The sequence below is a fragment of the Hylobates moloch genome, unplaced genomic scaffold (genome assembly GCF_009828535.3).
Source record: "Hylobates moloch isolate HMO894 unplaced genomic scaffold, HMol_V3 SCAFFOLD_15, whole genome shotgun sequence".
In the NCBI taxonomy this organism is placed as follows: Eukaryota; Metazoa; Chordata; class Mammalia; order Primates; family Hylobatidae; genus Hylobates; species Hylobates moloch.
Window position 1 is genome coordinate 8,778,889 of NW_026652290.1, and position 286,452 is coordinate 9,065,340.

Sequence of the window (286,452 nt, forward strand, 5' to 3'; positions counted from 1 at the left end):
TTGTCTCTACTAAAAATACAAAAAATTACCCAGGCATGGTGGCACATGCCTCTAATCCCAGCTACTCAGGAGGCTGAGGCAGGAGAATCGCTTGAACCCAGGAGGTGGAGGTTGCAGTGAGCAGAGATCACGCCACTGTACTCCAACCTGGGCGACAGTGTGAGACTCCGTCAAAAAAAAAGAATGTCCACTCTCATTACTCTTATTCAACTTAGTACTAGAAGTCCTACCCAGAGCAATTAGGCAAGAACTTGAAATAAAAGGCATCCAAATGTAAAAGGAGGAAGTCACATTGTCCCTGTTTGTAGATGACAGGATCACATATATACAAAAACCTAAAGACTCTTCCAAAGAACTCTTACAACTGATAAATTCAGTAAAGTTTGAGGATAACAAAAAATTACATATAAAAATCAGTAGTATTTCCATACATGTACAACAAACTTAACTGAAAATGAAATCAAGAAAGCAATCCCATTTACAGTAGCTACCAAAAAATAAAATAAAATACCTAGGAATAAATTTAACCAAGGGGGTGAAAGATGTCTACAAGGAAAACTGCAAAACACTGATGAAAGATATTGAAGAGGACACAAACAAATGGAAAGACATCCCATGCTCACAGATTTGGAAAAATTCATATTATTAACATAATAATACTACCCAAAGCAAGCTACATATTTAATGCAATCCCTATCAAAATACCAATGACATTCTTCACAGAAATAGAAAAAAAAGTCCTAAAATTTGTATGAAACTACAGGAGGCCCCAAATAGCCAAAGCAATCCTAAGCAAAAAGAACAAATCTGGAGGTATCACACTATCAGGCCTCAAAATATACTAAAAAGCTGTAATAACCAAAACAGCATGGTACTGGCATAAAAACAGACACAAAGACTAATGGAACAGAATAGAGAACCCAGAAACTAATCCACATACTTACAGACAACTGATTGTTGGCAAAGGTGCCAAGAATACTCATTGGGGAAAGGACAATCTTTTGAACAAATGGTGCTGGCTTATAAGTGGGAGCTAAGCTATGAGGACAGAAAGGCATAAAAGTGATATAATGGACCTTGGGGACTCGGGGGGAGGGCTGGAAGGAGGGTAAGGGATAAAATACTACATATTGGGTACAGTGTACACAGCTTGGGTGATAGGTGCACTAAAATCTCAGAAATCACCACTAAAGAACTTATCCACGTAACCAAAAACCACCTGTACCCCAAAAATTATTGAAATAAACAATGTGAATACACTTAGTGCCATTGAATTGTACACTTAAAATAGTAAATTTTATGTTCTATGTATTTTACCACAATAAAATTAAATCTCTTAAAAGTTAAAAAAGCAGGCTGGGCATGGTGGCTCATGCCTGTAATCCCAGCACTTTGGGAGGCCGAGGCAGGTAGATCACTTGAGGTCAGGAGTTCAAGACCAGCCTGGCCAACATGGTGAAACCCTGTCTCTACTGAAAATACAAAAAATTGGCTGGGTGTGGTGGCAGGCGCCTGTAATCCCAGCTACTCAGGAGGCTGAGGCAGGAAAATCGTTTGAACCCAGGAGGTGGAGATTGCAGTGAGCCAAAATCACACCACTGCACTCCAGCCTGGGTGACAGAGCAACACTGTCTCAAAAAAAAAAAGAAAGAAAAAAAAGAAAAGAAAAGATGCTGGGAAAACTGGATATCTATACACGAAGAAGAAAACTAGAACCCCATTTCTCACCCTATACAAAAAATCAACTCAAAATGGACCAAAGACCTAAATGTAAAGCCCCAAACAATAAAACTACTAGAAGAAAACACAGGGCAAATGCTTCAGGACATTGGTCTAGGAAAATATTTTATGAATAAGACCTCAAAAGCACAGGCGATAAAAAGCAAAAATAAGCAATTGAGATATCATACTAAAAGCTTCTGCACAGTAAAGCTGAAACAATCAGCAGAGTAAAAAGGCACTCTACAGAATGGGAGAAAGGATATGCAAACAACTCATTCGATAGGGAACGAATATCCAGAATATACAAGGAACTCAAACATCTTAACAGCAAAAAAACGAAACAATGCTATTTAAAAATGGGCAAATGATTATCCTAAGTTACTCAGGAACAGAAAACCAAATACTACATGTTCTCACTTATAAGCAGGAGCTAAGCCATGGGATAAAAAGGAATATAGAGGGGTATAACGGACGTTAGAGACCAAGAAGCGGGGAGGATGGGAGAGGATGTGGAATGAAAAATTACCTATTGGGGACAATGTAGACTATTCGGGTGAACAGGTACACCAGAAGCCCAGACTTCACCACTGTACGATTCATCCATGTAACCAAAAACCACTGTACCCCTAAAACTGTTGAAATATTTAAAATTTTGTTAATTTGGATAGAGCTAAAAAAAAGAGAGAGGCCTAGTTGAGAGAAAAATGTAATGTTGAAGATGATTCCGTGGAATATGCTAAAGGTGCAATTGCTTCTATAAATTAAATAGATAAGCAAACAAAAATAAAAATAAAAAAAATGTGCAAATGAGCCAGGTGCAGTGGCTGACGCCTATAATCTCAGCATTTTGGGAGGTGGAGGTGGGTGGACTGCTTCAGCCCAGGAGCTCAAGACCAGCCTGGGCAACATGGCAAAACCCTTTCTCTACAAAAAATACAAAAAATTAGCCTGGCATGGTGGCACATGCCTGTGGTATCAGCTACTTAGGAGGCAGAGGTGGGAGGATTGGTTAAGCCCTGGAGGACAAGGCTACAGTGAGATGTGATTGCACCACTGCACTCCAGCCTGGCGACAGTGAGATCCTGTCTCAAAAAAAAAAAAAAAAAAAAAAAAAAGGCCAGAGAGGGTGGCAGGGGAATAATCTGAACAGACATTTCTCAAAAGAAGACATACAAATGGCCAACAAATATATGAAAAAATGCCCAACATCACTAATCATCAGGGAAATGTATATCAAAACCACACTGAGATATTATGTCATCTCAGGATAGCTATTAACAAAAAGACAAAAAATAAATGCTGGTGAGGATGCAGAGAAAAGGGAACTCTTATACAATGTTGGTGGGAATGTAAACCTAGTTCACCCACTATGGAAAACAGTATGGAGGTTCCTCAAAAACTACAAATCGAACTCCCATATGATCCAGCAATCCCACTACTGGGCATTTATCCACAGGAAAGGAAATCATTATATCAAAGAGATATCTAGGAGGGCACAGTGGCTCATGCCTGTAATCCCAGCACTTTGGGAGGCCAAGGCAGGCAGATCACCTGAGGTCACGAGTTCGAGACCAGCCTGGCCAACATGGTGAAATCCCGGCTCTACTAAAAATGCAAAAAATTAGCTGGGTGTGGTGGTGTGTGCCTGTAGTCTCAGCTACTCGGCAGGCTGAGGCACGAGAATTGCTTGAACCCAGGAGGTGGAGGTTGCAGTGAGCCCAGATAGTGCCACTTCACTCCAGCCTGAGCAGCAGAGTGAGACTCCATCTCAAGCTAAAAAAAAAATCACTATGTACCCCATGAATATGTACAATTGTTATTTGTCAATTTAAAAAAGTTAAAAGAACAAACAAAAAGATTAAAAAGAGCATCTTGCCAGGTGTGGTGGCTCATGCCTGTAATCCCAGCACTTTGGGTGCGACTAGGGGAGCTGTCGGTAGTCCATGGTGAGCAAAGCCCCAGCTGTGCATGAAACACTCCAGGGAGGGAGAAGGGGGCTCAGACACTAAGGGGCTGGCAGGGAAGAGAAGCCAGGAGGGAGGTGAGCGGCAGCCAGGGAACTCAGGGAAGCACCTCAAATGGGCAAGGGAGAGGGGAGCGGGGAGATGGGTAAGGGGTATGTGGAAGAACCCAGTGGGAACTCTGATTGGGAGCAGAAGAGGTGGTTAGAAGGGGTCAGATTGTGCTTGTGTTTTGAAGGTAAAGAGATAAATCAAGATTTGTTTTTGAATTGCAACCTCCACCTCCTGGGTTCAAGCAGTTCTGCTGCCTCGGGCTCCCAAGTAGCTGGGATTACAGGTATGTGCCACCATGCCTGGCTAATTTTTGTATTTTTAGTAGAGATGGGGTTTCACCATTTTGGCCAGGCTGGCCTTGAACTCCTGACCTCAGGTGATCCACCTGCTTCAGCCTCCCAAAGTGCTGGAATTACAGGCATGAGCCACCACGCCCGGCCTATTTTATTATTTTTTTAAGACAAGGTCTTACTCTTTCTCCCAGGCTGGAGTGCAGTGGTGCGATCCTGACTCACTGCAGCCTCTGCCTCCTGGGCTCAAGAGATCCTCCTGCCTCAACCTCCTGAGTACCTGGGACCACAGGCATGCATGGGATTACAGACCTTTTGATCCTAAAAAATGTCAAATTTATAGAAAAGTTGCACAGATGGTACAATGGGCACCCACATACTCTTCACCTAGATTCACCATTTTTTAGCATTTTGTTATACGGTTGTCCCTTGAGCAACACTGGTTTGTCAAGAATGCATAAAATACATGTAGATATTAGTCTATTTTATCATGTTGTACCATAAAATACACACAAATCTATTATATATTTTTTTGAGACGGAGTCTCGCCCTGTCACCCAGGCTGGAATGCAATGACACAATCTTGGCTCACTGCAACCTCTGCCTCCCAGATTCAAATGATTCTCCTGCCTCAGCCTCCTGAGTAGCTGGGATTACAGGCGCCCGCCACCACACCCAGCTAATTTTTGTATTTTTAGTAGAGACGAGGTTTCACCATGTTGGCCAGGCTGGTCTCGAACTCCTGACCTCATGATCCACCCACCTCGGCCTCCCAAAGTGCTGGGATTACAGGCATGAGCCACTGCACCCGACCCACAAATTATAAAAATTAAAATTGATAAAAACCAAGTATCTGCTTTAAACGCCTGTGACGCTAATCGTCTCCACGAGAGCAGTTACTATCGCCAGTAAATTGCATACTATAGTAAAAAGTGATCTCTTGTGGTTTTCACGTGTCTTTCATTGTGTTTAGTGCAATGCTGTAAATCTTGAATAACACCATGGGACCCACACAGAGTGCCTCTAGTAATGGTGGAAGTGCTCCCAAGAAGCAAAGAAAAGTCATGACATTACAAGAACAAGTTGAATTGCTTGATATGTACCATGGATTGAGGTCTGCAGCTGCAGTTGCCCACCATTTCAGACAGACGATTCATCTTATAAAGACAATTGAAACTTACAGTATCAGTAAGCACAGTACAGTACTGTAAATGTATTTTCATTATTATTTTCTCAATATTTTCTTTTCTCTGGCTTTATTGTAAGAATGCAGTATATAATACATACAACATACAAAATAACTATATTATCAGTAAGGTTTCTGGTCAACAGTAGCCTATTAGTAGTTAAGTTTTTGGGGAGTCAAAATTTATATGTGGGTTAGTCAGAATGTTTAACTGACATTGTTCAAAAGTCACATTGTATTTGCTCCTCTCTCTGAACACACACACACACACACACACACACACACACACACACACACATCTTTACATTTACATATATATAAACATTTATGTATTACATATATATGGACCATTTGGGAATTTGTTGCAGACATCAAGACACTTCTCCTGTAAATACTTTTGTCTGTATGTCCTAAGAACCGTCATTCTCCTTCATGACTACGATAAAATTATTGCACCCAGGAAACTGATATATTATCTAATATTGAGTTCATATTCAAATTTATCCAACTTTTGCAATAATGTCTCTTATAATTGTGTTTTCCTCCTAAACCAAGACCCAAACCAAGATCCAGTCCAGAATCACACCATGCATTTAAGTTGTAGTTTCCTGACTCTTCTTTGATCTGCAGACTGCTGCCCTACCACTTTGTTCTTTCACAATATTGCCAACTTTTGGCCGGGCACAGTGGCTCATGCCTGTAATCCCAGCACTTTGGGAGGCTGAGGCGGGATCACTTGAGGTCAGGAGTTTGAGACCACCGTGGCCAACATAGTGAAACCCTGGCTCTACTAAAAATCCAAAAATTAGCTGGGTATGGTGGCACGTGCCTGTAATCCCAGATACTTGGGGGCTGAGGCAGGAGAATCACTTGAACCGGGGAGGGGGAGGTTGCAGTGAGCCGAGATCGCACCACTGCACTTCAGCCTGGGAGACAGAGTAAGACCCTATCTCAAAAAAAAAAAAAAGATATTGCCATCTTTTAAGAACTCAAGTCAATTGCTTTGCAGAATGTTCCTCAATTTTGATTTGTCTGATTACTTCTTCATTAATCAGGTTAAGTCTATTAGAAATACTACCCAGATGATATGTGTTCTTCCTGTTCCTCACACCAGGAGGCACAGTCTCAGTTTGTCCTATTACTGGAAATGCTAAGTTTGACTTTTGGCTAAGGCAATGTCCAGCAAATGTCTCCATTGCCTGAAAAATTTCCCCTTTATAATTAATAAGTAATCTAGGAGGTGCTACTTTAAGACTGTGTGAATAACCTATTCCCAGTCTTTTCACCTAATAGTTTTAGCTTCCACTGGTGATTCTTGGCTGAATCAATTATTACCATGATTGCTGCAAAATGGCGGATTTCCAATTTTATAATTCGTATATTTATTGGTTATCATTCTACTGTTTTGAAAAAGCATCTTTACTTCTCTCTCCTTTTATATTAATATTAGTGTAGTAGTTGTGGTAATTTGAACCCATGGATTCTTTTTAATTGAATGTTTTAAAATAAATATTTGTCAAATTGTACAAAATTTAACCAACGGCAGCCCCTTCAAACTTATTCCTGTGGCCTTTTGACATTCCTTGGGTGCTTCTTTGTTTTCTGTTACAGGCCTGAGGTGTCAGCAGGAAAGACGTACTAGTGGCCCCTGAAGACCTGTTACCTCAGGCCTCTAGGACTTTCGATAGGCCGCCTCCCTTCTCTTAAGAGCCCACGGCTTGGACCTCCAGGTTCTTCCCTGAGTGCTCCCAGGAGGACACTGCTTCGGGCTCCTCCCGGGGGAACTCCATTCCAGGTGCCCGGCTCCCAGCTCCCCCACCCGCCCAGCCGCGGAGCGCTCCATTCTCCGTGCCGGGCTGCAGGCTCCGCCTCCGGTCGCTCTGGCCGACTGCCTCCACGGCGGCAGGGGGCGACCTCTCGGCAAGGCTTTCCGCCGGGGTCCCAGCCCGGCAGAAGCTTCCGGAAAGAGGAGAGGCGACGTCCGGACCTCTCCGTCTTTCCCTCTTGGGCTGGTGCCGTGGCTACGCCCGGGCCACTCCACACACCTACCCTGGGGGAACGTGTGCCTGCGCCGCTGGAGTCGCGAATGGCAGGTTACTCACACGTTCAAGTACCCAAGGCAGGCGGCCCTGCAGGCCTCGGCGCGGGTTCCTCCGGCCATCTTGTTGAGGAGGAACCGGAAGGAGGAGCCGATGAGGAGCCCAAGGAGCGGGGCGGCGGCCGCTATGAGCTCAGGAGGCAAGGGCGTGGCCGGGTAGGGACCCTCTTCCCTGCCTGGACCTAGAACTCTGGGATCAGTTTGACAACTTAGAAAATCGGTAGTCTTGAGAAATTCATCACATCTGCCAAGGAAAGGACTGAGATTGAACTCAGCCATACAAAACAACTCAGAAATCTTTTAAAGAAATGACAACCTAAAAGGAACTGGAAGGAGAAAGAATACATTACGTAAAACTCTCCTTCCCTCCCTGGGAATGAGTGATCATGCTGGGCAGCATTAAGTTATCTTCTTTGAGGTCTTGAACTTTCTGATCACCGTGGAGTTACAAGGGCATGTTCAAAACCAAAAGCAGGAGAGGAAATCTCACTTTCATGATGCCCAGAAGGCACAACCACTGACAGAGACTTGATGGAAGCAACTTGAGTCAAGTAAAAGACAATTGAGATTATAAAAAGGCTGCTGAGCACATCAGTATTTTGAGAAAATGCCATATGTTTTAAAAACACGTTTTTAAAAGTGGATGTTGAAAAAGGCACACCACCAAGCTGAGAAAGCATCACCAATGGCAGAAGACAGCAGACTACTCAATGAGAATTGATTCATCAATTCTTCGAGAAATATGACACTGAGCCTTAGGAATTTTACCATCCTAATATTTACAACAACTTCCAGAAAATACAAGAGATAGAGGGAAACAGGATAGTGAGAATGGGAGAATCAGTGAAGACGTATGTAGCGATTGGTCAACAGGTGATAGCAATCAATAGGAGATGCTTGGAGAGAATAGTAAAGGCAACTGAATCAATGATCAGAAAAATGTCACAGCTGGTAATAAAAACTTTCAAGTCAGAGTATGAGCCTCCTGGAGACATTTGAGGACTACACTCTGCCAATAAGGTGCTTGATAATAGTCTTTCAGATTTCTGAGAAGGCAAACCAGGGTCAGTTGTGGTGGCAAATTGAAAGGAAACTTTGGCTGTTCCTAAAAATGTATAAATAAAGCTCCAAAGCAGCAAAAGGAACTGATTGGTTTAATGAGCTCATTATCAAATCCAATATTGGCTGCTTCAAAAGTCTGTAATGGGCTGGGCGCGGTGGCTCACGCTTGTAATCCCAGCACTTTGGGAGGCCGAGGCGGGCGGATCACGAGGTCAGGAGATCAAGACCACGGTGAAACCCCGTCTCTACTAAAAATACAAAAAAATTAGCCAGGCGTGGTGGCAGGCGCCTGTAGTCCCAGCTACTCGGAGGTGAACCGGAGGCGGACTTGCAGTGACCGGATTGCACCATGATCCACCTGGGGACAGAGTGAGATCCCCCTAAAAAAAAAAAAAAAAAAAAATATATATATATATATATATAATAAAAGTCTGTAATGTAAGCTGGGCACAGTGTCTCACACCAGTAATCATCCCAGCATATTGGGAGGCTGAGGCAGGTGGATCAGTCGAGGTCAGGAGTTTGAGACCAGCCTGGACAACATGGTGAAACCCCATCTCTACCAAAAATACAAAAATTAGCCAGATGTGGTGGTGTGCACCTGTAATCCCAGCTACTTGGGAGGCTGAGATGGGAGAATCGCTTGGACCTGGGAGGTGGAGTTTGCAGTAAGCTGAGATCATGCCACTACACTCCAACCTGGGTGACAGAGTGAGACTCCATCTCAAAAAAAGAAAAGACTGTAGTGTAAGGGGTGTAACCCCAGAGGATGTTGGCAGTCTTCCACCTCAACTGAAAAGGAAAAAACTACAAGAGAAAGTCAATGAAATAAATACAGATGGAGATGGATCAAAGAAATGGCATAACAAAAATGAAAAACATTTACAAAAGGAATCCTCAAATGGGAGACACAGCCAGTTTGAGTCACAAATTAACAAAATTCAGTGAAAAATACAGAAAAACAAGAGGCCCAGAAATTTGAAGTCTAGCTGCCTGAGGTTGAAGGCAGGCTCACAATCAAGTGAACAGGCCTGACAACAGAGTGAAATGTACAAAAACCCAATCCAAAATCCCAGAGAGGTTTGCACAAGACTGGAAGGGCTCAGAAGGCAGTTACATAGAGGAGCCAGTCAAGAGAGTAGGGTGAGGAGTTCTGGTTATGGATTTTGATAGTTATATATATATGTGTGTGTGTGTGTGTGTGTGTGTGTGTGTGTATTTTTTTAGACAGTCTTGCTCTGTTACCCAGGCTGGAGTGCAGTGGCTCGATCATGGCTTACTGTGGCCTCAACCTCCTAGGCTCAAGCTGTTCTCCCACCTCATCCTCCCAAGTAACTGGGACTAAAGGCATGTGCCACTACACCTACCTGTTTTTATTTTTGGCACATGCTGCCACACCCAGCTAATTTTTTATTTTTTTGTAGAGACGGGGTTTCACCTTGTTGGCCAGGATGGTCTTGATCTCCTGACCCTGTGATCCGCCCACCTCAGCCTCCCAAAATGCTGGGATTACAGGCATGAGCCACCACGCCCAGCCTAATTTTTGTATTTTTTATAGAGATGGGGTTTCACAATTTTGCCCAGGCTGGCCTTGAACTCCTGGGCTCAAACAATCCACCCACCTTGGCCTCCCAGAGTGCTGAGATTACAGACATGAGAAACCACACCCAGCCTTGATAATGAATTTGATAAGGAACTGCTTCCTGCCTTAGGGACTTGGAAAACCCTCTACATGTTTGAAGTTCAGAATGAAGGAATCATTTCAATAGTTGAAGCAAAAATATTGTATATTATAGAGGAAAATGAAGGTGCTGCGTGAATCTGCTTTTGGAAAAATGAAGATGAAAAGAGTTAAGTCCCTACTTTGTCAACATTGATTTGGACTAAAATGCCAAAGGTGCTAACATGTATATTTAATATCACTCGGATTTTTTTTTTTTTTTTTTTTTTTTTGAGATGGAGTCTCGCTCTGTCACCCAGGCTGGAGTGCAGTGGGCAATCTCAGCTCACTGCATCCTCTGCCTCCCGGGTTCAAGTGATTCTCCTGCCTCAGCCTCCTGAGTAGCTGGGATTATAAGTGCCTGCCACCTGTAGAGACAGGGTTTCACTGTGTTGGCCAGGCTGGTCTCAAACTCCTGACCTCAGGTGATCTGCCTGCCTCGACCTCCCAAAGTGCTGGGATTACAGGCGTGAGCCACTGCACCTGGCCTCACTTAGATTATTTTTTAATTATGGAGCTGTTTCTCCCTATAACATGACTCTTACAGATAGCTTCAAAAGCCTGGCTGGATGGACAACACCACGGTACAACACACGTTTTCAGACAGCCACACAGTAGACTTTTAGGCATCATACACTTGAGTTTTCCTTGGCTAGTTTTGACTGTAATCAAGTTTTTCATGCTGAGATGAAGCTTTACATGGAAAGCTGGTTAACTGCCAATTTACAACTGTGTCATTTGAAATTCCATAAACATTTCTGCTTTTGGCAGCATTTATAAATAGCAAAAAAGTTGTATTCTAGCTTCTAACCGTCCTTTTTGAATAAGAAAATGTGGCGTTGTGGAGGTACCGAAGATTTCAGCTCTCATATATAGTACCTGCCATAAATTAAAGTACACTAAAAAAAATTTTTTTTAACTTTATAGAGATGAGGTCTCACTGTGTTGCCCAGGCTGGGTTCAAACCCCTGGCCTCAAGCAATCCTCTTGCCTCAGCCCCCTAAAGTGTTGGGATTACAGGCATGAGCCACCATGCCCAGCTGAATGTTATACTTTGTAGCTCGGTAAATTGAACTATGCTAGTTTGTTAAATTTTACCATTATTCACTTAGAGGAAATCACAAACAAAATTTAAAATCTCAATTTTCTTTGAGGCAGGGGTCTTCCTATATTGTCCAGGCTGGTCTTGAACTTGTGGCTCAGGTGATCCAACCACCTCAGCCTCTGAGTAGCTGGAATTTTCACCCTTTTTGAGTACAGAAGTAAATAAGTACTTGTACTAAAATTTTGTATTTTTTTTTCTTAAACATGGTTAATATTATTATTTTCAGCATAATTAACCTATCATGTCTATTTGATCCCATAGAGCCAATTGAAATCTGGAGAAGTTTGGTCAGTTAACCTGTTGGTTTTTACATATGGCACCAACTGATCTCTACCAGATTGACACAGTAGATCAGCTGTTTTAATGCTGAAAAGAGAAGCTTATATAAATACAGTGCACATTTATTAATGCTTCTCACTTCCGTAGTTGTTTCAGGCAGAGGTTTTTTGGCATAGGACCTGTATTCAGCTCATACTTCCCTAGGCTGGCTATGAGTAGAATGCCTCGTGGCAGTAGCTACACTCATACATAGGCATTGATCTTAGATCTGTGTAGATTTTTAAATCATTGGCATCTTTTAGGCCTAAATTTTATGTTTGCTAGAATTTTTTTTTTTTTTTTTTTTGAGACGGAGTCTTGCTCTGTCGCCCAGGCTGGAATGCAGTGGCGCATCTCTGCTCACCGCAAGCTCCGCCTCCTGGGTTCACACCATTCTCCTGCCTCACCATCCCGCGTAGCTGGGACTACAGGCGCCCGCCACCACGCCCGGCTAATTTTTTGTATTTTTTCAGTAGAGACGGGGTTTCATCGTGTTAGCCAGCGTGGTCTCAATCTCCTGACCTCGTGATCCACCTGCCTCGGCCTCCCAAAGTGCTGGGATTACACACGTGAGCCACCACACTCAGCCTGGAATGTTTTTAAAGCAGTAAATCTAAAGGCTAACTTTAGAAAATATTAATAATATGATTAATTTTAGCCAGAATAAAATAATTTGCCATCTTTATAGAAATCTGGCCACGTAGGAATTAGCATCCTTAAAATTGGCACTGAAGCCAGAGGATGGATAGTGAAATTGGTCACATGCATAGACAGCTACCAAGTCCAGTGTTTAATGGTGTCCAGTGAAGAGGATTGAAGCACACACCAGAGAAGCAGCTGTAACTGGGTCAGAAGGAAAGTGTCAGGCTGAACCTTAGTTTTAGGCAGAAAAATGAGCTTCTTGCCTCCACATTATTGGCTCATCACATAAACTCAAATCAGGGGATCAGAAGCTGGCAGAAGGGACTGACTCATGCTTGTTGATCTGGATGACCTCTGTTTCAAGGTTCCAGCAATGAGTTAGCTTACATTTTACAAGGTCTCCCAAAGTGAAATGTAGTAGTCTTTACTTAGTGACAGACTAATTTACAACTATGTAATTCTTTTAAGTTTGTAATTAAAATTTCTCCTGAATTATTAATGGCTTTATTGATATGATGTTGATAAAGCCTCTCATCTTGCTGTTAAGTATTGTAGTGAGAAAATCAGCTGACCTGGAAACCATGGGGATTGGTTCTAATGAGCCATAAATGCTTCCCCTCTTCCTTCAGCACTAGTAGACTATCAGCTTTAGGCATTTAACCAAGCGAATTGGAGACAGAAAATATTAAAATCCAGCCATCCTATGTCAGAAGATGAACTCATTTCCAGACTAACTACCCAAGAGAGCAAGTTAAACACTGCAAAAGCCTAAAGCAGAACAAGTTGGGATTAGCTTTTAAAATGTCTGCCTTGAAAAACACATTATTCTGTGAGGTTTTTTTTTTCTTTAAAGTTGTGCAAATTTGATTCAGAAAAATAGCTTAATAGGTTCGTACAGAGCACGGGAGAAGGGGTTGTGTGCATAAATGTATGATGATTATTTTAAGTGTGTGCTTCAGCAGCGAGAACAGATGAAGATATGTGATACTGACTAAACAGGTAAAAATATTTTCTAGTCTCAGTTCTTCTAGTCAATGCCTGAAGTATTAGAAAAAGTACTGAAACAATTCCCAAAGCATCAGGAATTTCCATTTTTACTCAAAATATTGTTTTCTTCCAACAGTTCTGTTAAATAAAAGAAGGAAAAGTTATAAAGTTTTAGAGATATATTTAATGTCACAGGTTAATAATGTGTATAGAAGCCTTCTCTAACCTTGTTTGTAAATCTACCAAACCTCATCTCAAACAATGTTCTCCTTAAACCCATCCTTTTTGTGCAAAGCTACTGCTTCCAGATGTCCATAACTCAAGGCAATTTTTTTTGTTTTTGTTTTTTTTGCTTGGTGTGGTTTCTGAAATGTGATTATTTAATGTTTGCCAAGATGTTTGGAATAGGGTAACTTTCAACTGATCAATTGATTGTGACTTTCTTCTTTTGTAGTTTTTGTTTTTAAAATTGCTTTCTGTCAAACCCATCTATAATTCCCTCAGAATATATTTATATGGACTAAGGCTTACCAAAAATAAGGAAAATCGGAGAAACTGCCACTGCCAGGAGGAGCCAAGGGGACATGACGACTAAATGTAATCTGGTTTCATGGAGGGCTACCTAGAAAAAAGACATTAAGGGAAGACTAAGGAAACTTGAATAAAGTATGGGCTCTCATCAATAACAGTGTAACAAATTCATTGTAACAAAGTAAGATGTGAATAATCAGGGAAACTGGATGTGGGACATATGGGAACTCCACTATCTTCAAAATTTTTCTGTAAATGTAGAACTGTTCTAAAACAATAAAGACTATTAAAAATAATAATAAAGACTATTAGAAAAAAAAAAAGACTGGGCTTATGCTTGTAATCCCAAGACTCTGGGAGGCCAAGGCAGGAAGATCACTTGAGGGCAGGAATTTGACCAGCCTGGGCAACATAGTAAGACCTCAACTCTACAGAAAAAAAAAAAAAAAAAAAAAAAAGGCTGGGCACAGTGGCTCACGCGTATAATCCCAGCACTTTGGGAGGCCGAGGGGGGTGGATCACCTGAGGTCGTGAGTTCGAGAACAGCCTGACCAACATGGAGAAACCCTGTCTCTACTAAAATACAAACTTAGCCCGGCATGGTAGCTCATGGCTTATACCTGCAATCCCAGCTACTCAGGAGGCTGAGGCAGGAGAATCTCTTGAACCTGGGAGGTGGAGGTTGCAGTGAGCTGAGATTGCACCATTGCACTCCAGCCTGGGCAACAAGAGTGAAACTCCATCTCAAAAAGAAAAAAAAAAACAACCTGCTGGGCACAGTGGCTCATGCCTGTAATCCAGCACTTTGGGAGGCTGAAGCAGGCAGATCTTCTAAGGTCAGGCGTTCGAGACCAGCCCAGCCAACATGGTGAAACCTTGTCTCTACTGAAACTGCAAAAATTAGCCGGGAGTGGTGGCAGGCACCTGTAATCCCAGCTACTCGGGAGGCTGAGGTGGGAGAATTGCTTGAACCCAGCAGGCAGAGGCTATAGTGAGCCAAGATCACACCACTGCGCTCCAGCCTGGGAGACAGAGAAAGACCCTGTCTCAAAAAAGTAAATAAAAATAAATTGAAAAAACCTTAAAGGCATTACTTGAACATCAGTTGTTTTACTGTTTTATGTGATCATCTTTTGTGCCCCCAATGACTTTTTTGTTTTTATATTTTCCGGAGAGAGGCAGGAGTCTGTTGTTACACTCACACTGAATTCCCTGGTGGCTGCTTTAACAGCTGGCTTTAGGCCAGGCGCAGTGGCTCACGCCTGTAATCCCAGCACTTTGGGAGGCCGAGGTGGACGGATTACCTGAGGTCAGGAGTTCGAGACCAGCCTGGCCAACATGGTGAAACGCCATCTCTACTAAAAAACACAAAAATCAGCTGGCTCGGTGGCAGGCACCTGTAATCCCAGCTACTTGGGAGGCTGAGGCAGAAGAATCGCTTGAACCCGGGAGGCAGAGGTTGCAGTGAGCGGAGATTGCGCCACTGTATTCCAGCCTGGGAGACAAAGACTCCGTCTCAAAAAAAAAAAAAAAAAGTTAGCTGTAGTATAGACACTTGGGTTCACAGTTTTGTTTGACCATAGTCACTATGGTTGCTTCTTTGTAGTCTTATTGCAAAAGAAAAGAACCCATCGGGCATCTTTTAGGTGTACTCTCATCTGCCACTCTAAACACATTTTCCTTACAGAAAAAATAAATTACACAAATGCTCTTTTAAATTCACAGCCACAGGGTATCTTACCAGGAGCTAAGAAATGAGGTCAGCTTCCTAGAATGAGGTGCCTAAGGGTAGAGCATAGCCCGACCAGCAATATTAGCGCCAGTGCAGGTACAAATGTTGGCTGATTGGGCAGGGAGTGGAGAGGCGGTGAGCGTGCAAGAGTGCGCGCTCTGCGGGTTGCGCTCCTTTAGGTAGCCCGAAGAAGGGAGCTGGAGCTTACAAGCCAACGCTGGCGGACTTGAGCCGAGAGTGAGTGTCTTATGTAAGACATTTCTTGCAGAGTCGTGGCGAGGAAGCGCGGACTAGGGCGCGCTTGCTGCTCTCCAACAACGACTGGACCCGGGGATTGAGGGCGGCGGAACCCCCTCCCGTCCCTTCATCTCCACCTTCTCTGTGCTTGGGTGCACCCTGTGGATACAGCCGGCCTGTGGGACCGCAGACCCGTCGGGCTGCTTTCTGATGAGACGATTAACAAACCACTGCCGGCTGCGACCATTTTCCAGGATAGGCATCTTCTGCGCGCAGGCCACGTCGGGCCTGCCCGGGCTCTGGCTGCCTGGGAGTGCTCCCGCTGTTCACCCCGCGGAATTAGATATTGGGGGGCAGTTCCCCGCAAATGGGTGAGGGGGTGGAGGCGAGGTGAATTAACGGATACGCAGTAGCCCCATCGAGGGAAAAGGGGTTGGACGGAGGGGAACTGCGGTGGGCAGGGCAGGCCTGGGGAGCTGGTAGGGGATAGAGAGGAGAGTTCCCCCAGTACAGTGACTTACCTGGTCTCCGTGCCTCCGCTCTCCGGTTCTCTCACTAATGAGACTCTTAAATCTGGCAGGGACCCAGGAAGGGATATTTGTAATTATCCCAGGTGGTTCGAATTTGCAGCCAGAATGGGAATCACTGTATCTTCTTTATTTCAGTGCCTGCTTTCTCTTAGCACGTTCTTGCCACAACCCTTCATTCATGACCTTCTCAGTCCATTTGTTCAACTTTGGCTTCTCCAGTCCATTATCTCCACACTTCCCGATTTGGATTCGCAGGTCCGTTTGCCCTGAGCACTCCAGCAGTCATTGTCTGGTCGGTGGACTGGCTCTCCGCGGGTCATTCACCTTTCCCACTCTGGATTCCCAAGAAAGGGAATTGAAACCATTGGCTCCTAACCAGTCTGTGTCTGGGTGGGGCTTTGCAGCCTCAGGTCCTCTCTCAGGTTACTGGCCACCCTGTTCCCTACACTGCTAGTTAGGTGGTCTAACCAGGGCTGAGGGGCACTACAGGAACCCAGGAACAAAATATGCCCAGGGGAGGGCTGTGGAGCAGGTGGTTTCCCCTACACTGACTTGCCCAGTCAGCGGGCACCTCAGGGCACTTTGGGTTTTCCACTGGAAAACTGCACACTGTTTTTAAAAGGACACTGAGCTCGGAAGACCTCTCATGTGAACCTAGCACTTTCCACAAGCAACACTTAATCAAAAAGCTAGGAGGTGGCTGCATCTGATGCAATGCTATACTCTAGCCACTGGGATTAAACACGTTCTTCTCCTTTTCTAATCCGTCAATTATAAAAACCTGTGATTCCTCTCCCAACTTTCCTTTTAATTTGGGGGGAAGAACAACTGGGTGGGGGGGCCCTACTTGTTTCGAGATTTAGAAGCATTTAGGGGATTACACATTTCACAAGCCCGAAGAGGGTGGGGTGAAGCAGAAGGAAGAGTCCCCTGTCTTCTGGGGTCCGGAGGTTCCTAGGCGGCTTGGCCCACAAAGCCACACTTATCTTTTCCTCCAGTCAAGAACATCTGCTGCTTTGTCCCAGCCCTTCTTTGAAGAATAGAACCCCCTCTTCTTTTGGTAACGCCTTCTCTCTCCACTAAAAGCCAGAATCCAGCTAGAGACTGCAATTTTATATGCCCCCTGGACTCCACCTGGTTAGTCCACGTGGCTCCTAATTCAAGATGAGCCAATCAGAGGCCTTTCAGGAACTTGAAAAAAGTCTGCTCTTCCAACGCGTTAGGCCAGGTGGCTCCTAATTCAAGATGAGCCAAACAGAGGCCCTCCTGGGAACTTGAAAAGAAAGTCTGCTCTTCCCACAGCCTGAACAGGACCTCACTGTGTGCCATCCAGGCTGAGTGCAATGACACGATCACAGCTTACTGCAGCGTCAAACTCCTGGGCTCAAGTGATCCTGCTGCCTCAGCCTCCAGAGTTGCTAGGGCTACGGGTGCATGTCACCACAACTGGCTAATTTTTTTTTTTATTTTTTGTAGAGACAGTGTCTTACTTGTTGCCCAGGCTGGTCGCAAACTCCTTGGCTGAAGCAATTCTCCCATCTCTGCCTCCCAAAGTGTTGGGATTACAGATGTGAGCCACCACATCTGCCTGGCCTGGACATTAAAATATATAAAGAGGTACTGGCATTCAAGTCACCACTGTATGGCAGATGCCAATCTAGAGTGAGAGATAATAAAGCTGATCTGCAGAGAGGAAGGGACAGCAGATGAAGGGGAGACCCAGTGGCACTGGTGTTCCTGACTCTTAGCTGGACCTGTATCCTTTCTGCAATTTGGCTTTTTCTTTTCTTTCTTTCTTTCTTTTTTTTTTTTTCTTTTTTTCTTTTTGATATGGAGTCTGGCTCTGTCATCCAGGCTGGAGTGCAGTAGCACGATCTTGGCTTACTGAAGCCTCTGCTTCCCAGGTTCGAGAGATTCTCCTGCCTCAGCCTCCTGAGTAGCTGGGACTACAGGCATGTGCCACTACGCCTGGCTAATTTTGGTTTTTTTTTTTTTTTTTTTAGTTGAGACAAGGTTTCACCATGTTGGCCAGGCTGGTCTTGAACTCCTGACCTCAAGTGATCCACCCACCTCAGCTTCCCAAAGTGCTGGGATTACACACGTGAGCCACCGTGCCCAGCCTGAAGTTTGGCTCTTCAACCCGTCTGTCAATAAGTGAGAGGCCCCCGTGTTCCTTCAGTAATGAACAAACATATTAATTATCAATTGCTGCATAAAAATGTAACCCCAAACACTGGCTTAAAACAACAAACACATATATGTATTTCACAGTTTCTCTTGGTCAGAAATTGGGGAGTGTCTCAGCTGAGTGGCTCTGGCTCAACCTGCAGTCAGGATGCCAGCTGGGGCTGCAGTCTTCTGATGGCTTGACAGTGACTGAAGGATCCACTTCCAAGGTGGCTCACCCACATGGCTATTGTCCTGGCAGAAGGCCTCATTCTGTGCTGGCTGTTGGCAGGTCTGTTTGACTGGCTGTTGGTAAAAGGCCTCAGTTTCTCACCACATGGACCTCTCCGCAGGCTGCTTGAGTGTCCTCACAACATGGCTGCCTTCCCTCAGAGCAAACAATCCAAGGGAGAGAGCAAGGAGAAAGCCACTGTGCCTTACATGATGTATTCTCTGAAACTGCAGGTCACTTTCACTTTATTCTGTTTTTTGTTTGTTTGTTTTTTTGAGACGGAGTCTCGCTCTGTCACCCAGGCTGGAGTGCGGTGGCACAATCTTGGCTCACTGCAACTTATCCCTCCCAGGTTCAAGCGATTCTCCTGCCTCAGCCTCTTGAGTAGCTGGGATTACAGGCACATGCCACCATGCCTGGCTAATTTTTGTATTTTTAGTAGAGACGGGGTTTCACCATGTTGGTCAGGCTGGTCTCAAACTCCTGACCTTGTGATCCGCCCCCCTCAGCCTCTCAAAGTGCCAGGATTACAGGTGTGAGCCACCACAGCTGGCCTATTCTATTCTTTAGAAGATCACTGTTGAGCCCACTCTTAAGAGAAAGACAGATAGGTTCCACGCAGGGAATCAGTGTGTCTAATTTTGAGGTCTCTCCATTCTCATTGACCACTGCTGTCCTGCTGGCCTCTGGGATTCCAAGCTTGGGTGTTTCCTCACCATATCACCTGGAAGCCGTCCCTGGGGTGTCTAGCTGTTTCAGAGGTGGCTCGGGCCTTCAGGCACAGTTGTCTGTTTTGTCCCATCCTTCTCAGCTCTGATACTACTGAGTGATTCTACTGCTTGTAAGATTCAGTTCTGCCCTGGCAGGTACCAATCCTTCCCAACCCCACTGTGCAGATAGAGAATATTTTAAAATTACAAAACGGGGGCACAGTGTATGAACAGAATATTTGAAATTTTTTTCTGCCCCCAAAAACCTGGGGCCCAAGGTTGTTATATCTTCATGTCCTCATTTCTTAGGGAGGTACCTTCAGAACCAATAGTGACCCCTGGCCGGGCGCGGTGGCTCAAGCCTGTAATCCCAGCACTTTGGGAGGCCGAGGCGGGTGGATCACGAGGTCAGGAGATCGAGACCATCCTGGCTAACATGGTGAAACCCCGTCTCTACTAAAAAATACAAAAAAATTAGCCGGGCGTGTTGGTGGGCGCCTGTGGTCCCAGCTACTCAGGAGGCTGAGGCAGGAGAATGGCGTGAATCCAGGAGGTGGAGGTTGCGGTGAGCCGAGATCGCGCCACCGCACTCCAGCCTGGGGGACAGAGAAAGACTCCGTCTCAAAAAAAAAAAAAAAAAAGAACCAATAGTGACCCCTAACTTCTCTGGTGGTCGGTTCCATGAAAGGCAAAGGAGTATGAGAGAGGAGTGGATGGTCAACCTTCCACTACCATGGTAACACAGGTGCTGGCTGATGGGAGCAGAAAATAATTTAGTGAAAGTCTGTGGGGACAGTCACAAGATGTCTGGGAACACTGGCGAGCCAGCTGCTGAAAACAGGGACAAGGAAGGCTCCGTGGCTGGAGCCCAAATCACGCAGCAGACCCAGACACTGACCACCGCCATGGACTCCAGAGAGAGCAGCTTATAGCACTCAATCAGCTGCCACCAACACCATCCAGAACACCAGATGTTGTGGCCATGGCTGCAACAGGAATGGATGTCCCACTGTCCCTGCTCCTCAGTGTCACTTGCTCCCAAGTTCAGGGCAGGTCCATCTGATTGGCTGAGTCTGGAACGTCTACCTGTGCCTCAGCTGTGAGGGAGGCAGGGAAAGTAAGCCTTTTCAGCTTCTGTCGTGGGAGGTGGGCTCTGCTTCCTACCAAGAATCAAAGGGTGGAGGATCTTCAAACACAGGAAAAGAACCCGGATCCTGGCACCCCCAAATCTTCAGAGTCCATTTCAGAGCATAAGAAATTGAGGGTCCAAGGTCATTCACGTAAGAAGTTTAGAGGGGGAAGAAAAGAATGATAAGGGAAAAGAACAGCAATAGTAAAGGATCTTTTCTTTGTTTCAGTAAGATGAAGAGGCCTGAGCAGTTTCGTGGAGGGGAAGAAACAGGAAAACCTCTTCACAAGACAAAAAGCTGGCACTGCATTCTCTCTCTGTAGCAGCAGGACAGAACTGTCTAAAGACAAGACCCCTTTGGCCAAAATAAAGGAACCTGAAACATTACTAATGACCCTTCAAAAGCTTCAGTTGTTTGTTTCCTTTAATTAACATCTAAATAGATTATACATCTTCTATAATTATAATATGGAAATGTATATGACCAAAATATATAAATTTTTTGGTGACTGCTTAGGGAAGAATGATGTCAGTGAAGTTCATCCAAGGTCTTAAGCAGCAGCATCTATGCAGCCAGGGCGTGGTCAGCGTTTGGGGACAGAGGTAAATATCCGCAATCCATGCATTCCTTTGATTTCTTCTTTTAGTGCCTAAGTAAGAAAACAGCATCATCAGTTTTTGTGTATTTGACGTTGATTACAGTAATTCTCTGAGAGTATTTTTATACAGCTCTGCATCTGAAGGAGACTTTGTATGTGCTTTGTTTAAGCAATTTTTCCTTTTTTTGAGAAACAATTTTTTTCATCAATAATATCTAACATGATTTATAGATTCAAAGGTACAAAAAGGCATACAGGGAAGTCTCCCTGCTACACCTGTCCATCTCCCCAGTTTCCACCCTCGTTCCCAAAAGAACTGTTGTTAGTTTCTTGTGTATCTTTTTTTTTTTGTCAGGGTCTTGCTCTAGCGCCCAAGTTGGAGTGCACTGGCGCGATATCGGTTTACTGCAAACTCCGCCTCCTGGGCTCAAACAATCTTCCTGCTTCAGCCTCCCTGGTAGCTGGGACTACAGGCACATGCCACCATGCCTAATATTTTTATTTTTTGTAGACAGGGTCTCACTATATTGACCAGGCTGGTTGTGAACTCCTGGACTGGAGCAATCTGCCTGTCTTGGCTTCCCAAAGTGCTGGAATTACAAGCGTGAGCCACTGCACCTGGCCAGTTTCTTGTGTACTTTACAGGGCCTTGAAAATGCATATTCACCAGGCATATTCAAGCTAATATAGTTCACCCCATGACCTTTTAAAACGCAAATGGTTAACATTTCAAACACATTACACCAAGCTTGTCCAACCCACGGCCCATGACAGCTTTGAATGTGGCCTAATACAAATTCGTAAACTTTCATAAAACATTTTGAGATTTTTAAAAAATTTTTTTTAAACTCATCAGCTATCATTAGTGTTAGTATATTTTATGTGTGGCCCAAGAGAATTCTTCTTCCATTGTGGCCCAAGGAAGCCAAAGGATTGGACACTCCTGCTCCACACTTTGCTCTTCCCCCAAACACCTATCTTGGAGATCTTTCTATGTTAGGCATATATGGGTGTCCTGAGTCTTTTCTGCATCAGCATAGTGTTCCATTATATGAATGTATTATAACTTTTCAACCTGTCCGCTAGCGAACTTTTAGGCTGTTTCCTGTATTTTGTTATTTCGAGCATCAAGCATTCTTTAAAATGAGCTGTTCTTTAAAATCATACCAATTAGCACAAATTCCCCAATGGTTCAGAGCAGGAAATAAAGTTTCAAAGGAATTATGGGACTTGTTTTAAGGCTACAAATGGTGTCAGAGCCCAAATCTGAAGGAACCACCAGAGTCAAATAGATATTTGGCCCCTGTAGTGCTGGGAGAAAGAGAGGTTACAGAATCAGAGTGGGGCTTGGACCTCTCAAGTTTATAATCAGTATAGAGGAAGAAATAAGGTCCTTTTATACTAGGCCAAAATCTGATAATCATAGTAGAGTGGACATTTTTCTTTTCTAGTCTGTTTCGTGATCTCCTTCTCTTGGGGAATAATTCCTTTTCCACTTTATTGTATACTTCTGGTGGAACTACCAATTGGTCTGATATTGAGGTCATTATGTGCCACTGGCCCAGCCTATGATTGGACTGAGGTGGAACATGACCCAAATTGGGCCACTTAGAATCTCCCTTGGGATTTCTGAGAGTGGAGCCTTGTTTCTTGGGCCAATATGCTATGGTATCAATTGGAGGTGGCCATGGACCGTGTTTCCTACCAAGGAGAGAAAGCTCATCTTTAGCAGGAGAAAAGGAGACCAACACAGGGAAAGAAGCTGAAAGCTCAGAGAGAGAGAGAGAGGAATTTAGATATGCCAGAAACCAGATAATTTTGTTACATGGGCCAATTAATTCCCTTTGTTTGCTTATGCTAATTTTAATTCGGTCTCTGTCACTTACAATATAAAGAACCCTAATATATGTGTCAGGTTTATAGATCCTTAGACACAATCTAGTCTCATCCCCTTATTTTATTAAAAAAAAAAAAAAATAGAGTCTACTCCTTGTCCAAAGTCAGAAAACAAGTGAGTAATGGAATCAGGATATGAACCCAGGTATCCCGAGGTCCTGGCCACACCTAGTTTCCATCATGTTCCTGACTTGCCCTGATCCAGGAGTTCCTGTTGTGTTGGGGGACAATGAGCTGCCCCACTTGGCCTACACTGCATACCCTCCAGCTCCACAATCAAGTGCAGGGCCCTCAACTCTGCAGACAGGCAGAAATGTCCCTGGAAAAAACCTCATACAATCACTGGGCAAAGGTCCCTGGGCCACTTGCTCTCTGCAGGCATGGAATGCTCACTAGAGACTGTGTCTGTGCCTGGACCACAACCAGCCTCTCCTTCTTACGTCCACCTTGGCTGGGTGAGGGCCCAGTCACACCTTCATGTGATTGACCCTGGACAGAGGAACCCTCTGGGCTTCACCCCCTCAGGCCCTGCGCACTCCCCATCCCTGATGCCTTCTTCCTGCTCTCTGTGCAACCCCTGAGGGCTTCCCAATACACATTACGGCCCCTTACAGCCACACAGGGTCTTAGAGATCACCTGGGTCACTCTACAGTTAAGGAAACTGGGGCCCTGCTGGGGGAAGTGACTTGGCCGAAGTCCCATGGGTAATAAGATGCAGCTTGGATAAACATTCTTAAGCACCTGCTATGCCCACAGCACTATAGTAGGTGCTGGGGACACAGAGGAAAAGGCATGGGAAAGTAATGAAAAAGGTAAGAGAAAGTAGCACAAGTCCAACACAAATGGACTGAATGCGGGCAGCAGTGGACTGCCAGACTCAAGCCAGCACAGCCCTGCTTCCGGTGTTCGAGGTGAGCTACTGCACTGGTGACTGCGGTGGACGCACAAGGACCGCACACAGGAGGCAGCCCTGGAGCTAGACAGCCAGAAGTGGAGCAGGCAAGAGTGACAGGGCATCTGCCCCAGGACAGCAAAGTGAGGAGAGGCTGGGAAGCTCCCGTGATTCACTGAGGTAGGCACATGTCAGGGAGACTTAGGAAGATCACATGGAGGATGGTCAATCCCAGGCTAGGAAGACTGGACTGGATTCTGGGCAACCAGGGGAGCCACATAAAGGCTCTGAGCAGGGGAAAGACATTGGTGGAGGCGCCTTAGGGGAGGGCAATCCCCTAAGCTGGAAAGAGGCCGGAGGTGGGGAGATGGCAACAGCTGTTTAGCAACTGCCTTCCACATGGCAGGCACGACGCTGGGCACCTGTGGTCAATGCCTCATACAATATTTCCCAATATGAGGCTCAGATCTCACCTCTGTCCACCTCAAAAGGCAACTCAGTGCTCACCGTGACTACCTACTCTACCCTTGCTGCCGCCTCCCCAGGATGGCAGGAGGACAGGTACGGAGGTGCTCCTGGTACAAAACCCTCAACACCTAGGCCTCCTAAGGCGTGGCCCACAGCAAATGCCCAGTAAGTATTTCCCAAGAGAAGGCTGACGCACTGGGCCCTGGGAGAGGCCGAGCCTGGCACAGCAGCGTCCCAGAGGAGCGAGTCCATTCCTGAGGGTGCTGACAGGGGGGCACCCCCTCCAGGGAATCCCGCAGGGACAGTCTGATGGGAAGCTCAGGAGGGATGCCAGTATCAGATGGGTTGGGTGACCTTTTCAGGCCTTTTGGGCAGAAAATTCTGACTCTACAGCACCAGGATGAACATTACTACGCACAGGGTGAGTAGGCAAAATAGATGAGGCAAGCTTCACCCCAGCAGGACACCAGGCCCCCACCCAAACAGCCTGGGCATGAGAGCATCTGGATGGGGCACCTACCCCACCCCCACCTCACTCCTGAAGAGACCAGCTGGCCCTGGGAGTGGAGTCCAGTTACCACCTTGCCTTCCCCTTGATTCCAGGTCTCTGCCTCCTCCTAGGGCAGTGCCTGTCAGAACCCCATTCCCAACAGCTGTCCCGAGCAGGGCAGCTCCGGGTCCTGGCTCAGACCCTGCCGGCCAACAGACTTGTTCCTGAAGATTTTCATTTTCATTCTTCTCATGCGACTGTCAAAGCCAACATCCCCAGACTTAAATCATCTAAAATTGCCTATGACCAAGTCCATATATTTTAACACAAGTGTCAGCCCCCTAAGAATGTACTGTGGCCAGGCTCAGGGGACCCCCTCATGTTAGCTGCCTGCAGACACCCAGTGTGAAGCTGCATGACCCCCCACGTCCTGAGCCAGAAGGACTGTTCTGGCTGGGGGCAGAGGAGAGGCCTCTAGAATAACTCAGGATGCAGCTGCTCCGGGTGCAGTGGCTCACGTCTGTAATCCCAACACTTAGGGAGGCCAAGGCAGGAGGATCGCCAAGGAGTTCAAGACCAGCCTGGGCAGCATAGTGGAACCCCATCTCTATATAAATATAAAAATTTATATTTTTAAGGTCGGGCACGGTGGCTCATGCCTGTAATCCCAGCACTTTGGGAGGCCGAGGCAGGTGGATCACCTGAAGTCAGGAGTTCGAGACCAGCCTGGCCAACATGGTGAAACCCCATCTCTACTAAAAATACTAAAATTAGCCAGGTGTGGTGGCGGGCGCCTGTAGTCCCAGCTACTTGGGAGGCTGAGGCAGGAAAATTGCTTGAACCCAGGAGGCGGAGGTTGCAGTGAGCCAAGATAGTGCCACTGCACTCCAGCCTGGGCGACAGAGTGAGACTCTGTGGGGAAAAAAAAGAAGTATATTTTTTAAAAAGTATCCCAATGTCAGGATGTGAGTTCTCTGAAACAGAATGCCTTTCAGATACTAAAACTTAATTTCTATGGGTAAGCCAATAAGAAAACACAAGCCAACTCTCCTCACTGTCTGCAAACTCTCAAGAAATACTGACTGGGCTCCTTCCATGTGCCAGGTCCTTTGTTAGGTGGTGGGGGACACAGCCCTGCCCTGCAGTGAGCCTGCTTTCGAGGGGGAATGAAAGACAAGTGACTGGACTGTCTACTCAGGAAGTGTGAGGAGAGGCACATGTTGCTATAGGGGGCCAGAGGACACCTTAATCCTAAGACCGTGAGGTGACACTCCCCCAAACTGTGGGAATCACAGCCCTTCCCCACCCCAGACTGGTGCAGGTTCCTTCCAGTGTTGGAGATGACAATGATGGTGATGGCAGTCACATTTATGGAAGGCTTACTATGTGTCGCGCAGTGTTGTCAGTGGTCAACGTGTACTTTATCACGAATCCTCACAGCAACACTTTGAAGCAAGTACTGTTACTCTCAATTAGGAAACTGAGGCAAAGGGTGAGGTTGAAAAACTTGCTCAAGGTCACATGGCTAGAAAGTAGCAAAGCCCAGATTTGAAAGTGGAAAGTCCAATTCCAGAAACTGCTTCCTTAACCACTTGTAACTGTGGTTTCAGGCCAAGGGACACACTCAAATTACCAGCACCTATGGGTCCAGTCACACCAGGTGGCTTGTACAGATCTGAGAATAATACCCAAAGTGCCACGGGTTGGGGATCATCTAGCCAGCCAGGTCTTCCCTGTCTTGTCTTCTACCTTGATTCTGACCCCAGAGATCACATGGGACTGGAAGAGTTTCCGGGAGGGCTCAGTGATTGGAGCACCCAGCAGACCACCAGCATGCCTTAGGGCTGTAGGGGTCACATCTGCTGCAAAGGGCTAGCTTCCATGAGAAACACAAAGATGGATCCCAAAGCGCACTGGTCCACAAAGGGCTGACAGGTTGCAGGGTCAGACAGCAGAGATGTCAGTTTTCAGGACACAAGATGGAAAACACCGACAGCCAAAAAAGGGGGCCGGGGAGTGCGGGGGAAGGGCATTCATTCCCTGCTGGGGAGGGAGGGGAGGCAGCATTTGAGCTGAGTGGAGGACGGGAGGAAGGGCAACCCAGGCAGAAGGTCCAATCTGGGCAAAGGCCCAGATAGAGAAAGAGAGAGACCAGTGGGCAGAGGCCGGCTGGGAGGGTGCACGCAGAGAAGTGGGGGGAAATGCGTCAACAGCAGTCTAGGACACCTGAGCTCAATGCATGAGAGGCCACCAAAGAGACACTCATTACCAGTGCTGTGGTTTACAAAAATAACACTAGTTCACAATGGCAAGACCTTCCAGAACGATGCCAAACACACCCAGTGAGGGGGCAAATTCATAGGTACAGGTACAAGGGGCAAATTCATAGGTACAGGTACAAGGGTCAAAGTTGGTATAAATTCCAATTAAAATAAATATGGATAATATTTAAACTGAGCCTTAGGCTGGTTGAACGTGATGTTTCAGAACCCAAATGTTCTGTCATTGGGTCTGGGGCAGCTGTAGCCATTCTCACTCATGCCACGCATCAACTGACCCATCTGTAAAGCAGTCCCAAAGAGAGGCCAAAAAACCCTTCTTCAGATCTACAAAAACATGTATCTTTTAGCACTGTCTGTGTTTAGATAATACTCATCAATATGTGACAATAACAGTAAACATTGGTAGCATTATACGAGGACATACAAAATCACTATTGGGAGGCCTGTCTTCAATTATGAATAAAATTCTTATTTGCCACAATGCAGATACTCCCAGATTCGATTTTTCTCAGGTCTTGAGTCCTGTTTCGTGATTGCAGTACTGCATTATTCTTTCCTGCAACTGACAGCAAAAACCACCATCCCTGCTTGGCAGGCCCTTTTGGAGGCTGAAGGCCAGTGGCAAGGGGCACTGTTGCCTCTACTGACCTGATTAACCATCTGGTGCTGCTGGACAGTTCTCTTCTCCTTAAATTCTTCTGATTCAATTTTAATTTCATACATCGCCCCACAACCTCCTAAAATAAACATGATTCAAAAGCATTTCAATTATTAAGTCATGGCAGCCATGGTCCCATATGTCCTTGAAGTACTGTACAATCCAAAGGTCTGAATATTATCATTCAGCACAAAGGAAAGTTGCTAAGACCATTAGGAAAAGATCATGGCTTCCAATCTGACCACATGCTCCTCCTGACAGGCTGCCACATCCAAAATGTGCTCTTCCTTTTGCGAGGCAGCTGCACCACCCAGGGTTACCACTTGTGGGCAGGAAAGATAAGGCACAAAGCATGGACAACCTAGGGAGTGCAGAGTGTTTCCTTTCACTAGGCCAATAAATGCCACGGAAGAGTATGAGAAGAACGAAATTTCAGTGTTCCACCTTCCAAAGGACCAACAATCAGTGTTTTTGAAGTGCAAAAATACACTACAATTTGGTTTGAAAACTGTGTAATACTATCTAAAGAAAGGAAAGAACCAGGGGAGCATGAGAGCCAGGGACACAGCAAACATGCTATGCATGGAGCTGCTCGGGGCTGTCTCTGGCACTGCTGGGTCCACAGCACAGCATCCAGGATTTCATCCTGGGTTTTGGGGGGAGAACTTTTTGGTGAAGCCCTTGAGGCAGAGCTTGGTGGACCATCCACCCCCTGCCTGAGCTTTCCTCCACCTGGCTGGAGAGCTGGTGCTGATGACTGATGACAAACGCACAGCTCTAGCATGAAATAACACGGGCAAGAATATGTCCCCTGCATGATTAACACGGCCATGAGAGGTGCAACGTACTCAACAGGCTTTGCTCTGCTTCTTTTTTTTTTTGAGGCGGAGTCTTGCTCTGTCACCCAGGCTGGAGTGCAGTGGCACGATCTGGGCTCACTGCAAGCTCTGCCTCCCAGGTTCACACCATTCTCCTGCCTCAGCCTCCTGAGTAGCTGGGACTATAGGCGCCCACCATCATGCCCGGCTAAATTTTTTTTTGTATTTTTAGTAGAGACGGGGTTTCACTGTGTTAGCCAGGATGGTCTCGATCTCTCGACCTCGTGATCCACCCGCCTCGGCCTCCCAAAGTGCTGGGATTACAGGCGTGAGCCACCGCGCCTGGCCTGTTCTGTTTTTCTTATAATGTGCTCTAGGAGTCCAAGTTTTGGTTAAACCCAGGTTCTCAGCCTCAACTCCCCTTCTGCACTCTGTCCAGGACTGCGCAGAGCCAGAGCTGAGTCAAGCTCTAACTCTGCCCTGGGCCTGGGGCAAGTTCAGGACCTGATAACATCGAGGCCTCAGCATTGCCCCAAGACTCCTGCAGAGCTCTCACCTGACGTACCATTCCAGCAGATTTTCTACCTGACCTCAGGTGTCCACCTAACCTCTGCCTCCCAATTCGTGGTTACAGACACCCCCGGCTGGGCCTTTTTTGAGACACAGTCTCGCTCTGTCACCCAGGCTGGAGTGCAGTGGCATGATCTTGGCTCACTGCAGCCTCCGCCTCCTGGGTTCAAGCAAGTCTCCTGCCTCAGACTCTTGAGTGGCCAGGACTACAGGCGCGTGCCACCACGCCCGGTTAATTTTTGTATTTTTAGTAGAGATGGGGGGGTTTCACCATGTTGGCCAGGCTGGTCTTGAACTCCTGACCTCGTGATCCACCTGCCTCAGCCTCCCAAAGTGCTGGGATTACAGGCGTGAGCCACTGCTCCCAAACCTCAGCAGATCTTTAGATTGATTTATTTCCTGTGGTTTCCAGAATAAAATCTACTTTCTAAACTTTCTCCTCAATCCTTGGAAATGTTATGTTCTCAGTAAAGTCAGTGAGCCCTCATGGCAATGCTGAGTGGCAAAGGCTGCCTCTGGGTGTGGAGAGATTCAGGCTGATGCCTATCCAGCGGCCGTTCTGTGTGTATGTGTGTGTGTGTGTGGATAAAGGGCCTATCTTCCCCATCCTGTGGGTGCAGAAGTTGCTTCTCCAGCCTGCTCCTAACACACTGCCAGCCTGAACTTCTAGGTGCCAGTGGCCGCCTGAGAAGGACAGCGCTTGGCTGGGGCTGGTAACTGGGCTTAGGACAGAGTCTCCCCTGAGTCCCGGTTCTGGTTCCACTGTCTCTTCCCTATGAGGAGCTGGGCAATTCCTTTGGCTTCTCTGGGCTCGTTTCCTGTTGGCGAAAGTAAGGCAGCTGAAGAAAACCTTTCTGGGGTCCACTCCAGCTCTGATATCTTAGGGTGTCAGAAGAATGGTGGAAAATTAAAGCAAAGTCAAATGACAGACTGTGGACCTGAGCTCTAGGGTGACTGAGAGAGACCTTGTGTGAGCTGAGCCAGGCTGGCAACTTTGAGTCCTCCCAGCTGCGCCTTGTCCTCAGTTTCCCGCTGATATTTCTGAATCCTGACTGCCATCCCATGAGGTTGGGGCAGCCGAGCTCCACCTGTGCAGCAGCAACACATCTTGAGAAGCCACTCACCAGCAGCAAGCCCCCTCCTCCAAGCCCCTGACCCTCTGTCCTTCCAAAGGGCAAAATCTTATCAAAGTGCCATGGGAAGAATGAGAGAAACCTTACCTGAAATGTCAGTGACTTTTATAGCTGCAGCTCGTGGGAACTTTTCTTTGAGAATTTGGGTCACTCTGAGCTCCCCCTCAGTCTGGGTGGCAAACGTCCGATGGTGAAGTGGAAGCTGCCACAGAACAGAGAGGAAGGTCAGGGCAGAGGAAGATGCTGTTGCCCCCGAGCTGGGCCACTGTGCAGGCCCCCCTGCCATTCCCCTGCAAGGCAGGCCCCTGAGCCCTTGCCAGCACAGCCATGGGTTATGTCAGAGGGGCTCTGTGGTATCAGGAGTCCATTTAAGTGCCCCAGAACACAGAATAAACTTTTATTGGCGGGGAGAGGATGATTGTTAATAACTCAATTTGACTCCGAGACAAGAGGCCCCAAACCTAATTCAAGAGATGTTTGATTCCTCATAATGTTGTGTGATACTATTATGCCAATGGTTTTATAGGTAAGGAAACTGAGGCACACAGTAATGTGCCCAAGGTTGAATTCGTTAAGAAGATACAGAGCCAGAAAAGCTGGGCAGCCTGCCTCAGATCCATACCACTAGGCCATTCAGCATCCACTGCCCTGGATGGTGGGGCCAAATTCCACACTCCCCCACCTTTAGGCCTGATTAACATGTCTCGCCCTCCCCAGTGGGATGTGACCTCACAGCCCACTGCTCAATTAGCCAGCTATCCTTCATCATGCACTCCTTCTCACTGGGGAGCAAAGTCAGAATTCTATGAAAGAACCTGAAGAAGGAACATCTGTAGGTTGTTTACCATTGGCAACAACACCCCTTCCCCAATGGCTACCATGGGGGAACCTGTGTTTGTGTTTCTTTTTTTTTTTTTTTTTTTTTTGAGACAGAGTTTTGCTCTGTTACCCAGGCTGGAGTGCAGTGGCACAATCTCAGCTCACTGCAACTTCCACCTTCCGGGTTCAAGCGATTCTCCTGCCCCAGCCTCCTGAGTAGCTGGGATTCCAGGCACCCACCACCACGCTCGGCAAATTTTTGTATTTTTAGTAGAGACAAGGTTTCACCGTGTTGACCAGGCTGGTCTCAAACCCCTGACCTCAGGTGATCCACCAACCTCAACCTCCCCAAATTCTAGGATTACAGGCATGAGCCACCGCGCCCGGCCAGGGGAGCCCGTGTTTCTGATGGAACACGTCTCAACAGTTAGTAGTGAAGGAGCAGAAAAGCAGGTCGGCAGTCACTTGGCTGGGCTGAGCGCATGCTGAAAAGGCAGACTGGGAATGGAGTGTGGCAGGCCTTGAATGCCAGGCTAAAGATTGTGGACTGTATCGGACAGGAGATGGGACTCCAGGTGATGGAACCCAGGCTCATGGTACCAAAGTAACCTGCAGGAAACAGTGCCTTCTGGAGTGAGTCAGGAGAGATGCCCAAGTAAGAGGCATTACAATGACGGAAGCACCGGGCACTGGTCCCTGACTAGATGTGGATGACAGGTTGGAGGACACTAGGGCCGTTCATGGGTGCTGGTGCTGAAGGTCCCACCCGTCTACCCCTCAGTCCTTCCTGATAGCTCAGAGTGGGGTCCTGTGTCACACAATCTCAGAGCACCTCCTTTAAAATGAGCTGTGCACTGGCTCTCTCACCACTGGTCTTATAGGCCAGGAATGAGTCCGGCAGCATCCCAGTGCTGACCCCAGGGCAGGCCCTCAGAGGCACTTGGTGCTGGATGAATGAATGAGCAGGGGAAGAACTATTCAATTAGGGACAGAAATGCAGGACAGGAGAAAGGTCCAGAGTGTGATTGTCTGCCTGCTGTATGGAGGGACAGAAACTCGATGTTGAGAGGCTGGACAGGATTGCCGGGAGTGAGGGTGGGGTGGAGCTGCTTCTGGGGGCAGAATCTTGGGGGTAAAGGCAGAGAGTAACCAGATGGCAGACAGAATCGGCAGCTACTAAGGGATGAGAGTGGTGAGCGTTGCAGAATCCTTGGGAGAAGCCTTTCATCTTAGCGGATCTGTGGGCAGCGGCGTTTAGTGGAACAATCAACTGACATCCCCGGATGATCACTGTCCACGCTGAAAGTCACCGCAGTGGAAGAACTTCTCTTCATGCACGGGGCAGGCAGGTTCAGAACCAGGGGAGAAGGAAAATGAAAGTTAAGAGAAAGAATGGTATGAGCTGAAGCAAAGGATGGATCAGAAAGGGGGAGAGATTAGGAGAGTGCGTGGGAAGTGCCCCTGCTTGGGTTCTGCTCCTGTAGTGTGGGATTTAGAGGAGGATCAAGATCAGAGGCCCAGTCGACCTTCCCAAGGCCCCGGCCCCGCTGCAGTCCCCCGCACCCACGCCTTGACTCTTGGCTATGACTCCTGTCTTCTGCTCGGTAAATCAATCCTTTTTTTTCCTGTGCCCGCAGTATTATGACTGTTCATGTGTCTGTCCGCCTGACCTCCAACCTCCACCCAGCTCGGGAGCTCCCCCAGAGCGCGCCAGAGCTTGAAATTTCGAATGCCGTTGTCGCTGAGTGAATGAATGAATGAAAGAATGAATGAGACAAAGGAAGAGGAGCCCCCCATTGCCGGTGCCGCGCGCGCCCTCCGGGAGCCGGTCCTCAAGCCCCGACAGCCGCCGGCCCCGCGGTCCCTCCGCAGCTCCCGTCCCGGGGAGAGCAGCCCCGACCCTGCCCGCGCTCACCCCGCGGATCCCGCGGAGCAGAGGCGCTGCCGCGGCCGGGCTCCATGCAGCCATGCCCGGCCGACGCGACCCGCCGCCCGAGGTCACTGTATGCCGGAAAGACGCGGAGCGGGGGACCGAGAACTGCCGCCGTGGGAGAGGCCGCCCCCTGCCGCCCGGAGGCCGTCAGCCTCCTGGCCCCGCCCCAGTCTTCAAGGCCCCGCCCCGGAGGCCTCCGGTCGCCTGGCTCAGCCCCCGGAGGCTGCCGGCCTCCCGGCCCCACCCCGGCATCCCCTGGCCCTGGCTGACTCGCCACCCCCGACACTGCAGCGCCTGCCGGCCTCGGGGCCCCGCCCTCTGCCTTCGCTCGCGCCGCGCTTCTTCGGTCTCCCCAGGGCCTGTTTCATGGATAGGGTCCCCTTGTCCGCGTGAAAATCTCCTTCCTCCTCAGCTCAGAAACACTCCAAGGTCTCGGCGCCCGATACTGGCCTTCCCTCATCCGAATACCCCTCGTGCCCCTGATGTACTTTTCTATTCCCACTCCCGACTCTGGCAGCCTAGCTTCTAAGCTGAGGAGCTTGGCCTTCGCTCCAGGTGCGGGGACTCGTGGAACGCTTTGATTCGCGCTTAGAAAGATCGCTCTGCTCCTGTGAGGAGGACGGCGTGTAGGGGCTGCAACCAGAGACACAGTCAGAAGCTCCGAGGCTACTGCGATGGTCCAGGTGAGAATGGAGGGGCCTAACTAAACCAGCGGCGGGAGGGATGAGAGAATGAACTGAGACACTTAGGAGGTGAATGGCATCGAGCGACTGCACGTGGAGGTGAGGGTGGGAAAGATATCTGAGATGACTCCAGTTTATGGCTTGGACAATGACTTGGATGGAAGGTTAGGTGGGGGCTGAGCAGAGTCCACGAACAGGTTTTAATTTGCCTGAGTTTAAGGTGCCACAGGACACAGCCTAACAGAGGCCCAGGTTGGAGCCATGCACCATGGAGTCATGAGAATGGAAGGGAAGCTGACGCCATGTGGGATGGGGTAGAACTGTCCGCAAATTCGTCCCGCCTCTGGAGTCTTCAGACCAGTCAAGGCCGAAATTCAACCAAGCCTCTCCTCTAGCTGTTGTTTGCAGCACGTGGTCTGGTGGCATCCTGCAGGATTTACCAGCTTTTTGCCAACATTCTGGCCTATGCAATCAATACGTCCCTTCAGCGTTGCACTTGGATGGATTGGACCTATAGTTGTTATATATGGATATTGTCTAAATTATTTATGACAGTATTAACTGACTCCTATGTTCTGGCCTTCAGAATTTCTCCTTTGGATCAATTACTAGCCTGTCTTACATTTTCTGCTTCATTCTTTTAAAATGTTTAGAGATGATTTGCTAACTTCTAAGTTTTCTTCATTGCTGTCAATGATGCAATTTAAACTGTCAAAAAAATTTTTTCTCAAGCAGGGTAGTAATGGTGAACCATTCTCTTGCTATTCAGACAGCATGGTTTAGATGAGGCGCACCTATCCCCAGCTCTAGGAATGGAAACAGGACCCAAGTCTGGCTAACCAGAAATTGGTTTAGGGTCGGCCCCATGGTCTGAGCCAGACCAATGAGAATTGGTAGAGGGACTTTTCTGGAACTAAATAAATGGATCCTGGCTGGGCGTGGTGGTTCATGCCTGTAATCCCAGTACTCTGGGAGGCCGAGGCGGGTGGATCATCCGAGGTCAGGAGTTCGGGACCAGCCTGACCAACATGGTGAAACCCCGTCTCTACTAAAAATACAAAATTAGCCGGGCGTGGTGGCGCATGTCTCTAATCCCAGCTACTCAGGAGGCGGAGGCAGGAGAATCGCTTGAACCCGGAAGGCGGCGGTTGCAGAGAGCCAAGACCGCGCCATTGCACTCCAGCCTGGGCAACAGAGCGAAACTCCGTCTCAAAAAAAAAAAAAAGAAATGGATTTTTTTTTCTTTTGCAACTTCTATTTTAGAATCGGGGGTACATATGCAGGCTTGTTACAGAGGTATATTGCATGTTGCTGAGGTTTGGAGTATGAACGAATCTGTCCTTCAGGTAATGAGCATAATACCCAATAGGTAGTTTCAACCCTTGCCCCCTTCCTCCTTCCCCGCTCTTGTATTCCCCAGTGTCTGTTGTTCCCATTGATCTTTTTCCGCTGTGTTGCTAAGCTGGTAGAAAGGCTGGAGTTGCTGGCAACCATCTTTGCAACCATGCAGGGAGAGCTACCTTGGAAATGAAGCAAGACAAGAAAACAGACAAAAGGAGACAAATGTTTGACTTTGTTTGTACAGCTGGAAACCAGCAATGCTGGAAATGAGCACTGAAGGCAGTTTAATGGGTTTGTCACTTGTAACCAAGTGACCCATGGCAAGCTCACAGATTTGTATTGGCAGAATTCCTCCTCTTATTTAAAATGGTACTTTTGGCCAGGCAAGGTGCCTCACACCTGTAATCCAAAGACTTTGGGAGGCTGAGGCGTGCTGATCACCCAAAGTCAGAAGTTCAAGAACAGCCTGGCCAATGTGGCGAAACCCCGTCTCTACTAAAAATACAAACCATTAGCTGGTTGCGGCAGCCTTTCTACCAGCTTTTTGTCTCCAAAAAAAAAAAAAAAAAAAAGGTACTTTTGCTTATCTCTAACCTTCCTCTTCCCCATAATTTAACAATTGCCCATACTATCTGTTACGCTGAGCTACTCTCTGCCCCATTCTCCTCTTATCCTCAGTTCCCCCCAGGCTGTCAGAGCCATCTGAAATGAAAACATTTAGGCCAGGCATAGTGGTTCATGCCTGTAATCCCAGCACTTTGGGAGGCTGAGGCGGGCGGATCACCTGAGGTCAGGAGTTCGAGACCACCCTGGCCAACATGGTGAAACCCCATCTCTACTAAAAATACAAAAATTAGCCAGACATGGTGGCACATGCCTCTACTCCCAGCTACTTGGGAGGCTGAGGCAGGAGAATCGCTTGAACCTAAGAGGCAGGGGTTGCAGTGAGCGGAGACTGAACCACCGCACTCTAGCCTGGGCGACAGAGTGAGACTTTGTCTAAAAAACATAAATAAAATAAAATGAAATGAAAACATTTACTACTTGAAATCCTTCAGACTCCCCATCACCTACCTACAGGCAAAACTCTCAAGTTATTTTGTATGATTTAACCATTATCTACCTGTCCAACTTAAATCTACCCTTCAGTAATATTATACTTGCACCTCCCTGCATAAACTATGCTACAAGTTTGGTTATGCAGTTGCCCACCTTTTAAGGTTCAAGACTTGTCTTCTCCAAAGAGCCACTTCTGCCTCACAGTAAGCTTAGGGCCCGCAACTTACCTGTAACTTTTGTTGCACTTATGGCCTTTTACAACTATCAATTTATGTATGTGTCTGTTCTCACTGGTTTATAAGCTCCCTGAGGACAGAGCCTTGCTTGAGTCATCTGTCAGCAGCCCAATATGGGACAAAAAGTGCATGCATTGTGATTACTGAACAGAACTGATAAAGGCTCAGCAATTTGCGCTCCATAGATCTAAGTTTGAACTTTTCTAGAAAAGGATTTGCAGGACGATCTGACCAATCTTGGGCTTCCAAATTAGTTCCAACAGTTCTAGTATTTTTTTTTTTTTGACAGAAGCAAATAAGTAAGTTTTACTTTGTGATTCAATCAAAAGTGAAATGCATTGTCCCAGGAAATATCAATCCTTTCTGCATCTTACTTTTTTTTTGCTGTGACCTCGAGATTCTCTTGTTCTCTTCAGTTGTATTGGTCCATGATCACTCATAGCTTTCATACATATATATATACATCTGAAACTCAGAAAATTCATTAGGTAGGAACTCTTTGGATGCATCTCCTTTTTTAACCTCATCGGGATGATTTTTCATTGCACCATCATTTTATAGAGCTTCCTAGCACTGTTGAGCATGCAGAATTTTTGCAAATGCAATCCAGAGAAACTTGTCTGAGCTCATGTGGCATGGTCTAAAGAATACTGAAATATTTCTGGCATACCTCTTAATTGTAATCACTTTCTCCAGGTTGCTTTATGGATTAAATGAGATAATCTACTAAAGGACTCCAGTAAAAAGCTAAAAAGGTAGCTAGCTTTTGAGGTGCTGTGGCAGACTGGCATCTAGTGGCCAGCGATAAAGGTGCAGGCTAGTGTCCACACCTAAGTGGGGACAGTGCAGGCTGTAATGTCCATACCTAGTGGGGACATCAATGGGGTATTTGTCAGAGAAGCTCCATGACATAGTTTGCACATTGTTTCTGGCAGTGCAGGTTCAAACCCAGAGTCTGGCTCTCCCAAAGATTATCTGAGTTATTCTATTATTTTACAAAGTTTGAAATAGCCATTAGATACCCTTACAAACATCATTTTTGTGACTGATTTTAAGCCTATTGAAAATGTCAAAAGAAATCCAAAACTGATCGCTAGTTTACCCATAGCTTATACAAAATTAGTATTAACCAGGCCAGGTGTGGTGGGTCATACCTGTAATCCCAGCACTTTGGGGCCGGGGGCAGGCGGATTGCTTGAGCTCAGGAGTTCAAGACCAGCCTGGGCAACATGGCAAAACTCCATATTTACAAAAAATACAACAAATTAGCCGGGCATGATGGTGCGTGCTTGTTGTCCCAGCTACTCGGGAGGCTCAGACAGAAGATCACTTGAGCCTGGGAGGCGGAGGTTGCAGTGAGCCAAGACTGTGCCACTGCACTCCAACCTGGGCAACAGAGACCCCAGCTCAAAAAAATAAAATTAGTGTTAACTTGTACTGTTTAGCCACATGCATTAAGTTTTTAATTTTAACTCTACTATCGCACAACCAGGAATGTACAAGACATCTGGAGCCTGATTCACATGGCAGGAAGGAGACCATGTATTTTTGTTTGGGATGGGTTTTAGCCACTATCAGAGACATGGTTTGTTTCTTAGGGGTTCGGTCCTAGTAGTATGATACTTAGTTCATTTAGGAACTTCCTTTTTTAATGGCTAAGAAAACATTTTAGCTACTAAATGATATGCAAAGATAACTTTCCAAATTTAAGCTGTACTCAAAAATCCACAGAATCTGCAAAACTCTCAAGTTTCTATATTTAAATAGAAATGTGTGTTGACATACATACTTTAATCAGTCATTTCTTGCTTTCAATATATTTTATTCTGATGAAGTTACAAAAGTAGATACAAAACACTTTTTTTTAAAGTACAGTTAACTGACTTAGAAAAATAGATAAAGCCCCTAAGGATTTTAAAACACAACATAAATTTTTATGTAAAGAACATTTAAAAATATTTTAGATGGTAACCAAAACTAACTTACACAAACTATTTTTGATGTAGAATAGAATGCTGTTCTATAATAAGAAGTCTATAGCACACTGGTAATCCATTTGGATCTACAGAATACTTGTTTGGAATAGAATCTGATAATGAGAGAAAACCCAAATGAATGTCAGTGCAGTTGCTTCAAAAAAATTACTGCTACCACATGTAGTATCATCCCCCAAGGCCTTTTACAGTCTGAAATACCAAAATTGAAAGCAAAAATAGGATGACCAAAGGACTACTATTTTACCTCTTTTCAGAACTCTACAATAGTAGAAACTAAATCCCCTTATGGATCTCAGGGGGAAATAATGTGACTGTTGAAGGTGCTCAGTGTTTGGTGTCCAGGCTGGCATTTTTCATGTGAGGGTTTCATACTGACAGGAGGCAGGCTCCTAAAACAAGGCAGTAGCACCAGCACCATGACTAGGGCTGCTTAAAAACAAATTTCTAGGACTTATACTCTTTGGGCCTGATTTGTCAATGCTTATGAGGTAATGATATTACGTTTGAGAAGCTCTACTTCTAGTATAACCTCAATGCTCAGAGAGAAAGCCAACAATACAATCAGGAAACCACAATATTGACAAAACTTAGTATTACCACCAAGATTGTTCCTCTTGCCTTGGCACTACTAAAAAACTTTACCTTTGTTACTAAAGTCATGGTGAATACAGATTTTGCATTTCTCATGTAAGCAGCTATATAAGCTAGGGTTCTACAAGCCTTAGATGAAAGGAAATACTTTGCTGGAAGCCCTGTAAAAATCACTTTATTCACAATCTGAGGAATGAAAGACAAATTTGGCTGTCAATACAAAAACTGTATTACAAGGAAGTTCAACTGTTTAAAAATCTGCACATCACTGTCCAAGTGTTTTTTGAAGGCCTGAAAATTAAAGCACCATAGGATTAACTGCATAATTTAGCAAGCACTCTCCACCCCATGACCGTAATCATGTATGAAGAGCAGAGATCAGACACTGAGAGGAGATGGCTTCTGATTAGCAAGGGGGAAGGGAGTGAGTGTTATGGAACAGGCAAACCTTGGGCATGGAGAGATAAAAGTGAGAAGAGTCAAAAAGATTGATTTCTATAGGCTGGGCGCAGTGGCTCACGCCTATAATCCCAGCACTTTGGGAGGCTGAGGCGGGCGGATTGCGAGGTCAGGAGATGGAGACCATCCTGGCTAACAAGGTGAAACCCCATCTCTACTAAAAATACAAAAAATTAGCCAGGCGTGACTAAAAATACAAATATTAGCTGGGCATGGTGGCAGGCACCTGTCGTTCCAGCTACTCAGGAGAGGCTGGGGCTGGGGCAGGAGAATGGCGTGAACCCAGGAGGCAGAGCTTGCAGTGAGCCGAAATCCCGCCACTGTACTCCAGCCTGGGCGACAGAGTGAGACTCTGTCTCAAAAAAAAAAAAAAAAAAAAAAAAAAAAAAAAAAAAAAAAAAAAAAAAAAAAAAAAAAAAAAAAAAAAAAAAAAAAAAAAAAAAAAAAAAAAAAGAAGATTGATTTTGTCAAACTGTTATCAAAGGTTAACCCTCTAGCCAACTCAGGAAGGCGCCATCCTCTTCCCATTATCTCCCCTTCTCCAATTCTCCTCTTCCCCTTGGCTCCCTAGCCTTGGAGGTAAACACTAATATTTCGGTGCACTGTTGGTTAAGCCAGATTGGCTTGGGAACCTCGTAATGTTTTTATTTTTATTTTAAAAAAGGACAGACTGAGTCTCAAAATACCAACACATCTCTGATTTATGTCCCATTTATAAGCTGCCTTTACTACTGTCCTGACGTGATTGTCTTTCATTTGCTTTGGAGCTTAGTGGTGAAGAGAGGGAACATTTCCATAACTGAAAATAAATGGAGAAAAGTGAAACTCTTTTGTTTGAGAATATTTGAAATACTAGAAATAATGAGGAAAGTACAAGCCTAGCTGAGAAACTAGTTTCATCACTTGTGGACTTAAAAAAGTAAAGCCAACAACAGGGTTTAAAGTTGAGAGGCAGTTCACATCCTAAGTGACATCTAGAAACCTGCTTTCTTGTTCGCAAATGATCAACATGAACATACAGAATGGCTGACATTTGGACCTTTGGATAAGCTTAAAACATGGATTGTGGAATGTCTAATAGAAGGCTTTTCTCTCTTTTTTTTTTTTCATAATGACTGTCCCACACTTTAATTCCTCAATGATATGTGGATGCTAAGTAAATCAGATGAAATGTTTTCTTTAAAATTCTGTATATATTTAAGAATTTCTAGGAAATGATTATTTAAAATGGAGTTTCTAAGTAATTATTTTCTTTATAGTTTAGTGGAGTAAGAAAAATAAATTAAGGCCGGGCGCGGTGGCTCACGCTTGTAATCCCAGCACTTTGGGAGGCCGAGGCGGGCGGATCATGAGGTCAGGAGATCGAGACCACGGTGAAACCCCGTCTCTACTAAAAATACAAAAAAATTAGCCGGGCGTGGTGGCGGGCGCCTGTAGTCCCAGCTACTCGGAGAGGCTGAGAGGCAGGAGAATGGCGTGAACCCGGGAGGCGGAGCTTGCAGTGAGCTGAGATTGCGCCACTGCACTCCAGCCTGGGCGACAGAGTGAGACTCCGTCTCAAAAAAAAAAAAAGAAAAATAAATTAAAAAAAAAAAAAACCATCAAATCTAACCTTTATCAAAGCCATCAAGGAGGTTGGTAAAATACTTTGCAAAAATCACAGCTCTGAACCACATAGAATGCTGATGAACTTAAAGCTTTGCCAGTTTGGCAAATCTTCCAGTTTAATACTTGTTGTGCCTCAGTACATTTTAAATAGACAGCTAGAGTTTACTAAATCCTAGGAACCAAATAAAAAATAAATGTTTTCTTCATTAAAGGGGAAGGTTTTTATATCCCAATAGAAACAGAGGAATTTCAAGTTTTGATACAAAAACAATTAAAACAAGATAAAAGCCAAGTGGGAGCTCAGTCCATCTTTTGAATATTAACAGAATGAGGATTTTTTTTAAACTTATTTCTCCCATTTTGTTTCCTTTAAACACATACACTCACTCACTCTCTCAAGAATAGGTAGCACACCAAAACTTTATCTGTGTTATAAGATGTGTACACCTTAATGGTTTATTGTGGTTTTCCTTAAGTTTTATCCTTGTTAGGATGAAGTTCATGCATTTCTACACTACTCTTAACTAAGGCTCAAGAGACAATAAAAACATAGAAGTAATTTTTTAATAAAAGGAAATAAAATAATCAAGTACTCTGAGTATTTTCCTCCATTCTCTTATCCAGAATTTCAAGGCCTCTGAAAAATAATGAAATAATAAAAATAGTGGTTTTGAGATCTAAATTTGTTGTTAATATTTTGGAATCCTTTTCTCAGCCAAAAGCTACTATCTGAATTAAGCTTTTCAGTCTAAAAGCCTGGAAGACCATCCTTAGAAGACATTAAAAAATTACTTCTGATACACACATTCCTAATAATTTAGATAGATATGAAAACAGTCTCAAATAAAGATCAAAAAATGAAGTCCCTGTAAAAATAACTTTGGCTGCTCCCACCCACACATCATATGATGATTTAAACTGCAATCATGAATTCTGAAAAAACATACGTTATCTTATCTATAAAAACACTACCATACAAACTTGAAACTAGAATGTTATCTGAAGTGACACAGATGTTCTAAATCTCAAGGATACTGAAAAATACATTTTTTATTTGTAAAATAAAAGAATAAAACCAATCTGATTGTGTTATTAGGAAATTTGTTCTGGAAACTTATTCATAAATTATTGATGGAAATTCTTAATGTCCATTATGCTGTCACCTAAAACAGATTCAATCATTTTCTTGTAAAGAAATGACTGAGTAAATGAGTAAAAGAATAATAAGTAAATTTATAAGCTACAGGTTAACCATCACATATTACAACCAAGTATGACTGTGATAATAACAGGAGTGGTCACACAGTACTTAAGATTTGGCTGTGTCCTTAAGGTCTTACTCGGAAACTATCACACCAACCTACCTTTGGGATAATTTTATCAGTAGACACAGGCAATGGGTATCTTTTTATCCTGTTTTCTTAAAGTCTGTATCACTAGTCTATAACAGATAGCAATGAGATAGTTCTAGCAATAGATGAAGCAAGAGGGTAACTGTGTTCTAGAAGAAACATTTATCTGTCTTTTGATCCAAGTTTCTCTATTAATTCTTGAAGAGGTGCCAGCTCACGCCTATCAATCAGATTAAACTCCTAAAAAGAGAAGAAAAATAACAATTAAAAATGGATCTAAAACTGAAACCCTGTAAATGTCTTTTGGAGAAGGGATTCCCAACTCTAGTTTTCTGAAGTCCAAAAGAATGATGAAATAACCTCTGTGAACATTTTAAAATAGGCATTTACTCTTTTTCTTTTCTTTTCTTTTTTGTACAGATGTGGTCTATGTTGCCCAGGCTGGTACTGAACTTTGGCTTCAAGTGATCTGCCCACCTTGGCATCCCAAATCTCAAAGTGCTAGGATTACAGGGGTAAGCCACCATGTCCGGCCCTCTCTTTTTAAAAATATAGGTATGATATTGTGATATAAGTATTTGGTCTTCCTGTTTCTTCACACACAGCTCCTAAAACCCTTGTTGGAATCACCAGAGTGCTAAGAGTATCTTGTATGCTAATGAGATGACTGGTGGCTGGAGGCTCCTATAAAGCTTCAGGATGGGAACTGGTCAACCTTCAGCCAGCCCTCTCCCCTTCCCAGATCACAACCTCTGGGGAGGGGGAGGGGAAAGGGCTGGCTGAAGGTTGAGTTGATCACCAATGGCCAATTATTTAATCAATCATGGGCAAGTAATGAAGCCTCCATAAAAACACAAAAAACAGGGCTCAGGAGAGCTTCCAGATAGCTGAACACGTGGAGGTTTCTGGAGCGTGGCATGCCTGGAGAGAGCATGGAAGCCCCTTCTCCTCTGGCCCTACACATCTCTTCCATCTGGCTGTTCATCTGTATCTTTTGTTAACATCTTTCATAATAAACGGGTAGAGATAAGTATTTCCCTGAGTTCTATAAGCTGCTCCAGCAAACTAATCAAATCCAAGGAGGAGGTTGTGGGAACCCTGGTTTATAGTCAGAGGTATAGGTGACAATGTATTACTTTTGATTGATATCCCAAGTGGGGGGCAGTCTTGAGGGACTGAGCTCTCAAACTTGTAGGATCTGATGCTACCTCCAGATAGACATTATCAAAATTGAATCGAATTATAGGACATTCATCTGGTGTCCACTGTAGAAATGATCACTTGCTTGGTGTGTGAGAGACAGTCCCCATGTTTGGTCACAGAAGCGTTCTGTGTGGTGAGAGTATAGTAGCATAAAGGGAGTTTGTTTTTTCCTATATTCTTACAATGGGAGACTTATTAAAGAAGTAACTCTAGGTATCAGTATGATCCTCACTGTGTTAAACACTGAAATCAAAACCGTATACATATTTAAATTTACATTAAAAGTGCCCAAAAAAGTCCGGGCATGGTGGCTCACGCCTGTAATCCCAGCACTTTGGGAGGATGAGGTGGGTGGATCACTTGAGGTCAGGAGTTCGAGACCAGCCTAGCCAACATGGTGAAACCCCATTTCTAGTAAAAATATAAAAATTAGCTGGGCGTGGTGGCAGGCGCCTGTAATCCCAGCTACTCAGGAGGCTGAGGCAGGAGAACTGCTTGAACCCAGGATGCAAAGGCTGCAGTTAGCAGAGATCATGTCACTGCACTCCAGTCTGGGTGACAGAGCAAGACTCTTGTCTGAAAAAAAAAAAAAAAAAAATGCCGGGCACAGTGGCTCACGCTTGTAATCCCAGCACTTTGGGAGGCCGAGGCAGGCGGATCACGAGGTCAGGAGATCGAGACCACGGTGAAACCCCGTCTCTACTAAAAATACAAAAAAAAATTAGCCGGGCGTGGTGGCGGGCGCCTGTAGTCCCAGCTACTCGGAGAGGCTGAGGCAGGAGAATGGCGTGAACCCAGGAGGCGGAGCTTGCAGTGAGCCGAGATTGCGCCACTGCACTCCAGCCTGGGCGACAGAGCGAGACTCCGTCTCAAAAAAAAAAAAAAAAGAAACTATCTGAAAACTACAAACTGAATTTTTGATAAAGGGCCAGTAGACCTTTTATGCACCAATCTGAGAAGGAAGATCAGGAAGAGCATGGTACAGTACACAAAACTATAATACACAGTATCTACTATAAAGCTACCAGGTTTTTTCATCATAAAATATCTAGACAGACATGTATATGTAATTCAATATGCAAAATATAAGTATCTCAAAAGTTAGGCTAAAGGCGTACCAATTCTTTGATATCTTTTTCAAACAATGTGAATTATTTTGATTTTTTTAAAGTTCCAATTCTGGCTGGGTGCTGTGGCCCAGGCCTGTAATTTCAGCACTCTGGGAGGCTGAGGTGGGTGGATCACCTGAGGTCAGGAGTTCGAGACCAGCCTGGCCAACATGAGAAACCCCGTCTCTACTAAAAATACAAAAATTTGTTGGCGGTGGTGGTGGGCACCTGTAATCACAGCTATTCGGGAGGCCGAGGCAGGAGAATCACCTGAACCCAGGAGGCGGAGGTTGCAGTGAGCCAAGATCATGCCACTGCACTCTAGCCTGGGCCACAGAGTGAGACTCTGTCTCAAAAAAAAAAAAAAAAAAAAGTTCCAATTCTGACTAAGGGTCCACAAAGCAACAGGCCATAACCCTGAATGGATAATCCTAACCACAGACCTAGGGAGGCCAGAGGCAGAAAGCCCAAATGGGGGTGATACCTTTTTATACTGCTGCACACATCAATAAAATAAATAATGTGGAAAAGAGAACAAAACAGAAAAGAGAGGCTTGCCTGTAATTGGCTCTACATCTATAACTAAGACACACTGCTCTTTGTTGAAGTTCCCAATCCAAGTAAGTCAAAGTTACAGGACACAGAAATCGACATGGATCAACTTACCTGAACAAAGAAAATAAAGTGCTTAAAGGAGGTGTTGAGGTGGGCCTCCTCTTGCAGCTGCATCACAGAATCAAAGTGCTGGTGATAAATATGGGCATAAACCCTGAACAGACGCTTTAGAATAGTCTTTGCCACAGACATAAAGTTTTTGGGAAATGGGACACCTGCAATTAAATACACATATGAAACAATTAGTCTGTTACCTAATTTAACAGTAGAAAGTTGTTTGTAACAGGGCCTCACTTTGTCACTCAGGCAGTGGTGCAATCTCAGCTCACTGCAGCCTCGACCTCCTGGGCTCAAGTGATCCTCCCACCTTGGCCTCCCAAATAACCTGAACTACAGGTACACGCCACCATGCCCAGCTAATTTTTTGTATTTTTTGTAGAGATGCGGTTTCACCATGTTGCCCAGGCTGGTCTTGAACTCCTGAGCTCAAGCAATCTGCCCACCTCAACCTCTTGAAGTGCTAGGATTACAGGCATGCCCAGCCTAACAGCAGAAAGTTTACACACTGCCATGAGCACCTGCAACATATAAACACACACATTCATAAATACACACAAACCTACCTCTGTATATATATTTTAAAGCCAAGGAAATGAAAACCCAAACCCAAATCCTCACAAAGTACCACACTTTCTTCTGACTGCCTTAGGCACAGGTATCAAATTATGTAAGATGCTGCTGAATCAAAGTTCAAAAATCCTGTAGTTCTAGTTTTCTTTTCTTTTTTTTTTTTTTTTCCGGAGACTGAGTCTAACTCTGTCACCCAGGCTGGAGTTCAGTAGCATGATCATGGTTCACTGTAACCTCCACCTCCCAGCCTCGAGCAATCTGCCCACCTCAGCCTCCAAAGTAGCTGGGACTACAGGCGTGCACTACTATGCCTGGCTGATTTTTGTATTTTTAGTAGAGATGGGTTTTTGCCATGTTGGCCAGCCTGGTCTCGAATTCCTGGCCTCAAGTGATCTGCCTGCCTTGGCCTCCCAAAGTACTGGGATTGAGTTCTTTAATATTAGAGAGTTTCTTTCTGAAATTAAATGCAACAAGAGTAAGTATTTTGATTATAAATATTTTTACTTTGTAATTTGTAACTCTGAAGAAATTACACTGGCTCGGTGTGGTGGCTCGTGCCTGTAATCCAGCACGTTGAGAGGCCATAGTGGACAGACTGCCTGAGCTCATGAGTTCAAGATAAGCCTGAGCAACAAGGTAAAATCTCATCCCTTAGGAAAAAAAAAATAAGAAATTACATACATACGCACTCTCTCAATGAGGACTGGAAACTCTCCTAAGCAAAATAAAAAGGCAGCCGGGCGCAGTGGCTCACGCCTGTAATCCCAGCACTTTGGGAGGCCGAGGCGGGCAGATCACGAGGTTAGGAGGTCAAGACCAGCCTGGCCAAAGAGACCAGCTTGGCCAACATGGTGAAACTCCGTCTCTACTAAAAATACAAAAATTAGCCAGGGGTGGTGGCAGGCAACTGTAATCCCAGCTACTCGGGAGGCTGAGGCAGAGAATTGCCTGAACCTGGGAGGCCAAGGTTGCAGTGAGCCGAGATCGCGCCACTGCACTCCAGCCTGGGTGACAGAGCGAGACTCCGTCTCAAAAAAAAAAAAAAAAAAAAAGAAATATCTTTTTAGAAACAACTAGGGTAGAGTTTGGTATCTTTCCAAGCAGTGGAGGTGGGGATCCAACTGGTTACATTCCCAAGAATATTGGCTGACAATATCAAAGTCCATTAGAAAACAGGGACAGGCAGGTCAGGAGTTCGAGACCAGCCTGATCAACATGGTGAAACTCTGTCTCTACTAAAAATACAAAAATTAGCCAGACGTGGTGGCTAAGGCCTGTAATCCTAGCTACTCAGATGGCTGAGGCAGAAGAATCGCTTGAACCCAGGAGGTGGAGGTTGCAGTGAGCGAAGATCGCCGCCACTGCACTCCAGTCTGGGTGGCAGAGTGAGACTCCATCTCAAAAAATAAAAATAAAAATAAACCTACATTAGTTGGCCTTAAAGGCCTGTTCCACAACGCTACTCTTGAAACATATTCTTTTTTCAATCTTTCAGAAAACAAAGGCTTAAAACATTCTTTCCTTGCATTTTTTCCCAGCCAGTTCTCAATGACCTGAAACTTAGTATATTTTGCTGATGTTTGTGGTTATTCCCCACCACCACCCCAGTCCTCATCAACCTGACTTTTCAGATATTATCCTGGAGCTTATAGGCATGTTTTCCTGGGCAGGATCTTGTATTCATGTATTGAAAAAGCAGATTTCTGGCTGGGCACAGTGGCTCATGCCTGTAATCCCAGCACTTTGGGAGGCCGAGGCGGGCGGATCATGAGGTCAGATCGAGACCATACTGGCTAACACGGTGAAACCCCGTCTCTACTAAAAATACAAAAAATTAGCCAGGCGTGGTGGTGGCGCCTGTAGTCCCAGCTACTCGGGAGGCTGAGGCAGGAGAATGGCAGAATGGTGTGAACCCGGGAGGTGGAGCTTGCAGTGAGCTGAGATCGTGTCACTGCACTCCAGCCTGGGCAACAGAGCGAGACTCTGCCTCAAAAAAAAAAAAAGCAGATTTCTGGCCAGGTGCAGTGGCTCATGCCTGTAATCTCAAGCTCTTTGGGAGACTGAAGCAGAAAGGTTGCTTGGGCCTAGAAGTTTGAGACCAGCCTGGGCAACATAGTGAGACCTCATGTCTACAAAAAATTAAAAAATTAGCTGGGAGTGGTGGCACATATGCCTGTGGTCTCAGCTACTCAAGTGGCTGATGTAGGAAGACTACTTGCACCTGGGAGGTCAAGGCTACAGTGAGCTGTAACTGCACCACTGCACTCTAGCCTGGGCAACAGAGTGAGACTCTGTCTCAAAATAAAAAGTAGATTTCAAAATCAAACATCTTTTTTATCAGAATGTATAAATGGGCATCTTTCTAATAAAAGGATATTACTAATTTGCATATATTAGTAAAAAATTAATGATAAACAGTTCTGTCTGAGACTAAATAACTGGCAAAAGTAAGATGCAGATAATAGCCTAATGGCAGGGGAGTGGGAGTGAGAGGTGGTGGATCAGAATGAATGATTTAAGAACAAGAAAGTGAGAAAAAAGCCAGGCGTGGTGGCTCATGCCTGTAATTCCAGCACTCTGGGAGGTCAAAGTGGGTGCATCACTTGAGGTCAGGAGTTTGAGACCAGCCTGGCCAACATGGTGAAACCCTGTCTCTACCAAAAACTACAAAAACTAGCCAGGTGTGGTGGTGGGTGCCTGTAGTCTCAGCTACTCAGAGGCTGATGCACGAGAATCACTTCAACCCAGGAAGTGGAGGTTGCAGTGAGCCGAGACTGTGCCACTGCCCTCCAGCGTGGATGACAGAGTGAGACCCGTGACACCCTGTCTCCAAAGAAAAAAAAAAAGAGAGAAAAGAGGATAAATCAAAAGAATTATTTACCTTCCATAAGCAGAGACTTTAATGAGTAAAGAAATAAGTAATTTGTTTAAATCTAAACACTTTCCAAGCTGAATTTAACAGATATATTCAAGCACAGTCAATATAAAATAAAGATATGTGAGAAAGGAAATAAAAGGTTTAATAGCAGAATGGAAAAACTGACCAACGACAAACAGACCAAAGGTAACAACTTGGAAAAAAATTGTTGTCCTGAAAAGCCTCTATAAGACTGCAAAAAGGAATTCAAAAATATGTTGCTCATAAAATACTCTGAAGTTGAAAATGGCAAGGATTGGCCGGGCGCGGTGGCTCACGCTTGTAATCCCAGCACTTTGGGAGGCCGAGGCGGGCGGATCACGAGGTCAGGAGATCGAGACCATGGTGAAACCCCGTCTCTACTAAAAATACAAAAAATTAGCCGGGCGTGGTGGCGGGCGCCTGTAGTCCCAGCTACTCGGAGAGGCTGAGGCAGGAGAATGGCGTGAACCCGGGAGGCGGAGGTTGCAGTGAGCCGAGATCGCGCCACTGCACTCCAGCCTGGGTGACAGAGCGAGACTCTGTCTCAAAAAAAAATAAAAATAAAAATAAAAATAAAAATAAAAAAAAAAAAAGAAAATGGCAAGGATTTATTTCATCCATGAACACTGATGCCAAACTCTTAATCAAAATATTAACAAATACTCTTCCAGCAGAATATTTTTATTAAAAAATGGAGAAAACCTTATGGTCATAGACAACAGATACCGGAAAAGTATTTGATAAATTCTACAGCTATTCCTCATTAAGAAAAATTTTTGTAATATAAATGGTAGATATTTTTCATTAATATAATTTTTAAAAAATCCATACACCTCTAACCAAAAGCCAAGATTTCTGCTTACTGCGGAAATACTAGAAGTACTTGCATAATAGTAAGAAAGCAAGAAACGGATGTCTGCCATCATCACCATTACTCGGCATTGCACTTGAAATACCACTCAGTGCAATCAGATAAGCGTAAAAACAAGAATACGTTATCAGAAAGGAAGAGGCAAAATGAACACTATCTTAACATGACACAGTTATATACTTTAAAAATTCAAGAGAACCAACCAAAAACTAACAGAAAAAGAGTCTGATGGTTAATTATAAAATTTAAATAAAAATCAACAGCTAGGCCAGTCCTGGTGGCTGACACCTGTAATTCCAACACTTTTGGAAGGCCAAGGAAGGAGGGTTGCTTGAGCCCAGGAGTTTGAGACCAGCCTGGGCAACATGAGACCTCATCTCTACAAAAAATAAACAAAATTAGCCAGGTGTAGCGGTGCATGCCTATAGTCCCAGCTACTTGGGAAGCTAAGGTGGGAGGATCACTGGAGCCCAGGAGATCAAGGCTGCAGAGAGCTGTGATCACACCCCTGCACTCCAGCCTGGGGAAGAGAGTGAGACCCTGTCTCAAAAAAAATTAAAAATAAATTAAAAAATAAAAACCAACAGCTTTCCTATATACTAAATAACCAGCTGGAAACCAGATTATCAATAAAAGACATAAAATCCCTAGAATAAAATTAAGAAACTTTAACAATTGATATAAACTACAGAATTTTATGAGAAAATAAAGCTAAAGACATGAATAAATGAGTAATATCTTGTTCTTGGCTAGGAAGATTCAGTAAAAAGAATCTCTATAAAAATTAAATATAGTCATAATTAAAATCTAATTTTTTTTTTTTTTTACCTTGACAAAATGTTTCTAAGTTCTTTGCAAAAACAAATATCCCAGAATAGCTGTGAATATTCTGAAAAAGAGCAAGGAAGGGAGACCAGCCTTACAAGATGCTAACAGATGCAGGGCCACAGTCACCGATGTGTGGAATTTCTATAGGAACAGATAAAGAGACTAAAACATGCAAAAATATATGGCAATTTGTTGTGCACATAAGATAATCGGGGAGAAAAGGCAAATGTGTTTAATAAATGGTAATGGGACAAACTGACTAGTATTTCCATTTGGAAAAAAATTAATGTAGCATTCAGGAAAAAAAAACTTCCCGGCCAGGCGTGGTGGCTCATGCCTGTAATCCCAACACTTTGGGATGCCAAGGCAGGTAGATCACTTGAGGTCAGGCGTTCAAGACCAGCCTGGCCAACATGGTGAAACCCTGTCTCTACTAAAAATACAAAAATTAGCTGGGCGTGGTGGCATGTGCCTGTAGTCCCAGCTACCCAGGGACTGAGGCATGAGAATTGCTTGAACCTGGGAGGTGGAGAGTGCAGTGAGCCAAGATTGTGCTGATGCACTCCAGCCTGGGCAACAGAGTGAGACTCTGTCTCAAAAAATAAAAATAAAAAAAAAGAAAGACAACATGAATAAATATTCTTATAATCTTGAAGCAGGGAAAAGCTTTCTAATTGTTATATTAAAATCAAGTCATAAAAGATAAAATAGGACAAAATATTAAGGTTGCGTATAGCAAAAATACTCCATGAACAAAATGAGACAAAAGGTAACCCAGGGAAAAACATATACAACATGTATGACAAAGCGCTAATATCCTTTACACAGAAATAGATGAAAGATATAAACAGAAAACACATAATGATCAATAAAACAAACAAAAAAAAGGCTAAAATGCTCAATCTCATCAACATTTTTAAAATGTACATTAAAACAGAAATTTAACCAAATTAGAAAAGATTAAAAAATGAGTAATAACCAGTGTTGGTGAAGAAATACAGGCAAACACAAACAGGGTTGGGGGGAGTATATGTTGGTACAAACTTTTTGGAGGAGAATTTGGCAATCTCTACAAGTATAACAATGTTAAAAAGAGCAGATTTATCATTCAAAAAGAGAAACAGGCTGGATACGGTGGCTCAAGCCTGTAATCCCAGCACTGTGGGAGGCCAAGGCAGGAGGATCACTTGAGGCCAGGCGTTTGAGACCAACCTGGACAACACAGCAAACCCCCACCATCTCTATTTATATTAATAAAATAAAATTTTAAAAAAAGAAGGAATACTTCCACAATGTTAACTCACCAATCTTAGAAGGAAAAAGAGTTTCATCATCAAGCTGATCCTGAACCCAAGTCATCAAATAGTCAATGTATTTTGGTGCAGAACATTTGATTGGCTTTTTAATATTAGTACCATCTGCCCAATGATATTCATATCTGGAGAGAAAAATGTTTTACTGATAAATTTTTCAAAAATATTAACAAATGTGTAAGTTGTAATTAAAACAGGTTCATTCACATTTTGTCAACAGAAGTTACATTTAACTTTAATAAATCACCTTAAGTTATACTGAAGATTACTGTGAGCTCCCTATAGAATTATCCTGAAAGTGACGGTTATAACTGGAAGAAAAAAGGGAGATAATGTGGCAGGAGGCAATGCCAGGATACATGTTTTATTAACAACACAGCCCTAGAAAACTCGAAGGAACTGCATTCCTGTAAAGCAGAAGGTTGCTGAGGGCTGGGTATGGAGCCGATGGATCCACTACATTCTTCTGAGATTCTTGGTCATCAGTTTATTATCACCAATGGAGCCAAGATTATAAAACTCTGTTTTGGGGGCCAGGTGTTAGAGATACACATTAGGCATGCATACTTTCCCCCGCTACCTTTGCTGAGCTGGAAGGATTAACAAGAGTTATACAAAACATCACTGTGTAAAGCATTTGAGCCATAGGTAAGTTTAATTTTCCTGTTTATTTTCATTTCTTTTAAAGCTTGAGGAATAAAACTTAACACAATATAAAATAAAAATATTCTCTTCCTAAAATATTATAATAAAAATAGGACTACAAACTCATTAGGGATCTTTTTTCCTTTACACTTGTAGCGAAGTCAGAAAGGACAATCTTTTCCAAGAAGCAAACATCTTGATAACATCTATCATCACATAAAATCAGTCATTCATTGTAAGAAAAAAAAAAAAGAAACTGGAAGGAAACACAGCAAACATTAATCCCATATGATGGACTTATTAATATTATGAGTGACAGAGTTCCATCTTTTTCAGTATTTCTTGAAATTTATTAAAGTCAAAACATTTTTAAATCTAGCATCTTCAAGCCAGATAATTACTTCTTTTTTTTTTTTTTTTTTTTTGAGACAGAGTCTCGCTCTGTCACCCAGGCTGGAGTGCAGTGGCGCAATCTCGGCTCACTGCAAGCTCTGCCTCCCGGGTTCACGCCATTCTCCTGCCTCAGCCTCTCCGAGTAGCTGGGACTACAGGCGCCCGCCACCACGCCCGGCTAATTTTTTTTTTGTATTTTTAGTAGAGACGGGGTTTCACCGTGGTCTCGATCTCCTGACCTCGTGATCCGCCCGCCTCGGCCTCCCAAAGTGCTGGGATCCGAGTAGCTGGGACTACAGGCGCCCGCCACCACGCCCGGCTAATTTTTTTTTTGTATTTTTAGTAGAGACGGGGTTTCACCGTGGTCTCGATCTCCTGACCTCGTGATCCGCCCGCCTCGGCCTCCCAAAGTGCTGGGATTACAAGCGTGAGCCACCGCGCCCGGCCCCAGATAATTACTTCTAAATTGTGCTGCTTTAAATACTAAATAAGCACAAGAAAAAATAATCAAATATTAAAAGATCAATTAAAAACTCTTCCAAGAAATTCATTTAAAAACTAGAAACAGGAAACATAAATGTTATTAATAAAATTGAAAAAATAAAATGTTTGCAATTCAAGACAAACGTAACTCAAATTTCTGTTTACTCCTATAATAAAACATTCAGACTTACTATGATGCAATATAAAAATGAAAACAGGGAGTTTCCCACATACTAAAGTATTTAATAACAACTAATAGCTGGCCAGGTGCAGTGGCTCACACCTTTAATCCCAGCACTTTGCGAGGTCGAGGTAGGCAGATCACTTGAGGCCAGGAGTTTGAGACCAGCCCTGGGGAACATGGCAAAACCCCATTTCTACTAAAAATGCACAAATTAGCTGGGAGTGGTGGCACAGGCCTGTAATCCCAGCCACTCGGGAGGCTGAGGCATGAGAACCGCTTGAACCCGGAAGGCAGAGGTTGTTAGTGAGCCAAGATAACACACTGCAATCCAGCCTGGCAACAGAGCGAGACTCTGTCTCAAAATAAATAAAATTTAAAAATTACACAATAACTAAAAGCTTACAGGTGAGTAGTCAAGAACCAATAATACTGAATCACCTTCACACAAACGGATAACAAATCTTAACTGTTTAATTTATATCAATTGGTGATAAAGTAAAACTAATCCAAACACCTATATAATAAGCAGTATATGTACCTCGGACCTGCAGACATGACTGGACAGCTTGCTTCAGTGCAGAATTCTGTAATAGTTCCATATAACATGTTGATCTGGTTAAAGAAATCCACAGCTGCAGAGATAATAGAATTGTGTTAAAATGTCTGTGTAAACACAAAATATGAGACCTCTCAGTTGAAAGAAAAACAGACAATACATTTAGGTTCTTAGCTGAACCCTTGAGACATTCAATAATCCAATGATACTCTAACTTGTAGTATACTACACTTTTTTTTTTTTCTCTGAAACAGTCTTGCTCTGTTGCCCACGCTAGTGCAATCTTGGCTCACTGCAACCTCTGCTCCCCGGGTTCAAGCAATTCTCCTGCCTCAGCCTCCCGAGTAGTTGGGATTACAGGTGCATGCCACCACACCCGGCTAATTTTGTTTTGGTATTTTTAGTAGAGACAGGGTTTCACCATGTTGGCCAGGCTGGTCTTGAACTCTTGACCTCGTGATCCACTCGCATATAACAGCAGGAAAATAAGATACTGGCGATAACTCTAACTTAATGACGACTATTATATCATTTGAATATACAATATGATTACATCCAAGGAAATGAAAAATCCATAGTTTACCAATTTGGACCAGATAATACCATTTGTGTTAGGGAAGAGACAAAACGTGTTGTGGAATATACTGTGAGGGAGAAAGTGCACCAGCTGTATCCAGAGGCATTTAAAAGATCTAATTAATCATAAACATTTGTTTTTGAGGTCTACAGCATACTGAGGACAAAATACTTCAGATAAAGTTCCTTGCCCTGGAGTCTCTAGCTAACAGAAAGGACAAAATTAAAACAGATGAATAATATAAGATATAGCCCGGCATGGTGGCTCATGCCTGTAATCCCAGCACTTCGGAAGGCTGAGGTGGGAGGACTGTTTGAGCCCAGGAATTCAAGACCCGCCTGGGCAACAGAGTGAGATTCCATCTCTACAAAAATTTTTTAAAAATTAGCCAGGCGTGGTGGTGCACACCTATAGTCCCAGCTATGTAGGAGGCTGAGGCGAGAGGACTGCTTGAGCCCAGGAGGTTGAGGTTGCCGTGAGCTGTGATGGCGCTACTGCACTCCAGCCTGGGTGACAGAGACACTGTCTCAAAATAAAAATAGCAATAATAGTACAAGATATAAGAAGACAGGATCCAAAGGCCAATGATAAATGCTACAGAGAGAAGGCAAAGTCATGAAGAGTTGGAAGTAGTCAGGGGGTACTTCCTGAAGGAGCTTCAGCTAGATCCAGAATAAAATGGAAGAGGAAGGGGGTGAGTAAACTCACTCAGTAAATAAACTGAGTGAGTATACTCTATGCAAAGAGAACCATATAAGCCTTGGAAAGTTTTAAAAAATGTTTTAGGCTAGGTGCAGCGGCTCACGCCTATTATCACAGCACTTTAAGAGGCCAGGATTTGAGACCAGTCTGAGCAACACAGCTAGACCCCGGTCTCTATTGAAAATTTTAAAAAATTAGTTAGGCATGGTGGCACACGCCTGTAGTCCCAGCTACTCAGGATGCTGAAGTGGAAGGATCCCTTGAGCCTCGGAGTTCAAGGTTGCAGTGAGCTGTGAGGGTACCACTGCACTCCAGCCTGGACAACCCTGTCTCAAAAAAATAAATAAATAAAAAAGTTTTAGTCTCCTGTCTAAAGAAGTACCTAAAAACAACTAGGGATTTTCCAAGTTTCTTAAAAAACAAATAGATTTTTTTTTAAATGCTATCTTGTAAAAGGAATTTTATACAAAACTCCCTGACTTATAAATCTTCCTCTTAGTCATGTTTCTAAGAAAGTAACACTTAGGTATTCAATATTCACTCAAAACAAAAAATATGCCCAGGTGGAAGTTGGTTTGGTCTAGAAGAGCTATTCTCAAAATGTGGTCCAGGAATCCCCTATCTGAGGGAGGAGCTGTAAGGTCAAACCATTTTAATTGTTCTTTTCACTCTTATTCTCTCAAGAGGGCACAATGGTGTTTTCCAGAGGCTTCATGATGTGTAATATCACAACAGACTGAATACAGAAACGGATATAAGAATCCAGGTGTCTATTAAGCCAGATATTAAATAAGATTTGCAAAAATACAAAACAATGCCATACCTCTCACTAAAATTTGTTATGGAAAATAGTCATTTTTCATAAAAACGTATTTATGTTAACATGTAATGGGTTTATTATTGTTATTTTAAAATGAATTTGGGCCCGATGCAGTGGCTCACGCCTGTAATCCCAGCACTTTGGGAGGATGAGGCAGGAGGATCACTTGAGGCCAGGAGTTCAAGACCAACCTGGCCAACATGCCAAAACCCCGTCTCTACTGAAAATACAAAAATTAACCGGGCATGGTAGCACATGCCTGTAATCCCAGCTACTCTGGAGACTGAGGTGGGAGAACTGCTTGAAGCCAGGAGGCGGCTGCAGTGAGCCAAGATCATGACACTGCACTCCAGCCTGGGCGACAGAGTGATACTGTCTCAAGAGAAAATAAAAAATAAAAATAAGTATTTACATCTCTGTTTTAATTTCTAACAGAGTATCACTAGATATACCCAATATAATGAAAAGCTCTTTGGGGTTCTCAATAATTTTTTTGTATTTTTTGTGTTTTACCTCTTTTTTCCCCCGACTGGGTCTCACTCTGTCGCCCAGGCTGGAGTGCAGTGGCGCAATCTTGACTCCGTCTCCCAGGTTCAAGCAATTCTCCTGCCTCAGCCTCCTGAGTAGCTGGGATTACAGTGTGTGCCACCACACCCAGCTAATTTTTGTATCTTTAGTAGAGATGGTGTTGCGCCATATTGCCTAGGCTGGTCTCGAACTCCTGACCTCAAGTGATCTGCCAACCTCAGCCTCCCAAAGTGCTGGGATTACAGACGTGAGCCACCATGCCCAGCTTGTATTTTACTTTTTTAATTAACACAGAATGGTACATATTTATGGGAATCAATAATTTTTTAAGAGGATAAGTGGATCTGAGACCAAAAAATTTTGAGAACTGCTGATCTATAGCAGTTAAGTCTCAAAGAAAAATCTAAGGCTGAAGGTCAATAAATGCCTTCAGAATAACAAATGATAATCTGAATAAAGTTTTGTTTGTTTGTTTTTGTGTGTGTGTGTATTTTTTAAGACGGAGTCTCGCTCTGTCGCCCAGGCTATAGAGCAGTGGCACAACCTCAGCTCACTGCAACCTCCACCTCCCGGGAAGTGATTCTCCTGCTTCAACCTCCAAGTAGCTGGGACTACGGGGGCGCGCCACCATGCCCAGCTAATTTTTGTATTTTTAGTAGAGATGGGGTTTCACCATGTTGGCCAGGATAGTCTCGATCTCCTGACCTCGTGATCTGCCTGCCTCGGCCTCCCAAAGTGCTGGGATTACAGGTGTGAGCCACCACGCCCGGCCCTGAATAAAGTTTTTTTAAAAGGGTTTTTTTTCGGCTGGTTTTTTTTCAGCACTTTGGGAGGCCATGGTGGGTGGATTACCTGAAGTCAGGAGTTCGAGACCAGCCTGGCTAACATGGCAAAACCTCGTCTCTACTAAAAATAGAAAAATTAGCCAGGTGTGGTGGCGGGCACCTGTAATCCCAGCTACTCAGGAGGCTGAGGCAGAAGAATAGCTTGTACACAGGAGGAGGAGGTTGCAGTGAGCTGAGATCGCGCCAGCCTGTGTGACAGAGCAAGACTCCGTCTCAAAAAAAAAAAAAAAAAAAAATTAGCAGGGCATGGTGGTGTGAGCCTGTAGTCCCAGCTACTCGGAAGGGTGAGGTGGGAGGATCACTTGAGCCCAGAAGTTGAGGCTGCAGTGAGCTATGATCGTGTCACTGCACTCCAGCCTGGGCAACAAAGCAAGACCCTATCTCTGAAGAAAAAAAAAAGATTCAAGAAGCATACACACAGGCCTCCTTGGATCCTGATTTAAACAAAGCATAAATTTTTAAAGCAAAAAAATTTTAGAAAGAAAACATTTGGCCAGGTGCGGTGGCTCGCACCTGTAATCCCAGCACTTTGGGAGGCTGAGGTGGGCAGATCACTTGAGGTCAGGAGTTCGAGACCAGCCTGGCCAACATGGCAAAACCTCGTCTCTACTAAAAATACAAAAATTAGCCAGGCATGGTGGCGGGCACCTGTAATCCCAGCTACTCGGGAGGCTGAGGCAGGAGAATCGCTTAAACCCGGGAGGTGGTGGTGGAGGTGGAGGCTGCAGTGAGCCGAGATCTCACCACTGCACTCCAGCTTGGGTGACAGAGCAAGACTCCATCTCAAATAAAAAAGAAAAAAAAAAAGAAACATTTATGGGACAGTCATGAAAAATGTGAACACTGACATTTGATAAGTTAAAGGATGATGGCATTGTCATTATCTTTACAAGTTCTTATCTTTTAGACATACCTTACTGAAATATTTATAGATGAAACATCATGTCTGGGATTTGCTTAAAATAATCAGGGTGACATATAGAAGAAGAATAATTGGTCACAAACTGATAGTTGTTGGAGCTGGGTAATGGAATGAATACCTGCAATTCACTGTACTTAGTCTCTCTACTTTTATATGTTTGAAATTTTCCATTAAAAAGTTTTAGGCTGGGCGTGGTGGCTCAGGCCTGTAATCCTAGCCCTTTGGGAAGCCAAAGCAGGCAGATTGCCTGAGCTCAGGAGTTCGAGACCAGCCCGGGCAACACGGTGAAACCTCATCTCTACTAAAATATAAAAATTTAGCTGGGTGTGGTGGCGTGCGCCATAATCCCAGCTACTCAGGAAACTGAGACAGGAGAATGGCTTGAACCCGGGAGGCGGAGGTTGCAGTGAGCCAAGATTGAGCCATGGCACTCCAGCCTGGGCGACAGAGCAAGACTCTGTCTCAAAAAAAATTAAATAAATAAACAAAAAGTTTTAAACTTTTTATTCCTGGAACATCTGAAATCTCTAATTTAAACTTTATTACCCAGAAATGATCTCATCTCAGAAATGAGAGACTCACATTCAAATCTCTAGCCTTAGCATATTGTCCCATGTCATGCCCTTGTTCTCTCGAACTTAAAGTGACTTTCAGCTCAGATCCCTCCATTTTCTCCCAATCTCTGAATTCCCTCTGACACTCTAAGTCACAATAATCAACTGTCCATATGAACTGCAATTGACTTTTCTGGATATGCAGGCTGATGAGTACTGCTGGGAGTGGAAGTAAAACTGTGTAGATGGATTTGCTACAAAGTCACAGACCACAACAGGCATAATCTTTTCATTTATCAATCTTTTATTTGACCTTACTCAGCTTTTCATACTGTTCTCCTCAGAAACTGCCCAAAAGCTCTCATCATTTCTCCTCAGCTCCCTCTACTCAACCTCACAAACTACTACCTAGTACTCTGAAAAGAGCAACATAGCTTTGGATGTATTTGTACTTAATATTTCTTTACAGATAATTTGTTATATTAAAACAGTTCTATCTGTAAAAGAAAATTCATTAACAAAGAGATTTTAGCAAAACCTTTCTATAAAACAGCAAAGTTGCATTTTAAAACTTACTGTTTACAGCAATCCATTCATTGAGATCCTCTCCCTCAGGCAACATAACAGCTTGTCTCAGATTCCCACTTCCTAGAGTTGCTTCTGCATGTTTTAAGAGTTCATACTGATGAGATCCTTCAGGGATATTCTTCTTTGGTTTGAATGTTTTAGAAGAGCGGCTGCTGCTGTAAGATTAAAAGTGCAAGTATACGAATTTTTAAGACTGGAAGTAGAACAGGTAGAACAACATAATTTTAGGTATATAAAGTAGCCCGTAAAAATAAAATAAAAAATACTCTCTGGGCCAGGCACAGTGGCTCATGCCTGTAATCCCAGCACTTTGGGATCACCTGAGGTCAGGAGTTCAAGACTAGCCTGACCAACATGGTGAAACCACACGTCTACTAAAAATACAAAAATTAGCCGAGCATGGTGGCGCACACCTGTAGTTCTAGCTACTTGGGAGGCTGAGGCAGGAGAATGGCTTGAACCTGGGAGGCAGAGGTTGCAGTAAGCTGAAATCGCATCACTGCACTCCAGCCAGGGCGACAGAGCAAGACTCAGTCTCAAAAAAAAAAAAAAAAAAGAAAAGAAAAGAAAAAAAAAAAATACTCTCTGAAAAATGCCAAGATAGGAAGATGCTGATCACAATACAAGAATGCTTTTTTTCCCCTGCACGTAAAAGCAAGATTAGCAGCACAATTCCACAAATAAGGCAATTTTACTATGCCCTCTGAAGAAGGCTGGTACAGAGAAAGATCCTGGATTTTAGTTCTTGATCTGACACTAACTGTGTCATCTTGAGAAACTGAACCTTCTTTTGGCCTCCATTTTGGTTGGTTTTTTTTTTTTTTTTTAAGATGTAGTCTAACTCTGTCACCCAGGCTGGAATGTAGTGGCACAATCTCAGCTCACTGCAATCTCCACCTCATGAGTTCAAGCGATTCTCCTGCCTCAGCCTCCCAAGTAGCTGGGATTACAGGCATGCACCACCACGCCCAGCTAATGTTTTTTTCTTTTAGTAGAGATGGGATTTTGCCACGTTTGCCAGGCTGGTCTCGAACTCCTGACCTCAAGTGATCCACCCGCCTCAGCCTCCCAAAGTGCTATAGAAAATGATGGGGCCATGGCTAGGTGCAGTGGCTCACACCTGTAATCACGGCACTTTGGGAGGCCAAGGCAGTGGATCACGAGGTCAAGAGATGGAGACTATCCTGCCCAACATGGTGAAACCCCGTCTCCACTGAAAAAAAATACAAAAATTAGCTGGGCATGGTGGCGCACGCCTGTAGTCCCAGCTACTCGGGAAGCTGAGGCAGGAGAATGGCTTGAACCCAGGAGGCGGAGGTTGCAGTGAGCCAAGCTTGCACCACTGCACTCCAGCTTGGCAACAGAGTGAGATTCCGTCTCAAAAAAAAAAAAGGAAAAAAGAAAATGGTGGGGCCAAGTGCAGTCGCTCACATCTGTAATCCCAGCCATTTGAGAGACCAAGGCGGGAGGATTTCTTGAGCCCAGGAGTTTGAGACCAGCCAGGACAACATAGTAAGGTGGCATGGGGGGTGGGGAAGATAAAAAGAAAATAGTGCAGGTCAGGAGTTCGAGACCAGCCTGGCCAACATGGCAAAACCTCGTCTCTACTAAAAATGCAAAAATTAGCCGGGCGTGGTGGCAGGCACCTGTAATCCCAATTTTTTTAGTTCAAAAATCCAGTTTTCTGTATCAAAATATTTAGGACGCCTTGAAAGCAAACCACAGTAAAAGAAACACTAACATCTTTACATTTATAATAGGGAAAATAAACGAGACAGGCACAACTCATTGTTGAGGAAAAAATGTTTTTATTCCTATCTCACATCATCCATAAAGTCTTCCTATACAAAACTCAGAAACCTCAAAGAAAAAGTGAACAGATTTCAAATAGTATCAATTAAAACTTCCATAACAGAGCAAAAAGACAAGTAACCAAATAAAAGTACTTGTAACATATATTACAAAGGATGAACTGGATAATAGAGGGCGGGCTTCTGTAACTCGTTAAGAATATAAGGAATCCTTTAGAAAAACAGGCTAAGGAGATGAATAGGCAATTCAGAAGTATGACAATCAATGAGTATGTGAAAACTGTTCAATTAAAGTAAGATTTATTTTTTCCCTAATCTGAATGTCAAAAGTTTAAATGATTACATTAAATGTGGACTAGGGTAGGGCCCCCAACCCCAAGGCCACAGACTGGGCCCCACAGAAGGAGATGAGCAGTGAGCAAGCAGCAAAGCTTCATCTGTATTTACAGCCGCTCCCCATTGTTGGCATTACCACCTGAGCTCCACCTCCTGTCATAACAGCAGAGGCATTAGGTTCTCACAGGAGCATGAACCCTATTGTGAACTGTGCATGCAAGGGATCTAAATTGCATGTGCCCTATGAGAATCTAATGCCTGATGATCTGTCACTCTCTCCCATTACCCCCAGATGGGACTGTCTAGTTGCTCAGAGCTCCCACTGATTATACATTATGATGAGTGGTAGAATTATTTCATTATATATTCCAATGTCATAATAGAAATAAAGTACACAATCAATGTAATGCATTTGAATCATCCAAAAACCATCTCCCCAACCAGATCTGTGGAAAAATTATCTTCCACAAAACTGATCCCTGGTGCTAAAAAGGTTGGGGACCACTGGACTAGGGTACAGAGAAACTAGTATTTTAATACACTACTGGTGAAAGTATAAAGTGTAACATTTTGGGAGGGCAATATGGTAGTATCTATTAACACTGAAAAGCTCCTCAAGCCATCCATTCTACTTCTAAATATCTCCTCTAGATATGGATAAGGATTTGTTTTCCAAGACTGTTTTTAATAGGGAGAAACCTAGAAGCAATCCTCAAGTTTATCAGTAGAGGATTGAATTAAACTATGGTACATCCATATCATGGAATATTGTATAGAAGTTAAGGAAACCAGACAGAGTACACGTATTCACAGGGAAAGATCTAATACATGGTTAAACATAATACATAACCAAATGTACAGCAAGAGCCCATTTTGTAAATGCATAGAAAATATCAAAAATTAAACTCATCAAAACTGGTGATTACTTCTAGGAAGAGGAATGGAATAGAACTATGGATTTTTACTTTACCTGAGTAATTTGGTAGTAAGACTGATTAAGAAGTAAAAAAGAGCCGGGCAAAGTGGCTCACGCCTGTAATCCCAGCATTCTGGGAGGCTGAGGTGGGTGGATCACTTAAGGTCAGGAATTGAGACCACCCTGACCAACGTGGTGAAACCCCGCCTCTACTAAAAATACAAAAAAAAAAAAAAAAAAATTAGCCAGGCGTGGTGGCAAGTGCCTGTAATCCCAGCTACTTGGGAGGCTGAGGCAGGAGAATTGCTTGAACCCGGGATGCGGAGGTTGCAGTGAGCTGAGATCGCACCACTGCACTCTAGCCTAGGCAACAGAGTGAGGCCCTGTCTCAAAAAAAAAAAAAAAGGGAAGTAAAAAAGAATGATGAAAACACTAAAAATCAAATCTGAAAAGTTTTTAACATGATAAAAAACTATATCAAACACGGAAGAAAATATTCGCAAATCATAGATGTGATAAGGACTTGTATCTAGAATGTATAAAGAACTCTTACAACTCAAAAACAAAAAGCCCAATTTAAAAGCAGGCAAGGCCGGGTGCGGTGGCTCACGCCCTTAATCCCTGCACTTTGGGAAGCCAAGGTGGGCGGATCACTAGGTCAGGATATTGAGACCATCTTGGCTAACACGGTGAAACCCCGTCTCTACTAAAAACACAAAATATTAGCCAGGCGTGGTGGCGGGGCCTGTAGTCCCAGCTACTTGGGAGGCTGAGGCAGGAGAATGGCGTGAACCCGGGAGGCGGAGCTTGCAGTGAGCGCCACTGCACTCCAGCCTGGGCAACAGGGCGAGACTCAAAATAAATAAATAAATAAATAAATAAATAAATAAAAACAAAAACAAACAAACAAAAAGGCAAAAGATCTGAATAGACTTTACTCCAAGGAATATATACAAATGACCAATAAGTACACAAAAAAAATGCTGAACATTATTAGTCATTAGGGAAATGCAAATCAAAATCAGGAGATACCACTCCACATCCACTTAGGATGACTATTAAAAAAAAGAAAATTAACAAGTGCTATGAGAGGTGTGGAGAAATTGGACCCCTCATAGAGTGCTTATGGGAATGTAAAATGGTGCAGCACTTTGAAAGTTTGGCAGTTCCTCAAAAGGTTAAACATAGTTACCACATAAGCCAGCAATTCTGCTCCTAAGTATATACCCAAGAGATATGAACACATACATCCATGCAAAAACCTGTCACATATGTTCACAGCAGCATTATTCATAATGGCCAAAAAGCGGGAACAACTCAAGCGTCCATCAAGAAAGCCAAGTTTTAAAAAAAGAAAGTCTCGGCCGGGTGCAGGAGTGGATCATCTGAGGTCAGGAGTTCGAGACCAGCCTGGCCAACATGATGAAACCCAGTCTCCACTAAAAATACAAAAATGAGCCAGGTGTGGTGGCCAGTGCCTGTAATCTCAGCTACTCGGGAGGCTGAGGCAGGAGAGTCGCTTGAACCCGGGAGGAAGAGGTTGCAGTGAGCTAAGACTGTGCCATGGCACTCTAGCCTGGGAGACAGAGCGAAACTCCGTCTCAAAAAATAAAAAAAAAGAAAAAGTCTCGTATTAAGGTCCACAAAGCAACTGTGCCTTCACTAACTAAATATCAACTCGTAAGAAAAAAGTGGAGGAGGGAGGAATACTTCTATTAATATGGAAATTAAATCTAAATCACACAGGCTTTTTGACAAGGTAATCGTATTTTAGAGACCATTCATTTACGAGAATAACCCAAAGGAGGGAAAATGAGACGCAGATAAACATATTCTGAGTAGCGCTATTTTATAATAGTAAATAATGGAAGGAATCCCAGTTTCTCACAATAAAGTGGGTAAACTCTGGTTATAAAAAATAAAAAAGGGCCGGGCGCCGAGGCTCACGCTTGTAATCCCAGCACTTTGGGAGGCCGAGGCGGGCGGATCACGAGGTCAGGAGATCGAGACCACGGTGAAACCCCGTCTCTACTAAAAATACAAAAAATTAGCCAGGCGTGGTGGCGGGCGCCTGTAGTCCCAGCTACTCGGAGAGGTTGAGGCAGGAGAATGGGGTGAACCCGGGAGGCGGAGCTTGCAGTGAGCCGAGATTGCTCCACTGCACTCCAGCCTGGGCGACAGAGCGAGACTCCGTCTCAAAAAAAAAATAATAATAAATAATAAAAAAATAAAATAAAAAAGAAACTATATAGTGTTTTTATATTGTATTTAATAAAAATGTCAAGCATGTGGATTATATCCATAACTAAAATTGGATAATTATTCAATCACAAAACACACATTTAAGCAATATACAAGGTAGAGAGAGCTACCTGAGAATAAAAAATACTGTGCCAGAGCAATGCTTCTCAAACCTTAATGTGCATAAGAATCATCAGGGAATTTACAAGCTTTTTCATTTTAGCCTTGTTTGGTTGGGCTAAGGCATTATCTCTAAAATGAGATTCTAAGGTATGCCTATCAAGTTAATTGCTGTAGTGCACTAAAATGGCAATATTGTGTTTCTGTAATGGGACTATGAATTTGTTTTAATTTTAACTTTCCAAATTATTTATAATAATACTGCAATGTACTATGTAATACTGTTGTATGGTATATTACATAATGATTAAAAACACACGATTCTACCGAGGACAAGAGAAGTTGGTTAAAATCAAAGCCAGTAAGTGGGCAGAATCAGAATTGGCCAGAACGATCCGACTCCAAGGCCAGCATCTTAATTTCAAGCTTCTCAAACTGCGGCAACGCACATTCTCCTGGGGCGGCATTTAACACCGACAATAATGAAACTGGACCTATAACCGAGCAACGAGTTAAGTCGGCAAGGACGGTTTCTAGAGGCTTGAGACGAGAGAAACTGGGAGCTCGCGGCTCCGCCCCCAGATCGTCTCCCCACCCTCGGGGGCGCTCGGGCGGAAAAGTTTGGAGGCGCGACGGCCCCAGGGCCTTTCTACTCCCCAGGCTTCACACTCCGTTTCCTTTACCTCGACCGTCATCTCTGTCGGCCTCTCCCAACATCTCCGCCTCCCCCGCGGACCCGAACAGAGGCAAAACAAACGCCAGCCACCCCGCCCCCGCCCCGGCCCCCAGGCCCAGCCCTCGCCTCAGGTCCGGGGAGGCCTCCCCAACAACCTTGGCCCGCAGCCCCGGCGCCCGCGGCCCGGCCCCACTCACAAGAGGAAGCTCATCTTCGGTCCTCAGAGGGGAGGCGAGGGGCCTCTGGCCCCCGCCTGGATCAAGATTCGGAGCTGGCGAGAGGGAGCGGACCGTCCTTAGCTCACTGGCAGCGGAAGCCGCGCCGCCGCCGCTCGGAGCTGGGTTTCTGGCCGCTGCGAGCCCTTGAAAACCTCCGCGCCCGCCTTGCCCGCCTACCCCACCTCGCAGACCCGAAATGCGGAACCAACAAAATCTCGCGAGCTAAGGTTTCGCTGAGCCGGGAGGGACTGGACGCGCCCCCTTTCGCTCCGCCTCGTCCTAGATCTCGGCCAATCATCGCTCTCCAAGCCAGGACCTCCCTCCCCCGGAGGCGTGGTGAGGACGGCGGTCCTGCGGAAGGGGCAGTGGCTGGTCCTGCTCTTAGTCTATCTTGATGCTGCTGCGTTTCGACCCCGCTCCCTAGGTTATGCAGGGACCTCTATAAGCGCTGCGTACCTCTGCAATTTTTAAAATTGTTAATTTAATTTTTACTTGAAATATATTCACATAGCATAAAATCTATCCTTTAAACATGTACCCTGTAGTGGTCTTTTTCTTTTGTTTGTTTGTTTGTTTTGTTTTGTTTTCTGAGGTGTCTCGCTCTGTCGCCCAGACTGGAGTTCACAGTTCACTGCAGCCTGGACTTCCTGGGCTTAAGTGATCCTCTCGCTTCAGCCTCTCGAGTAGCTGAGACCACAGGTGCGTGCCACCACGCCCGGCTAATTTTCTCAAAGTTTTTGCGAGACGGGCGTCTCACTGTGTTGCCCAAGCTGGTCTTGGACTCCTGAGCTCAAGGGATCCTCCTGGTTTGACCTCACAAAATGCTGGGATCACAGGTGTGAGTCAATGCCTCCGACTTTGTTTATGTTTTCAAAGTGTGCCAACCATCAGCACTTTTTTTTTTTTTTTGACAGAGTCTCACTTTGTAACCCAGGCTGGAGTGCAGTGGTGCAATCTCGGTCCGTTGCAACCTCTGCCTTCCAGATTCAAGTGATTCTCATGCCTCAGCCTCCCGAGTAGCTGGGATCACAGTCGTGCGCCGCCACACCCGTCTAATTTTTTTTTTTTTTTTTTTTTTTTTTGGTAAAGACGGGGTTTCACCATGTTGGCCAGGCTGGTCTCAGTCTTGAACTCCTGACCTCAAGTGGTCCACCCGCCTCGGCCTCCCAAAGCTCGGATTACAGGCGTGAGCCACCGTGCCCAGCCTAACCATAATTTTAGGCCATTTGCATCACCCCGAAAAGAAACCCCATACCTATTAGCAGTCACTCTTTATTGCCCACCTCCCTCCTCCCAACCCCTGGCGACCACTACTCTACTTTCTATTTCCATGTATTTACCTAATCTGGACATTTCATATACACTGTGAATGGAAGCACACATTATGTGGTCTTTTGTGACTGACTTCTTTCACTTAGCCTAATGTTTTAAAACTCACCCATATTGTAGCATGTATCAAAGCTTCATTACTGGCCAGGCACAGTTGTGGCTTATGCCTGTAATCCCAACACTTTGGGAGTCTGAGGCTGGCGGATCACTTGAGCTCAGGAGTTCAAGACCAGCCTGGACAACATGGTAAAACCCCGTCTCTACAAAAATACAAAAATTAGCCAGGCGTAATGGTGTGTGCCAGTGGTCACAGCTAGGGATCCCTTGAGTCCAGGAGATGGAGGCTGCAGTGAGCCAAGATGGCGCCACTGCACTCCAGCCTGGGTGACAGAGCCAGACCCTGTCTCTAAAACAAAAAGAAAAAAGAAAAAAACTTTATTTCTTTCTATGGATGAGTAATATTCCATTATGTGAATATACGACATTCTGTTTATCCATTCATCTGTTGAGGAACATTTGGGTTGTTTCCACTTTTTGTCTATTATTAATAATGCTATCATGAACATTCATATACAGGCTTTTGTGTGGTATTAATGCCAAGTGACAGCCAAGCAACGCCTTCATTCCACCATGGTGGAACGAAGAAAACAAAAGGAAAATAGTGGGAGACTTGAGTCACAGCTCAGCAAATGGTGGTGCAGGGTGCTCAATGTAAAGGAGTTTGCCCTGTACCTGACTGCACAATGTTCATGTTTCCAGTAATTTTATTTCATTCATATATCACTTGTCACATTAAGTTAATGATGTTAGGGCACATGAGACTTATTAAATTATATTTACTATTTCTTGAATATATTTTTCAGTCAGTTATGTAAAGCAAATTTACATACTCTTTTTCCTCCCCTGAAAAAAATAAATAATTTTAATTTTAATTTTTTAAACTTTTGTAGTTTTTTGGAATTTGATTTATAAATATATGCGATTTGATATCGCTATATGGAAGTTACAAATATATGAACACAGATTTAGGCCGGGCGAGGTGGCTCACACCTGTAATCCCAGCACTTTGTGAGGCTAAAGTGGGCAGATCACTTGAGCTCAGGGGTTTGGGACCAGCCTAGGCAACATGGCAAACCCCCATCTCTACAAAAAAAAAAAAAAAGCCAGGCATGGGGGTGCACGCCTATAGTCCCAGCTACTTGGGAAGCTGAGGCGGGAGGATGGGTTGAGCCCTGGAGGTAGAGGCTGCAACGAGCCGAGATCACACGACTGTACTCCAGCCTGGGTGACGCAAGTGAGGCCCTGTCTCAAAAAAAAAAAAAAAAAAAGTACATCTATTTATACTTCTGTGGTAATTTATATTACTTAAATAATACCATAAAAACAATTTCCAAATAACATGGGAAAAAAGAAATTCATGAAAGTTTTCCCTCTTTCAATGGTATTTTTCTTCCAGTTGAAGAATCACTGAGGATAGAAGGCCAGCTATTTATAAGAAAAACCTTTCAGGATGGCTAAATTTGGTTGGAATAGTGGGGAGGGAGGATTTCAGGATTAGAGAAAAATCCTCAACCAATATTTAAGCAGAATATCAACATAATTCACTTAGAGATCAAAGATAAGATTTTCCAGTAAAAGAGAGAAAAAGAAATTGTTCATTGCTAATTGCTACAGGACAATTTGTTCCCCACCAGACAAGGTCTATACAAAGACTGAAGAAGTTTTATTCACTTCTTGGCTTAGCCGGCCAGAGATCACTGCACACCATCTGGTCACAGCAGATGCTAAAAGCAGAAGCTAAGCGGCAAATTATGAAGCCTCCAGGACTAGCTCTTCTGAACCTCTCCCCACCCCCTTTTCATCACACAGTTCCCCTTTCTAGCTCCCTGAGGCAGGATTTGCAACTCTGCATTTTCATTCTGTGTAAGTGCCCATTCTATCATTTGCAAAACTCCTGTTTTACCCTAACAACCTCACCCACACAGGGCATCTTCCCACTTTGGTCGCAGTAAGGTTTCTGCCCCTCCCAGCCAGTTGGTGCTGTTGGGAGCTCAAGATTTTTTTTTTTTTTTTTTAAAAAAAAAAACAAAAACAAACGAAAAACTCTACTCCTGTGACAGATTAAGGAATTTTAATCTTTGTCACAAATAGGTGAAGAGAAACAAACAGTAAAGTTGCTAACCAGCCTGGGCAACATGGCGAAACTCCTTCTCTACAAAAAATACAAAAATTAGCTGGGCATGGTGACTTGAGCCTGTAGTCCCAGCTACTCTGGAGGCTGAGGTGGGAGGATGCCTTGATCCTAGGAAGTCCAGGCTGCAGTCAATGGAGGCTGCGCCACTGCACTCCAGCCTGGGCATCAGAGAGAGACCCTGCCTCAAAAAAATTAAAATAAAATAAAATAAGTTGGTAAGCTGTCCCTGTCCATTATCTCAGTACTGAGGTTGCAGACTTTGCAGACTGTGAAGGAGAAATCTCAATTTATCAGAAATCAAAAACTCACTCAGCGGCTGGGCATGGTCGCTCACGCCTGTAATCCCAGCACTTTGGGAGGCCAAGGTCGGCAGATCACTTAAAGCCAAGAGTTCGAGACCAGCCTGGCCAACATGGTGAAACCCCATCTCTACTAAAAATACAAAAATTAGCCGGGCATGGTGGCATGCGCCTGTGGTCCCAGCTACTAGGGAGGCTGAGGCAGGAGAATCACTTGAACCCGGGAGGCGGAGATTGCAGTGAGCCGAAATCGCACCACTGCATTCCAACCTGGGTGACAGAGCCAGACTCTGTCTCAAAAAAAAACAGAAAAAAAAAAAAAAAAATTAGCCAGGCATAGTGGCGTGTGCCTGTAGTCCCAGCAGAGGCTGGGAGGCTGAGACACGAGAATCACTTGAACCCAGGAGGTAGAGGCTGTAGTGAGCTGAGATCATGCCACTGCACTCCAGCCTGGATGACTGAGCAAGACTCTGACTCAAAAATGAAATAAAATAGGCCGGGTGCGGTGGCTCACGCCTGTAATCTCAGCACTTTGGGAGGCCGAGGTGGGCGGATCACCTGAGGTCAGGAGTTCGAGACCAGCCTGACCCACATGGAGAACCCCATCGCTACTAAAAATACAAAATTAGCCGGGCTTGGTGGCACATGCCTATAATCCCAGCTACTTGGGAAGGCTGTGGCAGGAGAATCGCTTGAACCTGGGAGGTGGAGGTTGCGGTGAGCCATTGCACTCTAGCCTGGGCAACAAGAGCAAAACTCTGTCTCAAAAAATAAAATTAAATAAATACAAAAATTAGCTGGGTGTGGTGGTGCACGACTGTAATCCCAGCTACTTGAGAGGCTGAGGCAGGAGAATTGCTTGAACTTGAGAGGCAGAGGTTGCAGTGAGCCAAGATCGTGCCACTGCACTGCAGCCTGGGCAACAGAGTGAGACCCTGTCTCAACAAACAAACATTAGTGTCACTAAAGTTGATATACAATCCCCTACTGGTAAATTTAACTGGCTTAAAAATTTTTTTTAACAGTAATTTAAAAAAATTTTTTTTGAGACAGGATCTGGCTCTGTCACCCAGGCTGGAATGCAGTAGTGTGATCGTAGCTCATTGCAGCCTCAACCTCCCAGGGTCAAGTGATCCTCCCACCTCAGTCTCCCAAGTAGTTGGGACTACAGGCTTACTCCACCACACCTGGCTAAATTTTTTTTTTGGTAGAGATGGGGTCTCACTATGTTGCCCAGGCTGGTTTTGAACTCCTGGGCTCAAGGATCCTCCCTCCTTAGTCTCCCAAATTTCTGGGATTATAGGCATGAGTGAGCCACTGTGCCTGGCAACATTTTTTTTTAAAGCATGTTACAGGAGACACCTAAGAGACACTGAGGAGTCTTAGGAGATGTCATTTAAGCCTAGTCTCCAGAAGATGAGTTAGCTGAATGGAGAGAAAAAAGAGATCTGCTCAGAGTCCACAGCATGTGCAAAGGTTCTGAAGCAAGAAAGAGTTTGTTGTGTTCAAGGAACTGAAAAAAGCCAGTGTGACAAGGATGTGGGAATGTGTGACAGACAAGGCGGAAAGTGAAGGGAGATGAAACCAGCCACCAAGAATCTTGGATCTTATTCGAAGCAAAGTGGCCAGCCATTGAAAGGGTTTCAGGACAAGCATGACACCATTTACTCTTTAAAAAACCGAGACAGTGGCCAGCGGTGGTGACTCACATCTGTAATCCCAGCATTTTGGGAGGCTAAGCGGGGAGGATCCTTGAGCCTAGGAGTTCAAGATCAGCCTGGGAAACATAGGGAGACTCTATCTCTATAAAAAATACAAGAATTAGCCAGGTGTGGTGATGTGCCTGTAGTCCTAGCTACTCGGGAGGCTAAGGTGAGAGGATTGCTTGAGCCTGAGAGGTTGAGGATGCTGTCGGCTGTAATCAATCCACCGCACTCTAGCCAGGGTGATAGAGTAAGCCCCTGTCAAAAAAAAAAAAAAAAAAAAAAAAAAAAGCGAAGCAGTTAAGAGGTTATTGTGTTTGTCTGAGTAGGAGATGGAGTTGACCTGGCCTAGGTCAATGGAGAGAGGTAGATGGAATTGAGATTTATTTTAGAGAAAAAAATACACAAGTCTCAATGAAGAGCTGGATGTGGAGTCAAGGCTGATTCCTGTGTCTTTGGCACAAGCAACTGGTAGCTGGTTGTTCCCATTTACTGAGATGGAAAAGACTGGGAAGAAAGCAGCTTTAGGGGTACATCAGGAGTCTGTTTTGGATGCATTAACTCTGAAATGTTAGACTATATAGATATATACGGATTTGGAACTCAAAGAAGAGGCCTGGATGGATGGATATAAACTTGGGAGTTATCAGCATATAGATATTTACAGCCATGGAAGTGCGTAAAATAGCTGAGGGCAGGGTAAAGAGGAAGAGGTGCCAAAACGGAGCCTTGAGGACGTCTGATATATATATTTATAATATATATTTATATATACATATATATATATTTTTTTTTTCGAGACAGAGTCTTGATCTGTCATCCAGGCTGGAGTGCAGTGGTGCGATCTTGGCTCACTGCAACCTCTGCCTCCTGGGTTCAAGCAATTCTCGTACCTCAGCCTCCCGAGTAGCTGGGATTACAGGTATATGCCAACACGCCCGGCTAATTTTTGTATTCTTAGTGGAGACAGGTTTCACCATGTTGGCCAGGCTGGTCGTCTCGAACCTTTTTTTTTTTTCTTTTTTTGGGATTACAGGTATATGCCACCACGCCCGGCTAATTTTTGTATTCTTAGTGGAGACAGGTTTCACCATGTTGGCCAGGCTGGTCATCTCGAACCTTTTTTTTTTTCTTTTTTTTTTTTGAGATGGAGTCTCACTTTGTCACCCAGGCTGGAGTGCAGTGGTGCCATCTCGGCTCACTGCAACCTCAGCCTCCCACGTTCAAGCAATTCTCCTGCCTCAGCCTCCTGAGTAGCTGGGATTACAGACGCGCACCATTATGCCTGGCTAATTTTTGTATTTTTAGTAGAGACAGGGTTTCACCATGTTGGTCAGGCTGGTCTCAAACTCCTGACCTCGTGATCTGCCCGCTTTGGCCTCACAAAGTGCTGGGATTACAGGCATGAGCCACCGCACCCGGCCCAGACTTCTGACATTTAAAGACCACAAAGGGAAGAAATTGACAAAGGAGGTTGAGAAGATGCAGTCAGAGAAACGGAAGGGAAACTAAGAGGGAGTATTACAAAAGCAAGAGAAGAGTGTTTAAGAATGATCTATTCGGCCGGGTGCGGTGGCTCACGCCTGTAATCCCAGCACTTTGGGAGGCCGAGGAGGGCAGATCACAAGTTCAGGATATCGAGACCATCCTGGCTAACACAGTGAAACCCCGTCTCTACTAAAAATAAAAAAAATTAGCTGGGCATGCTGGTGGGCGCTTGTAGTCCCAGCTACACGGGAGGCTGAGGCAGGAGAATGGTGTGAGCCCGAGAGTCGGAGCTTGCAGTGAGCCGAGATCACACCACTGCACTCCAGCCTGGGCGACAGAGCGAGACTCTGTCTCAAAAAAAAAAAAAAAAAGAATGATCTATTCAGTGATCTTGAAAGTTCCTGTTAGAGGAGGACAGAAGGGGGAAGTTGATAAATGTGGTGACGTTCGGAAAGTCCTCTGACAGCATTCTCATTGTCACGCTCTACTGCAGTGGTTCAGGAGTGAACACCCACAAAAGACATTGGTGTAGGGGGAGGGATTCAGGTAGGAATCAAGGGTACAGATGACAATCTGTGTTACCAGGCATGGCCTGCAGTTCTCTGACTACAGAGTAGCCTTCTCTGAAGGTGCATTTTTTTTTTTTCTGTGATAAGAGTCTCGGCTGGGCGCGGTGGCTCACGCTTGTAATCCCAGCACTTTGGGAGGCCGAGGCGGGCGGATCACGAGGTCAGGAGATCAAGACCACGGTGAAACCCCGTCTCTACTAAAAAATACAAAAAATTAGCCGGGCGTGGTGGCGGGCGTCTGTAGTCCCAGCTACTCGGAGAGGCTGAGGCAGGAGAATGGCTTGAACCCGGGAGGCGGAGCTTGCAGTGAGCCGAGATTGCGCCATTGCACTCCAGCCTGGGCGACAGAGCTAGACTCCGTCTCAAAAAAAAAAAAAAAAGAGTCTCGCTCTGTCACCCAGGCTGGAGTGCAGTGGTGCGATATTAGCTCATTGCAACCTCTGCCCGATTCTCCTGTCTCAGCCTCCCGAGTAGCTGGGATTACACGCGCATGCCACCACACCCGGCTGATTTTTGCATTTTTAGTAGAGACGGGGTTTCACCATGTTAAACAGGCTGGTCTCAAACTCCTGACCTTAGGTGATCCGCCCGCCTCGGCCTCCCAAAGTGCTGGGATTACAGGCGTGAGTCACTGCGCCTGGCCTGAAGTGCACTTTTGAGTGAGATATGATGACAAAATTTTGGCTCATATTGTTGACAAAAATTTGGCTAATATTGTTTTCAACCATGGAGAGACCCCAATCACCCTGAAGTTTTTTATTTTTTTGAGACGGAGTTTTGCTCTTGTCGCCCAGGCTAGAGTGCAATAGCGTGATCTTGGCTCACTGCAACCTCTCTGCCTCCTGGATTCAAGCAATTCTCCCACCTCAGGCTCCTGAGGAGTTGGGATTACAGGCATGCACCACCATGCCCAGCTAAAGTAGAAATGGGGTTTAGTAGGAATGGAGTTTCACCATGTTGGCCAGGCTGGTCTTGAACTTCTGACCTCAGGCAATCTGCCCACCTCAGCCTCCCAAAGTGCTGGGATTATAGGCATGAGCCACCGCGTCTGGCCCACTCTGAGGTTTTAAAATGCTTCTACTCTTTTTTTTTTTTTCTTGAGACGAAGTCTTGCTCTGTCGCCCAGACTGGAATGCAATGGCGCCATCTTGGCTCACTGCAACTGCGGCCTCCCAGGTTCAAGCAATTCTCCTGCCTCAGCCTCCCAAGTAGCTGAGACTACAGGTGTGTGCCACCACCCCTGGCTAATATTTGTATTTTTTAGTGGAGACAGGGTTTCACCACATTGGCCAGGCTTGTCTTGAACTCCTGACCTCAGGTGATCCACCTGCCTCGGCCTCCCAAAGTGCTGGGATTATAGGTGAGAGCCACTGCGCCCAGACAAAATGCCTCTACTTTTATATTTTTGTCATTTTCCTTTGTTGTCTTAACTCTAACTCACTAGTTGTGTAACTAACGTAAGTTATTTAACCTCTTTGTGCCTCAGTTTCCTCATCTGCAAAATAGGAATAAGAGTAGGACCGATGTGAAGATTAAATAATGCATGTAAAATGCTCAGAACGGTAACTGGTATATGTTGGTTATTATTATTATTTTGTTAATGTACTTTTTCCCTGCTTCCCCTCATACTGGCTATTATTATTAGTCAGCAGCTAAGGTTTGTGTTGTTGACTTCTTTCCTTTTCTCTTAAAGTTCAAAAATGATTATTTCTCTTGTATCTTAAAAAAGAAAGAAAATGGATTTGAAAATTAGATTGGCCATTTACTATCTGTGTGAGGTTACTAACCTCTTTGTGCCTCAATTTCCTCTTCTGTAGAATGGGAATAATAGTAGTATACTGCTTCATAGGGTCATTGTGAGGATTAAGTGAATTACTAAGCATAAAGCAGTTGGTACAGTGACTAGCACATAGTAAGGGCTACCTGTTAGTTATGTCGTTCTCTGCAGCAAATCATTTCTCCCAATATTGTTAACTAACTTTAAAATGCTGAATGTGGATCATTGATAGTGGCAGGAGGCAGACAAATGCCTAGGAAGACAGGGGCAGGTCCCTGGTGAAACCCAACCTTCAAACCAAAGACAGTTTTAAAGCCTGAAAGTCAAGCTATGAGTCCTGGATAAATCCATGGACTGGATTGAGAGCCTCTCTTCCTGTTTGGTATGCTTTCCTCTGATTGATTCCCACCCTTCACCTATTTTACATATACTTACCTTTCCCTAATTGGTTTTTTACACTGTCACGCCCACCTTTGAGTGATGCCTTTGTTTTAGCCTTTTTGCCTACTCACAAACGAATCAGCACACACTCCCCATTCTGAGCCCATAAAAGCCCTGCAACCAGCCATACTGGGAGGGAGACCATCTGACTTTGGGTGGAGGATCACCCTCTCATCTCCTCTCCACTAAGAGCTGTTCTGTCACTCAGTAAAATTCTTCTCCACCCTCCTCACCCTTCCACTGTCAGCATAACCTCATTCTTCCTGGATGCGGGACAAGAACTCAGGAATTGCCAAATGTGGATACGAGCTCTGACACAGGCAGGCTGGGGCATGCCCAGCATAGCTGTGGGATGAGCGCGGATCCTGCAGCCAGCACAGGATCTGGGCCAGTGTGCAAGCCAGGTGCGGCCCAGCTGGCCAAGTGGACAGGGCAACTCCTGTGGCAGGCCTGGGGCCAACTGAGGCCCAGGTGGGGATGACATTGGCCACGGAGGTCCCTGGCTGGCAAAGTGACCAAGAAATATCCTGCATCACTGTCATTTCAGCACTTTGAGAGGCCAAGGTGGGAGGATCACTTGAGCCCAAGAGGTCGAGGCTGCAGTGAGCCATGTTGGGACCACTACATTCTAGCTTGGGCAACAGAACAAGACCCTGTCTCAAAAAAAAAAAAAAAAAAAGTTCAATTTAATAAAATCAGAACTAATAACTGTGTAGAACTTTTTTCATGATAATTATGGCTACAATTCACTTATAATTAATTGTAAGGAGATGATAAGCAAAAACATGATGAATTGGCATCTAAGTACTGAAGGAAGTCAGACAATAATCTCCAAAACAACTTTTGGTGCTACTGTCAGAATATTTTTAAGCACATTGGTGAACATCATCTCTATTTCATAAAACAATCATACAAAATTTTTATTTGTGTTTTTTTTTTGAGACAGGGTCTCACTCTGTCAACCAGGCTGGACTGCAGTGATGCAATCATGGCTCACTGCAGCCTCAACCTCCCACACTCAAGCCATCTTCCCGCCTTGGCCAAGTAGCTAGGATTATAGGCACACACCACCACACCTGGCTGATTTTTGTATTTTTTGAAGGTCCCACTATGTTGCCCAGGCTGGTCTTGAACTCTTGGGCTCAAGCAATCCTCTTGCCTTGACCTCCCAAAGTGCTAGGATTACAGGCATAAGCCACCACACCCAGCCCAAAATTTTCATAGATTGTAAAAATTTAATAAGAGTTGTTTGGTTTTTAAAAATTAATGAATAAATTAAATTTATTCTGTCACCTCCTTAATTTCACAGAGTGAAATTAAATTCACTCTGTCACCCAGGCTGGAGTGCAGTGGCATGATCTTGGCTCACTGCCACCTCCACCTCCTGAGCTCAGGTGATCCTCCAACCTCAGCCTCCTGAGTAGCTGGGACTACAGGTGCACGCCACCACACTCAGCACATATTTCTATTTTTAGTAGAGACAGGTTTTTCCCATGTTGCCCAGGCTGGTCTCGAACTCCTGGGCTCAAGCGATCTGCTGGCCTCAGCCTCCCAAAGTGCTGGGATTACAGGTGTGAGCCATTGGGCCCAGCCAAGAGTTGTTTTAGCAGGCAAAAAAGAAGAAAAAGGAGGAAGAAAACAAAGAAGAAGGAAAAGGACGGGGAGGGAAGGGAAGGAGAGGGGAAAGGAGAAGGGGAGGGAGAGGAAAAGAAAAAGGTCTGTTAGAGTGTAACCTTCAGTGCGAATCATTTCCTTAAGTCTTCTGTGACCTCGTCAGGGGTTCCTTCTCCTGCATTCTGGCCAATGTGTTCTGCCAAATGCCCTGTCTTCAACCAGAACTAACAGTACTAGTTAGGTTTTGTGGATGAACATGGATTTTGGATGAAGACAGGCTTACATTTAATCCTGGCACTGCCATTACTAGCTGGTGACCATGGGCAAATTACTTTAACTTTGTGAATCTGTCTCTTCTTTTTTAATATAGAGATAATATGATACAGTATTGACCTCACATAATGTTAGCATTATGAATAAATGTAGGGGAAGAATCTAGCACAGTGCCTGATGCATGATTAATGGTCCATAAACGTAGTGCCCTTCTTCCTCACCCTTTGACTCCCTATCCCCTTTTCTATCCTGTTAAATAAGTAAGATTTCCTTACTTTTCCTTGAAATTAGAAGAAAATCTCTTTGCATCTACTTAGGTGCCCCATTGACTCCTCCCAAATCCAGAGGTGCCCCTTAAACTGAAGGCACCCCTAGTTCAAGGCAACAAACAAGAGTTGAAGAGGCACCTAAGCCCAAATTCTCAGGTCAGAGTTCTCCAAACACGGGATCCTTAAGCAGCTGCCTTTCATCCCCCTTGGTTCATGAAGATGTACGGAGGGGCCCTGTCGCTGGCAGGATAATTGCTTGAACCCAGGAAGTGGAGGTTGCAGTGAGCTGAGATCGCGCCACTGTACTCCAGCCTGGGTGACAGAGTGAGACCTCAATCTCCATCTAAAAAAAAAAAAGTCTGGGCGCGGTGGCTCACGCCTGTAATCCTAGCACTTTGGAGGCTGAGGTGAGCAGATCATGAGGTCAGGAGTTCGAGACCAGCCTGACCAACATGGTGAAACCCTGTCTCTACTAAAAATATAAAAATTAGCCGGGTGTGGTGGCATGCGCCTGTAATCCCAGCTACTCAGGAGGCTGAGGCAGGAGAATCACGTGAACCTGGGAGGCGGAGGTTGCAGTGAGCTGAGATCATGCCACTGCACTCTAGCCTGAGTGACAGAGCAATACTCCATCTCAAAAAAAAAAATATGTTTGGTCATTAATGTGCTGTCTGCTTGCACGCTGAAGATGAATGAGATGAATCATGAGATATAAATCGCCTTGGTTAAATAAGCCTGCATCCTCTATTGTTGAAGATAGACAGGTGCACAAACAACATCAAGATGTTCTGAGGGTTGAAATAGGAGTATTCCTACATGCTACAATAGCCCAGAGGAAAATGCAATTCATTCTCTCTGTCTGTTTTGTGTTGGAGCAAAAAGTTTATTTTGCCTGTGTGCAGTCCTGATTCCTGGTTATTTGTCTATGAAGCATTCCGGCTCACTTAAAGTGGAGGTCTAGAGGCCAGGCTTTTAAGTCAGGCAGGGTAGGGGTACAGGGAGAAGAGAAAGGAATGCAATCGAACACCATGCAGAAATGCAGTGTATGCTTAGAGTATAGAGGGCAGAGCAAAGAAAGACGAGGCAGAAAGACTAGTTAGGGTGGGATATAGACAGGCTTGAGCACCTCCACCTCACAGAATTTGGACTAAAATTGGGGCAAAAAATAATTTTGTTAAACAAAGGAGATTTTATTTTATTTTTATCATTATTTTGAAACAGGTTATTGCTGTCACCCAGGGTGGAGTGCAGTAGCACAAGGTGCATCCTGGGCTCAAGCCATCCTCCTGTCTCAGCCTCCCCAGTAACTGAGACCGATACAGGAGGTAGAAAGAAATTATTTAGGCAGATAGTGAGGGCAAATGAGTCCTCAGCAGAGCTTCCTTTCTAACAAAAAGCAGCCCAAGAAATTATTTTTCTCCTAACAAAAAGTAGCCTGAAAAATCTAGCTGCAAACATAGGTAAGCAAGCTGGAACACTGCACAGGGGAATGCTGGCAGCTGTGCCAACAGAAAAGGGGTACCTGGGGGCCAGGCATGTCCATCATGGAAGCTTCATCTTCCTTTATTTATTTATTTATTTATTTTTTATTTTATTTATTTTTTTTTTTGAGACGGAGTCTTGCTCTGTTGCCCAGGCTGGAGTGCAGTGGCGCAATCTCGGCTCACTGCAAGCTCCGCCTCCCGGGTTCACGCCATTCTCCTGCCTCAGCCTCTCCGAGTAGCTGGGACTACAGGCGCCCGCCACCACGCCTGGCTAATTTTTTGTATTTTTAGTAGAGACGGGGTTTCACCGTGGTCTCGATCTCCTGACCTCGTGATCCGCCCGCCTCGGCCTCCCAAAGTGCTGGGATTACAAGCGTGAGCCACCACGCCCGGCCCTTTTTGTTAGCATGTGTACAGTAAGAAAGAGTGGGTAACATGGCACAGCTTAGGCTGAAAACCCACCTGCATAATAAAATACTGGGGTGGGGGCTGCCAGAAAATCGTGCCCCATGCAAATGGCACACCTGGTCCTAACCAGTTTTTTGTGCCCTACGTAGATCAGAGACAACTTCCCAACCAGCTCATCTATAAAACCTTCTGCATTTCACCATGTGTCGACAACCCATTTTTCTGGGACCCCTCTCTGTAGCAGAGAGCTGTTCTCTTTCTTTTGCCTATTAAACTTCCCGCTCTTAACCTCACTCTTTGTGTGTCCACGTCCTTGATCTCTGTGGCTGTGAGACAATGAACCTTGGGTTTTACCCTAGACAATGAGGCTGCTTCAAGACTACAGGTGCATGCCACCACAGCCAGCTAATTTTAAAATATTTTTTAGAGACAGAATGTGAACTCAAAATATTTGAGATAGATCTCAATCAATTTAGAAAGTTTAGTTTGCCAAGCTTAAGCACGCACCCATGATACAGCCACATCAGAAGGTCCTGATTACATGTGCCCAAGGTGGTCAGGGTACAGCTTACTTTTATTCATTTTAGGGAGACATGAGACATCAATCAATATGTGTAATATGTACACTGATTCGGTCCCAAAAGATGAGACAATTCAAAGTGGGGAGTGGTGTGGGGAGGCTTTTACGTCATAGGTAGATAAGATACAAAAGGCTGCATTCTTTTGAGTCCTTGATCAGCATTTCACTGACTACACAATTTAGTCTGACTCAGTGAATCTGCATTTTTACATAAACAATAGGGGAGGCCGGGCACAGTGGCTCATGCCTGAAATCCCAGCACTTTGGAGGCCGAGGCGAGCAGATCTCCTGAGGTCAAGAGCTCGAGACCAGCCTGGCCAACAGGGTGATAACCCATCTCTAGTAAAATATAAAAATTAGCTGGGCATAGTGGCGGGCACCTGTAATCCCAGCTACTCGGGAGGCTGAGGTAGGAGAATCACTTGAACCCAGGGGGCAGAGGTTGCAGTGAGCTGAGATCGCGCCATTGCACTCCAGTCTGGGCAACAAGAGCGAAACTCTCTCTCAAAAAAACAAAAACAAACAAAACAAAACAATAGGGCAGAGGAAGCAATCAGAGATGCATTTGTCTCAGGTAAGCAGAGGGATGACTTTCTGTCCTGCATCTGTGAAGATCATCTATCAATTTACATTGCCAGGGTGAAATTCAACAGAACTGTTTTCAGGTAAAGATCTTGAGACCCACAAGGAATTTCCTTGTGGGCAAATTGTGAGGAAGATATGCAGCTTTTTTTTTTTTTTTTAATCTGTGTAGCTATCTTATTGGGGAATAAATTGGAAGGCAGATTTTCCTGACATACTTCCCAGCTTGACTTTTAGTGATTTTAGGGTCTGAGATTCATTTCCCTTTCACAGGGTGTCACTATGGTGCCCAGGCTGGTCTCAAACTACTGGGCTGAAGTGATCCTCCCACCTTGGCCTCCCAAAGTGCTAGGATTACAGGTGTGAGCCACCATGCCCAGCCTATTTCATTATTATTATTATTTTATTTATTTTTGTTTTTGAGACAGAATCTCGTTCTGTTGCCAGGCTGGAGTGCAGTGGCATGATCTCGGCTCACTGCAACCTCTGCCTCCTGAGTTCAAGCGATTCTCCTGCCTCAGCCTCCTGAGTAGCTGGGACTACAGGCATGTGCCACCATGCCCAGCTAATTTTTGTATTTTTAGTAGAGACAGGGTTTCACCATGTTGGCCAGGATGGTCTTGATCTCTTGACCTCGTGATCCGCCCGCCTCTGCCTCCCAAAGTGCTGGGATTACAGGCGTGCGCCCCTGTGCCTGGCCTAGACAGAATCTCTGTCACCCACATAGCTCACTGCTGCCTCAACCTCCGGGGTCAAGTGATCCTTCCATCTCAGACTCCCGAATAGCTGGGACCACAGGTGTGCACCACAACGCCTGGCTAAGCTTTTTATTTTTTGTAGAGATGGGGTCTCACTATGTTGCCTGGGCTGGTCTTCAACTCCTGGGCTCAAGCAATTCTCCCACCTTAGCCTCTCAAAGTACTGGGATTACAGGCATGAGCCACCCTGCCTAGTCTAAATAAATGATATTTTAGGAGAGTGGGAGCATAGAAGCAGGTCCTTTTGTGAAGCATATTAAAAATATATAATAATGTTCACACATGGGTTTCATAACTGCCCAGTGGGCTCCTCTTGCCTGCTGCCTAGATACAGCCCATTTATCAAGACACAGGAATTACAATACAGAGAGCGTTTAATACACAGAGAGCTGGCTAAACTGAAGACTGGAATTTTTTTTTTTTTTTTTTTTTTTTTTTTGAGACAGAGTCTTGCTCTGTCGCCCAGGCTGAAGTGCAGTGGCTCACTGCAACCTCCCACCTCCCGGGTTCAAGCAATTCTCCTGTCTCAGTGTCCCGAGTAGTTGGGATTACAGGTGCATGGCACCATGCCTGGCTAATTTTTTTAATTTTTTTTTTTTGTATTTTTGGTAGAGATGGGGTTTCACCATGTTGGCCAGGCTGGTATCAGACTCCTGACCTCGTGATCCACCCACCTCGGCCTCCCAAAGTGCTGGGATTACAGGCGTGAGCCACTGCGCTGGGCCAGAGTTTTATTATTACTCAAATCAGCCTCCCAGAAAGTTTGGGTGTTTCAAGGATGGTTTCGTCCATGCCCAGCAATGACCAAGGGCAGTTTGGAAGTTAAAGGCAAGATGAAGTTGGTTAGATCAGATCATTAATGAAAGTGATTTAACTAACTGTTAGATCGCTGTTAACAATGTTTGCAAAGGCGGTTTCAATTCATTCCTGAAAGTTCACATTTTGGGAAAAGAAAATTTCCAAAATTTTGCAGAGGGATAGAGGGTTAGTTTCCTTAAAAGATGGGCAACGTGTATTTCCTTTCCCTCTTCAATCACTGTTGCTAGGTTCAAGTAACTCTAAGGTGCCTCCTCCCCACAGTGTGCTGGGGACAGGATCTGCAAATTATCACACCCAGTCTTATCACCAGTCATATAACCTGTAGGCCATTCTCTGACCTCTAAACCTTCCATATCCATTGTTTTGTGGGCTCTCAGCATCACATTCTTTTTCTTAGTCTCTTATTCATTGTATGCCGTCCCACTCCATGCCCCATAAGGGCATAAATATTACTGATCTTTTTAGCCTGGCCAACCTGGGGAAACCCCATCTTTACTAAAAATACAAAAATTAGTCAGGCATAGTGGCAGACGCCTGTAATCCCAGCTACTTGGTAGGCTGAGGCACGAGAATCACTTGAACCCAGGATGCGGAGGTTGCAGTGAGCCAAGATCGTGCCATTGCATTCCAGCCTAGGTGACACAGCGAGACTCCATCTCAGAAAAAAAAAAAAAAAAAAAAGAAAGAAAGAAAAAAAAGAAAAAAAAAGAAACAAAAATATTACCAGTCTTTTGAAAACTTTTTGACATTATTTCAGACATACAGAAAGGTTACAGGAAAGTTCAAAGAATACTTGTATACTCTTCCCCACTTGTTAATATTTTACATTTGCCACTTGTTTTATGTTTTTTTTTAATGTATATACATTGTTATGGACTGAATTGTATCCTCTCCAAAATTCAGTGTTGACACTCTGACCTTGGAATGTGACTGTATTTGGAAATAAGGCCTTTAAAATAATGATTAGGTTAAAATGGGGCTGTTAGGGTGGGCTCTAAATTAATCTGACTGATTTCTTTATAAGAGGAGATTAAGACATTCGGAGAGGCCGGGCATGGTGGCTCATGCCTATAATCCCAGCACTTTGGGAGGCCAAAACAGGTGAATTCCTTGAGCCCAAGAGTTCAAGGCCTACTTGGACAACATGGCAAAGCCCGGTCTCTATTAAAAATATAAAAATTAGGCTGATGTGGTGGCGCATGACTACAGTACCAGCTGCTGGGGAGGCTGAGGTGGAAGGATCACCTGAAACCAGGAGGTTGAGGCTGTAGTGAGCTGAAGGCGCGCCATTGCACTCCAGCCTGGGCGACGAGAGTGAGACCATGTCTCAAAACAACAACAAAAAAAGTAAAATAATAAAAGATATTCAGAGAGAGACGTCAGGGTTGCATGTGCACACAGAAAAGGCCATAACACAGCAAGCATGCAGCCCTCTGCAAGCCAAGGACTGCAAGCCTCAGGAGAAACCAATCCTGCCAACACCTTGACCTTTGCTTCTAGCCCCCAGAACTGTTAGAAAATACATTTCTTTCTTTCTTTTTTTTTTTTTTTTTTAGGTCGAGTCTCACTATTGCCCAGGCTAAAGTGCAGTGATGCAATCTCGGCTCACTGCAACGTCCGCCTCCTGGATTCTAGCAATTGTCCTGCCTCAGTCTCTCAAGTAGCTGGAATTACAGGCATGTGAAACCACACCTGGCTAATTTTTGTATTTTTAGTAGAGACAGGGTTTCACCATGTTGGCCAGGGTGGTCTCGAAATCCTGATCTCAGGTGATCTGCCCGCCTCAGCCTCCCAAAGTGCTGGGATAACAGGCGTGAGCCACTTGCACTCAGCCCATTTCTGTTGTTTAAATGACTCAGTCTGTGTTATTTTGTTATGGCAGCCCTAGCCAACTCATACATACAAAGCATTATTTTTTTTCTGAACTATTCAAAAGTAAGTTGCAGACATGGTCCTTTAGTTCTAGAAGCAAGTGCAATATATTCTCTTACGTTACCGCATGCGATTACCTAACACTGATACAATACTATTAGCTAGTTGCAGACTTTATTCATATTTTGCCAATTGTCCTATAATGTCATCTATAGCAAAAGAGAGAAAAAAAGAAGAAAGAAAGAGAAAAAAAGAAAGACAAAAAGTTTTGGGTCCAGAATCCAATCCAGAATCAAACAGCATTTAGCTGTCATGTCTAGGCTCCTTTAACGGAGAACAGTTTCTCATTCTTTGTCTTTCGTGGCTTTGGAGCTGTCAAGAGTACAAGCAATTTATCTTGTAGAATATCTCTCACTTTGGGCTTGTCTGATATTTCCTTATGAATAGATTAAGATCTGCTAGTGTGTTCCAAAGCTTTAGAACTGTTTTATTTTCTGGACAGTTTTAACATTCTAGGTCTGTGATCTTTCTTCTCAATGTGAAATGAGGAATCTGTAACCGTTTTTAGGAGACTCATTGGTTTAGGAAAATCACCTTATTAAATTTACAGACTTGTTAAGAGCTAAGAAGTGATGTGTCTCCTCAATGGATCCTATCAGAAGGCACATATGTGTGTTCCCTTACTGGGTGGTGCTAACTTTGATCACGTGGTTGAGGCAGTAACTGTCATGTTACCTCACTGTAAATTTACCATTTTCCTTTCCTTCCTGGAGGCTAGAAGTAAAGGTCAAGGTGTTGACAGGATTGGTTTCCCCTGGTTTTTTTGTTTATTTTGTTTTTTGAGACAGAGTCTCTTTGTCGCCCAGGCCGAAGTGCAGTGGCGCAATCTCGGCTCACTGCAACCTCTGCCTCCCAGATTCAAGCGATTCTCATGCCTCAGTGTCCCCAGTAGCTGGGATTACAGCGTCTGCCACGATGCTCAGATAATTTTTTGTGTTTTTAGTAGAGACGGGGGTTTCAACACGTTGGCCAGGCTGGTCTCGAACTCCTGGCCTCAGGTGATCCGTCCGCCTTGGCCTCCCAAAGTGCTGGAGATTACAGGCGTGAGCCACCGCGCCCTGCCCTCCTTAAGTTTCTTTGCGGGAGAGACACTTTGAGACTATGCAAAAAGTTTGCGGGAAAAAATACAGGAAGCCCAGTTGAATCTGAATTCCAGATAAGCCATAAATAAAGTATAAATATGACCTCCCCAAGTGTTTATCTAAAATTCTAATTTGATTGGGCATCTTGTGTTTTTATTTGCTAGATCTGGCAACCCTATATGTAAATATCTTGCTCCTCATCCAACTTTCACCCAGTTGTTTTGACATCTATTGCTGCTTCTGAATCAGGGTTGCACATGCAACCCTGACGTCTCTCTCTGAATATCTTTTATTATTTTACCTTTTTTGTTGTTTTGAGACATGGTCTCACTCTCGTCGCCCAGGCTGGAGTGCAATGGCTCGCCTTCAGCTCACTGCAGCCTCAACCTCCTGGACTCAGGTGATTCTTCCATCTCAGCCTCCCCAGTAGCTGGCACTGTAGTCACGCGCCACCATGTACTGATTTTGCAAAATGGTGATTTTTCTAACTCCATCATTCCTTTTACTTCTATTCGTTGGCATTCTATCAGCTTGTCTTTTCATCCACCCTTTACAGTGCTTGGCACACAGTAGGCGCTCATATAATTGTTCAACGAATGAATGAATGAACTTTTCTCTTGTTTTGTCCGGGCTTCGGTGACACTAGCGGCGTCAGGCAGGAGCTTGACTTCCTCAGCCAATCATGGCACGTTGCCAAGGCTTCAGAGCCTTACAGGACCTCGCTCCAGGCTCTTCTTGCTCCAATCAAAAGCAGGGCTCTTTCGGACTTCGCTTACGTTTAATAAAGAAAACCGGTTGGCCCCTTCGGCTCCAGCTGGCTCAACAGACAGCCAGTGGTGTGCGGCAGGGACCAATGGGTGGCGGAGGGAGGCGGGGCCTGCCACGAGGCCGCAGTATAACCGCGTGGCCAGCGCGCGCGCTTCCTTCCCGGCGCGGTCACCGGCGCGGGCTATGGCTGCGACTTCTCTCATGTCGGCTTTGGCTGCCCGGCTGCTGCAGCCCACGCACAGCTGCTCCCTTCGCCTTCGCTCCTTCCACCTCGCGGCAGTTCGGTAAGAGGGTCACGGAGCTCCGTCAGCGCGGAAAGCTGAGGGGAACGGAGGGCGAGGGGCACGCCGGGCCCCGAGGGACACCGAGGGAAGTCCTTCCCGAACATCTCCGCCCTGGCGGTGGTGGCCGCTGAGGGGTGTGGCGGGGCGACGTGGCACGAGCGCCGCCGCAGCCCTCAACTGGGGCGCTTCCTCGGCGCGGAGGGCTGGTACCCGAAGCCTGCCTTTCGGAGGGAGCCGCTCTCCTGCGACTCGGGGCGTCGCTGGGGCCCCTGGCCAGTCGGCGGGCGGGACGGGGGTGGCGTGCGGAGCGCGAAGGCGCCAGTTTACGCGGGGCCTTCCGACAGCGCCGGCCGCCCCTGGCTGGGATGCTGAGAGTCGTCTGGGGGAGAGCAGGCGAGGGTTCCAAAAGAGCAGCCCTCGGCGAGCTGTCCCTTGCGGGGACCCTAGCGGCGGAGGGCGCTGCTGCAGCTGATGAAATCGCGGAGCTGACTTGCTCGGGGTCTCCGCGCCGCCCTCCTCCCTCCGCTGGTGGGAGTGGCCCGCGCTGCATCCGCTGCGCCTGGAACATGAACGGACTCTGAGCACACTAGCTTTGGCTGCAGCCCACCTGAGCCGGTCAGTGCCGGGCTGCTTACATAGAGGTGGCAAACATCCGGGAGGCTCCCAGGGCCTTAGGGAAAGGGGGAATGGAGAGTGACAAGTACCCACGTTTCAGCGGTACTTGCAGAATTTCAGTTTTACAAGATGAAGAGTTCTGGAGATGGATGGTGGTGATGGTTGCACGACATATGAACGTATTTAATGCCACTGAACTGCACTTAAAAATGATTAAGATGGGCCGGGCGTGGTGACACGCGCCGAGGCTGAGGCACGAGAATCGCTTGAGCCCGGGAGTTCGAGGCTGCAGTGAGCCGTGATTGCACCACTGCACTCTAGTCTAGGCGACAGAGCGAGACCCTGTCTCAAAAAAAAAAAAAGTTGATAAGGTTTATGTTATGTGAATTTTACCACAATAACATAATTGGGAAAAATATACCGGGGAGGAGGAAAGGAAAAGCTCTGTTTGCATTTTTGGATTTCCTTGGGAAGGTGATTTGGTCGGTCATTAGAGCGCTGGCCTTGTTGGCATTGTTAGAGCCCTGCACCTTACAACATCAGCCCCTTCTTTTTTTCATCTAACGTTCACTGTGTACCAGACACTATGCCAAGCTGTGCGAATTCGGAGATGAGAAAAACTGTTCTTAATGGAGCTCATGTTCCTGACAAGGGGCAGAACACGCGTGTAATTTCCAGTCAGTACAGAAATGCTGTTAGAAATATTTCAAAGGCGCTGCTTGTTGGAGCAATGAGTTCTTGAAGGAAGACGTGGGAGGGGACTTTCAGGGTTTTCCCTGGTCTGACTCTTGACCTCCCCCATGTTTCATTACTGTGTGTTTTCTCCCCGTCTCCCTCTTCCTGAGTGCTGGCCTCGTGTGACTGTGGACCAGACCTTTCCTAGGCTTCCATGGTCCAAAAGAGATTTATAAAGATGCTCTCATTCGTTACCTACAGAACTGGGCTAGTTTGCCTGCACTCTCGAATAACAAATGCTCTTTTCACTACCTTTCTGAAAGAACAAGTAAGCTTCATCCACATCTCTGAAAGCAATCCATATTATCTGTACTGCACATTTGCTATTTACAGTTCCTATATATTGCTTTCTTACTGCTGCTTATTTTTAAAAATACTGCTTATTTTTAAAAAGTTGTATCTTTTTAAAAATATAAGTCTGCATTCTTTTTTTTTTTTTCTTCGTTGGATGGTATGAGAGTTTCAGGAACATAAACCTATGGTTGGAGAAATAGTAGCCTAGGATACAGTGGGGTTAGGAAGTCAGTGGACTTTAGAGGCAGAAGTTTGCCTTTGAATCTTGTTTCTACTATCCTCAGTTTCATCTTCTGTATAACAGTGTTATTATAATAATCCCAAGGTAACAGAGTAATATATGTTAAATTCTAAGCAAAACACCTAGTGTTTAATAGATGTTTGTTCCATTCTCCGTTATGTCTTCCTTCACTCATTACTTTTCCCATTAATAATTGATAACTCTTCCCTAAATCACTTGATTATGAATTGTAAAATGCCCTGATGCTAATTTCTCATGGAAAATTACAGTACTGTAAGCTGTTGAATTAAAAGGAAACTGAAGATTCTACTCACTTGGATTTTAGTTTTGAATTTTATTTTATTTTATTTTTTGAGACGGAGTCTCACTTTGTTGCCCAGGGTGGAGTGCAATGGTGCAATCTTGGCTCACTGCAACCTCTGCCTCCTGGGTTCAAGCTGTTCTCCTACCTCAGCCTCCCAAACAGCTGAGACTATAGGCGCACACCACCATGCCCTGCTAATTTTTGTATTTTTAGTAGAGACAGGGTTTCAGCATGTTGGCCAGGCTGGTCTCGACCTCCTGACCTCAAATGATCCACCTACCTTGGCCTCCCAAAATGCAGGGATTACAGGTGTGAGCCACAGTTTTGGATTTTATTTGAACAGTCCTCTTGACTTCTTCCTATTCTGTTGATTACTTATCTTAATGGGAATTTTTCTTTCCTTTTTTTTTTTTTTTTTTGGCAGGGGAATCTCTCCCTAGGTCAGGTTGGAGTGCAGTGGTGCAATCGCGGCTTACTGCAGCCTTGACCTCCTGGGCTCAAGTGATCCTCCCACCTCAGCTTCCTGAGTAACTGGGACCACAGGAGCATACCACCATGCCTGGCTAATTTTTTTTTTTTTTTTTAATTTTTAGTAGAGATGGGGTCTCACCATGTTGCCCACACTAGTCTTGAACTTGGCCTCCCAAAATGCTGGGATTACAAGGCCTGTGCCACCATGCCCAGCCCTGGGAATTTTTTCTAAACACATCTGTGGACGCATTTAATTCTGGGATAAATGTTAGCTAATATAGTTACAATTTTGGATTCCCCGTGGGACTTAGCTGACTCTCCATTTCCCTGTTTATTTTGGGGCAGCAGTTAATCTCCCCCTTGGCAAAAGAGATGATGCTAAATTAGTTAATGACTCACTCCCAAGGCTGTATTTCACATTTTGCAGAGTTGTGGGAAGCAGAGGAGGGCTGACAGTTATACTATGAAAGATAGTCATTGCATGTGACTTTGTTTTTGGTTCTTGTTACTCTTTGACTGTTTTTCTTTCTTTCTTTTTTTTTTTTCTTTTTTAAGCAAATTGGCATAACATCCAGAACCTGCTTTTGGAAGCAAAGTTTGGGCCTTGGAACACTGGCTTTTCCCAGAATCCTGTGTCCTTAACTTTAGTATATGATTTTATCTGAATGTGCTAATACCATTTTCTCTAAGTTTACTGCTTTCAAAAGAAACTTTTTATGAGGTGCAAGCTGTCATTCTCACTGAGTATATATACATATAGTGTATATACTTATATATATCTCCTTATGAGTATGTGTAAGTATATCTATTTTAAGGATACGTGTGTGTGTGTATATATATACATATATATATATAAAACCAAGAGAAAAGAGTAAGAAATTAGTTTTATTGAACATATATGCCTGGCACGTTATATATGTTTGTTATTTCATTCAATATAAATGACTGTTCTAAGCCCTTTTAAAGTAGTCTTTCGCTCTGTAGTGTTCCAGGATTAAGAATGTATTTTTGGCCTGCGGTGGGCATTCAGGTACTAGTATAAATCAGGAATGAGGAATGTTGCCAGGTGTATTTGTATCAGCAAAACCCCCTATTTTTTTTTGAGATGGAGTCTCACTCTGTTGCCCAGGCTGGAGTGCAGTGGCAAGATCTCCACTCACAGCAATCTCTGCTCACTGCAACCTCTGCCTCCCGGATTCAATCCATTCTCCTGCCTCAGCCTCCCAAGTAGCTGGGACTACAGGTGTGTGCCACCATGCCCAGCTAATTTTTTGTATTTTTAGTAGAGATGGGGTTTCACCATGTGAGCCAGGATGGTCTCAATCTCCTGACCTCATGATCTGCCTACCTTGGCTTCCCGAAGTGTTGGGATTACAGACATGAGCCACCACGCCCGGCCTGCAAAACCCTTTTAATGAAGTCCTCTTCGATTCTAATTCTGAAATGGAATTGTGAATATTAATATGTTTTCAATTTCTTCATATACCATGAGTATAATTAAATGCTATTATACGTTGTACCATGCTAGTATTATGTAAAATCTAGGTAAAAGTATTTGATTTGCTATAAGATTGTAACTTTTTTCTTTTTTTGAGATGGAGTCTTGCTCTGTTACACAGGCTGGAGTGCAGTGGCGTGATCTTGGCTCACTGCAACCTATGCCTCCTGGGTTCAAGATATTCTCCTACCTCAGCTCCCGAGTAGCTGAGATTACAATTACAGGGTCCTGCCACCATGCCTGGCAAATTTTTGTATTTTTAGTAGAGGCGGGGTTTCGCCATGTTGGCCAGGCTGGTCTCAAGCCCCTGACCTCAAGTGATCTGCCCACCTTGGCCTCCCAAAATGCTAGGATTACAGGCATGAGCCACCGTGCCCGGCCAGATTATAGTGACTTAATACTCCACAAGATGCAGTACAGATTAAGATAAAGTTTATATATAAGATTATTGCATTATATCTAAGATGTTGAGATTTGGTTTAAAGTTGGTATTTAATCATAATGCAATAAAAAACACTTATTGAAGGCCTAAAGATTGTGAAAGCTTTAAAATCCCATTTAAATTAGCAGTTACTGGCCGGGTGCAGTGGTGGGTGCCTGTATTCTCAGCTATGGAGGCAAAAGCTAGAGAATTGCATGAACCTGGGAGGCTGCAGTGAACTGAGATTGCTCCAGCCTGGGCAACAGAGCAAGACTCTGTCTCAAAATAAATAAATAAATAAATTAGCAGTTATCTTGATAATTAATTTTATCTGACCCTACAGGATATTCAGTACCTTGATGTTAGGTTTTAGAATATAAGAGGAGATTGCTTCATTGGTCTTGAGGTTAGAGCAATCTTCATGACACCAAGGACAGAGATCTAAAGGGAAAGGCTTTTTTTAATGGGATCATTTTACTTAAGGAAGAGATGCTTATTTATTTTATTTTATTTTATTTTATTTGCTCTGTCGAGCAAGACTCCATCTCTAACATAACATAACATAACATAACATAACATAACATAACATAACATAACATAACATAACATAACATAACATAACATAACATAACATAACATAACATAAACGCCTAGAGTGCTGTGGGGTGATATCAGCTTACTATAACCTCTGCCTCCTGGGTTCAAGCGATTCTCCTGCCTCAGCCTCCTGAGTAGCTGGGATTATAGGCGCGCGCCACCATGCCTGGCTAATTTTTGTATTTTTAGCAGAGAGGGGGGTTTGCCATGTTGACCAGGCTGGTCTGGAACTCCTGACCTCAAGCAATCCACCCTCCTTGGCCTCCTAAAGTGCTGGGATTACAGGCGTGAGCCACCGTGCTGGGCCAGATACTCATCTTTAAGTAATGGGCACTTTATTGTAAGGACGTGTGTGAAAATAGGAAAACTGGGACTCTTCCACATTTGCGCTTCATGGAACCCAGGAAGAGCTGCATAAGCAGTTCCCTTTGGGAAGAGACAGCGTTTCGGGCAGCTGAACATGGTTTTGGGAACTGAAGGTTCTTCTAGATCCGATTTTTCTCCTTGCTCCCCACCTCAGCAACAGTTTTCTGATTTCTTGCCCTGTTGTCTCCCATTGGTGTGACTATTATTCTGTCTCTTCTTTCTGTCTTTGTTCTGTGGTTCCAGTTTGAACTGCCTCAGGGATGAGCTCTTATTGGTTCAGTTAACTCTCACTGCTCTGTTGAGCTAAGCTTTTGCACCAACTGGACCACTGGCCAGCCTAGAGATTGTTGCCCTTGGCATCAGATACTCACTCCTGGTCTGTCAGCTTTGGATGATGTGGTGGGGTCCCTGGGAAGAGCACATTGCCAACTGTGAGAAGGAGCTTCCTCCAGTCCCCTGCCCTGCCTCTATTCTTACCAGGAAAGTCTTCCCCAGAAGGGACTGTGGGGAGTGGTAGTCATTTTGATGTTTGACCTGTCCAGTATATTGTTGGTTTGTTTACTTATTTATTTATTTTTGAGACGGAGTCTAGCTCTGTCGCCCAGGCTGGAGTGCAGTGGCACAATCTCAGCTCACCACAGCCTCTGCCTGCTGGTTTCAAGTGATTCTTCTGCCTCAGCCTCCTGAGTAGCTGGGATTACAGGAGCCCACCACCATGCCCAGCTAATTTTTGTATTTTTAGTAGAGACAGGGTTTCACTGTGTTGGCCAAGCTGGTCTCGAACTCCTTACCTCATGATCTGCCCTCCTTGGCCTCCCAAAGTGCTGGGATTACAAACGTGAGCCATCGTGCCCAGCCTATATTGTTTGTTTATTCAACTACAGAATATAATTTATCGATTTAAACCACCATAAAAATGAAGTCAGTTGACTGGGAAATGATTTGAAATACATGCCTGGCTGCTAACAACAGGGACAAAACACGAACTACAAATGGCATATAAGCAGATAAGAAAAACTATTTAACCTCATGGTGAGGGGTCAAACAATTGCAAATTAAAACTGTAAAAAACTTAGTAATGATCAGGGCGCAGGGTGATGTAGCAGTTAAGAGCCCAGACTGATGTGAGACTCAGCTTGACCAAGCACTAGCTCTCAGTCACTTAAACTCTCTGAGCTTCAAATTAATGATAAGAATGATTTCTATCAGCTTTATCCCCCTCCATATGTAGCTGGATATATTCATTCATTCATTTATTTATTTAGCAGAGACACGGTTTTGCCATGTTGCCCAGGCCGGTCTCAAACTCCTGGGCTCAAGCCATCCTCCTGCCCCGGCCTCCCGAAGTGCTGGGATTACAGGCATAAGCCACTACACCTGGCAGAGTTTTAGTTTTTATAAAAATTCAAGTTATTTGGTTTTGTGACTCTGTTGCCTTCTGCAGAAATGAAGCTGTTGTCATTTCTGGAAGGAAACTGGCCCAGCAGATCAAGCAGGAAGTGCGGCAGGAGGTAGAAGAGTGGGTGGCCTCAGGCAACAAACGGCCACACCTGAGCGTGATCCTGGTTGGCGAGAATCCTGCAAGTCACTCCTACGTCCTCAACAAAACCAGGGCAGCTGCAGATGTGGGTATGTGTTCTTCTGAGACCTCGACTGTTGTTCAGTTGAGGTTTATATGAGGCAAAGTCCATTCTAATTTATGATTTCTTTTTTCTAATTAGGAAACCCAAGCAGAGGAGGCTAATGTGATTGAACTGTATCCCAAAACTTTGTCATAGGAAATCAGACTATATCTTTCAGGGGTTATAGACTAGGACAGGAGATACTGGTTGGTATTCTCTGTGGCTTCTGGAAAGAATATAAGCTACGTTCTGTTCTTAGTCTTTACATTTGATAGGTGACCCTGAATACATTTTACATTTGCTTTCCTTCAGCAATAATGGGTCTCCAGTGGAGGTGTTTGAGTGTTTGCAGCTTAAAGCCTTAGAGGCTTAGGGGGCATGATTGAGCAATGCAGTATTAGGAGACCTCAGTGATGAGGTCAGGAACACAGTCATAGATTTGAAGGAAATGACTCTGACTTCTGGGAAATAGCTTTCAAGTTCTTCAGCGATTGGTTCTAAAGCCAAACATGCAGTTTAGAAGCAGTTCAGGTCTGGATGATGGGGTTTGTGTTCTAGGCCTCATGGTACCACAGATTACTGTGTGTCTGTGGACAAGAGGTGGGTGGGCAGACTCAGATATGCCTCTGCCTGCCCATCTGTGGGCCTGCGGTCTGAGCAGCAGGTGGCCTTTCCTTTGAAACCACTGGTATGGCTGGGTGGGGTTACTGGCCTGTGAGCCTGTGGTTTTCTCTGTTCTTTATCATTGAGGATTGAGGCCTCCTGCTCTTTTAATTGAAAGCCTTCAGAAACCTCTAGATAATGGCAAGCCATGGCATTTTTTTTTTTTTTTTTTTGAGACGGCGTTTCACTCTTGTTGCCCAGGCTGGAGTGCAACGGCGTGATCTCGGCTCTCCACAACCTCCGCCTCCTGGGTTCAAGTGATTCTCCTGCCTACTGAGCCTCCTGAGTAGCTGGGATTACAGGCATGCGCCACCATGCCTGGCTAATTTTGTATTTTTAGTAGAGATGGGGTTTCTCCATGTTGGTCAGGCTGGTGTCAAACTCCCGACCTCAGGTGATCCACCTGCCTCAGCCTCCCAAAGTGCTGGGATTACAGGCGTGAGCCACTGCGCCTGGCCAAGCCATGGCATTTTAAGACATTGGGAGGTAGTGTGGTGCAGAAAAAAAGAACATGGATTTTGGAACCAGAAAGATTGGCTGTATTATTAGCTCGCTTATTTATTTATTTATTTATTTATTTAGAGACGGAGTCTCGCTCTGTTGCGCAGGCTGGAATGCAGTGGTGCGATCTCAGCTCACTGCAACTCCCTGCCTCCCAGGTTCAAGTGATTCTCCTGCCTCAGCCTCCCGAGTAGCTGGGACTACAGGCCCGTGCCACCATGCCTGGCTAATTTTTTGTAGTTTTAGTAGAGACGGGGTTTCACCATGTTAGCCAGGATGGTCTCCATCTCCTGACCTCGTGATCCGCTGGCCTTGGCCTCCCAAAGTGCTGGGATTACAGGCGTGAGCTACTGTGCCTGGCCTAGCTCGCTTATTTTTAAACCTCTCTGAGCCTCAGTCTGTCTGTAAAATAAGGTTAATGAAGATTGCATAGAATGAGGTATACAGGATGTGTTAAGCTAGTATTCTCTAGTGTATATATTTGTGAAGTTACTTTTTTAGGTTCCTTGAGCTACTTCAGCTTTTAGGGATGGGTGTGATGATACAAAACCCGTTTGGTAGCCAAGTATGGTAGGCAACATAGCAGTGCTCATTAAATGCCTCAAAAAATTTTTTTAACCTCAAAATTTCTTATAATAGGAATCAACAGTGAGACAATTGTGAAACCAGCTTCAATTTCAGAGGAAGAATTGTTGAATTTAATCAATAAACTGAATAATGATGATAATGTAGATGGCCTCCTTGTTCAGCTGCCTCTTCCAGGTGAGTTTTGGACTCCATTTAACATGATTGCGGCTGCGTCTGCTCCTTTCCCTCTCCCTCCCTCTCTCTCTCCCTCCCCATCCCCCTCCTCCTCCCTCTCCTTTCCTTGTCTCACTCTGTCACCCAGGCTGGAGTGCAGTGGTACAATCAGCTTATTGCATGCTCAAGCTCCTGGGTTCAAGGGATCCTCCTGCCTCAGCCTCCCAAATAGCTAGGACTATAGGCATGTCCACCATGCCCAGCTAATTTTTATATTTTTCCTAGAAATGGAAGTCTGTCTGTGTTGCCTGGGCTGGTCTTGGACTCCGTGCTTCCCAAAGTGCTGGGATTACAGGCGTGAACTACCATGCCCTACCTAAAATGATTTCTGAGGGGTAAAAAGGCCTTGTTACTTTATACACCTGGCTCTTCATGTGGATTTGGCTTAAAGGCAAAGTAAACTCAAAAGAGTGAATATTTTATTAGAAATAGGACAGACCAACTCAGAATACCAGTTACCCCTTGATTTAGTATTGTGGTCTTGATACAAAGGACAGTGGAGCGAAGCAGCTGTGATAGACAATATTGGCTTTGCTATTGGTGTTTGGCTTTGCTTATGCGAGTTCCTTCCATGCAGATGAAGTACATCTCAGAGGCAAGCTGTAGAAGAATAGATTTCCTTGCGAAGCAGATCAGCTAGAGTCAGGCAGTGCTGACTATGCGGTGGTGATTTAAGGCAACTGTGCCGACTTCTTTTTCAGAGCATATTGATAAGAGAAGGATCTGCAATGCTGTTTCTCCAGACAAGGATGTTGATGGCTTTCATGTAATTAATGTAGGACGAATGTGTTTGGATCAGTATTCCATGTTACCAGCTACCCCATGGGGTGTGTGGGAAATAATTAAGCGAACTGGTAGGTATATCCCAGAATTGCATGTCTGTGTTAATATTATAAAAGTAGTACCTGCAAGTGGTAAAAACTCATACAGTCCCAAAGAGTGGAAACCCTACTGCATATCCTCTTGTCTTACTCCCCAAAGTTTACCTCTCTTAACAGTTTTTTTTTTTTTTTTTTGAGACAGGGTCTTGCTCTGTCACCCAGGCTGGAGTGCAGTGGCGCGATCTTGGCTCACTGCAGCCTCTGACTCCTGAGTTCAAGCGATTCTCATGCCTCAGCCTCCTGAGTAGCTGGGATTACAGGCACGTGCCACCATGCCCAGCTAATTTTTTTATTTCTAGTAGAGACAGGTTTCACCATATTGGCCAAGCTGGTTTCGAACTAACCTCAAGTGATCCGCCCCCTCAGCCTCCCAAACTGCTGGGATTATAGGCATGAGCCATCGTGCCTGCCCTTAACAGTTGCCTATGACAGTTTTTGCTTTTTAATCCAGAAGTCTCAGTGAAGGAAATTTTCTATTTTTCTTTTTCTTTTCTTTCTTTTTTTTTTTTTTGGGACGGAGTCTTGCTCTGTTGCCCAGGCTGGAGTGCAGTGGCGTGATCTCGGCTCACTGCAAGCTCCACCTCCTGAGTTCACGCCATTCTCCTGCCTCAGCCTCCTGAGTAGCTGGGACTACAGGCGCCCACCACCATGCCCGGCTAACTTTTTTTTTTTTTTTTGTATTTTTAGTACAGATGGGGTTTCACCGTGTTAGCCAGGATGGTCTCGATCTCCTGACCTTGTGATCCACCTGCCTTGGCCTCCCAAAGTGCTGGGATTACAGGTGTGAGCCACCGCGCCCGGCCTCTATTTTTCTTTTTAATTTTTTCTTTAAGAGTCAGAGGTTTCACCATGCTGCCCAGGCTGGTCTCAAACTCCTGGCCTCAAGCAATTCTCCTACCTTAGCCTCCCTGGCCTCAAGCAATCCTCCCTCCTGCTAGGATTACAGGTGTGAGCCACCACTCCAGCCTTCAGTGAAGGAAATTTAAGATTTAATAGTGGTGACAGTGCACATTCCTGTAACATTTTGTAGCCTATAGTATGCTTTCTCCTGTTTTCTTTTAGCCCTTATTACGTGTAGCAAGTTACAGCTCCAGTTGACTGATGAGGCAGTAAGCTCAGTGACTTCACACTAAAATTGGGTTCATGTTCTAGGCCATCTGACTTTGTTTTCCTTTGGACTGGCACTACTTTTAATGTAAATACATATATTTTTATAGGCATTCCAACCTTAGGGAAGAATGTGGTTGTGGCTGGAAGGTCAAAAAATGTTGGAATGCCCATTGCAATGTTACTGCACACAGATGGGGCGCATGAACGTCCCGGAGGTAAGGAAATTGCTTTCAGGGAACACTGTCCTTTTTTCCCCATGTAAGAACTTTCAGAAACCATCCTGTGCATGTTTGGAAGTATTAACTCTGTTATACTTTATATTTGTTGAAATTTTGTTAACAGACAATTCAGGGAGTAACCTTTGTAGAGAAGCTGCACCCAGTGTCACCTGAGTTTCTTTATTATTCATTTATCATGTAACTAGCTTCAGAAATAAATTTAAGTTTTGAGTATAAGCATGGTTGTAGGCAATTAGAAAATTTCAGCTATAGCTTTGATAGCTGGAGCCAAGGAGCAATTCTTATTCAAAGATACTGTGTCATTTAGTGGAAAAAAATCTTAAGCTATTGCAAAGGATTGAATTGATATGACTGTAATGTGTCCTGTCAAGTTCTGTTAATTGGTTCTAAGGTAAAGCCTCGTCAATCAGTTATCACATAATTATTGTAATAATGACCTTACATGATGATATCAGAAATAAAGGCAAAACTATATACTTTCAACTATCAACATACTTAAAACAACCTTGAGTAATTTTAGTGATATTTTGCTTAGAAAAGGTAAAATTCTTGAAAGGCTTTAAAAATAGGATGAATAAATTTAATTATATGACTCAAAACAGTCGAGCTGGGACCAATGGGTTAAAGCTATATGAAATTAGGTATTAATTTTAAAAAAGTAAATGACAATTAGCTGTCCAGAAAATATGGCACAAGCCATTAAGTCAGTTTTTTTTTGTTGTTTTTTGGAGACGGAGTCTTGCTCTGTTGCCCAGGCTGGAGTGCAGTGGCACAATCTTGGCTCAGTGCAAACTCCACCTCCCAGGTTCAAGTGATTCTCGTGCCTCAGCCTCCCAAGTAGCTGGGATTACAGGCATGTGCCACCACGCCCAGCTAATTTTTGTATTTTTAGTAGAGACGGAGTTTCACTGTGTTGGCCAGGTTGGCCTCGAACTCCTGACCTGGTGATCTGCCCACCTCAGCCTCCCAAAGTGCTGGGATTACAGGCGTGAGCCACTGCACCTGGCTGTAAGTCAATTATTTTTCAGAGATGTTGAGTTTCTACAATGACTTGACTAGTTGAGACCTAATCCAATCCCAGCTTTGTGTCAGAAATCAAGACATCTATTTTTTTCTTTCTAGGTGATGCCACTGTTACAATATCTCATCGATATACTCCCAAAGAGCAGTTGAAGAAACATACAATTCTTGCAGATATTGTAATATCTGCTGCAGGTAAGAACACAAGGGGGATGGAGGGAAGGACTTCACCTCAGAAGAGGAGGTTGTACCCCTCATCTTAGAATTCGCCTGCCTAGCTGCCATTCATCATTGCCCTCGTAATGATTCTTTGAGCTGCCTACAAAGATGAGGATAGAGTTGTGATTGGAGTACCGGTTTCTGGCAGTCCATTATAGTCTGGATGGGTGAATGTTATTCCTAAAGCTTCAAAATATTTATATTAATATTTACTGTATAAAGTTTAAATGGTTCCTTTTGTTTCCTGTCAGGAGCCAAAATAAACAAATAATAAAAGTAAATGGTTCCTTAGTTAATATTTTTAACAGGTTTTAATAAAACACGTTGATTAGTTCTTCAGGGTCTCTTGAAATTGAAATTAGACAAGAATCTGACAGGTAGACTGTTTTCAGTACTAAGTTGATCTTTCTCCATTTCCAGGTATTCCAAATCTGATCACAGCAGATATGATTAAGGAAGGAGCAGCAGTCATTGATGTGGGAATAAATAGAGTTCACGATCCTGTAACTGCCAAACCCAAGTTGGTTGGAGATGTGGATTTTGAAGGTAAATGGTAAAATTTTATTTTTAAAAATGAAATCAATAAATACTACCTTTCATGGACATTTAGGATAGATTATTTACTTTTTTTTTTTTTTTTGAGATGGGAGTCTCACTCTGTTGCCCAGGCTGGAGTGCAGTGGCATGATCTCGGCTCACTGCAACCTCTGCCTCCCGGGTTCAAGCGGTTCTTCTGCCTCAGCCTCCCGAGTAGCTGGGACTCCCAGAGTGTTGGGATTATAGGTGTGAGCCACTGCGCCCAGTCAGTATGCTTTTCCCTCCCTCTCTTATTCCCTTCTTTCTTTGCTTCCTTCCCTCCCTCCATCTCTCTCCCTTCCTTCCTTCCTTCCTTCCCTCCCCTCCCCTCCCCTCCTCTCCCCCCTCTTCCTTCCTTCCTTTCTCTCTCTCTCTCGTTCTTTTTTTTTTTTTTTTGAGACAGTCTCATTCTGTCACCCAGGCTGGAGTGCAGTGGCACCATCTTGGCTCACTGCAGCCTCCACCTCACAGCTTCAAGCGATTCTTGTGCTTCAAGCCTCCCCAGTAGCCAGGACTACAGGCATGTGCCACCACGCCCAACTAATTTTTTGTGTTTTTAGTAGAGATGGGGTTTCACCATGTTGGCCAGGCTGGTCTGGAACTCCTGGCCTCAAGTGATCCACCCGCCTCGGCCTCCCAAAGTGCTGAGATTATAGGTATGAGCCACTGCACCTGGCCTTAGTAGGCTTTTCATAAGAATTAGAGAAACCTTTTTAAAATTATAGCTTTTCTAGAATTATTTTAGGTGTTTTATCATAGTGATGGAGAGCAGTTATAAATTTTTCAGGGAACTGTTTTTTTCCTTAGACTTATTTCATAATTCAAACAATTTCTTGACTTTTAACAAGTTTGAAAATTTGATGAAGTGATTTTTCTAAACCATGGAGTTTCCCAAAAAGTGTTAGAGATTTCTCGTTTTCACACTGAGAGATCACAGGCCTAGAAAGTTAAAATGGTCCAGGAAAAAACCATACCCCTGAAATACTAGAATATACTAGTAGATTTCTCCTTTCAGTTCTGTTTTTTTTTTTTTTTTAAGAGGCAGAGTCTCACTCTGTTGCCCAGGCTATAGTGCAATGGCGTGATCTGTGCTCACTGCAACCTCCACCTCCCAGGTTCAAGTGATTCTTCTGCCTTAGCCACCCAAGTAGCTGGGATTATAGACATGAACCACCATGCCAGCTAATTTTTTGTATTTTCAGTAGAGATGAGTTTGGCTCTGTTGGCCAGGTTGGTCTTGAACTCCTGGCCTCAAGTGATCCACCTGCCTCAGCCTTTAACAGTGCTAGGATTACAGGTGTGAGCCACTGCACCTGGCCTCTCCTTTCAGTTCTTTTATCTGAGTTTTATGCTGATAATCCTTTTTTTTTCTTTTCTTTTCTTTTTTTTTTTTTTTTTTGAGACAGGGTCCTTCTCTGTTGCCCAGGCTGGAGTACAGTGGCACGATCTCAGCTTACTGCAACCTCTGCCTCCTGGGCTCGAGCAATTCTCCTGCCTCAGCCTCCTGAGTAGCTGGGACTATAGGCACATGTCACCTTGCTAGGGTAATTTTTGTATTTTTGGTAGAGATGGGGTTTCACCATGTTGCCCAGGCTGGTTTCAAACTCCTGGCCTCAAATAATCTCCCCCACCTCACATCCTGCCTCAGCCCCCCAGAGTGCTGGGATTACTGGTATGAACCACTGCACCCAGCCTATGCTAATAATCCTATTCCTAGCTTTCTGTTTTTATTAAAGCAGTCAAACCCATGCCTAGGTATGTAAGGACAGTCAAACCCATGCCTAGGTATGTAAGGATTTTCACTTTAACATTAGGTTAATTTTTTTTTTTAACTTCTCACTTTTAAAAAATTACTGTGCTTTCTGCTTTGGACAAATTATACTTAAATTAGGAAAATGCTGTAGGCAAGTATTGAGGTAATGCTTATTATTATTATACTTGCAACTCCCACACAGTTAACCTACTAGATGTTTCTTTAATAGATTTCTTTATAGGTTACTTAGATGTATAAATATTCCTTGAACAACTCTGTATGTGCATGTTATTTTACTAGTGTGTTCACAAAACCTTGAATGATGTAGATGTGATTTTTGAGTTTTATGCTTATGTATGTTAGTTTTTCCTTGCATGCTTGTTTAATAATATATTAAAGTACACACATGTCCTTTGCCATAACTAAAGCGGCCTGCCTGTCTTGTTTCTATGTAGGAGTCAGACAAAAAGCCGGGTATATCACTCCAGTTCCTGGAGGTGTTGGCCCCATGACAGTGGCAATGCTAATGAAGAATACCATTATTGCTGCCAAAAAGGTGCTGAGGCTTGAAGAGCGAGAAGTGCTGAAGTCTAAAGAGCTTGGGGTAGCCACTAATTAACTATTGTGTCTTCTATGTTACAAACAGCACTCCAGGCCAGCTCAAGAAGCAAAGCAGGCCAATAGAAATGCAATATTTTAAATTTATTCTACTGAAATGGTTTAAAATGATGCCTTGTATTTATTGAAAGCTTAAATGGGTGGGTGTTTCTGCACATACCTCTGCAGTACCTCACCAGGGAGCATTCCAGTATCATGCAGGGTCCTGTGATCTAGCCAGGAGCAGCCATTAACCTAGTGATTAATATGGGAGACATTACCATATGGAGGATGGATGCTTCACTTTGTCAAGCACCTCAGTTACACATTCGCCTTTTCTAGGATTGCATTTCCCAAGTGCTATTGCAATAACAGTTGATACTCATTTTAGGTACCAAACCTTTTGAGTTCAACTGATCAAACCAAAGGAAAAGTGTTGCTAGAGAAAATTAGGGAAAAGGTGAAAAAGAAAAAATGGTAGTAATTGAGCAGAAAAAAAATTAATTTATATATGTATTGATTGGTAACCAGATTTATCTAAGTAGAACTGAATTGGCTAGGAAAAAAAACTACGTGTTAATCATTTTCCTAAGCTGTCTTTTTGAGGCTTAGTCAGTTATTGGGAAAATGTTTAGGATTATTCCTTGCTATTAGTACTCATTTTATGTATGTTACCCTTCAGTAAGTTCTCCCCATTTTAATTTTCTAGGATTGAAAGGATTCTTCTCTACATTATACATGTGTGTTGTCATATTTGGCTTTTGCTATATACGTTAACTTCATTGTTAAATTTTTGTATTGTATAGTTTCTTTGGTGTATCTTAAAACCTATTTTTGAAAAACAAACTTGGCTTGATAATCATCTGGGCAGCTTGGGTAAGTATGCAACTTACTTTTCCACCAAAGAACTGTCAGCAGCTGCCTGCTTTTCTGTGATGTATGTACCCTGTTGACTTTTCCAGAAATTTTTTAAGAGTTTGAGTTAATATTGAATTTAATCAGACTTTCTGATTAAAGGGTTTTCTTTCTTTTTTAATAAAACACATCTGTCTGGTGTGGTATGAATTTCTGAAATTCTGTCTTCCTATGACTGCTAGTTGTGACCTAACCAGAGTTTTTTTCTCGTTTGATCAGTGTAGATATTCCTATATTCAGTAACACTTACTTCTATAGCCTTAAATAGATAATTTTTTTTTCTTTTTTTTGTAGAGATGGGGTCTTGCTATGTTGCCTGGGCTGGTATTGAACTCCTGGCCTCAAGCAATCAATCCTCTTGCCTCAGCCTCCCAGAGGGCTGGGATTACAGGTCTGGGCCACCCACGCCCAAACAGGTTTAAAGAGCTTTGGAGAAACCAGCCTCGTCCTCCAGTCTTTTTGTTTGTTTGTTTTGAGACTGTGTCTCACTCTGTTGCCCAGGCTGGAGTGCAGTGGCATGATCTCGGGTCACTGCAACCTCTGCCTCTCGGGTTCAAACAATTCTTGTGCGTCAGCCTCCTGAGTAGCTGGGATTACAGGTGCATGCCACCATGCCTGGCTAATTTTTGTGTTTTTAGTAGAGATGGGGTTTCATCACGTTGGCCAGGCTGGTCTCAAACTCCTGACCTCAAGTGATCCACCTGCCTCGGCCTCCCAAAATGCTAGGATTACGGGCGTGAGCCACCGCACCCGGCCTGTCCTATAGTCTTATATCGCAACAGGTTGTGCCAAGCTAGGAGCTTAATCTGTAAAATACTTGAGGCAGGGATAGGTTTGTCTGTTTCGACTTTTGGCTTTCATGCGAGCAGAAGTAGCTCCTCCTCTAGGCAGCTTGAGGCAGAAAGAGAAAGAACAGTTGAGTTGGCTTTCCTCCGTCCTTGTTCTTCTGCCAGCTGGCGTTATTCTTTGGATAGTTCTCTGGAGTTTAAAGAAGTTTAGATAGTTTGCTGGAGATGTTTTTGTAAGTGACTTATAGCTTATGTCTATAAGCCATGCCTGCTTACCTAGATTATTAAACATGGAGCAAGATGACCGGACAGGATTAAATTTTATTGAATTACAGTTACAAGTGGAAAAAATGACTGACTTACTGCATGGCGAAGTATTATGTCAACCTGTTAAAAGCTATGGAAATTAAAATGTTCATGTATAAGCCGGGCGCGGTGGCTCAAGCCTGTAATCCCAGCACTTTGGGAGGCTGAGGCGGGTGGATCACGAGGTCAGGAGATCGAGACCATCCTGGCTAACACGGTGAAACCCCGTCTCTACTAAAAACACAAAAAATTAGCCGGGCGTGTTGGCGGGCGCCTGTATTCCCAGCTACCCGGGAGGCTGAGGCAGGAGAATGGCGTGAACCCAGGAGGTGGAGGTTGTGGTGAGCCGAGATCGCGCCACTGCACTCCAGCCTGGGGGACAGAGAAAGACTCCGTCTCAAAAAAAAAAAAAAAAAAAAAAAAAAAAAAAAAAAAATGTTCATGTATATACAAAATATAAATGACATGTAAGGTAAAATTACAGTGATCAATTTACAACAAAGAAATTAACAGTAGTTTTCCAGCTTGTTTGATTAATCAAGCAGGTTTACTCTTGAATCCATAGCATTTCTACAACTCAATTTGGACAGAGTTCTATTCCAGATCAGCCAGGTTTTAAAACTGAAATGTGTTAAGGGTGGATTGTTAGCTTCCCTAGGATTGGTGCGGATGATAAATACTTTTTTAAAAAATTATTATTGTTTATAAGACATGGGTTCCAGCTGTCTCCCTGGCTGGAGTGCAGTGGCATGATCATAGCTCACTGCAGCCTTGAACTCCTGGGCTTAAACAATCCTCCTGCGTCAGCCTCCGAAATGGCTGGGACTACAGGTGTGTGCCAGCATGCCTGGCTAATTTTTAAACATTTGTTTAGAGATGGGTCTCACTATGTTGCCCAGGCTGGTCTTGACCTCCTGACTTCTACTGATCCCCCCAGCTCTGCCTCCCAAGTAGCGGGATTACAGGTGTGAGCCACTGTGTCTGGCAAGAATTTATACTTAAGCATAGGAGATGGTTCTGGATTAGCTAAGAAATTCTGCTCTCAGTAAGAGTAGAGGTTTAGAGCTTTACCTCTTGGCAGTATCCCTTGGAAGGGAGCTCTGAGATGATTAAATGTAATCAAACACTTATTGAGAGCTTTCTATGGACCAGGCACTACACTAGACTCTGGGAATTACAGAGGCAGTTACCTGTCCTATACTCAAGGTGTTAATGATCTAGTGTCATTTTTCTTTAAAAAAGAAAGCACCTGCATTTGTCATCTTGAGCAAATATAGTAACTCTAACCTCAAGGTTCAAGGGATTTACTCAAGGTTCAAATCATAGTTGTTTTGGAGAAAGTAAGTGTCAGATGCACTGTGGCTGTCAGGGTCATAGTAGGCATTAAATCAACATGGTTGGTGTTCATTAAATATGGATTGAAGGTAAAATGACTGATCTTAAGTTTCATGAGGAATAGGTTTGCTTCATTGAAACTGGTTTTTATCTTCCCAAATAGTTTTCAGTCATTCCTTTAAAGTACTAGGTTGATTAATATTGCAAAGTTGTAATGTAAAATGTGACATTACCTCTGTCTAACCTGTATTGTTCACATGAATGGGAGTTTGGGAATAAACATTGAAAATTTGCAGGGAGGACCCACCCAAATGTATAATGAAATGTGATTCCAGGTATGAAAAACCAGTGATACTAATTTAAAGGATCATTTTGATTTAACGTGTAGTTTCAAATTTCACTTTAACAAGAACTATTTTATTTTAGAAACATTTATCCACTCAGATGCATTGGTTCTTTCATTAACAGAGTTTTGGAACTGGCTTTTCAATCTGGGAAAGCCCCAGTCACACTTCTGGAGCAAGGCCCATAATGCAGATGGTTCAAACTTTTTTTTTGTTGGGGGATGGAGTCGCACTCTGTTGCCCAGGCTGGAGTGCAATGGTGCCATCTCGGCTCACTGCAACTTCTGCCTCCCAGGTTCAAGGGATTCTCCTGCTTCAGCCTCCCGAATAGCTGGGATTACAGGTGCATGCCACTACACCCGGCTAATTTTTTGTATTTTAGTAGAGACGGGGTTTCACCGTGTTGCCTAGGCTGGTCTCGAACTCCTGAGCTCAGGCAATTCACCTGCCTCGGCCTCCCAAAGTGCTAGGATTACAGGCGTGCACCACTGCGTCCAGCTGGTTCAAACTTTTCATATAACCCTTAGGAAATTGGATGTGACAGGGAGAAAAGATAGGACCTTTTCAGCATTTCTTAATATGCAGAATTGCCAAATATTCCAAAGATGGTCTAGTGACATAAAAGTACATTACGAGTTTGTTCGAGAACATCTATATTTAAATCTAACCTTTAAACAATTTTAAATTGATATTTGTTTTAAATATGAATTGACTATTGCCCCTTTATCTTAGCTATGGTTTGGGGAAACAAGCATTTTTTTTATTTCCAAAGAAATGTTAGAATTTCTATGCTGAACTGCATTTTAAAATAAAATACAGTATTTAGCTTTAGGTATTTTAAGTACTACAAAGGGAAGGGGAGAGCTTTGCATCTAAGCAGTACTTTTCATCAATAGATCTCCAGTTTTCTATAGGCAGACGGACTCCCTCTGTTTGATAAAGAAGGAAACAGGCACAGAGAAGTTAAGACCCTCCCAGTGAAGACTAAGCCAGGCTCTCCATCTCCTATCTGGGAGAAGCTGCTTCATCCTAGAGGGTGGTCTCGCTGTCAGTTTCTCTTCGGTATTTATCCATGTCTGTGAAGTCATAGTCTGACTCCATCTCTATCTTCACCTGTGGCACCATGAACACTGGGTTCCGTGAGTAGTTGAAAGCAGGTGAAGCTGGACAGGAGATTTTGAAGTGCAAGGTGATGCTGAACGAGAAGTAGGAAAGAAGGATTATGTAGTTCTTGGTGTTTTGAACCCAATCCCTAGAGCAGGGCTCTAATGCAAATACTTCCATCATCTTCACTTCTGAACTCTCAGCACATGCCAGAATGAGCAGTTTCCTATTGGCTTGGCCTTCAGCCATTGTTGTTGCACCTGGTCTCGCCCTGTACACCTATCTTCACATTGCTGCCAAGGTGAACTTTTGAAATCACAAATTTGTGATTCCTCATTGGGTTCAAAGAATCTAAGCTCCTTAGTGTGAGAAGACAGGAGTGTCTGTCTTCTCACAAACACAGTCTTCTGTGTTTGTAGTCCTGCCTGCTTAGTTTGCCCCATCCATTGCAGTGTTCTTTGCTCTTTGGGGGTGTGTGTGTGTGTGTTTTCAAATGGCACTTCGGGCCTGTGTCCACTGCCTGAAATGCCTTTTCTTTTCTCTGCTCCGCTCTATGTCTGGCAGATTCCAGTTTCTCTTTCCTAGATTCTCAAAACGAAGCTAGTCCCTCCCTGTGTGCTCCGATATTCTTGCACAGGGTGCTCTTTGTTTGCATGCCTTTCTTTCCACATCCCCAGGGATTAAGCATCGCACCTGGTAGATCATTGATGCTTAGTCTTTGTTAAACCAGATCATGTTGCAGAGCCTTTCACTGAAACAGAATCTTGCTATTTAGTGGTCTTTGCCTCCATCTGTTTTCATAAATTCAGTAAAACATCAATGAGGTTGGGAGATGCCATCTCCAGTTACCAAAGTTTCTTCATTTCTGACCCTGTCTTAGGGCCTTGTGTAATTTAACAGCGTTTTGGAAACCCCTAACCTGGTCCAAATTTGCTCTCTACTGCCTGAAATTGGGAGCAGTTAGTCAATTTCATGTAGATTATTTTATAAATGAAAATAAGACAGACTGATTTTCTCCTAATACCGGTGTATACTAATGTATAAAGATCAATGGCATCACATATATAGGAGCCTGACTGGGGAGGTGGGATGAGAAGGAAGGTGGAGATTAACTGGGACAGGTGACACTTTGGGCTAGAGCATCCTTGGGACTGCTGCTTAGGGAGGGTTGAACTAGGGAAAAGTGTGTCGTTTCACCCTGGCATTGGGATAGCAGCTTTGCCTTATAATTCAGAAGATCCCCTGCCCCGTTTCCCCAAAAATCTCTTGGATGAGTGCCCTCTGTGCCTGGAGATTGATCTTCTAGGCTTGGGAGCCTGTGCTGTAATTAGTTTGATCCCTGTCCATTCTAGGGCACAAGGTAGGAGTGGGACTGCCCCTGGCATCTTCCCAAGTAACAATGAAGTAAAGCCTTTCTTGCCTCTAAATTCCTCTTTTCTGTGTTTGCGCCCACTATGTCATCATCAGGGAGTCTCACCTTTTTCACGGGTGGCTTCTCATGAAGAACAGAATCACATTGTTGGCATGGGGGCTCCTGGCAACTGGCCTTGAACCTATTCTTAACAGTTCCCATCTCCAGTTGATCTCTGATGTTGGCTTTCCTCCATACCCTTTCTGACCTTTGCTAATTAACAGCCTGCTGTTAATTCATTCTACAGAGTACCCTGGAGTTTCGATCCTTAGCGTTCATTTATCTTGGCTTTCAGTGATATCACACTTAAGCCATGCCTAGTTTTTCTGTTTTTTTTTTTTTTTTTTTTTGGAGATGGAGTCTCGCTCTGTCTCCCAGGCTGGAGTGCAGTGGCCTGATCTCGGCTCACTGCAAGCTCCGCCTCCCGGGTTCACGCCATTCTCCTGCCTCAGCCTCCCTAGTAGCTGGGACCACAGGCGCCCACGACCACGCCCGGCTAATTTTTTGTATTTTTAGTAGAGACGGGGTTTCACCGTGTTAGCCAGGATGGTCTCAATCTCCTGACCTCGTGATCCGCCCGCCTCAGCCTCCCAAAGTGCTGGGACTACAGGCGTGAGCCACCGCGCCTGGCTTCTGTAAAGAATATTTACTTTTTTTTTTTTGAGATGGAGTCTTACTCTGTCGCCCAGGCTGGAGTGCAGTGGCACAATCTCGGCTCACTGCAAGCTCCGCCTCCTGGGTTCATGCCATTCTCCTGCCTCAGCCTCCCTAGTAGCTGGGACTACAGGCGCCCACCACCACGCCCAGCTAATTTTTTTGTATTTTTTTAGTAAAGACGGGGTTTCACCATGTTAGTCAGGATGGTCTCGATCTCCTGACCTCGTGATCCGCCCGCCTCGGCCTCCGAAAGTGCTGGGATTACAGGCGTGAGCCACCGCGCCTGGCCACAACATTTACTTTCAATTTTTGTTCTACCTAATCTTTTATAAGAATTTCCTTTACTAAAGTTGAATACCTTTGTGTGTTGTAACCATGTTATGTCAGTAAGAAGACATATTTGTTTCTTGGCCCTGAATGATGAGTCAGGTTTGTCAGCCTTTGACTCCCAGTTGGGGGCCAGCAAGGGCCTTCTACTGAGAGGACAGCTAGCCTGGGAAATCCTAGATCCTCCGCCTTCCCGGCCATTTCCTAGTCTCTTACTTAATACACAAGGAGTCTACTTAACAGTGTTTACCTTCGGTCAAGTTCTGTGTCACTGAAGGAAGAATCAGAGTGAGTAACTCCAACTGGAAGATCTTTTTCCTGGCAGGAAAATGAAAATGTCACATGTGGAGCAGGTTTGAGCACCATATTTCTCTGGGCTTCCCCCACCATTTCCTTTCTTTTCCTTCTCTAACCCTAGAGCCAACACTATGCAAGAGGAATACGGGGCCTCAGAGATGTGTGGCTTTGGGCTTAGTTACTCCTTCACCCAGAAGGTGCTCAGCCGGCGCTAGGGGGTGTGAGGCATGGGAGGGCCAGGGAAGAGAGAAATGGGAGTGGGGGAGGAGTCAGAGAAACTCAAGATCTTGAGGTACCTATGATGGACAGTGCTGATGGGAAGGATGCCCTGGCTACCCACCCCTAATCTGCCTTTGAGGGTGGCAAGCCCTGTATTAGAAGCACCGGGCTCAGGACTAAGGTAGGGATCTTTCAGAAGACTCGGAACAGGCTATGTTGCCTGGATGACAGGACTGGCCACCTGTAGGGAGCTGAGGCTGGGAGGGGTTAAAGGTAGTAATATAATCTCGCAGGATTTCCGTAAGCAATGCCCAATCCCTCCCAGGCAGCCTACCTCTCAGCTGTCTGCTGAGAAGGTGCTGAGGATTCACACAGAGAGGCACAGCACAACCACCACAGGGGACCTCCAATTATGCCTGACTTATAACCCAAGTGCTATGCTACCTATTTCTCTAAAGGGGAAAGCTTGGTTCTGAGCCCTCAACCATTTCAACAGCCACTGGAAAACATGGGAGGCCTGGTGGGCCATGTCTGGACTGATGTGGTCTGAAAACAACACAGAAGAGGGCCAGGAGATGCCACAGGGATCTGGGGACACCTGGGGAAAGGAGGGAATGAGGGATTTTGCCTCAACTAAAGTGAGGATTAGTCATTCGAGTCTGCAGGCTTTGCTCTGGGGTTTCCATCTGGTTGGAGTACCAGTCCTGGTGGCCCAGTTCTCTTTGATCTCTGCCTAGGACAAAGGTCTTCTAGCGCAGGGGTCCTCAGCCCCCAGGCCATGGAACAGTAGCAGAACCAGGCCGCACAGCAGGAGGTGAGCGTGGGCGAGCAAGCCTTAACCCCTGTGCTCCATCTCTGGTGGGATCAGTGGCAGCAACAGATTCTCATAAGGGTGAGAACCCTATTGTGAACTGTCCATACGCGGGATCTAGGTTGCGTATTCCTTAAGAGAATCTGAGGTGGAACAGCCTCATCCCAAAACCATTCCCCACTCCCTTACTGGTCTGTGGAAAAACTATCTTCCACAAAACTTGTCCCTTAAGACAAAAAAGTTGGGGACTGCTGCTCTAGCATCCAAAATGATTAGATCCCCCTGAGTTACAGATGAAAGTTCCTAGGGGAAAGACATGGAGGATTAGTAGTAAGAAGGGAGAGACATCATGTGTTTTACTTACTGGCAATGCAGTGGATACCATTTTGGGGATCTGATTGGACACTTTCCATGGGAATCTTTATAACTGAGGGAGGAGGGAACTGGGGCTGGAGAAAAACAGTGGGAAAAGAGGATAAACACCAACACAACAACTTGGCTTTTTTTGAGACGGAGTCTCGCTCTATTGCCCAGGCTGGAGTGCAGTGGTGTGATCTCGGCTTACTGTAACCTCTGCCTCCTGGGTTCAAGTGATTCTCCTGCCTCAGCCTCCCGAGTAGCTGGGATTACAGGTATGTACCACCATGCCTGGCTAATTTTTTGTATTTTCAGTAGAGATGGGGTTTCACCATGCTGGCCAGGCTGGTCTCAAACTCCTGACCTCGTGATCCCCCCACCTCGGCCTCCCAAAGTGCTGGGATTACAGGTGTGATACCGTGCGGCCAACAACTTGGCTTTCTTGCCAAGATGGAAAATGCATGCATGCACATTGCAAACCACCATTCTGTTCACCCCTAAACAGTTAGGGGGTGCTGCAAATACCCTGGGGTCCACTGAGGGGGAATGGGCACAGTTAGCCTGCTGTCCTATACACACCATTGGACAGACTGGAACTCTTCCAGGAATGTTACTCATCAAAACAGTTTTATCTGTCACAGCAACCAGTCACTTGGGAATGAACCTCACACAATAACTGTGTTGCTATAAAGACAAGTAAAATGAATTTGTATAAATTGAATCCTGTTTTTCCATTGATATATCATAATTCAGAGATTCTTTTTCCCAACCCTGTAATAGTTCTTGGCATGTAGTAGCCACTCAGATATTTATTGAAAGTATCAACAAAAGAAGTATTTGTCTTTAAAAGGCACTTAGTCTCTGTTTCTTTGTTTTCAGAACCCACCTTTACAAATCATCTACAGACACATGCATTATGGGACTCTTCCTGGAAGAGCACAGTAATTAAGGACCAGGGGAGTTCTGACTGATCAGAAGATGGTTTAATCACCACCAGCCAGTCAGAAGGGATTTGCCTTGAACAGGTTTCATCTGCACAAGGCAAAATCACGAGAACAGGACAGGGTGGATGCAGGGACGTGAGTTTGTGTCAAATTGGGAGATTGGGAGCCAAGCACAGCATTAGGAGATGGCACAGGCAGCTTAGCGTATCAGAAACTAGCAAAGTCAGGAATTATTTTCTTAATTCCTTCTTAGAAGTGTAGCTACATGTCCATTTTGGGTAAGTCACTTCCTTTTGCGGGGACAGTTTCATCATAAGTAATGAACACGTAAATTAAGAATCTTTCTGCCTCATGTTTTGTGATTCACTATAATTTCTGGACTGGTCCCTTGTCTGTTGACTCCCTCAGTGTTTTGGGATGAAATGAGAAGGGAGCATGGGATAAGAGGGGCAGATGGGGCAACCACGTTGTCCCAGGCATCTGGGAAATGTAGCCAGTCTCCTTTCGGCGAGGATACCTGCCTCTTTCCCCATCTTTGTCCTCAATACCCTAGGCAAAGGCGCAAGCAAAACTTGTTCCCAGCCCCTCCTGCCTGACTGGAGTCCAGTCTACTTATAAGGCCCCATTAGACACCTCTCCCTGAGTCTGCTCCACTCTTTGGGGGTCAGTCTTCATAACCTCCTTCCATGCTGGAGCTGCCTCCCAGCCCTTCCCACAGGAACCCACTTGCTGTGATCACGGCCGTAAAGCCCACAGTGATGGAAAGAGTGGGCATGGCCAGTCACCTTTTCCCTGGACAGGGAGTCTCATTCACTCTGGCCCACCCTGAGGATATTCACATAAACAGAAGAGCCCTCAACACCCCAGACCAAGACAAGCAGATGCCCCAGCCCATCCTGGACTGGGCCGAGGCACTGCTGCAGGCCACCCAAGAAGCCACCCTCTCCCTAGCCCTGGCAAAAGTGGAGAGAAGGTCTCTCGATTTCTCCTCTGTGCCCCGGCCTCACATCTTCCCCACCTCCTCATCATGGTCCTCGTGGGCCCCTTTCTTTCTCTTCCTCTTCTTGTCTGTCTCCTTTTTTTCCTTCTCTGGGAGGATGTTGTCAATCCAGGCCAGGTCGTGCTGGGAAAAGATGAAATCCAGAAGCCTTCGAACAATGATGAGGCCCAGGATCTGTGGTGGAGAGAGACTAAAGTTTTGTGAGAATTTGGAGAAAACTGTGGTCTCAATGCCCAAACTCAGGCATAGATTTTTTTCTCCCTCAGTCACCTGAGTTCAGGGACTTTTTGTGATATCTTTGGAGCCATCTTGAAGCTCCCATAAGCCATTATTCACCTTCCCTCCACCGTGGTTCCTCTCGTCTGGCCCCTCAGGTGAGTGACCATGCCTACCAGTGACCAAGAGGGACAGAGCCTGTGACAGCCGAAGTGGGGAGCCTCAGAAAGGCCATGGGCTGGAGAACTACAGTTATTCTTTAAATTAGTGGTTCTCAGCCAGGCGTGGTGGCTCACACCTGTAATCCCAGCACTTTGGGAGGCCGAGGTGGGTGGATCGCCTGAGGTCAGGAGTTTAAGACCAGCCTGGCCAACATGGTGAAACCCTGTCCCTACTAAAAATACAAAAATTAGCCGGGCATGGTGGTGAGTGCCTGTAGTCCCAGCTGCTCAGGAGACTGAGGCAGAAGAATTGCTAGAACCCAGGAGGCGGAGGTTGCAGTGAGCCAAGATTGTGCCACTGCATTCCAGCCTAGGCAACAGAGCAAGACTCCATCTCAAACAAATAAAATAAATACATAAATTAGTGGCTCTCAAACTTGAGCATGCACCAGGACCTGGAGGGCTTGTTAATACACAAATCACTGGATTTCCCCAGTTTCTGATTTAGCACGTCAGGTAACGCCCGAGAATTTATGTCTCTAACCACTCTGTACATTTGCCAAAACTCTTAGACCGACACACTGAATTTTACTGTCTGCAAATTAAACAAAAAAATCAATAGGTGGAGGGTGTGGGTCTTGCCCTGCCCTATCTGGCTGCGTGCCCAGGGTTACTCTGCTCATGCTCTCTGAGCCTCATTTTCTCATCTGTAAAGCGGGGTTACTAGTGCTTTGGGGGCTGGTGTGGACTCAGTGGAACAGTACTCAGTAAATGCTAATCATGACTACTACTGCCTTTACCTTCACCAGCTCTGAGGCCCCTGAGGGCACTGAAGGGAGGCTCTATCTCCCTTTCCCTGCAGTGGGGGTTCTCAACCCTGGCTGCAGGTCTATGCTCACCTGTGGACCTCATAAAAATACCAAAGTCTGGGTTTCCCCAGAGATTCTGATTTGATTGATCTGGGTTGATTTTCATGGGCAGCCTGGGTCAAGAACCATGGACTAGACCCCTCCCAGGAGTGTGCACTTCAAGTTCTCCTCAGTGTCCTTACTTTGGCCCCTACCCCAGAGCCCTCAGGCTTTCCCCAGGCATTTGCTGACACACTCCAGGCTCCTGGCAAGGGCCTGGGTCACTGCCCTCAGTGAGTTATCTAGGGGGCCAGATGCAACATGTTGTTGGCTTTGCGTTCTTTTCACTTCTTATTTTGGAGTAATTTCAAACTTATACAATATTTGCAAGAATAGCCAAAGAACTGTAACCTTTCCCTTGCTCAAGCTTTATATATACTGTCATTGGGTTTTGTTCTTGATCTCTGACCCTCGTTCTTCTCCTGCCCCCCTACTTCACTATTTAGCTTTTCAAATTTAGCTATCTTGAATGGTAGAAAGATCTATATTTAGTACGCATCGACTTCTGAGACTGGTTGGAATTTTGGCAATGGGAACTCGGTCTCCTGGTTGATCTGATTTGCTTTCTCCGTCCCTCCCCGGAGCCAGGAGGTTGGGTGGCTCCTGGGTTCTCGCTGAGCGGCTCTGACATTCCTTCCTCCGCCTCTCTCTGCCCCACCCCACACCATCTGGCCTGGACTCACAACTCAAATCAGATCATTCTGTGCCAGCCTCCGCGACCCGAGGGAGCCAGGCCACAGCTGACGGGAAGGCAGAAGGTGGCGGGAGGGGAGGTTGCGCTGCACCTCTGGGTTGCCCAGGCCAAACTGCTGGGCAGGAGGGGGAAGCCCGCGCCCACTTTACCATGACCGGGAAGATGATGGCAGCCACCGTGGATTTGAGGATCCAGAGCACCGCCAGGCAGAGGATCTGCACCAGGGTGAAGAGGTGGATCCGGCGCAGCGGCACATGCCGCAGGAAGGCGTGGTCCGGCTGGTGCTTGGCCGGCATCAGGAAGAGCTTGCAGCGTTCCCAGAACTAGGGGGACAGCGGCGGCTCAGCTAGGCAGCCGGACCCCGAGGGCCCGCTGGGTCCTGGGACTAGGGGAAGGGGTGCCTGGGTGGGGTCTCAGAGAGGGGAAGCCCCCTGCTCAGGCCTTAAGGATGCACGGGAGCGGGGGCCGGAGGTGTCTAGGCGGATGCATAATGGGGTCTTAGAAAAGAGGTCCTGAGCCCTGGGTGAGGGGAGGAGCCCTGGAGCTGGCCACAAAATGGACATTGTCCACATTCAGGGAAAGTGCAAGTTAATTGTAACACAAACTGTTTAAGAATTCTGGGATTTCACAGTAAATACAGAACAAAAATTTTTTCTTCTGCATAGTTGCCTTAGGGAAGAGAGAGAGGTATAGTGAAATGCTCACTGGAGTCAGCTTCTTCTGGATTTTGAATTCTGACCCTCCAGTCCCCATCTGTAAAATGGGGATCAGAGGACCTAATTACATAGATTCAATTATATGAGGCCTACAAAGTGCCTAGCATATTTATTTTGCCTGGTAGTATCAGTAAGTGGTAGTATCATTATTACTATTGTTCTTTCATTGAATCAGGACAACTGGGGACAATTGGGACAACTGAATTGGGGGTCTTGGTGACATGGAACCAGACATGGAATGTTGACTCCAGATCATGCAGCCTGGGGAGGGAAAGACTTACCTGGATGCCATTCAGGGAGGCCACGCCCATGTAGAGGAAGACTCCGTACAGCACCGGCAGGGGGATACACTAAAATGAGAGCAGAGCTTTGGATTGGCCTCTGCCTGGGGCGGGCCCTTGGCCACGTTGTTCTGGATGACAGTGTCTCCTGACCACAGAGGCAGCTGGGAAACTGGATGTTTGGGGGAACCGAGAGTCAGCAGAACTGGGATGTGGGCAGGGGTGAAGATGAGGGTCACTGGGGCTGTACTGCCCCTTCTCTGGCTGGGGTTGCTGGCCCAGCATGCAGCTGCTCTCCTGGCCTGGCCCCTCACTGCACCATGCGGAAGCCATGTGGTCTGGCTGAAGAAATGCCTTCTGGAAAGTGAGAAGACTCCACAGACTGCACCCTCCTCATTCCTGCCCAGCTTCTTCCTACCTCCAGCCTCAGCTGAGGGTCTCCTAAAACTGCTCAGCCTGCAGGGGCATGGGGACCTTTAATGAGCTGACCTACATCAGCAGGGAGTACCCGGGACACTTAACAGAAATCACGCATCCGGCCGGGCATGGTGGCTCACACCTGTAGTCCTAGCACTTTGGGAGGCCGAGGCAGGTGGATGACCTGAGGTCAGGACTTTGAGACCAGCCTGGCCAACATGGTGAAACCCTGTCTCTACTAAAAATACAAAAAAAATTAGCCAGGTGTGGTGGCGCATGCCTGTAATCCCAGCAACTCAGGAGGCTGAGGCAGAAGAATCGCTTGAATCCGGGAGATGGAGGTTGCAGTGAGCTGAGATCGTGCCACTGAACTCCAGCCTGGGCGACAGAGACTGTCTCAAAAAAACCAAACCAACCAACCAAACAAACAAAACCCCAAAAAAACAAAACCAAAAAAACAGAAATCATGCCTCATACACAATCACATACAAAATAAGCAGAACAAAAGTGTGTAAACTAATCAGCACTCATCACCAACTAACCACCAATAGTTTGGCGGGTATCCTTCCCTCCAAACTTGCACACAGGCAGTTTGTTTGCTTTTTCAAAAATGGGATCATAGAATTCGTCCCACTCTACAAGAATGATTCCAAATCTTCACAGCCTTTCAAAGCATTCTTCCACTGTCTCTCTCAACTGTTTCTGCCCCTTACCTTCTCTCTTTCACCTGCAGCTGTGGCTCCCCATGGTGAGCAGAGGCTGCTCCTCCTTGTGGTCATGTTAGAGCACTCTGGAGAGCACAGAGCACTATGCCAACACTAGAAGGGCTTTAGAGGAATTTTTGGCCCCTAAAGAAGGCTGTTCTTAGATTTGAGCTTTTTTTTTTTTTTTTTTTTTTTTTTGAGACAGAGTCTCGATATGTTGGCCATTCTGGTCTCAAACTATTGTTCTCAAGTGATCCTCCCGCCTCGGCCTCCCAAAGTGTTAGGATTACAGACATGGGCCACCATGCCTGGCCGATTCGAAGGTGGTTTTTTTTTTTTTTTTTTTTTTTTGGGACAGAGTCATACTCTGTCTTGCCCAGGCTGGAGTGCAGTGGTGCAATCTCAGCTCACTGCAGCCTCCACCTCCTGGCCTCAACCAATTCTCCTGTCTCAGCCTCCTGAGTAGCTGGGACTATAAGCATGTGCCACCATACCCGGCTATTTTTGTACTTTTAGTAGACACGGGGTTTCACCATGTTGGCCAGGCTGGTCTTGAACTCCTGACCTTAGGTGATCCACCTGCCTCAGCCTCCCAAAGTGCTGGGATTACAGGCTTGAGCCACCACACCCAGCCCGATTCGAGCTTTTTAATGCAAATACTTGTATGTTAAACAGTGTCAAAATTGACATACACAATGGCACCTTAGAACCCTCTCTACAAAAGTAAATAGTCCCTGGCCATTTAAAATATATTTTTCAATAACAAAATGCTTGCCCTCCTGTGTGTAATTTGTTTCCCCCACAAGGGAAATATCCCTTAAAAAATGCCAGCCTCCTACCTACTGCTCAGGTATGCCCAGCACCAATTCTCAAGCCAGAAATATCTTCCATTGTAAATACATCAGCCAGAATCATGATTCTTTAGCCTTTGTTTCTTACAAGGTCACCTCTGAATGAGGTTTTTTGGGTTTTTTTTTGAGAAGAGGCCTCACTCCGTTGCCCAGGCTGGAGTGCAGTGGCATGATCATGGCTCACTGCAGCCATGACCTCCTGGGCTCAAGTGATCATGCCTCACATGTACCATCGTGCCTGGCTAATTTTTGTATTTTTTGTAGAGATGGGGGTCTCGCTATGTTGCCCAGGCTGGTCTCAAGTGATCCTCCCACCTTGGCCTCCCAAAGTCCTAGGATTACAGGCATGAGCCACCATGCCTGGTCATGAGCTATTTTGAGATATTCAAAGAGGAAAAATAATATTGGCAAAAGGTTTAGGCAATTACAGGTAAACTTAATTCAGGAAAGGAAAGTCTTATGCGGGCACTGATCAAGGGAAAGGGAGATTGATGGGCGATTGGCTGGAGTGGAGAGCAGGGAAGCCTGGTGGTGGGAACACCTTGCTTTCTGGAGTCTCTCCAGAAAGAGACCCTTGTGGGGGAAGCCTGCCTCCATTGTACCCCTACTTGACTTAGTCTCTTAGCTGTTGTGGTGGGACATAAGCAAGAGGAGCTTCAAGCTGTGTGGGAAAAAGTCACCCTTGTCCCAAGACTTCCTGAGCTCAGGTGATCCTCCTGCCTCAGCCTCCTGAGTAGCCGGACTACAGGGATGTACCACCATGTTTGGCCTCCTGCTGCAAGTTTTAAACTTCATGAGCCCCAAACCCTGGCAATGTGGACACACACCCCATTCAGGAAGTTCCTGATCTAAGCAGGGCTAGAACTTGGCAGAACTTTCAGAGGGAAGAGTATCCTCCAGAAAGGTGAGAGTGGCCCTGGGATGGGTGGGAGAGAGGATTGGTGATGATAAAAAAACTGCAGTATCACAGAAAACAGCAGTGACAGTGTGGAAACATTGTTTTGGCCTAGTAAGACTGTGCCTTTCTTTTTCTTTTCTTTTTTTTTTTTTTGAGACGGAGTTTCGCTCTTGTTGCCCAGGCTGGAGTGCAGTGGCGCGATCTTGGCTCACTGCAACCTCCACCTCCCGGGTTCAAGCGATTCTCCTGTCTTAGCCTCCCAAGTAGCTGTGATTACAGGCCTTAGCCACCATGCCCGGTTACTTTTTTTATTTTTAGTAGAGACAGGGTTTCACCATGTTGGTCAGGCTGGTCTTGAACTCCTGACCTCAGGTGATCCGCCTGCCTCGGCCTCCCAAAGTGCTGGGATTACAGGTATGAGCCACCATGCCCAGCCAAGACTGTGCCTTTCTTAGGGGGCTGATAGGCCAGTGATCCCTAGCCATGTGGGGACCCCCTCCCTGCCTAAGGCATCCGCTCTGCTTTCTCAGGCGACGAGGCCCTAGGTGAGAGTGCAGGACCTCACCTTTAGGATGGGAGCCAGGAAGACAGAGATTCCCGTCAGGATGAAGACGATGATGCCGGTCACTCTCTGTTCCCTGGCAGAGAAGAACACATGGTCTGGGTGTACCAGGAAATGCCTGGTGACCACTCCGGCCCTCCTGCCCCTCTGTGGGCACCTGAAGCTTGTGTCCAAGGCCATGGCCTTGAGGGCTTCTGCGTGGAGCTCTGCCTGGTTGCCTGAGGCCCAGATGAACCTTATGTGGGAAGACAGGCAGCCCCTGACTGGGGCAAGGGCATCTTGCAGGGGCATTGAGGGAGGCCACTTAGTGTAGTGGCTCGTAGCTGGGGTGCTTGAGCAGGATTGATGTGGACTGGATCCTGGCTCTGCCACTTGCTAGTTATGTGGCATTGGGCAAGAGCCTGCCCATCTTGAGCCTCAGTATATGCAGATAATAATGGCACCTATTGTTGTGAGGATATATGCGAGATAAAATGCTATTACCCTGCCCTTTGACTTTAAGATTTCGCTTTTGTGGGGCACAATGAATGAGGATCTGGGGAAGGGGACACCAGCAGAACAGGTATCAGGGGTGGGAGGCAGGTGAGCCCCGCAGTCGGGCAGAGAAGCCTCATTCGGGCAGGCTGGGCAGCCCAAGTATCCCAAGATAGTGGGAGAAGTTCTTAGGGCAGCCACGTAGGAGAATGCCAGGGTTTGGTGTGGTCTCGCCCTGGAGGCCCTAAGGGGCTGAAGATGTACTTCTCTGCCTACCATGGGGCGTGAGAGAAGGGGCAAGTTAAGGAACAGGAGTGACAGGCAGGGCCACAGACTGGGGAACGGGGGTGATCCCAGGACAGCCTTCTGGAGGAATGGAGACTGAGCAGGACCTGAACCCACAGGAGGGACATCAGGGCAGTAGGGGCCTGGAGGGTCTTGAGGGGAGAAAAGGGGCAGGACAGCACGAAGCCTTGTGGGGACCTTGGGTGGCTGATGAAGATGAATGTCTGGCATGTGTGCATGTTTATGGATGGGGTATGCATACTGCTTGGAGCCCAGTAGGTAAAAAGCCCCACTTAGAGCTGGACTTCTGTCTCTCTCCTTCCCTCCCTCCAGGGATAGCACTCCTGTCCCTGTGGTTCTTGGGCCGTCAGAGCAGGGGCCCTTTTTGTCCAAATCATTTTGTGGCAGGCAAAGCCAGCTTCCCCTCCCCAAGTGGCCCCTCCCCATTGGGTGATCCCTAGGCCCTGACCCCTCCTACCTGACTCCCAGAAACTGGGGCTGCTCCCCAGGGGCACTGGTCTCTGTCTCCATCTTGAGGCTGTCGATGTGGGCGATGGAGATGACCGTGGCAGCCACGTACCAGGGGAGCCCCATAAAGGAGCACAAAGCCATGAGGATGCCCACCCAGAACAGGTCCAGATGGTAGCCGGCAGCCTTCTGCAGGAGTGGGGTTGGGGGGAGGGAGAAGTTTCTGGGGAGCTAGTTCCTCCTGGAAACGACCGTTCCGTGGAACATGGTTCAAGGCCCGCCCTGCCTTCCAGAAGATACTGAAGGGGCCTGAGGTGCTCCTTGCAAGGATTGCAGAGGTGGGCGGGTCCTGCCACCCCATCTGAAAGAGTGAACTGCCTAAGGGGCATGGGTCATAGAAGAGAGGGATGTTCAAGCTTGGAGAGGCCCTGGGTTTGGGTCTCTGGGGAGAAGGGCCCAGAAGGTGGCCACAGGGTCTCTGCTGTTCCTGATGGGCCCCAGCTGGGACAGGCCACACCTAAAGTGGTCCAGACCTGGATTGGGGAGGGGGTGACCCGAGTCTTCTCAGGCTCACAGGCTGGGTGGGGAGTTGCAGAGACCAGGAAGGCTAAGGAAGTTCCTCTGCCTCAGTGTTCTAGGCTGAGACCCTGTCAGGATCTGCTGATTCTCATAAGAACTCGAGGTCACTTTGGGAAAGACAGACAGCCTGTGCCCAGTGGCCCAGCCTAGTTTGGTCCTGGTCCTCAGAAAGTCACTCCAGCCCTGGTGGCCTTACCCACATCTGGAGGTCACATTTCCCCCTCAACACACCAAGTGGGAACTCCAGTCTCTGTCCTCATATTTTCCTGGCCCAAAGTCCTTCCTTCGCTCCTTCTTTGTGGGAAGAGGTTATGCCTCTGCTCCTAGTACCGGCCTTACCTTCAGTTTGTTCTCCTTCCGGTTGACAATGACAGCAGTGATCTGCTGGTCCATGAAGATCAGGATGGTCACCAGCAGGGCGGGCAGGATGCTTGCTGGGTATACCCACCACGGGTTCTTCCCAAAGGGGGCCACGAACCAGCCTCGGTCAGGCCGCGTGGGCTGAGTGGGAGCAAACAGAGAGGGGCCCTTTCCTTTCTCCTTTGTCCCAGGGCACTTGCCGCCTGGCCTGCTGTCCCACCTCCTCAACTTTCCCTGACTTTGGGTACTTTTCAAGTGCAATCTTTTCCCTTAAACACCTTAGGTACCTGCAACTTTAGACTAAATTCAGACATGGGAAGGAGCATGCATGCAGACAGTGTCTGTAAAACCAAGGAGGTAATTTGCTGCAACAGCCCTGGGGTTGGTTAGGAAACATGGAGGTGAAAGTCAGAGGGCAGCCAGGAGAGAGAGCACAGTCACCCACTGCAAATAACAAACAGCAGGAATGAGGCCCAGCAGAAAAGAATAAAGAAATGGGTGGGCCCAGGGCCAGCTGCTTCTGCCTCTCCTGAGTCGCCTGTCTGTGAGCATTATAGAATTGTCTGTAAAATACTGAACATCAGTTCAGTCCTGCATGTTAAGAATGAGGAGAATATATAAAAAGACTTTGTCTCAAAAAACAAACAAACAAACAACAAAAAAAACCTTAAAGACAGGGAGGGTAAGTTCTAGAATCTGGACTCCCTACTCTGGTGAGATGGTTGGTGCTTTTTTTTTTTCTTTCTTTCTTTTTTTTGTTTTGTTTTGTTTGTTTTTGAGACAGAGTCTTGTTCTGTCACCCAGGCTGGAGTGCAGTGGTGTGATCTCAGCTCACTGCAAGCTCTGCCTCCCAGATTCACGCCATTCTCCTGCCTCAGCCTCCCGAGTAGCCAGGACTACAGGCGCCCACCACCACGCCCAGCTAATTTTTTTGTATCTTTAGTAGAGATAGGGTTTCACCAAGTTACCCAAGATGGTCTCAATCTCCTCACCTTGTGATCCGCCCACCTCGGCCTCCCAAAGTTCTGGGATTACAGGCGTGAGCCACCGCACCTGGCCGGTTGGTGCTCTTATGAGGGAGTAGGGCTGAGTTTAGCTACAAGCATATGTCACCAATTCTAATTAGTGGGTAATTTCTTTTTTTTTTTTTTTTTTTTTTTTTTTTTTGAGGCGGAGTCTCGCTCTGTCGCCCAGGCTGGAGTGCAGTGGCGCAATCTCGGCTCACTGCAAGCTCCACCTCCCGGGCTCACGCCATTCTCCTGCCTCAGCCTCTCCAAGTAGCTGGGACTACAGGTGCCCGCCACCACGCCCGGCTAATTTTTTTTGTATTTTTAGTAGAGACGGGGTTTCACCGTGGTCTCTATCTCCTGACCTCGTGATCCGCCCGCCTCGGCCTCCCAAAGTGCTGGGATTATAAGCGTGAGCCACCGCGCCCGGCCTTAGTGGGTAATTTCTAAGCAGTGGTTCTCAAACTTGAGCATACTCCAAGTCACCTGAAGGGCTTGTTAAAATGCAGATTGCTGGTCCCACCCTCCAGCTTTTCTGATTCCACAGGTGGGGCCGAGAAATTGCATTTCTAACAAGTTCTCCGTGACTGTGATGCCATGATATTGGTCTGAGGACCACACTTTGAGAATCACTGTTCTAAGGGATCAGTTTCAATGGATCCCATTTGGCCCAGCTTATAGATTGCCAGAGGTCAGGGAACTGGAGACACTCAAACAGGAATCAAGAGGCTTCTGCTAGGTTGGAGGGTGAATTCCAGTGCCTTCCTCACCTCATGACTATAGATCAGGATTTCCTGGTGAATATGTTACCCCTCCCCGCCCTACCTCAAAGGACTGGCTCCTGGGAGCCTGTGTTCAGGAAAGGTGGCACACAGAGAACTAAAATGGTCTCTTGGCCGAGAGAAGAGAGTTTGATCAGCACAGAGGGGAAAGAATCTGCAGCTGGTAGACAGGCAGACTGGATGCCCAGAGTGGGGGAAAGGGGCAAACCTTGATGACACTGGGCACATGCAGCTTGGGGGTTTCCAGGCCGAAACAGGCATCGACTCCACAGAACATCAGGATGGAGAAAACAATGGAAAAGTCAGCCACCAGGGCCCGGACCTGCAGACAGGAGATGAGCAAGTAAAAGGAGTAAAGCACCCACCCAGCTCCAGGCAGCCCCATTCCTCAGGCAGCAAAGATGTGAACTATTACAGTCTGGGCTCTGAAGGCAGCAGAACTAGGCTCAAATCCAGGCTCTGCTCCTTGCTAACTGTGTGAGCTTGGGGAAGCGTGTCATCTCTCCAAGACTCAATTTCCTTCTCTGTAAGATGGAGATCATGGTAGTATCTCCCTCAAAGGTGTAAGTGAACTGTGACACATTTAGAGTGCTTGGCATATGGTGGTCAGTGTGGGAGCTGTTATGATCCATATGGCCATGGCAGCCACTGCTGAAGATGTGTTCTGGTATGACAGTCTGAACTGGGGCACCCAGCAGGTATGATGAGCGCAAGGGCTGAACTTTGAAGCAAACCTTAGTTCCTACAAACCTGTGACAGGTTGTTGTACCCCACCTGGGCTGAGAGGGAGGCTCCCCAATTCCACTGGGGACCATTGGCTACTCTCAGACCTTTTGTCCACCAAGAGCCTCTTGTTCCTCTGTTTCTCAGGAGGCCCTTCCTAGGCCAGGTTCTGAACCTGGAGGCCCTTTCTAGACCAAGTTCTGAACCTGACCTTCCTGCCCATTCTGAATCAATGTCCTCCGACCTCCCCTCCAAACCAACTCTATGTCCAGAAGTCTCAAGACAGATGGTCCCCCAATGTCTACCCTGTGGCCTTTTTAATATCTTTTCAAAGAAGGCAATTTGAAGGGCAGGGGCAGGTGACAGTACATTGACTTCATTCCCTGCATCCCCCTTTTCTCTTTAAATTTGTTATTAACATAACATATGTAATTGGTTAAAAACCCACATAGTGGAAAAGACTTACAGGGAAAAGCAAAGTCTCCCACCTCCCCTTTTCTCAATCCAGCCCCACCTTCCAGATCCATCCACTATGTCTGCTTGATTTTACTTGTACCAGAGGTTCCCTCCATGTCATTAACTAATATGCATATACTTTAATATTTTCATTTACTAATTTAAGGGATTATCCATTGATAAGAATTTACCTTACTTACACTATGCCTCCTGTCCTTTCCTTATTCCTAATCTTTGATAGTTAATTTTAAGCTCCTATGGGTTTCCTTTGTACATTCAAGTGATAATAATTAAACCTCTCCTTCCATTAGCTTTGGCTAATATCTCTCATTCTCCATCTTGCCAGGTGAGGCCCACTGCCTCTATCCTCCTACCACCTCTCTCCTCCTCCCCTCTTCCTTCCTGTGACACCTCCACTTTGACCTTTCCATTGTCGAAGCTGAGAACACTCATATCTTGTTCCGTAAACACATGGCTTGTGTGTTTTATCTGTAAGTCAATTCCAAAAGTTGAAAATTGGTAACAGCTTTATGTTATCATGATCATATAAATATTAGTCACAGCAGAACCAAGTAGTGTGCTGGGTTTATATTTCCTTTTCTATAATATTCCTAGCATATACATCAAAACCATATGAATGCTTATTAAGTTAAACCACATGAATTTGCCTTTTTTTGTAGGTTGAAACAGTCAAATATGGGCAACTTCACATGGTCCAACCTAATCAGAGAGTGTCAGTTGCTCTCCAAATTGGATGTATCTGTTTACACTCCCACCTACTGCTTTCCACCTCCAACATCTGGTGTCCCAAGACCTTCATCTGTCTACCAATCTGATGAGTATAAAATGATGTGGCCTCATTCCTCTCTGCAACCGGAAATTCCAGAAGGCAACTGAGCAATTTTTTTGTTTGTTTGTTTTGTTTTTTGTTTTTTTTTTTTGAGACAGAGTCTCTCTCTGTTGCCCAGGCTGAAGTGCAGTGGTGCGATCTTGGCTCACTGCAAGCTCCACCTCCCAGGTTCATGCCATTCTCCTGCCTCAGCCTCCCGAGTAGCTGGGACTACAGGTGCCCACCACCATGCCCGGCTAATTTTTTGTATTTTTAGTAGAGATAGGGTTTCACCGTGTTAGCCAGGATGGTCTCGATCTCCTGCCTTCGTGATCTGCCTGCCTCAGCTCCCAAAGTGCTGGGATTACAGGCGTGAGCCACCGTGCCTGGCCCAACTGAGCAATTTTTAAGTAATGTGAGGGAAAAAATATTGGTGGTACAAGAATTTCATGCCACATGAATTACTTTTCATCCTGTAGGCAACAGATAGATACTCTCAGATACAGTGACTGCTTGAGAATTTTTACATGAGAGGAGATTTAGGGATGTGCTCTGGACTGGAAGTGGGCAGGAAGGAACAGAACTCGTCTTGAGGATGCACTTGTGTTGTAAGCAAACTATTTTTTTACTCAGTTTATATACTGCAAATCTTCCTAAAGCACCTTTTATTCAGTCTTTAGAAAATTTGGGAAAAATTCAACTATTTATATCAAAGATTTTATCATTATGATTAGTAGCAGTAGCAGCTGTAATACTTAGTTAAGATGGCTTTAGGAGAGTGCTAATGGAGTTTATGGTGGGAAAGAGTTGCTTAAATTCTTCCGAGTACCCCCCACCCCACAGCACAGTTACTGCTTACATATGCAAGTGCTGTTTTAATATATGTTTTATTCCAGCCACAAACAGGTAGAAAATAAAATTTAAAACAGCAGTTAGGGCCGGGTGCGGTGGCTCACACCTGTAATCCCAGCACTTTGGGAGGCTGAGGCAGTCACCTGAGGTCAGGAGTTCAAGACCAGCCTGGCCAACATGGTGAAACCCCGTCTCAACTAAAATTACAAAAATTAGCCAGGTGTGGTGGCAGGCGCCTGTAGTCCCAGCTATTTGGGAGGCTGAGGCAGGAGAATCACTTGAACCCGGGAGGTGGAGGTTGCAGTGAGCCGAGATCATGCCATTTCACTCCCGCCTGGGTGACAGAGTGAGACTCTGTCTCAAAAATAATAATAATAATAAAATAATAATAACATAGCAGTTAGCATTTACGACAGTATAAAAAAATCAAGTACCTAGGAATAAGTCTAACAAAAAATGTTCAAGACTTAAAGATCAAAATGTATAAAACATTATGGAGAGAAAGAAGACCAAAATAAATGAAGTATACTGTATTCATAAATCAGAAAAACTCAAAATTTGAAAGACGTCAATTCTTCCCAAACAGAGGCAAAGATAATCCCATCAAAATTCCAACAAGTTTTCATTTTGGTGAAATTTAAGATGATTCTAAAATTCATGTGGAAATGCAAAGGGCCAAGAAAATATTATATAAAAAGGACAAAAGGGGAGAGTTTGGGAGACAAAGATATAAAGACTTATAAGCTACAGAAATGAAGACTGTGATACTGATATATAAATAAACTAGTGAAACAGAATAAAGAACCCAGAAACAGACCCTGTCATATAGGAATATTTGATATATGGCAAAGGAAGTATTGCAAAGCAATGGAGAAAGAATAGTCTTTAAAAAATACTGGAACAATTGACTATATAAAATCACAAAGAAACACTGTCTCACAGTATACATCAAAATAAATTCTGATGGATTGTAGATCTAACATGAAAGGAAAAACAATGAAGCTTTTAGAAGGTAACATACAAGAATATCTGCTGTCCAATATTTGCCTTGAGGAAAGTTTGATATATTCAATTACAATAAAACTAAGAATTTCTGTTAATCAAAAGATTAACATCCATTAAGGATGTAAAAAGAAAAAAACAGTCACAGAGTGGGAGAAGATTTTGCAACACTTATAATCACAAAAACATTTCTACCCAGAATATATAAAAAACTCTTGCAAATCAGAAAGGCAGACAACCCAAAACATGCAAGAGATTTCAACAGACACTTCCAAAAAGAAAGTCAACTGGCCATGTGGCCAATAAACACAGGAATAGCTGTATTTTCAACTTCATTAGTCATCAGGGAAATGAAAAATTTTAAAAAAACAATGAGATACTACTATAGACAAAGACTAAAGATAAAAGCCTGACAATACCAAGTGTTGTCAAGGGGACCGACTAACAAGGGAACACAGTTCTCTCTGACTTAACTTGAAAAACCCCAGTGGGCCAGTGCTCGCATGGAGTCCATCCTGTTGGTGGACCAGAACCCTCTCTGGGGGACTCAGCAGCAGTCTGACTGCAGGTCCCCTCCTAACTGCAGGGTGAGCTTACCTTGGTAGGAAAATAGCGGCTGAATTTGAACTTCTTCAGGGTCAGGGTCATGGAGTATGTCCCAAAGAAAAGGATGAAGGACATGAGTGCCAGGTCTGGGATAAACTTGCAGGAATTCCCAAGCAGGCGCCCGCCATAGCTCAGACACTCCTTCTTGCTCAGCAAGGACCAGTCCAACGCTGTGAGGTTAAGGGGGTTGTACTTGGAGACCAAGCACAAGAGAGAATGGGTCAGCATCTTCCTGATGAGTCAGCTGTGTCCTTCCCACTGCAGTCCCCAGGCAGCCGGCATACCTTCCCACCCTCTGAGGGACCCCAGCCCTCCTGTCCATGATGGTGCCCTCAGCAACAGAGTGATGTTCCTGGGGACTGGCTGGCTCAAGGAATGACAGGCTCCCTAGGAAGATTAGGAGCTCACATGTGTTTCTTCATTGTGTTCTAGGATGCACTGCTGTGCTAGCAAGGAGGAAAAGTGCAGAGGCAGGATGCCTTTTCCCTCAGCAGGCCTGGCTCCCATCAACCAACCACAGGTCCTGTGGATGCCTCCTTCCTGGAGTGTCTCATCTTTATCCTCTCCCCTCCATCCCCTCTGTCACACCCTTTCACATATGGGGGATCACCTCCCTTGTCAGTCCCCTCTTGGGTCATTTCAGCCATTCCCCACCTTGGTGTCTCAGATGCCTAAAATCCAAGGCATACACAACAGTGAATTTTTATATATAAATTATATATATGTTATATATTATATAACATGTTATATGTATGTTAACATATATAATTTATATATGTTAAATATATTTAACATAAATAATTTATGTATGAATATATATAAATGTATATATACATATATACACACACATACACACACACATATATATATATATAAAGAAGTCAATCACTAAAGCAACTTAAAATGTCACCTCCAAGGTGGCATTCCTCTGCTGCCCTCTCTGGTCTGGCCCCACATCTCTTTCCCAGTTTGTCTCTTGTGATTCCCTGTCTGAGCCCCACACTTACCCCATCTTAGCTGGCCTAGCTCACCCACTAGCCTCTGCACAGGTTTTGTGCTTTTCCTCTCTTGCCATTCTGTCTATGCTGTTCCTTCAGTCTGGAATGTGCTTTTCTCTGCTGAGCCAACTTTTTCCCAACCTTGAAGACCAGATCGCATTCTACTTCCTCTTTGAGGCTTTCCTTAGCCTCTCCAGCAGCCTCCTTTCCTGCCTTCAAGATTGATGTACACATTTGGCCTATATTTAATGCATGGCGCATTCTGCTTATGCTGTCCCATAACTTTTCAGGTTCTTCTCCACAAATATATTAAAAACAAATTTGAGGACGGGTTCTGCGTTGGTTTCTTAGATGTCTTTTTTAGCCTTCAGTGCACATGGCCCCTTGCATATAATAGGGATTCAGAAATAGGCACTGACTGATTCTGTTCTTTCTCTCTCAAAATTGATAGCTGGCCAGCCTAGGCAACATAGTGAGACCCTGTCTCTACAAAAAATTTAAAAATTAGTCAGGCACAGTGGCTGATGCCTGTAGTCCCAGCTACTCGGGAGGCTAGGCAGGAAGATCACTTGAGCTCAGGAATTTGAGGCTGCAGTGATGATATGATCACACCACTACATTCCAGCCTGGGCAACAGAGCAAGACCCCATCTCAAAAAGAAAAAAAAAAACCCTGATCTTTGAAAAATATTAAGTTAAATTGCCAACTAGGATGTGTGTAATCAGAGCAGTCAATTGCCTAGGCAGGAATAACTTAAGCAGCAACCTTGGAGACAGTAAAAGCTCACAAACGTCCCCCAAGTCCTACCAGGTGCTACCTTCATCTGGAATTGAACTTCTATCATTAAGCCACTTAGGCTGGGATGCTGGCTCCTGAAGACCGCTGTCATTATTGGGAAAGGCAGACCATACCTTAGGCCCCAGAGACTAAGGTGTGCAAAGGACACATTAGATTCATTGAGGAAGAAACACTAATAAACTCTCTGGGGCTGGAGAGTGGCACTGCTGGAAATTGGGGGTCCTAGGCAGAAAGAGAAGGAAGAAGGCAGAAAAATGAATGGGAGGCTTTGCTTACAGCTTTATGCAGCCCTATTTACTATCCCTCACCTCTACTTCCCCTTCCTTTGTGTGCGTGTCATATTATTATTATTATTATTATTATTATTATTGAGACAGGGTCTCGCTCTGTCACCCAGGCTGGAGTGCAGTGGTGCGATCTTGGCTCACCACAGCCTCTGCCTCCTGGGTTCAAACAATTCTTGTGCCTCAGCCTCTTGAGTAGCTGGGATTACAGGCGTGTACCACTACACCTGGCTCGTATCATATTATTAATACACATGGGGGGCCGGGCATGGTGGCTCACGCCTGTAATCCCAGCACTTTGGGAGGCCAACATGGTGAAACCCTGTCTCTACTAAAAATACAAAAAATTAGCTGGGCGTGATGGTGCGTGCCTGTAATCCCAGCTACTCAGGAGGCTGTGGCAGGAGAATGGCTTGAACCTGGGAGGTGGAGGTTGTGGTGAGCCAAGATCGTGCCACTGCACTCCAGCCTGGGCGACAGAGTGAGACCCTGTCTCAAAAAAAAAAAAAAAAAAAAAAACGCACAAAAAAACATGGATTTAACAGAATGAGGCATGTTTTTAAGTGGGATGTTTACAGTACATACCTAAGAAAAAAGTGTGCATTTACAAAGCTCTACAGGTGACCCTGACATGCGGCTGGAGTTGACCTCTGCAAGTCTGGGAGGCCATAAGTTGGTCTTATTTCCAAAATCTTTTCTCCCTCCTCCTACAAACAAAAGCACTCAAATGTCTGACATAAGAGGAAAGGACTTACCAGAGAAGCGTTGGTGTCTGGTGCCAATGGGGCTGAAGCATTGAACACGGTTGTATTCACTGTGGATGAGCACATGACATGGGGCAGGGTCAGCAGCTGTGGGGCTGGGAGCTGCATTCCCAACCCCTTCCCATCTCCTTCCAGTTCCTTAGAGCCAAGGCCTGGCTTCCATTGTGAGGGCAGCTCCCTCTCCACCTTCCTCGCTTTGCCCCAGTTAGGGAAGGGCTGGTGGGACAGAGCCTGGGCCACAGCTCTGACAGACCAGCTGGGCCAGGACAGCACCTGCCTGACGACGAACAGCTGGTTTTAAAAACTGAAATAAGGAATCTGGGGCCAAGACAAAGTGCTAAGACAAACTGGAGGATAACGTGCCTTGTAAATCCCCACTGGCCACTGGTCTTCTAGACTTAAAAATGTTCAAAGAACTTACTCTATGCCATGCCCTATGTCAAGCCTTTACATATACTCATTTGTTTCATTCCCAGGTCTTCACCAAGTATGCCCACTTTACAGATGAGGTAACTGAGGCCCAGAGAGGTTATGTAATTCGCCCAAGGTCACACAGTTCATACTTGGAGCCATGATCCCACCCCAGGAAGTCTGGCCCAGAGCCTATAAACTTCCTAGCTCTACACCATGAACTTCCCTGCCCTGTTCACCTCCATAGATACATCCCTTCCCTTCCAGCCCTCTTTTTTTGCCCAGGCTGGAGTGCAGTGGCGTGATCTTAGCTCACTGCAACCTCCACCTCCCAGGTTCAAGCGATTCTCGTGCCTCACCCTCCCGAGTAGCGGGGACTACAGATGCATGCCACCATGCCTGGTTAATTTTTTGTATTTTTTGTAGAGACAGGGTTTCACCATGTTGGCCAGGCTGGTCTTGAACTCCTGACCTCAAGTGATTTGCCTATCTCAGCCTCCCAAAGTGCTGGGATTACAGGCGTGAGTCACTGCGCCCAGCCCATGTGTGCTTTTTATTAAAGGTCAGCTAGGCCTGAAAGAACTTGTTGCTTTGATATCTTTTCTAATCTGCCAAATGCAAGTTGAGGAAAGGTAAACCAAGGTCCAGGTCCTGAAGCAGAATCGGGAAGCCAAAGGTGCTGCTCTCAGCGGCTCTCTCTGCATTCCTTGCTGGGTACTTCCCTACCCCGGCCTCAGTGTTCCTAACTGTATGTGGATCACATGACGGTCTACAGGGAGAGTTTCAAGGAACCACTGTCACCTGTCTCTCCTTTCCATGTGAACCCTTCTGCTCTCCCGTTCTGCAGTCTGTCCTTTCTTTGCTCCTCATTCACAGGGCCAGGCTCCCCTGGGATGTAGCCACCCATAGGAAGTCAGGCTTTGGAGGCCTGCTGCCCTCTCTCTTCTTCCTGAACTGCAAGGGTGGAGGCAAAGGCCAGGCCCACCTCACCATCCTCCTCTAGTGAAGGCAGACCAAGCAGTCCCTCTGCAGCAGGTCTGGGGAGAGAGGGAGCGGGCCCGCCAGCCAGCTTGCCGGCAGTATGTCTGAAATGCAGTGTAAGCCCAATGTGGCTCCTGCTGGCTGACCACAGTTGGTTAGAAACCCAGAAAGAAGAAGAGGTGTATCTTGGGGCCTCTCCCAACCTCCAACAAGCTGTCCACAGGGCTGATGTGATCACAGGGCCCTGCTATGTTGCTCACTCCCAGGCCTGCTGACGCTGGGTGGCTAAGGAATTTCATCTTGACCCAGGGCAGAATATTCCTACAAGCTCTACAAACCCAGAGGTTTGTTAGGATTGTTCTGAAGAAAGCTTCGTTTATTAGAAATTGGGGTTCTATTGCCTTTCCTCACATCAGTGACCAAAAGAACATGATGTGCAAGTAATGATGGAGACAGAGAAGCCGGGCAGGAAGGCTGGCTCAGGGCTCCTCGCTCAAATGCTAGAGAACTCCTGGCTGACGCTTGAGCCTGGGGAGTTCAGATGTCTTTTTCACTACCCAATGTCTTCAGACCACCTTTGATGTCTTCTGCTTATGCTTATCAATTCTTTCATATCGAGAACTCTGTAGGGTTTATCTGAAAGCCACTTGAGATGAATATGAAAGAAATATAACATGGAAAATTTCAGAAAGGGTCCAAGTATCAAACATTTTAAAATTCCAGTGTTTACAAAGCGGTACTCACTTGGGATTGAAAGCAGCCAAATCAGTGTGTGCAGCATTCATAAATAGAATACAAATCAGTTACAATGGAAGCAAAAGCAAATAGAAAGAGAGTGCCCCCAAACAAGCTTTTATGATGAAGAGTGACAAAGAGTGAGAGTATGCTATAGTTAAGACTGGGCTTCACAGTAAAACTAGGAATATGGGCCCATTACTAAGTAGGTGGCCCATGGACTGGGAAAGAAACCCTCCACAGTTCGTCCCCTTCATCCCAGTCTCCTAAATGTGTAGAATTTTCCTTTCCATGTTATCGTAATCAAAACTAACTTGTCCTAGTTCTAGTTCCTTTACTTTCTGTGAAGAAACTGAAATTTTAATCTTACTGGGGTCTAGTGGTCAATAACGGCCCATTATTACTAACAGTTCAATAGAGCAATGGTTCTCAAACTTGAGAGTGCATCAGAATCAATTGGAAGACTTAATATGTCTGGTTGGACCCTACTCCAGAGTTCTTTCACTTGTTTCTTCCTTCCTTCCTTCCTTCCTTCCTTCCTTCCTTCCTTCCTTCTTTCCCTCCCTCCCTCCTTCCTTCCCTCCCTCCTTCCCTTTTTTTCCTTTCCTTTCTTTTCTTTCCTTCTCTTTCTTTTTCTTTTCTTCTCCTTCTTTCTCTCTCCCTTCCTTCCTTTTCTTTTCTTTTCTTTTTTTCTTTCTTTCTTTCTTTCTTTCTTTCTTTCTTTCCTCCTCTTCTCTTCTCTCTTCTTCTTCCTCCTCCTCCTTGCTCTCGCTCTCCTTTTCTTTCTTTCTTAGAAATAGAGACAGGGTCTGGCTATGTTGTCCAGGCTGGTCTCAAACTCGTGGGCTCAAGTGATCTTCCTGTCTCAGCTTTTTGACTAGCTGGGACTACAGGTGTGCACCACTGTGCCCAGCCAGAGTTTCTGATTCAGCAGGTCTGGGGTAGGAGGCTAAGAATTTGTATTTCTAACAAGTTCCCTGATGCTGCTGGTCCAGGGACCACATTTTGAGAACCATGACAACAGCATGACCCCAAAGAATAAGGTGACATCAGGCACCTGGGCAAAGCCAGAGGGGAAGCTATTTGGGAACAGGTGGCTTCGTTATGTCCCTCATAATGCACCTTATATGCTCCTGTGGCCCTTGTTCCTAGAGCACCCCTGGATTTGTTTTTTCCTGTAGATAGATGATTCTCAGAATGGCCAAAGCGGCCAGGCATGGTGGCTAATGCCTGTAATCCCAGCACTTTGGGAGGACAAGGCAGGTGGATCACAAGGTCAAGAGATCGAAACTATCCTGGCCAAAATGGTGAAACCCTGTCTCTACTAAAAATACAAAAATTAGCTGGGTGTGGTGGTGCACACTTGTAATCCCAGCTACTTGGGAGGCTGAGGCAGGAGAACCGCTTGAACTCAGGAGGCAGAGGTTGCAGTGAGCTGAGATCACACCATTGCACTCCAGCCTGGGCGACAGAGTCAGACTCTGTCTCAAAAAAAAAATAATAAAATAAAAATAAACAGAATTTGGATTTTTTCTTGAAGAGATCAAGGATGTGTGCTTCTAGAAGCTATGTTTGTGTAAAATTTACATCAATGCAACACTGAATCTACAGTCTAGAAGATACAAGCACGTAGGAGGGCCTTGATGGGGCTTCCCCACAGAGGCAGGATTTGCTCCAGGGCAGAATGAAAAGGGCCTGCCTGCAGGTAGGATCCCCTCTGGGCAAGCAACATGTCTTGGCTCAGGACAAAGGGTAGCATCACCTGTCATTAGATTTTAGTGAAATAACTCAAAATTAATGACAGAAAAAAAGAAAGAAAAAATAAGTCTGGACTTCTTTACAAAATCAGTGCAGTCACAGAGGGAAGGGGTTATAATCAAAACTGAACTCTTTGAAGGCAGGACATCTTTATCTTCCACAAGGCCTAAAAGTAGGGCACACAATAATTGTGCAGCAAATACTTTCGATTGACTTATGATTGATTTTTTTTTACCCATAGTAATGTATTAAGGGGCTGAACAACCCACTATCCACTTATTTCCTTCAACTCAATCAGGGTATAGATTTGGAAACCCCACAGGAGTCCCAGGAGACCACCAGGGCCCGCACTGAGAGCCCTCTTTTACAGCCAGGGAAACTGAGGCTTGGCATGACCTTGGGTGGTCTCTGGACCTCAGTTTTCTCTCTGTGAGTCCAGCCTTGGTGCTTGGAGATGTGTGCATAGACCTCCTGCTCCTGCTCTGCAGCACCCTGGGCACTCTGGGCACATCCCACTGAAGGCTCTTAGGGGCATGATCATGACTATGAAGGAGGCTCAGACGCTATGGGAAGCCCTAACTTATAGAAGACAGGTGTTTGGGCCAGAAAGTAACTCCACAGGAGTGGCACTGGGATCCTTTTTACAACATCCTTGGCAGATGGACATCCAGAGAGTGTCCAAGTAACTTGCTACCAACCAAGGGGGCCGAGAACTCCCATGGTGGTTAACTCCCACCATTGTAGGTTCTTTCCTAAATTCAGCCAGCATCTGGCTTCCTGGAGCTTCTGCTCCCTGTTCCTCATTCAGCTCTACATCCTGTGGTTTCAGAGGGTGAACGCAGCTCCTTTGTGACATGACAGTCCTTCTCTCATAACTCTCATATCCCTAAGAGGCTGAATAAGCCCCGGTTCTCCAACTGTTCTCAGATGGCATGGTCGACAGAGCCTCCACTCTGGACATGTTTCCATCTGTGTGGATGTCCATCCCTCAGGTGTGGTCTCACCTAACACGGTATGTGGCCACACAGGCAGCTCTGTCTTGGGGAAAGCTCATCGTATCATGACTTGATGGAGCTGGGAGGGACTTCAGGCACCATCAGGTCTATCTCTGGCCTGCAGCAGGAACCCCTGAGTGGCACTCCTGATAGGTGTGGCCTCCACATTACCCCACACTGAGGTAAAGTATGCCTTACTCCTTCCTAGGATATCCCTGTGCCCTCCTGATGACAACCCTGTGACTCTTATTAGAGCTACTGTCCCCTTGGTTTCCTTCCAAACACTGGATTCAAGACCCTGTATTTGCTCCCTTGGAACCGTAAGCCCTTGGCTGAATGGCCCCTCCCCAGCAGTAGAAGTCGAGAGCTATGGTGAAGGATCAGGGGGCTGGTGGGGTAGGTGAGGGCCCACGGCATGTCTGGGGTTACCGGTCACCTGTGTCAGGGGCGACACACTCGCACTTGTAGGTAGTGATGAAGTTCGGCTTGAAGTCCATATTGATAGGGTAGTACTTGAAGGCACCGATCATCTTCTTGATAGCATCATAGATGAAGATGAAGCTGATGAGGGTGGAGAAGCCCTCCTCGGTGAAGCGGGTGATATATTTGATGATAAAGCTGGCATCTGTGGCCACTAGGATAAGGCACTGGACAGCTGAGTGTAGGCCAATCCAGAGGCGGAACTCCATGTAGTCCAGGCCATTGCCTCTGGAAGGCAGAGGGGAGGTGAGGGGCCTCCAGCCCAGGGCTCCTGGCTGTGCTTGACTCCTCAGACTCATCCTTAAGTGGCTTATCTGTCCTCCTGTGGCACTGAAGCCCTCCCAGGGACTGTGAAAGACTGGGGACAGGGACAATTCTTGGGCACAGTTGTCTGATCTTTGAGATCTCATGGGGGTCCAGTGTTTGTCTTTATAAGAATTTTTTTTTTTTTTTTAAGAGTCTCTCTCTGTCACCCAGTCTGGAGTGCAATGGCGTGATCTTGGCTCACTGCAAACTCTGCCTCCCCGGTTCAAGTGATTCTCCTGCCTCGGCCTCCTAAGTATCTGGGATTACAGGCGCCCACCGCCACGCCTGGCTGATTTTTGTATTTTTAGTACAGACGGGGTTTTACCATGTTGGCCAGGCTGGTCTCAAACTCCTGACCTCAGGTGATCCGCCTGCCTCAGCCTCCCAAAGTGCTGGGATTGCAGGTGTTAGCCACCACGCCCAGCCAAAAAAAAATTTTTTTTTGAAGATCTTATGGAGGAGGCAGGAAGGTGCTAAGACATCTCAGTGCTCACAGTTGGTAACAGACACCAGAGTGAGTGAAAAACAGGGAATTTTGGAAGAACAGGGTTGGAGCAGCCCTTGGAAATGGTCTGGTCCAAACCCTCATGTTGTAGAGGAGGCAACTGAGCCTAGAGTAGTGATGGGAGCTGCCTGGGTCTGGGTGTAACCTTCTGACCTTCAGCCCAAGACTTCACACACTATACTGCCTATCAAGTCACCACTGCTCACGCACTGAGTGGTGTGAATTTTCTCCTCTTGTCGTGGCTGGTCCCTGTGGGCTGTGCCAATATGCACTAAGATGTCTTAAAGGCAGGTAGCTGGCAGGAGTCAGGAGGGGCCACCTGGTAGCCCTTCCCATAGTTAAAGATGGCTTTGGCACCACCGCACCATCACCTACCCTTTGGGCCTATTCCCCTGCCCTAGCCCCAGCATACTGCCCCAAGTGCGAGAGCAGGCACTGGGGGCCACCAAGGGACACCTACTTGCTGAAGTCGAAGAGGAGCTTCTCAAAGATGAGGATGGGCCCCGTGCTGCTGAGAATGATGAGAGGCTGTCCCGAGAAGAGGCAGAATAAGGAGCCAGCCATGGCAGTGCCCAGGAAGCTCTCCATCACTCCCTGGGGGCACAAGGAATGTGTGGTTCAGCATAGGAAGGAGAGGGGGTCTCTCCACACAGGCTGCAGCCCAGTGATCTCTCCACAGGCCCAGGCCATAGTGTTTATCCTTCATTCTGGGCCCTTTCCTCCCTAAATCCTGTTTTCCATCTCCTACACCATCCACAACTTGCCACCATGGCCATTGTCACTCTGTTTAATTCCATCTAGATAAAGGTACCACATGACTTCCTTTTGGCACCCAGGGCCTAGAAAACAGTGGATGTGCTTTTCTCTGTGTCCATTCTACTCCCAGAGGACAGCCCATTTATCCATCTGATTATTCATTCATCTAAACATCTGTTTGGTGCTTTTAGAGGTCAGATCATTCATTTACTCAAAGTCCACTGAGTGTCTGCTATGTACCAGGCATTGTGAAAGGTATTGAGGACCCATCACTGAACAAGATAACATATCTTCATTCTAGTGGGAGACACAAGTAAGTAACTAGGCAATTTCCATATAGCAGGGCTTCTCTAAGCTGGGATAGGTTTAGGGTGCCATAGGAGCACATAGTAGGGGTAAAGATGTAGTCAGGAAGGCCTCCCTAGAAGTAGATAAGTGGAAGCTGAGATCCAAAAAATGAGCAGAGAATTGGTCAGGGGAATAGGGTTAAGTGGAGTGACAAGAAACAGTGTCCCACGAAGAGGGAATAGTGTCTAAAAGGTCTGGAGCTGAAAAACAGCAGGTACTTGAAGAATCAAAAGATGATCAGGATTGATGGAAAACAGAATGTAGAATGGTTGGGGAGGGTAGGAATGCTGAGAAAGAGAATGCTGGGAGATGAGGTGTGAGAGCCAGGTAGGGCCATGTGGTGAGGGCCACATGGGGCAGCTGGGACTTATGAGTCAAGGATAATGCTTAGTTTCTGGTGTAGACAGCTGGGTGAACCACGGTATCACCTGCTGTGCTGGGGAAGGGCAGGGAGCAGCACGTCAGGAGGGAAGATAAGGGACATAATGTCAGCTGTGTGAATTGGGGGATCCTGAGGGGCAGCCATGGGGAATCCCGAGGGGCAGCCATGTGGCCAAAAGGCAGCTGGACAAATGGGTCTTCTTGGTGTACTGAGCTTTCCAATGGCTCTACTTTGAAGGCCTCCATCGGAGAAGACCCTTGCCTAAGAGATTGGCAGGTGTCTCTGCTGAGCTGTTTTCCCCAGGGAGGCCTGAGTTGTTGTCATGGTAACAGCTTACCATCCTTCTAAAAATGTCTTAACTCCAAACTAAGAATTCAAGGTTAGTTTTCAAAAAGTGTGGGGCGAAGGCCACAATTAGCACTCCATTAATTGTGCTGATTAAATTCACTCCAGCATCAGTGGGAAAAGTACCAAATAACACAGCAGATGATTCCCCTTAACGGTTTGACCTATTTAAATAATCGTTAAATTTGGTCTTTAGTAATGAGATTTAGCTTCAGATCTTTTAATATTGTCTTATTATATTATTATTACTTGAAGCGTAAAGGATTACAAATAGTGATGGCCTCAACCTGGATGGTAGATGAAACCTTGGTTTTGGGATTACAGGATGAAGCTTCCTGCTGCCACCAGGCGGCGGCAGAGCTTACTTTTATACCCAGGGCCCCAGCTCACACACACACCTGATAATTGTCGGTGGCATCCCCCAGAAGCCCACCAAAGGTGATCGCGTTGGTGATACAGCCGAGGTAGATGAATAGGATGGCAGAGATGGACTGAATGTGGAAGCCATCATAGAAGTCACTTGGGAACCAGGGCAACTTCCTCTTGATATCCAGACACAGGCCACCGAAGAACCTGCTCAAGACAGGCCCAGGGGCTGCTTTCTCACCACTAACACCAGTGCAGGGGCAGGGATATTTACAAGAACTTTCAGAGTCTGGGGCGAGGAAAGGAACTTGAGCAGGGTGGATGGGGCAAAGATCTTTCCACCAGAACATTTAGGGCCAGGGATGAATTCCTGTAGGACGAAGTTTGTGGTTGGCACCACCCACATTGGGAAGGGTGGACATAGAGGGTTTTGGAGAGGGAAAGTCTGATGGGAATATGTCCTGGGGTAGACCTAACATTCCATGGAGAATGGAAGTCCTGGGGTCCACAGATGGTGGTCCTCCTCACATCCCTGACCATCTGCAGGGTGCCTGCTCTTGGTGAACATAGGAGTGTCTAACTTTCGGTGACAGAAGCATCCCAGATTATAACAGATTCATTAAGGACAGATCCTAAGCTTTATAACTGGTTGGTATATGTTTGTTTTTTTGATTTTGCTATCTGGAACAGCTGAGTGGGAGATTTTAGGTTTGGAGACATTGTTTACTGGGATTGCTATTCCCATAGCCTCTAAGGCAGTCCTTAGCATGGAGCAGAGTTTCTCAACCTCAGTTCTGCTGATATTTTGGACTGGATACTCCTTTGCTGTAGGGGCTGTCCTGTGCACCGCAGGATGTTTAGAGCTACCTACTAGATGCGAGTAGCATCTCCCCTCTCCGGTTGTGACAAAGAAAAATGTCTCTGGACATTGCCAAATTCCCTGGGCTCAGGGGTAGGGGGACTAAGGAGGGCCAAAGCTGCTTGCAGTGAGAACCACTGGTATAAAGCCAAGGGCATATAAAACATGACTTCATTCTCAAAGTCATGATTTATATGTAGATTTGCAAGGCCACATCCTTTCCTAAATCTAGATCAACCTGAATGACTCCAAGAGCTGGAAAAGAAACCCAGGCCAGGAGAACTTTCTCTTATTTTCTTTAAAAAAAAAAAAGAAAAGCTTTTGAATAGGTAAATTAAGTTTTTAAAAAGGTACTGTTATTGAGTTGTGTCCCCCCAAAAGATATATTAAGGTGCTAACATCTATGTAACATCTATGCAAACGTAATCCAGTTTAGATTAAGTCATTATGGTGGGCCCTATTCCAATATGACTGGAGTCCATACACAAAGAGGAAAGTGCTCTGTGAAGACAGACACATAGGAGGCCATGTGGTGGAGAGGCAGAGCTGGGGGTGATGCGGCTGCCAGCCAGGAACACCAAGGTCTGCTGGCCACCACCAGAAGCCAGGAGGAGGCCAGGAAGGATTCCACCCGGAGCCTCAGGGAGCACGGTGGTCCTGCCAACACCTGCTGTGGAACTCCTGGCCTCCAGAACTGCAGGAGAGTAACCTTCTGTGGTTTTAAGCCACATAGTTTGTGGTACTTTGTTACAGCAGACCCAGGAAACAGGCACCAAAGGATATCTAAGAGAAAAGTTTGGGTTCCTCTCCTCTTGTATGGGTCTCAAATTCCCCTCTCCTGAGGCAACCCTTTTTGGGGATCCATGATGGGGTTCAAGGGCTCTGGGAGGGAAAGAAGGCAGGGGTGACCTCGAGTGGGCACTACAGACCATGGTTGGGAAAGGTCCCTAGAGGGCAGCTGAGAAGGGAGAAGTCTAAAGGACAGCAGGGTCACTGGGAGGCCTGGGGTGGGCACCTTCCTGTCCAGATAAGTTCCTCCCCGATTTCATGCATGGCTGGCATTTCTCCATCATCCCCGCTGCTCGTTCCGCCGGCCCCGCTACCGCCAGCCCCGCCGCCACTGCCACCACCACCACCACCTCCATTGCCTCCTCCAGGAGCTCCGCCGCCTCCTCCCACAGAGCCATTCATCTGGCCCAGCTCTGCTAGGGAAAACACAGATTTCCTGGAAGAGAAGGGGGATGAAGGAGAGTGGGTCCCCCAGAGCACCCCTCACCTCTCCAACCAAAATTATGAAATATCTTAAAAGACAGACAAAAATGCAGAAAATTATCTAACAATATCCACATGCAGGTCACCTAGATTTTACAAATGTTCACATTTAGCCATATTTGTTTCTGATATATCTTATTATTTTTAAACTTATTTTAAACATTATTTTGAGACAGGGTCAAACTCTGTTGCCCAGGCTGAAGTATAGTGGCATGATCACAGCTCACTGCAGCCTTGACCTCCTGGGCTCAATCAATCCTCCTGCCTCAGCCTCCAGAGTAGCAGGGACTACAGGTGCATGCCACCATGCCCAGCTAATTTGATTTTTTTTTTTTTTTTTTTTTTTTTGTAGAGACAAGATCTCACTATGTTGCCCAGGCTGGTTTCAAACTCCTGGGCTCAAGTGATCCACCTGCCTCAGCATCCCAAAGTGTTGAGATTACAGGCATGAGCCACTATGCCGAACCTCAGATGTATTTTAAAGAGAAATAAAATGATACTGACAGAGTTGAAACCTCCTTTTTCTCCCCCTAATGCCCATTCTCATACACACCTCTTGTCAGCAGAGGGCACCTTCTTGGGGGGCTCAATTCGGATATTTGGGTCCCATTCTCCAGGAGGAAGGACGATGACCTCATCCAGAAATTCATCAATTCCTGCGATCAGATCTTCCCGATTGCGGGCTTTGTAGGCCACGTCGCTGAAGAGCTGGCGAGGAGAGAGGAGGGAGAAAAGAAAGATTGGGTCTGTTTCTGACGTGCCTCGGAGCATATCACATCGAGTTTTTAAAGAAATCACTTTGAACCACATCTCCCACTGCCAACTCACTCTCAGTTTTTGGAATGAGACTATAGCACATTGGTAAAAATATGGCACAACGGGACACACCAGGCACTGGGGGAAGACAGCCTGTCTTGGATCTGAAGGCCAGGTCTCCATATGCTTGCTTGTAGGACTTTGGTTAAGTTACTTAACCTTTCTGTTTTCAGTTTTCCACACATCACACATATTAGAAAACCTCTGTAGAGCCCAGTCCAAGGAGCTCAGATATTTCACATCCATTTTTTGCTTCCAGCCCTTCGCCCTTGGAGGCTCAGGCTGTGTTCTTCACACTGTCTCCAAAGTGTGCTTTCTGACTTACAGATTCGATGGGACTATGCTCACGTTTAACCCTTTCCCATTTAGGAAAAAAAAAAAAAAGTGTAGCTCACTGCCAAAACTCATCTAATTTTACATAAACACACTCTTTGAGGCCGAAGCAAATCTGACTGATTTTCAATGTGAAAATGAAATATAAAAATTATTCTTAGAATTATTTCTAAAAAGAACTAACATCAGAATCATTGGAATGATCAGAATCATCTATTTTGGAAAAACTGGATTCATCAAATGAATCTTAGGCCAAAAACTGTTCAAGAATGATGTTAGCATCACTCATAGGAATGCTAGTTTTCTAGGATTTGATATTTTCAATGATTGAGAGTTAGTATATTTTGTAAATGGAAATGCCACAACTAAAAACAGAATGCTATAAGTAGAATGATGTCTTTTGTTTCCAAAGTCAACATACAAGAGCAATGTAAAAATAATAATAAAAGTGAGACATTTCGTGGGGAAAAGTTATCTCCGGGTAAAGCCTGTAGCCGCAAGCACCGCCAGTGAGTATTCTTGGCACAAACGGGAAAAGAGTTAAAGTCCTCTAGGCTCCCCATCACTCTGGGGACAGAGTGTGACTCAGCTCTGCTTACAGCCTCTGTGTGGTCCCTGGCTCACCTCTCCAGTGTTACCTCCTGCCCTTGAAGCTCTTACACTGAGCCTACATCAAACCACCTCCATTCAGCTTCTCTGAGCCTGATCCATTTCCTTTGTTTGGAATTCTTGCCTCATAGCCTGGTGCTGGGTCTACCTTCCTCCTGCTCCTCCTTAGCTTTAAAGCCCCCTCAACTGTGAAGACCTCCTTGACCCCCTGGGCAGCTAGCACATGGTTAGTTTTATAATTATCAATCTGTCCCTCACACTTGATTGGTTCTCCTAGAGGACAATGACTATTCCCTGATTCTCATAATCTTTAGCATCCTATGTAGTGCCTGGTACACAGTAGGTGCTCAAATGTGCTGGCCGGATAAGTTAATGAATGAAGGTGCAGTGCTTGGTGCAGGAGCTGTAAAATTCAGGAGTACAAGCTTCTGGTTACCACTTACATCATCTACCATGAGGGTTGCAATGGCACGGCCAATTTCATTGTAGGATTTTGCTCTCCCAGAAGGTCCCAGCAGTATAAACAGAAATCTGCAAAGAAGATGGAGGAGAAGACAGAGAAGATGAAGGAAGAGGAGCATGAAAGTGAGAAGGAAAAATAGAAGCAAGTGAAGAGAATTCTTTGGCCCTAAACAGTATGCATTTTTTTTTTTTTTTTTTTGAGACAGGGTCTTGTTCCATCACCCAGGCTGGATGGAGTGCAGTGGCGCAATCTTGGCTCACTGCAACCTCCACCTCCTAGGTTCAAGCGATCCTCCCACCTCAGCCTCCTGAGTAGCTGGGACTACAGGCGTGTACCACCAAGCCCGGCTAATTTTTTGTATTTTCAGTAGATACAGGGTTTCACCATGCTGCCCAGGCTGGTCTCCAACTCCTGGGCTCGAGCAATTCACCCACCTTGGCCTCCCAAAGTGCTGGGATTAGAGGCATGAGCCACTGCGCCGGGCCCATTCTTAACTTTTTTACTTCTCTCCACGGAACCCTATGTTCGCTTTGGAGGAACATTTCCTCTTCCCCTCCCATGAGGCTCCCCCTTGAGCATCCTCACCTTTGTCTTGCTGCCCAAGCTCACCTGACAACTTCTCTCCAAGTTGTTGCCTCCTTCTCTTTTATTTTTTTTATTTTCTTTCCGAGACGGAGCCTGCTCTGTCACCCAGGCTGGGGTGCAATGGCACGATCTTGGCTCACTGCAACCTCTGCCTCCCAGGTTCAAGTGATTCTCCTGCCTCAGCCTCCCGAGTAGCTGGGATTACAGGTGCGTACCACCACACCTGGCTAATTTTTTTGTATTGTTAGTAGAGACAGGGTTTCACCTTGTTGGCCAGGCTGGTCTCAAACTCCTGACCTCATGATCCGCCCACCTTGGCCTCCCAAAGTGCTGGGATTACAGGTGTGAGCCACCGCACCTGGCCTCTTTTATTATTATTTTTAATAAACTCCAAAACTCTTCCCTAGTCAGAAGATTTCCCTTCCCAGCAGCCTCCACGTTTAGAGGTGTCTTTGAGAGCACTAACAGTCAACAGCACTGCTTGCTGACTGTACTGCTGACTGGCTCCCTGAGAGTGGCATGGGGACAGGTTTCAGTGGCTCTCACCTGGTGGGGACAGGCACCTCAGTCACTCCTCCCAGCATGGCCGACTGGATGAGGCGCACGAACGCGATGAATGGCTGGTCTAGGAAGTCCACCTCGCCCACGAGCACGTTAGAGGCTTCTGAGTCCTTGGGGATCTTCTTCATGAATTTGTTTTTCCGCTGGACAGGGAGGGGAAACGAGATAGCCAAGGAGACTCCCACCTGCTCTCACTCCTTCACTCCCCTTCAGACTGCTCTGAGGCCTAACTTGAAAAAAATTCTCCCAATGTTGCCAAGAGACTGAAAGAATAAACAAGTACTCCTCCGATTCTGCAGATGGGGAGACTGAATGTAGGTTAACCCCAGGCACCATTAAGCCTTGTAGATGGGAAGGAACTGGCAACGGCTTTCCTTGACTAAGACATTCCTTGACGGATGAAAACGGCTCCACTGAGATGTGGGTTGAGGGGTCAGAGAAGAGCCCCGGGGTTGCCGGACATCAGGCCTGGATGGCCTCCTTCAGGCTGAGCAGATGGGAGTCTCAGTGCTTCTACCTCAGCCACCCAGACCTCCCCTCTCCACCTTCACTTTTGGTGGCTGTGGGGAGGAGGAGTCTGTTCTGATGGTCAGAGTAGACAGGCCTTATTTTCCCTTTGCCACCAGCTTCCTGGCTCACAGGAATTCCTGGACCAGTCTCCAAGTCTGTGGGAGACTTCCATGCCCCCAGATTGCCCCCAGTTTACCCCCAGGGGACCTCCCAGGCAATTCATCATTTCTGGAATTTTCCAGCAGAGACTATCAAGGTGGCCTCTCTCCAGTCCCTCTGGCTAATGTCTCTTCAGGGGAGAAAGGTCACACAGGCAGAGCCAGTGGGGTCTGATGTGAGAGGTATTGGAGACAAGCCCTCCACCCAAACATATTCCCACTCTCTGCGTTTATAACTTCATTCTTCCTGAGTCCTCTTTTATGCTGAAGATACCCCAGGGATGTTTACTTTCAAGCTCTTCTTAGTCCTTAACATCTTAGAATGAATTCCTTTTTCAGATTGCTTTCCCTCTGGGCAGCAAGGGCACAGACAGACAAGAGACAGAGATAATTTTGTCGGAAGACGGAAGGGAGCGGTTGGGGTAGCGGCAGGGCTGGGTGCAGTCCATGGTGGCTGACACAGTGGGAAAGAGCCTGGAGGTAGAGGACAGCTCTGAAGAGAGCGCCTGTGAACATCACAATTTTCCCACCAATCCCCATTCTGCTGCAGTCTTTCCTGCGGGCACAGGCCTGTTTCTCACAGCCTCAGTGAAGACACAGGTTCCTTGTGCCTCTTCCTGTCCCTGTGGAGGGGTCAGCTGTGGGCATGGATATGGTCAACAGGTCCTGCCCTTTTGTCCCCACAGCTGTTTCCCAATTCGACTCATGTGGGGGCATCATACACACTGGGCTGGGTGGCCTACCAGCACGAGGAGGGGCTCGTGAGCAATGGCACTACCCTTATAATCGTTTAAATCCAATCAGACAAAAAAAAAAAAATAACCCTCCACAACCACCTGGGCAACCATCAGCAGCCCCAAGGATCCGAATATAGTGAGAAAAAGCAGGAATTGACGGGAACACCAGAGTCCCCAAGACTCAAAAAGTCCCTTTGTCTCAGGCATGGCCAGCTGATTACTAAGCAGCATTCTTCAGGGTGGAGGGCTGGGTGTAACAGGGCAGCCACCGTCTCCGAGCATCAGGCAGGGAGGGGGTCCAGGGAAGGGGAGGAGATACGGGCTGGGCAGGAGCACTCTGGAGAAAGAGTCTTCAGAACCAGCAATGCTTCAGGGTGTCCCAACAAACCCAATTGTTTTTGTTGTTTTGTTTTGAGACAAGAGTCTCACTCTGTCGTAAAGGCTGGAATGCAGTGGCACCATCTTGGCTCACTGCAACCTCCTCCTCTTGGGTTCAAGCACTTCTCGTGCCTGTCTGGCACATGCCTGGGACTACAGGCATGTGCCACCACGCCCGGCTAATTTTTGTATTTTTGATAGAGATAGGGTTTCTCCATGTTGGCCAGGCTGGTCTCAAACTCCTGGCCTCGAGTGATACATCAGCCTCAGCCTCCCAAACTGCTGGAATTATAGGTGTGTGCCACCACACCTGGCCATCCAACCAACCCACTTGTAATACAGAAGAGAAGAGAAATTGAAACAGGGAGTTGGTCCTTCCTTACACGTTGTGACATGTTTGGAAAGAAGGCCAGGGTTGTGGCATCCCAGAAATAGGAGCATGCTAGTGTTCCAACCAACCCTGGCTTGCCCAAAGCCTGGATGTGGGCTTGTATAACCAGGGCCCTGCTGACTCCACTTCCTGAACCCTTGGGGACTCCAATCTGGCTCTGCACTGCAGAGTCACTGCAGCACAATGATGCTGTCTGAATCTACTCTCTGTTCACTGGGAATCTGCCAGCTGAGGGCAGGCATGGAGTTTAGCTTTGCACAAACCAATGATGAAGAAAGAGCCTGCAGAGCAAATGCCTCTGGGCTTGCACCTGAAGAGCGCCCACTAGCATAGACCACTGATGCTGCAAATACCGAGAAGCAGCATCAGCAAGAACTAGATGCTGGTGCTAGGTGATGGGTTCCAATCCCCAAATCAAGGAGGCACTGCCTGGTGAAAGGGGCAGCTACTGTTATTATTACCACTCACACATTCATTAAAACAGGTTATAAAAAACTTTTACTAGGTAATGCTTTCTTATCACAGTTGCGCTGTCTGTATGCATGAGTAAAAGTGGTTTTCCTCTCCAAATAATGTTCCAGAATACTGACTACTTCCTAAATTACTTCTAAATTAAGGGCTCTGGAGTTAGACTGCCTAGGTCAAATCAAAGTTCTGTCTTTCAGCTGTATAGACTTGGGTGTGTTATTTAACTCCTGTAAGCCTCAGTGTTCTCTCATGAGTAACATGGGAATGAAAATAGTACCTTTGTGATTCACAGAAAATGCCCGGCACAGTGTAGTGCATGTGGTGTGGACCTTAAATATTGATTGATTTTGTTACTGTTGTTATTAATTTATTTGTGCCCGGGACACTGACATGAGGGGCTGACTTTGTTTTTGCCTTCCACCAAGCTTAGGGGTGGCTGGAAGGCCTGGAGGTCACCCAAGCCCCTGAAGGCTCCTCACCAAGTCTCAGGTTTCCTTTGTCATCTCTCTTCCTACTCCTGGGGAGATAGACAAGGGGACCATGGGGCCTCCTGTCCTTGACGTGTGCAGGAGTTGGAATAAAACGGGCCTCCTCTGGGCTTCCCCAAGGTGCACAGCCACAGGATTCTGGGGCTGTGGGCCTTAGAACTGGACCCAATTTGTTTGCAGAATTCTGATCTCATCAAGAGGGTTTCAGCCCAGCTCATGGGAGATCACAGGAAGAAGATGCACTATTGGACAGTCTAATTAATTAACTACCACTGTTTTCCCTACAGGGAGATTCTTTTCTGTCTCTCTGCCAGCCACAATCCCTATCCCATCTTTAAAGGTGTTTGTGGATCACAGGATAGATGAAGCCATGTGTGCTGGTCTTCTCTCTCCAACAAATCCCAAGCTCAAAGACAGCTGGCGCCTCATTTAATCGTGTTCTCTGTCCCACACCCCCAGGGCCTGACACAGAGCCAGCACTTGGGACTCCGTCATTCCCCAACTACTGGCCTTGGCAGAGTTCCCCAGGCAGTCCAGAGTCCCCACTGGGGACCTTCCTGGAACTCCCACTCCTTCGTAGGAGTGGAATTCTGCCCATAGGGGATCCCTGCTCCTGAAACCAAAGACTTTTTCCTGCCCTGGCCCTCCATTGCAGTTAAGTGCAGGGGTTTTACTACCTGGTCTGTGTTTGGGGTGAGAGAAATGTCATTCATGCTTCTGCTCTGGGCATGACCTAGGAGAAAAGGAAAAGAAGATCCATCAGGGGAAGCCACACTCTCGCAGGTCCCTTTCCTATGGGCCCTACTCATGTACCTCTCCCATGTTCATAACCAAAGCAAACTCCCTCCCCCTTAATTCTGCAGTCCCCTTGAACTAGCATCCTCTCACTTTCCTTCTGTTCAATGGCCGCTTTCCTGAAAGAGGTGTCAGACTGCAGGTTCCACTATTTCCTTCTCCCTCCTCAATCTACTACACTCTAGTCTCTAGTCCTCTACCCCGCCTTCTTGGATGTCACCAGGCTGTCTACTCTGGGTGTGGCTCTGCACCAGGCCCAGATAGGAGGAGGGACACAGATGCATTATTAGGTGAGGTTCCATGTGTCACTTAGCTTGGAATTTGCTGGAGAGGGGAGCAGTTTCACCTCTGTCCTCCATGACCAGTGAGAGTCTTTAAATGTGGGCTGGGGATTTAGGCTGGCAGAGGGAAGGAAGGTGGGCTTCCTATGAGAACAGTGATAGTCAATTATTTGAACTGCCCAATAGTTCCTTCCTCTGTTAAGAGACAGAAAGCCAGCTCTCCTCTCCTACTAGCCCAATCCGGTGGACACCCTCAGACCTATCGTGTCTCGGCTATTGGCCTGTGCCACTCCTGGTGTCCGGAATGCTGCTCCTCTTGGCTCTCCTCCTCTCATTTCTGTCCCAGGATCCTCTCCTGCTTGGACATCCCAGGGCCTTGTTTTTGCTCTCATCCCTTCCAGGTGCCTCAGCCTCTCCTCTGGCCAATCGCTTCCACTCCTGTTGTTTCCAACACCCATTTGAGCTGAGGATGCCCAGGATGGATCTTTAGTCTGACCCCTCTTCTGAGGTGCAGACTCCTCGGAGCAGTCCCCTCTGGCACCTCAAATGCAACTCTTTACCTTCCAACAAATCACTTTCCTCATGGACACATTCCACTCAATGCCCCTCCTTCCCATCCACCAGCCCTTCAGACAGAAATCTAGGAGCAGCCTTGGGCCCTCCCTCTTCCTCACCTCCTACTTCCCACCAGTCCTTCAATTCCACCTCTGTCCCTTCCTCTCCATTCTGGAATGCAGGCTCAGTCTCTGCCTTCCAATGTTGCCCCTTCTAGATTACTCCTACTCAGACAGAAATCCAATCACAGCATGCTCCTGCTTCAAGCTTCCCAGGGGTTCCCATTATCTTCAGAATAAAACCCAGGTTCTTTTGCTGGGTGCACAAGGCCCTCTTTGATTTGACCCTCTCTTCCCCTTAACTCCTGCACTTCCTGTGAACTGGACCGATGTTTTTACTTTCATAGCTCCAGCTCCTTGTCTTCCATCCCCCAACCTCCTATTTGTTTCCTTTGTTTAGAACCCCCTCTTCCTCCTCCTTGCTCCTGGAAAACTTCTATTTATGCTCCAAGACTCAGTCAGCGTCTCCTCCTCTCCGATCCTTCCCTTGTGCGCTGTGTTCTGCATGCTGGGCCACCTCACGGCGAGTGCCCACCTTGAATATGACCTGGTTCACACAAAGCTGTAATCATCCATTCATGCCTCTTGTCCCAGTGGTTCCCACCCCCAAGCAGTGTCAGTAGGGAGGTGACCTCATATACAATGGTAACTGAGTGGAAGGTCTTCCCGAAGCCACTCTCTACCCACTGAACACTGCCACTGGGCATCCCTATGTGGCATAACAAGGCTGGGGAGACTAAGAAGACTTGGGTCATCAGGACAGAGGGAGAAGACTGCAGCAAACGCCTGCTGTGCCCAAGGCCATGGGTAGGGGCTGCATTGACCCCAAGTCACTTCTTGGGCCTGGACAGAGGCACAGCACTGGGCTGAACTTGTTAACATCTTGGCATTTTAGTAAAAGTACCTGAAGGAAAATAGTCCTTCACTGCTTTTTCTTTTCCGCTTCATTTTCTAAGTTCCCTCCTTTCTTTCCCCCAGCTCGCCTGTCTGTGTATCCCTGATGAGGTGCATGTAAACCCTGTCTGTCACTTCTCACCTCAAACCCACACCCCGCCCCCGACCAGCCATTCCCAGAAGAAAGGGGCCATGACTCTGCCCACATTTCTTCTCCTTGGTGGCACGAGTCTGCCACCCAGTGATGAGAATGCTGCCTGACTGAACTGAAGGAAAGGACCTTGCCTGTTTTTGATTCCATTTCCAGGAAAGCTTTTCACCAAAAAACAAGGTTAATGTCAGTTTGATGAAGATGAAGATACAGACTAAGATAAAAACACCTAGAATATGGGAGTGGGTATTGGTTACACCAGGATGTGACTGAGAGCCTCATTTTTCAGAGGAATGACTTGAATATTATGGTAGTAAATGAGGCCCTGAGAGCAGCCTGGGTTTAGAGTGAAAGTTAGGCTCCTCCTGATGCACGCCCTGAGAATTCTTGGCAGATCCTGGGCTTTGTCTCCTCCACCTATGGCAATATGGCCATGTCACAGCTGCCACAGCCTGAATAAAGCTGCCACAGAGTGGCAGAGCACACACTCACACAGACGTCCGTAATTTGCACTCTGCCGCATCCGCAGGTCTTCCGTGGAGTGGTGTAGACTCGGGCCAGCACCAGGGCTCCGGGCAGGACTGCGATCTGGGAGGAGAATCAGAAGGGACTTGGCTTCGACAGGCTTGCTGGTGTACCGAAGCCTCTTGGGTTAGTTCACTTTAACTAAATAAAACTGGGTAGCAAGACATATCTCTTCCCCTTCTGGGAAGAAATTCTTTTTTTTTTTTTTAATTTAAGCAAGTCAATAGTCTGAACAAGATTACAGGCCAGGCGTGATGGCTCATGCCTGTAATCCCAGCACTTTGGGAGGCTGAGGTGGGTGGATCACCTGAGGTCAGGAGTTTGAGACCAGCCTGGCCAACATGGTGAAACCCTGTATCTAGTAAAATACAAAAAATAGCCAGGCATGGTGGTGGGCACCTGTAATCCCAGCTACTTGGGAGGCTGAGGCAGGAGAATCACTTGAATCCAGGAGGCAGAGTTTGCAGTGAGCTGAGATTGCACCATTGCACTCCAGCCTGGGTGACAGAGTGAGACTCCGTCTCAAAAAAAAAAAAAAAAGAATAAGATTAGAGAGAATATCTGTACTGTTGAAAGTGAGAGAGATACACAGTTCATTAAATGGGCACATGGTGTAGTAGACTGCTTGGGTTCATCCCTGATTCCACCACTTACTGGCTTTGTGACCTTAGGCAAGTTAAACTTTCTGTGCCTCAGGCGTCTCATCTGTAAAATGGAGACAAGAACTGTACCTACACACTACAGCATTTTTGTGAGGATGAAGTGAGTTAAAAAGGAAGAGCACTCAGAATAGTGCCCAGAACGTAGTTAAGAGCTGAGTATGTATCTGTTGCTATTATGGTATGTTAAACACTTCCCGTTGTTTTGGGAGGGATTTTTTGAGACAAGGACTTGCTCTGTTGCCCAGGCTGGAGTGCAATGGCATGATCTCTGCTCACTGCAACCTCTGTCTCCTGGGTTCAAGTGATCCTCCCACCTCAGCCTCCTGATTAGCTGGGACTACAGGTGTGTACCACCACACTTGGCTAATTTTTTGTCAGGCGGGGTTTATGCCATGGGGTTTAAACCATGAGGTTTACGTATTTCTTGTAGAGATGGGGTTTACGCCATGTCGCCCAGGCTGGTGGCAAACTCCTAAGCTCAAGCAATCCGACCACCTTGGACTCTCAAAGTACTGGGATTACAGGTGTGGGCCACCATGCCTGGCCCACTTCCCATTTTTAAGTAGTTCATTTAAAGAGGTTCCTCAATGTTTTTAATGTAGCAACTTTGCTCTGGTTACTGTGTTTGTCTGACAGGCTCAGTAGGGCTAGTGTCTCTGGGCATCTAGGCTGGGATATTGATAGTGGAGTGTTGGAGATTTGAGATGTGTGCATGGAACAAGCCACTCTCTCTGAATGGCCCCAGGTCCTGCTAATCAGAGTGACATCAGCCACCAGATCTACAAGCCCTGGCACTCTTGAGATAAGCCCAGCCCCTTCTATCACCCTGATGTGCTCCATTTTCTGCTGAGGCTCTTGACCTCTCCAGGGGGTTTGATGTGAAACTTTTGGGTCCTTTCCATAGCAAGCCATCTCTACCAGCATTTCCCAATGCTGTGTGACATGAGAATCTCTTGGGGTGCATTCTAACCTCTCTTTTTCCAGGCCATACCCCAGAACAATTGACTCCAACTCTCCAAGGTGGGGCCCAGGCATTAGGACACATCTCAAGCCCCAAAGTGATTTGCCATGTACAGCCCTGGCTGAGAACCAACTCTCTCCCTAGAAATTGTTCTGCTCTGGTGGTGGGAACAACATGGGAGTGTGGCTGGGGTCCCCACAGGCCTGCCAGAGAAGGAGGCTGAGGGATCCCCAGAACATCAGAATTTCTCCAGAAACTCGCAGCCCCTAAAGTGGGCTCACCCGGGTACCAGGGCCTGATACTGGCCCTGCATATCCCATGCCTACCAGCATAAGGCCTGACTCACTTGTGGTGGAGACTGACTTCCCAATGTCGACTAAGGAGCGGTGGATGGGCTTCTTGGTTTGGTGGCGGTGCCTCCTCAGGAGGACGTAACTGACCCTCTCCCGGAGCTCTGGCCGCAGGAGACCATCCTCAATCTGCTTCTCAATGACATCATCTGTGTGGAAAACATATACACCTCATCGCTGTGGGACAGAACAGCCTCAGGGTATGGGAGTCTTCAGTTTCACCTGTTATTAGTGGGATTAAATGTGGCAGGGGGTGTGTGGAAGTACTCCTGGCTTTGCCACTAGCTGTGGAAAACTGGGCACATCACCAACTCTTGGCCTCCTCCTGTTCAAGGGCACGTGTGTGTGTGTGTGTGTGTCTGCTCTTTCTGTCAATGTTCTTATGAAAAGTGAAATGAACAGTACATATGAAACTGCCCCAGGAGGCACAAAAGTACTGTGTTCAATGGTTTTAGTCCTAAAATGAACTCTTTTTAGAAAAGCATTTTGGGCCGGGCGCGGTGGCTCACGCTTATAATCCCAGCACTTTGGGAGGCCGAGGCGGGTGGATCACGAGGTCAGGAGATCGAGACCATGGTGAAACCCCGTCTCTACTAAAAATACAAAAAAATTAGCCGGGCGTGGTGGCGGGCGCCTGTAGTCCCAGCTACTCGGAGAGGCTGAGGCAGGAGAATGGCGTGAACCCAGGAGACAGAGCTTGCAGTGAGCCGAGATTGCGCCACTGCACTCCAGCCTGGGCGACAGAGCGAGACTCCGTCTCAAAAAAAAAAAAAAAAAAAAAAAAAAAAAAAAAAAAAAAAAAAAAAAAAAGAAAAGCATTTTGGGCAAAACACTTCTGGCAAAATCCAATGTGCTAGAACAAAACTCACAAAAATTTTTAGGGGTGTTAAGGCAAGCCACCTCCTCCCTTCGACACACCACTAAATGACAGCTAATTTTCTAAAGATGAATGATGACCCATTTTACCCTGAAAAGAAATAGGTTGTCATGGCAAGAGGTATCTCTGACTATGCAAGAGGCCCTCTCCCCTTTTACCACATTTCTGGATGGCATTTTGGAGGATGGTCTTTTCCTCTCTACTGGAGGTCTACATGGAACTGAAACTTGGAGTGACTATGATCCTGCCCTGGGAGCACCAGAGTCAAAGCTGGTCTCTGCAGAATCAGGTGTCAGACTCGAGGGCGGGCATGAGGTCGGGGGAGCTGCCCTGGTTTGCAGGGACCACAGGAGAGATGCACACAGTGGCCCTTGCCTCACCTATGATCTGTGGTAAGGAGCCACTGTCCAAATCCAGCAGCACTGTCCCCGTCTGCAGGCAGGTACGGAGCTCGAAGAGGCTGTGCAGGGATAGTGTGGACACGTGGGGCTTGCTCCAGCGTTCGCCGCCTTCCTCTACCTTTTCTTCAAACTTTATCCACCTGGAAGGGTAAGGATGGGGCTCAGTGTGGCCAGGGCCCTCAGGAGGAGGCCCCACCTGGGTCTCCCCAAAAGAGGGGTGTCATGTGGGGTCATGCTATGTATGTGGTTGTGGTGTTGGTCCTAGACTCACAGGCAGAGGATCTCTTGGGGATCCCCTCATTTGTCCCCCACTCCTCCTGATACTGTCACGTTAAGGAAAGTGGCATCCAGAGAAGTATACAGCGGCATGAGGGATCTTCTGGGAGTGATGGAAATGTTCTAAAATTGGATTATGGTGACGGTTGCACAATTCCATACATTTTCTAAAAATCATTTACCAGTACACTTACAATTAGAGAATTTTAAGTTATTCTAGAACAATAAAGCTGTTTTTTTAAAAAGCCTTAACTGGAACCTGATTATCTCAGGCTATTCACACAAGAGTGTTCAGTGTGGTTTGCTGGGAGCAGGAAAAATGTTCCCTGACGAAAAGTATTTCTCCCTGAGTTCCCCTTCAAGGTCTGAGGTTTCCATGCTTTTCACTCTTTTTGCCTCTGAAAGTTCAGGTAAAAATTCACATGCCATCTGAGGAAGGAAATAAATTAAACCAAGGATGTGTAGGGATCTGTCCTTTCTAGAAGACTTGGAATCATGGGCTAGGTGTTCAAGTAGAAAGGCCTCAGAGAGTGCCAGGGGAGCAAGGAGTCCTGACCAGAGACACCTAGCTCCCTTTTGTAAGATGTCAACCACAAATGCATGGGTAGCTCCAATCTATTACAACTGAAATCCCAAGGGAGGACTTTTGGACTCTGACTATCTAATTCTAAAGTTCCTCTTAAAAAAGTAAATGTATGAGAATGGTTGGGGAAAGTTCAAAAATGAAGAGAAATGGGGATGGGGCATGCCTTAGCACATATAAAAACTTGCGGAGAAGCTTCAGTAATTAAAGCAGTGTGATTCCAGGCCAGATATAGACAAGGGATCAATGGCACAACAGTACAGAAACAGACCTGTATATCCATGGGAATTCAGGTTTTTTGTTGTTTTTTTTTTTTTTTTTTTGAGACAGAGTCTCACCCAGGCTGGAGTGCAGTGGCATGATTTCGGCTTACTGCAGCCTCGACCACCTGGGCTCAGGTGATCTTCCCAACTCAGCCTCCCAAGTAGCTGGGACTACATGTATGCACCATCATGCTTGGCTAATTTTTGTATTTTTTGTAGAGATGGGGTTTCATCATGTTGCCCAGGCTGGTCTCGAACTCCTGGGCTTAAGCGATCAGCCCACCTTGGCCTCCCAAAGTTCTAGAATTACACTCGTGAGCCACCATGCCCAGTCACGGAATTAGGATTTTGATGAAGGAGTTGTTTAAAAGAAAACCAACCTAAAAATAGAAAGTTAAATCCCTACTTTTCACCAAACACAATACTAAATTCTTCATAAAGTCTAAACATAAAAATAAATCTATAAGCAAAAATGCAAATGTACTAGAAGGGAATATAGGATAGTATTCTTATATTCTTGGAGAATATTGTGGAGAAAGACTTCCTAAACAAGGTATAAAACCATAAAGGAAAAAAATGGACAGATTTGATTGCACAAAACTAAAATAAATGAAAACTTCTATATAGTAAAATAACGTATAAATCAAGTTCAAAGAAAAGTAATGTACTGAGAAAAATATCCGCAACATTAAGAAAGCATCAAAAGACTAATATTTATAATATAACAATGCTCCTTTGAATTAATAAGAAATTAACCAATTAACTCAAATTATCCAATAGAAAGTAAAGAATCCTGAGAAGAAATGAAGATGGCCAATAAACATATGAAAAGATGCTCAACTTTACCAATAATCATGGACTTTTAAATTACTACAAATGAAATAACATTCTTCATTTCTTATACTGGCAAAGGTTAAAAAGATTGACAACTTTCTGTGTCAGTGAAAACATGGGGAGGCGGCCTCTCATCTGCTGCAGGTGTAATAATGACACAGCCTTCCTGGTGTGGGCAGCCTCTTTCAGCATTCAGTGTGCATGCTTTTTGACCCAGTGGTTCCATTTCTAGGAAATGATCACAGGAATATAATTACACTGCCACACCCTGTAATATATATACAAGGACGCTCGATGAAGCTTTGTCTGTTAGGCCGAAGAAGTGGAAACCACCAGGTTTTCAGTAGAAGCATGATTACATCAATTCTGTATGTCCATGCTGTGGAATATCCCCCAGAAATAAATAAAAAATATGAGGGTGAACTCACATACTGACAGGATGGACACTACCATCCCATTTTATAAAAAAGAAAAACACACCTGTGTGTGCCCGCACATGTGTCTGGAGAAAGCAAAAGTTTTGGAGGGATCCATGTCAAATGGTTAACAATGATTACTTTGAGCAGAGGAGTAGGATTGTTGTTGGGGCGGGATTTAAGACTTTCACTCTATTGGGGCTAATTAGTGTAGCAAGAGTGCAGTCTGGTTAGGCTGGGTGAGGTGGCTCACACCTGTGATCCCAGCACTTTGGGAGGCCCAGGTGGGTGGATCGCCTGGGCTCAGGAGTTTGAGACCGGCCTGGGCAACATGGTGAAACCCTGACTCTACCAAAAAAACCCAAAAAATTAGCTGGGCATGGTGGCACACAGCTGTGGTCCCAGCTTCTTGGGAGGCTGAGGTGGGAGGATCACTTGAGCCTGGAAGGCAGAGGTTGCAGTGAGCCGAGATGGCACCACTGCACTCCAGCCTGGGTGACAGAGTGACAGTCCGTCTACATTTTTTTTTTTTTTAAAAAGAGCACAGTCTATGAGGCAACACTATCAGGTTTTGAATAACAGCTCCATCATTTACTAGCTGAGAATCTCGAGTAACTTACTTAATCTCTCATCATCTTTGATTTCTTCAGTAATAATAATAATGTATAGCAATTAGAGCAGTGCCTAGCACACAAGATACACTCAGTTAACGTTAGCTATTAAGTTAAAAATAAAGAATATTACTTTTGTAATTTTAGCAACAATAAAAAAAGAAGAAAGCAAAGTCATTCAAAGCTCCTCCAACCAGGAGACATCATATTGATGTCTTGATGGTTGATATTTTGGTAACTGCCATTCTAGATCTCCCTGTGCATGCATGCACATATGCCCATGTTTGCATTAACTGTACATTAATGGCACCACAAGGACCTTAAGGGTATAGTATCGAATGGACATCCTTTCATCTCTATTAGTATTAACATCATTCTGAAGTCTTTCTAGTATTCCACTGTCTGAACGTACCATAATTGATAGGAACAGTTCTCAGTTGGTGGACATTCAGATTATTTCTAATTATTCTTTATTATTAATTAAGGCTGGTTGGAACATCCTTGGTCCCTGCTCCATAATTTCTTTAGGATAAACTCTCAGAAGTGGAATTACTATGTCTGCACATTTTTACATTTATAACAAGCATTACCAAACTGTTTTCCAGAAAGCTTATGTCAGTGCCCACTGCCACCAATGAGATCTTACATTTCCCTAAAGTCTCCCGGACTTCGGTATTTTCATTCTTTTTCACCTTTGTTCACTTGGTAATTGAAAAATTGTCTCACACTTGCACTCTTCTGATTACTAGTGAGATTGAACATCTTTTCCTTCATCAGATTTCCTCTTCATGTAACTGTATATTTTGCATTATCAACGTTTAACACCTTCATTCCATACATTTATTTGAGACAAATTAACCAGGCACCTGGTGGGATCCTGGGGAATCAGATGGACACAGGATGGGGAGATCTGATTAGAGAAGGACTGGGAGGTGAAGACCTGAAACATGGGGGCTGGAGCCAGAGACCAGGCAGACAAGTTGTAACTGACCTCTTCGTGGAGAAATCTGTTTGGGAAATTTCATTTAAATTATGGCAGATCCAAGGCTCTGTGATATCGAAAGTAAGATGTTTCTAAAAGGTATATTAACATAAGAGTTTACAAGGAATAGACCAAAGGATAAGTTCAAATTTTTTTTTTTTTTTTTTTTTTGAGACGGAGTCTCGCTCTGTCGCCCAGGCTGGAGTGCAGTGGCGCAATCTCGGCTCACTGCAAGCTCCGCCTCCCGGGTTCACGCCATTCTCCTGCCTCAGCCTCTCCGAGTAGCTGGGACTACAGGCGCCCGCCACCACGCCCGGCTAACTTTTTGTATTTTTAGTAGAGACGGGGTTTCACCGTGGTCTCGATCTCCTGACCTCGTGATCCGCCTGCCTCGGCCTCCCAAAGTGCTGGGATTACAAGCGTGAGCCACCGCGCCCGGCCTTTTTTTTTTTTTTTTTGAGACGGAGTTTCACTCTCGTCGCCCAGGCTGGAGTGCAATGGTGCAACCTTGGCTCACTGCAACCTCTGCCTCCATGGTTCAAGTGATCTCCTGTTTTAGCCTCCTGAGTAGCTGGGATTACAGGTGCCTGCCACCAGGCCCGGCTATTTGTTTTTGTTGTTGTTGTTGTTGTTGTTGTTTTTGAGTAGAGACAGGGTTTCATCATGTTGTTCAGGCTGGCCTCAAATTCCTGACCTCAGGTGGTCCACCCACCTCCGCCTCTCAAAGTGCGGGGATTATAGGCGTGAGCCACCGCGCCCGGCCAGTCCAAATGTTTTAGTTGAGAGGATGCTCAACTTTTCTTCCTGAGGATCGACCTCCTATTCAGATTGCCTTTTATTGTTTTTGTTTTTGTTTTTGTTTTGCTCAAAAATAATACAAAAGATAAACTGAACTGTCACCCTGCTCCCAAAGACTCTTTTGCTACTCCATGGTCTTATCCACCCACCTAAAGGTGTGATGTGGCCCAGTGTGCACGGGGCCACTTGAGTGGGTTGCTCTCTTCACTGTCTCATAAACATCCTAGGCCAGACAGTCTCAGACAGCTCTCTCCCCTGACATCCCATTCTTCAGTCTTCTGCCCATACAAATGCAACTCCACCTGAAGGAGTGATAAGAGCAATGCTTCCTCTATGAAACATCCATTATTAACTCCAGATAGCAGATAGCAAAGACATGCAGTCCTCTCCACCTCTCAGGACTTCAACTATTTGTACTGTGTTAGGCATACACCAAACATTAACCCCATAGACACACAGACAAGGGTGATAACCCACATGAGAACAGCCTGCAGAAACACTAAATTACTTGTCTCCAGTTTTAAGCCAATGCTAGAACTAGACTCTGCTACCAGAATCCAGAAAATCTGATTTAAGAAATTCCAGAATATGAGACCATTTAACTAGGTACACCTCTCTAGTCCCCTCTATAACTATTTTGGGAATCCAGATGTTGAACCATTAAGCCTGCTACCTGGAACTTAATTTTGTGTTTTCAATGGCTACACCTAGAAATTTAGCTCACTTTCACCTTGAATGGAAAAGGAAACATGGAGGACCAAAGATCCATAGCAGTGGTTTTCAACCTTGGCTGTCCATTAGAATAACTTGGAGAGATTTATAAAAATACCAATGCCTGGGGCTGGGCGCAGTGGCTCATGCCTGTAATCCCAGCACTTTGGGAGGCCGAGGCAGGTGGATCACGAGGTCAGGAGATCGAGACCATCCTAGCTAACATGGTGGCTAACATGTCTCTACTAAAAATACAAAAAATTAGCCAGGCATGGTGGCAGGTGCCTGTAGTCCCAGCTACTCAGGAGGCTGAGGCAGGAGAATGGCATGAACCTGGGAGGCGGAGCTTGCAGTGAGCAGAGATCATGCCATTGCACTCCAACCTGGATGACAGAGCGAGACTCCGTCTCAAAACAAAACAAAACAAAAACCAATGCCTGGATGGTTACCCCACCAGGAGGGTGACCCTGCCATGGAAACTCCCAGGTTATCTGACTGCACCCTGTGGGTTCAGGAGCCCCTGCTCTGTAGGCACATAGGATGGTGTGACTTAGGGATAGTTCAACTTATATGGGGTCCCAATGCAGGCAAACGTAGCTCACATGGGTCTGATTCTCATTATATAGCAGGACATGGCCTCTTTCCCTTAGAATGGCTCCAAGAACACCAGCTGAAAGGGTCTCCTTTCTAGTACAGTCATGCTATGCTTTAGTTTCTCCGATTTTATAACTGAAGTCTATTTACAGTACATATTCTACTACACCAGTGTGCCTCAAACTCTAATGTGCATGGACATCTTGTCAAAATGCATATCCTCATTCAGCAGGTCTGAAATGAGGTCAGAGATTCTACATTTCTAATAAGCTCCCAGGTGTGCTCATGCTGCTGGTCTGCAGATCACCTCTGAGATCACGTAGAATGTCCTCTTTCCTCTGTTTTCCACTGCCCAGCGAGAGTGCCCCTTCCTCCACAAAGCCTCTGCCAGTTATTCTGCTTATTTCTCCTATAACACCCTAGGATGGTTCTCAACCTGAAGCACTTTAGGAACCACTGTTTTAGGACAGTGATTCTTTTTTTTTTTTTTTTTTTTTTGAGACGGAGTCTCGCTCTGTCGCCCAGGCTGGAGTGCAGTGGCGCGATCTCGGCTCACTGCAAGCTCCGCCTCCTGGGTTCACGCCATTCTCCTGCCTCAGCCTCTCCGAGTAGCTGGGACTACAGGCGCCCGCCACCACGCCCGGCTAATTTTTTTTGTATTTTTAGTAGAGATGGGGTTTCACCGTGGTCTCGATCTCCTGACCTCGTGATCCGCCCGCCTCGGCCTCCCAAAGTGCTGGGATTACAAGTGTGAGCCACCGCGCCCAGCAGGACAGTGATTCTTAAGCTTGGTTGCATATAGGAATACCCTAGATGCCTTTAAAATCTTCATGTGTCAGTCATATCCTAGACCAGTTGACATCAGAATAAAAACGGGTGGGATCCAGGCAACTCTGTGCTCCAGACTATTCTAGGTAAAGTTTCTAACTTCTTAGGCTCAGAGCCTAAATAATTAATTAATTCAGGCTCATTGCCTAAATTAATAATTAATTGTAGCCAATCATGTTTTATGATTGTTTTGGTATATAACAAATGCCAAATATACATTAAGCTTTTTGAAGACAGGTGCCATTGCTTCCTCTCTGGTGTCCCCTTATGGTCTCCTGCCCAGATCAACTGCATTAAATGCTTGCTCCCTCCTGCTTGAGGGTAGCAAGACCTCACTGATCACTTTGGGTGAGATCTCGCTATGAGGAAATGACTGAGAAAAAAAGCTTAAAACCCATTTTGTTTAAGTATATTTAAAAATACTCAGAAGCCGGGCATGGTGGCTCACATTTGTAATCCCAACGCTTTGGGAAGCTGAGGTGGAAGGATTGCTTGAGACCTGCCTAGGAAACAAAGCAAGACTCCATTATACAAAAAATAAAATAATTAGCCAGGTGTGGTGTCATATGCCTGTAGTCCCAGCTACTCAGGAGGCTGAGGTAGGAGGATTAAGTCCAGGAGTTTGAGGCTGCAGTGAGCTGTGATCACACCACTGCAATGAAGCTTAAGTGACAGAGAAAGACCCTATCTCTAAAAAGAAAGAAAGAGGCCTTATCTTTTAGAGACGTAATGAAATATTTACAGATGGAATGGTGTGGTGTCTGGGATTTGTGTCAACCTGATCTAGCGTGTGTGTCTGTGTGTCTGGGGTAGTAGGTGGGGGACAGAGAAACCAAGATTTGCTATGAGTTAGCTGTTAACTGTTGAAGCTGGGTGATGGGCAGGTGGGGGTTCATTCTGCTATATACTACTTTTGTATAAATTTGAATTTTCCATAATAAAATCCTTAAACATTCTCCAGAATGAATAAAGGAATGGCCTCTGTAAAAAGCCTCTGGTCAAAGCCAAGTTTAAAAACTTGTGGAAGCCTGATAATAAGGTTCATGTGTAATCCCAAACAACTCATTGCAAAGTGAACTGTATACCATGGTTGGCTTCAAAAAGTGGGGAATTAGAGTTGGGGAAGCAGGTCAAGTGGAAAGAAAATCTCCACGTTCTCCTTCATTATCCAGCAAAGCTTTAACTTTTAGGGATTTTGCCGAAGCCTGGGTGTAGACTCCCAACTCTTCATGCCAGGGTGGGCACCAGGTGCCCCGCTCCTGACTGGAATGGAGCTAAAAGGAACCTTGAAATGTCACTTGTCACAGAAAGCAGCTCTCTGTCACACAAAGCAGGGCCAGAACTGAGGTCTTTTCTGTGCCTAGTAACTCGGTCAGAGATACAATTAGAGGACATTGCTGTTCAATTAATAACAAGAGCAGGAGAAAGCATCATGGCACTAGCTACCAGGTGCAGCCAAGGCTTCCAATGCTCAAACCACAAGATGGGAGAAGAGGAGGTTCTCCTTCAAGGAGGATCTGGAAAGGGCTGAAAACCAAGAGACCTCAATTCTAGTTCTCTCCTCAAATGGAAACTTCGTAACTCCCACTGATCCTGCTGGGCTAGAGTATCAGCAGTTTTCAATGGCTGCATTAGGATCATCTGGGGGCTTTTTACAAATTCTAAAGCCCAGGCTGAATCTCAGACTAATTACATCAGGATCTCAAGGGACTGAGAATCAGATATCAATATTTTTTAAAAGGAAGACACAGATCCTTGAGATGATAAAACAACAGGCTGCCCATTATGTGTGGTTAGATAAGAGTAAAATCTGGAGAATATACATAAACATTGTGATTGAAGAGAAGCTTCTATCTATACTTATTTTAAATATCATAATTAAATTGTGTCCTGGTTAGTTTGTTTGCAAAATCCCCCTTAGGACATGCTAATTTAAAAAATGTAATCTCCCAATGTATGTAACCTTTAATGCTAAGGCTATGTTGCCTCTAAACATTTGTTTTAAGAATTATATTTGTGTGAATTTGTTTCTTTCATGAAGTTTACTCAGCTAAAATTTGTAAAGTATATATCCCTGTGGTCACTCTATCTATGTGGCCTCACCAACTTTATTCTGTAACTCTCCCACCCTGCCCCATTACCCAAAAGCTTGACCTCTGTGTATTAGTTACAAAGCATCAAGACATGTTTGTGCTTTCTGCCTAAGGCCTGTGTGTAATATATTTTGTAACTCCAACAAATTCATTTCTTAAAAGTAAGAAATGTAAGTTTTTCTTCATTATTCAGCAAAGCTTTTTAACTTCATATGAGTCATATCAGGATACTGAATTTCCCAACAGATACTGAAGACCAGTATTAATTTACTTACAAGCCCGTTAAGAATCTTCCTAGAGATGTCTGAGGAATCATCAGATACTCCCCTGATTCAGTCTTTGACAGAGGCACTAAAAAATGATCGTGGAAGGAAGATTTTTCAAAAGGGGAACACCTGAGGCCAGGCCTGGTTGGTCACGCCTATAATCCCAGCACTTTGGGAGGCCAAGGCAGGCAGATCCCTTGAGGTCAGGAGTTTTGAGACCAGCCTGGCCAACATGGCGAAACCCTGTCTCTACTAAAAAAACAAAGATTAGCCGGGCGTGGTTGTGCATGCCTGTAATCCCAGCTACTCACAGCCAAGCACTATGCTAAGCACTTAACATGTATTATCTCATCTAATCCTTAAATCTATCTCACGAGGCAGGTCTGTGACTATTCTCATTGTACAGGTGAGGAGACTGAGACCCTTAGAGGATGAGGAGCCTGCCCAAGGTGGCTGAGGCAGGAGAATCACTTGAGCCCAGGAGGCAGAAGTTGCAGTGAGCTGAGACGGTGCCACTGCACTCTAGCCTGGGCAACAGAGCAAGACTCCATCTCAAAAAAATGGGAGTAACACCTACGCAAATTCTGGCCCATTCTTACAATTTGTTTGGCCAATTCATGCTACATAAAATCATGTGCATGAAAATATGTATGTGAGATAGTACAACAAGTTGTTTCTACAACTGATTATGACTTTGCATACCATGTATATGTTAATAAACCAAACTTGGCAGTAAATTTGAAAGATTATAAAGTATAAAAGACTGAGTGGGCAGGCATGGGTCAAGGGTCAGCACACATATGGAGAAGTTCAGAAGCTACCAGAAGGGGCTGATAAGCACCAGAAAGGCCTCACAGGCCTCTTGGGGCACCCACCCCAGTCCAGGCTCAGAAATTTTATCTTTTTAGTGTCCCAAAGATGATTAGGTCCAGTGACACTGTCTAATGCTAACCAAGATCACAAAGGCTGATGTATAAACCCAAAGGCCAATTTATTTAATTTACAGTGAGATTTACAATCATTATAGGGGTTTGTTATGCTTATCCTCTAGCCTTTGCATTCTCTCCTTATGGGCAGATATACAGGGTAAGCCAAATTATCACCAAAAAATTGCTGAATATAGAATCAGAATGAGTTAATCATTAGTTAAGTGATTCCAGTGTTTAATAGACTCAGGATGAGCTTTCATCTCTACACATGAGATATGTCTGGGACTGGGATCAGATAGATAGGGCCTTCTGCCTTAGATTGTTCTGTAATGAACCCCACTTCCTCCCATGGCTGACTGATTCCCTTTGAATGAAAGTCTTTCCTTTTGGCGGCCTAGGAACCTCCGCTGAGGGCCTTTGGTGATGCAGTACAGTTTGGGCATTACAGGAGAACCACTCCTTCCCAGACAGTGATGAACTGCAGTGGCACAGCTGGTGGTGATGGGGCAGAGGTGTGGCATTCCAGGGAGCTGTGGTGAATGGAATGGGGGTGGCCTCTGCTCCCAAGCTCATGCATTTGGTGAAGGGTCCATCCTCCTGCACACCATGTCCTCATTCAGGGTTGAAGGGGAGCCCACAGCTAAGTGAATGCCATCAGACAAAGTTACTGAAAAATTCTGAACGGGCTCCTTCAGGGAGAGGCTTCTGGAGCCAAAACCTCTCTGAGGGCCACTTGTCTGTGTATCCAGGAAGTCCCTGTAATTGCCCCATGGGACTGTCATCTACGCAGTTGTCTGCCTCCCTCAGAGTCTGCTGGTACCTCCCTTCACTGCCTCTCAGGAGAGGCCCTCTCCTCACCTAGGTGCTCTCTTCCACCTCTGCTATTCTGTGCCAAGTTCAAAAGCCACCTCTTCCAAGACAATGCCTTCCCAAGGGCCAAGGTTGAGGAGACCTCTCTTTCCTCTGACTCCCATCACACTTTTTATCATTTATCACATAACACTTCCTAATCATGACAACAGCTAAAGCTTACTAAGGGCTTTCTATGTGCCAGGCACTATGCTAAGCACTTAACAGGTATTATCTCATTTAACTCTTAAATCTATCTCATGAGGTAGGTCTGTGACTATTTCATTGTACAGGTGAGGAGACTGAGACCCTTAGAGTATGAGGAGCCTGCCCAAGGTCATGCAGCTTATAAAAGACAGGGTTTGAAGGCATGTCTTTAGATTCTAGAGCCTGTTCTCACCACTTTGCGCATACCACCCTGGGTTTTAGTTATCTGTGTGTATGAGCACATGCCTGCTTTATACCAGATTGGGGTTGAAATATCATGTCAAATTAATTCAAGATGGATTAAAGACTTAAATGTTAGACCTAAAACCATTAAAATCCTACAGGAAAACCCAGGCAATACCATTCAGGACATAGGCGTGGGCAAGGACTTCATGTCTAAAACACCAAAAGCAATGGCAACAAAAGCCAAAATTGACAAATGGGATCTAATTAAACTAAAGAGCTTCTGCACAGCAAAAGAAACTACCATCAGAGTGAACAGGCAACCTACAGAATGAGAGAAAATTTTTGCAACCTACTCACCTGACAAAGGGCTAATATCCAGAATCTACAATGAACTCAAACAAATTTACAAGAAAAAAACAAACAACCCCATCAAAAAGTGGGCAAAGGACATGAACAGACACTTCTCAAAAGAAGACATTTATGCAGCCAAAAGACACATAAAGAAATGCTCATCATCACTGGCCATCAGAGAAATGCAAATCAAAACCACAGTGAGATACCATCTCACACCAGTTAGAATGGCCATCATTAAAAAATCAGGAAACAACAGGTGCTAGAGAGGATGTGGAGAAATAGGAACACTTTTACACTGTTGGTGGGACTGTAAACTAATTCAACCATTGTGGAAGTCAGTGTGGCGATTCCTCAGGGATCTAGAACTAGAAATACCATTTGACCCAGCCATCCCATTACTGGGTATATACCCAAAGGACTATAAATCATGCTGCTATAAAGACACATGCACACGTATGTTTATTGTGGCACTATTCACAATAGCAAAGAGTTGGAACCAACCCAAATGTCCAACAACGATAGACTGGATTAAGAAAATGTGGCACATATACACCATGGAATACTATGCAGCCATAAAAAATGATGAGTTCGTGTCCTTTGTAGGGACATGGATGAAACTGGAAAACATCATTCTCAGTAAACTATCGCAAGGACAAAAAACCAAACACCGCATGTTCTCACTCATAGGTGGGAATTGAACAATGAGAACTCATGGACACAGGAAGGGGAACATCACACTCCGGGACTGTTGTGGGGTTGGGGGAGGGTGGAGGGACAGCATTAGGAGGTATACCTAATGCTAAATGACGAGTTAATGGGTGCAGGAAATCAACATGGCACATGGATACATATGTAACAAACCTGCACATTGTGCACATGTACCCTAAAACCTAAAGTATAATAATAAAAAAAAAAACTATGAAATATCATGTCTCATGGGCTCCAAGCACCCCACCGCCTGTTTTTGTATGGCCAGCCAGCTAAGCATGGTTTTTATATATTTAAAGCATTGTAAAGGAGAAAGAGTAGGCAGAAGACAGAAAGGAGAGGAGAAGGAGAGAAAAAGAGAAGAAGAGGAGGGAGGAAAGGAGGGGAAATAAAAGGGCGGGGGAAGAGATCATCTGTGCACAAAAAGCCTAAAATATTTTCTGTCTGGCCATTAACTGAACATGTTTGCTGATACCTGTACTAGATCATAAGCACTTTAAGAACAGATTCATATTTTACTCATTTTAATTCTCCCACAGGACCTAACACAATATCCCCTCAACTATTTTTGGAATGAAAGAAGACAGGTGTGGATAAAACAGCCTCTCCAAAGCTCTCCTAGACTCAGGAGTTAGAGCTTCCACCTTTCCACTGCTCTAGGGATTGATGTAGTGCTGCAGTTACATCAGCAGATCTCCATGGACAGAGATGGGGTGTGGTCTCTCTGTCCTTCAAGAGGAGGATGAGTTTGTAAAATTGCACCACCTATACTCTCATAGGCAACTTGAAGAATTCTGAAAGTTCTGGTTGGTATTACAGGCAGAACCGTGGACAAAGGATTGCTTACATTAAGTGTATATCTTCATTACTACAGATGTATGAAAGACATATTTGGGGTGTCTGCTCTGCCTGTCTTCCATGGGGATGTGCTCTCTAGGATAGAGCGAATCCTCCCCATACCTCCTCATACCTCTGATCTGGGTCCCAGTGATAGGGCAATCAAAGTTGGACAGATCAGATTCTCCATGAAGAATCTGGAATTGCTGTGGGATGGTCCCTTGAGTAGGATGGATGTGAACATGGAAGCTGAGGATTGGCCAAAGGCAGGGACAAGCAGAAGAAGCTGGTTCAACCGCGTGATGGCCTTGTGTCACTGCCTGGCCTTGTGTCACTGCCTGGCTGTCCCCATGGGTGTGGACTTGTGCTTCCCCTGTCTGATTGCAGGACTTTGAAGGTCTCTTTTGCAGCTCCACCGTGGGATAACTGTAAGTTATCCTAAGTCCCTGAGGGATGAAAGCCCCTAGCATAGCCCTCATTTTGTGTTACACTGCCAGCTGTGAGAGCACTGGATGGAACCCAGGGCCTCTGAGACTTCAGGGAACCTTTTACCTGGGGCTTTATCCAGGTTCTGATTCATATAAAAATCCCTTTTTCCTACTTCACCAACATAAGCCTCAAGTATCAGTGTTGGACTAGCGTAGAGAGAGGGAAGGACCAAGTTAGATACTGGACATAAAAGCAGCTTGATAATGACAAAGAGTATAATTGTTCAGAACAGTAGATCAGCAGAAGGTGGAAGTCAAACAACCTTAAAAATCTTCATCTGACCATAAATCTCCATGAGTGACTCCACTGCAATAAAACAAGACAGCGATGGCTGCTAGCCTGCAGCTGCTTACCTGGCTCATGTATACCAGCCATCCGCAGCTCCTACAGTCGCTTTTCCACCCCACCTGTCTCCTCAAACCAGAGACCGGCCTGGAATTCCCTCAACTCCCTGCTAGGAGCCCCTCCACCTGTGCCCAGGGCCGCCTTGCTCCATCCAGCAGCCTCCCTCCGCTTCTTTTCCCTTTAAATCACTCTCTTTTCCCTGGACCCTTCTTGTAAGCCTACAATATGCTCAGACTTCGCTGACCCTCAAAAACAAAAGGATCTCCCTTGGCCCATGTTCCCCTCAAGAGGCTTCCTTCACTCCTGCCCTTCATGGACAAGCATCTTGGAAGAACTGTCAAGTGAACCCAGCTTTTTACTTTTAACTCTTCTCAACTTACTGCCCTCTGGCTTCTGCCCTACCCCTCCTCAGACTGTGGGAGTGGGTCCATCCTGCGGGAGCGGGTCCATCCTGCGGATGCGCTTCAGTTCTTGCAGTACTTGTTATCCCCTCCCTTCATCTTGAATGTCTCTCAGCCCTTGATTTCCAGGACAAAGCCCTCCTTCCATTCCCCTCCTAACCTCCTAGTTGCCCCTTCTCAGTCTCTTTTGTGGGTTCCTCTTCCTCTGTCCATCCTGCAAATACTGAAGTTCCTGGGGACTCTGTTCTGGGCTCTCTTCTCACTTCACAGACCTCAGGGGCAACCTTATCCTTTTCTGTGGGCTTGATTTCCACCTAGATGCTGATGCCTCACAAATTTATGCTTCTCTACTGAACTCCAGACACGGTGGCCACATGATGACCTCTGGATATCTCCACTTGGAGTTTCCTCAAATAGAATATGTCCAAAATGGAACTCATTATCAACTGACCCCCAAAACAAAATTTAAAAATACCCAATGTAATAAAACTTTACTACTACATTTGTGTTTTCTAAGCTGCTACCACGAGGTACTCACTAGCTCAGGTTGGAATTCTGGGTGTCTCCCTGACTATCTGCCCCCATGTGCCATCTGTTATCAAGTCCTGTCAATTCTACCTTTTAAATTTTGTCTCAATCTACCCCTTCTCTCTATCCCTACTGCCAGCATCTCTCCCTTGGATCAGCTTCTTAACTGGCCAAGTCTTGCCCCCTTTTATCCATTCTCCACACTAAAGTGAGATGATCTCTCTTAAGGATGTGCATGATTCTGTCCTTTTCCCACCTAGAACCCTTCAGTGGTCCTCTGAAGCTCCCAAGTTCCAACACTACAACATGGCTGGCATAGAATCTGCATCATCAGCCATTCTCTGCCTCTTATTCTACAGTCCAGCCACAGGGAACCTGTGCCTGTTCCTCTATGTGTCTGTTTGCCCTATTCCAGAGGCCTCTTCTCCCTTCCCTACCCTCTCCTGGCTAACTCTGACCCACCCTTCAGGTCTCAATGTGAACATCTCTTCCTCCTAGAAGCCTTCCTGGACCCCTCCTGCCTGGATTAGATGCCCCTATGCTCTGCTTTCACAGTGACCCCATTACGAAATGCCCCTTACTTGCCTCTGTGTCCAATTAGACTGAGAGATCAAGAGAGCAGGGACAGCGTCTGCGATGTTCCATTTTTATATCTCTAGCAGGCTCAGGGCTTGCAGATAATAAATATTAATTGAATGAATGAACCAAGTTTGTTGATTTCTGCACTGGGAGCTCAGCATCCTACTCACCTTTAAATTGAGTGGGCAGCTCTGGCTCCACTGGAAGGTTGATTCCAGATGGGTGGTGAGACCAGAGGGCTAGGGAGCCTACTGCCCTACACTAAGATGGGAAATGATGTTAAGAGGGCATTATACAGGATTTCTTTTTTTTTTTGAGACAGAGTTTCACTCTTGTTGCCCAGGCTGGAGTGCAATGGCACGATCTTGGCTCCCTGCAACCTCCGCCTCCCAGGTTCAAGCAATTCTCCTGCCTCAGCCTCCTGAGTAGCTGGGATTACAGGCGCCCACCACCATGCCTGGCTAATTTTTTTTGTATTTTTAGTAGAGATGGGGTTTCACCATACTGGCCAGGCTGGTCTTGAACTCCTGACCTCAGGTGATCCACCTGCTTCAGCCTCCCAAAGTGCTGGGATTACAGGCATGAGCCACTGTGCCTGGACTATACAGGATCTTAATGAGGGTGATTTCAGGGTTGACACAGAAAGTTCAGCTTTCTCCATCCTGCATGGAGTGAGAGCATCCCTGCCTATGTGCATAGAACCATTCAGGGCTTTTGAAAACATACTGATCTGGTTTGACCCAACAACTGACCGACTTCTCCTGCCCTTCCCGGTCACTGCAAGAATGTTCTCAGAGCATGTGTCTCATAAGAATCTTCTGGCAAGTTCGTGTTTGTGGTCTGCTCTGAGTTGAGACCAGAAGCAGCTTGGATTTGGAATTTGCTTTCACAGCTCTTGGGAGGCGCTAAGTTCTGGTTATTTCTGAGTAACCCCAAAGAGCCCTCCACACTTGGGTGGGTTCCAACCCAGGTCATTCTCCTTCCCAGCCCTCCACTTGCAGTCAGGCAGAGGTGGGCATGAGAGAGGATGGAATTCTGGGTAAATAGTTTGCTCACAGTCAGGTGGTCGCCCCCACCCAATCTGATCCAGCCTTCCCTTCAGGCAAGGTCATTATCAGCAAACAGCCAGCTGCATTTCCCTCATGGGAATGCTAGAGACAGAGTTAATAAAAATCTATCTTATTAACAGCCTGACCTACCAGCATTGATCACATTAGAAATGACGCTGCACACACAGTCCCCATTATGTGCATGGCACAAGGCTCAGCAGAGCTCAAAAAACCATTTAAATCCCTTCAGGAGTGACTCCTCCAAGGGCCTGAAACATCCCCCAAACTAATAACTCCTGACAAAGCACCGCCAGGGAAAATTCCTTGCGGATTTGAGATTTTCACTCTGTTAATCTCCTAACTCAATAAAGCAAACACTCCCTGCAGCAAATTAAATACTTTTATTAAAGGGTCCCCTCCCCGATGATTCTCTTTGACATGGGTATTGTGGACCATAACCCTCTTGGAGCCTGAGTGTCTGTGTGAGGGGCTGTCCCCTACGCCCCATCATTTTCTCCTGTTACTCTAAGAAGGCCCAGAACCCATTATGATTTGCTGATTCTTAGATTCTCGAAACATCTGAGATCTCTAGCTTCCCTGAGTGGTTCCACTGGCCTGTCAACTGAAGAAACTGCTATTTTTTTGTGGGGGTGACAGGCCTCAAACAGCTCTGACCCGAGCACCTCTAACGTTGTAGTTTGCCTGGAGGAGAGCCCAGCAAAACTGTTCAGGCCCATGGTGGGCTTCTTGGCCTATGGTCAAACCCTTCTTCTGACTTCACTAGGGGCTTGCTGGTCATACCTTGGACAGTTATCTGGAAACCAGATGGGGTTAGCTGTAGAGAGTAGAAAAGGGTGGAGCAGAAGTTGAGAAAGCTACTCTCCTCCCACATTTTCCTGTCCCCAAGCTGGCCTTCAAGCTACTCCTCTTTGGGATCTGCCTAGAATTGGGTTCGATCACTTTAACTTCTAGTCATCGCTTTCTTTTCACTGCTGGTTGGAGCCAGGTTATCCTGAGGTCCTGATGGCCTTTCTTCCAGGGCCTTCTCAGATGCCATCTTCAGAAAGCCTGCTTTGCAGGGAAACCTACCACTTTGCAGATGGTAACTGCCAGACCCCTTTATGTTTTAGGAGAAGCCCCCTTCTAGAAACATCTTCATCTACAGTTTCTTGGTTCCTTCACTGGGTCTAGAGTGCAGAGGGCTTTGTGACTCCACACTCTGAGAGAATAGAGACAGTGTGATTTGCCTTTGGTGATAGTCAGGTCTCTGGGGGCCATAAGGCCCTCTTGGCAAGGGCTCCACGGGTGTGTGTGACAGGCCCTCGTGGAGGGTCCGGTCCTGGCAACCATGGCTAGGGCTTCTGGATGCAGACCCTGTCCAGGGTGTGGAGAAGGCGCCTTCTCCTTCCTGGGCCTCTGAGAAGGCCCTGCCCAGATTTCCTCCTCTCTATTTGCTCACTTTGGGCAGGAGAGGCCCTCGTTCAGGGCAGGCAGTGGCTTCACGCCCTGGACCCTCAGAGGTGTTAAGACATAATAGCCCAGGGTAGGTCCTGGTCATTTGAAATGTCCCCCTTCCCTGTCAATCTTGGATAGGCATCCTGGGCTCTGCAGCTCTCCCTATGTATCTCTGACCCCAACAGAATTGCTTCCAGACCTATGTCCTTCCCTGGAAGTCAAAACAGTCACTGGAAGTTAGAGACAGAAAGAGAAAGGGCTGAGAAAATGAGGAAGGGAAGACAAAGTCCATTACCCCTCAAGTGGAGAGTCAGACAGGCCTGGACTGGAATCCATATTCAGCCACCTACATGCTCTGACACCTGGTGAGCTACTTGCTCCCCTTCACCTCAGTTTCCTATCTATAAAACAGGGATAATGAAAGTTCCACTCACCCAGGGTCACTGTGCAACTTGCAGGAGACAAGCCTGTAAATCGATCAGCACAGTAAGTGTTCAAAGAATGGGATCATAGGAAGAGATTCAATGGCTTCCACACAGGGACTGGGCCCAGATGTGGAGCTGGAGATTTGTTCCTCTCTGAGGCCCGCAGGGATTTATTTGCTAGTCCACCCAGTGGCCTTTCTTCCAGATACATGGTATGTGGAGTGGGGAAAACCTGGGGGTGTTCAAACCTGTGCCTTCTGGCTCTGCACAGCAACTACCCAGGCTAGTGAGGGAGATGAGAGAGGGAAGAGCCCAGGCTGTGGTTGGGGGCAGCTGTCAGGCTCTGGGTGTCACGGTGGCCCCCATGCAGAGACAGACCTGGGCACAGTTGAGTCTATGCATTCTCAACTTGGGCATAATTGCCCCCAAGGGGGCAAAAAATGGTTCTTGGAGGAGTGAAAATATTTTAGATATTACAATGGTTTGTGGTACTCTACAGCTACACTCAACCTGACAAATCTTATTCCTTTTTTTTTTTTTTTTTGAAACAGAGTCTCACTCTGTTTCCCAGGTTGGAGTGCAATGGCACAATCATGACTCACTGCAGCCTCAACTTCCCCTGGCTCAGGTGATCTCCCATCTCATCTTTTCAAGTAGCTGAGACTACAGGTGTGTGCCACCACGCCTAGCTAATTTTCTATTTTTATTATTTTTTTGTAGAGATGAGGTCTTCCTATGTTGTTCAGGCTGGTCTTGAACTCCTGGGCTCAAGCAATCTGCCTGTCTTGGCCTCTCAAAGTGTTGGCATTACAGGCATGAGCCACTGTGCCTAGCCCTTATTCCTTATTTCTAATAAAAGAAATTAAATATTAATTTAATAAAGTTGATTTAAATAGAATTAAATTCTTCTCCTGGGGGCAGAGTGGCATCATGTAAAGAAGGTGGAAAAACATTGGCAGTCTGTCTTCCTGTCCGAAGGTCCCTCCTGCTGCCTCTTACCATAGCCTTCCTTCCCCTTGGGCTCTTGGGAGCATTGGGCACTGCTGAACAGTCCAGTTAAGTCCCAAGACCCCTTTGTCCCAGGCACTGGGGATATGAGCAGTGCCAACCACTCTTACCCTGCTCCTCCCTTGGCTCCTGTGACTTCTCCGTGCAGCTCCTCTCCAGCTTCTGCTCTCCCTATATATGGAGTGCTCTCTGCTCCCCATGCTTTTCTCCATGGCTCCAACTCTGCAGCCCCAAACTCTGCCAGATAGCCCTCTCCATCTGGATTTTTCTCACCATTCAGACTTGATGTGCCTGGCACACCTTCTCCTTCCTCCAGGAAGCCCTCACTGTCTACCCCAGCCTGCTTGTTACTTTCCCTTTTACAGCATTTACCTTGAACCATTTTATATTAAAGAACATCCTGGGTAAAACAGTGAGACCTTATCGCTACAAAAAATAAAAATAATTAGCTGGATGCAGTGGCATGTGCCTGAAGTACCAGCTACTTGGGAGGCTGAAGCAGGAGGATCGCTTGAGCCCAGGAGTTTGAGCCTGCATGCAGTAAGCTATGATTACCCTACTGCACTGAAGCCTGGGCGACATAATGAGACCCTGTCTCTGGAAAAACAACAACAACAAGAATGCAGTTGACCCCTGAACAACATGGATTTTGAACTGCATGGGCCCACTTATACACAGGTTTTCTTCAACCAAATGGGGTCAAAAATACAGTATTCATGGGATGCAAAACCTGCATATATGGGCCAATGTCTCATATAGGTAGTTCCACAGGGCCAACTGGGAGACTTGAATATATGTGGATTTTGGCATCAGCAGGGGGTCCTGGAACTAGTGCCCTATGGATATGGAGGGACAATGGTATATGCCCTTGTATTACTCTCAGAGTTTCATGGGTGACTGTTCTATCTTCCCACTTGAACTTTAACTTCTTTGAGGATGAAGAAGAAGTCATAAGGTTCTGTTTGCTCCTTAGTTCTGGACACCAAGGAAGGCAGGTGGGAGGGTCTTTGTGGACCAGGAAGCTCTCAAGGTACAAGATGCCACTTCCCACCAGGAGGGTCAGGCAAGCCCAGGCTGTGCGAGACTGAAGTGCCCACCTCCCTCGTGGGGCCCGGCCTTACCTGGCTGACTCCTTCCATTCCATCTGGTCTCCGTCATGCTGCAGAGTGTCCATCTCTGTGAAGAGGGTGGGGTTGGGAGCCTCATCTTCCTCCCCCAGGATGTCCTGGAGCTGCTCAGCAGCTGGGGACCCTGCAAAAGAGGGGCAGCAGGTCTGCTGAGTGTCCCATGGAAGGCGGGAGGACCACAAGGCCAACAGAAATGGAGTAGGAGGCAAGCACAAGGGAAAAGTATTTTCTAATTCTGTAAAACTAAGTCCAGCTCCAGGGTGAAGCTGGACTCCTGTAACCATGAATCGGAGGTGGGCGAGATACTCTTTAAGATAAAAGAGATGAAAAGATTTAGTCTGCATTCCGATCCAGGGTCTTGTAGCTGGCCATGAAGAATGACAGGAAATGGTTGAAGCCAGGGCAGCAGCAAGAACCAGAACTGAAGAGAGAAGTGAGAAGCACTCTGACCCAACTTCAGCTTACCACCTGAGGGGTTCTTCTTCCCACCGGGCCCCAAACAAGCCAACTCCCAACACTGGTCTTGAAAAGGCAGTCAGCCATGCAAAAGGACAGCTTGCACACCCTTGTATCATGTGGGCCCACTTTCTTCCTGGGCAAGATGGCAGTCCATTTCCTGAGGCCCCAGCCTGCTTTCCAACTGCCCATTGGAAGTCACTTCCTAGGTGTCTCCCAGGCACCTCAAAACTCAACATTCCTCTCCCAAACACACTTCACCTGTGTTCCTTCTCTCTTTTTCTTTCTTTTCCTTCTTTCCTTCCTTTTCTTCCTCTCTCTCTCTCCAGTGAATACCTACTATGTGCCAAATAAAGCTACGAAGAAGACCTATGTGTCCTTGCTCTCTTGAGCATGTGCTCTAGTGACAGAGACAGAGAATAAACAAGTCAACAAATCCATAAATGACCATTTCAATGATAAGTTGTCTAAAATAAACAAAATGACCAGGGGAGCTACAGTAGATAGCATGGTCACAAAAGGACTCTCTGAGGAGGGGACACTGGAGCTGTGACTTGAAAAATGGGACCGAGCCACTCTGCAGATCTGGAAGAAGTTCTACATGTTCCAGACACCCTGTGGTGGAAACGTGCTGGTGAGTGTGGTTCAGCATGTGAGCAAGGGACAGAGAGATGGCATGATGTCAAAGTGGTGACCAATGCCATGACTAAAGGCATCCCTGCCCACCCCACTGCACAGGCTAGACACCCTGGAGTCATCCTTACCTCACCTCCCTTCCCCTCATCTTCACACTCACATTGAAATTTTCAGGAACCCCACTGCCCTGCCCTGATGCAATCTCTCGTTCACTGTCTCCTAGGCCTCATCAGGTCTTCCCTTCCTCCAGCCTGTTCCCTCAGTTCATCATTCCCTTCTGTCCTCACTTATTTCTTCATGGACCTCTACTCTTTTCTTCATCACATCCTCCATTCTTTCCCCTTGACTTCCCAATCAAACCAGCCAGGCAATGCCCAAACAAAAATTCACTGGCCCAGTCTCCTCTGCAGGTGTGTCTAAGGGCTTGGGCTGGGGGTGGCTGGGGTGGGGATGGCAGCATGTAGTGGTAGTGTGGTGGAATCAAATAGAATCCCAATCCAGCTAGACAAGGGTGTGAGTCTCGGGGCTGCCACTTATTCATAAGTGAACTCAGTTGAGTGAGCAGGACTGCTGGGAGGAATACAACAGGTAAGAGAATGAAATGCCTGACACAGGGCTTGGAAGGTAACAGCTGCTTAGCCCCTCACCACCAACACCCACACACAGGCCCATGAGCCCCACTGTAAGGGTTTCCCCTCAGCAAGTCTCAAGTGCAGCAACCTTCCGTGCATCCTTGTCAGCGCCCTTCCTGTGTCCCTCGAGGCTGTCCCTAACCTTTGCTCCTCTCTTAAAGCTTCTTGATTCAACTCCTACCCCACTTCACCAAGAGAATAAAGGCCTCCAGGCACGAAATCCATCAACATCCTTTCTTCCATCCCCTCAACTCCTTCAGATCCTTATTTCATCAGCTAGTCTTTCTTTACCTGGATCTTCAACTTCCCTCTCTCCACTCTCTTTCTCTCAGCCTAGAAACAGCTCTTCCTACCCAAGACACCCTCCCTGACCCTGCCTGTCTCCTTAGCTCTCCTGCTTGCCTTCTTCTTTCTTTTACCCATACTTCCTAAAGTAGTGGTCTGTGCTCATGGTCTCCATCTCCTCCTTGCCCAATCACTTCCCGGCCTGCTGCCACTGGCTCAGCCCCCACCATGCTAAGGACATTGACAAAGGCAGAGGTTTCAAACTGACAGTTCAAAGGTGTGTTTAATGCAGGCCTCGCAGAGTATGAAATTTTTTGAAAGTATTGCTAAGATAAAGAATTGTAAGATTTCACATAGAAATCCAGATCTCTGACTTTTCTTGAAAAGTCAGACGTTCTGATCACTCTGCCCATGTTCCTGCTTGGCAATCTATGAGAGTTGATGATGGTGCCTTCTTAGGTAAACTGGTGTCCCGTTAATCTCATTTATTGCCATGCACCCAAATTTACAACCCCTGCCCTCAGATCCCTCTTGTTATTTTAATTGTCAAACCAATAAGCTAATAAAATCAATCAAACCAACAGCACTGAGAAGCTATGGTCTGGCTTATCTCTCTGGAACTTCAGAGGTGATGATTGCCCCTCTGAACTGAAATGTGACTTATGGCTCTTATAACATGGCAGTTTCTTGATATTTTCCCTCTTTGAAGATTCTCTCTCAATATCTTTCCCTAGTTCCTCTTGCCTGGCTAACACTTAAATCTTGATCTTTGCCAGGATTCTGCTTCATCTTGTTCTCTCTTCTCTCTCCACACTCCTTCTGGGCTAGCTCATGTTATTTGTGGTGTCATTTTATAAATGAAATGAGGTCACCCTTGTGTCCAGGCAATACACCCATGTGTATTAAACATTCCAACCGACAACTGGACTGCTCCTTCTGGGAGCTCAGCAGCCTTCTCAAGTCACCCTCAACATATTCAAAACAGCTCTGCATCCCTTCTTCCATCAACCCAGCCCTGCTCTCCTCTGTTTTGATTCATAGCACCTCTAGCCACCTACCCATCTAGACAATGCTGGACTCATTCCTGAAGCTCCTTCTTTTTCATAATCCATGTCCAACTGGATACTAACATCTTTCATTTGCTTCATAAACATTTTTTGGCTCTCTCCTTTTTTCCCCACCCATTGCCACCATCTTGGTTCTGGCTCTCGTTATCTGCTCCTATCACTACCATAGCCACCTACTGTTGCCATTGCCTCTGGTTGTCCCATTTAATCCCATTCCCTATGTAGCAGTAGAGTGTGCTTTTAAAACATTTCAAACATGTTCACACAATGGGCTCCTGGGAGTCATGGTTCTCTTTGAATAGCACCATAAAACACTATACATATGAGTTAGAAATCATTTTACTAGCAGAACACACTATTATCTACAGAACTCAATGGACTCATGTATTTAAACGAATTTTAAATTTATGAATTTTTCTATTACTTTTTTTTTTGAGACAGAGTCTCACTCTTTTGCTTAGGCTGGAGTGCAGTGGCAGAATCTTGGCTCACTGCAACCTCCACCACCTGAGTTCAAGTGATCCTCCCACTTCAGCCTCCAGAGTAGCTGGGAGTACTAGCTCATGTCACCGTGCCTGGCTAATTTTTGTATTTTCTGTAGAGACGAGGTTTCACCATGTTTCCCTGGCTGGTTTCGAACTCCTGAGCTCAAGAAATCCACCTGCTTCAGCCTCCTAAAGTGCCAGGATTAAAGGTATGAGCCACTGGACCCAGCCTATTACTTTTAACTTACATCCTTTCCATTGTCTTATTGATTGCTGGCACTTGCCAGCAGACACCAAATGTTTAAATAAATTTTATAGACAAAAAACCAACAATTGAGAAAATAACCTTATTTTTTCTTCAAATTGAGAAAACTGTGACTGCTTGATTCTGAGGGGCCACACCAATTCTCCCTGGGATCAGAAATCAGTAACTACTCTTTTAAAATGTAGATTTGATGTACCGTGGAGGATGGCATGAAAAAGAAAATAAAATATAAAATAAAATAAAATGTAGATTTGATTATGTTATTCACCAGTTGAAAAACTTTCAATGTCTCTCTATTGCCTAAAGCCTAGGGGTCAGTGACATGGCTCAAACCATCCCTCATAATCTAGCCCTAACCTGCCTTTCTAGGTTCTAGCATGTCCCTCACCCAGCCACGCCGACCCCAGCCACAGCAGACCACATCTCTGAAGAGGGGGGCATGCCACTCCTTGGGCCCCTGTGCCTGCCATTCCATAAGTCTGGAATCCCCTTTCCCCTTCAGGGCCAGACAAGAAGGCAAATAAATGGATGGGTCCTGGAGAGAGGAGACAGGCAGAGAGCAGGATGCAAACCAGTCCTGCCTGGTGCATTACCTGCTCCCTGGAACAGCTGAGCGCTGGGGTCCCTGGCTGTCGATGCTGCCTCTGGCCCCAGCCTGCTTCCGCTGCTGCCTCCCTGGCTGCTACTTCCACAGGTCCTCTTCTTCACACAACAAACTCACTTTTGTTTCCAGTTAAGCACCAGGGGAGGTGTGGGGAGAGAAGAAGGGGGGTTTGGGGGGAGAAAAAGAGAGAGAGAAAAGGAATGTGTGAAGGACTGGGGAGGTGGAGAGAGGCTATGTGTAGAGAGAATATAGATGTGCTAAGTGTAAGTGTGAGAAAGATTATGCAAAACTGAGAGAGAAAGGCTACACTGAGTTAATTAAAGATCTGAGAGAGAGACAGAGAGACAGAGAGAGAGACAGAGAAGTGAGTAAGACAGAGAGAGAGAAGTGAGCGAGAGAGAGAGAGAGAGAAGTGAGAGAGTGAGAGAGAAATCTCAGGTGCACTGGAGAGAGAAAGGCTCAGTGGCTGCAGAAGAACCTCAGGCAGGAAGCCGGGTCTCCACAGCAGCAGGGATGGTGGCAGCTGAGGATCTGTGAGAGGACTGGGAAAACTGCCCCTTTACCCCCTTCCCCATGAGTGTTTCCCATGTGCCTGGGGTCTCTAGGAGAGCCCAGGCTCCTGTCTGCAGGCCCCTTTATAAAGGCAGGGGTAGGATTTGCTGTGAGATTCCCCGGGGCCTCCTTAGGAGCCTTGGTGGCAGGTGAGCTGGCTGGAGAGAAACCTAGCAGGGCCCTTCCTCTCCACCACACAGCCCCAAGGGTGGAGTGGGGTTGCTGGAGGGGAGCGTTTGCTGTGGGGTCTCACACTGACCAAGCAATGCTTTGATAATGTGCTATGTAGCTGGTTTCTTTCCTCCCCAACTTTAAACCCAAACTCCTGATACTCTTCCTGTTCCTCCACCTCTCAGGCAAAGTGCCAAGTGTCACCGCTCAGCAGGTGTTTTCTGAGAGCCCACGGACAGTGGAAGCTGGTCACTTCAGAGTGTGAGGTAAACTCCACTGGGAAATTATTTTGCTCTTCTGAGAAACTCCTAATCTGCTGGGTTTGGTTTAACAAGTGCTTACTGAGTACTTAGAATGTGCCAAGGTTGATTAGAGGTCACTGAGTGGTGGCTGCTCCAGGGAGTTACAAACCCTGAATTCACTAAGTCTTAGAGCTGGGAGGGAGCTTAGTGATGGTCAAGTCCAAACCCTTCATTTCACGGATGAGAAAACCAAGACCCAGTTTACCCCATAGGCCCCCTAGGCCCCAACACAGGTTAGCAGAGCCTGGGGGAGAGCAGACATCTGACATCCTCCCCCTACACTGCCCCATTGAGGCTGGCTCCACTGGTGATATTTTCAGACCTGAGGCTCGAGGATCAAGTATGCCCATTTTATTTTTTTATTTTTAGAGACAGGGTCTCGCTATGTTTTGCAAGGCTGGTTTCGAACTCCTGTGCTCAGACAATCCTCCCGCCTCAGCCTCCCATAGTGTTGGGATTACAGGTGTGAGCCATCACACCTGGCCACAAGTATGCCCGTTTTAAAGCTGAGAAAACAGAAGCAGAGGACACCAGGCCCTGCCTGAGGGTCCCAGGCTCTGCAGCTTCCACTGCACTGTGGCTGAGGTTGACCCAGCTCCTTCTGAGTGGCCACAGCAGGCCACACCAAGTCAGGCCCTGTGGGTGGCCTCAATACCAAAAAAAAGATGGCCAAGGATCCCAAAAAGATTCTCTTTATTCATGTGGTGCTTTAAGAGCCCAGACCTGGGCTCAACTCCGGACTCTGCTATTACTAGCAGTAGGATCCTGGCAAGGCATCAAGCTCCCACTGAGCCCTAGTTTCCTCATCTATGAAGTGGTAATAATCATGCCCCCCTCACTGGACTGTGGCAGGGATTCAATGAGATAATACATGTAATGTGACTGGCTGGCACAGCACTTGTGTATACCAGTCGCTCAATAGGTGATATTGCTATTATTGTTGATGCCAGCAGGTGAGACGCTTCCTCTGTTACTACCAGTCACCAGCCTGTTCCCTCCAAACATTCCAAGGGCCCAATCCTTCTCAGCTTCTAGACTCCATGCTCCTCCCATGCTACCTCTGGCCCTCCACCCCAGGCCCCTACGCTGTCTCTGCCCCTCCTTTCTGCCCACAGAAGGTTTAGCTCACCACATGCTGGGCCACTGGGTCAGGGTTTCTCTAATGCCCTGCGGATCCCACATGTGTGCAGCACGTCAGAAGTTAATCCACATAATGAGAAATGCCACAGGTAATAGCCCCTCTGTTCTATAGCTAACAGCAAGAGTCACAAAGTGCCAGCCCAATTATAGGAATGGATTCTAACAGCAATTGCTGGGAGAAACACAACCTTGGTTGGGACCACTTCAGGAGGCACACTAAAGCCACACAAAGAATCATGCTTTTACTGGGTGGGGACTGACTTAGCACAAAATGATCTAGTGGCCTGCAAACTAGCAAGCAGTGTGGGCTTCAACTCTTAGTAAAGATCTGGGAGCCATTATGGCCATCTGGAAGTCAACATCAGGACACAATCAATCCTGGAGTCCTCAGCTCTGGGCAAGTCCTTTCAGACATTCTCTCTCTCATCGGCTCCCTGATGGGTGGCTACACGGTCAGCTTTGTAAGGTCAGGGCCTATCTTGTTCACATCGCACTGCTGGCCCCTGACATGCATTCACACAGCATGTGTACTCAATGCATATTTGCTGGGGGTGAATGGATTTGACTGCCTGACACTCAGGAGTGTATTTGCTGAGGCTGGCCTCAGCAAGACAGGAGCCAAGAACAAGGAAATGGAGCTCAGGGCGAAGCAGAGTGAGCAGGGATGGGGGGATTCAGGTGACTCCAGGCCACTGACTATTGGGGAGCAGGAGAGAGAACCCAAAGGAGCCAAAGCCATTCTTGCCAACTGTGTGAAGTGGGTCTTGGAGGCCCTGAGTCCTAGTTTCATGGGCAATAACGTTCTTTTTCTAGAAGGCTGTATACAAACTCCAAGTGTGCCCTCTGAGAGAGGAAGAGGAGAGAATCTGCTGACTTGCTTTGTTCATGGGAATCCTTCCTGGGGTGGGTGGCTTTGGGATGTCTGCCCAGCCCATGTCCCCCCCTCTCATAAGGATGACCCTGGGCAGCCGTGTTTGTGTGACATGTGACCCGTGTTCCTGGCCACAATGAGTTGGAGCAGGAATGGTTCACTGGACACCTGACCCAAGCCTGTGAATTTTGAACTGGGTCTCTGAGTTAGCTGGGCCTTTCCTGATGGTTTCTGGGAGACAGAGCTGGTAAATGGAAGAGGCAGAAAGGGCTGGGCTGCAAAGAGAGGAAGCAGCCTAGAGGCGAAGCTGTGGGAAAGGGCTGTGTACACCCAGAGAGGGGGCTGAGAAGGCACTGGGCTCACCCACTTGAGCCCGGCTCTTCGTTTTGCTTTGGGACTGTAAGAAACTCCTTTGCTCTTGTAATATAAACAATCTCTCCCCACACTCCTTCTCTCCCTCCTTCCCTGAGCCAGTTCAAATAGGGATAAAATTACCTTCTTTTTTTTTTTTTTTTTTTGCGACAGAGTCTCGTGCTGTCACCCAGGCTGGAGTGCAGTGGCGTGATCTCGGCTCACTGCAAGCTCCGCCTCCCAGATTCACGCCATTCTCCTGCCTCAGCCTCTCCAAGTAGCTGGGACTACAGGTGCCCGCCACCATGCCCGGCTAATTTTTTGTATTTTTAGTAGAGACGGGGTTTCACCGTGGTCTCGATCTCCTGACCTTGTGATCCGCCCGCCTCGGCCTCCCAAAGTGCTGGGATTACAAGCGTGAGCCACAGCGCCCGGCCTAAAATTACCTTCTTAATCACGAGCCCCCTTTGTATGAAATTCTAGAGTGTGGAGATTTTTTTCTGAGTACCTTCTTGAAAACCGTAAGTGTAAAGGTTATAAAAGAATGTTGAGTCACTGTCATAAGAATAGTTAGATTAAGTCTAGTCATGTGAAAAGTAAAAGAACAGGGAGTAAACAAAGGCAGGGCAGGCCTAAAGAAAGAAAGAAAGAGAGGTCAAGGAAACACGCCGTGACCCCGGATAAGGGAGGAAGCTCAGCTGGGTCACAGGGGCTGGCAGAGCCTGGCACGTGCATGGCCGGCCCCTCAAAAGTACTTGTGGATGGAGCCAAGGCTGGAGAAGGTCTAAGTATGTTGGGGGTCAGGGGAGACTCAGTCAAGGCTAGCTGAGAAATTCAGATAAGAGATCCCTCCGTCTTTCCCATCTGAGTTCCCTACGCCACTCTGAACCTATCAGGCCTGGGAAGAGCAACAACCTCAGTGTGAAATCAGAAAGGCCCTGAGCATTTATAAGACCCAACAGCAAAAGGAGAACAACGACATCCATCTCATTGGAGCACAAGGGAAGGAGAGTCAGACGTTTCTGGAAAGCCAAAAGGGTAAAAGGCAATTATTACTCATGATTTAAGATTTAAAAATGTCACCAAGAGTCTTCAATTTGCATGTTGTCCTTATTGTTCTGTTTTGGTAGATATAAATGCAGTATAATGAAGAAGCTGTCATTTAAAACCAAACTAAACAGTTGCTCTGCTTTTTCCTTCCAAGCCAAGAGGGGTATGGAGCCTAATTATATCAGTAGGAAGTTGAATCTTGATCCTGCTTCTTTCATCTGACAGAGGCCAGTGGGGAGGGAGAAAGGAGAGAGAAAATTTAAAGGCCTCTTTCAGTTTTTTGGGTTGTTTTTTGAGACACAGTCTTGCTCTGTCGCCCGGTCTGGGGTGCGGTGGCACAATCTCGGCTAACTGCAATCTCTGCCTCCAGGGTTCAAGCGATTCTCGTGCCTCAGCCTCCCGAGTACCTGGGATTACAGGTGTCTGCCACCACGCCCGGCTAATTTTTATATTTTTAGTAGAAACTGGGTTCGCCATGTTGGCCAGGCTGGCCTCAAACTCCTGGCCTCAAGTGATCCACCTGCCTCAGCCTCCCGAAGTGCTGGGATTACATGCGTGGGCCACCATGCCTGGCCCTCTTTCAGTTCTTTTATGCTGCATAAGGGCTAGACTGAGAGATGGTCTTTGTGTTTAGTTCAACACATTATGTGTCCAGTTGGGTGAAAATGGGCTCTGAGCTAAGGTGAGACAGACCGAGGTAAATCATATGAGTGGAGTGAGTGTGTGTGTGTTGGAGAGGGGGCGCTGAGGAGAGGGGGCTCAGAAACCGAGGAGCAAGGAGATATGAGGAGACTCAGGAGGGCAGTGATGGGGGGTGGGAGTTGCCAAAAATATGGTAGGAAGGTGAAACTACAGAGGAAGGTGGCCAAGGGGAAATCTTCAGTGGCCAGAGGATTTTTAAGAACACAGATATCTAATAACTCATTTTAAAAATTGAGTATCTCGGCCAGGTGCGGTGGCTCATGTCTATAATTCCAGCACTTTGGGAGGCCAAAGTGGGTGGATTATTTGAGGTCAGGAGTTCAAGACCAGCCTGGCCAACATGGTGAAACCCCGCCTCTAATAAAAATACAAAAATTAGCCGGGCGTAGTGGTGGGTGCCTGTAGTCCTGGCTACTCAGGAGGCAGAGGCAAGAGAATTGCTTGAATCTGGGAGGCAGAGGTTGCAGTGAGCAGAGATCATACCACTGCACTCCAGCCTGGGCAATAGAGGGAGACTCCTTCTCAAAAACAAACAAAAAAAAAAAAAAAAGAAAAAAATTGAGTATCTCTGCAAAGTAAACCCCCTCCATGGTTCTAAACCTTCAACAAAGCCTGCTGCTCACCTATATGCCTTAAACGACCAATTTTGAGGAAACCACAGCAGGACAGAACTCCATACCTGGGCTTTCCTGGAGGTGAAAGCAGAGAACAGATGCCAAAGGTGAAGCACAGTGAGACTGAGTCCACCAAGCAGGGACTTGGAGCCAGGGCAACAGTGAGACTAGAAGCCTTTGGAAATTCACAGACATTTTTTTTTTTTTTTTTTTGAGACGGAGTCTTGCTCTGTCGCCCAGGCTGGAGTGCAGTGGCACAATCTCGGCTCACTGCAAGCTCCGCCTCCCGGGTTCACGCCATTCTCCTGCCTCAGCCTCTCCGAGTAGCTGGGACTACAGGCGCCCGCCACCACGCCCGGCTAACTTTTTGTATTTTTAGTAGAGACGGGGTTTCACCGTGGTCTCGATCTCCTGACCTTGTGATTCGCCCGCCTCGGCCTCCCAAAGTGCTGGGATTACAAGCGTGAGCCACTGCGCCCGGCCAATTCACAGACATTTAAGCAAAGGTGTGGGCCTACTCTAGAATGTGGCGAGGAGGCTGGAGTCTATTTTAGTTAACCATATGGAATAAGGTTATAAAAACTTTATATTAGGACTTTCATTGGTTCACTTGCAAATTCAGGCTCTCAACCCATTTCCCCTTAAGGTCTTAAGGTCACTAACTCAAGATTCTCTCCTGGTAGGGTTTTTTGCTTGAGTTTTGTTTTTGTTTTTTAGGAGAACAGCCCTCTTGGCTAAGGAGGGAATGCAGTATATGTTGAAAATTCGGGGAGATCTTGGTTTTAAGGTGTTAAAGGGCAAGAAGAGAGTGGGATAGAAAGAGACTTCTTTGAGGTAATTTTAATTTGCCTTCCTTCCCCAGCCCCAGGGTTGCGGGGAGCATAAAAGGTCTAGAATGATTTTTATCCTTTCTCCTTTTTCTTCCTCCTTTTCTCTTTTCTCACTTCTCCCCTCTTCACCACTGCCTTCAAGATCCAAATTAAGTAGACAAAGGTGAGGAAGCCACCCCCATTTTAAAGTTTCAAACCCTAAAAGAAAGCCAATGTCAGCCAGGCACTGTGGCTCACATCTGTAATCCTAGCACTTTGGGAGGCCGAGGCGGGTGGATCACTTGAGTCACTTGAGGTCAGGAGTTTGAAACCAGCCTGGCCAACATGGTGAAACCAGTCTCTACTAAAAACACACACAAAAAAATTAGCTGGGTGTGGTGGCACATGCCTGTAATCCCAGCTACTCGGGAAGCTGAGGCAGGAGAATTGCTTGAACCTGGAGCGGAGGTTGTAGTGAGCCGAGATCATGCCACTGCACTCTAGCTTGGGTGACGGGGCAAGACTCTGTCTCAAAAAAAAAAAAAAAAAAGAAAGCCAATTGTCTTTGCTCCTATGTTTGAAACGTGGCCTGCCTCAGGGATTCCTTAGCGCAGGAGATGTTTTAGACATAAACTTATTTTCTATCCTAACCCTTGCTCCTTCCTTATCAGAAAAGAAAGACAACATGAAACATGTCTTTGGTCCTAAGGCTTTGGAACCTTGTGAGGTTCCAGTGTCTTAATAGAAAGCCTTTCTCTCCTTTACTTCTCATCTAAGGGTAATTTTGATCTTTTGGTGACCCCAGTGTTGCTCAATACCTGGCAAATAGATGAAGGCTTGAATATTTTTCACACTCCTTCCATCAGAAGGATCTCATAAGCTTCTCAGTACCAATGAGGGCAGCCAAATCAAACAAATGCCCACTTGTAGAGAAAAAAGATTTGGGCGTGGTGCTCTTAAATTGGGTTAATGTGTATAAAGTGAACCAACCATATGTTAAGTGCCTACCATGCACCATGCACCATGTGAGGTATCTAATATCTATTTATCTCTCATTTAACAACTCATAGCAATTTGGCATGAACAACCATGCAGTTTGCCTAGGACTGACCTGGTTTTAGCACTGAAAGTCCTCCCTCCCTCATCCTGGGACAAGTCTCAGTCCTGGGCAGACTGAGACAATTGGCCACCCTGCAACAATCTTTCACTCTCCAGATGAGAATACTGAGACTCCAGGGTCTACACACCCCAGTTGGGATTGACCAACCTTGTTTCTCTTAAATCTTGGCTCCAATTCTTATTAGCAGCCTAGAAAAGTGGAAGTGCAACCACATTTCTAAAGCTGCTTCTAATCCTCTTTCTCCTAATGGCCTCTCAAGAGGTTTTCACAGCCAGAAAACACATTTTTTCCCCCCAGGGTAGAAACCCTGGCTCCTACTGACTTTCACCACAGCTTGATGATTCTATTCATCATATGAGTTCTGCTTGAGTCAAAATTGATTGGCTACTAAGTACTGACTTCCTAAATTATTAATATATTCACATTGGGGGAAAGTGTGGTAAGGGAGAGAGAAAATAAATAAACCAACTGCTATGGCAGTTTATTTCCTATCTATTCCTTTCAACATAAGGCAATTTGGCTACTTGAAAGGACATCATTATCAGCCTGGGTCCGATATGATGACTGACCAATGACATCTTATAAAGGAAAGCAATGTAGTGAAAGGGCAAGCACAGTCTTTGGAGTCAATAGATCTGTTTTTATTTCCGACGTTCACTGATTAACATCTGCATTATGCTACATCTCTTTGAATCTTAGTTTCTCAATCTGAAGATGGGGATAATGATATCTCCCTTTTACTGTTGGTGTGAGGATTGAGAAGATGTAATTCCAGATTTCAAACTATATTACAAAGCTATAGTAATCTAAACAGTATGGTACTGGCATAAAGACAGGCACATGGACCAAGGGAATATAATAGAAAGCACAGAAACAAATGCACACATACATGGTCAGCTAGTATCTGACAAGGGTGGTAAGAATACACAAAGTGAAAAGATTAGTCTCTTCAACAAATGGTGTTGAGAAGACTGGATATCCACATGCGGAAGAATAAAATTGGACCCCATCTTATACCACTGACAAAAAATTAACTTGAAATGGATTAAAGGCTTAAATGTAAGACCTCAAAACATAAAAGTGCTAAAGGAAAACAGGAGAAAAGTTATTTTACATTGGTCTTGGCAGTGATTTCTTTTGGATATGGCACCAAAAGCATGGGTAACAAAAGCAAAAATAAACTAGTGCAACAATATCATATGAAAAGGCTTCTGCATGGCAAAGGAAACAATCAACAAAATGAAAAGGCAACCTATAGAACGGGAGAAAAGATTTGCAAGCCATATATCTGATAAGGGCTTAATACCCAAAATATATAAGGAACTCATACAACTCAACAGCAAAAAAAAAAAAAAAAAAAAATCCTATTTTTAAATGGGCAAAGGAAGCCAGGTACAGTGGCATGTGCCTGTTGTCCCAGTGCCTCAGGAGGCTGAGGCAAGAGGATAGCTTGATCCCAGGAGTTCAAGTCCAGCCTGGGCAACACAGTGAGACCCTTAAAAAAAGGCCAAGGATCTGAATAGATGTTTTTCTAAAGAAAACATATGATATGGCTTGGCTGTGTCACCATCCAAATCTCATCTTGAATTGTCGCTCCCATAATCCCCATGTGTCATGGGAGGGACTTGGTGGGAGGTAATTTAATCATATGGACGGGTTTTTCCCATGTTGTTCTCATGATAGTGAATAAATCTTGCCAGGCGCAGTGGCTCACGCCTGTAATCCCAGCACTTTGGGAGGCCGAGGAAGGCAGATCACCTGAGGTTGGGAGTTCAAGACCAGCCTGACCAACATGGAGAAACCCCGTCTCTACTAAAAACACAAAAATTAGCTGGGTGTGGTGGCACATGCATGTAATCCCAGATACTCGGGAGGCTGATGCAGGAGAATTGCTGGAACCCGGGAGGCAGAGGTTGTGGTGAGCTGAGATTGCGCCATTGCACTCCATCCTGGGCAATAAGAGCGAAACTCCATCCCAATAAATAAATAAATTTCATGAGACCTGATAGTTTTATAAAGAGCAGTTCCCCTGCACATGCTCTCTTGCATGCCACCATGTAAAACATGCCTTTGCTCCTCCTTCACCTTCTGCCATGATTGTGAGCCTTCCCCAACCATGTGGAACTGTGAGTCCATTAAGCCTCTTTTTCTTTATAAATTACCCAGTCTCGGTTATGTCTTTGTTAGCAGCATGAGAACGGACTAATACAACATAGAAATGGCCAGTAGGTACGTGAAAAAGTGCTCACCATCACTAATCATCAGGGAAATGCAAATTAAAACCAAAACCATAGTGAGATGTCACCTTATACCTGTTAGAATGGCTACAAAAAGCAAAAGATAACTAGTATTGGCAAGAATGTGGAGAAAAGCGAACACTTGTGCACTGTTGGTGCGAATGTAAATTGGTACAGCCATTATGGAAAATAATATGGAAGTTCCTCAAAACATAAAACGTAGGACTAGTATATGATCCAACAATCCCATCTCTGGGTATATACATCCAAAGGAAGCCAAATCAGTATCTTGAAAAGATATCCACGTGCCCATGTTCACTGCAGCATTATTCACAATAGCCAAAACAGAAACAACCTGCATGTCCACTGACAGATGAAGGGATAAAGAAAATGTGGCATATATAAATATATACAATGGAATGTTATTCAGCCATAAAAAAGAAGGAAATTCTGCCATTTGTTTCAACATGGAAGAACCTGCAATTTCACTTGGCAGTGAAATAAGCCAGAACTATTGCATGTTCTGGCTTATATGTGGAATCTGAAAAAGCTGAACTCATAGAAACAGAGGGCAGAACAGTATTTACCAGGGGTTGGATGTGGAAGATGGGGAGATGTTGGTCAAAGATGAAAATTTTCCAGGGATCTAATGTACTGCATGGTGACTATAGCTAATAATACTGTACTGCATACTTGAAATTTGTTTAGAGAGATCTTAAGTGTTCTTACCATACACACACACAAAGGTAACTATGAGTGGTGATGAAGGCGTTAACTAATTTGATTGTGGTAATCATCTCACAATGTGTATGTATATCAAATCATGTTTTATACCCTAAACATACATAATTTTGTCAATTCTACCTCAATAAAGCTAGAAAAATGTATGAATTTCCTTTTCCTTAATTCTCCCAGCTGCCTTTTCTAGCTAATTTTTACCTATCATTTAAGACTCATGACAGGTGTCACCTGCTCCAGGAAGCCCTGTGCTGCCCCCTCTGCCACCACTCACCACCTGGGCCTATGTGCTCCTGTTTCTCCTCCTATAGTTTCCTGTGCAGACCTCCATCAATGCACCTCCCACCAATTTATGCTCATCTGTTTGTGGGTCTGTCATCTCCAGGTGCAAGATATTTTCTCCAAGGGGCTCTGACATGATCCAGAGGGCAACTTTTTTTTTTTTTTTTTTTTGAGACGGAGTCTTGCTCTGTCGCCCAGGCTGGAGTGCAGTGGCGCGATCTCGGCTCACTGCAACCTCCGCCTCCCGGGTTCACGCCATTCTCCTGCCTCAGCCTCTCCGAGTAGCTACCACGCCCGGCTAATTTTTTGTATTTTTGGTAGAGACGGGGTTTCACCGTGGTCTCGATCTCCTGACCTCGTGATCCGCCCGCCTCGGCCTCCCAAAGTGCTGGGATTACAAGCGTGAGCCACCGCACCCGGCCCCAGAGGGCAACTTTGAAGCAAGGGGCTGCTTTTCATGTAGGGCATGGAGCCAGTACAAGAAGGACAAGGATGCCTGGGCTGGCCTCTTTCCTGCCCCTGACCTGCTGTGGGAATGAGGACCAGCAGTTACTTGGGCCTCAACTAGAGTTAAAGCAGGGACTTCACAGGGTTCTGCAACTTAAATGTGGTTCAAGGAAGCATCAAATTTCTTTAGGATAGTGTATCTTTTAACCAGGTACACTGGAACTTAATAGAAAAGTACAGACACCCAAGCCCCATTCACATCTAACACATCAGGCAGCTGGATTGTGTATTTCAAAACTGTCCTGGAGGTTAGGAACTTTGCAGTATACATTAAAGGCACCCTCGTGGGTCTCTGTGAAAGGAATAAAAGTCAGCTACCTGGCATTTGTTTCAACTTTATAGTTATGATTATTAATATTATACATTAAGTTAAAAATGATATTGAACTATCATTCTCAGGGGGCTTTCACAGGTACCAAGCCCCTTCACATATACTGTCTTATTGGATCTTTGCCATTATTCTGTAAGGCAGGAACTGAAGGGGTCTCTGCTCAATCTTCCATCTGCATAGTGTGCCTGACCCTCAGGTCCAGACACATCTAGCCACCCTGCCTGGCCCAGGCCCCTCATACTCTGCAGGATGCCCCTGTCCTCTGAAGTGGGAGTTCCTGCTGGGCTATGCAGCCAGACCAGCTGGCCCCCCTGCCTAGGTGTCTGGATGGATTTACAGGACAGACAGGACACTCAGAGAGGAAAAACATATGTGGTCTGGTGTCCTACAGCAAAGAGAAGTGGGAGATTCAATTATCCAGACAAGGCAGGTAAAATGATTCTGGCGCTGTTTTATTTTCACTTCCGCAGGGCACTGACACTATCCCTGAGATGTGGCAAGAGCTAGGTTTATATCTATATCACACATACAATGCCCATTTTGCTTAGAAGTGAAAGACTGAGGGTTGAGACTTCCACTCCATGAAGAACAGCAGAAACCAACTCAATGCCTATGGGCTGCAGAAAAATCACTGTGGTTGGTGACTTTGTTACCAGGCTTTGTGGCTTCCTTAAACCAAAGCGTCTGCAACTGCGGTCTGGAATGTATTCTCAGGGGTAGAAAGGTTTTACTTGAACTTTTAAATTTTGCTTCCATTTTGATAATCTTAAAAATATTCCTTTTATTAGACGGAATAGCAAAACTTGGGTTATAATTCATAATTGGAAGATACTTTTATGGAATAAAACCCTAATTAGTTAGATTATTTCTCACATTGGAATATATGGCTTCCTGGGGCCCTACAAATATACAAATGCATTTTCATGGGTCCACAAGACTTTATTTTCCCTTTAAAAGGGGTCTTGTCTTTACTCCAGCTTATGAGACATGGCCTAAAATTCCCTGTCCTCCCAGGCTCTCCCATTTTCCCTTTCCTACTCCACAGCCCTGTCAGGAACAAGCCAGTAACACACACATCGTATAGGAAGAGCAGACAGTGAAGGAAATGCACCAATATATTTGGTACAAATATGCCAAAGGGGCTGGACGTGGTGGCTCATGCCTGTAATCCCAGCAATTTGGGAGGCTGAAGCAGGTAGATCACTTGAGGTCAGGAGTTAGAGACCAACCTGCCCAACATGGTGAAACCCTATCTCTACTAAAAATACAAAAATTGGCTGGGCGTGGTGGTACATGCCTGTAATCCCAGCTACTCGCGAGGCTGAGGCATGATAATCACTTGAACCTGGGAGGCAGAGGTTGCAGTGAGCCGAGATCGTGCCACTTAACTCCAGCCTGGGCAACAGAATGAGACTGCGTCTCAAAAATATATATATGCCAAAGGGTTCTACATTCTTTTTCCTTTGGTTTGCATTTAAAATCAGTGTCCACTTAACTGAACAAGACACCACCAAAGCAATGTCAAATCCACCATCTATAACTACTTCTGTGATGTTCTATGTCACCTCTTCAAAATTCTTTGAGCAGAGGGCCCCAAATCTAAACTGCTTTCTTCTTCTCTGGCTCAGGAGGGACCCAGCAGACTCCACTTTCCAAGGACGACCTCAATCCTGAATGTAGGAGAGGTGGTGGGGTGACAGGGGAACATCTCAGAGACCATGTCAGTACGTGGGAGGCATCCAGAACCAACACGAGGGCAAGAGGTCTTCCCAGCAGGCTTGCTTTCCTCTTGTTCTCTGATGTTCCTACTCCTGAGCAGGACTCTGTGTGTGTGTGTGTGTGTGTGCATGTGCACGTGGTTTGTGTGTGTGTGTGTGTGGTGTATGTCTGTGTATGCATGTGCATGTGTTGTGTGTGTGTGTGTGTGTGTGTGTGTGTGTGTGTATGTTGTATTTTAACTATAGCCCATCTCTTACACTGGACTCCTCCAAAGGATTTACCATTACCCCATCTCCTACAAAGGCACATTTACTCTGTAAAAGCCGCAGGCCCTGGTCGACCTAATGCCAATGATGGGGGTTGTAGAGGGCTCTGCGGGGTTGGGGGTAGCTCCCATGGCCTGTGAGAGCAGGTGCATCAGGTCTCCTGCCAGGATACTAAGATGCAGTCACTGCCTCTGACACCCCTTGGAAGGTATAGATAGTATAATAAACCAACTCTTCCACGCTCAAGACAGTGAGCTATATATAGCAGAAACCAAATTAATACTGTTTATTAGGCAGGTTTGGGATATGCTGAGAGTGAAATCACGTCCCCAGAAACATCAGTAGAGTCTAGAAAATAAAATGTCACATTTGTGCCCTAAGGATTCCAGTCCTTTTTACTCCTCTTAAGATTGATCATTTTCTTTCCAAAGGAAAGAGCAAAAGACTGATTTTTAATTAGCCCAGAACTATTTTCTGAAGGAGCAGAGGAAGGCCTGGGGGCTTTGTTGTCCTGGAAGAAAGCTTCCTAGGTGTCTTGCAAGCTACAGTGCAGGGTGACTACACAATTCTGTACCAGGCCTTTCAGCTGCAGTGAGGAGAGAGGGTGGAACTAATGTAACAAGAACTTCAGTTTACTGAGCACAATGCCTCATACAAAACAAGCATGTCCATTATTGGTTCTTAGGGCAACGACCGTATGGTCCTTGGAATTTGGAAATGAGGGAAATAATTCTGAGAATTAAACCATGAAATCAACATAGAATGGATCAGAGTGGAGGTCTCAAAGTCCCCAGAGAAAGACAGAGGGCTTGAGTCTGACCAAAAGTGTCAATGAGCAGGAAGGTTGGCCAACAATGGAAGCAGAGCAGAAGGGGCCAGAGAGGCTAGGCTGAGCCATGTGGAGCGTTACCCACATTCTCCAGAAAATCCCCCCTGCCCTGCTGGGTCCCATCTGGACACACCAGCAGGATGCCTCCCCAGAACATGCCCCTCAAGGAACTCACGAGTCCTGCTGATAAGATCCATGCTGCTGTCCTGGCTGCTTGCCCCACTCCCTGGGCCAGACAGTTCCTGCTGTGGCTGGTCTGGCCGCAGGCCCCAGTGGATTTTTTGCAGGCCTGAAAGATGTCCCTTCTGGTCAGTTTTTCTTTGAGGGTAACTGGGTACCGGAAGCCCAATGTGGATAGGAGGGCATTCTGTGGACACGGCATAAAAGACAGGGGAGGCAGGGTTACTGAAAATTGGCATTTTTCCATAATATCCACCAGTTACAAAGAGATTGGGCTGCAGAAGCAAAATGGAAGACATGGAGTGCCAGGATGGGGTCATTGCCCTGAGGCTTGGGTTTGACAGAGTTCCATTAATGAACCAAATCAACAGTTGCTGGAGGGAACACCCTCAGTGCTATAATTAGAATTCTGTTAGAATGAGCAGAACTCCCATTCCCCCGCTCTTGCTTGTCCGGAACAGTGATTACTGGATATGGCTTATGACACGTGGTTAAGGGGAAAGTCCCTCAGTGGGTCACAGATGTAGTTCAAAATGCCAAGTGCCCTCTTTGATCGTTATGGGAAAGTCATATGCATTTCTACTGAGAGTCATTTTTACTAACAATCAAGGACTACATAGACTACTTATCAGAAAAGTGAGTTATTGAGGGTTTCACAAAGCTAGCTTTGTAAACTAAAATTTCTAAGAACTAAAGTTACCAAGAGCCCTAATTCAGAATCCCACTAATAAGCCTGATTACTATTGAAACCCAGGGTAATGGGCAAAGCCCACAGAGGCAGCTGGAATTCCCTCACCTCGCAGATAGGACATTGCTATCAGTTTAACATCAGTGTTGTCTTAAGTCAACAATTTTTAAAATAATTAATAGGCTTTTAGAACAGTTTAAGATTTACAGAATTATTGAGCAGACGGTACACAGAGTTCAATGTACCTACCTTGACCCTAACCCTACCTCTACCCCTACAGTTTTCCCTATTATTAACATCTTGCATTAGTGTGGTGCATTTGTTATAATTAATGAGCCAATACTGATACATTATTATTAACTATATAGTTTACATTAAAGTTTACTCTTCTATTGTATAGATACTTCTATGGGTTTTGACAAATGCATAAGGACATGCATCTACAATTATATATCATATAGAATAGCTTCACTACTCTAAATATCCTGTGTTTCACCTCTTCATCCCACCCCTTACTCCCTCCAACCCCCTTTTTTTTTTTTTTTTTTTTTTGAGACAGAGTCTTGCCCTGTTGCCCAGGCTGGAATGCAATGGCACAATCTTGGCTCACTGCAACCTCCCCTTCCCAGGTTCAAGCGATTCTCCTGCTTCAGCCTCCCAAGTAGCTGGGATTACAGGCATGCACCACCATGCCTGGCTAATTTTTTTGTATCTTTAGTAGAAACGGGGTTTCACCATGTTAGCCAGGCTGGTCTCGAACTCCTGACCTTGTGATCCACCCGCCTTGGCCTCCTAAAGTGCCGGTATTATAGGCGTGAGCCACTGTGCCTGGCTCCAACCCCCTTTTTATTTACTATCTCTACAATTTTGCCTTTTCCAAAATATCACAGAGTTGGAATTGACAGAGCAGGAGCATTGCCATCTTGTTGGACAAGCACTGCCATTCTAAAGTTCACCTTGATCAAAAACCACCTAAATCCAAAGGGCATAAGCCTAATGGCTAAGGTGAGCATGAACATAAACCACAAATAACATCTCCAACCAGAAACATTCAAAACCCCTCCCTGACCAGAGACATGCCAGCCCTGAGATAACCTCCCCTCTGGCCAGAGAGATGTTAGCCCCAGGATAACTGCCTCTCTGACCACAGACATTCCAACACCACCATAAACTTCTTCCCCACATAGAAACATTCCAAGCTTGTGGTAAGTTCTCTTACCCTAAAATAAATAGTCTTAGTCTGTAAGAGAGAACGCTTCTGACCCAAATCGGCCAGAAGCCCCTCTCAGGTTTATTCTCCAAAATAAACCTGTCTTTGACTGTTGAGCTACTTTTCATGTTTCTTTCCTTTCTTTAACTCTTACAGGAATCATATATTATGAAGCCTTTTCATATTGGCTCTTTCGATTAGCAATATACATTTAAGCTTCCTCCATGTGTTTTCAAGGTTTGATAGTTCATTTCTTTTTTTTTTTTAACCTCTGAACTTTTTATTGGCCTCCTGCTCCCCAAAGGGTACCCTGCTTCTGCTGGCTTAATGTCTCATAACTTTGGTGTCATTATTCTCAGACACCACTTTGCCATCCACTATCCAGTGGGTAGTGGTCTTTTGGCTGATTTGCATGGAGTTGCTGCTGTCCGGGGCATCACCAAGATTGAAGTCCTCACCATCTTCCAGCAGGCAGTGGTAGGTGGTGATCTCAGCCTCCAGCTTGAGCTTGATGTTCAGCAGGGCCTTGTATTCCTGGGCCTGGCACTGTCCCTCTGCCTGGGTCTATGCCAGCTCTGACTCCAGGTGCAGCAAGATCCCATTGAGCTGCTCCATCTGCAGGGTGTAGTGGGCCTCCACCTCCCTCAGGCTGTTTTCCAAGCTGGCCTTCAGATTTCTCATGGAGTCCAGGTCAATCTCCAAGGACTGGACTGTACATCCCAGTTTCATGAGCATCATCTCAGCAGCTCCAACCTTGGCAGACTGCATGGCGACCACTGTGGTGCTCTCCTCCATCTGCTAAGACCAGTACGTCCGGCTCCTCTCAGCTCTTCTGAGCCAGCTAGTCATATTGGGCCCAGATGTCTGCCATGATCTTGTCAACGTCCTAAGATTTGGGGGCATCTACCTCCACGGTCAACCCAGAGCTGGTAATCTGGGCTTGTAGGCCTTTTACTTCCTCTTCATGGTTCTTCTTCATGAAGAGCAGCTCCTCCTTGAGAGCCTCAATCTCTGTCTCCAGCTGCAGCCAAGTGACACTGGTGTCATCAATGACCTTGTGGAGCCCACGGATGTCGCTCTCTACAGACTAGCACATGGCCAGCTCTGTCTCATAGTTGACTCTAAAGTCATCAGCAGCAAGACGGGCATTGTCCATCTGCACAACAATGTGGGCATTGTCCACAGTATTTGCGAAGATCTGAGCGCTCATGTCTTCAATGGTCTTTGAGTAATGGCTCCAGTCTCTGACCTGGGGTCCCTTCTTCTCCAAGTGCTCCTGGATTTTGCTCTCCAGCTTCCTGTTCTCAGTCTCCAGGCTCCTCACTGTCCAGGTAGGAGGCCAGGCAGTCGTTCAGGCTTTGCATGATCTCCTTCTCGTTCTGGATGCCTCCCATTCCTGCCAGACCCCCAGCCATCCCCGTGGCCAGGCCCCCAGACCCCATGCCACCCTGGAAGCTGGTGGAGCAGGACACGGAGATCCGGGAACGAGATCCCCCGGCACCTGCATAGACACTGGCCACGCTGCTGACCAGCCAGACACTGTAGCTGGGCAGCTGCACAGAGCCCAGGGACCAGTAGTTGAAGAAGAAGGTGGAACGAGTGGTGAAGCTCATGCTGTCTGGGGAGGAGAGTGAGAGGAAAGGACTCAGACTTTACTGATGACCTCATTTCTTTCTATCTCTGAACAATATTCCACCGATGAATGTACTGTAGTTTGTTCATCCATTCTCCTATTGAAGGACATCTTGGTGGCCTCCAGTTTTGGTGATAATGAATAGTGCATCTCTAAACAGTCATATGTAGGCTTCTATGTGAACACAATTTTCAACTCAATTGGGTAAATACCTAGGAACATGATCGCTGGTTCGGACAAGACTATGTTCAGCTTTGTAAGAAACTGCCACACCATCTTCCAAAGTGGTTATACCGTTTGCATTCCCACCAGCAATGGAAGAGTATTTCCTATTGCTTTGCATCCTCATCAGCATTTGGTATTGTCAGTTTTTTAAAAAATAGCCATTCTAATAGGTGTTAGTGGATCTCATTGTTTTAATTTTAAATTCCCGAATGACATATGACATTTAGAATCTTTTTATATGCTTATTTGCCATCTGTATATCTTCTTTGATGAGGTGTTTGCTCATATCTTTTGTCCATTTTTAAACTGGGTTGTTTCCTTATTGAGTTTTAAAAGTTCTTTTGGTATTTTCAGATGCAAGTCTTTTATCAGATAGATACCTTTTGCAAATATTTTCCCCTTGTCTGTGGGTTTTCTTTTCATTCTGTTAAATGTCTTTCAGAGAGCAGAAGTTTTTAATTTTAACAGAGTCCAGCTTATCATTTTTTTCTTTCATCAATTGTGCTTTTAGGGTTGTATCTAAAAACTCATCACCAGACCTAAGGTCACCTAGATTTTCTCATATGTTATCTTCTAGAAATTTTGTAGTTCTGCGTTATACATTTAGGTTTAAGATCCACTCTGAGATGATTTTTTGAAAGGTGTAAGGACTATGTCTGAATTTTTTTTTTTTTTTTTTTGAGACAGAGTCTTACTCTGTCATCCAGACTGGAGTGCAGTGGCATGATCATGGCTCACTGCAGCTTTGACCTCCTGTGCTCAAGCAATCCTCCCACCTCAGCCTCCAGAATAGCTGAGATCACAGGCATGCATCACCACACCCAGCTATTTTTTTTATTTTTATTAGTCTCAAAATCTCTATGTTGCCCAGGCTGGTCTTGAACTCCTGGGCTCAAACAATCCACCCGCCTTGGCCTCCCAAAGTGCTGGGATTACAGGCATGAGCCATTACACCTGGCCTGGATTCATTTTTTTTAAAACATATGAATGTCCAGTTATTCCATCACTATTTGCTGAAAATACTATTCTTCTCCCATTAAACTGCCTTTGTGTCTTTGTCAAAGATCAGCTGATTATATTTGTGTGGGTCCATTTCTGGGCTATTTATTCTGTTCCAGTGATCAATTTGTCTGTTCTTTTGACAATATCACACTTGATTGTAGTAGCTTTACAGTAAGTCTTGAAGTTGAGTAGTGTCAGTTCTTCAACTTTGTACTTTTTCAGTGTTATGTTGGCTATTCTGGGTCTTTTGCCTTACCATATACACTTTAGAATCAATATGTCAGCATCCAAAAAAATAACTTGCTAAGATTTTTATTGGGATTATATTACATCTATAGATCAAGTTGGGGAGAACTGACAACAATGTTGAATTTTCCTATGCATGAACATGAATTTTTTTTTTTTTTTTTTGAGACAGCGTCTCGGTCTGTTACCCAGGCTGAAGTGCAGTGGCACCATCTCAGCTCACTGCAAGCTCTGCCTCCTGGGTTCACGCCATTCTCCTGCCTCAGACTCCCGAGTAGTTGGGACTACAGGCGCCCACCACCATGCCCAGCTAATTTTTTTTTTGTATTTTTTTAGTAGAGACGGGGTTTCACCATGTTAGCCAGGATGGTCTTGATCTCCTGACCTCGTGATCCACCTGCCTTGGCCTCCCAAAGTGCTGATTACAGGCGTGAGCCACCGTGCCCAGCCGAAATATTTTTTCATTTACTTAGATCTTTGATTTCTTTCATTTCTTTTATAGTTTTTCTCATGTAGATCCTGTATACATTTTGTTAGATTTATGTCTAAAAGTTTTGGTGCTAGTGTATCATGTCTTAAATTTCAAATTCCAATGGCTGGTATATAGAAAAGCAACTGTCTTTTGTATCCTAAGACTTTACATCCTGAGACCTTGTTATAGTCACTTATTAGTTATGGGAGTTGTTTGATAAATTCTTTGGGATTTTCTGCATAGACAGTTGTATCATCTGTGAACAAAGATAGCTTTATTTCTTCTTTCCCAAACTATATACATTTATTTCCTTTTCTTGTCTTATTGCATTAGCTAGAATTTCCAGTACAATATTGAAAAGGGCTGGTGAAAGGGGATCTCTTTGCTTTGTTCCTGATCTTAGTAGGAAAGTTTTCAGTTTCTCATCATTAAGTATGATGTTAGCTATAGGTTTTTTGTAGATTTTTTAAAAATCAAGTTGAGGAAATTTCCCTCTATTCCTAGTTTACTGCAAGTTTTTATTATGAATAGGTGTTGGATTTTGTCAAATGCTTTTTCTGCATCTATTGACATTACTGTGTGATTTTTCTTCTTTGGCCTATTGATACGACGAATTATCTTAATTGACTTTTGAATACTAAACCAGCCTTAAATACCTGGGATAAATCCTTTTGGGTCATGGTGTATAATTATTTTTATACATTGTTGAATTTGATCTGCTAGCATTTTGTTGAGGATTTTTGCATATATATTCATAAGGGACATTGGTCTGTAGTTTTTCTTCTTGTCATGTCTTTATCTGATTTTGTATTGGGATAATGCCGACTTCATTAGTTAGATTAGTTAGAAAGTATTCTTTCTGCTTCTATTTTCTGGAAGAGATTGTAGACAATTGATATGCTTTCTTCCTTAAATGTTTGGTAGAATTCACTAGTGAAATCATGAAGGCCTGTTGCTCTTTTTTTTTTTTTTTTTTTTGGTAAGTTGTTAATTATTATTATTATCTATTACTTCTTTAATAGTAATAGGCCTGTTCAAATTATTTATTTCTCCTGTGTGAGTTTTAGTAGTTGGTGTCTTTCAATAAATTAGTCCATTTCACCTAAGTTATCAAATTTGTAGGCATAGAGTTGCTCATAATATTCCTTTATTATCCTTTTAATGTCCATGGAATCAATAATGATCACCTTTCATTTCTGATACTAATGTATGTCTTCTCCCTTTTTTCCTTGGTTAGCCTGGCTAGAGATTCATCAATTTTATTAATCTTTTTAAGAGATAGCTTCAGTTTCATTGGTTTTTTCTATTGTTTCTTATTTCTAATTTCACTGATTTCTGCTCTATTTGGTATTATCCCTTTTTTCTTCTTGCTTTAGGATTATTTTGCAATTCCTTCGCTTGTTTCCTAAAATGGGAGCTTACGTTGTTGCTTTTAGATCTTTCTTCTTTTCTAATATATGCATTTAATGTTATTCATTTTCCTCTAAGCACTGCTTTTGCTGCATCCCACAAATTTTGATAAGTTGAATTTTCATTTTCATTTAGTCCAAAATATTTTTAAAATTTTCTTAAGACTTCTTCTTTGATTACTCATATATTATTTAGAAGTGTATTGTTTAATCTCTAAATATGTTGGGATTTTCCAGTAATCTTTCTGTTATTGATTTTTAGTTTAATTCCAATGTGGTGTTACAGCATACTCTGCATGACTTCTGTTCCTTTAAATTTGTTCAGATGTGTTTTATGTCCCAGAATGTGGTCTGTCTTGGTGGATAGCTTGAGAAGAATGTGTATTCTGCTATTGTTGGACGAAGTATGCTGTAAATGTCAATTAAATCCAGGTGATTTATATGCTGTTCCTTTCAACTGTATCGTTACTGATTTTCTGCCTGCTGGATCTGTCAATTACTGGTAGATGGGTGTTGAAGTCTACAACTATAATCGCTGATTTGTCTGTTCGTCTTCAGTTTTGTCATTTTTTTGCCTCATGTATTTTGATGCTCTGCTGTTAGGTACATACATGTTAAGGACTATTATGTTTTCCTGAAGAATTGACCCTTTTATCATGATGCAATGCCCTCCCTTATCCCTGTTAAAGAGATGTTCTTTGCTCTGAATTCTTCTTTGTCTGAAATTGAGATACCTATTCTTGCTTTCTTTTGATTAGTGTTATCATGGTATATCTTTCTCCCTCCCTTTACTTCTAATCTATCTGTATATATATATATATATATATATATATATATGTGTGTGTGTGTGTGTGTGTGTGTGTATATATATGTTTGTGTGTGTGTGTGTGTGTGTGTGTGTGTATATATATATATATATATGCATTTTTTTGGAGACGGAGTCTTGCTCTGTGCAGCCTCCACCTGCTAGATTCAAGTGATTTCCTGCCTTAGCCTCCCGAGTAGCTGGGATTACAGATGCATGCCACCATGCCTGGTTAATTTATGTATTTTTAGTAGAGACAGGGTTTCACCATGTTGGCCAGGCTGGTCTTGAACTCCTGACCTCAAGTGATCTTCCCACCTCAGCCTCCCAAAGTACGGGGATTACAGGTGTGAGCCATCGCACCTGGCCTGTGTCTTTATATTTAATGTAGGTTTCTTGTCACGCGGTTGGGTCTTGTTTTTTGATCCTGTCTAACATCCTCTGCCTTTTAATTGATATGTTTAGACCATTCATATTTGAAGTAATTATTGGCTGGGCGCAGTGGCTCACGCCTGTAATCTCAGCACTTTGGGAGGCTGAGGTGAGTGGATCACTTGAGGCCAGGAGTTCACGATCAGCTTGGCCAACACGGCGAAACCCCATCTCTACTAAAAATATAAAAAATAAACCAGCGTGGTGGTGTGCACCTGTAGTCCCAGCTACTCGGGAGGCTGAGGCACGAGAATTGCTTGAACCTGGGAGGCAGAGGTTGCAGTGAGCTAAGATGCACCACTGCACTCCAGCCTGAGTGACAGAGCAACACTTCATCTCTAAATAAACAAATAAAGTGATTATTGATATCAGTGGATTAATATTTACCATGTTTACAACAATTTTGTGTTTGTGGCACTTGTCCTTTTTTTTTTTAATCTTCGCCCTTTTTGATCTTTTTTTTTTTTTTTTTTTTTAAGAAACAGGGTCTTGCTGTGTTGCCCAGGCTGGCCTCAAACTCTTAGCCTCAAGCAATCCTCCTGCCTCTGTCTCCTGGGTAGCTGGGACTACAGGCACATGCCACTATGCCCAGCTCCTCCTCTGGTTTTAACTGAGCACTTTATATGATTCTGTTTTCTCTCATCTCTGAGTGTATCAATTATATCCCTTAAAAAATTCTAGTGTTTGCCCTAGACTTTGCAATATACAGTTAGAACTAATCTATGTCCACTTTCAAATAACGCTATACTGTTTCTCAGCTGAACTATGGAGAAACATGTCTAAGCCTTTTAGAGAGATGTTGAATATGCTTTAGAGAGATGTTTTATGAGTCTACTCTGGTTGGTGCATTCCTAGGTACTAGGGGTCAGGTTACTTGGATGTCAGTGTCCAAATCTGTCTAAAGTCCCAGCTCACCCCACTGCATGCTCTTCTGGATCCCATTCTCTCCTGGATGTAACAGGGATGAAGAAAACGAAGTGGAGATTCTTATGAAGTGTGGCCTCACTTCCTAGGACACGGGTGTCAGAATGACTAGTTTCCTTTCTTCCTCCTCTCACCTCCCCACATCATGGTGGAACTTCCCTTCCCTACACTGCATTGTTTAAGCAAGCTGCAATTTGAGATAAGCAGTAGACACTAGCACTTAGAGGTAAGTAGTTCCACTCTAAGGGCTTAGCATATTTGGGTCTTCCAACAACAAGTTCCTATTCTCCACCCTTGAGGCCAGGAATGGAAATGAAAAGAAGCAGGTATATCAGAAAGGCCCCAACCCAAGAGGCAGCTGCCCTGGGTGCTCCCTGGCTTGTCCTTTACTTGATCTGCAGCCATCCTGCTTCTCTGGGACTCGGTGAACTCATCTGTAATGTGGGAATGAAAATCCTTTCTCTACCAAACTGGCTTCTGAAAAGATAGAATGGGATCATGTATAAGAACATAAGTATGCAAATTGTAAGGGGCTATACACAGGAAGAGTATACTTATTAAAGAAATCAGAGGAGATGGCTGTCAAAAAAAATTTTACTTTCTGTTCTGAATCTAAATTGTCCCATCTTTTCTTGGCTTCTATCATAATCAAAAGAGCACGCTGATTTAGCTAGTGAACTGTGGGGAGTGGCTTGCCCTCCCCCAAGTCTACATTCTCCTTTGTGGCTCTGCAGGACCTCTCCTCTTACTGTAAGTATCTTGCAGTTTGGCTCAGGACATGTGCCAAGTTCTCCTAGCAACTCTTCAGGGTATTTTTCTTGCTTGACAGCTCCAGAGTGGCTCTACACATTCTGCAGCTCACCGAGCCTCTAGGTGGGCAGCGAGGTTGGTATTTTCCTGCAAGTGGGGCTCGGGTAACAATGGCAGTAGCCACCCATCTGATTGCCTTTTCATAAGCCCCGTGGCTTCTTCTCTGTAGTGTGTAGGAGGCTTTGGGCCTCTAAAGTCAGCAATTTTGGAGCAACAGAAACACCTGCCATCCCAACATCCTCTTGCACTGGTTTTAATTGAGCTGTCAGTTTGGGAATCTATTAATATAAAATGTTGATATTTGGCATTTATTATGGTTTGCAGATCTTGTAAAATTAGGTGAGTTACATTTTGTGTTGGGGAAGCTATATTCTAATCCACATAGGCAAAGTGGCATTTTCCTGTCTCCAGCCTCACCATGCAGTCACCTGGGGATACCATGGAGGCTGGTCCCACCAGACTCAAGGAGACACTGTGGATGAGTCAGGAAAAGGGACCTGCTCCCTAGACTCTCCTGCTGAAAGAGCTGTCATAAAGACATCCAGAGAATTCTCAGTGCCTCCTGAAATTTGCATCAAGTCCTCAAAGTGACCTCACCTTTCTGATCCGGAAATCTCCTCCTGTGGTTAGTGTGGTCCAGCTTTCCTACCCCAGCCTTCTCCTCCTTCACCTTCATGACTATAAAGTAAAAGGAACACAGCCTCAAAATGTATACATTAAAAAGGGTAGGATTTCAAGGAGAAATGGTCAAATCCACAGTCATAATGGGAGATTTTAATACAAAAGGACATATAGCCAGGTGCGGTAGCTCACACCTGTAATCCCAGCACTTTGGAAGGCTGAGGCAGGTGGATCACCTGAGGTCAGGAGTTCGAGACCAGTCTGGCCAACACAGTGAAACTCCATCTCTAATAAAAATGCAAAAATTAGCCAGGTGTGGTGGCATGCGCCTATAATCCCAGCTGCTAGGGAGGCTGAGGCAAGAGAATCTCTTGAACCCGGGAGGTGGAGGTTACAGTGAACTGAGATTGCACCACTGCATACCAGCCTGGGGAACAGAGCAAGACTCTGTGTTAAAAAAAAAAAAAGGACATATAAACAAATTGAAGAATAATTTCCAACAAGTAGAGAACACACTTCCTTTTCAAGTACAAATGACACATTTACAAAGAGAGCACATATACTAGGTCACAGAAAAGCCTCAGAAAAGTAAATTTATTATGCTTCTATAGTTTATATATACATAAGCCAAATTTCTATTGTGGTTTCCTATTAAATCCATCATTCAAAATTATTTCATATAAATATACTTGTATATATAATAATTTCTAATCATGGGTTTAACAGGAAACCACAATAGAAATTATTAAATATTTAGAACTCAACATTTGTAACTACAACATATTGCAACTTATGGGATGCAGCATACTTAGAGGGAACAAGGAAAGAAGGAAGGAAGGAAGGAGGGAAGAAGAAAAAAAAGACAACCATTCAACTAAAGAAGCTAGAAAAAGAACAAGACAGAAAACTCAAAGAAACTAGAAGAATGTAAATATAAAAGATAAAAGCAGAAAACAATGAAATAGAAAATCACTAAGCAGGCCAGGTGTGGTGGCTCACACCTGTAATACTAACACTCTGGGAGGCCAAGGCAGGTGGATTGCCTGAGTTCAGGAGTTCAAGACCAGCCTGGGTAACATGGTGAAACCCTGTCTCTACTAAAATGCAAAAAATTAGCTGGGCGTGGTGGCACATGCCTGTAGTCCCAGCTACTTGGGAGGCTGAGGCATGAAAATTGCTTGAACCTGGGAGAAAGAGGTTGCAGTGAGCCAAGATAGTGCCATACTCCAGCCTGGGTGACAGAGTGAGACTCTGTCTCCAAAAAAAATAAGAGAGAATGAAAGAAAGAAAGAAAGAAAGAAAGAAAGAAAGAAAGAAAGAAAGAAAGAAAGAAAGAAAGAAAGAAAGGAAGGAAGAAAATCAAGCATAAGATGGTTAACAAATTCAAAAGGCAATTATTTTAAAAGATTATTAAGATAGGCAGTTGAGCCATATATATATATATATATGCATATATATATATATATGCGCCAGGTGTGATGGTGTGCTGTAGTCCTAAGCTACTTGGGAGGCTGAGGCGGGAGGATCATATGAGCCCAGAAGTTTGAGGCTGCAGTGAGCCATATATGATTGTGCCACTGCATTACAGCCTGGGTGACAGAGTGAGACTCTATCTCTATGAAAAAGAAAAAACAAAAGCAATCTATGTAAGACTAATCAGAGGAAAAGAGAATATTTTTAAGTAAACAACACTAGGACTGAAAAAGGGACATAACTTAAAATATAGCTGAGAATTTAAAACTTATAATTTGATTAAAAAATTCATGCCAATTAATTTTAAAACTTAAATAATAAGAATAGTTAACATTGCTATGTGCCAGACACTGTTTTAAGTGCTTTGCATGTATGATTTAATTGAATCTTATCAACAATCCTATGACATAAATAACATTATTATTCCCATTTTACAAATGAGGAAACCCAGACACAGCTTAAATGACTACCCACATGGAAAAACAAATCCAGACAATCTGTTTCTGGAACTATAGCCCTCAGCCACAAGGCTAATACATGGATACTTCACTACAAAAATAATAGAAGTATCAAAATTGACTTTTAAAAATTTAGAAAACCTAAATTAACCAATAACAATTAAAATGATTGTAGGAAAGACACCAAAATCAGTCATGTATTGATAATTATTGAAGCTAGGTTATGCTACAAAAGAGTTGTAAAAAAAAAAAAAAAAAAGAGTTGTAAACTAAAAATAAAATCCTAAGCCTCCCCACCAACTGTAAGACTCCCTCTTGGCCAAGGGGATCCCAGAGATACATTAAAAACCAAAATCCTGGCCAAGACAGGATAGCAGGTCAGACACACCTTGTTATATCCTCTCCCTTTTGCAGTGTAGACATAACTGACCAGCATTTATGTTAAAATTGAGAATAAGACTGACAGAACAGACCCTTTACGGCAATAAGGTACTAAACTGTAAACAAGACCTAAAGCCAGGCCAGGCAAGGGTTAAGTCATGCACGCCTACACTTGAAGAATAAACTGTGTCCTAACTGCCACACGGTTTTTCTTTTCCTCTAGCAGCTAAGCAAGCACTGGCCTTGAGACAAGCAATATTAGAACAATTTGCAGCACATCTACCAGCAGATGCTGACTAACCAACCCCCTGCTCCATAAGCCATAACTATAGCTTTGATTGGACAAAAGACTGACTTTAGTAACTTCCTCCTGATAAGAAGATCATGAACCATGGACTGGTTCTGGTCAGTTTACAGAGGCTGTGCACTTGAATGCATTTGTGTCCTACAAAGACCTTCTAACGCGTAATGCCTAATGTAATACATTTAAATGTTATGGCTCCATCTCAAGGTGAACATGGGCGTGTGTGATATGCATGTTTGTTCAATACACATGCATCAGGACCACCTTCATGAATATTCATAGATCCTCCTGTAACCTATTGAATATGCATGTTTAGCCAACCCAGTCAACTTAAATTCCTGCCTTACACCTCCTCCTTCCAAGTGCCTGTCTCTGATCTAACCCTGAGGCTATGGTTCCCAGCCTGTAACATGGCCCACCTTGCAGGCTGTAACCATTTACAAGAAATAAAGTCTTCTCTCCAAATGCATAGATCATGTGATTTTTAAGTTAATAGGGTCATCATCATTTATTTTACTTTTGTTGTGTTTGAAAATTTTTCTATAATGCAAGGAAAAATAAACACCATGAACAGACAGTTTTTTTAAATGTTTTATCTGAACCTTCAAGGATTAGACAGCCTCTACATATACAAAATGTTTCTCAAAGATAGAAATAGGACATCAGAGGCAATAGGGACATCTCAAGACCATGATGCAGAGCAGGCTGAACACAGGGGAGATGGTGGAAAAGCTTCATAAGGAGTTCTGAGGTTAAATCCTCAGGTCTCTCTTCTAGGCTCTAGTCTCCTATAATGCCCTTTCTACTCAGAATATGGAGGGGCCCTGTAGGAGACTAAAGCCTAGGACAGAAGATCCCTGGATAGCTGAGGGCAAAAAGGAGTAATTTCACTGGGGAAACAAAAAGGAGTTAAGTAAATGCAGTTAGCCCCTCAGCCCTTTGCCTGCTGGACTCCTAGAACCCTAATGAAGTTTAGACCCTCCAGGCAGGACATTGGAGAACTTCCAGATTCCAACAATTTGGGGACCTCTGACAAAATGGCAAGGGCTGCATCCAATTGCCCACTGTAAGTCTATCATTCAACAAGTCCAGCCTGGCCACATGGCAGCTGTTTGGCAGCTCCACTTTAAAACCTGAACAGCCAGCCAAGAATCACCAGAATGACAGATACCAAAACAAACAGGAAAAGAAAAAGTCCAAGGAAACAGGAGCAATGTAGGCAGCCAAAGAAACCATTAAAACTATGTAATAGCAAATGTCACAAAAGCAAAAATAGACAAGTGGCACTTAATTAAACTAAAAAGCTTCTACACAGCAAAATAAACAATGAACAAAGTAAACAGACAACCTACAGAATGAAAAAAAAATATTGCACACTGTGCATGTGACAAAGAGCTAACATCTAGAATCTGTGAGGAACTCAAACAACCCAAAAAGAAAAAAACAAATAGCCCCATTAAAAAGTGAGCAAAGGACATGAACAGTATTTGACAAAAGAAGACATATAAATGGCCAACAAACATATAAAAAATGCTCAATATTGCTAATCATCAGAGAAATACAAATTAAAACCACAATGAGATACCATCTTACACCAGCCAGAATGGCTATTATTAAAAAGTCTAGGCCTGGCGAGGTAGCTCATGCCTGTAATCTCAGCACTTTGGGAGGCAGAGATGGGGGGATGGCCTGAGGTCACGAGTTCAAGACCAGCTTGGCTAACATGGTGAAACCCCGTCTCTACTAAAAATACAAAAATTAGCCGGGTGTGGTGGTGCATGCCTGTAATCCCAGATACTCAAGAGGCTGAGGCACGAGAATCGCTTGAACCCAGGAGGCGGAGGTTGCAGACTGAGATTGTGCCACTGCACTCCAGCCTGGGTGACAGAGTGAGACTGTCTCAAAAAAAAAAAAAAAAAAAAAAAGTCTAAAAATAACAGATGTTGCCCAGGCCGCAGAGAAAACATGCACTGTTGGTGGGAATGTAAATTAGTACAACCTTTATGGAAAACAGTATGGAGGATTCTCAAAGAACTAAAAATAAAACTACCATTTGATCCAGCAATCCCACTACTGGTATATGCCTAAAGGAAAAGAATCATTATATTAAAAAAGATACCAGCACTTGTATGTTTATTGCAGCACTATTCACAATAGCAAAGATATGGAATCATCTTAAGTGTAATCAATGGAGGATTGGATAAGGAAAATGTAATATATATATTACATTTTATATATATATATATATATATATAATGGAATGCTACTCAGCCATAGAAAATGAAATCATGTCTTTTGCAACAACATGGATGAAACTGGAGGCCATTACCCTCAGTGAAATAACTCAGAAACAGAAAGACAAATTCTGTATGTTCTCACTTACAAGTGGGAGCTAACAATTCGTACACATGGACATGTAGAGTGAAATAACAGACACTGGAGACTCCAAAAGGTAGGAGGGTAGGAGGGGGGTGAGGGTTGAAAAGTGACCTGTTGGTACACTGTTCACTATTGGGGTGATGAGTACACTAAACTCAAACTTCACCACAATGAAATACATGCATGTAAGAAACCTGCATTTGTACTCCCTAAATATATATTTTAAAATGTTTAGGTTCTTTAAAAAACTATGTAGCTGGTGCTCGCTTTAGTAGCACATATACTAAAATTGGAATAATAAAAGATAAGCATGAACCCTGTGCAAAGATTACAAAACAAAGACAAAAACAAAGATAGTTGGTATCTTCAAGGAGATTGTCATAGGTTTGTTTAATATAGTTGCTTTCTTGGCATCCAGTTTTTGGCCTGACATAAGTTGTTTGAAACCCAATTAGTTGTACTCCTTTGGCCTAGTTAAAACTTCCCCTCCCCATGTGATTGTTTGCAATATAGCGCATTCTCTCTCTCTCTCTCCCCATTCACTGAGTGAACATCCTACTGCCTCTTGACTTCCCATCAGCCACCCCTAACCTCTCTGAGATCTGTAAGTAATCAATTTCTTCTGTTTTAAGCATTTTGGTTTCATTTTGTCTCACCTGACCACCTAAACCTTACTCTCCTCCTGGTTAGAGCTCTCCTAGAAAGTGGCTATCTTGGTTTCCGGCTACTCTCCAGAGACAGCTCTCAAGACCAAATTAGAGGAAATCACAACAGAGACAAGAAAAGACATTGTATTCATGACAACAAGAAAAGCAGAATGCTATAAACCTATGAACCTATAAGTTTTTAAAGAATAAGACAGAACTTTTGGAAATTAAAAATACTTTAGAAGAAAATTTTCAATAAAAGACTTGGAACATAAATTTGAAGGAGTATATCAGATAATAGAACACAAATAAAAAGAGATTAAACAAATACTATGACAAAACAAGAAAACCAGAGGATCAATCCAGGAGGCCCAAACATCAAAATAATAGGAGTTCCCAAAAGAGAGATAAAAAAATAGTGGAGAGAAAATTATCAATGAAATAACATGAGAATACTTTCCAGAACTGAAAGATTTGAATTTTCTGATTGAAAGAACTTTCAATCAGCTCAGAAAAAAATAATTTTTAAAAAATCCACTCCAAGTCACATCATTATGAAGCATTAGGACTTCATGGATAAAGAAATCTTAAAAGCTTCCAGAAAAAAATAAGTCACCTACCAAGAATCCGAAACAAGAATTGACATCAGATTTCTCAATCACTACAGTGGAAGCTACAAGACAATGAAGTCATGCTTCCAAAAGTGAGACAAAATTATTTCCAACCTAGAATTCCAGTCCCAATCAAGCTATCAATAAAGTGGAAGGGTAGAATAGGGGCATTTTCAGACATAAACTATCTCAAAAATTTACCTTCGATGCACTTTCTTTCAGGAAGTAACTGAAGGAGGAACTCTAGCAAGATGAAGGACTTACACTAAGAAAGAAATTAAGTCTGGGAAACGGGATTCACCACAAAAGACAGGCAAAGGAAAGTCACCGGAGAATAACCCTGCAGCAGTCCAGAGAGCAACAGGCACATCATAGAGCAGGTTCTGGACAGGATGTCTTCAGGAAAAAACCTGGATCTGAAAAATGGTCTTGATGTGTTTGACTGTTGCAAGAGGATACAAAAGGTTTGTCAAGAATAGTCATAGAAAGGAAAAGTAATTATGGTACACTATACTCAACTGTGAGCAATATTTACACAGTCATAATAAATCAAGTGAGTTAATTTTCCTGAAAATAGCAATAGAAACAGGGTTGGTATTCCATCGATATGCATTGGTATGGCTGCTATTTATGATTGGTGTCCATTTTTAGTGATCAGGTATTCATTTTGGTTGGTCAGTGTCAGTGCCATGTTGGTTGTTAAATATTTTGAATATCACCACTGGATGTAACTATTTGGGGAGTATAAAACACCTGTGGAGCATGCTGCTAGCTACTTCCCTGATGCCCATTCCCCTTTCTGCTCTGACTTTCTGACTTCTGCTCCAGCCACAGTAGCACTATGGCCAACTAAAAAGAAACACTTCTCTCAGACGCTCTTCAGCTCTCTCTGGCTGAAGAGCTACAGGAGAAAGAACCTGAGGAAGGAGTCTCTTCCTAGATAAAAAAGCATTTTCAGAAGAAAGCCTCTTTACTTTTCCTTCTTCTTCCTTCCTGCATAGAGTTGCCAGGTTTAGCAAATGAAACTACAGTTTGCCCAGTTAAATCTGAATTTCAGATAACAACAAATAACTTTGCGTGTATGTTCAGCACAGTATTTGGGATATACTTCTACTAAAAATTACGTGTTGACAAAGGTGACCCAGATGTGGTTACTGAAAACCACACCTGGGTCATATGACAAAGGACTCTGGAAAAGTAAATTTTTACTGGGAAAATAATATTGAGTCTGTCAGTAAGGGAAAAAGGGAGAATGGGCATTGGGTGGTCATCTAGCATGTCTCCTACACTGTCCAACATCCATTCCCTCTTCTGCTTGCCTATTTACAGAACTCCATTTTGTTCAGGTAGAGACACAGGGCCCTTGATTGCCAGTAGTCACCTTCCCTAGGCTCAGGCATGAGCTGGGATCTATATAAACCATTCACGGTATTCTGGGTGCCCTTAGCCAGTCACTGATTTTAGGAATAGTCACGTGACCCTATTCTAGCCAATGAGATTTAGGTGGAAGTCCATTGGGTAAGACTTCCAGGAAAGCTTTTATTTTCCTGATTGAAAGTGACACAGTTGGAATGCACAGTTTGTCCTTTACCCTCCTGCTTTCTTGCACGGACCTTGAGACTTTGAGATAAAGCAGCCATCTTGCAACAATGAAGTGACAGGTATGAAGACCAAAGGCACAGGCTAAGGACAAGGCAGAAGGATAAGACAAATCTGGGTTCCTGAGAATATCACTGAGCTCTGGACTCCTTATCCCTGGATTTCCTGTTATCTGAAAAAAAAAAACAAAACTCTATATTTAAACTGCTAGCCAGTTTTATGTTACTTTTAGCTGAGGCCTTCCTAACTGACACATAATGGATGACTATGGACAACTGAAATTAATGAACTAGATTTTTATGTATTAACATGTATAAATCGCAAAAACATAATGAGAAAAAAAGGAAGTTGTAAAAGAAAATGATATTACTTACATAAAACTTTAAAACAAACAAAACACTACCAATATTGATTATAGTTACATTTATAAGTAATAAAATCATAAAATTATGCAGAGGAATGATACACACTAACTTCAGGTTACTTCTGGGGAGGGATAAAGTTAATGATGTTTGATGATCTTTGGTATTTTGGATAGATGATAGATATACATGTAGTTATGAAACGAATATGATAAAATGTTAACATCTGTTAATTCTGGAGAGTAATATATCAATATCTGTCATATTGTACACATTTGAGGTATTTTATTATTAAATTTTTAAAAGTATTTTTAAAAATAACTAAGAGGTCTCCCCAACACTATGAGATAATAGTCTCAGGCAAAATGGGTCAACTGAGCAGTCTGCACAGAAAATGACTGGGAAAAAAACTCCTCACACTTTGCTAGATCATTATGAAATTTTAGAACAGTGACTATGAAGAAAAGAAAGATCCTAAAAACTTCTAGAGTAAAACAATCAGAAACAGGTCACCTGTCAATGAATAGAAATCAGACTAGCAGAAGACTCCTCCTCAGCAAGTTAAATAAGAGAAGATAATGGGCAGGGTGTGGTGTCTCACACCTGTAATCCCAGCACTTTGGGAGGCTGAGGTGGGTGGATCACTTGAGGTCAGGAGTTCAAGACCAGCCTGGCCAACATGCTGAATCCCCGTCTCTATTAAAAATACAAAACTTAGCCGGGTGTGGTGGCACATGCCTGTAATCCCAGCTACTTGGGAGGCTAAGACACAACAATCATTTGAACCCGAGAGGTGGAGGTTGCAGTGAGCTGAGATTATGCCACTGCACTCCACCTAGGTGACAGAGTGAGACTCTGTCTCAAAAAAAAAAAAAAAAAGAGAGAGAGAAGATAATGAGCAAAGCCACCCAAAATCCAAGGGAGATTGTTTCCAACCTAACATTCTCCACCCAGCCAAACTATCAGTCCAGAGTAGGGGTAGAAGACATTTCTAGACATGTAAAAAATCATTTTACTTCTCTTTCATAACTTCCTAGGAAGTTCTTTTAAAAAGTTACCCATTATTAATCAAGAAGGGGAAGACAATGAGATGCAGGAGAGAGTGGATAAAATCAGAATAATGAAGAGCAGTCCCCAGATGACAGCTGTGTCCTCAAAAATCAATCAGTCCTCAAAAGAGCTAGAAAATGAGGCTTCGGAAGGAGCCACCCAGGGAAAAAATGAAATGTAACAGATTTGATACACTCTTGGAGATTTTGGAACAACTCAAGAAAGTGACAGAAAATGCAAAGAAAAAAGATAGCAATTAGAAATACCAGGGAAAAATTAAAACTCTGCAAGGAATAAAATGTGATCATGGCATGTAATCATAAGTATAAACACTGATTTTTGCATGAACTAAAAACGGTGATGATATTCTACATTGGGAGGATAAAAAAGAGATGTCTGTGGTTGTAAGATAGTTAAATATTCACTTGTAAGTGACTAATGTCTAACTTCAATAAATAGCAGGAATAATTATTACTATCATTATTATTAAAAGGTAGCCAACAGAAAAAGCTAAAAGAATTCCTAGTGGTTATCTTTGGGAAGTGGAACTGTGGCATATGGAGGAAGCTGGAATGGAGTTCCATTGCTTTTTATGGAACGCTCTTACATGTGTTAATTGATTTTTAAATTATAGCTTTTTTATTTTAAACATTTTAAAGTAAATAATTTAATATGCCATATGTTCATACTTTATGTGATAATTGTATCCTTGAAAATTAATGGTTAAATCTATTTGTTCAAAGTGAATCATGTTTAAAATACTTAGTAGAATTACACAACAAAGAACCCTTTAAGGCAGTGGTTCTCAAACTTGAGCATGCATCATAATACCTAGAAGGCTGCTTTCTGTTTGTTTTCTTGGAGTTGAGGTCTTGCTTTGTCACCCAGGCTGGAGTTCAATGGCGCAATCACAGCTTACTGCAGCCTCCAACCTCTGGGCTCAAGCAATCCTTCCATCTCAGTCTCCAAAGTAGCTGGGATTACACGTGTGAGCAGCTCCAGAAAGCTTGTTAAAATAGATTGCTGGGTCTCATCCCCAGAGTGCCTGATTCCATAGCTCTAGGTTGGGGCCTGGAAATGTACATTTCCAACAAGTTCCCAGTTGCTGCTGATGATGCTGATCCAGGGACCACATTTAAAACCTCTATTTTAAGAAAGTAACTCCCAATTTATATATTTTATTAAATTGGGTCAGTTGGTGATTTTTAAAAAGCTGGTGTCTTCCTACTCCAGTATGGTGTGAAGAGTACAGAGAAGCTGAGTAACAGATTTCTTTTCCCATAGAGAACCACCTTCAAATGTCTTAGGGGGTGACTCCATGTCTCCCCAAGCCTCTGCAGGAAAGGCCATGTGACCCAGCCTGGCCAAACACACCCCATTCCAGCCACAGAGACTGGTTCAGGAATGATCCCATGTCCTTAACTGGGCCAATCAGAATTCTTCCCAGGACATTTCTGCTTGATTCATCCAAAAACTCTGCTCACTCTGGCACTGCTAAGCTGATAAGCTTGGAAGTTACTATTTTGCCTGTCACATGGAGGGAAGCATTCAAGAAAAGTAGAGAAACAGAGTCCAGATAACACTGTGACTCCCTGAGTCAGTTAATTTTGAACTGTCCTTCTCAATTGTGTTGAGCTGTTAAATTCACTTTATTTTTTTCTCATGTTTGAGTTAGGTTTCTCATTTTGCAATCACAAGTGCCTGACTAATGAAAATGAAATAGAGCTTTCCAACATGTTTTTAAAATGTGTTATTTCCTATTTGAAGTACTATGGATTCTCAGATTGGAAAACAAATGAAAGTTTGTTGGAAAAATGATGAAATGCCTGGTTGTCACTGACAAATGACAATACGTATGCAAACATAGATGAGAACTCTACAAACTATAGAAGTATGGAGCTGTAATGTAGCTATAATATTCAGGCAGATGCATACCTTCCAGTTCTGGACTAGCTAAGACCATTCCTGCCTCATCTCCTCTGTGCTAGGTCCCAACTTCTCACAACTTGAGAGAAGCTGCCTCCCAGGAATATGCAGAAGTAGGAGAAGAACCCAAACTCCCTAAGATGATCTTCAAAGGAGTCCATCCATCTGAAGCTGAGTGTTGGCCGTGGGGAAGTGTTTGGATTAGCTCTGCTCTGATTGGCAACTATACTCTGCCCACCATAAAAGTCCCAACCTAATTCATGAAACAGAATTTCTACCTCCAGCATTTCATATAATGTGTATTAGTTGAATGTCAGGTATTTTGCTTTCATCATCTTATTTAATCCTCACTATAATTCAGTGAGGTATATAATTTTCACCCCCATTTTATAGACGAGTAAATGAAGACTAAGAGTTAAGTGATTTGTCCTGGGTCACATAACCAGCCATGGTGGAGCCAGGGTTCAAACTGGATTCTTTTTGATTCTCAAACCTAAGGAAAGAAGCAAGAAGGAAGTGAGGGGAGGGGAGGGGAGGGGAGGGGAGGGGAGGGGGAAAGGGGAAGGAGAAGGGGAAGGGGAAGGGGAAGGAGAAGGAAAGGAAAGGAAAGGAAAGGAAAGGAAAGGAAAGGAAAGGAAAGGAAAGGAAAGGAAAGGAAAGGAAAGGAAAGGAAAGGAAAGGAAAGGAAAGGAAAGGAGGGGAGGGGAGGAGGAAGGGAGAAGGAAGGAGGGAGAGAGACGAAAGAGAAGTAAAGATGTGAGAAACAGAGGGGGCCTGGTATGGGTTACTGATAGTCTTTCACTTCTGGGTTCCAGGCCCTTCCTGAGGCCTGGCTGAACTCCTGTCCACAAGACTTCCCTGGTATTATAATAAGTTCCTCCTTGGTAAAAAGGAATTTGATGTTTAAAAAAATAAAAATTTTTTAAAAACCCTCTTTTCTCTTCAACTAGCTTCAGCTGATTTGAGTTACTTGTATCCAAAGAGTACTAACCAGTACAATCATCCACTACAATATCTGGCCAAAGGAATTGTGCTAGCAACACATCAGCCTCTGGCATGCAGCAAATGAAAGGACTTGTAACACCAGTTTCTCCCCTGCCCAACTAGCACACTGTTATTCCCCCATCCATCTTTAGATCATAGATCGCCTTGGTGTTGAGCATGGCTTTACAGCAAGGAAACACACAAAATTCTCTTCTGTCCTGAGTCAAAAGTCACTTTCCATTTCATTGCCCCTACCACTAGCCTGGAATCACATCTGGGATCCCTGAGAATCCAAAACCCTACTGACAAAATCAACACCTGGGCCACGTGCAGTGGCTCACGCCTGTAATCCCAGCACTTTGGGGAGGCCGAGGCGGGCAGATCACAAGGCCAGGAGTTCGAGACCAGCCTGGCCAACATGGTGAAACCCTGTCTCTACTAAAATACAAAAATTAGCCGGGTGTGGTAGTGCACGCCTGTAATCCTAGCTACTCGGGAGGCTGAGGCAGGGCAATTGCTTGAATCCAGGAGGCAGAGATTGCAGTGAGCTGAGATGGCACCACTGCACTCAAAAACAAAAACAAAAACAAACAAAAAAAACAACACCTTAAGCCTGTAAGACCAAGGATCAGAGTGCTATCCTAGCAAACAGACACACAGGGGTCCTTGCCCAAGTAGCCTGCATACCCAAAGCAGCAAGGAGGTGGTGACACAGCTAGCTTTAAAGATGTATGACATGTTTTAGTCATCAGAGCCCTTGTGATAGAATCATCTGGTGTTTAGGTGCCCACTCCTTCCCTATCCACAAGGGCACATCAATTCAATCCAACAAATCCTTATTGAGTATCCACTTTGTTCCAGATATTTGCACTAGACACTGGGAACAGAACAAAATAGTTTAATTACTAGGGAAGAAGGGTAAAGCATAGTAATGAATCCTTAAGATTAGACATCCATGTCTCTGGGAAAAAAGGTAACTAGTGAAAAGGTTGTGCCACATTCACTGGTCAGCTTTTGGGGAGCTTTTCTTTCCACCCATATTTTAAGCCACTTGACCTTGATATCTAAGAACTCTAGACCAGCCAACATGGTGTCTGATGCACTCTTCTAACAGCCCAGAGTATTTCAGAAAAGGACTTCCCCAAGGGCTTATCTGGGATTATTTTGTGAACTGAATCGACAAGAATGACACGGGGTCATGCTGGGCTTTAGAAAGCTAAGCTAGAAGCCAGGGAAAGGCTACCCTCTCAACCCATAGCTTGTCCATTGCCTCGGGGCCCTGCAGACTGAAACACCCACGCATGCTCCAGGAGAGAAAGGACAAAACAAACAAATATCCCTAAGAAAACTAGCAGTAGCAAAACCAGGTACCGTATCCAAAACCTAAAAACAAAAATGTGTAATGAAAGGAGACTAGCCATTATTCTGTTTCTATCCTGAGATGTTACATTAGCAGATATAATTTATTTTCCCATGGTTTTCTGGGAGAGAGGTTAAGTCTCAGGGTTTTTGCTACTTCATAAATATTTCAGCCAGTCTAACACATTTGACAAAGACAACAGAAATTTACATGCCTAGAAGAGAAAGATTCAGTTCTATTAGATGAGAACAAGATAGAACTAACTTACCATGGTGTCAGACAGAACAAATTTCCTGTCATTTCTGTTAATTTGGAGTGGTTTTGCACCCAAAAACCTCAAGGCCAAGGTGATAAAAACAGTATAATTTTTAAAGGAAAATCAAATATTCTATACTCATTTGGAAGATTTGCCCAGCCTTTCTAGTATTCTCCTCTTCAGTGTGTGTGACGCTTACTTTTAAATACTCTGTGTTCATGCTATGAAGCACATTTTCCCTTATCTGCATAGCTCTGTCTACTTTCTCTGAAGCTTCCAGCTGCAAACTTACCTTCGTGTTCTTAGCTCTGGAAACCAGGATCCAAATCCCAGGGAGGCCAGAACCACTTCCTCTGTTCCTGTTGGGTGGCAAGAAGGGCTCTCTGTGGTTTCCAGGCTGAACAGTATTTGGGGCATTGGAGATTGACTTCTGAGGCTCAGTGGCGGCCAGCCATGTGACCAAGGTGGGGGGAGGGACGCTCCTGCAGGGTCAGGGATGGATGCCTGGTTGACTGACAGACCAGGGTATAGCAGGGTCTGAGTAGAGCTGGCCATGATCATAGGCAGATGCCTTTGCTCTAAATTTCTTCTTGAATTTTAACTTGGTGACCTTTTTATGGCAGTCGTAAATTCCAGCCTTGATTCTGAAATGCTATTTTATCTCCCTGCATAGTTTTTAACCCAGATTCTTTTTGGATTCTGTCTTGGAGGGATGTTAGAGCTGGAAGAGAACTTGGAGAATCCAGCCCTATCTCAAGGTTGCCCATTTTATACAATGAAAAATTAGGGCCCAGAGAGAGGCAGTGGCATTTCCAGGAACCTACAGATACGTGGGCCTGTTGTTACGTACTGGGATGACCCCGGTTGGCTCAAAATTACAGCTCACTTTAATGTCTCCAACTTTTAAGTTGTTAGAGCTTTGAGGACTGCTGAGATGTCAATAAAGGATCTTATCACATTGCAAGTACCTAAATGTTCAGCTGTCAGATTAGGGCATGGCTTGGAAATAGTGGCAGTCTGTGCTTGTGGTCAATGAGTTTATATAAACATGTGTACTTATTTTTAGGCATCTCTAACTCAACCTTTGTAAAATGCTCCAAGGTGATCTTTTTGGAGAGATCAGGTGACACCAAAAGCTAGAGATATATATATTTTTTTAACCTCAAAGAACTTGAAGACCTCTCTAGACTACAGCCATGCAGGTAGGCTCCTAGTTCACACCTGTCTCTCCAGCCAAAAGGATGGCTGCTGGCTCTCTGCTGACGAAAGGAGAGGTGGTAGGAATGATGGAGAAAATGATAGAGGCAGAGGTGTTGGTTGTAGAAGTAGCAGTAAAATGGTGGCAATGTAGATGAAGGTGTAAAGTGTAGGTGAAGGTGTGAAGTACAGATGCAGATGATGAGGTATAAATGGAGATGTGGGGTATACATAGAGGTGTGAGGTGTAGATGGAGGTAATGAGATGTAGATAAAGATGGTAAATTGGCCGGGTGTGGTGGCTCACGCCTGCAATCCCAGCACTTTGGGAGGCTGAGGCGGGCAGATCACCTGAGGTCAGGAGTTCGAGACCAGCCTGACCAACATGGAGAAACCCCATCTCTACTAAAAATACAAAATTAGCTGGATGTGGTAGTACATGCCTGTAATCCCAGCTACTCAGGAGGCTGAGGCAGGAGAATCACTTGAACCTGGGAGGCGGAGGTTGCAGTGAGCCGAGATCATGCCATTGCACTCCATCCTGGGCAACAAGAGCAAAACTCCATCTCAAAAAAAAAAAAAAAAAAAAAGATGGTAAGTTGTAGATGGAGGTGAGGAGATGTAGACAGATAGATAGATGGTGAGGTGTAGATGGAAGTGTGAGGTGTAGATGGAGGTGTTGAGGTATAGATGGTGGTGTAAGGTGTAGATAGAGATGGTGAGGTGTAAAAAAAAAAAAAAATTAGCCAGTGTGGTGGCACATGCCTATAATCTCAGCTACTCGGGAGGCTGAGGCAGGAGAATTGCTTGAACCCAGGAGGCGGAGGTTGCAGTGAGCCGAGATCGTACCCCTGCACTCCAGCTTGGGCGACAGGGCGAGACTCCATCTCAAAAAAACAAACAAACAAACCAAAAAAACATGGTGAGGTGTAGATGGAGGTGGTGTGAGGTGTAAATGGAGGTGTGAGGTGTAGACAGAGATGATGAGGTGTATGTAGAGAGAGGTAGTGAGGTGTATATGGTGGTGTGGGGTGTAGATGCAGGTTCTGAGGTATAGATGGTGGTGTAAGGTATAGATGGAGACGGTGAGGTGTATATGGAAGTGATCAAGTGTAGATGGAGGTGTGAGGTATAGATGGAGTGTGAAGTGTAGATGGAAATGTGATATGTGAATGGAGGTGGTGAGGTGTACATGGAAGTGATGAGATGTAGATGGAGGTGGTAAGTTGTAGACAGAGGTGTGAGGTGGAGATGGAGATGGTGAGGGGGTGGTGAGGTCTAGATGGAGGTGTGTGGTTTAGGTGTAGGTGGTGAGGTATAGGTGAGGGTGGTGAGGTGTAGATGGTAATGGTGAGATGTGGATGAGGGTGTGATGTGTAGATAGAGGTGGCAAGGTGTAGATGGAGGATGTGTAGGCAGTGATAGTGATGAAGGAAGGAGTTAGAAGTCCTTGTGCATGATAGAATAGAAGATTCTTGTTGCTATTATACTGATAAACATGGAAGAACCTGTCCTCCTTTGATAATACATGTGAAATGGTGAAACTTCACCATTAGGAGTCTGGAGAACCTTATTCTTTCAGAGCCATGGTACCTTTGGGAAATCACTTCACCTCTCTGGGCCTCAGTGTTCTTGGAGCAGAGTTTGCTCTGTTAAATGGCATTTGTTAGGGGGAAATCTACCTCTCTCCCTCCAAGCACGTTTGCCTCACCTTATAAAGTGGGAACTTCTGTCCTTGCTACAGCCTTGAGAAAAGTACTCTCCACTTACTGCTCTACCTCCTAACTCATGCTATCTAGCAGAGGATGAGTGGTTCGTGTGCTTGGAGAACTGGAGCACATAAAATTAGCATATGTCATGACTCAGGTTCTTCTGGGTTTCCTCCTTCTGGGAACAGCCTCCCCAGAGAAGGCCTGTGCTTCCCTCCTCTCCTCTTCTTTTCAACCTGCCCTAGGAAGGGCAGGTTCTTGCCTTGTGGGATAGGGGAGTCTTCCAGTTCTGGGTAGATAAGTTTCATTCCGAGGGAAAGAATCAGAAGCCCAATTGTACATTCAAAACTACATTCTCCAATCAGCTTTAGCCGTCATAAATTTATTTTAAGTTCCAGCTGCTGGACTTCTATATCTTATTTCTCATTTGATTCCAAGCACAGAGGGGTTGTGAACAAGTCTCATTCTCAAAGTCCAGCACTGAAGAATTAATAAAAGAGTCCACATAGACTGGGTTGGACTCAAGGATCTCTTAAGTTTCTTTCAAACTCTACTGCCCTATGATTCTATGTGTCTAAGTGAAATTATCGCTGAAGCAAAATAAACATATATTGACAGTTCTGGGTCAGATGTTGGGACTCTTAATGGATAACTTCCCAACTTCTGACTCCCTTCTTTCCTGATTTTCAACTGGATGAAGACCTCTGATCTTCAGGCATCTTCCTCTTCACCCCACATACCAGCTCCTCATGGCTTCATTTACTTCCCCTTCTGGTCTGGACATCATGATGAATCCTTTCCTCTCTTCTCTCATTGATACTCATAACCTCTTATTCCTGCCCTGCCAATCTCTTGGGCAAAATCAGTCCATTCGTTAACTTTTTCCTCCTGCACTAAGTACTCTTTTGTCTCTGGAGAAAGCCTGTCTTCAGTGGGAGAGAACAAAGCCAATACACAGAATGGCAGAGAGGTGTCCATTTGTGTGTGTGTGTGTGTGCACATGTATGTGCATGAAAGAGAGAGAGAGATGAGGAGGGAGAGAAAGACCTAGTCCTGTGATGTGTATGGCCAACTTCATCCCTGCCCTTCCCTGTGGTTTAGTTTTGTGAGCCAAAAAATGTTGAGAGAAGATATGGCTACCCCTTTTCTCTCTGCTCCCTGTCCTCTGGCCTCCTTCCATGTTATAGTCAAGGACATGCCAAGCCAGCCACTCAGCTGTGGCACTGGAGTAAATGCTTGGGGGATATTGTCAACTCTTCCTCACCACCAGAGTGGTAACAGCTGAGGCTCATGCACTGGTCTTGGGGAAAGGGAAAGAACTGGCCCCAGCGGTCCTCAGCCACAGGTGTCTTCCCCTGGGCACATCTGGCAATGTCTGGATCTATTTTGGTTACACTGGAGGGAAGGTCACTACTGGTGGGAGGGTACTTCTGGCCTCTAGTGGGTAGTGGCCAGAAATGCTGCTAACAGCCTACAAAGATGGCCCCCACAACAAAAAAAATTATCTGACCCCAACTATCAATGGTGCCACGGTCAAGAAATCCTGGATTAGGGCATTCAGTCTCTGGTTCTAGGCTCTCACTCAGGCAAAAGGAGCACTCAACATAGGCCCACCTCACTCGCCAGGGATCTGCCAGGAGAGCAAGCTAAAGATTCTTAGTACAGTTGGCCCTCTATATCCACAGGTTCCTAATCCAAGGAGTCAACCAACAGCAGATCAAAAAATTTGAAAAAATAAAAATAAATAACAACACAACAATAAAAAATAATACAAATACTCCCAAAATACAGTATAAAAAACTATTTACATAGCATTTACATTGTATTAGGTATTAGAAGTAATCTAGAGATGATTTAAGATAAACAGAGGATTGCATAGGTCACATTTTATGTGAAGGACTTGAGCATCTTCAGATTATGGTATCTGCGGGTGGTCCCAGCACCAAACCCTTGCAGATGCTGAGGGGTGACTGTTTGACCTCTGTGCCTCCATTTTCTTCAGATACCTGGCGGACAGTGATGGCTGCTCACTGGGATGGATTCCCTTCCATCTCCTGGCTAAATGCCATCTGAATCCCACCTGGGTTTGACATCTGGAAGGATTTAGGTAGGTCTGACCTAGGACCATGGCATTGGGGCAAAATTCTGTGAAGAAAATAGCAGCTTCCTACCCTGGAGAGGCCTGTGGGACTTAGGCCCTTGTTAATGGGACTAAGGATTCATTTGGGGGCCCTGGCAGGCTTATCTAGAACCTTTACCCACAAGAAGTTCCCCACAGGCTGGGCAGTACTCACCACAGTATGTGCAATTTTTGGCTTCCAGATTGTTTGTGCCAAGCTTTGGCAGGTGGTACAATATTGGCTGCCCCAGATTCTTGTCTACTTTAGCTGCTTTTGAACCGTGTCCAGGGTTGAGAAGGGAACATACTGTGATGGTGTCAGCACTCTGCAGGAAGGTGAAAAAAGGTGAGAGATATGTTAAAGAGAAGCTGAGACATTGTAAGAGGCCAAGCCCAGGTGATGCTGTGGAGGAGTTCTCTTTCTTCACCATCCCTATCTACTTCCCAATCGCTGCTGTGGCCTATGGACTCGGCTCACTCTACAACAGCCACGACGCAAGTCTTGCTGTTCCTCTAACACCCCAGGCTCGTTCCCACCTCAGGACCTTTGCGCTTACTGTTTCCCCAATCTTCAGCCTGACTTGCTGCCTCGTGTATTCAACTATTTGGTCAAATGCCATCTACCCAAGAAAACCTTCCCTGACCGGCCCATCTAAAATGCCCCTCTCTGGTCATTAACTCTACTTTATTTGTCTAAATGGCATTTCTATCCAAAACCACAGTATGTGTTTATTCATTTGTTCACTTTTTGTCTGTTCCTCTAATATGGCAGAAAGTTTGTCTTATTCACTGATGTATCTCTGATACCTAGAATAGAGCCTGGCTCATAAATGATTGGGTCCAAATCCTGACTCAAATAACTGTGGCATCTTGGACAACTTCTCTTTTTTTTCACTGCAATTTCTTCAACTGAAAAAAAAATGTGAATAATAATCATATCTTCCTCAATGGTTATCTGAATCAATGTGAAACCTTAGGTCAATGTCTGGCCCACAGGGAATAGTTACTATTAACTAATAATATTATTATAATTATTACGCCCTCAGGAAGAAGCTCACATGTGTATCCTGAGGAGGCGGGGAGGGGATGAGCAGTATTCCTAGCAGCTTGCAGGAGCGGAGCCTCCGTCTTTTTTGCTTCTCCAGGAACCAAGTCCTGTTCTCCCCTCTTGCCTGTTCTCTGCTGCCCTCTGGAGGTCTGCAGCGGAGTCAGGCAGGGAGCTGATAACAGGTACGCCACAGATTACGTATCCTCCACGGAGAAGAACGAGACATTGCTGGATGACAGTCCCTCTACTTAAGCGAGCCAGAGCCCACAGAGGCATCTTGGGCCTTGGCAGAGCTGCCACTGGAGCCATCATTTGGCAAACACAATTGGGAATCATTGAGGCCACAGAGGAAATGTGGGTACCTAGGAACTCGTTCTTCAGACAGATCCCCAAATGGACCCAGAACCAGCATGCAGCCAAGCAAGGGCAGGCCCCTTCCTTCCCCTCTCCCCAGGCTGTACTTCCTTAGCCAAGGGACAGATCTCTGATCACCTCAGCCAACCTGAGCTACCCTGGAAAGCTACTTCTCACCCTGTGCCCCTGTGCCTCTCTGTCAGAGCATATGTCACTGGCTGGGCCAAATGATCTTCATGTCAACCTAAAACAAGAGGGCTATGGAAAGACATCCCTCTAGAGACATCTGGGAGCTGATTAACTAGTAAGAACCTGGAGACACCAGCACTGTCTGATCAAAAGATACAATGGAGGAAAAGATTTCATTTTCAATAAAAACAAAAATCCTAAAACATCTAGAAATAAACTTGCCTAGAAATGCATGTTTTATATGAGGACACATGGCAAAACTTTGCTAAGAAACATATAATATGACATCATATTTCTGGATGGGAAAATTGAGTAGGGAAAATATGCTTAAGTTCAGACATTTATATATATTTTAAATACAATTCCAAGGGCATTTTGAATGAAAATGACCAAAAAATCATGGCTAAAGTACGAGCTTAGAATGTATTGAGTTTTTACTATGTGCTAGGCTCGAGGATGACAGCTTTACATACTTTACCTCAATTAACCTCAAGAGGTCACTTTTTTCTTTCTTTCTTTCTTTATTGTGGAGACAGGATCGCACTCTATCACCCAAGCTAGAGTGCAGTGGCACTATCACAGCTCACTATAGCCTTGACCTCCCAGGCTCAAGCAATTTTCCCACCTCAGCCTCCCAAATATCTGGGACTATAGGCAGGTGCCACACCATACCAGGCTACTTTTTAATTTTTTATAGAAATGAGGTCTCAATATGTTGCCCAGGCTGGTCTCGAACTCCTGGGCTCAAACAGTCCTCCCACCTCAGCCTCCCAAAGTGCTGGGATTACAGGAGTAAGCCACCATGCCTGGCTGAGGTCATTATTAATATGTAAGAAAGACAGGTTGGGGAAGTGATGAAGAGCAGGAGATCACATGACTTTGGGCAAGTTACTTACAACTTGCCCGAAGTGGTTTCCTCATCTGTAAAATGGGAATGATAGCAGCTATCCCATAGGTTTATGATGAGTATTAAATGAGGTAACATACATGAAACATTGAGAACAGTGCTTGGCAAGTAGAAGCACTGATATGAACTACTATTATCCTCATTTACAGATGAAGAAACTAAAGCTTAGAGAGGATAACATAATTTGCCCAAGTTCACACAGCTGATAACTCGCTGCCCTGGCCTGGGGGATGGGAGTAGGGAGTCTTGCCTACAAGATCTGAAAAATTATAAAATCATAGTAGTTAAAACAGGAAGCACATCTTGTATATTTTTATATGCCTTGCAAGATCATGTTCTGAAATATTAGCCAATGCCTTCTCCAGCCTGATATTCCCTTTACCTCTCTCCCTTCCCTGCCTCAAATAGCCAGGCCATTCTATGCTCATTGCTGCAGGGAAGGTGTGTGAAAACAGAAAGAAGAGGTAAGGAGCCTCTTTCCTTAGGGGAATAGAAAAGACTTCTGGCCTAGACCTAGACCAAACTGTGGGAGAAAATGGTCAGGAGAAAGATCAAGGTGTTTCCTGCCCCTCATATCCAAGAATAATTCCCCAGGGCAAGGACAAGGGCTGGAGGGAAGTTGAGAAACATTGACTTTGCTAGGTCCTGGAGGCTGAGGTCCCAATCCCTGCTCCCTGGACTGAGCCCCACAGAGAAAGCAGCATTCCTCACAATCTGTGGATCTGAGAGCAGAGAACAGAACAGCTGCTGGGGGTATCTAGGCCAAGAGGACCCCAGGCAAGCTCCCTGAGGCTGCTTGAAGAGGTGGAGAGAGACTTTGACCTCCACAATAACCTGCAGGCACCAACGACCCAGGACCAGTAGGACAAGGATAGATGACATCAAGGGCAGGACCCTTTGTAGGTCACTGAGAGTCCAGAACCCTGCACTCCACCCCATCCCAAACCCAAAATGGAAACTGCAAAGAAACTCAGAACTGACTGGGATTAAGGGTCAGCATCTTTTTAAAGAGTGGGGCTCAAGTATAGATGAAGGAGAATTTTATAAACAAAGTAATTTTTTTATACACGAGTTTATGGGCTGAAACTGGTATTCTAAAGGATAAATTTTTAAGAAAATAGTGTTGGGGAAATGCACTGTTTAAAAAATCCATTTAGAAGAGAAGCTTGGGCAGCAGACAAAGACAGCAACTTAAATCATTTGTGGGGCTCAGCACATATTATTGATCTCTGCTCTGAAATTAAATGTAATTGTTCCTTAAGATTGAGCTTGAATTTGCATCCCGATCTGCCTTGGACAGTAACCATCTGCCCCTATTGTCTTGGCTTCATAATTAGTTGTGCTCCTTTCATTCTCAAAAGGGTCCCAGTTTGAGGAGTAAATTATGTGGTTACTCTGCTTAAGATCTTTAAATGAGAGTGATCCCATGGATGGGCCGACTCTGAACTAGGTATCGTGAAACAGAAAGTAAGGCTTTCCAGGCAGGTGTGGCTGGAGGCCAGTGGGGCCTGACATGGAGCCTCTGGAGGGCAGAGAACCTCAGCTGGATGGGAAAGGAAGGTAAGGTAAAGGGCAGGTGGGGCGTCAAGAGAGGGTCAGGTGCTTGGTAGTTAATAGGACAGTGGCGAGATCAGAGTGGAATGTTTGAATTTAATATTTCAGAGATGGAGTAGCTAAGGATAATGGTGTGGCCCAGGTTTTGACCATAGGCACAGGAGGGAGAAATGGAGGCAAATGAAGGCCTGATTGTGTTTGGGGACAGGAATTGGGCACTGGGGAGACACATGGATAGGGGTTTGTCTCTACTTTTGTACTCTTTTCAAATTTTGAATCTTGTAACTGTATTATTTTAAAAATCTACAAGCAAAATTAAAATGCAAATCAGAGCCACAATGAAATGCCATTTTTCACCTTTAAGATTGGCAGATATCAAGAAATTTTTCACCAGTTGAGAGAGGAGGGCAATGGGCCCTCATACATCTACTTGCCAGTGAGATGCAGATAAGCACAGCCTCAATGGGGCTGGTTTGGCTGTATTTATATAACTTTAAAATGGACATACCTGGCCAGGTGCAGTGGCTCACGCCTGTAATCCCAGCACTTTGGGAGGCTGAGGCGGGTGGATCACTTGAGGCCAGGAGTTCAAGACCAGTCTGGCCAACATGGTGAAACCCCGTGTCTACTAAAAAAATACAAAAGTTAGCCAGGTGTGGTGGCTGTAGTCCCAGCTACTTGGGAAGCTAAGCCATGAGAACTGCTTGAACCCAGTAGGCAGAGGTTGTGGGGAGCCCAGATCGTGCCACTGCACTCCAGCCTAGGTGACAGAGCAAGACTCCATCTCAAAAAATAAATAAATAAAAATAAATAAATAAAATGGACATACCTTTTGGTAGCAGCAACTCTTTATCTGGAAGGTTATCTTACACTCCCACCTGTGGACAAAAACAGAGATGTGGTTTGGGACAGTTACTCACCTCCCTGTGCTTATGTCACAGTTGTAATAAGAATTAAATATGATACATGGGAAGGATTTTAACAAGGGCCTGGCACATGGTAAGCATTCAGGAAATGCTGGCTGTTATCATCAGAGCATTGTTCACGGTGGCAAAACATTGGAAACAACCTGAATGTCCATGAATAAAGGACTGATTTTAAAAAAGAAAGAAAGAAAAACAAGTTTTGTCTCCACTTTGGAAAACCATGAACCTTTTAAATAGAATGAGGATATTCTGTAACTGGTGCTATGGAATGATTTTTTTAGAAATATTGTTAAGGGAGGAAGAGCATCAGGAAGAACAGCTAATATTTGCTGGGCTTAATATCTAAGTGATGGGATGATCTGTGCAGCAAACCACCATGGCATACATTTACCTATGTAACAAACCTGCACATCTGGCATATGTACGCCTGAACTTAAAATAAAAGTTGAAGAAAAAAATAGATTTTTAAACTTTCTAAAAAGAAATATTGTTAAGTAGGAAAAAGGGAAAGTGTAGAAGAGTGCTTATGGCTGTAATCATGCCTGTGTAGAGGGTGCCTATGGGTACAGTATGGTCTCTCCAGGGAAGAGGTCACAGAAACTGGTTACAGTGATGCTTCTTGGGAGGGGAACTTGGAGGTCGGGGCTCAGGGAACTCTATGACTTCTTGTACCGTTTATATTGTCCACCATACACAGGTATTCCCTATTCAAGAACAATTAAATAAATTCCACTTCTGGGTATATACCCAAGAAAATTGAAAACCAGGATTCAAACAGATAGTTATATCCCAATGTGCATATCAGCATTCTTCACAATAGCTAAAAGGTAGAAACAACGTAAATATTCATCAACAGATGGATAAATAAAATGTTGTAAATACATACAATCGTGATTCAGCCTTAAAAAGGAATGAAATTTGGACACATGCTACAACATGAATGAACTTAAGGACATCACGCTAAGTGAAATAAGCCAGACACAAAAGGACAAATACAGTATGAGTCCACTTACAGAGGTACCTAGAACTGTCAGATTTATAGATACACAAAGTAGATTAATGGCTACCAGGGCCTGGGGCAGTGAGAAATGGGGAGTTAGTGTTTAATGGGTACAAAGTTTCAGTTGGGAATGATGAAAAAGTTCTGGAAATGGATGGTGGTGATGGTTGTATTACAGAACAATGTGAATATAATTAATGCCACTGAATTGTACATTCAAAAATAGTTAAAATGGTCAATCTTATGCTTATTTTGCCATAAAAGGAAATCATTTTAATAAAAATATTCCTTTATCACTTTGATTGGAGCTATGTTAAATGTAGATTAATCAACAAAGAGCTGTGTTGTATGAGCAACAACAAAGAACAGTCCTATCCAAAAAAGGGCTTTTGTTCTCCAAATTCTGGCATTTTCTATGCTAGACAGGCCTGCTCTGCTTTGCTGGCTGGCTTTTTGGGGGTTCATGTTTCTGAGCAGCGATGAAAGGCTGAACCAGGACCAGGGGAAGAGGGTAGCTTCATCCAAGATGGAGGAGAAATGGGTGGGAAGAGATGATGGGTGGGGGCAGAAGCAGAGAAATTCCCATGGGGCCATGAGGATGAGATAAATGGGGTGGGTGTAGGAAAGGGATTTCCTACAGGGGTGGAAAAAGCTGGCCTTTGAGGGGAGTAACAGAGGAGTTATAGCAGGAACCTGTAAAAGAATCACCATGTTCCACTGGTGAGCTGGAGATCACAAATGTATAGTTTTCATATTCTTCTCGCCTCTTCTCTTCCAGGCAACAACCCTGAAGGGGTTGAGGACCCTGGTTAGCTAAATAAGCGAGGAAGAGTGGAAACCAGGGACTCCCCATCCAGACCACTATCCACCACAGGCATCTGTTCTTTAGCAGCACCAGAAGAGGCTCCACTCCAAGTCAAGATTGAAGTGGTATCATTAGGTGGGACTGGAAATTATAATTATTAAAATGAGACTGAGACCAAGGGTGGCTGGAACAATCTTGTGACTTGCCTAAATTTCATTCAGGGGCAAAGCAAGAGCTAGTCCCACCGAATAAATGTAAAAGAGGCTAGATGCGGTGGCTCACGCCTATAATCTCAACACTTTGGGAGGCCAAGGTGGGTGGATCACCTGAGGTCAGGAGTTCGAGACCAGCCTGATCAACATGGTGAAACCCCATCTCTACTAAAAATACAAAAATTAGTTGGGCGTGGTGGTGGGTGCCTATAACCACAGCTACTCAGGAGGCTGAGGCAGGAGAATCGCTTGAACCCAGGAGGTGGAGGTTGCAGCAAGCCAATTATTGTGCCACTGCACTCCAGCCTGGCGACAGAGCGAGACTCCATCTCAAAAAAAAAAGAGGAGTAAATGTAAAAGAGCAGTAAGAGACAAAAATCAAGCTGCTTTCTGATTTTACCACCTAAGTCATGTTTGTTCAATGGAACAGTGCACATTAGCTTTAATTGTTAATTAACACGCATCTGTTAAATAACCTTATATCTGACTTTGGATTTTAAGCTTTCTGAGGGCAAGGACCATGTGCTGTTTAACCCCACACTGTTCCCACAGCCTGGCAAAGTGCCTCAAATTTACACAGGGGGCACTGAGATGACTGCTGAGTGAATTGCTGACCAAGAGGGAATGCCCCACATCAGGCAGCCCATGCCATTACTGTGCTCACACCGTGCCCGACACAGAGCAAGGAATCATAAGTCCTGGGTGGCTTGAATTGACTCTTCCTAAAAAAAGAGCCTGTGATCTAGGAAGTCCAATATAAAAAGATGTTGTGGATTGCCAAGACTTAGAGTAAGAGGGGCAGAAATGAAGTAGGCATGGATGGTAATTTTGTTTTTCCATCAGGGCTGCTCTTACTCTGGAGTAAGGAGAGGAAGGCTAAGACAAAAAAGGGGGACTCAGCCCAACCCAGCTTATGTCCTATGATACCAGAAGAGAGCATTGCAATGACCTATTAAACCTCAAACCAAGCTGAATCCATTTTTGAGTAAGAGACTCTTACAGGGCTCCTGTCCTCAAAACTATATAAAATTGTCCAAATTATGTACTTCTGAGATAATAAATTAGCAGAAGAAGCACATAGCCCACCTCTTAAGATAGGGAAGTAGATCTGAAGTAGCTCAAGAAACAAAGTCTTCTACAGATGAAGGATGAGGGAAGGAAACCCAAGACCAGTTGATTCTGGTTTGGGAAATGATAACATTGGAGAACACACTCTACTATCTGTTTCTTGTGACATCCTTTGTGCTGAAGTTATCTCCTTTGTTGGCATGGCCACCATCCCTACTTCTAGTGCAGTGGAGATGTATGAGTGTCTCCATTGCTGTTTAGTTACTCCCTTCTGGGAGATAAACTTGACTGGAGGGGGTGTGGGCAGGCATTCAGTCAAGCAACAAGCCACTCACTGAGTGCCACCAATGGGGTGGGAAAAGATGACTCTCCTTAGACTGGTCCATCCAAAATAAAGGCGGTGGGGAGAGCATACCTGGGTGGTCTTCAGGGTACTCCTGGAAACATCCATCAGCTCATGAGCTCACAGCTGAATTCCAAATCCTGGGATGCCTGCTTAGAGGGAGGGTAAAACACCATTTCTCAGGGACAGAAGCCCACAAAGCTAAGGGCACTGGGTTTCTAAGTCAGGATTTCATCACAGCTGGATGACCCTTTTTTAAGGAAAGCCAGCTGATCTCCAGGACTCCTGATACATAAGAACTATGCAGTCTGTCACTTCTAGGGAGAGAGATGGGGACTAGCTCTGGTTCCTCATGTGTTCTTCCCTCTCACTCCCTAAAGACCTCAAGAAACAGATCCTTGGTAATGATGCCTTCTTTGGGCCAGAAAACTTAGTTGAAGTGTGGATTCTTATACAAGTCTCATGTTTTCTGGACTCCTAGGAGACTCAGAGGAGACACCATAAGTAACCGTTATTGAATTGGAAGAAGTGTGAAGTACTATCAACCACTGTGACGTCCACGGCTCAAGAACATGCACAGAGGTCTAACTAGATATAGGTCTCAGCCCCTGACTTTAGAAGTCTGACATTCCACAGATGTGCACACACTACACACTCCCCTCACAGACGAAACTGGAGTAGGGGGACAGAGCAGAACAAAATCGCAACACTACTACAGAACAACCTCGTCATTCCATTACTTGTCCTTTGCTATGTTAGAATAGTTATAGATTAGTTTCAACAATCAGGTTACTCCTTATCTTTGCTCTAAGCCTTGTACAGGCCTTTAGCAAAAAGCAATAAAATTCTCATCTGACTCTCGGTGGGCTGGGGAATCTGCCTATTCTATTCAGTTGGTTCACTCACATCTCCAAACCAGAACCTACAACCACTCAGTAACTTTATTTATGTAAAATCCACTCTACTCACCCCAGTGCAGTGGCCTGTGGCTCCTGGGCCCTGACTCCAATTCCTTTAGGGTGGACCTTGCAGTTGGAACCATCCACCTCTCGTTTTTTCTACCTCTGCTATTAACATAGCCCCTCCTCTATTGCCTCACCAACTATTTTCAAACCCAAAAGTCTTTGTCTATTCATAGCCACTGTAAAAGTAACATTCATTTTTCTGTTTTTTAATCTAATGTCTGCGTCTTCAGTGGTTCTCACTGGCTAATCTAATCAGTGTGTTCTAGGGAGGTTTATTCCTTGCCTGTTCAGCTTGTCCCAGCACAATAAAGCTAAGTCATTTGCCTGGGGAGAATCAGCTCTTTTAAATCAGACAATCCTCAGGAAAGATGTCAGGACTTTTGCCTCTTTTCTTCATGGGCCTGAGATTCAGGAGAACATTCTGCATTCCACTGCCACACAGCTCTGCAAACCCCAAATCCTGACTCTCCGAAGAAGGATATGGGCAAGGAAAACAAAGAAGGCATTTGAACAAACCAAACCTTGCAAGAAAAACTTTGCATACTTAGTGATTTTTCTAGGTTTATCCTGACTTTTGGCCTCTTTTTTTATGAATTCCATTTTTGTTTAAGTGAAAAAGATATGGTGAGAGAGACATAGTGGAAAATGGGAAGTTTGGAGGAAGATGGGAAGGAAGAAGTCAGTGAGTAGGAAGTGAGAATCGGGAGTGGAGGGAGTGAGGGACGCAGTGCTGAGGGATGGGGAAGAGAAGCATGCCAGGAAGGCGCAGCGTCTCTCGGCACCCAGCATGGAGCCTGGTATATGCACACATTTCCCCTCACTGAACTCTCAACAGTCCAGTGGGGAGAGCATTCTCGTCCCCAACCTTACAGAGCTGGAAGAGAAGCTCAGAGACTTACCGACAGGAAGAAAAGTAGGAGCTGGAAGCCCCATTAAAAAAGCAACTCTGCCCCTCTTCTTCCAGTCTCTTCTGTGGCTTCTCTAAAGGTCTATCAGCCTCCTTATTTCAGGGTTGACCTTCTCTTTCAGATAGGAAATTAATCATCTGGTTGAATATCCTCACTTTCTTCCTAGATCACGTGGAGTTTTCCCTTAGTGGAAAAGCCTCATTCCTGGATCTAGAGCCTGCTGGTGGCAGACGTGTAAAAAACATGTTTCGGAGGCCATGCCCAAGCCAACACATTAACCCAACATTATAGTTTCTGTTAATAATCCATGGAATCAAAGACAGGCAAGATTAGGGAGATCAACAAATGCTGGGTCACGAGAGGCTTTCCTGGTTTTAGCACAGAAGATCTGTGACCCAGGAAACCCCTTAGTCCCAGGAAGATCAGCACAGCCTAGGCCAGAAACAGTTTCGGGCCTTAGGGAATTTCCAGCTGGTTGGGGATTCAACAAATTCAGAAGAGTGTGAGGCTCCAAAAAGAAGCACAAAGGGAGGGAAGGGTTCAGTGAAAGAAAAATCACCCTTGTTTGGAGGATTACTTTGTTCCACAAATGTTCATGGCTTACCTACCGGCCCCATGTGTTAAAGAAAAGCTTTGTGGAGAAAATGGCCTTGGAGATGCAGTGAAGGGGTAGGATAGGGGTAGGATTTAGAACAGCAGAACTACCAAGGGGTATCTGAGGCAGAGGGAAGAAGCCACAAAAAATAAAGACGTAACAGGTGGGAGAACATAGTGTAAATATCCTGAGAACTGGCGAGCAGTTTCCCTGGCACAGGGCAGGTTTGGGGAAATAAAGGTTTGGGCATGCGAAGATAGGCTGGGTATTCTATGGAGAGGTGTAAACATCAGCAAACATGTCTGAAGTGAAAGGAATGTGGAATGGGACTTGGTACAAGAATGGAATAATGGGCTTCAAGTGGATTGCAGCACAGGTGGAAAGACCAGTTGAGATGTTACTGCCAAGCATTCAAGTGAAACCCTTTGGTTTCTACCTACCAAGGTTTTGTTCAAATAATTTGGACATTTATTTCAGATACTTTAGGTTTGGGGTTTGTTTCTCACTTCACACAGGAATTTGAGGGTGAGCTTCGTCTGGTTTGGTGAGGGTATTGGAAGGTATGGGGCAGGGGCTGTCCCTCCAGGATGCACAAAGGGAACAGGTTTGCAGGCTCAGGAATCCTCCTAATGGAGGAAAGAGGGAGGAGGACCTGCCCTGGCAGCACTGTGCTTTCTTCCTCGTGTCTAGTGTCCACTGGGATTTGGCTGGTGCACTGCCTGTCTCCCTGTCCAGCCCTAATGCCTCGATAGCTGTTAACCAAAGCATGTTCCTTACTTATTTGAGAGGCTTTCTACCTTGCTAGAGAAAGGCAGCCATTTGAATGTTCTCTGTGAGCAAAGGGAAAGGCAGTGTGGCGGTGTGAGACCACAGCTTGAAGTCCCCTGATTGCCACCACCTGCCACAATATCCTGCTGCCACTCCCCAGTTCTGCTGTCTCTGAGCCTCAGTTTCCCACATGAACTAGGGGACTAAAGTGGGGATGGCAGATTTTCTCCCAGAAGGGAAAGTGCTAGGCATCAGGTCCAAAGAAGTATACTGTAAACCCTTCCTCTTATTCCAGCACTGCTTTGGAATGGTTTTTTTTTTTTTTTTTTTGGCATTAGATATTTTTCCTTTTTTCTTTTTTTTTTCAAGTTCTCTCATGAGGTTGCATACTTTACTTTTTTTCATTTAAAAAATGTAATTCCAGTTGGACTTAGGGAGGAAAGAGAAGTAAATGTAACAGTTCACTTTACCATCTTGAACGGGTTTTTTACTTAAGGTTGATTTAACTTGGTAATTGTGTTTTTTGTGAATTTCCTATTCATATCTATGTTTCTATTGATGTGTTTCTTTTTCCTATTTATTTATTTATTTTTGAGATGGAGTCTCACTCTATCAGCCAGGCTGGAGTGCACTGGCCACCATCTCAGCTCACTGTGACCTCTGCCCTTCAGGTTCAGGTGATTCTCATGCCTCAGCCTCCCAGGTAGCTGGGATTACAGGCGTGCACCATCATGTCAGGCTAATTTTTGTATTTTTAATAGAGACGGGGTTTCGCCATGTTGGCCAGGCCGGTCTCAAACTTCTGGCCTCAAGTGATCCACCTGCCTCAGCCTCCCAAAGTGCTGGAATTACAGGCATGAGCCACCATGCCCAGCTTCTTTTTCCTATTTATTTGTAAAAGTTACTTATATATGTTATAAATATTTTTCTTTTTCTTTGTTTTTAGAGAAAGGGTCTTGCTCTGTCACCCAGGCTGGAACACAGTGGCACGATCACAGCTCACTAAAACTTCAAACTCCTAGGCTCAAGCAATCCTCCCGCCTCGGCCTCCCAATTATAAATATTTTTCTGTTTGTCATTTGTCATTCAGTTTTGTTTGCAGTCTTTTTCTTACAGAAAGGTTTAATACGATGTGTGTGTGTGTGTGCATATTTTAATGAAGACAAATTTATCCATACTATCCTTTAAGGTTTCTAGTTTTGTTGTCAATCTTAGAAAAGTTTTAGCCATCCCCAAAATTTATATACAAAATAAATTTTCTTTATATAGAAAATCTGTATGTTCTAAATTTTCTTCCAGTTCTTTTCCGGTATTGCTTTGTATATTTAAATATTCAATCCATCTGGACTTTGGTATATGGTGTAATATGAGGATTTAACTTGTTTTTCCCAAGTGTTAAATCACCATTTGTAAAATTATGTACCCTGTACCCACCATCCTACACCCTCCTTCCCAAAGGGGCAGACTGAAATCCAGGCGAGGGGACCCATCCTGTTTGATCACATACTAATGTTTCTGTGTGCTTGAGTCTGTTCTCAGTCAACCATCCTGACAGTAGGCCCCTTGCCCAGTTTCCCTTTCTTACCACTCACTCATCCCTCAAACCACTGTGTTCTGATTTCTGCTCCTTACTGGTCACAGACATTTCTGTGGCAAAGCTCATCATCAGACTTCTAATGGCCAAGTGGACAATTAGACAGTGGACACTTTTCAGATCTTTGCTTGATAGACCTCTCTGTTACATCTGGTGTTATTGACGATTCTTTCCTCTTTTTTTTTTTTTCCTGTTTGCTCGGTATATTTTACAACTTGCGGGCCATTCGGTATGTGCATATTTATCTTTGTTAAATAAGGCCACGTTGTTTTCCAGAGTGGCTGTAGCACTTCACACACCTACCAGCAGTGTGTGTATCTAACTGGATTATTTAAGGATAAGAGTTGGGAGATCTGGGATGCTCTGGTTTTCTGCTCCCAGGCATGTGCTCAGTGTCCCCTTTGTGCTGTCACCCCACAGATCTCCCTCCTGTGAGCCTGAGTCCTGCTGCTGGCCTAAGTCAACCCCACCACTATCACTGCCAACTACCAGCACAAACCAAGAGACAGCTTTAAAGACTAACCTTCCCAAAACCCTGTTTTTGCATTTTGTTCCCTGTTCCAGAATTGCCAGTAGCTTCCCAATGCAGTCAAATACAGTCTGAACTCCTTGGATTGGCACTAATGGTGTTCTCCTGCCTGGCTTCCTCATTCCTTGCCAGCCTTAGTTCTCTCCCCGCTACACCCTCCTCCCCAAAGGGGCAGACTGGAATCCTGCCAAGGGGACCCATCCTGCTGATGAGGCTGTAAACCGGTACAGCAACTCTGCAAAAACAATGTGGCAATATTTAATAAAGATGAAAATACTCTTAAGGAATGACCAAGCAATTTAACTCCTTAGAGAAACTTTTGCATATGTGTGCCAAAGCACATGAACAAGGGAGGACATTTATATACCATGGTTTGGAGGTACCTGAACTCGGAAGCAACCCAAATGTCCACTGGTAGTGGAATGGGTACGTTCTGGTCTCTTCACCCTTCTTCACTCCCCTTGCCTCCTCACTGAACTTACACGGCATGTTAATTTTTCAGATAACATGTCTTCATTTAAAACAGGAGCCCAACTACCTACTTTCCAAAACAGAGAGCATTTTTTTCCACTGAAAAATGAATTTCCAATATCACTATGTTAATATGTATAAAAACTGGCCAGGCACAGTGGCTCACACCTGTAATCCCAGCACTTTGGGAGGCCAAGGCGGGTGGATCACAAGGTCAGGAGTTCAAGATCAGTCTGGCCAACATAGTGAAACCCCATCTCTACTAAAAATACAAAAAATTAGCCGGGGGTGGTGGTGTGAGCCTGTAACCCAGCTACTCGGGAGGCTGAGGCAGGACAATCACGTGAACCTGGGAGGTGGAGGTTGCAGTGAGCCGAGATCGCGTCATTGCACTCCAGCCTAGGCAACAGTGCGAGACTCTGTCTCAAAAAAAAAAAAAAGTATAAAAATTTTGTAAAATGGTGTGGTCATGTTTTATCATTTGTTAATCTAAGTGTTTCTTTTTGTGTTTTTAAAAATTCACTTCTTAAAATGTGTGTTTATATGTTTTAAAATTTAAATATATATCTAGGTTTTCAGTTCTACGTTGTCAAATGCATAGTCTATCCTTTGCTTTTTTGCTTTTTACAAAGGAGTACCAAGATGAGTTAAAAGTGATTTATCTCAGATTTTGTTCACTGAGGCTTAGAGTTTACTCCATGAGTTCATGAGGGTTCAGTTCCACCACATTGTTCCTTGCTCAATTGTTTGAGTAGGTCCTGATTACCTGCCAGATGGCCAGTCCTGGGCTGATCTTTTCTACTAAGATCAGAAGGGTCTCTTCTGGCAAGGCAAGCCTGGCTTGTACTCTCTGTGGAAACTTAACTAGCCATGGCTGCAGCTAGAGGGCCCAGCCAAGGATCTTTCCAAATCAAGTGCCTTTGGCTGTCAAATATGTAGGTAACTAAAACTCCAATCTCTGAGGGAGGACAGTCTGCCCTATCTGAACTCTCTTGTCTTCTAGAAAGAGTCAAATAGTAGTCTAAGCACTGGGGGAGAGTGAACACTTTTCTCCTCGTGTCTCTGTCAAGGGCAGGGAACACTAAACCATTAGTAATAATGTAGTTTTTAAAGTACATTGAATCAGCTAAGTTAACTGTTTAACCATAAGTTCACCATTCCTTTCTTTTTTGCATTCCATCTGTTATGCAAAAACCCCAATTTTTCATTGATATGAAATGAAAACGTAGAAATAACAGGCATGCCATGCCATCAAGAGACCAACCACTACCTCATCCAATATTTCACCCCTCTCCACTCCAATTGTTTTGATCTCTTTCAATGGGTGACTTCACAGAATTGAGATGCTAGGTCTCACCAAGATGGTGACTTTTATGGCCAGCTTCTCTGGGATGAGTAGGAATTAGCATTTCCTACAATTCCCAGATGATGCTGATGCTGTTAGTCAGGAAATCACTGTTCCAAACCCAACTAACAATTTACAGAAAATGGAGAAGACAGAGGAGCTTATTAACACCATGAGGATGCATTTTAAGAAAATCCAGATTCTGAGAAATAGTTCTTTCAACAAATAAATTATAAGGAAAAATCAAGCAAGAACGAACCTAGACTGCCTGTGAATGGCCACTGCATTTCAGCCTGGGCAATATAGCAAAGCCCTTCTCTGAAAGAGAGAAAGAGATGATGATGAGAAGGAGGAGGAGGTGATGTTTCTAAGCAAGAGACTGGACTGGAGGCCTCAATTTACTCCCAACATCATCTGGAGGTCACAAAGGGCAGAGCCAAGATGGCAGCCCAAGGCACAGTACAAACCTATCCTAGCTGGTGTCAATGTCTACTAGATTCTGCCCCAGGCCTCCAACAATGGCTACAGGCTGGAATGTGGATGAGCCTGCTTAGTTTTCAAAAGTGAAGACTGCCTATGTCAACTCAAGTATAAAATATCAAGAGAGCTCTTTGCTCGGGCACCAGTAGAACAACATGCTGACACTGCTGAGACAGTGAAAGATTACAGCTTCTACTTTGTAATGTGGTTCTAGGATGACACTGAGCAGGTATAGTGCTTTCATCGGCATTGGCTTCACAGATGAGGGTGATGCCTTTGACTTTGATATCTTCTGAAAAAGCACCTCAAATGGATAAAACAGGTATCTGAGATGGCCAAAGGATCTCTTGAAATGAACACTCATCCCAGGCTGGATCTAGGCTCTAAGGAAAGACAGACCATCAAGGTGAGTAATGGGAACATTACAACCAAGGAATGATGTGCTTCAGCCAGGTGCAGTGGCAAGCACCTGTAGTCCCAGCTGAGGGCTGAGGCAGGAGGATCACTTGAGCCCAGAAGTTGGGGACTGTAGTGTGTTATGACCATGCCTGTGAATGGCCACTGTACTCCAGCCTTGGCAACATAGCGAGGCCCTTCTCTAAAAGAGAGAAAGAGATGATGATGAGGAGGAGGAGGAGGAGGAGAAGGAGGAGGAGGAGGAGGAGGAGGAGAAGGAGGAGGAGGAGGAGGAGGAGACGTTTCTAAGCTCAGGACTGCAAGAGACTGGACTGGAGGCCTCAATTTACTCCCAACCCCATCTGGAGGCAAGTTACTCTTCCCCTCCATCCTCCAAGGATGTTGCCTCACCAGCTGTTCCAATTCTAATCATGGAGGGAGTGATGCAGATATCCTTTTAGGCTGTGATTCTTCTGCTCCTGTCACGACACCAGCACCAGCTGCAGTCTCTGTGAGCAACGACTTGGAGAGACTTTATAACCATTCTGTCCCAAACCTAGCATCAGAGCCATCCAACTGACTCCAGATCTGAATAGTACTGGCAAGACATCATGGACAGACTTGAAGAACAAAATGACCTCGAGAAAATGGGGCAGAAAATCACGTCTCTGAGGAAGAAAATGAAGAAGGAGCAAAGGGCAGATCTTGTAAAAGAAAGACTGTTTCCTAAAGAATTATGATGTCTGATGTATGGGTTTGGGGATTATCAGAACCCTTACACTGAGCCAATGGATATTCTTGAAGATCTTGTTATAGAGTTCATCAACGAAATTATGAACTTCCAATGCCAGTTAGAAGATCAGATCAAGTACAAGTTGATGATACTGTCTTCTTAATTTGAAAGGATCCAAGAAAGTTTGCTAGAGTTAAAAGACTTGGTTACTATGAATGAATAATTGAAATCAGCTACAAAAGCATCTGACAAAGTCAACTATAGATTTTGACACCTTTTGTACTTTCTGAAGCTCCATTATTTTCTGGGACAACCATATATAGTAACTAAATATTTCTACAGTAAGGTCCCAATATCTAACCATGTAAATGAAAGATGAAGAAACAAAGTTTTCATATTTTCAATTTTAGAATGAGACTTTAACGCCTGTATTTATATTACCATACTTGAATTATTCAGTTTTAATGACCACGTGTAAAGGACTTTGCAAACTGTGCAGTTCCTTCTGACTTTTGACTACCTAAATGATGAAACAACACAATATTTGTGTTGAGTGTTTGTGCCGCTGTAAGCTACACTATAGCTGTTTAATATGTGAAATCCAGATGGTACCTTTGACTCACCATAACTGAAACACAGCTGTGTCATGTATTCTTTAGTTTCTAGACAATATCAGACAAATTATTAAAGATAGTGAGCTGTTTTATGTTTCTCTTAAGTAGATATAGGAAAAGTCTCTTTTAAGAATGTTTGTATTAAAAGATAATTTGTTTTAATATCCTTTTCTTCAGATAGCAAGTGATTTTTTGGAGAAACTAAGTTTCATGTGAAGACTTCAGTGTCGGAAGGCTTTTCTTTTTTTTTTTTTTCTGAGACAGAGTCTCGCTCTGTCACCCAGACTGGAGTGCAGTGGTGCGATCTTGGCTCACTGCAAGCTCCACCTCCCAGGTTCCTGCCATTCTCTTGCCTCAGCCTCCGGAGTAGCTGGGACTACAGGCGCCCGCCACCACGCCCGGCCAATTTTTTGTCTTTTTAGTAGAGACCGGGTTTCACCGTGTTAGCCAGGATGGTCTTGATCTCCTGACCTTGTGATCCACCCGCCTCAGCCTCCCAAAGTGCTGGGATTACAGGCGTGAGCTACCATGCCTGGCCTGGAAGACTTTTTATTTTTATTTATTTATTTTTTGAAACAGAGTCTCATTCTGTCACCCAGACTGGAGTGCAGTGGTGGGATCTCAGATCACTGCAACCTCTGCCACCTGGGCTCAAGCAATTCTCCAGCCTCAGCCTCTCAAGTAGCTGGGACCACAGGCACAACCCACCACACCCAGCACATTTTTGTATTCTTTTGTAGAGATGGGGTTTCCCCATGTTGCCCAGGTTGGTCTTGTCTCAAACTTGTTGACTCAAGTGAGCCGCATGCCTTGGTCTCCCAAAGTGCTGGGATTACAGGCATGAGCCATCGTGCCCAGCCTTTGGAAGGCTTTTTAAATTTAAAAGCTTTGAGGTTTATCAATACTATTTGTCAAGTTTTTGGAGAATTTGTTTTCACAGATCAAAGCTTCTAAAAATAAATGCTTTTAGTAGTAGTTGGAATGGTGTTGCTTTAAAAGTTGGTGATAGAACAAGCATTTGGTATTAAACAAACAAGTATTGTTTTATCAAAATATTTGTTAGTACTATTCATTATGAAAATGAATTCTTATCTAAAACCATATGTGGCTATGGAAACCACTTTTGTAGTTCAGAATATACAGATTTTGTGTGCATTTAGCTATGTTACATGAAATCATCACTGCACTTAGCTTATAAGGATTGAACTTGCATTTAAAGGGATCAATGAATGCTACTGTTTGTGAAATGGAAAGTTTTGTGTGCCACTTAGAAACATTATCTATAAATCAGTACTTGGGAAAATTCCTTTTTTTTTTTTTTTTTTTTGAGACAGGGTCTTGCTCTTTTGCCCAGGCTGGAGTGCAGTGGCGCGATCTCGGCTAACTGCAAGCTCTACCTCCCAGGTTCACGCCATTCTCCTGCCTCAGCCTCCCGAGTAGCTGGGACTGACAGGTGCCCGCCACCACGCCGGGCTAATTTTTTTGTATTTTTAGTAGAGACGGGGTTTCACCGTGTTAGCCAGGATGGTCTCGATCTCCTGACCTCGTGATCTGTCCGCCTCGGCCTCCCAAAGTGCTGGGATTACAGGTGTGAGCCACTGCGCCTGGCTGGTACTTGGGAAAATTCTACTTTCTTAACCTATTGATACCAGGAATAATGTCTGAAAAATCAAACAGAAATAAAATGACCTTGGGAGCAGGAATCTTAAAGAGGCTAGAAACCCCTTCCCTTCCCAGAACTACAATTACTAAACAACCTTTTTCTTAGCTTCCCCATTATATTCAAGCTGATTTATGTCATTCCCCTTTGCAGTTACTTGCTGTGCAGCCAAGAGTGTCTGCCATCTCCTACTCACTAACAAGCCAGGAACTAATGGGTCTTACCATACCTGCAGCTGACTATGAGGAAACGACCTCTAACGTTGTAAAATTTTTCTCCACCTTTTAAATTCCATAACTTATTTCAGTCATCTCATGGCTCTCATGTACCCTTTGTGAAGTCCTATTTAGCAATTTCAGGGGACAAAAACACAAAACAAAACAAAAAAACCCTTGCTACTTCCTACTCCACTAAGCCAATTCTCTGAAAAATGGATAGACTTGCCTTCAGTGTTTATAGATCCAAAATTTTGATGGGTATGGAGAAATATCTCTTATATACCCTTCTTCACCACATCCAGTGCTGAGTGCAGCTCCACTGCCCTCGTGTGTTTACATGTCTCTTCCTATGATACAAAGGTGTTGGTAGCACCTCCATTCTTTTGTTTGTCAAAAAGTGCAACATCTTCAGCCACTGGGTGTGGCTTAGATGAAGGAAGTTCAAGGGGATGTTCTAAGTTACATTCTAGAAGTGTTTATTTTCTCCATCCAGTTGCTGCAACTGATGGAAGGCTTTGCTTTGTATTTGGCCCATTATTTAATCTAAAATTAAAAAGTTTAGAATTTAACCTGATTTGTGGAGCAGAGAGGTTGCAAGCACTTAACTCTCATTCAGTACCCATGTTGACTTGCTGCCTGGGTATCTGTCTGGCCACCTTTAATAGATAGGTTTTTTCAATCCATTAGCACCTCAGTAAAAATCTGCTACATCTTTCATCATTTGTAATGATGGAGAGTCACAGCTTCAGCCATTTAACAGGTTTCCCAAAGTGAAGGCTTTGATATCCATCACCTAGAGCAGCGGTCCCCCACCTTTTTGGCACCAGGGACTGATCATGAAAGACAATTTTCCCACGGAATGGGGAGGAGGGGGAGGATGGTTTTCAGATGAAACTGTTCTACCTCAGACCACCAGTTATTAGTTAGATCCTCACAAGGAGCCCACAAGACCCCTTGCATTGCAGTTCACAATAGGGTTCACACTTCTATGAGAATCTAATGCCACTGCTGATCTGACAGGAGGCAGAGCTCAGGCAGTAATGCTCCCTTGCCCGTTGCTCACCTCCTGCTGCGCAGCCAAGTTCCTAACAGGCCATGGACCCAGTACCAGTCCATAGCCCAGGGATTGGGGACCCCTGACCTACAGTACCTCAAAGCAAGTGACCCTCTCACCACTTTCCCTCTGCCCTGCTTTTTCTTATACATTGCTTGAAGAGAGCTCCCTTTTCTAGGTCAATGGGCATTATCTATTTGGTTTGTTAAGGGCAATCTGAGGAAGAAATAAGATGATACAACTTCTCTCCTTAGCACCTGTTTGGATGCTTACACTCTGAATGAAAGAAATTTTTTTTTTTTTTTGAGATGGAGTCTCACTCTTTCGCCCAGGCTGGAGTGCAGTGGTGCGATCTCGACTCACTGCAACCTCCACCTTCCGGGTTCAAGCGATTCTCCTGCCTCAGCCTCCTGAGTAGCTGAGATTACAGGCGCATGCCACCACGCCCAGCTAATTTTTGTATTTTTAGTAGAGATGGGGTTTCACCATGTTGGTCAGGCTGGTCTCAAACTCCTGACCTTGTGATCCGCCCACCTCAGCCTCCCAAAGGGTTGGGATTACAGGCATGAGCCACCACGCCCAGCCAGGAAATTCTATTTAGTTTCAAAATAAATTCTCTCTTCTTGACTTACATCTTTTCATCTTTTCCTAACTTTGAGTACATTTTTTTTTCATTGCACTCCCATTCCAGACAGCTCTATTCTTGCACAGCCATGGCAGGACATCTTTAAATTTTAATAGAAAATACTAAAAGGAAAATCTCTATAATCCCAGTGACTAAGTACTGGGAGCCTACGTTCTCAATCTTCCTCCATATTGTGTTATTTGCATTATCAAGGTGATAATGTTATGTATTTGAATAAGAAGAATGTATATAAAGCAAACACTGTATTAGTACAATAATTAGAAAATAGGGGGAAGGAGACTCAAAAGACATCTATTTGTAGTGTATTGTCTTTGTCTTAAATCTCATCCAAATAAACATACTGTAAAACAAAACAAAATGTTTATAAGACAACCAAGGTAACTTGAATGCTGGATAGTTGATGAATTAACTTTTCAGGTGTGATAATGGTATTGTAGTTTTCTTTTTTGAAGAGCTGTATCTTTTAGGGATACTAAAATACTTTTGGATGAAATAATAAGGTGATAAGATGTCTGAGATTTGCTTCAAAACCTTCTGGGAGAAGAAGGGAGAGGAAAGGGGATATAGATGAAAAGAGACGAACCATGAAATGAACATATATTGTATGTGTAAGTCATTGCACTCTCCTCTCATTTGTATGTTAAAATTTTCCATAATAAAAAGTAACAAAACACAGGGTGAGAGACATCTATTTACACTGGTACCCGTTATTTGAGCAAGAAGAGTCCAATTCCCACATCCAAATTCCCCAGCCTTCAGAAAAGGAATGTAGGCCAAACGTCCCAGGCTGCCCCTCTGAGGACCTCTGTCCCTGGGAGTAGTGATACCTGTTTCAGGTGGCACAGATGATAGAGATGGAGGGGGGCTAGATTAATGGTCATGCTACCCATACAAATAGAAAATCTGGCTACATGAAACAATAACCACAGAGAAGCAGGAGGGACCACTCACCCTCAGACTTAAGTGTTCTCTAGGTGCCCTCGGCCTACTTGACAGGGGCCAAGGTCACCTGTGCTATAAAACTTCCACAGTACCTGGGCTATAGAGCATACCTGTTCCTAATTCACTTTTTGCCTCATGGCTGTGTAGGGTAGACTCAGCTCTGGGGCCTTGTACATCCTTGTACATTCCCTAGAATTACCCAGCAGCCTATTTGGGTCTTTGGGTTGCCCCACCCCTGCTCCCCACTGAGGTAGAGCACTGAAAATGTGAACCAAACAGGTGAATGCAAATTGTGGGAGTGGCATGAGGGAGGTGCCATCACATTTAGACTCTCTCTCTCAGCCTTGGCCTGCTAAAAGGAGGAGAAAACAGTGCCTGGATGGTAGAAAATAAGACAGTAGCCACCCACAGAAACAAGCTGAAAGCTGGGGCACTAAGGGCTACCTATCCTTCTTTTTTTTTTTTTTTTTTGAGACGGAGTCTCACTCAGTTGCCAGGCTGGAGTGCAGTGGTGTGATCTCAACTCACTGCAACCTCCATCTCCTGGGGTTCAAGTGATTCTCCTGCCTTAGCCTCCCAAGTAGCTGGGACTACAGGCACACGCCACAACGCCCAGCTAATTTTTGTATTTTAGTAGAGACGGGGTTTCACCATGTTGGCCGGGATGGTCTCGATCTCTTGACCTCGTGATCCACCCACCTTGGCCTCCCAAAGTGCTGGGATTACAGGCGTGAGCCACCACGCCTGGCCAGGGCTACCAATCCTTTGGGGCTCAAAAGATGGTTACGTGTGTCACAGTGTACGTCTTGGGAATGTGCTTCTATTTCATTTCCTTTTCATTTGTTTAGTATCAGCCTCTCCCAGGTATCCTTTTTTAAGTGCCTGTATCAAGCATGCTACGTTATTTAATTTTCTCCCTGAAGATTACCTAAGAATATCACCTGAGGAAGGTGCTATTGACCTATTACAAATAGAAAAACTGAAGCTGAAAGGTTAAGCACCTTCCCCACGTTCAGACAGCTCAATAGTGGAAGAGATGAATATAAGCCCTATTCTTATTTCACAAAGCTGCCTCCATGCTGGGACAGGTAACGTTAACCCTAGGAAACTGCCCAAAACCCACCAAGAGAGAAGCTCCTAGGGAACAGAGTTGAGAATGTTCATATCCTGCCCCTGCCAACTGCTGGTCTGCTTGGTTTTGTCACACTGGCATTTCCGGCTTTGGATGAATCAAAGGTGGCTGTTACTATGCTATGCTCCATCCTTGGTACACAGAGCACCTCGCCAGGCCTCTCCCCCACCATCACATCCCCAGTTTCCAGAAATCATTCCCCTGGTCATCTGCCTGGCTATCCATTCTCCACAATCCCCATGAATGGATGCCACCCAGGACACGCAGTGAGCGTGAGCTGCTGTCTCCCCTTTCTTGCCACCACAACCCAGTTTGTTTCCTCTGTTTCATGGAGACTGCCCTGGCCAGCTCATCAGGCATCTCTGAATCACAATGGCCACTTCCCAGAACTTGATTGCGTCTGAGCTGCTCAATCTCTCTCCTCCCTTGGCTCTGTGACAATGCTTTCTACAGGGGCCCTCTGCTTGCAGTGGATACCCCTTCAGGCTGCAGGCTCTTTTCCAGGGCTCTACCTTCCCTTCCCTCTGAATACTCTCCTGAGGTAACTTGCTGCTTCAGATTCTCTCAGCCTCACCTGACTCCCAGGTCTCCAGCTGCTTGCTCTGTGCTGACTAACTCCCACAGGCCGGTGACCACATTCTGTTCCCCTTGCCATTGCAGGACTTAGATTAAATGCCATGCCTCAAGGCATGGGATCTGGCTTTCGCAGTGGCCAAGAAATATCATCCCAGCAAGAAAGTGGGGAGCTAACACTGGCTCCATGGCAAACTTTGAGCAGTAAAGCATGGGCAGGAAGCAGAACAGGTGAATTTCTCCTCCATCAATCCAAATTCAATGTTCTAGCCAGTCACGGTGTTTCTGTGTAGTCTATCCAGAGACCTCCAACATGGGCAAGTGACTAGCTGTCTTTGTGAGGCAGGAACCAACTCACTAACACTAACCTTTGATTTTCTTTTCCTCCTTTCCCTCACTCTCGCTGCTCTGAGACTTCACCCTCCAATAAAGGGCTAACACTAGCTTTGCCTCAGATTCGGTTTTGTTAGTAACTTGAATACAGACAGTAACCTCACACAAACCATGCCTTCAACCACCACTGACACACTCACAACTCACTCCCCAAACTCTATCTTCAATCTGGACATCTCTGCTGAGCTCCAGACCCAGCAGGTTCCAACTGCCAAATGGACATCTCTGCTTGTACATTCTCACAAGCACCTCAAACTCATGCCCAAAATAAAACTCATCTTCCTCCTCCTCAAATACGTACCCTTTACTTGTATTTGGCAGGATGCAGAGATGGAAGACACCCTAAAAGAACTCCTGTCTAAAGTGGGAGAGGAATTAACACTTAAAATAGAAACAGATGCTTACTGGCATAAAGTACCGTAGTAGGAGCACATACTGGAGAAGAAAAGCAAGCCTACTGTGTGCCAGCACAGTGCTTGATGCTTGCATGCACTATCTCATTTGACCTTCATAACAACCCTGTAAGATATCATTTTTCCATTCTGCAGGTAAGAAAACAGATCAGAGATTAGAAACCTTGCCAAAGTCACAAAGCAACTGAATCCAAGCACACCTGAAAAAAAGGTCTCTATCTTTTGCTGCCTCAAGAAGAGGAGCACCTAACAGGCCATAGGGATTGGAGACTTCCTGAGATGGCATTGCCAGAGCTATCTTAATAAATGGACAGGATGTCAGCTGAGGAATGGGGATGGGGTGGGGGCAGGGAGGTAGAGTGGAGGGAAGGAAGTAGATGGCATTCTAGGTGGTGGGAAGAGGCCTAAGAGAGCACAGGGTTGCAAGGAAACTGCAGGGGTTCACTAAAGCTGAACCACCTGGCACGTGGGGAGAGGCTAGAGAGGTGGACAGGACCCAAATCATTGATGGTCTCATGTGCCATTCTAGCGAATTTAAATTTTAAAATCTAGACACATAGAGGAACCATTTCAGGATCTTACGTAAATTTTAAATCTAGCTAAAGAAATCATTTCAGGATTTAAACTGGGGAGTGACATGGCCCAGTATGCATTTTGGAAAGGTCCTTCATATCGATGTGTAGAACTGGTTGAAGAGAGGCAATGGAGGTAGGGTAACCAGTTTAAAAACTGCTGAAGTGCCCAGAGCAAGAAGTTATTTATAGACAAAGTTTGTGGATGTAAAAAAGTGGACAAATTTGAGAGACAGTAATGAAGGACAAACTGAATAGGACTGGATAACTAAATTAGCTAAGGAGATCAAAGAAGGAGTCAAGGATATCCAGGTTTGTGGCTTGTCACATGTAGGACACAGAAGAGATGATTTCAGTTTTGGACATGCAGACTCTTAGATACCTGTGGGGCACTCACAGGGTGATAGCCAACAAATAATTGGGTGAATGAATTCGGCATTCAAGAGAGCAGCAGTTTAAGTAGTGAGAAACTGCCACCAAGGGAAAAGGATGGAACAAAAAGCCCCGTTCTCCTTTCAAAGTGCCACCAGAAGTTGCTTGGCTTCAGTGTCTTAACCACACCAATCAGAAGGCAGGTCAGCAGCTTGGGTAGAATCCAATCCCAAGGAAAGGACAGTGTGGTCTGTGATTTCCTTAGCCCTAGCAGAGCCCAATTTGGAGACATGAGGTGAAGACTCTCTGGTTCAAGACACAATAATAACCCTTCTCAACCAGTTCTGTGAGAATTAATCCTTCATATGTAATGCATTATATCCTATGCATCTAGAATGACACTGGTTGTGTACCATCATTGAGAGTATTGAGGAAAAGTCATCAAATCATTTTCTCTCGGAATCCCAGGTGAGAAGAGCCAAGGTACAGAGCAGGCATCCAAACGCCACAACCCACTGACCTCCCAGACAGTAGAGTCATTGAGAATATGGCCCCTGGGTGCCCACCTTCGAGCACCCCTCCCCCTGTCTGCCCTTCCCCTCAAGACAGAAAGCACAAGAGCAGAGGGTCTGGCTTAGTTTAGGCCTAGCACTCTGCAGGGCCAAGGGTCTCTTTCTGCATCTAGATCAGAGCCTTTTGGGAGTCTGAACTGGATTTCTCTCCCCAAGTGGGGAAAAAAGAGAATATAAAGGAGCTAGCCAACTAATCTAAACTGGGGCTAATATCTACAATGCTGGGGTGCTGTTTACCAGCCTAATGAGTCCCAACTCTGGAATTATTTTCAGCAGATCTGGGTCAAGACCAGAAATCTGTTACATTTTAAAAGAAACTCCCCAGGTGATACTAATTTATAGTGGGGTTTGGGAGTAGCTTTTGTACCTTCTATCCTTTACTAGTACGCCACTTTAGTTTTCCCTTATTTAGTAAATATTCCCTCTGAGAGGCCCCAGGTCTTATGGGAAGACTGGCCAGTACATCAGAAAATTGGCTGGGGTGGTGATCATATCATTACTCCAACTCCAAAAATTGGACTAAAGAGCAGTGGAAGCTACAGGAAGCAGAGGCAGGGTTGGCAGAGGCTACACCCTCCCAGCCCTCCTAACTCCATAAATGAACTTAGGTACTTAGTCCTAAGTCTAGCCCTTTCCTCCTTGGTTAGAGTAACTTACTGCACATGAATTTTAGAAACAGCATTCTGCTGGTCACCATGAAGAGGAGCCCTCAAATTTGATACAGCCAAAGCTTCCGCAGCATCGCTTCTCCTCCACTCCTGCTGTGAGCTTAATGGCCCAAGTCCCACTCTCAACACCACACAGGAAGCACTGAAGCAGAAGTTGCTTTAATCAAGGGGTGACGTCCTCAATCAAGGGGACCTCACTTAACCTTTGGTGGTGGGGTCTCAGCCTACCCCCCACAAGCCCTGAGGCCCCTCAGGAAGGAGGGAGCAGTTGAACAGCAAATTATGGCAGAGGCCAGGGAATGGGAGTGGGGGAACCCGGGTCAAGGTGAAGGGGCAGGACGCTGAAAGGGTGGGAGTGAAGCTGAACAGGGTAGGAAGAGCTTAACCCACATGTTTCTACCTGGGGGCTGGCTGAGGTGGCTGTGCATCGGGCAGAGCGGCACCAGAGGGCTGAGGGTCGAAGGGGACAGCAGGGGAAAGGAGTGCTTAGGAGATGAGGCGACTGTGAAGCTGGTGCAGCTGCTCCTGGGTCAGCACCAGCCGGTGTCGCTGTCCAAGACCAGCCGCACACGAGAAGGTCACTTTGCCCATGTAGACTGTGTCATCCTGCTGCTCCTCCTTGGCCTGGTGGTTGATGAGAAAAAGACTCTAGGTCAGGGGCTCACTTGAGCTGTGGGCCACTGAAGGGGTCCCTGAGCACTGAGACCAAGGCAGCTCCTGGGTGACTAGGGCTTCTGAGATCCTAGGCTATTGTGACCACATTTTTCAAATTAGAATGGGGATACATAATCTGACAAGGGAGTTTTGAGGCCCTCCTGGTGTCAAAAGTCACGGAAGGTGTTTAGGTGCTAAAATATTGGAATTTCAAAGCACTGTAAGGACTTCTGAGTTACTTGTAAGATTTGGCCAGATAACCCAAGGTATGCAGTTGTTAGACCTGAGACTCCAAAGGCCTCTTCCAATTCTGGAGGAGAGGGGGCCCACCTGAGCTCTCCACACTGTCCCATCCTCCACCCCATGCTCCCCCTCACCCTGAGGAAGGCTGATGAAGGGAAGGTGGCAAAGTCAGTGGGTACTGTGGCTCCGGGGCGCTGAGATACTGTCTCCTTGAGGACCTCATCCTAGGGAAGGGGAGAGGAAGACAAGGGTTCATTTATGGGACCCCCACAGGCTAGCACAAGACCACCTGGTTTCACAGAGACACTAATACCAAGGGGGCAGGGACTTAGTCCTCTATATAACCATACTTTTGCTCTCATCTCCAACCCCATCCCCACCCCAGCACTCCTCCTTACTTTGCAAGTCCTCATCCTGTAAGGCCCAACTCACATTCTACCACCCTTGGCAAGCCATGCCCAACCATTCTACCCCACAATGATCTCAGCTCTGATGGAAGCTAAAGCCTGAACCAGTCACTCTAAAGATTATCCTAGTTTATCCATTTTGTTATGAGAATCTGTCTTCTGTTTGCACTGAGACAGTGAGCTTCCAAGGCAAGAACCCTGCCTTTCCTTCCATCTCCTCCCCAACTGCTGTCTAGCATAGCGCTGGGCTCAGAGGAACTCCACAAGTGCCTGGCTCCACCAGTTTATGCTGTGAAGTGAGCTCTGCCTGGCAAACTCTGAGCTAACCTTGAGCTTCTCGATGGTGTCACTGAGGGATTTAAGCTGAGCCACTTGCTCCATAAGTTGGGCCGACGGGCTTTTGGCAGCTGTGGGGAGAGAAAGCTGGTGAGGCCCACCAAGGCGCAGGCAGGCAGGCAGTTGTACTGGATTAAGGGTTAGGGGTGCAGGTATGAGACTCTCTAACAGAACAAGTACTTGAGAGAGAGTGGGTGAATCAAACAAACTGAACAGTGAAGCCAAAGAACACTGCTGGGAAGAGCTTCTGTGGTGGGGGGACCACCTAAGCAGGGGCTAAATCCCTGGGCCAAGTGGAGGGGGCAGTTTTATTCATCTTGGGGGTTGGCAGGTACATACCAGGGCTGGTGCGAGTGATGTCTACTACATGCGTGTGTGTGCTCAATTGATTCAATGTCTCCAGCAGCTGGCTGGTCTTACGATACAGCACTCCAGCTGGTAACTCACTGCCAGGGCCCTCATGGGATAGCTTTGCGACATGCAGAGGGGGCAGGGATGCCAAGGATGCCTTCATCTGGGCTCCCTGTGGATGAAAAAAGAAGGGTAGTGGTAAGAGGTGCTAGGAGGCCCCTGTCATCTATCATCAATGGGGCAAATATGCTCCATCCCCCATCCCAGTCCTCCCCGTGGCTCCCTCACCTTGAGGATGCTATTCTCATGCTGGAGCTGGGAGATGTGCAGCCTCATGGCAGAGATCTGCTGAAGCAGCAGTGGTGAGTCCTTCACCAGCCCTGGGCCTGGCACAGACCCTGGAGCCTGCCCAGGGACGGCTCCTGTGGGGACCATAAAAAATGTCATCAGCCCCAAGTGGAAAGGATTGAAAATTGGGCTCCATTCCTACTTTTCCCCTTTCCTCATCCCTCCATCACCCACCTCCAGTCCTGGCTTCCCCCTCTACTCTGCTCCCTTAGCTCCAACTCCCACCAGCCTGGTAACCCCCAACCAGAGTGGGTCTCTACCTCGCTGCTGTTCTTCTGTGCTCGGGATAGCCCATGGGGGAGCAGGAAAAGAGGAGAGAGGAGTTAGGTGATTTGGGGGTTACGGAGACACACCAGAGGAATCTTGGACACAACCTGCAGGAAAACCCTTTTCCTAATCATCATACTTTCTCTAACAAGACCCTCTGCCACCTATCTTTGGGGACGAGCAGATATGTGTGAAAGAAAGACACCAAACAGGAGTGAGGCCACAAGACGGTACAATGTGTGAAGAACAGTGGCAAAGAGAGTGTGCACTGTACAAAGTACTTGGAACATGAGGCTGCTCCTGCCTCCCTGTCTCAGACGCCATCTCCAAGAAGGGCATGGAGAATGCTCCAGAGACCCCAATATGTCTGCACCCTTAGTGCTCACCAGCAGCAAAGCTTAAGTTGGGGATGCAAACACACTCCCTTGCTCCTAAGGATTCCCCATTGCTCTGAGGCAAAAGACCTTCTTTTCTGGTGGGAAGTTTCATAAATTCAGAACTATGTTTGTTTAAAGAGTGATAATGTTTGTTTCAAGAGTGCTAAAAACATCACAAAGTAGTAATCCTGGAAACTCTCTCCAAAGAACACAGAGCTGTCTGTACCACAAGAGCCTAAAGTCAAGACGGTTCTTGGTCACCTCCCAAGATCAAGGGGTGTCAGTGACAGAGACTTTGTCAAAGACTCTATGTAGGTGAGGTCAGCTGACAAGACCCGGGAGCAGCTCGGAAAGTCTGGAGGCCCTAAGGGTTTAATTCTAGGGCAAAAAGCCTGTCTTCTGGAGGTGAGAAGGGTAAGTGAGAAACTGGAGAGTAAACACAACAAACTATAGGGCAGAGGAGAACAAAGACAGCAGCAGCCACCTCCTGAGTCAGGAAACTGGGGAGGCTAGAACTGGTAACCAGAAAAACTCTAGGTGAGGAGCCCTGACTATACTGAGTGATTAGACAAAGGTCAAAACACAAGCCCCAAGTCAAACTGGGATAATTCAGCAGTGGAAGATATGACCACATCATAGAATGAAGCCACATGAACTCAGTGAGAAAACACAGTGTCCAAGCAGAGAAGCAATCAAGAGCAGGTATCGGGCAGGGCCGGATGCCCCAGGAGAGTCAGCCCAGCCTGCTGCTGGCTGACAACCCTCTGGGATATAGGGCTGGGCAGAAAGGTCAGATTACAGAGCCAGAAAGGACATTTACTAGAGACCAACTGTCATCATTATTCTGAGCCTCATTAACAATTTAGTAATGCCCTCCTTTGCCCAGAGAAACTCAGCACATATCTTCAGGGGAAGAGAAAACTTGGTGAAAACTGGCACAGAGTGAAACTGTGCAAGTATGTTCCTGGCTGAATACCTGGGGGTAAGGAGGGGGGGTGCAGAGGCCAAGGACAGGAGAGAAGGCAATCTCCTCTATGCTAGTGCTGCCTATTCCACAGTACTCACCACCAGCAATGCCAGAGACCAGAGTAGCAATGCCTGAAGGAGGAGGGCCCCGGAGCCCCTCAATCGTGCGCTTGGACTGGCTATTCAGCCGCTGCTTTAGTTCTGCCTTCTCTGCCTCCAGCTGGTCGATGTCAGCCTGGAGTGCATCCATCGTCTCCTCAAACTCTCTGTGAAAGAGAATCTGGGCTTTGGCAGTGTCCCTTCTCCAAAGCACCCCTTGACTATTCAGTCCTGAGAGGTCCTTGGAATAGCCCTGCCAGTGAGGAGCCAGGGCAGAGCAGCACAGGCTTAGGCTGGGGTGATGCAATGGGGTTGGCAGTGGGTAAAGAAAATGGGGAGTCTCACTATAAGAGAACCTGAGTGCGGGTATGGGTTAGGAGGCAGAGAGCTCCAGCAGTGGGGAGGATTAGAGGAAGCAAGGCCCCAGGGAAAGTGCCTGACTTCTCCTTCTTCCGCAGCAGTGCCTGGGTCTCCTCCAGCCGAGTCTGGACTTTCTCGATGCGCTCATCTGCATCCTTGGCAGCACTGTCCAACTTCTTCTCCAAGAGGCTCAGCCGCACATTGGCCTCACTTAGCTCCTCTCCCTGGACAAGGACAGAACTTCTAGATCCCTGACATCCTCCCCACAGTCCCTGGAAACTGGGGGCTAGACCATGAGATAGGAGGCTCCCTGAGGGCTCACTAGAGCTCCCATTGATTGCAGGCCCCACTTCTCCCCTTAACTCCCAAACCGTCTTGGTCCCGATCCCCAACACTCACTGCTTTCCTGAGTCCTACCAATTTCCTGGCCCCCAGATCCTGAGCCTACACTACCCTCACCTTAATCTTGAGTGACTTCTTCAACTCCTTAATAACTGTCTCTCGATCTTCGAGCTTCAAACCCAGGCCTTCAGCATCTGTGATCTCTGCACGAAGGGCAGCAGCCCGCAACTCAACTGGTGGAGGCTAAGGAATGGTTGGTGGGGGGTGGGAAAGTGAGGGTGGAGAGAAGAGATCATCAGTGTGCTCCTTTCAGAGAGATCCAGTTACAGGGAAAACCCTGCCTTCTAGGCAGGATGGCGCTCTCCAGATGCCTTCCTCCTGTCTCCCCATCCTCCCACAACTAGCAGTAGCTCTGCAAGTCTTACTCCTACAGGCCTCTGCAACTTCTCCAAGGAAATCTCCCACCCACCTTGCTGGGGGGCCGCTCTGCATCATACTCCCCCTCCTGCATGGCTGTGGCCAGCTTGTTCATGGTACTGATGAGGATGTTGCATGACTGGCGCAGACACTCATAGGGGCTGCTGGAGGGGATCCCATAGATCTGCAGGAGCCAAGGGCAGAAGTGAAAGCCCCACACTGGTCACTAACTCTCCCCACACCTTCTACCCAGCCATCCAGGCCCACCTGCTCGCTTGCTTTGAAAGCCAGTTCCTCCAGAGCAGCCACAGGTAGCCCCTCATTCTCTGCCAGCGGGGCAATGAGCTGGGCAGCAGCAGCTGCCACCTCCTGCAGCACAGCCACGACCCATGTCAAGTGTTTCCTGCAGTCTAGGAGCGTGTCAGATACCTGTGTGACAGGTCAGTTCAGGAGTCAACCCTGGGTTCAGCACCACAGTTTCCAGCTACCCCAAAACCATTTTTGTCCCCTAACCAGATCCAGATCTTCAAGTGCTATGCCCCTCCTGTTTCTATTCGGTTTCCTTCCCTTCCCCAATTGCAGCCCTAAACCTGTGGTCCAAAGGCCAGTGCAGCTGGGATCCCAGGAGCATCTGTCCCTGGCATTCGCCTTCGGATCTTCTTGCAGAACTGGCGGATGTCACTGCATGAAGTTTCCAGATCCCGGAGCAGGAGGGCAATATCTGTAGCCTCCTGCCCACCCTACTCAGGAAAAAGAAAATGGATGGAGAACCAAGTTAGCATTAAGGCTGGGAGTAAGGAAGTGAGGACTAAGAAAGAAGAGGAGCTCACACAGATCTAGATGTGTTCTCACCTGCAAGAAGGCACGCAGCCGTCCTACCTCCACACTCATGCAGTCCAGAGCACTCTGCGTGAACTGTGAGGATAGAAGCATGCAATCATCAGCCCCCAGCAGGAGCCCTTCAGCCTTATCAACATCTTTAAGAAGTCCCCATCCTCTGCTGACCCCCATACATAAGTAGGTCCTCTAGTTTCCCTGATATGGTTTTGGTAACTCTGCCCTAGTCTTATGTGACACTTCTTGGGTGCCTGATCTCTTGACCTGATGCCCTCCATTTCTGATCTCCACGGGGGCTCAATCACTGGCCCAGACACTTCACCTTAATGTGATCAGCCAGCTGCATAGTACAGTCCTCAGGCTGTTCGGCAAGGTGGATGCTGTACAGATGCTGAGGAGAGATAACAAACAGACAACTTTTAGGCCCTGGAGGGGGTGGGGAGTTCTTCCCAAACTGTAGTTTGAGCCCTGGTCATCATGGGTCTCCGGAGGTACAAGAGAATCCAAACCCCTCAAGCAGCTGCATCATATGGAGAGTTCATCTAAGAGCAAACCACGCCTCAAGCAGCGAGCATGGGACAAACAACCTTGAATATATTAGTAAGAGCCCCCATCAAGTGAAAGCTTCCCTGCCTCCTGCCCCAAGCCCAAATTCTCGCCCCACACCTGATAGTACTTGATGGCCTTGGTGAGAGGCTCCACATTGACAGTCTCATCCAGCTGATCCTTGTGCAGCAGTTCAATGAGGAAATCCAAGGAGCGCTCATGGGCACTCATCTCAGGGTAGAGGCTGCCCACTTTCTTATACACATCCACACTGCACTGAGAGAGGGCACTAGAGACCAGAGAAGGGCGCTGTGAGGCTAGAGTCTGCCAGGCAATCTCAGTTCCGGCCAATCCTGGACCCCTGACCCTGGGGTGAGGGAGTCAGGAGTCACTTACTGCTCATAGCGGTGTAGCGTGGCCTGCAGCAGGCTCAGCGAGTACACCAGTCCAGCAGCAAAGCTGAGTTGCTCCCCAGCAGCTCCTCGCAGCCCAGGCCGCTCTGAACAGTTCTCACTTAGTTCAAACTTTTCCTGGGCCTGCTTCCGGATCAGCTCTGCCTGTGGGAAAAAACACCGGGAACCTGGGCCTCAGAGCAGAGGATGGAGAACACAGACTCAGGAATACAGTACTCAGAGCTTAACTATGTGGGGAGCATGGACACACATGGCAGAGAAAGTAGAAATAGCTCTTACTTGGGTGGGGAATCTCGCATGAGGAAAGGGTAGTGATGTGATTACTGGAGGTTGTGAGGAGTCAGGATGTGAAAATGAAAGGGTAGTGGGACCGGTGGAATCAAGGTCTTTCCTGACTTAAAGCTGCCACTCCTGCTATCTCTCCACCTAGAATGCTATCCTGCCAATCATCCCCAAGGTTAACCCCTAGGCACCTCCTGGCCCTCAGACAACGTTATTCCCTCAGTCACATCCTGCTCACCTCTAAATCAAACCTCCAATTGTGCTCTCTCACAGAACCTATCTCTCCTTGAAAACACACCATTTGTAATACATATTAATCGGTGACTTTGCTGTGTTCCTCCACTACACCATAAACTCTTTGTGGGCAGAGACTCTGTTGTCTTCACTCAGCATCTTCAATGCCTGGTTCATGGCAAGTTCACTAGATTTCTGTGGAACATGTGATTGATTGGCCATACCTTGCAAATGAGACGAGGCATGAGCAGCAGCACCAGAACGCAGTCATGGTCCCCACCTGGCCGAAGGAAGCTGTCAGGCATGAAGGCTGTCAGCAGGGACATGTGTCGGTTGGCCTGGGCCACCTCCATCTGCCTCAATTCCATCTCAATTGCCTGTGAACAGGGAGGAGCACTCTTAGCCAGGGCTGAAAGAGCCCCAAAATTCCCATGCCTTGCTCCAGCAGATCCCTTGCTTCTAGGGCAAGCCCAGGCCAGAGTATTCCAAAACACCACACAAAGCACCCCTTCCCCCAGGAATCTGAAGCCCAGAACCCCATACCAGTTCAACCCAGGCAGGGCTCCCTCAGACCCACACACTTTCCTGACCTTGGCATGCGCCTTAGTCTCAGCAAACTTGATTTTGAAGTCAAAAGTCTCTGGAGGTGGCTGCTGTTGCCTCTCCACAGATGCTTCCTGCTGGTTTGTCAGTTCCCGATTCACATCCTAGGAGGAGAGACAGTGAAGCACAGCTGGGTCATAAGGAAGCCCTGGGGTGATGGTGGGCAGAGAGCAAGCAGTGGGCAGGTACCTGTAGATGGGCGGTCAGCTGGCGGTACTTCTTAATGGTCTGCTGGTAGTCTGCAACCGTCTCCTGGGCTGCCTCCACACGCTTCTGGGCCTCACGAACCCGCGCGCCCGCCATGTCCAGCTGCTCCCGCAGCTCCAGTTCTGTCTCACGTGCATTCTCCTGCAGCTCATCATTCATCTCATTCATCGCTTCCTAGGACACCACACCATATTTGGGGCAAAAGGCAGGGTTGGCCAGGGGTGGTGGTTCACACCTGTAATCCCAGCACTTTGGGAGGTCAAAGCAGGTGGATCACGAGGTCGAGATCGAGATCATGCTGGCCAACATGGTGAAACCCCATCTCTACTAAAAATACAAAAATTAGCTGGGTATGGTGGCGCATGCCTGTAGTACCAGCTACTCAGGAGGCTCAGGCAGGAGAATCGCTTGAACCTGGGAGGCGGAGGTTGCAGTGAGCCAAGATTATTGATTATTGCGCCACTGCGCTCCAGCCTGGCAACAGCGGGAGATTCCATCTCAGAAAAAAAAAAAAAAAAAAAGGCAGGGTCAGGGTAGCAAGCCCAGGCTGGGTCCCTCACCGTACACCCTGCTCAAAGGCCAGGGGTCACATGTCAATCTTTTTCTCAGCAGGTCCCTTCCAAGTCAGATGTCAGGGGTCTGCTCTTCTCTTACCAAGTCTCCCACAGTCTCCCTCAACTCGCGCACTTTCTCTTCCAGATTCAGGTTCCGATCTGTCAGCATCTCCACCATCTCCTCAGCACCCAGAGCAGCATCCACCTGTGTTATGGGGAGGATGGGGAGAAGGGCTGCTGGAAGGTACCTAGAAAGAGGAGGTATCAACCGATAGAAGAGTCAGGTGGGAGATTATGGGTGAGGGGCTGGGCTCCCCAGACCTGCTCCTTGAGCTCATCAATGGTGCTCTCTGCCTGGCTTAGCTCCTCCTGCAGACGCTCCCGCTGTTGCCTCACAACTTCCAGCTCTTGGTTCTTCTTTTCCATGAGCTTCTGGAGCTTCACATGCTCCTGCTTCTCTGAGGAAGAAAGATCCCGCATCCTGCAGGGATGTGAGGAAGACAGAAGGAGGAAAGCAAGTGTCAGAGTCTCTGGCGATGGGTGCTCTAACACATTTGGAGACAGAAGAGTAAGCATCAGAGGCAAGCACTGAAGACCCTACCTCACCAGGGCATCCTTCAGGCGGGCATTCTGCTCCTCAAGCTGCTTGAGCTGATAACTGGATGCAGCGCCATCTGAGCCTGGAGAAGATCATTAACACTTTTAGGCATGGTTCTCACCCAACCGTTTGGCCCCCAGCAGCTGTGGGCCCCTTACCCTTCTCTTCAATCTCAGCCTTGAGGATCTCTAAGTCAGTAGTGAGCTCGTCCACTCGCTCCTTCAGTGCCTCCACCTCCTGCTGCAGGGACTCAGCCCGCTCTTCAGCCATCTCCTTGTCCAAAGTGGCCATCTCAATGGCATCAGCAGTATCAGCCATCTCCTCCATATAGCGTTCCTTTGCCTCCAGCGCCTCCTTGGCTTCCTGAGGAAGAGGTGGAGGTGGGAGGGGGTACAAGCACAGAGATGCCCCAGGCCTCCCTTTCTCACAGTGTGTTCCAGGCTCCAGCTCCAGTCTAGTTTCCAGCATGCTTCCTTAGGTCTCAGGCCGCCCCAACCACCCCCTTCATCCAGAGTCAAACCTTTCTCGCCTCCTTGAGGCGCCGCTGCAGGTCGGCCTGCTGCTCCTGCATTTTGCTCTTCCATTCCTGCACCTGCTCCAGCTGGATTTTGTGTTTCTCCAGCTCTTTTAGCTTTGCTTTGTCTTCTGCCCGTTTTAGTCTCAGGGTCTCTAGTTTCTCCTCCAGGTCCCGCACCTGAGCCCTTAGTCCCTCCTCCTCCTGCAAAGGAGAGGCCTCATGGTCTGTGCACAGCCCACCCCTCCTCTCCACCAACACTGAGCTGGCGCAAAGAACACAAGAAAGTGTGCAAATATCACCCAGCCCCGGGGTGGCCAAAAGTCAGTGGCATAAGAACATCTGAGAGGAAACCGTGGCACAGTATATATGGGGAAAGTACGGCATAAGGGCAAGAAAGGAAAGGGTGGCTCAGTCAGTAGCAAGATATCCATAGGCTACGTCCTCACCCTTTCTGATCCAAGTTCTAGGTCTTTGCCAACCCCAGGAAATTTTCAAGACACAGCAGGTAGCCACAAGCCTCTGGGTGTCTTGATTCTCCTTTACCCCTACCCCAGGCCTTACCTTGGATGGGGAAGGAAGTGGGGGGACTGCTCCAGGAGAGGTGAGGACCGGCGTGGGGATGATGGGTGCTGCCAGCGGAGTCTGAGCCGGGGTGCTGGGCTCACTGCTACTCAGCTCACCTGCTGACGCTGAGCCAGAGGGGCCCAGGGAGCTACTGGCCCCAGCCACCCCAGTACTGGCTGGGCGGGTGGGCTATTCAGAGAGGGTAGAGGCAGACCAGAAAGAGAGCAGAGGATAGGGGTAGTAAGAGGAACAGAAACAGAATATGAGAATATGGCAAGGGAAGGAGACAGAAAAGGGAAAAAGCAGAAAGAGAATATCAACGCACAATGAGAAAAGAAGAATGAAGGGGACAAGGAAAACGATACAGAGAGGCAGAGAGAGACAGTGACAAAGGACAGGGGGAGGATGGAGGCCGAGGAGAGAGGGAGGGAAAGATAAGAGAAAGACATAAGATTATAAGGCTCCTCGCTTGGCACTGACTCCACATTCCTCCTAGCTCTGGCACTACCCTTAAGAGCAGAATCCGTTATTCCCTAGAACCCCCCTCTATGATCCACTTGTGATCATTCTAGCAACTTCATAATACTCTCAGTCCCATCCTTGCTCCAGGTCTATGCCCTCCACCCCTAGACGGAAAAAGTACAATGTAATTTCCAGAGAAGGCTGGGCTAAAAGTGGGGGTGTCAGGCTCTCTACCCCTGCTAAGCCCTCTTTGGGAGTCAAGCTGAGTCTCCCTCTCTCAGTCTATTTCAGGGGACCCTGCAGGTAAAAGAGCCAAGGTGAAAGTTGTACCCCCAGACTTCCCCTTGAAACAACCCTTCTGTCATCTCCCCCGATCTGGCAACACTATCCAGGCCCCTGTGGGGCAGGGGAGAAGGTGGGCAGAGGAGCTGACCTGAAGTTCAAGCCCTGGAGCAGACAGGCCTGCCAATGTGCTCAAAGTGCTGAGACCAAGGTCTCCCAGTGAGCTGACACTCAGAGACCATGTGCAATCCTCAGAGATCCCCACCCAAGGCCTGTCACAGATGCACTCACCTCCTTACCCCCTGACATTTTACATGGCCAAGTTCATCTTTCTTCCAATTCCTCCCCTCAAAACTGGTCAAAATTCCCTTGTTCAAGAAAGCCTGCTTTCATTAACCACCACAACCCCATTCATTTCTCTTTTGCATTCAAGCTACTGGCTTAGACAACCTCCTAAAAGCCAAAAGCCATTTTCCCTAGAAGGTGCCTGCCAGCACTGCGAACCCCCCCTTTCCTCTGAAGAGAACCCAGGATGCACTATGACCAACTTTCACTTGCTCATACACGTGCCCTCATACATCCACACGCCTGAAACGTGTGTGTACACTCAGCAGTGGCTCACACAGGGGCCTGTTTTCTCACCTTGGGTCGCCGAGTTGTGGTCTGGACAGGCAACAGGAGCCAGAAGAGAAGTAGTCAGGAAAGAAAGGACAATGGCAGAAAGACAGAGAGCAAAAGGGACAGCAATGAGAGCAGAAGAAGTAACAGGAATGGGGCTACAGTTAGCCACCCTCCCCCCCATCCCATCCCCTTCTCCCTTCAGTGAATCACTGTATTCCTACTTCAGGAACCCAGAATTCCTGCTCCCCTTGGTTCCTGCTCCCACTTTTGTCCAATCCTTGCAGGCCTCACCCCTTCAGACACCCCAGAAATCCCAGAAGTCCATCTCTAGGCTGAGCCACAGAACAAGGAAGCAGCTAGTGAGAAGGTCCCAAGAGACCAGTCCTCCTGCGAACCATCTCTCCCACTCCAGTCCAGAGCCAGAGGCCCCGCCTAGTCACCACTCCCAAGGACTTTCCCAGGTCAGCCTCTTCAAGTGCTAGACTCTATACAGAACTCCCTAGAAACTCCATGTGACAAGAGTAATCTAAGCCCAGAAATGGGAGATCAGGTCCCTGGGGCAGAACAATGCTGCTGTCCTCCCTCCCCCCAACCCCCTTCCCCTAGAACCAGATCCTGCAGCAGTCCCGATCACTAGGGAAGAAGGCTCAGGTGTCAGGACCATGAATACTGCATTAGCAGAAGCCCAGAGCTCAGCAAAGTAACCCCACCCAGCTGTAGGAAAGGAGGTGGGGGTGGGCAGCAGCACAGAGAAACTACAGCCCCTTCATGTTACTGCAAAATGGTAAGTGGACAATTAACTCCAATTTCCAAATAGTGTTCTTGCTACCCAGCATCTCACTGCTCTAGCCAAGACAAGATTTGTTTTGGGCCCTATTTCCAGGATACACTGAGGCCAAAAAAACCAATTCCCACCCCTCCTACCCTGGGCTAAGCTTCCATAGCTGTGGGTCAAAAACTATTCTAGGGTCCCCATCCCACTCTGGTAAAGTGCCCTGATACAAACCCTGGGGATTGGGGGATACTGGGAGAACAACCAAGAGGTATTCTAGCAAAGGTTGGGTGAGGCAGGCAGACCTGCTAGAGGCACTGAGATACATGGGCCTGCTTCCCTAGGTTCTACCACAGAAAACCCTCCCAGATCCGGTATGCAGTAGAGGCTGCCTGAAGCCCAAGCCTGTGAGGCCACTGGGTATAAGGCCTGGAACACAGGCAGAGCCAAAAGCAGGCAAGGCAGTAAGCAAATGCCTAGGGTGTGGGGCATAGTGGTGACACACACCTCTCCCTAACCCACCTTCGTCCTCACCCGCCTCCCCTGACCAGGTAGACAGATGAAGTCAATCAGCCCCCACCCCCACCCCAGCAGCCTGCTGCCACCATTGCCCTGGCAACCCAGCAGCAGGACGAGAGCAAGCAAGAGTACCTTTCGGGCTGTCGGTGCCTGTCTCATCATTGCAGAAAACCAAAGAAAGCAAGGAGACGAAAGAGGAGGGACAGAGGAGGATAGACAAACACACGGAGGAAGGACAGACGAAGGGAGGGAGGGCAAGAGACCGAACAGAGGGAAAGGCGGCGGAGACAGGAGATTAGTGCATCAAATCCCAACAATGCAGCCTCAGCTTCCCAGTGCGGCAGTTTCCCAGCCTGCAAACGGCTGCCGCTCTGACACAGAGGCCCCGGCAGACGTGCAGCTGGATCGCCAGGCTCCGGCAGGCACCGGAGCGGTGCCTGGCCCAGTTCACCAGCTTAGGCTGATGGCAGCCTCAGTGGCCGCAGCACCAGCTCCACCTGACGTCATGCACCCACCCTCCTCTGCTCCATGGGGGTGGAGCCACTGCTCCTCAGTCACCTAGCAACCGTCTAGGGCTTTGCTGGCTCCTCCTCCTCATGACAGTCATGCGCAGAGCTTGTCCTGCTTCTTTCTCCAAAGAACAGGTTTTGGCTCCTCTCTTCCCTCCCTTGCCCACCAAGAGCGTGCTCCAAAAAACTGGGCCAGGGGCTATCCCAGAAATGGCATTCTATGGGGCCAGGGCACCACTGGGGAGGGACATAGGGCCTCTCTGCTCCAGCAGTCTCTCTCATCATACTCACATTCTGTCCCCCCCCCCCCCCACCCACCCACAGCCCCATTAACTCCACTTCTGTCTCTTATACAACCTGGCAACACCCTTACAGTCTTCTCATCTGGCACACACATCTAGAGTGCCCCTCCAGCAACAGGCCTCAGCTCTGAGGAGTACACACAGTGACTAAGAAACCCTGGGGAACACGCATCTGTGTAGTAGCAGCTCTAATGACTGTTGGGCTCCTCTCCAACCATCTCCTGGTTGTAGACAGGTTAAAGCCTGTCTCTAAAGGGTTTCCAAAAAGAACTAAGCACTTTGCAGAGACATCTGAGTTTTCTTCTGCCTTCCCCTTCAAAGCACATTCTTTTGCTCTGGAACCAGCCCCCTGATCCACATGGGTGAGAGCAGGGGCCCTCTGCTTTGAAAAAACTACTGGAGAGGAAGACTGGGGTGCCCCGGGGTGGGGGCACTCAACTGTCTGATTGACACTTTCCAACATGAGTGCAGAAGGGCAGCATGGGTGGCCTAGGCTGGGCTTTCTCACATTTCCCTAGGCAGCTGCCAAAGCCCCTGGATTTGGGCATTGCTCAGGCCCCAGCCCAGGGTCAGACCAGGCTGTGGCCAGAACTCCATAAATATCAGACTATAGTTTCATGCTCTTCTCTATTCAAGGCCTGAGGTAAAATGGAAGCTCCAACCAGGAGACAATAATCAAAGGACAAAGCAAAGTTTCTATGACTCTGAAATGGGCCCAGGATCCTTCACAGCATTATTTTCCTTATATCCCCATTCCCAACCAAAGCAAGTACCAGCATGTGGTCTCTACTAAGGCAAGACTCCAAAGGACCCATTACCAACCAGGAGCTGGTTTCCTCCTGGAAAAGGAGATGTTTTCCTCTCCCCTCCCATAGCCCCAATCCAGCAGCTCTCCATGCAATGTCAGAATGGCCTGAGATAGGCTGATGACAGGGAAATCACAGAATTGTACATACAGCACAGTACATACAGGCCAGACAGGCACATGCAGGTCAAAAACAACTTCGGCAGAGGCCCAAGGCAGGGGCTGGTATGAGGAAGTGGTCATGGCAGTGATCTAAGAGTTTAAAGAGTCTGTGGTGGGAAGGGGAGGGGAGGTGACATGATTGAGCCCCACTCCAATGATGGTTGATGAAAGGCTACAAGGGGTAGGAGGTAGGCCTCAGGTACACCACCAGAGGAAGGAGGAGGCAGGGACAGACTGATGGGGCAGAGTTGTGGGGTTTGGGGATATTTATGGCAGTGCCCATCCACAGGCAGGCACATGAAGGCTCTTAGGTTTTCCAACTTGGGACTGTTCTTCCTATGCTCTGTTCCCTGACCTCCCATCTCCTTGCAAAACCCCCTCACTTGGTACCTTCCTCAGCCCCATTCCCCCAGTCTATCCTTCCACAGTCGTCCAAGCTCGGGCTAAGTGAGAACACACTGTAACCCAGTAAATGATCTATTTCACACTGCTGCTATTTACAGTCAAATGCTTATAGTTTTTGACTGGGGAATCTTTGACTTGGAGTCCTGGGGCAGAGAGAATCGTCCCTAATGAGTGCTACCTGGGTGTGGACACTGAGCCTGATGTTCTTGCACCCTTCAAAGGAACTCTGAAAGCCAAGGTCACCAGTTCCTCTGGCCATCCCAGCCCAAGGTCACACACACATGCATGCAGCAGCCCAGGGACATGCAGGACAGCTGGGGAAGGGGCTCATGGCCCCCATCCACCCAGGCACAAATAGTAAACACACCACCTTCTTAGGCTTCAGTCCCCGCTGCATGAGGAGTAGGAAAGGGCAGAGTTAGAGAACAGATGTCCTGGGCATAGGTGTTAAGACCAACTTGGGCTTACACAGGTTAGGCGGGGGTAGGGGGGAGTCAGGGTGAGATGAATAGTCCCTCAAAGATCAGCTTCCAGGATGTTCACACCTTGGCCCAGAGAAGCTGCAGAGTCTGCAGCCCCACCTCACACATCCTGCACAGAGTAGCAGAGAAGAACTAGGAAGCACCCTCTGCATCCAGCTTAAAACAGGAGGCAGAGGGCCCAGCTCCTTGCCATTCACTTGTGAATAGGAGATTGCTTCTTCCTCTATCTTCTACCTTAACCTTACCCTCAGACCCTTTAGATGTTGGCATCTTTGGGTACCAAAAGGTAGGAAGTTGGCTACACTACTAGGGTCAGACCTGTCCTTCCTATCACCCTCAGCTCAATCTCATTTGACCCTGAACTTCTGGAGCCTATGAGTTTTTCCCTTCTACCACCTTTACTGTAACTCTAACACAGCAATTAATCCCCAGAAAGCCTCCTTCTTAGGGAAGTTGGAGAGACTAGAAGGCAACTCAGACTCACCTACTACTTCTACCTGCCTAGCACTGGGTATCCCCCCTCTTTCTCCTTCCCCTCCCTTTATTACTCCCCATTCCCACCCCCAACCACTCACCAGTTTGCTAGTCTTTGCAGTTGTATCAGTTCCCTCTGTAGAAAGCAAACAGAAACAAAGTGTGTACTTGTATAGAGAGGTAGGGGGAGATATAGTAAGGGAATATGGTGGTGATGGAAAAAAATCGTAGGACCTATGGTGGCCCCATGTTATGAGGAGAAGTCCTGGGGACTCCTCCTGGCTATAAGGAGGCAACTTTAAGTGGGTGGTTGTTACCTCTTTTGAGGACTTTTGAAGCAGAAGAATCAGGTGTCTCTGGGGAAGTAGTATCTGCTCCATCTTCAAATACCTGGATCTGAGGCCAGATTCAATATAGCCAGATCAATAGATTCAATATAGCCAGATCAAGGATGGCTGTAATATGGGCCCCTCCCCAGGCTCCAAGCAAACCAAGAGTACAGGGCAGCTTCCCTAAGGATGCATCTCCAATCTTCCCTCCCCCACTACCTTCCACTCTCCCAACCAGAGGCTTATGCCCATGCTCAGGAAAAGGAAGTACCAACACATCAGCTGCACATGCGACAGACATGTGCACACATGCACACACACAAAAGAAGGGCGTGAATACCTGGGACTGGCGCACAAAGATGCCATGCCCTTCATCACAAGTGAAGTACTTCCTGCCTTGAACAGTTCCATCATTTTTGCCCTTTGCTTCATCCAGAATCACGCCTACCCATTTGCCAGTGGCAAAGAGTGTGGCTCCAACATAGGCCACAGTGCCTCGGTGGCCTTTTCCAATCACCTCTACACGGGAGCCCACCCGCAGAGGCCGGGCACTTGCCTCCACACTCATCCTGCTGCCGCTGGGCGTCTGAAAGACACAGGTAAACATAGACAGTTAGAGGCCTCAGATCAAAGGTGGCATTCTTACGTATAAGAAATGCCTCAGCCAAGATGCTGGACTGAAAAACAACCAGAGTCATTTTCTTAAACCCCATTTACAGAATTGGATGGACCCCCAAATTCCCCTTTGAAAAAATATCAGTGATATTCTCTTCTAAGATTTCTCCAAATTCCTCTGGAATCTGCTAGAATTTTTAAGTTTATATTTTTTGTAACAAATCAGAATTCATTGACCAGTCTGTGAATGTCACCACATGGCTGCTTTCTCAGGAGCACTGCCTCCTTAATTCTTTTCTCAGGAGGGGAATTAAGCTCAAGCAAATAACTTAGTTTAGACCAGGCTCCCCACAACCCAATGCCCTGACTCAGGAGTCTGAGCTGGGAAGACAGGCAATTCAGTGGGTGATCCTACAGAATCCTGTTTCCCCTTCCACTGTCATTTGTCTCTTCTGTGTTTCAAATGGTTTTCTTAGGCCTCACCCTTTCAGAGGCACACAATTGTGCCTCCTTCCAGACCCTTAAGTCACCACCTCTCCTTCCTGATCTGACTCCTCCCACCCCCATCCACAAACCCACCATGAAACCCCAGATGCTTCACCACAGCCCATTGAACCATTCAACTCCCCTTCTACCTGGCCTGAGTCTTGTTTGGTCAACTCTCTATCCCCAAGCTCTGGAGATTCTTCTCCATGCTATGTTGCTATAAAAAGGAAAACACAGGCCAAGTAAATTGGGTGGTCTACCCCTCACTCTGTCCCCAAGACTCTGCTCAGTGGTCCAAATGAATGGTTTATCACTCCACAGATGGGCAAGGCAAAAGAACAGACTAAGACACTGTCCTTGGGCAGCTCTCAGCTTCTGGCACACCCATGATGACTGAACACAATAGAAAATTAGGTCCCAAATAGGCCCATGGTTTAGAAGAAAATCACACTTAAGTCATTTTTAGCAATAGCAACTCCATGAACCAGGGGCCTTGCAGCAAACAGATGAATGAGGCATGATGAAGTGGTACCATCATCCTAAAGACTCTATGGGAGACCCTTCTGATACTCTCATTTACAATAGCTTCAGAAGGGAGCCCTGGCAGAGCCAAGGAAGAGCCAGGACACCTCTCAGCCTATCATTGCCTAATTCCCTTCCCCAAACAGCTCATCCAGGAAGGTGAGGATGTAGTTCCCAGAGGTTCCAGGACCCCAAATCACACCTGGAACAGCAGGATGGTTCTCATGGACCTGACAATAAAAGGAATTGCCAGTGATATAAAAGGCTGAACCCAAAGTCAGAGATTCCCCCACTTTCCAACCCCAATAAGCCTCTCAGTACCAGGGGGCCACAACAGTAGCTACAGATTCAATCTCAGAAGAGAAAGCAAGTAACAAATAACAAAGCAGCTCTTAAGAAAGGCTTCACTGTAAGACCTCTCTGACCCATCATCCCCATTCTGAGTCCCCAGGATAGTCTGGATCCCCTCAGGAGCCCCTGGTATGAGGGCCAATTAGAGTCAGAAGTCAGGCCTTGCTAGTCCCCATTTAGGGATCAACTCTGTAAAGGGAAGCCTGTCCAGCCTTACACCACCAGGGCTTCGAGGGCTCCTTAGAAAACACAGTCTGAGTGCCCCCAGCTGAGCTCCAGCCTATCTCCCCAGCCCCCACAGCAATGATGTCCACAGGCACCCAGGCCTTCCCCAGCAGCCCTCCAGGGCCATCCCAGATTAGGGCCACTTACCCGGCTGTACACGTGCCTCTTGCTCTGTGCCATGTTGCTCACCCGGCCTCTACCCCCTCCCCCAGCTGGCCAAAGACAGAGAGAAAAGGTAGAAACCTAGGCAGGAGGGTCAGGGCGCTGGGCCCTCATAGAGGGACACAGGAGTCGTCAGGCACAGCCCTCCCCAGTCCATGGGCCTCACTCGGTGGCCTACAAGGGTAGGGGTGGGGGCAGTGATGGGGGCTGAGGAGCAAGTCCCCTCTGCTGCCTGAGGATTCCTGAACCCAGAGACACAGAATCCTGCTTGCCAGCTGATGAGTCTCACTCTGCGCTAGTGCTGCTCTAGACTTGTCAGGAACCGTGCTAGCCTCTGGGTCCTAGTGCCCCCCTGCTTCACCTGGGCCAGGAACTAAGGGCTGGGCCTACGCCACAGACCCTCAGCACTGAACTCTTCAGTACACTGTCCTAGGGCTGGAAGCAGTCTTGACAGGTCCTCCTAGTCTGTACCCACTCACCATCACTGTTTCCCTCTCCCCCAGGATGTAAGGCCTCAGTAGGCCCATAAGCATCAAGTGACACTTCAAAGTGATCAGCTGCCTAGGGCCTCCACACAGCCAAAATAAGGGTCTCTCATCTACCTTTCTGGTGCTCTTCTCTCTCCCTCCCCTCTCTAAACTCTGGACTCAGGGTCCAAATTCATGTGATTAGAGCCTGGATTTCAATCTCACACTGAGCCAGAGGAGGCGCAGGCCTTGCCCAATAGGCAGCAAGGGAAGGGCACTAATGGAGGCAACTTCACACACATAGCAAAGCAAGCCAAGTACCCTGGCCCCCTCCCACAAGGGTGGCAAAGGTTGCCATAGTCACCCTTCACCCTTTATGGTTGTTATAAGGGGCCAGGTTATAAAACCCAAGAGTTATCAGACTTAACTGGATTACTAAAGGCAGTAGTCAAAAGCAGAGAGCCCTTCTTTCTTCTTGTAGCACAAAGCCCAGTCCACCTCAGTCATCTGCCCCTTGTACTCTTGGCCTTGCCTCCTAGCATCTCAGACCCAATGAAATGGTTTATTTTCTATGCTTCTGTATTTCACAAAAATTCTTCAATAACCATGTATTACTTTTATAATTAGAAATGTTTAAATTTAATGAGATTATGCATTCTAATGAGAGGTCTCCAAGGGACTATGTAACCATACTGCTTTCATTCACTGGCCCATCTATCTTGGGCTAGGAACCAAAAGACCAGGGTCCCTGCCCCTACACAGCCAACAAGGTTGGCCTGGGGTCTGACCTATGGCTCCACTGAGTATGGTATGGATCTAGTTCCCTTGAGCCTAGGGACGCCTGTCTTTTCTGCACTGGGCTTACTTCACTGGCAGAACAGTGACTTTACCCCGCTCTACCCTCTTAAGATAGGCCAGGTAGCCCAACAGTAGAATGATAGCCAACATTCAGAAATATGGCCCCAAAACACAATTCCATATCTTCAGTCCTGGCCAGACCCCCTAGGAAATCCTCTCTCTCCTCTTTGCAAAATCTCCATGTTGCCCCCTCCTTTCCCTATTCACCATTACACAGGTGGGCAGAGCCAGGCACAACCTTGCAGCCTGGACCTCACATGTTCGGGGCACTTTACAGTCTACAGGACACCTTTAAAAAAGACATTTTATAGAACCATGGTTGAGTACCGGTTCTAGACTCAGGCTACTTTCCTGGCTTTACCACTGGGTAGCTACATAAACTTGGTCTAGTTACTTAACATCTCTATGCCTCAATTTCCTCATCTGTCACAGGGAAGTAACAAAGAACATATCTCAGAGAGGTATCATGAGGATTAGCTGAGATAATCCATACAAAGCATCCAGGACACCGCCTGGTATTTAATAAGTGCTAAATAAAAGTTAGCTAAGAACAATGTCACCATATATAGACATTACAATAACCCCATTGAGAGGTTGACCGGGGATGATGCTGACAAGGCAACTGAGGCTTTGAGAACTGAGCAACTTCCCTGAAGTTACAAAGACTGTGAGGAGTAGAGCCAAAACTGGAAACAACCTGACCCAGAGCCCTCTGTGCTTTCTACTACCCTTCACCATTACCACAAACATATCTAGGCTTCCAAGGCCCTGCTCTTCCTGTAGGCCACACTGCCTTCAAAAATTCAAAAGAGCTCAGATCTAAAAATAGCCTCACAACTCACTAACCACATAGGTATCAATAGTCCCCTAACTTCTTGGAATCTGTTTATTTTCCTATGAAATGGAAATAATATCTGCCATATCTACGTCAGTATCATGAGGTTCAAAAAAGCTAAAGCACATACAGGTACCTTGTAGGCCAGGTGTGGTGGCTCATGCCTGTAATCCCAACACTTTGGGAGGCTGAGGCCGGTGGCTCACTTGAGACCAGGAGTTCAAGACCAGCCTGGCCGACATGGTGAAACCCCATCTCTACTAAAAATACAAAAATGAGCTGGGTGTGGTGGCGCATGCCTATAATCCCAGCTACTTGAGAGACTTTAGGCATGAGAATCGCTTGAAGCCAGGAGGTGAAGGTTGCAGTGAGCCAAGTTCGCACCACTGCACTCCAACCAGGGCAACAGACTGGGACTCAAAAAAAAAGTACCTTGTAAAAAGTACAGAAATTATAGAAGTGCAAAGAATTACCTGACATGATACTAAATGGTAAAATGGTATATACATCTACACAATAAATATTATAAGAAATTATAGACAGGAGAGAGGTGAACTAGAAAGAAAGGTGGTACCTAAGCATGCCTTGAATTATGGGGATTTTAAAAAATATGTGGAAAGGCCTACAAAGCCCTGTAAGTTGTGAACACAGTATGAACAGAGGCAGAAATAACTTTGCTTGACTAGCAAATAGTAAAGAACACTAGCTTAGCTGAAGTAACGAATTCTAGATGAGTTATTCCATCAAACTATAAGCCTTTTGAAGCATATCCCACACCTTTTCCTACTTATGTTCCAAAAGCCAGTAAGTAGCTCATGGTCAAATATTTACTGAATAAATAAACATCTTAACATTGCAATGTACTGGGAGGTAACTGTGGGTAGGCAAGGAGTTTAACATCAGGCCGACACAGACGGACTTGATCCAGGAACAACAGGAAGGCAGTCTTGTTCCTGAGCAGGAGACTGCACAGTGAAAACTATTTTAGGAAGATCAAACTGATGACACCTGCAGGATGGAGTGCAGGCAGGAGCAACCTGGCAAAGACAGGAATAACAGCAAGGAGGCTGCTGCAATATTTCACACAGGGTAAGGAAGGTTTGAACCAGGATCAGGAGGAGAAGAAAGAGGCCAATTCAGAGACAGTACCAAAAAAGCCCTGAGAAGGCCCTATAATAGATCAAACATGAGGAAAGAGGCAGCAGGCCTACATGGGCTCTGGAGACAGATCTGAATACACCTTTGGTTCTCCTCTGAGCAAGATATTTAACTTCCTGAGTCCCGGTTACCTCAACTGCAAAAAGGAAGAAATAATGTTACCTCACAAGGACATTTTGAAGATTAAATAAGATTTAAGTAAAGCATTTAGCACAATGTCTGTGTGCTCAACAAATGGTAGATAACATCTTCATTCATTATTTTAAGGGAATATCCATGATGACTTGCGCACAGTAGGAACTCAAATGCTGCAAGGATAAATGGATGGGTCAATGAATGCATGAATAAGTAAATGAATAAATAAACTCAGGAGTTTTCAAGAATGAGAAATGCAGTAATTGAAACATTAACAGAACTGAAAAAATGGGAGGGGAAACAACATGTTAGGAGAGAGAAAATGCGTCCTGTTCTTAGGGCCTTCTCTGGGGAAAACTTAATTGTATACACGAATACATGTACTTCACTATCTCCTTCAAAAATGAACCTGTGATGTAGCCAAAACAGATTCCATTCTCTCCATTCCACAGATGATAGAACCGTGTCTCAGAAGTCAAATGACTTGCCCAAGTCTCACAGCCAAAAAACGGCAGCGGGGCACATCTGAATATCTCTACAGGTAGGTGCTCCTTCCACAGCATTACTGGGCCCAGGCCCATATCCCATAGGACAATCCTGGGTTAATGTTATCCCAGCCAGGGAGGAGACAGACACCTCTTGGATTTCTAATCCATTTTCCTCTCCAATGATATTAAATACCACTAAAATATCTAGAAAAATGAGAAGAGAGGAGGGGGAAATCTCTGTCTGATAAATAAGCTGCCAATAGTCTTAGAGAAATTTCAGGAAATTATAGGAAAATAAGATTTTGGAGAATGAAAAAGGAGAAAGTGAGGAGGAAAAGCCTCTTTTCCATCTCTACCATTTCTCCCCTGTCTGAACCATTTCTGCCTTGCTTTTACTGGCACCCCAGCATCCTTTGATACCTTGATCTCCTCTTGTCTCACCTTATCAAACCTTGATCCTGGGCTAACCCAACTGTCTGCTTTCCCTGCTTTCCCACTTCTAGAGGAGCTTGTCCGAAACCCAGGCAGTCTGACAGCAAGGCAAAACTATACATCTCTGAAAGCACTAGTAAGGAAGAGATAAGCGTGGACCTAAGTCCTTCAGGAGTCAGAAAGGAAAAGGTCTGCTTACTGAGTGGTAAATGGAGGCTGGGAGACTGGAAGCTTGGAAAGCTGGATTCCAGATATTCACAGGACCCCAGAAGACAACATGCACAGAGCTTTTTGTTCCTAGGTCCTAGATTTCATAGATAAGGCCTGCACACTCAACGGACTTCCTTCCCTTCTCCAGCTCCTCATTACCCTAAAAAAAGTCTACAAACCCACTCCCACTCTGAATGCAGCTCTACTCCATCTCAAAATGTCCCCTTTCCCCAGAAATATCCAGTGACTTCCAGGCCCACCTCCAAGGGCCCAGACCTCTAAGAGTCAAGAAGAAAAGCTATGCTATATGCTTCACTTATCTTCAATATAGGAACTTCTGCAGGAAGGCAAGAGGCACTCAGCCCTGCACTCAAGAACCTCAATCCTCTCAGTATCAGAAGTCCTACTTAGGCTGTTCGAAGTTCCTGATGATTCCTCCCCCTGAATCAACCAGCAAGTTCCTGGCACTAGGACCCTGTAGACAGGGAACTCTGAGCCTGCGCTCTAAAGAGAGAGATGCACCATTTCACAACTTCAGCAAAAGCCAAAGCAGCCAACAAAGCCACAGCCCCATCGGCTGTACTGGGCTCTGCCTTTTGGGCAGCTCGCCGGCCACTCCCCAAAAGCAGAGCATTCCATCCTTTCTCTTTTTAAACCCACGTCATCATCTGATCATAATGGAAATCAATCTCCTCAAACCACCATGCAAAGGCGTATCCATGGCAACCTCAAAAGGAAGGACACAGAGATGATGCTTCAGTGGCTGCAGCAGGAAAAGGTAAGTCCGTTTCTCTTCCATCCACGCCATCCCATCACTCTCTCCTTTCACTCAAGTCAGGTATACAGCTTACCTACAAATTGTATCTGTCACACAAACTGAGAAAACACATAAGGTGAGTTAATAATCATTATGTTATTATATAAGGTTTTAGATCTGCCTAGTCTCTCTGCCAAGAAAAAATTATCCTTTTCTAGGCGATAGGAACAGGGACAAGGTCTTTCTTCTTATTCACCTCTCAGATGACACAATCTCAGCCCACAATACCTGACAAATCACTATCAGTCACTTGTCTTTCCAGTCAGGATGCCGGAAAAATCACTCAAGAATATCCGAGTTTCCCTATGTAGTTGTCAAAAGCTGACAGCAACATTGATCCCACTGTCCTGCCCCCTCCATGCCACCATCACGCCCACAAACTGGCATGGTAAGATTCCCTCCTTAGCAACCCTAGACTCTAGGCTCTCAAGGTCCAGAAACTGGGAGTTGGGATTAAATTTCTGTCTTCTCTGATGCCTCAGGGAAAGGAATCCATTTCTGCAGAGGTAAGAGATTCATCAAATACAAGTGCTACTGATCCTCTATGCCTCAATTTCCTCTTCTGGAAGAAAGGGATAATAACAATAACTTTCTAACAGGATTGTTGTAAAAATCACATGAGAATGCCTGAAAAGCACTTAGGACAGTGCCTTGTATAAAGCACTCAATAAATGTCAGCCATTATTATTATGAGAAAGATGAAGGCGAGGCTTATAGTGTAGAATTTCACTTCAGAGGGTACTCAACACTCTTGGAGCTTATTTCAATTCCACTGTCTTCCTCTTTCCTCTTAACAGTTGTTTCAAACTTCCTTTACCATTTTCAAGTCCTTACTCCCACCCAAGCCAACACCAGCATCCCCACCTCTCAGCAGATAACCTTGCTGAAAAAGAAAACTGGCCCTATTAGGTAAGAATTTCTTTGCAAATTTAGATATATCTGCATGCATATGTCATTATCTCTTTCTTCCTAAATTCCTTCCTTTCTTCCAACATTCCTCTTTAAAGAAAATGGTATCTCCTTCTTTTCAAGGCCCACTCCTTCCCCTCTCCTCTGAGGACCTGATTTAGCAATCGTCTTTTCTCTTGTGTCTTCATTGCACCCTCTCTACTGGATCTTACATGGCATCAGAAAACCCATAAACAAGACTCTTCCATTCTAGGAAAAACAAGTCCCTGCTACCTCCTCCACAAGCTGCCACCATTCTGTATTCTTCCTTTCTCTGCTGAACTACTCAAAGTGAGTACACATTCTCTATCTTCACTTCCCATCTACTTCTCGATCCATTGCTATCTGGCTCCATCCCTACCACTCCACTGAAGCTGCTCACACTTTAAAAGAGTCCTGGTGACCCCAATGTTCTACACAACCTCAAGGTGCATTTCCCAAGCTCATCCTAACTTGACCTCCCCTGTAGCAACTGAGATTGTCAATCCTTTTCCTGGAATTTTCTCCTTTCCTAGCTTCCTGGGCAACATTCTCTCCTACCCTTGCACGTCAATCCTTCTCATCTCCTCTGTCATTATTTTCAGCCTTCTATAAGCGTGGCTGGGAGACCTCATCCATTCCCACTTCAACTACCACTCATACTTACTGCCCCTAGACAGAAACTCTTCTGAACTTCAGACTCATATCTCACTGTCTGCTAACTGCCACAGAGCCTTCAAGTTCAATATGACCCAAAACACACTTGGTATCTCCCCCACCAAAAAAAAAAACAACAAAAAAAGTTCCTCTTCTATATTCTCTCTTTGCTATTGGCACCACCATCCACTCAAAATAGAAAACTGAGTCATCCGCAACAACTCCCTCTGTTGTTCTCAACAACCAATTTAGTCATTATGTCTGGTTAATTCTGTTTCTCCAATATCTCTCAGATTCATCCTGTCCTCTCTATCCCCACTGACCTAATCCTTAGCTCAGCCCTAAACCATGTCTATGATATTACAAGAGTCTCCCGATGTCCCTGAACCAGGTTCTTCCCCTTCAGTCTATTTCCACATTTAGCTTCCCAAAATACAATCATGTCATCTTCCTGCCTAAAAGTCTCCAGTGGCTTCTCTGCCCACAAAATGAAATCTTTTTAGCACTGCACTACAGGCCATTAACAACCTGGCCTTGACCAAGCACGGTGGCTACACCTGTAATCCTAGCACTCTGAGAGCCCAAGGCGGGCAGATCACTTGAGGCCAGGAGTTTGAGACCTGGCCTGGCCAACATGGTGAAACCCTGTCTCTACTAAAAATACAAAAATTAGCTGGGCATGGTGGTGCATGCCTATAGTCCCAGTTACTCAGGAGGCTGAGTAGTCCCAGCTGTAGTAGCTATAGTCCCAACTACTCAGGAGGTTGCAGTGAGCCAAAATCGCACCACCACACTCCAGCCCGGCTGACAGAGCAAGACTCAATCTCAAAAACAAAACAAAACAAAACTGGCCTCAAACTGGCACAGCAGCCTGCAGACCCACCTATACTCAGGAGGCTGAGGGGGATCACTTGAGGCCAGGAGTTCAAGGCTGTAGTGCGTGATGATCTTGCCTGTGAATAGCCACTGCACTCCAGCCTGGGCAGCATAGTGATACCCCATCTCTAAACAACAAAACAAAATAAAACAATGTGGCTTCATTATGAATCTGGTCGCATCAATCACCAAAGTTCTCTTTTATTCCAGCCACTTGGATCTATCTGCCTTTTTCCTTTATGCATCTGCAAATGTTACAAATGTCACCAGGACAATTCTTCCTCCTCATCCTTCAAGGCTCAGCCCAATTCTCACCTCTTTCCTAAAGACTCTCCTGGCTTCTCCATGTGGAGCTAATCATTCCCTCCTCTGCGCTCACAGAGCACTTGAGACATATCTCCCTTTCAATACCACATTCTATTTAAAATATCATCTCTTACTCTACTATGAATTCCTCCAGGACAGAGGATTGTATCCATCTCAGTATCTAAGCACTTGACATAGGGCTTTGCACAGACAAGGTATTCAATGTTGAATAGATGCCTGTACCAACACCACACTCAGGATATAAATTGGCTCTGACAGCTTTCCCTGAGAGTAGCTCCACTCTTGAAGACCACCACCATTGGGGAAATCACCACTCGTGCACATATACATGCACACACACATCTCTCCCCCAATCCTCAGTAAACATGGCTCTTTCCACTCCAGATAGAAGCCTAAGAAACTAAAAGTGCAGGAACAGCCCTAGGTCCTGTGGAATTCGGTAGTGACACTAAATCTCAATCTCGTATACTTCCAAGGTAAAAGAACCACAGAGACAGCTCTAGCTGAGGTGCAAATCTCCTGGGAAACAGCATTAGGAAGGATTTGGGGCAGCAAGGGCCCATGCTCTGCTGTAGTGAAGCCCTTGGGGAGGCCAGACTAAATAGCTAACCTGTCCCTTGACCACATTCAACTAACATCAGCCTGAATCTCAAAAGGAAAATGATACAAAGCCAAAGTCAGAGTCTCCAGGATGGCAAGGACCTTAATATAGATATGAATCTGGCAATATTCCAGCTCTTACCTCTACAGGGGACACTGAGGACCGAGTTCCTATTTTCCTTGGTATGGGACGGATAGCCCAAGTGCCCCCAGTATCACCTAGTAGCTGTAGACAGGCCAAGTAACCTGGGAATCATCTATAATCCCTCTCAACCTATAACTCCAAGTAGCTGCTAGCAATGATAGAGCTGGCAGAGTAAAACCTGGAACGGCAGTTGTCAATGGTATTATGATTCACCCAACTACTTTGACTCCAACAATTTCTTCTCCTTTGTACCCTCATGGTCAGTCAGGCCCCACTTATCAATTCGTCCTTAGTACTGCCTCCTGCATCTTTCCTTTCTCCTCCATTATCACTATCACTACTTCAGTCTGCCATGCAATAGCTTTGAAAATTAAGGCAAATCATTTACCCTCTTTGGTGCATCATCTACAAAACAGCATAACAGCTGCTCTGCCTACCTCGTAGGAATATTAGATCAAATGAGATCATGCCTGAGAAAAGTTCTGTAAAGTGTCATACATAAATATAAGGCATTATTATTATCAACCTAAATTCTCTAATATTGCTAATGTGAAGCCTATCCAGCTCCCTGTCTCCCCCTCCTTCCCTAGTTACAACCACCTTATACATCACATTAAAGCACATACATCTGCTAAAATACTGCTTTGTCCCTACACCCATCTGCCAGACATCTTTCATTGATAATCTCATTTCTTACTGTAATCAAACAACCCTGGATTCAACAGATGCAGTCCCATCTCTGCACCACTGTCAGCTGCTTAAGATACTTTTCTAGTCTTGCAAGCCACACCCATCCTTCAAAGTCCAGCCAAAGCCCCACTACACTCCACACAGAACAAAGACAAGTTTAAGAAAGGGATTTCTTAAACATAATGGAAGAATTAAATACAATTCCGCTTAGAAAAATCATAGTAGGCACAGCTGTCATCTAACACTTGGAGTCAACTTTTTAGGAAGACAGGTAACACTTTTTTTGTTTGATTGTTAAGAGATAATCTAGGACCAACAGCATGGAAGTTGCAGAGATGTATTTCAGCAACATGAAGAACTTCCTTCTTGAGCTATTCCAAGAATAAAATGGGATGCCCTGTATGTAGATAATTCCCCATTATTTTAAATGTTCAAGCCAAGCTGCAAAATTTGCCAAATTGGCAAGAATATTTTGGATAGAATTCAACACTACAGGGATAACTCGACTAGACTCACAGAATTTTAAATCTGAAAGAAATATTTGAGATCTTGTAGTCCAGACTCCTGTCTTATAGACCTGGACAGATAAAGTGACTCTCTCAAGGCAGCACATCTGTTCTGGAAAACATGGTCTCTAACTTTCAATCCAGTGATCTACATTTTTGCTACTCAGTTGTGTTCCATGGGCCAGCAGTATTAGCATCACCTGGGAACTTGTTAGAAATGCAGAACCAATCAGGATCTGTACCGTAACGAGATCTCATTACACGTGCACGCCATTAAAACTCAAAACGCACTGACCCATACTGCCCCTTCTAAATCCTGAATTTCTAATTCTGGAACTCCAATTCCCAAACGGTTCCACATGTTAGCCAGAGGCATCACCCAAGAATAACAGTATATCCTAGTAAAAATTTCGAAATTCTACATACCATACCCCCAGTTGGAGATTCATGGTAAATATTCTTAGCATATTAAAGGCTCTGCAATATTCTGTAGTAAAGTTTAACTACGAATTTTCCAACAGCTTTAGAAAACAAAATGCTTTTTTAAAAATAAGGTTATCATTATCTCTTTTAACATCTCATAGCTTAGGCTTTGGCAATACATTAAGTAAAGGATGTCAATCTCTACCTCCTAGCTCTTCGCCTCTCGGTACTTTAAGTATACCTGAGTAGCCAGTGGTCAACATGGGTTTGCTGCTCTCCTCACTGCAATAAATGAGGGTAAGTTTTCAAATCCCTGCCTCTAAAACAGCAGAGATCCTTATCTGTGTGATTTAGCTGTGGTTCTGTCTAAAGACAAGGGATGCGCAAGATGACCTCAAGGATCATCCTGCCAGCTAAGGCGGACCCCAGGAGTAGGATCACACACACAAGCCCTATCCAGACTCCCATGCTGTGAGTCCTTTACGATTTTACTCCCCGTTTGACACGAATTTCTCAACCATGTGCCCACAGGAAACCTGTAGCTCAGTATGGATTCAGGGGCGCCTCAGACGCTCGCAGGAACGGAGGGGAGGCCCTTGCAGTTCTGGAGGAACTCTAAGGCGCAGTCACTCTGATCCCAAGAGAACACTGCTAGGCTGGAGAGCTGAGGTGGGTCAGACCGGCCTCGGGGCAAACGCTCGGGCGGAGCCCCCAGACCCCGGCAAGCGCCCACCCCTGCTCCAGCCCATCCCTGCCAGTCCCCGCCCCGCACACCGGGCTCGGTCCCCAGCCCACCGCCGGCAACCTCACGAACACTTAGGGGGCCGGCGGAGCAGACGGTTGGCAGGGTCGCGTCTCCGTACCTGCACTGTCAGGGGCTCCGCGCCCAGCTCCGGCCCCACCGACGACCGACGCCCAGGACCCTGCGGGTCCGGCCCCGCCCTCCCCGCCCTCGTGGGCTGCCCGACTCGCCGCCAGACCCTTCCAGGACCGCCCAGAACCCTTCGGCCCGGAGGCCCAGAGGCGTTCTGGGTCCAGTGAACGCTCTTTTCCCGCAGTTCCGCCCTGACTGAAAACTGCGCGCCGACCGCAGCCGGGATTACATCAATCAGGCACAAAGCTGGACACCTGGGACAGGATAAGCGCACGCGCACTGTGCCTGGGACGCCTATTAGGACCATAAGAAATCGGCGTGTCGTGGCGAGTGCCCTCTTTCGGCAGAGGGGAGAAAGCGCAGAAGGTCTGGAGGACTCATTTCCAAGTGTTAAACTGCTAATTAAAACAATAGCGATAAACAATATCTCCTCCATTAGCCTAGGGGAGAACATTAAATTTTGCTGCTATTCAGTTGTTACCTGTCATATGGGGATACAGGCATTCTTATGCGCTTATGATGGGAATGTAAAATACAAATTTACATAATGGCATTTTAAAATTTTAGACATAGGTTCAAATTCTTTTTTTTCTTTTTTTAAGACAAGGTCTCGCTCTGTTGCCTAGACTGGAGTGCGGTAGCACGCACAATCATGGCTCATTGCAGCCTTGACTTCTCAGGCTCAGGCGATCCTCCCACCTCTCAGCCTCCCTAGTAGCTGGGTCTGCAGGCGCGCACCACCGTGCCCTTTTAATTTTCGTTTTTTTTTGGAAAGACGGGGGTTTCACAATGTTGCCCAGACTGGTCTCGAACCCCTGTGCTCAAACGATCCAACCGCTTTGGCCTCCCAAAGTGCTGGAATTACAGACATGAGCCACCGCACCTGCCTAGGTTCAAATTCTAACTGCAATTTACTAGCTGTGTGAAATCTAGAGTTAGTTATTTACCCTCTCTGTGCCTCTGTTTTCTTATTTGTTAAAGTGAGAATGTTAATGATGGTACCTATCTCATTATGTTGCTAGAAGGATTAAGTTAACCCATGTAAAGAGCCAGAAATATAACTATTGTAATGTTATATTTATTTCAGTTAATCTCAGATTTAAAACAAACTGAAAAATTCATAAAGTTGATGTGAGAGGCAGTAAGCAGTAGAAGGGATGCATTGAGTATCCCCTTTATTACTCCCCCCTTTTCCCTATTTCACCTTCTAAATATGTATAATTATTATTTTGAATAGATAGACGTTTACATGGTTCAAAATTCAGAACACTATTTTAGAATATACACAGAGAAACCTCCCTTCAACCCTGGTTCCCGTCGACTCCATCCCCCTTGCCTGCTACAGGTAACGCTTGTTATTAGTGTCTTCTTGTTTATCTTTTCAGTGTTTTGTGCAAATATAAGCTCATATGAATATATAGTCTTACTCCTCTCATTTCTTATGCCAAATGTAGCGTGCTAGATACACTTGGCATAAGTTCTCTTCACTCAACCTATCCTGAAAATCTTTCTAAATAAATAAATTAGAGATCTTCCTCATTTGTTTTTCAGCTGCTTAGTACTCTATTGCATGGATACACATAATTTATTAACCGGTTTCTTCTAGTTACATACTTTATTTCCAGTCTTTTAGTATTACAATGTTGCAATGAATCACTTTGAACATAATGACATTCCATATGTGAGCAGGCATATCTGTAGGATACATCTTGGTCAAATAATAAATGTATCTATAATTTTAGTAGAAATGTCTTCCATCTCCTTCAATTAAAGAAAAATAGGCCGGGCGCGGTGGCTCACGCTTGTAATCCCAGCAGTTTGGGAGGCCGAGGCGGGTGGATCACGAGGTCAGGAGATCGAGACCACGGTGAAACCCCGTCTCTACTAAAAATACAAAAAATTAGCCGGGCGTGGTGGTGCATGCCTGTAATCCCAACTACTCGAGATTACTGAGGCAGGAGAATTGCTTGAACCTGGGAGGCGGAGGTTGCGGTGAGCCGAGATTGCGCCATTGCACTCCAGGCTGGGCAACAAGAGCAAAACTCAGTCTCAAAAAAAAAAAAATAATAATAATAATAATAATATCTGATTTGTGAGATTAATAAAATAGTAGAATTAAAATATAGGGTTACAAAAATGTATAAATTCAAAGAGAATTATTAATGTTAAAGAACTCTAAAATCTATGAATTGTTTTAAAGACGAATGAAGATATTGATTAAAGACATTAAGTTAAATATGTAGATTAAAAATTCTAGGCTGGGCACGGTGGCTCACGCCTGTAATCCCAGCTACTCGGGAGGCTGAGGCAGGAGAATTGCTTGAGCCCGGGAGGCAGAAGTTGCAGTGAGCCTAGATCGCGCCACTGCACTCCACCCTGGGCGACAGAGAGAAAGTGTCTCAAAAAAAAAAAAAAGTACTCATAACAGCAAAACTAGGCAATTTCCACATAAATAAGGAAAAATACAGGCCAATCTCCTTTATTATTTTTTCTTTTTTCTTTTTATTTATTTGGGCCAATCTCCTTTATGAACATAGTAAAAAGTTCTACAAAAATGAGCAGGCTGTTTAGCAATGCATAAAAAAGGTAACACTATTACAAAGTTGGGTTTATTCCAGAAATGTAAGGTTGTTTCAATACTAGAAAATCTATTAAAGTTTTCTAGAAAAAGAAATACAAAGGCCAGGCACGGTGGCTCAAGCTTGTAATCCCAGCACTTTGGGAGGCCGAGGCGGGCGGATCACGAGGTCAGAAGATCGAGACCACAGTGAAACCCCGTCTCTACTAAAAATACAAAAAAATTAGCCGGGCGTGGTGGTGGGCGCCTGTAGTCCCAGCTACTTGGAGAGGCTGAGGCAGGAGAATGGCGTGAACCCAGGAGGCGGAGTTTGCAGTGAGCCGAGATTGCGCCACTGCACTCCAGCCTGGGCGACAGAGCGAGACTCTGCCTCAAAAAAAAAAAAAAAAAGAAAAAGAAATACAAGTTGGAATAGTTACAAAGGAAGAAATAAAACTGTGATTATTCCTGGATGATGTGATTGTCCATGAAGAAAAACCAAGAGAATCTATGGATAACTTATTAGAACTAGATAACTTAATAAAGTTGTTTGATGTAAGATCAATATGAGGCAGGAGAGGTCGTCAAGGAAGTGACCAAGTAGTCAAGGCAGCAACAGTGGTGACTGTACAATCAACACAATAAACCTCAGCATATGCATTGTAACTGAGCTCATTCAAGCAAAGCTATCTTCGGTAGGGAATTTCCCCTGTAGACAGCATGTGCAGTTTGATTTACCTGTCCTCAAACTGACCCTTTGCTCATTTTATTACTAAAAAGCACACCCCTGGATATTGAAGATGCTAATGAGACATGTGACATATGAACAAGCATATACAGCTACTGTGCATCCACACCCAGAGGACCACCCAGAACTTGCTTACTAGTAACACCTCTTCCCACCTCATGAATAATCATGTCAGGCTTCCATAAGAGTCTCCCTAGTGCCAGTCTTTGCTGTCTCATCCTTATGAGCAGCCTGCCCTGAATTCTCTCTTTCTCGGTGTACTGTCTGTTCTGCACCTACCTTTCAAAATATTCTTTTTCTTTTGCAATAAATTACTCTATGCTGCACTTCTTTTGCTGTGTGTCCCTTGTTTAAATTCTTTTAAACTAAGAACTGAGGTTTCACACAGCCATCAACAGATATACACATTTTAAAATATCATTTATAATAGCATAAAAATGAAAGTGCCTGAATATAAATGCAGTAAAACTTCTGTACAAGATCTTTGTGGATAAAATTATTTAAAGTTTTGTACAGGTATTTAGAAGATTTAAATAGATATAAGAGTCAACCTTGTCCATGGTTAGGAAGACTCAATCTCATAAAAATGTCAATCCTCCCAAGTAGATCTATAGATTCAATGCAATCCCCAACAGGGTGTGCGTGTGTGTGTGTGTGTGTGTGTGTGTGTGTGTGTGTGTGTGTGTGTGAAATTCAAAGAGCTGATTCTAAAATTTATATACATGAACAAAGATCCCAGAAAAGGAGCAATAGGCTCATACTCCCTAAATTAACTGGATTTTATGACTCATCACCCAGAGCAGGCTCAGTACAATACTAGCTGGGAGACAACTCCCTGTGAGGTTGGGGTGCTGTGCTACAGGATGTGGTATATGCCTTAATCCAGACGTCACTGTGTGGGGCTGTCTTCCCCATAGGCAAGAAGCACAGGTCTGGGAATCAAGAGGTACAAATCAAAGTTTCCCTTCTTACTGGTACCCCTAATGCTCCCTGGAAGGAGTTTTACTTCAAGTCACCATAACCCGCCACGGCACTCAGTAGGTTGGGAGATCCTAGTGCCCAAAAGATGAATACGTCCACCAGCTAGCTGGCAATAAAGTGGAAGATTAAACTGTGTGAATTATTCTTTTTTTTTTTTCTTTTTGAGACAGGTTCTTGCTCTGTCACCCAGGCTGGAGTGCCGTGGCACCATCATGGCTCACTGCGGCCTCGACCTCCCGGTCTCAATGTAATCCTCCCACCTTACACTCCCAAATAACTGGGACCACAGGAACACACCACCCTGCTCAGCTAATTTTTGTATTTTTTTGTAGAGATGGGGTTTTGCCATGTTGCTCAGGCTGGTCGTGAACTCCTGAGCTCAAGCAATCTGCCTACCTCAGCCTCCCAAAGCATTAGGATTACAGTTGTGAGCCATCGCAGCTGGCCCCTGACTATTCTTGGCTCTCAAGTCATCACTAAGCCAACAGGCAGAGGAAGTGGTCATTATACTGGACAGTAATTGGTCCTAGAAGCCAGCAAACAAAGGGCATAATCAGAGTAAGTGCTGGAAGTTAGAGGCAGGGTGGCAAGTTAGGGCAGAAGTCACAGAGGGTCAGTCCATCTTGACTAGGCTTGTCAGTCGGACTGAGGCATTCCAGAGGCTCTGGGCAACAAGAGGATCCTGACAGGCTTTAACGGGAAGAGTTATCACACAGGAACTGCTGAAATATTTTCCAGAAATACCATCCGGCTCCTCTGCCAAGCTCAAGTAGAGGACTGGGATTACACCTTGTTTGAGATCCTGTTGGGAGGGAGAAGTGAAAAAGAAGTCATGCCAGGCAAACTTTGGCCTGCTGGGACACACTGAGAAGTTGAGCTCTGCCCCACTCCTCTAGGCCAAACCAGTTCTTTCCCCCACCCACCATCATGAAGAAGCTGACAAGCTAGAAGAGGAAGCGGCATGGCTAAGAGAAATGCCTCATAATCCCCATGTATACAAGACCAGGCTCCACAGCACTCACAGTCATTCCTAAGAAGGTGAGACACAAGGAGAGTGCAAAGTGAAGAGAGAGGAGGATGACCGATATAAGTGTAGTTCAGCAGTGTGCAAATAAGGGAAGGGTCCTACCAAGACTGTTGGGTAGTGTTGACCAGTGACTTGAGGGTGGTGCAGGGGACACTGGTGCTCCATAGCTCACCTTAATGGTATCCAAGCCAGTAAGGAAGGATGGGTATTGGAAGTGTTGGGTGAACTGTAGGAGGAACACGATGGACGATGCTGGTATTGGAAAACACCAGCAGGAAAGAAATATTGTGGGAGATGAAAAGAGTGGGAAAAGGTTGAAATGATGTGAATACAGGGTTGAGAGAAATAGAGGGTACACAGATGATAGTTGGAGTGTAATAAAATGCTGGTTTGGGGCACATTGGGAGTACT

The 286,452-nt window shown here is 45.5% G+C and overlaps 6 protein-coding genes, 1 long non-coding RNA gene, 1 other non-coding gene and 1 pseudogene across 25 annotated transcripts in view; 3 read left to right on the plus strand and 6 right to left on the minus strand.

Moving 5' to 3' along the window:
- Positions 1 to 20,818: 20,818 nt before the first annotated feature.
- BOLA3 (bolA family member 3) lies at positions 20,819 to 33,062 on the minus strand. Of its 4 annotated transcripts, XM_058428937.1 has the most exons (5): positions 32,954 to 33,062; positions 30,307 to 30,421; positions 30,052 to 30,174; positions 27,689 to 27,777; positions 20,819 to 21,062 (listed from the first exon to the last, which is right to left on the minus strand). In XM_058428937.1, the coding sequence occupies exons 1-5, from the start codon at positions 33,005 to 33,007 to the stop codon at positions 20,997 to 20,999; spliced, it is 447 nt and encodes a 148-aa protein (XP_058284920.1). In that variant the 5' UTR covers positions 33,008 to 33,062; the 3' UTR covers positions 20,819 to 20,996. The 4 variants fall into 4 exon arrangements, with proteins under 4 accessions (XP_058284920.1, XP_032032357.1, XP_058284921.1 ...); XM_032176466.2 differs by lacking the exon at positions 30,052 to 30,174; XM_058428938.1 differs by lacking the exon at positions 27,689 to 27,777.
- A 113-nt stretch (positions 33,063 to 33,175) lies between these two features.
- On the plus strand, positions 33,176 to 42,960 carry LOC116482939 (uncharacterized). The gene is made up of 3 exons (XR_009210133.1): positions 33,176 to 33,654; positions 42,718 to 42,812; positions 42,903 to 42,960. It is a non-coding gene; the product is annotated as an uncharacterized LOC116482939 (long non-coding RNA).
- On the minus strand, positions 38,600 to 66,090 carry MOB1A (MOB kinase activator 1A). Of its 3 annotated transcripts, none has more exons than XM_032176464.2 (6): positions 65,860 to 66,090; positions 59,551 to 59,714; positions 54,009 to 54,102; positions 51,757 to 51,890; positions 45,276 to 45,439; positions 38,600 to 42,537 (listed from the first exon to the last, which is right to left on the minus strand). In XM_032176464.2, exons 1-6 carry the CDS (start codon positions 65,871 to 65,873, stop codon positions 42,460 to 42,462), a joined length of 648 nt encoding a protein of 215 aa, XP_032032355.1. In that variant the 5' UTR covers positions 65,874 to 66,090; the 3' UTR covers positions 38,600 to 42,459. The 3 variants fall into 3 exon arrangements, with proteins under 3 accessions (XP_032032355.1, XP_032032354.1, XP_032032356.1); XM_032176463.2 differs by having other exon boundaries at positions 59,551 to 59,717; positions 65,860 to 66,089; XM_032176465.2 differs by lacking the exon at positions 65,860 to 66,090 and adding an exon at positions 65,314 to 65,749 and having other exon boundaries at positions 59,551 to 59,717.
- A 20,304-nt stretch (positions 66,091 to 86,394) lies between these two features.
- On the plus strand, positions 86,395 to 103,113 carry MTHFD2 (methylenetetrahydrofolate dehydrogenase (NADP+ dependent) 2, methenyltetrahydrofolate cyclohydrolase). The gene is made up of 8 exons (XM_032178297.2): positions 86,395 to 86,533; positions 93,520 to 93,704; positions 95,501 to 95,623; positions 96,364 to 96,516; positions 97,761 to 97,868; positions 99,015 to 99,107; positions 99,552 to 99,677; positions 101,916 to 103,113. The coding sequence occupies exons 1-8, from the start codon at positions 86,433 to 86,435 to the stop codon at positions 102,077 to 102,079; spliced, it is 1,053 nt and encodes a 350-aa protein (XP_032034188.1). The 5' UTR covers positions 86,395 to 86,432; the 3' UTR covers positions 102,080 to 103,113.
- Positions 103,114 to 104,485: 1,372 nt separating this feature from the next.
- Positions 104,486 to 233,033, minus strand: SLC4A5 (solute carrier family 4 member 5). 6 transcript variants are annotated; one of them, XM_058429093.1, is made up of 30 exons: positions 232,653 to 233,032; positions 231,756 to 231,832; positions 223,453 to 223,603; positions 204,440 to 204,520; positions 193,982 to 194,173; positions 174,780 to 174,909; positions 154,034 to 154,194; positions 152,773 to 152,925; positions 150,771 to 150,866; positions 148,221 to 148,276; positions 144,399 to 144,556; positions 143,248 to 143,335; positions 141,600 to 141,754; positions 140,790 to 140,999; positions 138,948 to 139,122; positions 137,179 to 137,312; positions 135,864 to 136,135; positions 130,539 to 130,597; positions 127,695 to 127,895; positions 123,444 to 123,557; positions 121,426 to 121,587; positions 120,518 to 120,696; positions 119,284 to 119,356; positions 115,849 to 115,917; positions 115,557 to 115,604; positions 115,001 to 115,174; positions 112,891 to 113,046; positions 110,936 to 111,020; positions 109,495 to 109,562; positions 104,487 to 106,267 (listed from the first exon to the last, which is right to left on the minus strand). In XM_058429093.1, the coding sequence occupies exons 2-29, from the start codon at positions 231,789 to 231,791 to the stop codon at positions 109,528 to 109,530; spliced, it is 3,603 nt and encodes a 1,200-aa protein (XP_058285076.1). In that variant the 5' UTR covers positions 231,792 to 231,832; positions 232,653 to 233,032; the 3' UTR covers positions 104,487 to 106,267; positions 109,495 to 109,527. The 6 variants fall into 6 exon arrangements, with proteins under 6 accessions (XP_058285074.1, XP_032034190.1, XP_058285076.1 ...); XM_058429095.1 differs by lacking the exon at positions 104,487 to 106,267 and adding an exon at positions 106,793 to 106,940 and having other exon boundaries at positions 112,891 to 112,995; positions 232,653 to 233,033; XM_058429092.1 differs by lacking the exon at positions 104,487 to 106,267 and adding an exon at positions 106,793 to 106,940.
- LOC116483873 (keratin, type I cytoskeletal 18-like) lies at positions 196,209 to 197,601 on the minus strand (annotated as a pseudogene).
- Positions 209,718 to 209,820, plus strand: LOC116484346 (U6 spliceosomal RNA). The gene has a single exon (XR_004252523.1). It is a non-coding gene; the product is annotated as a U6 spliceosomal RNA (small nuclear RNA).
- Positions 233,034 to 250,439: 17,406 nt separating the features above from the next.
- On the minus strand, positions 250,440 to 280,816 carry DCTN1 (dynactin subunit 1). Of its 8 annotated transcripts, none has more exons than XM_032178308.2 (32): positions 280,718 to 280,816; positions 267,283 to 267,528; positions 266,931 to 267,009; positions 266,715 to 266,749; positions 266,028 to 266,048; positions 263,607 to 263,624; positions 262,205 to 262,225; positions 260,816 to 261,007; positions 260,258 to 260,455; positions 259,896 to 260,100; positions 259,741 to 259,819; positions 259,461 to 259,620; positions 259,240 to 259,344; positions 258,568 to 258,759; positions 258,366 to 258,482; positions 258,000 to 258,152; positions 257,243 to 257,403; positions 256,967 to 257,135; positions 256,623 to 256,691; positions 256,316 to 256,378; positions 256,054 to 256,203; positions 255,731 to 255,892; positions 255,516 to 255,647; positions 255,164 to 255,289; positions 254,786 to 254,928; positions 254,345 to 254,511; positions 252,896 to 252,910; positions 252,576 to 252,709; positions 252,276 to 252,459; positions 251,928 to 252,007; positions 251,328 to 251,417; positions 250,440 to 250,920 (listed from the first exon to the last, which is right to left on the minus strand). In XM_032178308.2, the coding sequence occupies exons 2-32, from the start codon at positions 267,508 to 267,510 to the stop codon at positions 250,783 to 250,785; spliced, it is 3,786 nt and encodes a 1,261-aa protein (XP_032034199.2). In that variant the 5' UTR covers positions 267,511 to 267,528; positions 280,718 to 280,816; the 3' UTR covers positions 250,440 to 250,782. The 8 variants fall into 8 exon arrangements, with proteins under 8 accessions (XP_032034199.2, XP_032034204.1, XP_032034200.2 ...); XM_032178313.2 differs by lacking the exon at positions 280,718 to 280,816 and adding an exon at positions 269,289 to 269,596; XM_032178309.2 differs by lacking the exon at positions 252,896 to 252,910.
- A 3,978-nt stretch (positions 280,817 to 284,794) lies between these two features.
- Positions 284,795 to 286,452, minus strand: part of LOC131381349 (uncharacterized) — a 6,780-nt gene continuing 5,122 nt past the window's right edge. The window contains exon 6 of the mRNA XM_058428794.1: positions 284,795 to 286,044. Coding sequence (XP_058284777.1) covers positions 285,798 to 286,044 — 247 coding nt within the window. The 3' untranslated portion in view covers positions 284,795 to 285,797. The remainder of the gene's footprint in view (positions 286,045 to 286,452) is intronic.

Coding starts and splice junctions, on each gene's coding strand:
- BOLA3 (XM_058428937.1), bottom strand. CDS start 33,007: ATGGCTGCATGGAGCCCGGCCGCGGCAGCGCCTCTGCTCCGCGGGATC. Junction 30,422..32,953: donor TGCTCCGCGGGATCCGCGGG/GTGAGCGCGGGC, acceptor GTTCTGTGGCAG/CTTCCACTTCACCATCGGAC. Junction 21,063..27,688: donor AGCACCAGATGGTTAATCAG/GTCAGTAGAGGC, acceptor TTTCTTACTTAG/GCACTAAAAGAAGAAATCAA.
- MTHFD2 (XM_032178297.2), top strand. CDS start 86,433: ATGGCTGCGACTTCTCTCATGTCGGCTTTGGCTGCCCGGCTGCTGCAG. Junction 86,534..93,519: donor TTCCACCTCGCGGCAGTTCG/GTAAGAGGGTCA, acceptor TGCCTTCTGCAG/AAATGAAGCTGTTGTCATTT. Junction 96,517..97,760: donor GGAAATAATTAAGCGAACTG/GTAGGTATATCC, acceptor ATATTTTTATAG/GCATTCCAACCTTAGGGAAG.
- DCTN1 (XM_032178313.2), bottom strand. CDS start 269,321: ATGGCACAGAGCAAGAGGCACGTGTACAGCCGG. Junction 259,621..259,740: donor CTGAAGGATGCCCTGGTGAG/GTAGGGTCTTCA, acceptor ACATCCCTGCAG/GATGCGGGATCTTTCTTCCT. Junction 256,204..256,315: donor GGCTGCGTGCCTTCTTGCAG/GTGAGAACACAT, acceptor TTTCCTGAGTAG/GGTGGGCAGGAGGCTACAGA.
- SLC4A5 (XM_058429091.1), bottom strand. CDS start 231,791: ATGGATGTTTCCAGGAGTACCCTGAAGACCACCCAG. Junction 152,926..154,033: donor CTCCTTACCACAGATCATAG/GTGAGGCAAGGG, acceptor TTTTCCACACAG/ATGATGTCATTGAGAAGCAG. Junction 123,558..127,694: donor GCCGCTATTTTCCTACCAAG/GTAAGCTCACCC, acceptor TCCTGTCTGCAG/GTCCGGGCCCTGGTGGCTGA.
- MOB1A (XM_032176465.2), bottom strand. CDS start 65,453: ATGCCGCCCCAGGAGAATGTGCGTTGCCGCAGTTTGAGAAGCTTGAAA. Junction 51,891..54,008: donor GTCATGTCTGCAGGTCCGAG/GTACATATACTG, acceptor TTTTCTCTCCAG/ATATGAATATCATTGGGCAG. Junction 42,538..45,275: donor ACTTTATTTTCTTTGTTCAG/GTAAGTTGATCC, acceptor TTCTCTTTTTAG/GAGTTTAATCTGATTGATAG.